This window comes from Corythoichthys intestinalis, chromosome 15, assembly GCF_030265065.1.
Source record: "Corythoichthys intestinalis isolate RoL2023-P3 chromosome 15, ASM3026506v1, whole genome shotgun sequence".
Classification (NCBI taxonomy): Eukaryota; Metazoa; Chordata; class Actinopteri; order Syngnathiformes; family Syngnathidae; genus Corythoichthys; species Corythoichthys intestinalis.
In genome coordinates this window covers 23,033,577-23,306,629 of record NC_080409.1, presented here as the reverse complement: position 1 = coordinate 23,306,629, position 273,053 = coordinate 23,033,577, and the positions used below count along the sequence as shown (strand labels likewise).

At 39.0% G+C, this 273,053-nt stretch overlaps 1 protein-coding gene across 2 annotated transcripts; it reads right to left on the bottom strand.

Moving 5' to 3' along the window:
• Positions 1-58,834: 58,834 nt before the first annotated feature.
• LOC130930733 (leucine-rich repeat and fibronectin type-III domain-containing protein 2) lies at positions 58,835-247,963 on the bottom strand. Of its 2 annotated transcripts, none has more exons than XM_057858798.1 (5): positions 247,378-247,963; positions 157,625-157,715; positions 111,203-111,319; positions 68,184-69,579; positions 58,835-61,785 (listed from the first exon to the last, which is right to left on the bottom strand). In XM_057858798.1, the coding sequence occupies exons 4-5, from the start codon at positions 69,557-69,559 to the stop codon at positions 60,801-60,803; spliced, it is 2,361 nt and encodes a 786-aa protein (XP_057714781.1). In that variant the 5' UTR covers positions 69,560-69,579; positions 111,203-111,319; positions 157,625-157,715; positions 247,378-247,963; the 3' UTR covers positions 58,835-60,800. The 2 variants fall into 2 exon arrangements, with proteins under 2 accessions (XP_057714781.1, XP_057714782.1); XM_057858799.1 differs by lacking the exon at positions 247,378-247,963 and adding an exon at positions 231,529-231,546.
• Positions 247,964-273,053: the final 25,090 nt, after the last annotated feature.

Sequence of the window (273,053 nt, the reverse complement as noted above, 5' to 3'; positions counted from 1 at the left end):
CAATCTTTTATATTTGCATCAAGTAATGGTAGCTGTCTTATTGGATGCACCCCACATTTTTGTGTTTGTTGTGACTAATATGTTAGTTTGGCATTTACTTTTCCTCACAGGGCTAGTAATACATTATACAGTTGTTGTGTGTTTGTTGAGCGTATGCGATCATTATCCGTATAGTCAACTAACTTTGAACCGGGATCCCATTTCATATACACCTTTGAAAGAAGAAAATCTATAATATACAATGCTCACGAATACCAAATGCATACCAGAGCAGATTTTGTTTCCCATTTGATTCCATTCAAGTCTTTTCAAAGCATGAAAATAGTTTAAAATTAAAGCAATTTCTCTGGCAATTAACCTTTTTCATTTTCATGAGACACTGGAGGATTAACTGAAATACAATAATCAGTAAATCAACATATTATATGTGATTTGGGTTTTTAATTCAATAGTTCTCTCTAGAATCATATTCTTCAGGACTTGATCCTCTGACTCACTTTGTATTCCGACTTGTTGCACGATAAATTCAACAAGTGTTGATTACTGTTTTCCATTGACTAATATGTCCCCTTCCACAGTCCTTTCCTTATTATACGCTATCGGTTTCAACTATGGAGAGGCAAAACATTTCAAATATTAGTTTTATTGCACAATTTCAATATTCATGGATCTGTGTGAGTCTTTATAAAAAATATGTTTGAATACCTTTTGATTCAATCATTTACAGTGGGGCAAATAAGTATTTAGTCAACCACCAATTGTGCAAGTTCTCCTACTTGAAAAGATTAGAGAGGCCTGTTTTGTCAACATGGGTAAACCTCAACAATGAGAGACAGAATGTGGAAAAAAACAGAAAATCACATTGTTTGATTTTTAAAGAATTTATTTCCAAATTAGAGTGGAAGATAAGTATTTGGTCACCTACAAACAAGCAAGATTTCTGGCTGTCAAAGAGGTCTAACTTCTTCTAACGAGGTCTAACGAGGCTCCAATCGTTACCTGTAGTAATGGCACCTGTTTTAACTCATTATCAGTATAAAAGACACCTGTCCACAATCTCGGTCAGTCACACTCCAAACTCCACTATGGCCAAGACCAAGGAGCTGTCGAAGGACACCAGAGACAAAATTGTAGACCTGCAGACTGAATCTGCAATAGGTAAAACGCTTGGTGTAAAGAAATCAACTGTGGGAGCAATTATGTATGTATGTCTTTAGAAAATAAAGACATACAAGACCACTGATAATCTCCCTCGATCTGGGACTCCATGCAAGATCTCACCCCGTGGCGTCAAAATGATAACAAGAACGGTGAGCAAAAATCCCAGAACCACACAGGGGGGACCTAGTGAATGACCTACAGAGAGCTGGGACCACAGTAACAAAGGCTACTATCAGTGACACAATGCGCCGCCAGGGACTCAAATCCTGCACTGCCAGACGTGTCCCCCTGCTGAAGAAAGTACACGTCCAGGCCCGTCTGCGGTTCGTTAGAGAGCATTTGGATGATCCAGAAGAGGACTGGGAGAATGTGTTATGGTCAGACGAAACCAAAATAAAACTTTTTGGTAGAAACACAGGTTCTCGTGTTTGGAGGAGAAAGAATACTGAATTGCAGTCGAAGAACACCATACCCACTGTGAAGCATGGAGGTGGAAACATCATGCTTTGGGGCTGTTTTTCTGCAAAGGGACCAGGACGACTGATTTGTGTAAAGGAAAGAATGAATGGGGCCATTTATCGAGAGATTTTGAGTGAAAATCTCCTTCCATCAGCAAGGGCATTGAAGATGAGACTTGGCTGGGTCTATCAGCATGACAATGATCCCAAACAAACAGCCAGGGCAACAAAGGAGTGGCTTCGTAAGGAGTATTTCAAGATCCTGGAGTGGCCTAGCCAATCTCCAGATCTCAACCACATAGAAAACCTGTGGAGGGAGTTGAAAGTCAGTGTTGCCCAACGACAGCCCCAAAACATCACTGCTCTAGAGGAGATCTGCATGGAGGAATGGGCCAACATACCAGCAACAGTGTGTGAAAAGCTTGTGAAGAATTACAGAAAACGTTTCGCCTCCGTTATTGCCAACAAAGGGTACATAACAAAGTATTGAGATGAACTTTTGGTATTGACCAAATACTTTTTTTCCACCACGATTTGCAAATAAATTCTTAAAAAATCAGACAATCTGATTTTCTGGGTTTTTTTTCCACATTCTGTCTCTCGTGGTTGAAGTTTACCCATGTTGACAATTACATGCCTCTCTATTCTTTTCAAGTAGGAGAACTTGCACAATTGGTGGTTGACTAAATACTTATTTGCCTCACTGTAATTAGTGTGGAAACAATTTTGACAGTGGAACTTTAAATGAGGAATAAATATACAATTTAAAAAGCAATCACTCGTCCTCTTTGTGGCAAAATATTGTGGCGATTGCAAAACAAGATATTATGTTAGAACATCTTCTCATGTGCATTTATTGTTTAGTTCTCTTTGTTCAGAGTAATTCATTATTTCCTGAAATATGATGTTGAATTGCTGGTCATGATAAAAGAACAGGATGATTACTCAGGCCCATAATTGCCAGCCTGTACAACTCTGTGTAAAAGATAGGCAACAGTTGAGCATTTCGAGCAACAGCTCTTTTGGAGGATGTTGTGACATTGAGAGAAGTGATGAAATCGCACTGTTTTTGGGAACGAGAGACTCTGTGAAATAAACTTCTACAGGAATAAGCTAAAGTGAGGAGAATGGAGTGATGGTTGAAAATAGATTTCTTCAAAGTAGTGTACGATTTGAGGAGGGATATATATTTTGCCCTTGGCTTTGAGAAAAAGCGTTTGGTAGCTGTCAGAAGGTTGAGCTTTGGTCTCAGGACAGGAATAAAGGATGTAAAAAGGAAAGTAACTAGGTCTGCAGGAAGTCCTTAGTAGAAATGCATGATCTTTTGATGTACTTGAGTAGTAATAAGTGTTTTGGCAATGTGCTAAAAGGTCTGTAAAATTATATTTGAAGATACTTAAATGTATTAAAAATGAGGTTGGTTAAGACTATTGATGTCCCATCATTTATTTAAAAGTGGAAGACTTAATAAATATCTGTGCAATGTTGTCCCACCGGTTCTGAAGATGGTTTTCCTTCTTAAACTAGAGAGAGAGAGCAAGAGAACAGGCTTCTGCCTAAGCATCCAAATTCAAAGCATCACTGTTCTTAGTAGAGTAGGCACTCCCCAGTCTGAAACAAGTTATTGCGAAGGATCTTTGACCTCATTACCACAAAGCCTCTTCTTTTTTATTACAAACAGAGCCTCCAAGTTTGACCATTTTATTCATTCTTGAGTTATCACAAAATTCATTTTATGACCTCTGTGACCTTAGACCTCATTACCCCAAAATTCGAACACCTATACTGTTTCATATTAAAACACATAACCTGCAAGTATGATAATAATCCTTTATTTGTTCATCGATTATCTTGAATACAAATATACTGACAAACAAACAGACAGGCATACAGAACCAAATACATTTAAGCTCCTTCAGTAGGCTTGACTTATGAATGGGTGTAACGAATATGAAATATAAATTATTTTTTTAGACTGAATTCCAAGATTCAAGTCTCTGCATTATGCCTAAGATCTTCCAACGATAATCAGATAACTCTTTAACTGGATAACATTAGTTTTCAACATACACTACTAATAATTTTAAAAAGGTTCAGAATAAATTGAGTTGAATTCACTCATGACAAGTTCAGCAATGCTCACAGTTAAACCACTGAATTATATCCATGCTCAGAATGGGGTCAGATATAGCTTATAGGGACTGTTGAGTCATGAGAGACAGCCAGCTGGGTGATGTATTATGTCGTCTACCAACTATTAACACACAGATAGATAGCTCTGTTGAGCTGCGGGTGTGTGGGCAATGTGAAATGATGTGTGAAGGGGTGACAAGGTGTTTAACCCTTTGCCTCAGTCTTTCCCAACCAAAATTTGTCAAGAAAGTGATGATGCTTCTGTTGGCCCAGAAGGTTACAGTATGTGTTAACAACCTTTTAGCATTAACTCACGCTTGTTTAGAGGCGTGGAGCTTATAAATTACAGAAACAACCAGAAGGAGATTACGGCCTCACTTCTCATATTCACTCTGCCCCCTAAACCAACAAATGCTACTTTCAGAATGCAGCTTGAAGTGACCTAAATCAGTGTTTTCAACCTTTTATGAGTCACGGCACGTTTTTAAATTTGGAAAAAAATCTGGCGACACACCACAAACCAAAAATGTTCCAAAATGACTTTCTGTAAAGTATTAATTATTAATATTTTCTCAGTATTTATACTTACTCAGTGTGAAACTTGAGCCTGTTTAGACGAACACAAAACCGATATCCTGGCAGGAATTTAAGATAGACACGCACGAAGCTCTTCTTCAACAGCTCTCAGTCTCACTTTGTTTTTATCTTTTAAAGCAGTTAGGCTTGAAAAGTTCAGAATCATCAGACACTAGGACTTTAGCAATGTCTTTAATCGCATCAGGGCTGAGCATCTCGCTGCCAATGGCTTTGCAGGCAGGTATTATTAATGTCTCTGCCACAGTGTGGGACATTTTGGATTTAGCAACAAGGTAACTGCTTTAGGGGCTTACTCATTTACTTTTTTAGTTTTTCTCAAAAAAGTTGCCTGTTTCTCTGTTTTCACTAAGGCGAATAAAATAGTCCATCAACTTGTTTTGAAGCGATGGATGTTTCGTTTGGAGATGCTGTTTAAGCTTGCTTGGCACCATGGCGCTGTTGGATAGCGTTCAAGAGCTGCTCTGATTTCTAGCCATCAGCCACCTTGCTGTCCTCGACAATTTGCTGGAATAAAACACGGGGAGGATTGACGGTCGTCACATATTGACAAAATGGACACTTTCGTGTATATCAACACTTGACGAGTCTAATCAAACGATGTACATTAGACTTGCTGAGATCCACATTGTCGTAGACAGCAAGATGGCTAGAAGTCCGAGCAGTTCTTGAACGTGACACTAGCAATACCTCACTCGTCTGCACACGACTGAGAACTTTTGACCTACTCCTTCCTTCCTACTGCAACTCCGCCCGACGACGTTTAACAAAAAAAAAAAAAAAAAAAAAGCGCCACTGGATAATTTCTCGTGGCACACCTGACGATCTCTCATGGCACACTAGTATGTGGCAGCACACCGGTTGAAAAACACTGACCGAAATCATCTCTTTTATTCCTTTGAGTGAATCGAGTCTTTTCAAGTCTGAAGGGGCAGTGTCACATGTCATCTGATATTTTGAAAATCTTGATCCTGGTCATTTTGGTATGTGGTTTTAAAAAATGATATAGGTTAGATTTCTCGGAATGGGAATGTATGATTTGTCCAATGAACTAAAAATCGAAATTCATGCAAGAATTATTTAATTATGTTTGTATTGCTCAGCAGTGTGAAATAGCATATCAACATATTGAAAAGGCTCAGGTTGGATTTGAAAAGCTTGAAACTGGACTGTTTATACTGCACGAAAATATGCTGTGGGTGTAACATATGAGCAAAGAAATCAAAATTTACCTGCGATGTGAACGCAGCTTTATTCACAAAAATTCCTGCTTTTTCAGAGCAATACATGAGACATTTTACATGTGTTACAAGTCTGGCCTCTTAGTTAGAGAGTGAGAGAATAGTACAGGATTGGCTTGCCAACAGTCCAGAATTTGCAAATAAATGGATTCTGTTTTCATGCACACAACGTGCCAACTTTTTTAGTGTAGTGGTTTGTATGAGTGTTTTGTGTGTTTTGTGTTTTGCAAGCAGAAAAAAACTCAAAACACAATCAATAATCCTTAGATTGTGCATCAAAGTGCTGCATGCAGAGTTGAAATAGGCTACAATTCTGATCTTTGATTTTATCCTTTATACATTCACTAGATATGAGCAAATAACCTGAAAGATTGCTTCAAATTACGGGTTGCAAAAGTACCCTCATGAATGTCCATAAAAATAAACTCTGACTGAATAAAGAAGCTCCACTGGGGGCCGCAGTAGTGCAGCTATTATGGCCGTATAGTCCCCTGTAGCACAGACCGGTTTTGTTGTGCATTCACTCTGCTAAGAATAAAACTCAGCAGTCCATATAGTAGAGGGCTATAACAATCCTGATCCAAATGAGTCCCCCCTGATCTTTAATGGAGGCCTGTGAAACCAGAGAATGAATCAGGAAACTAACATGCAAGTCATAGGGAAGGATTGCAAACAGGAATATCACATTGCCCAGACTCAGACTAAAGAATTAACACCCTCCAATAACCCTCAAAATCCCATAATCACCATAATGGAACAAATTGCATGGGAGGAAACGGGCACACAAGAGAAAGAAGATGAGCAGATGCACCTTTCTCCTCATCTCTTCTTTTGCCAGTCAAATCACATACACACACCTTTGTCGATCTGTTTGCCACAGCTACAATAACCTCAAGGGTGACACTGTATGTCAAATAACTGTCACTAGAGAGAAGTACATTCCGGAGAAAACAGGAGAATTACACAACTCTAACTCAAAACATCTTTCATTAGGTTTCACAGGTTGGCATAGTTACATCAGTAAACCGACAACAAAACAAGATGTAGGAAGTAAGTCAACCAGAGAGAATTGTGCTGAACTTATTGTTTATATTCTTTTCTCAATATGATGCTCAAGCATATACGAGGGTAAAGCAATATGTATCAGCACTTTTGTTCTAATTGCTTGTATATTGGCTGTATGGCTTTGCATGCTATGTCGGCTTCTCAATGACGCCAACCTCCTTGCCCGTGGTAAGTTTCTGCGTTATCACCTCAGTGCGCTTTGTGTTGTTGGGAAGTTGCACTAGACATCAGTGATCTTTTTTTCTGTGGTCAGAGCAAGGGCGTAGGTTTGCATAGGGACGCTAGGGACATAACACTACCAACTTTTTAGGATGATCGAATTGTACCCACCAATATATAAACAACCTTACTTGCATTATATGCAATGAATGACTTCAGTTATATAGGTCATTTAGCTTGTATTCCCATCTGCCGTAAGGGTAGGATTGACCCTACTATTATCAAGTGAATTATTTTCATTATGTTCAGACTTTCTTTTACCCCTTTTCACTTGCTGAATGTGCCAGTCCATTTTTTCCCCTTCAAACGCATGTTTGATTGGTTGATTGGTTGATAACTTAAACAATATGTTAACAACATGCTGCCTCCTCCACCCCCATCAAAGAGGAGGGATATTAGATTTTTTTTTTCAGCCAACAGCACCAGCAGCTACTGTACATAATGTAAAAAGACGTCAATGTTAAGGAGGTGGGGAACACACCACAAATTTTGCTACTGAAAATTCGACCTGAGTTAGCTTAACATTAAACTGTGAATTTGCTAACCTGCAAACTCGAGTAGGAAGCTGCTTAGAGAAGTGTCCTTCTGTAGGCCGATGTGTTTTCTCCTTAAACTGTTAGAAATGTAGCGAAGCGAGGTTTACTCTCTTCTCCCCAATTGTCATTTTTATTTTATTTATGTGGCCTTAAAGCAGCCCAAAGGAGCTTTCATTTTCTTTTGAGTTTGGCTGTGCTTGTGGACGAAAGCAGTAGTGTTTTATCTGACGGAAGGCTCCATTTTTATTTATTTTTGTTATTCCCTGACTAAGGAGTTTTTTCAGTTATATTGAATTAATTTATTTAGACAGACAATGTTGAGTGGTCTCGAGACAAATGTTTATTTTTTTTTTTTTGCATTCCTGGATAGGTAACAGATTATTAACAGGTTAGTATTTACTTTGTATGGTAATGTAATTTAAGTTCAAATATTGCAATTTAAATTTGCATTTATGTTTTGAAAATGTTTCTTTAGTAGTTTTTTGTAAACAAAGGTTTGAATCGAACGGTTTATCACGTGAACCAATACATATGAAAGTCAAAGACAAGTCAAAGTCAATACAGACTTGATCATTTAGCCTATCAATTAATGAGGTTGATATTCGTGAGAAATGTAGCCCTGACCCGCATTCACCCAATCGGTTTGGTCTTACTAATGTCCTGTCCTCAGCAAAAAGTGTACATGCAGATTATGCTGCTCTTTTGTCCCTACCAATGTTGAGACCAAACCTACGCCCTTGGGTCATAGGGTGTACCAGGAGCTGATACTACTTAGAAGACTTTCAGCACAATACGGGGGCAATGTTTTACCACGGCATAGTATTTACCAGTGGACCTAGCAGTTCAAAAGCACTCGGACAGGCGTGGAGAAACAAGATGAAGCTGGCAATTCGCAGCAAACACCAAGGTCTGTTGTCGGAAGGCGTTCTTGTGTTGCATGACAACGCGCGTCCACAAACCAGTGACCCACTTCGTTCAAACTCTTCAAAATCTTCATTTCATTGGTTTACCATCTTTTCAAAGGCCAAAAAAGGAGTGCCTTCATAACAAGTGTATGGTCATGGAATAGCGACGGATGGATAGACAGACACACTGTTTATTTAAATTTTTGTGTGTGTGTTGCTTTGTTTTTGCAACACAGCAAAACGAGTATTTTACATGCAGGTCTAATTGTTTAGGAGAAATATAAGGAGGGAAAATTGGGGAGGAAATGGTGGTGTTGGTTTGACAAAGTTATATCCTTTGTGAGTGTACAAATGAATCACTTATCTCGGACGAGGACTCACTCAGACATTTTATCATGTAGAACAAACTCAGATAAAAAGTTGAAAAAATAATGAATCAGTTCAAAAGTGCAACTCTTTAGCATTCAGAAACATTAAAAGAAATGAATAAAAAACGTTGTGATGGTCAGTAAATGTTAATTTTATAGAGCAAGTGCAGGGAAATATATATGAAATCACTCCATTCTGAGGAAAAAATATGGAAACATGAGAAACAAACAAAGAAAAACCAATCAAAACATATCTACAGTATTTTTAGTAGCATCACCTCTGGCTTTTATGACAGCTTGCAGTCTGAGGCATGGACTTGATGTGTATTCTTCATCAATTCGGTGCCAGCTCTCTTTGATTGCAGTTGCCAGATCATCCTTGCAGGTCGGAGCCTTGCTGTGGACAATTTTCTTTTCAATTTCCACCACAGGTTATCAATAGGGTTGAGATCTGGGCTATTTGCAGGCCTTGACATTGACTGGACGAGTCTTTCTCCATGGAATGCTTGAACAGATTTAGCTCTGTGACATGATGCATTGTCATCTTGGAAAATGACAAACATATTTTCAATTGAAGGGATAAGAAAGCTGTCTAAAATTTCAATGTAAACTTGTGCATCTATTGAAGATTTAATCACAGCCATCTCCCCAGTGCCTTTGTCTATCATGCAGCCCTATGTAATCAAGGACTGAGGGAATTTTGATGTCTTCTTCAGGCAGTCATCTTTGTAAATCTCACTGGAACAGCACCAAACAAAAGTTCCAGCATCATCACCTTGTCAAGAGTAAAGAATCTGCATTGGACAAGGTGAAGTTTGCTCTACATGATAAAATGTCTGAGTGAGTGCTCGTCCGAGACTGGTGATTCCATACTTTTTGCTAGGGGTTGTATGTACAGTGGGGCAAATAAGTATTTAGTCAACCACTAATTGTGCAAGTTCTCCCACTTGAAAATATTATAGAGGCCTGTAATTGTCAACATGGGTAAACCTCAACCATGAGAGACAGAATGTGGAAAAAACCCCAGAAAATCAGATTGTCTGATTTTTTAAGAATTTATTTGCAAATCGTGGTGGAAAATAAGTATTTGGTCAATACCAAAAGTTCATCTCAATACTTTGTTATGTACCCTTTGTTGGCAATAACGGAGGCCAAACATTTTCTGTAACTTTTCACAAGCTTTTCACACACTGTTGTTGGTATTTTGGCCCATTCCACCATGCAGATCTCCTATAGAGCAGTGATGTTTTGGGGCTGTCGTTGGGCAACACTGACTTTCATCTCCCTCCACAGATTTTCGATGGGGTTGAGATCTGGAGACTGGCTAGGCCACTCCAGGACCTTGAAATGCTTCTTACGAAGCCACTCCTTTGTTGCCCTGGCTGTGTGTTTGGGATCATTGTCATGTTGAAAGACCCAGCCACGTCTCATCTTCAATGCCCTTGCTGACGAAGGGGATTTTCACTCAAAATCTCTCGATGCATGGCCCCATTCATTCTTTCCTTTACACAGATCAGTCGTCCTGGTCCCTTTGCAGAAAAACAGCCCCAAAGCATGTTGTTTCCACCCCCATGCTTCACAGTGGGTACGGTGTTCTTCGAATGCAATTCAGTATTCTTTCTCCTCCAAACACGAGAACCTGTGTTTCTACCAAAAAGTTCTATTTTGGTTTCATCTGACCAAAACACATTCTCCCAGTCCTCTTCTGGATCATCCAAATGCTCTCTAGCGAACCGCAGACGGGCCTGGACGTGTACTTTCTTCAGCAGGGGGACACGTCTGGCAGTGAAGGATTTGAGTCCCTGGCGGCGCATTGTGTTACTGATGGTAGCCTTTGTTACTGTGGTCCCAGCTCTCTGTAGGTCATTCACTAGGTCCCCCCATGTGGTTAAGGGATTTTTGCTCACCGTTCTTGTTATCATTTTGACGCCACTGGGTGAGATCTTGCAAGGAGCCCAAGATCGAGGGAGATTATCAGTGGTCTTGTATGTCTTCCATTTTCTAATAATTGCTCCCACAGTTGATTTTTTTACACCAAGCGTTTTACCTATTGCAGATTCAGTCTTCCTAGCCTGGTGCAGGTCAACAATTTTGTCTCTGGTGTCCTTCGACAGCTCTTTGGTCTTGGCCATAGTGGAGTTTGGAGTGTGACTGACTGACTGACCGAGGTTGTGGACAGGTGTCTTTTATACCGATAATGAGTTAAAACAGGTGCCATTAATACAGGTAATGAGTGGAGCCTCGTTAGACCTCGATAGAAGAAGTTAGACCTCTTTGACAGCCAGAAATCTTGCTTGTTTGTAGGTGACCAAATACTTATTTTCTACTCTAATTTGGAAATAAATTATTTAAAAATCAAACAATGTGATTTTCTGATTTTTTTTCCACATTCTGTCTCTCATGGTTAAAGTTTACCCATGTTGACAATTACAAGCCTCTCTAACCTTTTAAGTAGGAGAACTTGCACAATTGGTGGTTGACTAAATACTTATTTGCCCCACTGTACATAATACTCAATAAAACGTAAGCTGTGACATTCAAGCAACCAAACACTGTACATTCGTTTGGAAAGGACCTAATAGATCATTGGAGATGTAGGAAATAAACCGAATTAGATTTCCCTACAGCTATACTCTTTGAAATTTGGACTGAACAGGGTCAACAGAGTAGGATAAATCCAAATTTGTATTATTTTCATAGCTGTTTATCTAAAATTGTCCTCAAATTGATAGTTTGTAATATTGTTTTAAAAGTATCTATGTGAGAGTGTTTCACTTCATGAAATTGAAGCATAACGGGGAATAATTCTCATGTGTTTGAAACTCAATATTTTTTGGTGACAAAAAAATTGTACTTCTGAAAAAACAACAACTGCTTAGAGGATATTTTTATTCAATATTAAGGTGTTATCTTTGTCGGATCTGGTCTGGCCTTCTGCTCCTTGTTGTCAGCCTATCAGCTCTCTGATCTCTCACGTCCTGTCCATGAATCTCTCATTGTCCTGTCCATTTGTTTGTAATTAGTTACCCACGTATTTCCATTCACTTACTGGTAATTTTTATCTAGTACAGTGTGTATTTTGTAGCAAATTATGGAAATGGTAATGGCCTCTTCTAACATACTGTTGTATAGCAAGGCAGCGTGAACGAAATCATTTGTTCTCATCCTTTTTTTTCTCATTTTTTCTTAAAATTCCATTCTTTTATGTGCCGCTACTGCACATGCACACTCTACTGTTGCATTAATGTCTTGGCACTGACACACTGGTCACGGAGATTGAAAATAGAGAGGACAATTTTAAAACACTCATAGGTGTTTATCCATTCCCTTGTTGATCTTGTGGTAACATTTTCTGAGTATTACTCTTGCGATGGAGTATGTGATTTTTACCATTTAACTGATTAGTTAAATGCTTTCAAATAATCAATCAGGCAGCAAATTAACATTTGATCATTCACTGCCAGAGGGCTCAGTTAAAATGGATTGGACATCTATTGGCATCAAAGGCAGCCAATGAGTGAACCAAATCTATACACATTACCACATCTATATTGTTATTGCAGTGCTTCTCAATTATTTTCTGTTACCCCCCAAGAAGACGTAAATATTTTGCGCCCCCTCCAACACTTTGCCACCACTGTAAATAGTATCATTTGTCCATCATTTTTCCAAACTTGTGTGTTGTTTTTAATATTAAAGAAAAAAAAGTAATATAAATCAACTTACAATAAAGTATACCTTTATTAACATTGCTCTTGTCATGCCTTGAGTTTAGTTTTGTTAAGATTTTGCCCTAGTGTGTCTGGTCATTTTGATTACCCATTGATTTCACCTGTTGTGGCCTGCTCCCTGTGTGTTGACCAATTCGCTGCCTCTTGTGTCATCCACCTGTGGCTCATTGTCTCGTTACCCCATGTCTGTATTTGAGTTCCCCATATGCTGTCTGTTCTTGTTGGGTCATTGTCTTTCCGAGTGTCTCGTCTATTCCTGCGTCAAGCCCTCATATTTTGATTCTTGCCCTTTAAGTTTTGATGCCTTTTGTTTGATTCCCTGGCCTTTTGTTTGTACTTTTTGTTTTTGTTAGTTATCATGAAAACATTTTTTGAGTTCATCGCCACCCTGCCTTGCCTCCTTGTTTTCCTGCGTTTGGGTCCACCTCATTCACGCATCCTAACAGTTTTGTTGGTAACAGAAAAGACTTAAAGCGCATCAATTTGTCTGAATTTTAAAAAAGTCACATCCAAACTGTAGAAATACACTCGAGGTACATTTTTTGGAGCATTTGATACTGAAAAATCCAGTTTCATTAAATAAAAAATTCAAATTGATTAGCAATATCAACTTAATGTAGGCCTACAAAATGCCAAACAATTTGACCGAACCCCCCGTACCCCCCCAAAAAAACGACAGTGTCATTGGACATGAACACAGTTTTTATGTTTGCTGCAGCCGTATCAGCTCCTTTGCTATGCTGTTGGGTTATTTTGTGCTAAGCTTTTTACTCTATATGATGCCCATATATGAATGTAACACTGACAATTGTTGGCAATATTAGGCACGTTTTCGCTGAAAAAAAAAAAAAAAATCAAGTGTGATGGGGTCTAATGTCTTTAATTGAAGTCTTAATTAATTTGACTTCCTGCTGTCCGCTGCAAACGTTTATAGACACAGTAAACAGACTGGTCTTTCCTCATTTCCAACTGTATTAAAAGTCTACATTCAAATGCTACATTCACTTCATCATATTTCCTCATCTTAGCTCTTTATATCTCCAGTGCGCTTTGCTGTGTGCTCTTGTTTGGTTAAAAAAAATACTGCGCCCACTCTGAAAATGAGAGCACCACTGCCACCTACTGAGTGGATGTGTAATTACACTTTATTTTATTCATTCATTCATTCATTTTCCATGCCGCTTATTCCTCACGAGGGTCGCGGAGGTGCTGGAGCCTATCCCAGCTAACAACGGGCAGTAGGCAGGGGACACCCTGAACTGGTTGCCAGCCAATCGCAGGGCACAAGGAGACACACAACCATTCACGCACACACTCATACCTACGGACAATTTAGAGAGTTCAATCAGCCTACCATGCATGTTTTTGGGATGTGGGAGGAAACCGGAGTTCCCGGAGGAAACCCACGCACGCACGGGGAGAACATGCAAACTCCACACAGGAAGGCCGAAGCCCGGGATTGAACCCTTGATCTCAGAACTGTGAGGCAGATGTGCTAACCACTCAGCCACCGTGCCGCCCACTTTATTTTAGTACGTCAAAAAAGTATGTTCCCCGAGGTCAAATGTGCCACCCAGTACTGTGTTCATTTATATAGTAATTGTACAGACAACCAAAAATTAAATTTGAATAAATGATGACCAAGACTAATCACAGTTCATTTATAGATTGTAGTTATCTTTTGTCACAGCCTTCGCACAGTGTTGAAAACAAAGGTCCGATCCTGACTTGCCTTCCTGTGTGGAGTTTGCTCTAGCCCTCGCACCCACAGGCCACAAACATGCATGTTAAGTTGATTGAACACTCTGAATTCTCCATAGGTGTGATTGTGTGTGTGAAAGGCTGTTTGTCTAAATGTGTCCTGCGATTGGCTGGCAACCTGTTCAGGGTCCAAACTGCCTTCTGCTCATAGTCAGTTGGGATAGGTTCCAGCACCTCTCTGGCCCTCTTGAGGATCGGCTGTACGAAAGATAAATGAAAAAACGTCTTTGTCACACTGACCAAGATCTGTGCCACGGCATCCCTCTCTTCTAGAGCATCGGTTTGGAAAGCCTCGTGGTCTTGTTCCCCTGAAGGCACAATTACAAAAGAAAAGTGGTTTGTCGGCAAAGGGACCTTGAGCTGCATAGTGCTCGAGCCATCTGTTTACTCTCCAGGAGCTTCTTCAGTCTTTATATCAGAGGGGGACAATAATACAGCCTTGGGAATAGTTGTTGGCACAATTGAAGGAGAGCGTTGAGGTGAGACGGAGAAGTTATCTTTATCTCCTTAATGATGCAAAATGCTTATAATAAAAATCAATGTTGTTTATTAAATGAGTTGTTTGTGTAGCTTTAGAAACAAATAAAATTAACAAGTGAATAAATTAAGTCGAGTAATTTAAGGTAGTGTTTGTTGCCAACTACACAAGAAATTCCACCTGACATGCCAGAAGTTTTTTTTCTCTTAATGCAAAAGGGAGCCAAATCATGCTATAAAAAGGAAGACATATTTGACGTAGGTTAAAGTTAGCATCTAATCAATTCCCAACCTTAATACTTTTCATTCAGGAGTGCTGCAAGGGATTTGATGCCACATGAAAATATATTATTGTTTGCCCCTAACGAAACTGGAATGATGTACTGCCTGTCACAGTACACTACAGAATATCATTTAGTCTGACCACATCAAGTCAGCATACTGTATACTGGGCCTAACCTTATTATCAGTGTCAGCAAACTTAATTTCAAAATTAGAAAATTTGTAATAAGTTAAGTGAACTTTGCTTGAACAGAAATTGACACGTTTATGTTTTTATTTTAAATTTATTGAAAGCGCTGTTTGCATCCATAACGAGATGGAATGTGGCCTCAATCATCTCAGAGCTCCTGAATGTTGTGCCCAACCATCTTTACTTTGACTTTATTAATTAAGAATTTCATTTGCTATAGCAACCATCACCGTAGCACACTCAGTATATACCATGTATTTTTCAGTGGCCGACGCTCTGTGTTTTTAATCTTACTTTAAAAAAGTAATTACAGTTACAAATTACTTCTCCCAAAAAGTATTGAGTTAGTAACTCCGTTACCTGAATGTAAGAGTAATTAGTTACTTGGCAAAGTAACTGCTTTTACTCTTCATGTTTTTTTTTTTCCATTAAAAAACAAAACAAAACACATAGGTCACACTATGTGAAGTTCAAAGGGTTTTTGGGACAGTCGCCCTATCCCAATTCTTTACCCTAAACTTACCTAGACACAGCGATATTGTGGATATTGTGATAACTAGATAGTAACCTTTGCTATGTTTGGAACTCAGTTAATGTTGTGAATCAACCGTTAAAGTTGTTAAAATTGCTCCCGTTATTGCATTAGTTCCCTTCTGTCTGCTTTCGAAATGTGAAAGTTTTTTAAAACTGTTTCATCTTTTAAAGATAGATTCAAGTCAAGATTTTGCCGATTTAGGAGTATTTTAGATTAAAAGTAACTTAGGTTCGTTAGGAAGGTTCTCTACAACAGAGCCTTTCTGAGAAGTCTACTGCTTTAAGATGGCGTCTGTTTACCAATGCTGGCAATCTGTCATTTCGCATCTAGTTGATATACATGTGATATCTAGCGTAGCATCATGTGGGTGTAGTTTGTAGGCTGTCGGCTACAGTCAGGCATTGTTGGAGCGACCTAGCCTAGCATTGCGTTTGCAACGGCATCACAAGTCCCACTCCCGCTCGTCTCTCTCCGTGTCTCGCAGACTTTCCTTGCATCATTCAACCAACGTAGTAATGCAAAGTAACGCACGCCTTTATATCCTCAGTAACGGTGACGGCGTTGCAAAGATGAGAAAAGTAATTAATTAGATCACTCACTACTGAAAAAAAATAACGCCATTAGTAACGCCGTTATACTCTAGCACCTTTATTAACAACACTGCTGACGCTGGTCTTTCAATGAGGGGAAGCTAAAAGTGTGTCTGCCTTTGAGTGCTTTGTGACATTGGAGAGCTCAGTGGCACCTACTGCTCAGTAGGGAAAGAGATTAGGGTGCCAGAAGTCGAGTCTCCAAACACAAACAGCTACAATAAAAAAACAACAACAACAACCAGAAATAGAGGCTCAATTTTTTTTCCAGTCGTTTATAACAAAGCAAGTGTCACTATAGGACGATTATGAAATCTCCGGTTCAACTCAGAACAATGGAGTGAAAATTGAAAAATGTCTCCCGTGGATGTTAATAGAACAAGATCACTGATTTGCTCATTTAGCTGTCAATAAAAAAAGGGATTCAGCCTCAGACAGATCAACCAATCATCATGCAAGAAACACAGCATCCGGGCCAGCCGAGCCCCACCCACTGCCTATAGACACCTAGAGATAAACCCAGCTTTTAGCTAGTGACTTGTCTCGTTATGCTCTCGTGAAACAATGCTTGCTCAACTCTGGAGACACACAGCCTCCACAGTGTTTAAAGAACTGTGAAGCTGCGCAAATGAAATATAAGTAGGCATGTTTTAGCGCATATTTAGTCAATGACATGTACACACATCCAACAACAGTGTACATTTGCTTATTTATTTTTTGACATTTTGGGGGAAGTTGAGCTCCCCTTGCGGTCTTAGAGCAATCACCATTGGCATTTTACAAGCCGAGAATTTTTTTGATTGGCAAATCTGTTAGGTTGGCAGAGTTACTGAGGTTGATTCCTCAGAGTCAAATTAAGAGATGGTGATACAGGAAAATGAGGTTTGATTGATGATGAATATAATACGTAGTCAAAAGTGATATCCTGAGGTGCACATCAGCATGAAGAGTTATACCAGCTGGTTGGCTGACAGCATGGGCCTTCATTACTGGAAGATAAAGACATTCAATCGCAGCCAAAAGTGTGCAGCACTCCTCTGAGCACACACCTACACATCGTACTGATGAATCATGCTCTGTGTTTTAGATGAGTAAAGGAATCCTTCAAAGGTTTCTATGTATCCACTGCATCATGTGCTAAAGCAAATTAGCATGATCCTCTCTTATCCACAAAGCTTTGTCACCTGGTCCATTCCCCCCATCTCATATCCCTCTAATAGGATTATCCTACATGTTCACTATAGGGGATGTGTAGGCTGTTGGGAATCATCTTGGCTGTTTACTCTGTGAGCAAATTTGCTGTTCCTAAATGTACTAAAGATATACTATATACCGTCTAGATATATTTTCAGGACATTCATTTATTGCCATCAAAACACTTTTCCCTGACTTCACAGCTTAACTTTGACTTTACTTTTTAGTCCAACATTTCATTCGCTCATGCTTTGTGTCAGGTTTTAGCAACCATTTTCTTCAGGCTTGTGTGATTTTGTTTTTTGTGGCACAGAGATATTTACATATAACTGATTTCTGTAAAAAGTATATGATTAAGAACATAACAGAAATGTTCTATACTTGTATATTTAGTTTTTTCTTTGCTCTTTTAGTAGTTCAAATCCGTGGATATTTTTGACGATGTTGATGTTTGACTGTGGGGCTATAACATTTTTTTAGACATTTGTTGTGATTAAGAGCTACAGTGGGGAGAACAAGTATTTGATACACTGTCAATGGGAAAACCCATTGGCAGTGTATCAAATACTTGTTCTCCCCATTGTATATTAAGAAATTTGTATTGACTTGTATATAAAATAAACAGACAGAAAAAAACAACAACTATAAAACATATTGCAGGATTTCTTTTATACTGTACTGTAAATGTTTTTACCCATTTTACTGGGATATTCTCAGGGGGGAAAGTGGCTAGAATCTCCTGCCGGAACTCGCTGACATAAAAGTCAGCCCGCACCCAGAATTTTTTTTTCTTTTTGATGAGGGGTATGGGTGGGGTCAAACTTCCTAAAACCACTGAAATGCAAAGAAAACTGCTTTTGGCACAGTTATACCTATAAAACAACAGGTCTTACATACGTGTAAGTCTACTGCAGGGATACCCAAGTCCAGTCCTCAAGAGCCCCTATCCAGCTATTTTTCATGTCTCCCTCCTCCAACACACCTGAATCAAATAATCAGGATCGTTATCAGGCTCCTGCAGAGCTTGGTGATAAGCTGAATATTTAATGCAGGTGTGTTAAAGGAGGGAGACATGGAAAACAAGCTGGATAAGGGCTCTCGAGGACCGGACTTCGGCACCCCCGGGCTACTGCATCACACTTTGTGACACAATTTTACCATAGCATACATGAGAAACTGATTTTCATTCAAAATTTTATTAGGGTATTTTATTTTTATTATTATTTTAAGATAACATAAACATGCGGTCCTTTATATCCTGGCAGTACCGTACTCTGAAATGCAGACTGCTGACCTCTGGCATTCAAATTGAGCAGTCTGTCATGATTTGCAGTCTCAATTATTTATTTATTTACTTATTTAGTTATTTTTTTGCTTTTTTATGTACTGTGGAGTCTCTGTGTTCCTTATTTTCTTTTTTTTATGAAGTGAATTAAGCTGAGCTTCCCTCGATATGTCATAGGGGCCTATTTTTGCCTAAACCCATTGTACAGCTATAGACCCTACCCACCGACGTCACAAAACCACGTGCTCGCTGTATGGTTCCGCCCACTTGTCCGTCATTTTGTCTCTGTATTAGCATTGGTTTCAATTGATCGAGGAATTTAAAATGCATTTCATGGAAGACCCGGTGCTTTCTGATGCCGTAAACTCACTGGATGTGTTGCATAAAAGGCGTTATGTGGAAAAGCTTCGTTCTATACAGTCGCCAGATCCATATTTGATGCCCAAATCGATGTTTTTCGACCCACTGTCTTCGCCCTGTCTGCCTGACATCTGCTACGCTGATATTTACCATTATCTTGTCCACACAAAATCAGCCTATTCTCACGAAAATTTGAAAAACTTCAAGAGCTTGGAGGCTTATAAATACTTCGTTGCTGGTTGGGTGAAACAGGTCCTCGTCCACGAAAATTCGGCAGGAATCTATCTTGTGCTTGGAAAGGTGAGTTACAAAATTTTCAATTCAAAATCTTTTGTTATTGCTAACATCCACTGTCAAGTCTAATGTATTTCATGTCGTTTGTCAATGGAGTTAAGGCTTTTAATGTTTATATGGTTTAGCGATAGCACTCTCACTACATACATACGTGTATGTTGTCGGCGATTAGCCTAGCAATGATCTTAATTGTGGTTATTTGTCAGCCCAAAACCCTCTAAGTATATCTTAAATGCATCTTACCGGATATAAAATGACTACTACATAGTCTGTGGTGATTTTTTGGTGCCCAGTTTTCACGTCGAATTGCAGCCGTCCATTTCGCTCTCCTCTTTGGATCCCTCGGAATACGGTAAAACTTCAAGTCTCTCCTTCCATCTTCTCTGTTAGTGCAACCAACAGCCACACACGCCTTCACCATTTTGATTATTACTGTTAAGGAGCAGAAAAACACGCCGTAAATAGGAGGAATGTACGTAGCCGTAACAGGTTAACACTATGTTTTGACGGACAATTGGGCGGTACCATTCAGGAGAGCGGAGTTGTGACGTCACGTGGGTAGGGTCTATACTGACCCCCTTGGATGCTTGGAGACAAAGTTGCATCACGTTATGACAGGAGGTGCAGCGTATATACCCATTTTGAGCATATGGCCATTCATTTTTTTTTTTTTGTCTGAACTGTTCATATTGTTTTTTCCACACAGATGAGTAGGCAGTATAATAGCGGCATTATCTGTACCTGCGTGTAGTTGGCAGCCGTTTCTTCTAGCAGGGTCTTTGGCTCCTCTTCCCCCTGCTGTGAGTCTGGGTTACCGTCATAATCCCTTGGTAATGTTTTACCAACTTCATTTTTGTCAGCCTTTTCATCCTCCTCCTTAACTTTCTCCTTTCTCTTAAATATCTGACAAATTTTCAGTTGCATGATCGTGTTTTTAATCGTATCAATTACAAATGATTCAGCAGGTTTAGTTGCCTCTCTCGTTTGCTGTTTTTTATTGTTTGTTTTGCACACATGTGCCATTGACTTCATAATATATTGACGGGCCGCGGAGCCGATTTAATAGGGGGGGCTATTTAAAATAAAATTCAAATATGTTCAAAACCAAAGCTTATACCGACCTAAAACCAAAACAGGCACCTACCGCAGGCATATATGAGTTTTTGTGAGCAGCAGCATAAAAAAATTCGAAGTCATTCCCTAGTAAAATCCCGATTAATTATTATTTTTTTATATAACAACTTAAAGTAGCTCTAAAATTCTCAGATTGTACACTAGATGCACAAAAATCCCCAAATGCAGATATAATTGCCTATATTCTCAGGATCAATAGCAATATTTAATATATCATATTAGCTTTTGCCCAAAATAGCAACTTACATTTTTTAAAATAAGTTTTCAACAGCTAATATATCACTCAATTTTCACATCAGAAACTTAATACTTGAGGAAAACAGGCAGAATCAATTATAAATGATATATAAATAGATTATTAATAAATTCTATATACAATCACAACTTATTATACAATGGAATAGCCCTTTATTGTCATTATACAGTTGTAGAATGAAATTGTGGAGCGTCTCCCTTTACAGTGCAGGATAAGTTAAAATCTCAAAAGTGACTTGCAAGTATAAAGTATAAAATCTAAACAAACAGAAATATAAAAGGCGTATGAGATAGTCCTATGTACAGGCAGTGCAAATAATTACAGCAAAGTAGCAGCAGTTTCACAGGGAAGGCATTGAACATTGCACGTGAGTAAATATTGCATATAGAATATTGCATGTAAATAAATATTGGACATTGGGTGATGCGGTGTTACCAGGATACACATAGCCTCTTTCTATGTCGTGTGTTTTCCGGTCAGCTTCCTCGACTTGTACAAGTCCCTGTTCCTCGCCATCTCCTTTCTGCCCTCCTCGACTCTGCTCCTATTCCTGCCGGTCGGCCACTCCAAGGCCTTGTTCTTCCTCGCTTTGGAAGTCATTTCCTTGGAGAAGTTCGCACCAAAACAGTTGAAGAGGGACCGCAAGGAACTCCAGCAAGTGCCTGAAGCCTAACCCTGCTCTCCTTCTTGTGCTTCTTGCACATCGGGGAGTCCCACAGCAACATTCCGAAGGATGCTATGTGGGTCATGGGGAGAGATGGCCGCTTGAGGACCACCCGGCCCATCTCCAGCTCCCCTTTGTCCTCTGGAACATCTCCAGGATGTCAGCCGTGTCCCTATGTTCCTCCTTGCCCGTGGTCATGGCGAGGAGCCTCAGCCCAGCGACCGTGTTGGGGTTGACGACCGCCATGATGAGCCTGATGCTCTGCTTCTTGATCGAAGAACGCGCCAGCACCTTCTGGGTCAACTTGTAGCCGGCCTTGACAGACTTGTAGTTCTCCCACCTAGCCAGCACCTTCAGGCTCTGGAATAGGGCCGTCCTCATCCTCTCAGGCTCCTAAAAAACATGTTTGTTTTTTAGAAAGATACTGTAGGTGTTTTGATTAATCTTTTATTATAAAGTGAATAATACTGGCCACTTACTAATGTGTTGCTAGTTAAGTCACTGTGATGGCCCCCTTAGTCCAACAAAGAACTTTTTCTGCTGAAAATTCTTTTGAATAAATGCTTAAATCCCTGAATTCGTTGTAGATATGGATGTAAAAGAGTCTCTATTCTTGGTTAAAAGCAAAAAAAAAACAGCATTTTGCATTTTCTTTATCTAACTATGTCGAAGAATGATGCTAGTCCGTAGCTGTATCTCCCATTAATTTTTTTCACAACGTTTCAAAATGCATGCATGGTACGAAAAATATAATAATTGTCTTAAATCCTAGAACACTCCTGAGACAATCCTTCCTGCTTGTATGCAGTACAGCTTTCGTACTTTTTCATTCCTAAATCAGTGTGTGTTGACTCTGCGACCGACTGGGGGTAACTGAAGTGGACTCTCCGGCGGCCCCTGACTTAAGGGCGTTGCGTGGTGATGGTGGAATCCACTTTCAGGCATATGCTGAACTTCAGTTAAATCCCTGGATTTAAATGGATAGCCCTTAAGTCTGAAAGCTATTTCCCGGATTGACTAACACAAAGATGACACGGACATTAAATGGGTCGTGTCTTCGTATAATGTCCGGGATTTCCCCGGGACGCGGCATGTGTGAAAGCAGCCGTTTAATTCCCGGATCACAGCGCGAAGGATGATGACATGAATATCATGGCAGGCTGATCGTCATTTCCATTTTCTTCTGAGTAAGACGAAAAGCGGTAACCAAACATCGTAATTATCAACATGGCAAACTGGAAAGATAGAAAAATTAAACTGGAAACATAACAAAATTAAATTGCTACTGAATCTTAGAGCCGAGGAAAAGACAGTCCATCGCCGTTCTTTGGAAATGTGTGGTTCAAAACCTGGCAGTTTTTTTTTTTTTTTTAAACATAGTGTTTGGACAGTTACTGTCATATTTTCGGGATCAGCAGCGTTCCGGCCCCGAATCTTTTTTCCAAAATGGCGTTCCGGACCATTCCGTCCCACTTTCACCCCTGGATATTCCACCAACAGCAAGAAGTGGCCAACAGAGGCACTGTTTAGTCAGTCAATCTAAAAACGATTAATAAAGATTTTGAGGGGTTTCCACTTTTGAATTTTCTTTATAGATGGGGGTGTCTGTTTGTCATGCTGGGGTGAATCAGATGCAGCTGATTGGTATTTTACATACATATACTGTACATATATATAATGGTTTTTAATTAACTTGGGTGACATCTAGACCCCTAAGGTCGTCTGGAACCGGTCTTCTGCATGTTCCAAGAACAAGAACCAAGCAGGGTGAGGCAGCATTTAGTTATTATGCTCCTCACCTCTGGAACAAGTTACCCGAACGTCTGAAGTATGCTCAAACTGTTAGCTCTTTTAAATCAGGGCTAAAAACGCTTTTGTTTAGCACTGCATATCTATAACTGTCTATATATTTCAATCTACCTGCTTTCCATTCCTCTTGTTTTCAATTATTATTATTAGTAGTAGTTTTTGTTTTATTTTTATTTTATTTATTTATTTTTATTCTGTGATTAAATGCGATCTTTTGTCTTCGTTTCTACGTTGTGTTGATTTAAATGTGATTTTTATGATCTTCATGTGATGTAAAGCACTTTGAATTGCCTTGTGTTGAATTGTGCTATATAAATAAATTTGCCTTGCCTTGCCCTAAATGAATAAACTAAATGAGCAACTCTCTTTGAAATATATTTTTATTACACTCCTTATGTATATCTAGTATTATCTTAGTTACTTTTCATAAGAATAGCAAATATTGTGACATGAGTATCATTATCTGGTTACTTCTATTTCATTTTGCTTGCAGCGGGACAAAAGCCTTATATTCAAGTGTGTCTTGGTTATGCAGTTCAATGGTCATCTTTACCTTCTTTTTAACATTTTTAAGCTGACTTAAGCTACTTTCACTCATGACCAAATACATGCATACAGTGTGTCATGGCACATTAAATCTGACCCTATTGGTGAGAGGGCATTTTTAATGTATGTTCGCTTCTGTTATTGTCTGTATGGCATTATATGGCCATACAAACCCAGAAAATGACAAGATATTAACTGTCAAATTATATATTTTTTCTTCCAGACATGTCTCTTCTTTTTCATAAAAAAAAAAAAAAAAAAAAAAAAAAAACGCCAATATCATCTTTATACAATACACTACAAGGACATAGATTGACCATTTTGCCTCATGCACAGTAAATTAGTATAGCAGTGGTCAGTTCTGCTACTTCATATATTGAGCGGCAACAAATAGAAGACAATGTCAGAGGACGATACAAGCAGTGACACATCCTCCCCGATGGCTTTTTATGGAGTCTTCAGTAAAACAACGTCAATATAACTTGGAGCACAAAGACATGTATATTGATTCACTGTCTCTTACTATGAGGATAGGTGTTGATGCACTGTGAAAGGCGGAGTGAGACATGATCATGGTTAAGCAGAGGGGGACCAACATCGCAAAAGTAGGGAGACAAGAAGGTTCTTTTTTTGAGTTCACAAACAACAAGTTGCAAGTGCTTAGAAGGAAACTGTTATATACCTGACAGAAAGCAGACGCAGGCAGAGCTGCAGTCTAAAATTAACACTGCAATATCTTGGTAAGATTCAGAGAGCTTGTATACTTGCTTTTCATGCTGATTGAAGATGTACCTGCAAGATTTTTTTGTTTGTCTCCTCATCAAGTGAAATATACATAAGTTGCTTATCAGGTTCTATTATATTTAACTTTAATTGTTTTCCCCTAAACCTTTCCAGTTCAACTGCTTAGACATGGAGAATGGTAAATCTGAGTGTCTTCAGCTCATTCACTACCAAAGAGGTATATGCCGTATTGCCCCGAATATAAGACGGCCCTGATTATAGGACGACCCCCTCTTTTTCAAGACTCAAGTTCTAAAGACTTTTGAACACCAAATTAATTTTTTATACAGAAAATAATTACAGTACAGCTGAAACAAATGATTATAACGATATATTTGAGAGAAAAAGCATGTTATTTTGCCTCATTCAAATTTTAATATCTGAACATTTAAATATGTAAACTAAAGTGCAATCACATTTGTAAATGAATGGCTTCTGGTTTTTGAAATGTAAAGAAACCAATCTATTGTGATAAAACAACAAAATTGCAATAACTTCATTAACCATCAAAGTGAAGTCTAATTGTAACTGTAGTCTTGAAACAAATCTGAATAAGGAAAAACATTGCAATAAAATAATGCAAACTGGTTAAACTTAAGAGTAGCTGAGATCTGTCATGACAGAACATCGCCTCAATGATATCTGGCGCCATCTAGCGTCGTGAATGGGTATGTCTAGACCGTGAATATAAGACGACTCCTTCTTTTTCAGTCTTATTTCAATGCAAAAAACTCAGTCTTATATTCGGGCCAATACGGTAATGTTGTTCATGATGTTCAACTACTCATACCTAAAGAATGAAGAGGAGTAAAAATAAACTTTATATGATCAAAGATGGGCTTAAATCGTGAGTGGACAAGCATTGATAATCTGCAGTGGGACGGGTTGTGCATGAACGCGTTCAATGAACATGAAAATGTTCATGAGCATGTTCATATTTTGGGCGAACGTGAACTGAACGCATCATATTTTTGTCTCATTAACGTTACTGTGAAGACACTCATTCTAGCGGTTGTGAGCAGCGCGCATAACCTCGGTCATTGTCAAGTACTGGTGTTTCGCAGCAAAGAACATATGCGACTACTGAGGTATATGCTGTATGATGTCAACTCTTTTTTTAATGCACCATAACTCCTGCGCACTTCCCATTAGATATCATATAATAAAACCATGATTGACCCCATTCCCCAAGTCTCATCCCATTGGCTGTGTGAAACCAGGGTGATCATGGGACATATAGTCCGTATACCATATTCATGAGTTAAGAATTAGAGCCTTTCTGACAAAAATAAATCAATAAATAAATAAACCTTAACAGCAGAGAACTTTCCAACCTGGCAAATCAAGCTGCCTGAGGCTGTCATGGCTGTGTTGTTTTGGCAAATATGGCAGCTTTTCCCCCAAAGCTTTTATGGCAGCGAATTACCATTTTTTTTTTTTTTTTTTACATCCAGTTGGACTTCAAATATTACCCAAAGATGCTAAATAAACAGGTTTTGGGGGTTTACTTTGGAATCGCTGCATTCGCGACCCTTTAAAATTAGTGTTGCACCGATACCATTTTTTGGGCCCGATACCGATACAGATACCTGGCTGTGCAGTATCGGCCGATACCGATACCATTCCGATACCACTCTGTTAGCAAAAAAAAACAAACAAAAAAAAAACATTATGTATGTATATATATATTAGAGGTGTGCATCGACACCGCCCTCACGATTCGATTCGATTACGATTCGGAAGGCCACGATTCGATTCGATTCGATTCGATTCGATTCGATTCAGAGGGTCACGATTCGATTCGGTTCGATTCGGCAATGCATTGCGATGCATTAAAGCCTGGGATGCATTAAAATTCTAAAGCAAAGCATATTTTTCGTGAATCATGAGCCAAAACAAGCGGACAGACATTAAACAACTTTTTATTGGCTCTTGTGTCACTCCTGGTCGAAGTCAAATGAAAATAGTATACTTTCATATATATCTTAAAAAAAAAAAAAAAATCAGATCACAGCATTTAATTAGTGCTTTGAATGAGACCAGGGCTTTCTCTTTTTTTTTTTTTTTTACACACAGTAGCAGCCTTTCACACAGTGCAACATCTGAACTCCTGTGCAAAATCAGTAATAACAGTCACTGTATTTTAGTCACAACGACCCATCCATAAAAATATTCAAGTAAATATTAAAGAAAACGACAAAGAAAATATTGTAGTGCAACAGCATCTTTATCGCAATATCAATCCAGGGATCAGTTCAGTTGCAAAAAAAACATCAACTAAATTGCAATGTAGAACAAAAGTAAAATGTAGGCCTAGCCTATCTTATATCTATAATATTTCTCGCTCCCTCTTTCTCCGTTTCAGCCATTGTTATGTTATGTCCTATCTCTCTGCTCTCTCGATTACAACTACTACTACTACTACTACTACTACTAATAATAATAATACATTTTATTTCTAGAGCGCTTTTCAGATACACAAAGACGCTTCACAAGAGGCATGGAATTACAGTACGATAAAAAGGTATTAAAAGGATTAAAAACTTAAAAGCACAATAAAAAGAGGTAAAAAAATATATGACAGCTAGGGGTTATGGTGGGTAAGATAGAGTGAACAAGTGTGTTTTCAGTCGAGATTTGAAAAGTGATAGAGTAGATATGTTGCGGAGATCAGGGGGTAGGGAGTTCCAGAGCTGGGGGGCGCAATGACTAAAAGCTCTGGAACCAAAGGTGGAGAGGCGGACACGGGGGACGGAGAGGGGGGGAAAAGTGGTAGGGCGAAGTGAACGGGTTGGATTGTTTGGATGGAGAAGATCGCAAAGGTAGGGAGGGGCCAAGGCATGGAGTATTTTGAAGGTGATGATGAGGATTTTGTAATTGATTCTTTGTTTGACGGGAAGCCAGTGAAGTTGACGGAGGATGGGTGTAATGTGGTGTGTTGCGGGGGTTCGTGTGATGAGGCGTGCTGCTGAGTTCTAGAGGAGCTGCAGTTTCTGGAGGGACTTATTAGGGAGACCGAAGAGCAGTGAGTTACAATAATCGAGCCGGGTGGTTATTAGATTACAGACCAGGGTGGAAGCGGTATGGTGGGTGAGAGAAGGGAGGAGGCGAGAAATGTTGCGAAAGTGGAGATAGGCTGACCCGGTGATGCTGTTGATATGTGACCGGAAGGAAAGTGTGCTGTCGAGGATGACACCCAGACTCTTAACCTGAGATGAAGGAGAGATCGGTAAATTGTTGATTGTAATAGAGAACTTATGGACATTAGAGAGTGTTGCGGTGGTACCAACCAAGAGGACTTCTGTTTTGGAGCTGTTAAGTAGGAGGAAGTTGGAGGAGAACCAGGAGTTAATGTCATCTAAGCAGAGGGTGAGGGAGGAAGGTGGGAGAGAGGCGGTTGGTTTTGAGGATATGTAGAGCTGGGTGTCATCCGCGTAACAGTGAAAGTGAATGTTGTGTTTGCGGAAAATGGAACCGAGGGGTAAAATGTAGATGATGAAGAGAAGCGGCCCCAGAACCGAGCCCTGGGGCACGCCAGAGGAGACAGGGAGGGAACTGGATTGATGGGGGCCAAGTTTGACGAATTGTGTGCGGTTGGACAGGTAGGAAGTGAACCAGGAAAGGGGTGTGTGGGTGATACCAATGGAGGAGAGTCGGTCGAGAAGGATTGTATGGGAAATTGTGTCGAAGGCGGCAGTGAGGTCGAGGAAGACGAGAATTGATAATAAACCGGAGTCGGATGCTGTGAGGAGGTCGTTTGTAATTCTAAGTAGGGCTGTTTCGGTGCTATGGAGGGGGCGGAAACCGGATTGAAAGTGCTCGTAAATGGCATTGGTAATTAGGTGGTTATGAAGTTGGGATGCAACAGTTTTTTCAAGAATTTTGGAAATGAAAGGTAGGTTGGAGATTGGGCGGAGGTTATTGAAATTGGTGGGATCCAGGTTAGGTTTCTTTAGAATGGGTGTGATGGAAGCAGTTTTGAGGGATGGAGGGACTACAGCGGATGTAAGTGAAGAGTGAATGATGGTGGTGATGAGGGGGGCTATTGAGGGAAGACAAGTTTTTATGAGGGCAGTGGGAAGAGGATCAAGGTGACAGGTAGTGGATTTGGATTTGGTGATGATGTCAGAGATAGCCGGGATTGAAGGAAGGATAAATGAAGAGAGGGTGCTAATGAGGGGAACATGAAAGGGAACAGGGTCAGTCCCAGAAACTGCAGCTCCGGAGTGGGTCAGGGATTGGTGAATGTCAGTGATTTTCGTGGAGAAGAATGTCAGGATGGCTTCACAAAAATTAGCAGAAAATATGTGACGAGGGAGTGGATCGGGAGGCTTAGTGAGTTTGGCTAGAAGTGAGTACAGGCCTTTAGAGTTGTGTTGATTAGCTAAGATGAGACTGGAATAGTAAGTTGATTTGGCTGCATTGATTTGGTCCTTGTATAAACTGAGTTGTGCACAGTACATTTCTTTGTGTATTGATAGTCCAGTTTTCTTGTACAGGCGTTCGAGCTGACGGTTTCGTGACTTAAACAGGCGGAGAGCAGGGGTGAACCAGGGCGCAGATTGGGTGAAAGAAACAGAACGGGGTTTTAGGGGGGCGTGGTAGTTCAGGAGTGAGTGGAGATGGGTATTGTAGTGGGACACTAAATCGGCAGGTGAAATGGTTGAGTTTGTGGGAGGGAGGTTGTCAATGTCACAAGAGAGTGCTTGGGTGTTAATGGTCTCGGTCTTGCGAAATGAAATTGATCTGGGGAGGATAATTTTTGAATAGGGGATCTTGAGACTGAAAGTAACTAGGGAGTGGTCAGAGTATAGTAATGGGTGGGGGGTGCAGTCAGAAGGGGTGGAGCCAGAGCAGCAAACCAAGTCCAAAATGTGTCCTTTGTTGTGAGTGGGAAAGTTGATGCATTGTGTTAAACCGAGGCTGTCAAGGCAAGAGATGAAATCTTTTGTGAAGGGATTATTTTGATTGTCAAGATGAATGTTGAAGTCGCCAAGGATGATAATAGTTTGACAGAGGGAAAAAAGATGGATGACCAGTTGTGAAAAATCAAGTAGAAAATCCTTGTTAGGTTTAGGCGGCCGGTATATAGTGGTAATTGTTGTGGGAGAACGACCAGGCAAGAGTGAGGCGGAGTATTCAAAAGATGTGAGAATGGGGCTATCAGGTACAGGTAGCAACCTCCAGTTATCACGGTAGATGGATGCAATACCGCCACCACGACCAAAGTTACGTGGTTGACACGTGTAGGTGAATCCAGGTGGAGTAGACTGATTCAGTGGGGTGAAATCCTTGGGCTGCTGCCATGTTTCGGTTAGACAGAGAATATCCAGTTTATGGTCACTTATGAGGTCATGAATAAGATGGTCTTTATTTGAGAGAGAGCGAATGTTGAGAAAGCCGAATTTAATACTGGTATCAGTGTGCTTATGAGGAAGGATCGGAGGCATTGATTTAATATGGGATAGGTTGTTGATGTTTGCTCTTTTGCGGGTAGGATGGGCACGCGTGGGTCTTACACTAATAATGGTTGGAATTGGAAAAACAATAGTGTGGGAGTGTAATGGCGAAAAGTTCCAGGTGGGGGAGCTAGGGCCAGTGGTATGCTGTGACGGTGCAGCGAAAGAGAGAGAGGGAGAATGCGAAGGCAATGGGGTCGGAAAGGGAGGGGCAGGGGCAGCAGCGCATTGAGAGGAGAGAGGAGGAGAGCGAGTGGGAGAAAAGCCGCAAAAATGGGTGGGGCAGTGGAGCGCACAGTTGGCCAATTGTCATGCATGGTCGGGATGGGATTTCTGATTAGCGGTCTGAACGAAGTAGTGAAAGTTAGCTGCGAGCACGCCGGTGCCCAGCGTACTCAAATGTAGGCCATCGGAAAGATAAAAAGAAGGGCGGTTTTGAAATGTATTAAAATTGTCAATAAAAAAAAAGTCATAAAAAGTGCAAGCGGCTAGCAGCCATGAGTGCAGCTGTAAAAGACTGTTAAAACGCTGCACGCCGAGTCCAAGAGTGGGGATAGGTCCGCTAATATAGATAGATTTACCGCAGTTTTTAAGGTTATTGAACAGCTCGATAAAGTCACGCCGGAGCGAATCGAACGCGCCCCGAGCTGTGTTGTTGCTTCCGACGTGTAGGATGAGGCGACTGATGGATTGAGGGAGACTACAAATTAAATTTGGTATGACGTCGTTGATTTTTGCGATCTTTGCGCCGGGGTAGCAGTAAGTCGTGGAGTTTAGAAAACGGGTATGTTTGATAAGAGAGTCTCCAATGATAGCAGTGGTTGGCGGAAAAAGTGTGCGGGGTCGAGAGGGAGTCAAGCGCTGTTTCTCTAGGTGGGGTAGCCGTCGTGGGGGCGAGGGGCGAGGAGATGTCGCGTCAGAGGAAGTTATCAACTGAGTGTTGTGAGGGTTGGGAGGTTGGTAAGTAATATTGGAAGTAGGAATTTCAGTGCGGCGTGGAGAACGGCAGATTGGAATAATGGAAAGCGGGGGGAAATCGACGGAGCTGAGGATGTCGAATCTATTTTTTAGTTCAATCGTGCGTGCAGGTCGGTTTGGTTGGACTGGGGACCGAGATTTTTGGGAAGGGGTAGAACTTTTTGTGGTTTTATGGTTTGGGTTGCGGATAAGTGTGGGCTTCTTGGTCGCTCGTTTTGGCCTGGCCCCACGCACTAGCCAAAAGTCGTCGTCTGGGGGGTAGAGCGGAGCCGGGTGAGGCAAAGGTAGCCGAGAAGCAGTTGAGACGGATGGAGCAGTCAGGGGTTTAGGAGAAATGCAGGGCTGCTGGATCGGAGCTGGGGGGGAGGTGGGATGGATGGCGGAGATCACCGGGCCGGAGACAACTGCGCTTGTCTGTGACGTTACTCCGGTAAGGAAGCGGATTTGGGCTCCTCGTCCCCCCTGCGTAGACGTTAGATCTTGTGCCCGAACCCGACCCGACCTGAAATGTTAAGCATTCACGTTTCGGTGGGTCGGGTCGGGCCGCCGCGCCGGACTAATAAATTATTAAAAAAGAAAAAAAAAAATGCGCAGAGGGCTGTGGCGCAGCCCTCTTTTTCTTCTTCTCCTCCCGTTATTTCGTTGTGTGAATGCTTTTATAATTCTCATAAAAATATGTAGACTATTTAAATATTGAGTAAACTTGCGTTTTTTTCCTGCCAACTGAGAATTCGTTACGAAAGACACTTTTATTTACGCACACAAAGGCAAATGTGATCCTTTCGCATCTTCTCCTCTGTGTGTCTGTAAAACCGTGTTTTTTTTTTAAATATTAAACTTTCCCAGCGTTATTTTGTTGAGTAAATGCTTTTATAAATCTCTTAGAAATATGTAGACGATTTAAATATTGAGTAAACTTGCGTTTTTTGTCTGCCAACTGAGAATTTGTTAGGAAAGACACTTTTATTTATGCACACAAAGGCAAATGTGATCCTTTCGAATCTTCTCCTCTGTGTGTCTGCAAAACCGTGTTTTTTTTATATTAAGCTTTCCCAGCATTATTTCATTGTGTAAAGGCTTTTATAACTCTTATAAAAATATGTAGACTATTTAAGCAGTAAGAAAACTTGAAGAAATGAAAATAAATTGCTGCTGCTGCTGCGTTTTTTTTTTCTTTTTTTCGCATCACTCGGCTCGGGCATGCAAATCTATAGTTAATTGATCTGGCCGGTTGGCTTCAACAATACAAATGGGGAAACCAAATCCATTGCATCACCGGAATTGCGCAGGGAAGATTTTTTAACGTACTTATATATTTTAAAATGCGCTGAATCGATTCAGCGTGTTGCCCGCATCGAATCTATATATATACATATATATATATATATATATATATATATATATATATATATATATATATATATATATATATATATATATACATACATACATACAGTATATGGATATATGTACGTATAAGGGATGCAACGATACAGTTAAGTCATGGTTTGGTAAGATTTTCGATACAATTCAATACATTTAATGCTCTGAAACAGAAAATACAACTATTATTATTGTTATTATTATTATTATTATTATTTTATTACTATTATTATTTTTTTTTTTTCACAAGCAAAAATAACATCATATAAACAAGCATTTTAGTGCACAATATTTATGTGCTTACTTCTTACTGACCTGAAGAAATTTTGTACATAAGTGCTGAGAACAATCTTTACTGTTTGTAAAGTGGGGCACACTGTTGATTGCTGCAGCTCTCTTAGCAGCTATATTTACCATATAAGCAAAATAATCCTATTTGTTGTCTGAGTCCATCTGTAACGTGTACTGAATTAACAGTATTTGCAGCATTATCTATAGTCACTGGTATGGATTGATTTGGCCTGCTTAACTTCCATTCAGTCATGGCGGTTTCTAATTCATCATTGTAGTATATGGACTACGCGTCGCTCTGGGCTCACGCCGCTAATAGCATGAGATCTAATGTAGTACATCTAGGTTGCTATTTGATGATATCTAGTGTGTGCACGCGAGAGTTAGCATGGGATCTAACATAAGACATCTAGGTTGCTATTTAGTGATATCTAGTGTGTGCGCTGCGGCTGCGCCGCTTGAGTGTTTTCTGGCCACAGAAGTCACTTCTGCTCATTACTGCACAACACATATGACAATTGACTTTCATAAACAGGACGAGTTTGAAGTACGGCGCTCTTAATTTGCCACTCATTGTTCATCATGAAACCATGAGTTTGCTTACTCTCCCACGGTTTTAAGCTTTCTGATCCCATCGGCACTACAATAGCAGGCGTTAGCTTACGCATGCTAATCGTTTGTGAATGCCATGTAAGATGAGCAGCGTAACATCGCGGATATGCGTTGTAGGTTACATCCTTAAAATTGAAGACGAAGGAGTTATTTTCGTATGGTAAATTCGAGACAAAGACATACAGATGTCATGCATCAGGATTTGGGAAGTTAGCTCACGTGGGGAGGACAGTACATTTGCGTTCAAGTGATGCCAGTAGTTGGTATCGGCGCCCAAAATGTTGGTACTCGTCGATACCGATACCACCAATTCGGGCCGGATCGGCGCCCCCTGCCGACACTGGTATCGGTATCGGTGCAACTTTATTTAAAATGTTACGCGCATGTGTAGAACCTCAAAATTGCAATTTCTGGTGGGGTACAAAATCTGACGGAACACTGGCCCAATACCATCATTTAAGTGAGTTTTATAAACAGGTCAGTATCAACGCGGATTTTAAATGGAATATGAAGATCAATCCGACAGAGTTTCAGTGTTTTAGCGGATAAAGCATTTTTTGGGAAGAAGAAAAAAATATATATATAAAAGTTCACTTTTTTAACCCATTAACTTCAGTTCAAGATTTTGAGTTATGAACTGAACAGTTCATTTTGAAAATGTGTGAACTGCATTTTGAAGTAGCTCATTTATAAAATGAACTTTCCCAACACTGGCAGTGTTCACCTCCGAGTAATGTAGGTACATATTAATGAGGTGACATCCTACTTTATGCAATGTGATCACTAGTCGATGATGAGATTCTTTTGAACAATCAATATTTTTGTCATGTTTATTAGGAAAAACACGTCAAGTGAAGATAAAACCATAAAACTGGGAATTATGTATGTTACGGTGCTGTCATCTAATCTTTGTTATACAGCACATCTTGATTCATCATCCACCATAGAATAATTTCTTTCATCCACCCAGAAAAACATTGGATATTTGGCATTCACAGAAACATTTTTCTCTTTTCTGTCCCTACATTTCTAGCCCTTTGAGAGTTGACCTTTCCATAACAAGTTAAGTAATACCCCTGGGAGTTTCAATATGGAAGATGCAATATTTGTGTTCCCGCAATTGCTATATTTAGGCTTGACTGAGAAAGGGCTTCAGCCTCCAGTTCAATTTATTCCTATTTCATAGATATCAGCGGTGGCATGGGGGAACCTTAGAGAGCAAGGAAGAAAAAAAAAAAAAAAAACACTAATTTTGCATTAAAGGGGATTCAACGCTGTAGGGGTTATGAACAGGACCCTGTGGGGATGGCTTCTTCCTACCTTTATTTGATATACTGTTTTCACTGAATCTCCTGGCCCTATGTAAACAGTGTACTTGGAATGCTGGGTGGGGGTGATTAATAATAAATTACTCGGACACGAGTGTAAAGCCGACGACTTGGAATGTTGTTGAACGGTGCTTATAGAGAGCTCAATATTTCACGTTAAATTATTCAACTGGAGTAATATTGTAGATGTCGTGGTCACCAAATTGTGTCACCGTTGAAACCGTATTCTGATGTTTGCTCTGGCACTTCTGAGTTTGCATGTTCTTCACGTTCTCGTAACACATTCGGGACACATTCTAATCTGTCCATGAGCTTTCTATTCAAGATGGCGCTGTGGACGTTCACTTCAGTATATCACACTCTTGCATGGGCGTCGCCAGACATAATTCACTGGGGAACGTGCCCCAGTATTGATCTGCAGTGCCCCAGTGTAAATGTCACCAGTAAAATAAATAAATAAAAATACTTAGGATTTTAAGTCTACGTAACATAATCCACAGGATACACGTATTTAATATTGTCATACTGTATTACTCTATTCACGCCATAAACACAATTTGCACATGGCTCCTAAATATTGTAATTTATGCACTAAACATTTGCCATGATAGTCAGATGAGTTGATACGGCCAGGAATCACTTTTCATGAGATATAATGGATTCATGTACTGTATGTCGGGAGATCTGACTTCCCAAGTTGGAAAATCGTTCTGATGTGTTGTAAAGTCGTAGTGGGGGATAAAAACATAGTTGTTACAGAGAAGATTAGCCTATTTTAATGCTCCAACGATACATCATAAATTGAGTGACCGTTTGCTACTTTTTATAGAATTTATTATTACATCTATGTATTAATTTTTTCCGATGACTCCAACAAGACATGAATGCATCATCAATACGCAATCTTCCCACCTGCTTTGCAGGTTAGTGCCAGATAAACTGCACGTCCTTGATGTTCGTTTTTACCTCTGTGTTGATGATTGTTTGGTTGCCTATTCCATTGAATTGGGAATTTAAATGGTTTAACTTTATTCTTTACGTATCAGGTAAACTACTCAGGTCACAAATTGAGGTAGCAGATTAGCTGCCGTCTGTTAGCTAACTGGCTATGAATACAATGCACAATTAAATGAGATTTGAGTGAGAGGCTCTCATTCAAGAGCTTTGTCTAATATTGTGTTAATATGATTTGTGGCATTTGAGCTGTATCAGTACTGATGATATGTATTGGTACTGTATCTGTTTATATGACCAAAATGATCTATCTTTGGGATATACCCTCTAACAATTTTATATGTGTGCTCATCAAAATTTCCAGCTGTTTTACAGGCATTTTATTTGTTACCGCAATCCCTGTAATCTGTAACAAGATGTATTTACAAATGGTTGTTAGAAAGTTATTTGGTCGCAGCAAGGGGTAAATCGGGAAGGAGGAATGAGAGAGGTAAGCTATGTAAACCACCTAGGAAACATGAACCACTTTTAGGTCACAACCTACCAGCTGAGAAACACAAATTACATAACAGTTACAGTGATATATCCACATTTTTGTCTAGAAAAATTAGAGCAGCAGAGTGTAGGAAGAGGTAAAGGAGAGATGGAAATTGATGTGCATGAGCAGTGGTGAATTGACTATTAACAAGGGATGGGCCAATTTTGATTTTGAATACTGATGGCTGAAAAACAAAAAAACGTCAGGTTTTTACAGACACTTGTATTTTTGTTTGATTATATATAGTTTAAAGTGCTATTCCTGACTTTTTTTTATCATAGATAAGTGATGAAACAAAAGCTTGCTCATTAGTGCCTCGCTGTGTCCCAGTATGGTACTAGGTCTAGTGACGCCCCTGCTCTCTTGTCCTTTTATTTATTTTTTTGTGTCATTTCCGATGAACTTTGGTGACCCCAAACCATTCATTTACTTGAAGAAAAACTTGTTCAACATCAGGGAGTTGACTTTGAACTTCTAATTGTCAGCGGCAGCCTTAAAGGGTATGTAGTGCCCTGGGAAAATTTTAATATTCCATCATTTATCCATAAACACATGCCTTTTGTATTCATATCATGCCACTTCGTGTAATTACACACAAGAAAATGAGAGAAATTTGGCTCGATTGTCAAACTAAAACGACCGGCGCCCGAGATCTGGCAGATTGTGTGTGTGACGTCACGACAAGTGAAGAGAGTGCCCCCACTGGGGGGCAGCGCCTGTCTGCATCAATATAATTCCTTCAAGTGAGGGGAGAATTAGGGTTGTTTTGAGCTGTTTATGCCGATGCATTGTGTTCGTCCTGCACATATTCCAGGTTCCCTCATGAAGAAACACCCCTCGTTGTCAATAAAAGAGAATTCAGAATTGACAGTGAGGGGTGTTTCTTCAACAAGAAAAAGGCTCAGTGCTTTAATACTGAATGGCAGCGATGATGGCAGACAATTTCGTTTCTAGTTTCAGCGACGAATCCGACGTAGAAGGACGTAACGAATGTTCATCTAATGGTGACGAGGAGAGTTACGAAGCTTTAATCGGTGTTTTAGGTTACCAGTTTGAGCCCAAACGAACGCCAATGCAGCGTAATGAAACAGTCATTGAGGGGAGCAATGACACTGATGAAACATCGGCAGCAGATCGTGTGGGAAACACCAATGATTTGTTTTGCATTTCTTTTTGTGAAGCTGATACACCGTGACTGCAAAATAAAGGAATGCATAGAATAATTATCATTTATTGCGCTATCATAGCTTTTCGCTCTGCCAACAGACACAAATATGAATGGGATCAGAGGATTTGTTCTATATATTTTACGAACGATAATTTATACATGTGTGCAGTCCTGTATCCAATGCGTGACATTTTTTTTATTATAAAAGAGTACTCACTCTGGCCATTTCGAGCTTGGCTGCTCCCCTCCTTTGCTTAGCCTTAGCCTCTTTAGCCAGTCATCGTCCTCTTTCTTGATATCTCGGGACATTTAGGTGGTTGCGTGTGTATGGTCGGCACCGCATCTCCTTTGAGCAGCAATCTTTTAGCAAAATCCGATTTCACTTGTCCATAGTTCGAGAAGCTTTCAGGTGGAAAATGCGCACCACAGAAAAGCGTGCCGGAGGCTGTGTCTAGAAAATTAGCCCTCTTTGCACGGACGAACTTTACCCATTGTCTGCATAGTCCAGCTTTTTTTTTCGCATTCGGGAACTCATGGATACTATATTCCGATAAATTACTATTTGTACACCACATAGCACAGCAGTTTTGAACCATTTTTGTGATGTTTTCGTCAAACAAACCCCAACGCTACTCTCTCGTCGTTAAAAAACAAGGGCACCTGGCTCCGCCTCGACTGTCAATCACTTGTCGTGACGTCCCCACCCCATTCGGCTGTTTCCGGAACACTTTCGGGAATGTTCGTCATTTTCGATCTATTTTCGATAACTGCTCATTAATGTGATTGATTTTTTTGTTAACTTTATCAATATTTGTTATCTTGGCACATAACGGTTCTATTGATGTCTCACACCCCCTTTGCCGCTACATACCCTTTAAATAGAGCAGTGTTTTACAAACTTTTTACATCCAAAGCACTTTTTTTCCATCAAAAAAATCCCAAGGCACAATACCAGCGAAAAATGTAAAAATGAATCTGTACCATATATTAAAAATATAAAGTAGTATATTGAATAGCAATCAAAAACATACATTGAAAAATTAATTATATGATCGTATTTTTTCTCACTCAGTGTTACACCGGGGCTTGTTTGTATGAATACAGATCTGATATCCCGGCAGGAATCGACAACAGACATACTATGTAAACAGCTCCTGGTCTCTGTTTTGACTCACATCAGGGACTTACCATCTTTTTTTCTAAAAAATATAAATCTTTTTTAAGGGATTGTGTCTTGAGTGAAATTAGATATTTTCATGAGAAATTAGGCATATTCTATTGTAAGGTTTTGGGTTTTTGCAGTGACACTGTAATCACAATATTCAAGAAAGTAAATGCACAGTGAAGAGGAAAAAGTCACTTTTCTGTTTTTACAAATTCTTTTATTCTCTTAATGAGCAGGGGATGACAACACATTATTCAGGAACAAAAAGAAAGCAATAATCACCTAAGATAGTCAGAGCTGGCCAGCCAGGACAAACGTCCCAGAGATCCCCACGCAGGTGCCCTCGAGAAGATGAGAAGATGAACCCTCCTAGCATACAGTTTATATTTGTCATTATACCAGGAAAACAGTGAAATGTAAAGTAAACAGAAACTTGCTGTCCATAACAATCAGTAACCTTGAACAAAGAAAGACCCCTTGTAAGCATAGGCGGAGTTTGACGTTTGTGTGTGTGTGTGTGTGTGTGTGTGTGGGGCAAAACATGTTGATGACCCTGAAACGAATTGTCAGCAATAAAATTATTTTACAAGATATATGTTCGGTTAGTATCTTAGCCCATGCTTGTAAATAGAGGCATCCCAGCTGTGTGTGTAAGGGGTTGGGTCTGTGTGTGTGTGTGTGTGTGTGTGTGTGTGTGTGTGTGTGTGTGTGTGTGTGTGTGTGTGTGTGTGTGTGTGTGTGTAAGCGCGCACGTTTTATGTCTTGCCTCGTGGAGAAGTACACGCCGACTTTTGTGTTCCGCATACATATCTAATTTACTGCCAAGCTTTTTTCAGTCACTCCTACCCAGGCAAAACGAATCCAAACCTTAGTCAGTTTGAAAATGGCGGCAAGCAAAACAGAAAACAGCATCGTTTTTGACTGAATAATCCAGGCAGGACTATTTTGAACAATTACGTTGAAAATTGAACGTTTTTTTGCTTCCCATCATTTTTTAGGGGAATTCAATCAATCAATTAACTTTACTTGTCTAGCACGTTTAAAAAATCTGCCAAGGAGTCCAAAGTGCTTTACATAACATAAAACAGCAAAATAAGTTAACTTTCAAAGATAAAACAAATACAAAAAAATAAAATAAATAAAAGACGAGGTCATAAACAGTCATTGCATTAAAAGCTGAAGAAAAATAAAATGTTTTAAGGCGTGATTTAAAATCCGTAAGTGAAGGTAAGTGAAGGGGCCTGTCTAATAGTAAATGGTAATTGGTTCCACAGCCTGGGCGCCATCACCGCAAATGCACGGTCACCCCAAAGCTTCAGCCTTGATCTTGGGACTTCTAGAAGCAGGTGGTCAGCTGATCTGAGGGTTCTGGTTGGACTGTAAGGCTGAAGCAGTTCTGACAGATATGGCACCGCAAGATTATTTAAACATTTAAAACAAATAATAGTTTCTTAAAATGTATTCAGTAATGTACTGCGAACCAGTGAAGACATGCTATGGGGTGATATGTTCGCGCCTGTGGGTTCTAGTTAGGATTCGAGTTTTGTGCAAGTTGTAGACGGCCAGTGTAGCCTGACCGATGCCTGCATACAGAGAATTATCATAATCCAGCCAAGTTATGGACAAAGCATGAATCAATTTCTCCAAATCAGAGCGTGAAACAATAGATTTCACCTTAGCAATCTGGAGAAGCTGATAAAAAACAGTCCCGTACAACCAAAGAAATCTTCTTCTCAAATTTAAAATCAGAATCAAATTGGAACCATTGATTTTGGACATAGTTCTGAAGAAACGGGGACAATGAACCGAGGTCAACATTCAGGGAGGCCTGGCTACTTGGTCTGAACACCATGACTTCAGTGTTGCTGTCATTCAAACTAAAAAAAAAATAAAGTGAAAGCCACGACTTTATAGAGCTAAGGCATTCAAGGAGTTGACAGAAAGTGCCATTTTGTGCCATTGGAAAATAGATCTGAAAGTCATCAGCATACAAATGAAATAAAACACCATTACTGCCGGCAATGCGGACCAAACTCTGACACCGGTCGTACAAGGACCGAACAGCCCGTACCAAGGGGCTCGGTACCCCGTACTCCTGGAGCACCCCCCACAGGACTCCCCGAGGCAAACGCCTTCTCCAGATCCACAAAACACATGTAGACTGGTTGGGGGAACTCCCATGCACCCTTGAGGACCCTGCAGAGGGTGTAGAGCTGGTCCACTGTTCTACAGCCGGGACGAAAACCACACTGCTCCTCCTGAATCCGAGATTCGACTTCCCGATGGACCCTCTTCTCCAGCACCCCTGAATAGACTTTACCGGGGAGGCTGAGGAGTGTGATATCTCTATAATTAGAACACACCCTCCGGTCCTCCTTCTTAAAAAGGGGAACCACCAATCCGGTCTGCCAATCCACAGACACTGTCCCAGATGTCCGCACGGTGTTGTAGAGGCATGTCAGCCACGACAGCCCCACAACATCCAGAGCCTTCAGGAACTCCGGGCGGATATCATCGACCCCTGGGGCCTTGCCACCAAGGAACTTTTATTACTAATCACAGGGATTATTTAATTAATATTGATTGATTCTGCCACCACCCCCACCATGTTATAATGCAATACTCACTGGACAAACTACTTCTCTTGCAGTGATGAAGCAGGTCCCTGTCACCCATTAGATTAATTGATACTTTGTGGCTGGGGGCTACTTTTGTGGCAAACAAGCACTCAAATATGTTCCCTCGAGCCTTGCCTTGTTTTGTTTTTGTTTTACGCCTTCAAGCCAGACATTATACTACATTGTACTACTCTCGGCGCTGTTTATTTAGAGATTGATTTGATAACCACGGAGACACTCAACGCCTGATTGCACACTGACTTCGAATTCATTGCTCATTAGAGTTTATTTTCCTTTGGAGCGCAATCCAACTGTCTGATTGAAGAATTGATTGTTTTCTTCAACAAATCTACTAGTAAATACATGGTAATTTGCCATGGATTTGCTCAAATTAATGATGCAAATGATCTTTCACTAAAATCAGAGTAAATAAAGCTACCAGTAAAGGCTGAATAACCTTTGATTTGTATCATTTTCGATGTGTTGTGACCCGGAAGTTGTTTACTTTGTTTTCACAGGAAGGTCAGTCAGTCTCTACCGGGTGATTCCATTGATGCGTGAATCGAGGAGCATGGAAGCTAACGTTTTACTGGTATTGCTTCGAACAACTGCTAAGAACATCGGTTTATTGTTCTAGTGCAGCCATTGTGGTCTATTTACATATCACTCACTGTATCTCACCTTCTCTACCTCTGTGAACAGGTTTCAAGATTCGCACAGTTGGAGACTAGCCTCACTGAAAGTCAACGACTTAAAGGTCACAGCACATCGAAAATGATACAAACAAAAAACAAATAGTACAAAAATACCATGATAATTCCATTGTTATTGTTATTTGTTATTATTTGTTTTTTTTTTTATTTGTTTTCTGATTTGGCAAAACTTTTCGTTTGTGGTGCTGTCGTTTTAGCTATTGAGATATTAATTTCGAGTAATGACGTCAATTGCAGCTTTTCCGTGTCCCACTCCAGTGGCTGATGAAGCGTACCAGCTCTCTCAATAATAGAGGGGTGTCCCAACAGCTAGCGCAAACATAGCACAAACAAATGGCCCCCCTTCGAGTCCATTTTGCAGTAAATGAGTGGCTTGAGATTTTAATTTTGAGTGATGATGTGACTCGCAGCACTCCAAATTAATATCTCAATATCTTAAAAACAATAGCTGCACAAATGAAAGTTTTTACAGCACAAATGCAGCACAAATTATTGACACCATTTTTTAAAAAAAATCCTAATTGCAATAAAAATGGTGGGCTGGTTCACCTCAGAATGACCAATAAAATAATTGTTAATATCTCAAAAATGATAGCACAAATGAAAAAATTTTCAGCACAAACGAATGACAAAATTTTTCTATAAAATTGCGTCTGATGGGGGGGCTAACTTTATGGAGGTCTCTATAACACATTAAAAGAATGTTTACACCCCTTGCCTGGTATCGTTTTTTTTGGTTCCCAGCAAAACTTGACCTACATGGAAAAAAAAAAACATTCTTTTCACTATAACCTACTTCATGACCATCTATACCCCAAAATACACAAAAATTAACCAATTCAAATTGATAAAATATGCTATTTATTTTAACAAAAAAATAAAAATGGTCAACCAGCGGTTTTTGAAAATAAAATATAAAAATATGGTGTGCAAAAGTTAAAATATAAATGTTGGATTGAAATAAACTGCAGTAAAAGTGATATTATGTACAAATATTTACAATAAAAACATGCATCATTTTCGGTGCTTTTGTTGGATGTTTAATTCATGTTCATAAGTGTAAAGTTGCCCAACTGTTGTTTCTATGAGGCCTAAATTTGAATTATGTAAGATAAGCACAGTGGTCTGATCCTGTGCTAATTGGTATATTTAGTACTTGATTGCAAAAATGATTATATATTTTTTTAAAATTAAAACAAAATGCGATTAATCGTGATTTAACTATGGACTGCATGCGATTTACCTTTTAATTGCTTGACAGCACTAGTATTAAAGTTTGGCAAAATAATGGGACAGAAAAAAGTGCGAGTTAACTATGAGTTAACTATTAAAAGATGCGATTGAGATATTAAATTTTAATATATATATATCGTTAGTAGATGCCACCATTTAAGGTGATTTCTTTCAGCAGTGGCAGCAGCACGAAAATCAGTCTGTTAACAGAGTCCAGTGCTGTTGCGTTCTCCAAAATCAGCTCAAATGGTCAACGAGGACCCGTTCTGGGATGCATTTAACTATGTGTCAAATGAAACCTTAAACTGTCAGTCATGGCAATGTCTAAGCACTACCGTTAGTACCGTTAGTTTGCCGATTGAAGTAAGTAAGTTTAAACTGGCTGGCAAAAAGTGCTACTAAACATTGCTGCCTTCAAGATTACAGTACAAGTTTAAAAGTCTATGTGGGACTTTCTAAAGCTACATATATGTATGATGGATAAAAGGCAGTCGTACTTTCAATCTAATGTTTACTACTGCTTACCACTCGGGGATGTTTGTCCTGGCTGACCACAGCGAGTTGCATTTTTCATCTGGAGCAGGGTTTTCTTCATGGCACAGTAGCCCGAAGTAAGTGCAAGTGCAGGACACATGAAAGGCTGCGTGGAGTCACCCTCCACCCCCCCAAAAAACAAACCTTGAGGCCTCCAAGATGGTGATTCTGAAGAGAACAAGATAGAGTGCTGCGGCATTAATTCTATGCGGTTTGTGTGGCGAAAACCAGACACTGCTCATCACCTATCCATTTCAGTTGCAACTGTGAAACAATGCCATAACAGTTCTTAAATGGCCCAGTCAGAGCCATGGCTTAAACCCAATTGAGCATCTCTGGAGAGATCTGAAAATGGCTGTCTACCTGCATCCACCATCGAACATGTAGAACAGGAAAGGATCTGCAAGGTGGAATGGCAGAGAATCCCCCAATCCAGGAGTGCTAAACTTCTTGCATCATTTCCAAAAAGACTAAAAGGATCTGATTACTTATGGCTGTAGGCAAACGTTTGCATAGGGACAGCAGGGACATAAAACTACTAACTTTTCAGGATGCTCAAACTGTCCCTACCAAATTTTGAGCAACCTTATTTGCATTATATAATGGGTTAAGTTCAAGGGCGTAGGTTTGGTTTCAGCATTGGTAGGGACGATATAACAGCATAACCTTCATGTACACTTTTTTGCTGGGGATGGGACATTAATAAGACCAATTAGACTATTGAATGGAGGTCAGGGCTACATTTCTCATGAATATGAACCTAATTAACCGATAGGCTAAATGATCAATACAAATAAATCTATTGATTTATACTAATTTTCATGTTCATTGATTCAGGTGGTACAACGCTCGATTAAAAGCTTTGTTTTCAAAACGTACTAAGGAAATATTTTGAAGTGCACGTACCTCTATTTAAAAAAAGGGTGGTGGTGGTACACTGGAGCACCCTTAGACTCAAACGAAATAATTTATACAAAAGTAATTTGGAGCAAAAAAATAATGAAAAAAAAAAAAAAATCACATATCCAAGGATCGATAAACATCTGAGGCATACTAGACTACCTCAAGACTCAGACAATGATGAGAGGCAAATAATGATCCAAATGAGGGATGGCTTGCTTGACTTTGTTGTTCCTTGTGGAGACTGGCCTGACCGCAGTAGTTTTGCTGGTTAGCAAGTTTAAACAGTATAATGTTACGTTAACCCCGATGCAATTTGGATTTTGGAGTAGCAAAGTTAGTGGTGTTTCCCCCACTTCCACAACATTGACGTCTTTTTACATTACTCAAAATGGCTGCTTCAGGCCAAAAAAAACCCTAATATCTCTCCTCTCTGAAGGAGGCAGAGGAGACGGCACATTGTCGACATTAATCTGTCGGGGCTGTGTGGGTGTCTGTGTGGTGGGAGGGGTGGGGTGAAGTCAACAGCCAATCAAATATGTGTTTGGGGGGGGGAAATGGACTGGCACATTCAGCAAGTGAAAAGGGATAAATGTAAGTCTGAACATAATGAAAATAATTCATTTAGTGATGGTAGGGTCTATTCTATCCTTACAACATATGAGAAGACAATCTAAATTACCTAAATAACTGAACTCATTGTATAATTCAAAAAAGGTTGCTTAAAAGTTGGTGGGGACAATTTGAGCATCCTGAAAAGTTGGTAGTGTTATGTCCTTACAGCCCCTATGCAAACCTACGCCCTTGGTTCAGTTATATAGGTAATTTTCACATATGTTGTAACGATAGAATTGACCCTGCCATCATTAGGTGAATTATTTTCATTAGGTTCAGACTTACCTTTACCCCTTTTCACTTGCTAAATGTTTGATTCGCTGATGATTTACTTGACCCCCCCACCCTCCCGCCACACACACACAGCCGCACACAGCCCCGACAGAAAAACATATCGACATAATGCCGCCCTCTCCACCCCTTCGAAGACGAGGGATATTAGAAGTATTTGTAAAAAGTAATGTAAAAAGACATCAATGTTGTGGAGGTGGGAAACGTACCACTAATTTTGCTCCTGAAAGTCCAACCTGCATTAGAGTTAGCATAACATTAAACTGTGTGAACTTGCTAACCTGCAAAACTCAAGTAGGAAGCTGTTTAGAGATAAGTATTTATGTGTTTTCTTCTTAAAGGTTAATTAAATTGTGAGATATGTAGTGAACTCTGCTGGAAACTATACATATAACCAGAAAAACGGGAGCAAGAAGCTGCTGAGAGAGGTCGCAGTCTGTGCTTCATAGGAAAGTGTTGACAGTTAAAAAAAAAAAAAAAAAAAAAAAGACATGCTGATACTTTTCTTCTTGTAAACAGCCTGGTTTAGAAGGAAAGAAGGCTAGAGCATGTTGTGACTTTACACTGCTGAAACCAAATACCTATTTTCTACATAAATATGAAATATTTCTATATTTTCTGATAATCATACATTAATCAGAATCGAGGTAAAAAGTTTAATTAATCCCGATTTAGATTTTTTCCATAACTGCTCACCCACTGATGGACAAAAGCAGTTGCAGTTTGTTATTCCCTGGCCAAGAAGTTTTTTCAGTCATATTTACTTATTTATTTAGATAGACAATGTTAAGTGGTCTTAAGAAAAATGTTTCTTTTTTGCATTCCTGGATAGTTGGGAGATTATTAACAAGTTTGTATTTATTGTGTGTGTTAATATAATTTATGTTCAAATATTGCAGTTATAATTTGCTAATAATATTCAGAAATTTACTCTTGAAGTTTTTGAAAAGTTTTTTTAGCAGTTTTTGAAAGCAAAGGAATGAACTGAACGGTGTATCGCCTGAACGAATACAAATACAAGTAAAAATCAATACAGATTTATTTTTGTATTAATCATTTAGCCTTTCCCATTAATTAGGTTCATATTTGTTAGAAATGTAGCCTTGACCCCCGTTCACCCAATATGTGTGGTCTTATTAATGTCTCGTCCCCCAGCAAAAAGTGTACATGCAGGTTAGCTGTATGATATTCAGTTTTTCTTTTTGAACAAATCTGCAACTGTGTCAAGAATTCTGTTTTTCTTTCAATGAGGTGTGCTGTGTCTACATTAATGAGGGGAAAAAACAAAGTTATAAAGTGAAACATTTAAGGGAGTCTGAATACTCCGTGCCCACTATTGACTAGTCAGGCCCACTTCAGATCAAACTGTTCTGAACAGGGCCTGCAAACCAAAAGAAGTTTGATATCTCTGATCTAAGTGTTTTTGGTTAAAGCGAACTTTTTCAAATGTTATTCACTGCTGGCAACACAAATAACGAGGTGGGTTGGAAAAAACAAGAGTACCATACAAAAAGCATGCACAAAGCAACAAGTCCCCGTTGTTTATTGTAGATCGACCTAAACACTGCTATTAACACCCCCCCCCCCCCCTTTATTATACTCAAGAAGTACAGATAATACATTTGGGAGATAGTCCGCATGACATTTGTGTTCCACAACTTGGGTGAAAATGGCTGTGTTAATAGACCCCAATCACCAACGTCACACAATCATGTGATCGCTGTATTGTGCCGCCATATTGTCCGTCATTGTGTGTCATATTGTCAATGATCGTAGTTTGTAAAGGTGGATTCACTTGCAAATTATGGAAGCCCCGGTGCTTTCAGACGCTGTAAGCTCATTGGATGAGTTGCATAAAAGCCGTTATTTGGAAAAGCTTCGGTCGATCCAGTCGCCAGATCCAAAGCGATGTTTCCTCCTGTCCGGTCCCGTCCCATGCGTCAGAGCTCGTCCTGAGACCACAACATTTTCAATCATACTCCGGTTTATGTCACGATGAGGAGTCGGGTACCCAAAATCGGCACCGACCCGAATATAAACCGACATTTGGTCTGCTGAGCGTCACCGTTGTCACGATTGTAAAAATTTTCATTGTAAAATTTTCGCCGCTGTCTAACGGCTGTCGACACAAACGCATCATGGATCGAGATAAACAAACCGTGTTGCTTTCGAGATTTGCCCTATTAACAATAGGCACACAGCAACTACTAAAATTACAGTTTATCTTCTCTGTTACTGCAACCAACCGCCACACATCCCTTCACCATTTTGATTAATCAATGTTAACTATTGTCAGGATGGTTTTTGGGTTCGTTTACTAGGCGGTGAGTCCTTAGACAAGCAGAAAAACACGCTTTAATAGGAGGAATGTACGTAGCGGTAATATGTAAACACGATGAGCTGACGGACAATATGGCGGCACCAGTAGAGGGGGCGGAGTTGTGACGTCACGTGATTGGGGTCTATAACCGTTTCTCTTAAATGCAAACTACAGTTGGCTGGTGACCAACTCATGATGTACTGTCACCCAATCTAAACAAAGATGGGCTCTTGTTTAGTGGCTCAAGTTGTAGGGAGAATTGATGGGTGATAAGATATTTTGGATACCTCAGATGGGTTTTATAATCATTTAAGAAATGCAGACACTCTGATTCTAAAATGTGTAATAAAACACAGGCACTGAGTAAGAAAATGTATTCATCATAAAACAGTGCATATAAATCATCTCCATTTAGACTAATTTGGTTCAAAATAATCTTAAGGACTTGTGCAAGTACACAAAAATTGGGAGTGTTACTATCCTGCTATTTCGATACTCATAAAAAAAGCAGGCCAAATAGATATGCGGTGATGAATGATGACAGGTCAGATATGATTGAGAAAACATGATTTACCTTTTATACACTGCGGTCATAATGTTTGAGACATGTTGTCCTCTGACTGAATGGTGAAGTGTCTCAAAACTTTTGACCAAGGGTATATTTTCTGGATCTTCTCCAACAAATCGTATGTGACTTGAAAGCTCGCCATAAATATTCATATTGTGTCTGTTTGCGCGTTTGCGTGTGTGTGCAGGGAGTCAATTTCTCAATTACACCTGCAATTTTAATGCATGAGCTTTGCGTATACAGTTAGAGGTGGGCACAATAATATCATCCCATTCATCATTCCTACCAGCTGGGTACCACTGAGGGAGACAGGTTGTGGAATAGCCTCCCCCCGACATCCGCACCATCACTAATCCAGGCCTTTTTAAACCGATGTTAAAGACCCACTTTTTTAGACTAGCTTTTTCTCCTGACAAGGGTAGCCTGGTTTTAGGTTTTGTTGTAAAGCACTTTGGGAACATGTCAGGTTTTGTAAAGTGCTTCTGTTTATAAATAAATTTGATTTTGATTTGACACAGTTAGAGGTGGACACAATGATATCATTCCATTCATCATCCCCACCAGCTGGGTGCCACAGAGGAAGACAATGACATAGGAGGTAAAAGCGATAACTGACTTCGTTCAACAGCACATCTCCACACCTACTCTGTTTCTTCTATTTCATGTAATTCATAGTGGAAGTATTGTAATGTCTTTTGCAGAGTCCAGCAGGAATCAGTACCTGGCTCTTTTTAAACTCGCAAATATAACATTAACATATACAGTATATATATAACATATATATTAGTGTTGCACCGATACAATTTTTTGGCCCCGATACGATACCTGGCTGTGCAGTATCGGCCGATACCGATACCATACCGATACCACCCCGATCATATATATATATATATATATATATATTTTTTTTTTTTCAAAAGAGCTACATAATTGGATGTGAAATCATTGCTATCAAGGCTTTGTCAGGCTGTTGCTTACCTTTGCAAAATAGGAAAAAGTACACTAAACCCTAGTAGACAATAGTTGAATAAACCTTCCGCTCTCAAAGGCCAAAATAGTGCTAAATTTGTGAAATTAATAAAACATGTATAATACTAGCCCAACAGTAAGAAAGTAAAAATAAATTCATAATAACAAACTCTGAATGAACTGAATAAACTTTTTTAAACCTCTCAAAGTCCAAACAGTGCAACTTTCATGAAATTATTGTCACATTCTGCTGCTGGTTAGATTGTGTTTTGTTGCTGGGTGTGGGGGCGTGGCACTTGAGTCCAATGCAGGCTCATCAACCCAGCATTTAAGCACGGGTGATCTCAGAGAAGGCTGCCGAGATATTTGCCTTGCTGATCGCTATTTGACATCTGGCACAATAATCTCGCTACATTTGCTTGTTATGCCCCTGCGTTGGGTTTTTCTGTTAGTGTGCTGCTCTCGTTTGTAACCGCTGCCTATCGTCTTAGTTTGTCTGTCGACCTGCTGTCACGGACTCTTTTTGTTATTTCTACTGTACTGTTATTTTTTGTTTGCAATCATTAAACCCTTTTATGTATCCCCCGCTTGTTGTCTGCTTCGAGGTTCAACCTTGTTTCCGCATTTGCGGACGCTAACAATTATAAGTAATAATAACTGACCACAGCATCCCGTCTCTCCTTTTTTTCGGGAGGTGGGAGTCCCTTATTTATATTTCTGAAAGGTGGCAACAATACTTTGGAAACACTTCCCAAATTACTGCGGCATTTCTTTCAGTAAAAGACACTAAAAGTAAAGTAGACGAAGTGAACTGACCAGAGATTGTTGCTCCGGTCCAGCGGCCTCCTTCCTCTGGATAGCAGTCCTGCTCTTGCAGGCTCAAACTCGTTGTGTTCGTTCACGTTTCGTCTTCAAATGTTTTATCAAGTTCGAGGTATTGAAACTGGCCGATTTAACTCCACATCTCCAAACTTTCAGGCCGCAAATCTTGCATGCAGCCATTGATTTTAATCGACGGGATTTCTATTTGGAAATATTTCCCGACCGCCGCGGCGCCGTCATATTTCCTGGTTTGTTTTTCGTCCATATGAAAAAGCCCCCTTTTGATTGGTCAGGAATGGCTATTGGCCCGCTCTCATTGGTCTGGAGCAGGCCAATAGCGATAGCTGCTTGGTGTTCACGTGTCATCACACAACACAGAGACAGAGTGTAGTGAGCGCCAGGAGGAGAAAAAGGCTGTGGTCAAATGTTATAATAATGGACCGGTAAATGGTATCAGCGCCGTCTTTGTTGGTACTCGCCGATACCGATACCACCATTTCGGGCCGGATCGGCGCCCCCTGCCGATACTAGTATCGGTATCGGTGCATCTTTAATATATATATACGTATATTTAATATACAGTACAGGGTGACCCAAAAAAAAGTTACACTCAGTTGACTGCTTGTTTAAAAGCCATTGAAACATATCTAAATAGGTTGTCATGCTTAAGTGATTCATTAAGGTCACTCAATGCAGCTGGTAATCTCTCATCTCTACAATTCCTGTGCTTCTGCTGAAAATGAAGAAAACTTTAGCTGTACCTGAATTGCTGCGTGCCGGTCTGACACCTACTGAGATTGCAGCAAATCTGAGAATATCCAGATGTGCAGTCTACAAAGTTAAAAAGAAGCTGAAAGATACTGGAACAGCCTCACGAAAACCTGGGTCTGGAAGTGCCGATCTGTGCGGAACAAAAAGTTGATTGACAAGGTGATATGTAGCCACCCCAGAGTCCAGATCTCAATCCCCTGGATTATAGCATATGGGCAACTGTGGAGGACAGTGCCCGTAAGAAGCCACAAACTTCTGTGGCAGCCTTGGAGAGGTCCATTGTTAGATCTTGGGAAAAGATGACAGCATCCTACATAAAGAAGACCTGTCAAGCGTTCCGCAGGCACCTGGAGGCTGTTGTGACACTTAAGGGAGGACACATTGAAAAATAGAGTGTACTGTACATGTTCTTTACAATAATGTATAATTTGTGATTAAATTCTAATTCTAAAATGAATAAACATGGCATTTAAGTTGTATTATGGCAGTGTAAACTTTTTTTGGGTCACCCTGTATATATAACAGTTAATTGTTATGCAAATGATACCAAACTATACATGCCCATAAAACTAACCAATCCGCACGATTTGACTAATAGGTCAAATGTGTGTTTTGTTTTAATGTCGAATGCAATAACTCCGCCTGGAAAATAAATCTACCCACGAGTATAAATTAAGTAACTTTGAACCTTGTATCTCGTAGAGCAGGGGGGTCCAAACCAGTCCTCAAGGGCCACTGTGGGTACTGATTTTTGTACCTACCAATTGAGCACAGACAGTTCATCCATTTAAGTTTCTGCGAAAACAAGCAGTACCTGACCGCAATCAACTGATTACACTTGTAGGACACCAGACTGGTGAAAAGGTGTCGTCTTGTTTTGTCAGAATTAAATCCAGCACCCACTGCAGTCCTATGTGGAATAGTTTGGACACCGCTGTCAGAGATGAAAAAAATATAGGTACTGTAACCTTTGTCCTCAAAATCATTAGAAGATGACATATTGGCCCGATTAGAAACAGGGACGTTTTTGGACACCACTCCAAATAATCAGATAATAAAAAGATTACTCAAAGCGACTCGGCTCAAAACCTTGCAGCTATTTTTGAACCAAACAATTTACAACTAAGATTACTAAAACTGCAGTCTTCCATCCCTGCAATACCACCAATACATAACCAATTATCAAATAGTAGGTTTAAAAAAAAAAAAAAAAAAAAAAAAGACTCATAATGGGTACGAACAGGCGAGGAAATGGGGCAATAGATAAGGGAATACCATGTTTTTTATTAATGACTAATAACTACATATTTGAAATTGTTATTCTTAATACTCATTTACTGTTATTTATTTATTTTGTTGTTATTATTTTGTCAACTGTATGTCTGTGCAGCCCTTTGGGACCTTTTTGCTGATTAATTATTATCTATATAAACTTAACCTCAGTAATATACGATTATTTACATAGCTCCAGAAAGGGGACACTCCCATTCTTCTTTGGCTCAACGGTCCTGCTGATCTTCATGTACATAGTGTAATACAGAATATTCAGTCAATGTTCATGTAGATGCTATATCTCATAAATTATCGCATCGACTGAACAGTTAGTCTTTCATTTAGATTCTGATAAATTATTTATTTTTAAGTTTTGAGTTAATATTTTATTTGTAACCATTTGTGCTTCTTTTCTGGGTTTTATAGATGCATCTTTCTCCAGTTAAATTATGACAGCATCTCCTGTCTGCTTTGGTGTTGTACTCAGCTGCGACAAATTCATACAATTAACAATATTTGTAAATTTTGTTGTTATGTTGTTGCTGACATTATATTGTTATTATACTGTACTTTTATTACTCTGTATTTTCCATTGCAGTTATCAGTTTGTTTAGCAATCGCTTAACAAATTTAATTCACTTACATTCATCTTCAATTGAAGTCTTTAGACACTTAAATTGAATCTAGTCCAACAGAGCTTTATGCAATATAATTGCATAAAACATCTCAGAACATTAGATGTTCTTTGCCAGAGTGCTTGCTTCACTTAACAAGTGAGAGGACAGGGATCAATGACCACTTCCATCATGTGCTCCTTCATTTGTAGACCTGTGGTAAAGGCTTGTGACCGATGATTGGATTTTGGCATTTAACATGAATAAAAGTCCTCAACAAACGCTGTTAAGCATTTATTTCTGTCAATTTAGTGATCAGGTCAGTATTTATGACTTAGCAGCCTATGCAATATGTTTAATGACTTGCCCTCAAATTTGGTTTTTAATATGTTAGTTGACATCAGTGTTGTCAAAGACTACCTAAGTAATTTAATTACTGGTTACGTCTAAAAAAAAAAAAATGAAATTGCTTTATTGATGACTTTATTATCAAAGTCACTAAGTTACTTTAAAAGTAAATTATCAGTTACTTTTTACCAACTTTTCTCCCTTTACTGCCTCAACATAAGAATGACAACAGAAAAATCTCATCGCATGTAACTGACTTTCCGATAATTGAATTTAAAGGGGAGCAGATTTTTTCTCATGAGGCTTAATCTTCAAGTTATCGGAGGTTTAATTAATCAATGGAGTTTTCAACAATTTCAACCACCTTTGTCTCGCGCTAGCTTAGCCACTCTGGAGCCCTGAAACTAACAAATGAATGACAAACTACATGGAATTTTTTTAGAACAACTCCACCAACTAATTAAACCCCTACTAACTTGAAGATTAAGCCTAATGTCAAAAATTCTGAATTCTGGGTTAGGGTTTAGGGATTAACAGCATATCAGTGCAAATGTAAAACAATGCAAGTTAACTGCACAATAATCAACAACACACAAATGAATTGCACTGTACAATAAACACAAAGGAGGGGGGTGAGCGCTGGTGCGCGCGCGCAATCCGGAAGTACGCCGTACAGACAAGCGGTCAATTTGGCCACAAAACGTGGCGGCAACTAAGCACTTTATACTCAATCCTAAACAATGCTTGCCAACTTGGAGCGATGACTACCCGACGTTGCAATGGCAAAGCTACGAAACGGCCGTTCGTGTAGGGCAGACATGTCCAAAGTCCGGCCCGGGGGCCAAATGCGGCCCTTGGTCAAATTTCATCCGGCCCCCAGCCTCTGTCATAAAATCAATAACGTCTGGCCCGCACACAGACTTAATAAATTGGTCAGCAGTACTGCTACCAGCATATGAAATAGCTTACACACTAAATGCTGCTCCTCATTTACCCACTAAAAGGCAGCAGCACTCTAAGCAACATTACCCCGTGTGACCCTTTATTCCCAATGTTCTAAAATGGCGACAATCAACACAAAAAAGAAAGTTGACTGCGATGGCCAGCGCGTCAACGATAGGTGGGAATTGGACTACTTCTTTACTAAAATACGCAACAACTGTGTCTGCCTCATTTGCAAAGGGACAGTCCCTGTTTTTAAAGAGTTCAATGTGAGGCGATATTACAAAACAAGACACGCTGACATTTACGACAAGATTACTGAGAAGATACGTAGCGAGAAATTCAAGCAACTTGAAGCTAGTTTAATTTTACAGCAGCAGTATTTCACAAGAGCCCGAGAGTTGAAAAAGAACGTTACAAAGGCTAGTTGCAAGATTGTGGAAATTATTAATAAAAAAAATAATAAAGCAAATGTGACACACGGAATTGCTTGCTAAAATTTGCTTAAATATATTGTTCTACGTAAAGGACGTCAGCCAAGGTCGGCCCCCCACATTTTTACCGTACCAAATCTGGCCCCCTTTGCAAAAAGTTTGGACACCCCTGGTGTAGGGGGACCAACCTATCGCTGGAACCCTCCAGAATGAAGGAAAAATACTCACTTTCATTCATGGACGTACACAGATCAACATGCCTTCGCACAACCTCAATAGGAGGCTCGGCTTGAATGTGCACGCGTGGTGGCACACACCTTTCTCAGTCCCAAAACACTTAGCATGTGTGACTCGAGACCAAAACAGGAAGTAACTGTGAGCGGTTACCATGGACCTTTCTAGTATTTTCTATTCAAAATGCTCTTTGTACATGACGACAATATTCTTCAATCTATATACATTAAGAGGCAATAAAAAAATAGTAACACACAGACACTAAGGAAACTAACTTAAATCAGATTACTAGTTTGGAAAAATGAACGCGGTAGATTGCTTGTTACTGAAGAAAGTAATCAGATTACAGTAATGAGTTACTTAGTAACGCGTTAGTGACAACACTGGTTGACATGTATTACCGTATTTTTTTGGACCATAAGTCGCAGATTTTTTAATAGTTTGGCTGGGGGTGCGACTTATACTCAGGAGCGACTTAAAATGAAATTAAAGTGAAATTCTTAACATATTATTATATCATTTCACATGTTATTTTGGTGTTTTGGAGTGACACTGATGGTTTGGTTAACTTGTTAGCATGTTCTTTATGCTATAGGTATCTAAATTACTCTAATAGCTGTGGCCATGTTCGCGTTCTACCTTTGGGAATGTGTGTTCAATTGTATTATTGACTTTCTTATATTGAAATGCATGCTTTTAGTTTGTGGCACTTTCACACCCAAGTGGGGGCGCACTTGCACTTGTTTACGCGAAGAAGAGCGCTCACACTCCAGAAGAAGGCTGACAGCTACGCAGCGTCTGGGCGAGTGGGCGTGAGACAGAGAGAGAGAGAAACGGCTGCGAACCTACGTTCATTGTTTATGCTTGTAAAACATCTCTACAGAGGCAGCGCCTGTGTGTATCATCTTTTCTGTTGTTGTTGTGTGTTTTCCACCCGCGATTGGACATTTAGAGCCAGTTGTGTGGTTGTTTGAACAATGTGCTAATGCTAGCGGACGCATGCTAAGTGTTTGTGTCATTGCTGTAATAGCAGCTAATTGTGATTTATTTACGTTGATGAGAACCTGTTGGGTATCGAGGACGAAATGGATTTTTATTATTTCTATTTTTAGTTCCAATAATTCTTCTAATGATGGTGTTATAACGACAGCCAAAAATAAAGTCAGCAAATTATACGGACGTCCAGCATCGTCATTTGAGAGTTTAGCTCGCTGTATAGCCAGGACTAAGCCGTAGCGTCCTGGTGAGGACAGTACATTCTCATTTCGTTGTTCATGCATCATGTAACATTATTATACTGTACGCTTATTCAGCATGTTGTTCTCTATTGTAGTTTTATTTTTAATTAGCTTCATGGTGATATATCTGTTGTATGTGTAGGATTTTATCAAGTAAATTTCCCCCAAAAATGCGACTTATACTCCGGTGTGACTTATGTATGTTTTTTTCCTCTTCGTTGGGCATTTTATGGCTGGTGCGACTTATACTCAGGTGCGACTTATAGTCCGAAAAAAAACGGTAAATGGAAATTAGACAATGTTGCAAAAGGCTCCATACCTTTCTGTGTGAATGTTTTTATTATTCAGGCTTTCTGTGATTGGTAAGCAGCATAGAAATTGGATAAAAACCTAATGAGTGTCTTTTTTTCATTTATTTATGCATCGATGACCTCTAACAATTTCTGTTGCTTTGCTAATACCCACCTGCTACTGCCTCACCTGTAATGCCATAAGTTGTCTTGAATATTTACTGTTTCAAGAAAGAGCTGTCAATGGTCAGCAGATGTGGTTCCAGCCCCAAATGTTTTAATATTAGCTGGGGTGAGAAGTAGGTCAAGCGAAAAATATAACGGAATTGCTTGAGCTCGGACATAGCATTAAGAAGAGATGAGAACTTTAAAGATGACTGAAGAGAGTTGGAGAGTTATTGATGCCACCTGTAGTACACTCATTGGAAAATGTTCCTCTCTCCCAGCAACACTGAAGCCCTATGACGGCCAAAAAGGCACTTCAATCAGTTAGTTGCTAGTTGGAAACACACCCTGATACTCAAAGGCCTTTATAGTTACAAGTTACTGTATTTTTTTTTAGACTAAACCGCTACTTTTTTCTATCTCCCTGAACGCTGTGGCATTAAGATTGAAGTGGCTCCGTTTTAGACTAATGTTGCTTACTTGCTGAAAGGCAAATGCAATTCACTCATTTTGCTTAGCAGTCAGTAGCTTCACGGTGACATTATTGCTTCAGGTGTTTTCTAACTATTAGCGCAGGTGTTCCATTATCCTACAACTCTGAATTTCTGAGTGCAGCAGCTCACACATTGTTGAAGGCACCTTTAGCTTTGTAGCAAGGATAGCATTTCCATGACTACATTTGTGAGAAGTGGATTTTTTACAGACGAGGTGTGGTTCCACTACAGAAGACTGATTTGAATCTAACCATTGGTTGTTGAAAATATATAAAAGAATGATTGAATGAATGATGAATCAATAATTTGCCACGACATGACTCTCGGTTGCACAGGCTGACAAAGCTAGCCTTCATCAAACCATGTAGCAATTTCTGTGAGTCCTGAGTTCAAGCACAATGACAATTTTTTTGGGTCATTTTATGCATTTGATTTTATATAAAAATAATATATATTGTAAACACTAACCCTTTGCTAGTCAACATATACACTGTGTGCACAATCATCAGCAGAGGTGGGTTGTAATGTGTTACATTTACTTCTTTACATTTACTTGAGTAACTTTTTGAGAAAAATGTACTTCTAACAGTAGTTTTACCGTGCCACACCTTTTGCTTTTACTAGGGTAGATTTGTGATTAAACGCTACTCCTACTCTGCTAATTTTGGCTACACTAGTTGCTCTGTTTTTCCTCTTTATTCTACAAAATCAATTTTACTTAATTTTTCCCAAAGATACCCACAGTAGATCTACTAGTTTCACTAATGAGACTTTGCAACAATAATCGTAAGACATCATAGCAATCAGATGTAGTGTTTCAATACAAATGTAAAAAATGACTACACACAAGCTTGCAGTCAGAATTCCTATTGTCATGCTAGCCTTTTCAATCACGTGCTGTGTTTAAAGCAATAAACTATTTTACATAGAGCTCTGCTGTCAACATTACTTGAAAGCGCGGATTTCATCCTTTCTCCCTCTTTTTATTTGGCACCTACAGACCAAGGAAAACCGGAGATATTAATTTCACGGTAGGACATGTTTTCACCACTAGAGGGCTCTTATGCTCTTTGGACAGGTGATGTTTTATTTATGTAGATTTTTAAAGTGGGAAATTTAATGATCTTTGTGTATTTTGGGCCGAGAAATGGGCATGTAATAGGTTATAGCACAGTATAATAATAACAGTTCATATAGACGATGATGTGCTGAGAAAAAAATACCATAAAAAAAAAAAAAATCACTCATTGTCAGCAGTTAATCATTACTTGAGTATTCTTTTCACTGAATACTGTACTGTACATGAGTAAATTTTTTGGACGACTGCTTTTAGTTTTACCTGAAAAATATTGTTTTGAAGTAATGTCACTCTCACTCGAGTAAAATTATTTGGTACTCTACCCCCCTAAGATTATTAGGGAAGTGGAAAAAATTGACCATTTTTAAAGTAAACTTTGGGTACTTCAACCGTTGAAAACCCATGCTGAATAACTACCAATTTAGAATTGAAGTTTTGTACATGTCTGGATGAAAGAAATAATAGAGTGAAATAATTAGGATTCCTTCACCTTATCAGTGGTCTGCATAGTACTCTTTAAACAGCCTTCATCTCCTCTCATACGTGGTATTATATATTTCATCGTGAGACCTGCCTGCATCATTAAACTGAAAGTAAAACTTGCAATGGGTATGTTTTTCTTGCCTTCATCATATACATCAGCCTTGACCAAAAGTTGCATGTTAAATATTACATTTACTACAGGTAAGAGATTACTTTTACTGGTGTAAGCAACTTTTGTGGCAGATTATGAATAACGGCTGTATAATGGGCCCTGGCAAGGGGTTGCGTGTACTAGTGATGTGTGATAAGGTGCCGAGGTGAGTCAGCAGCAACTGGCCTGATTATAGGACCTCGGCCTTAAAAAAATACCTTTGGTGAACCATAATAAACAGAGACAGGTATGACCATGCAGTAAAAACACAAAAGACATAAGAATTTATGAACATTTTATATTTTTTTCTTTTTAGCAAAATGTATTGACACATGTTTTTTTTCTGTTTTTAATCATCGAATCTTAGAGTCATGACTAAGCCAAGTCACGCACACAATTGTATTCTTAGCAGCGTGAAAAGGGACTTTACAAGAAAACACAAATAGAACTAGTAAGTTAAATTGTCCATTCACAAAATACAAATGTAACTTTTATCAACACTGGTATCATTTCTTGGGATATTGTAGCTGTATTTGTCTTTTTGTTAACCTAAATTTAATGGAGGCAAGAGATATCGTGATCCACAGTAACATAGAGCTTGATTTTAATTTCATAATCTAACTACTGGTACTAATTAAGGGAGGGATTTTTTTTTTAATTTAATCATTTATTTTCACAATGCACTGTAGATTTTTGTGAATTGTAAATAATAGTTAATTTCCCACTTTATTTTTTTGCAGTTGTGGAAAAATCCCATTTGACCGAGCTAGCGAGAAACAACCAAGTTAGTACACCACAGTAAAGCACCTTCACTGTTTGCTTGCAATGAAAGTAAAAACACCACCAAATGACTTCCCCACTTTTACATTCCACCCAGTTATTATTATTATTATTATTATTTTTTTTTTTTTTTACAAAATATGCCAATATACAGAATGCTACACCTAGGGATGAAAACAAAACAGAATCAGATGCAGCAAAACCCCACAAGAAATTCAGGAAGGCATCAAAAGAGTGAGTGGGTATATATCATTTAGGGTGCAATTCTGAAAAGCCAATAATCAAAGTACGTGTAATTTACAGCTCGTAATGAAAGAGAATTAATGATGAATAGGTCATTGGATGAATTAAATCAAACAATGTATAAAGCAACCACATTTCTTCGCCATTCTGTTTCATACAAGTTTTGACATAATTTTCCCTGTCAAATTTGCCATTTTTCTTTAGTTATTGTAATCCTCGTTTTAAACTTAGCCAGACTACAATATTCCCATCTCTGCATTGCCCCCCTAAAAATATGGAAAATCATGTTTCTTATATTCATCTGACCTTTGTACAAAAACAGTACAAACCAAATGAAAGTGAACAAGGATAGTTAAAAATTGATTTGACTTGTTTTGTGCTACATTCCATTCAATTGTGTGCAAACAAGTTAACATTTGTCCTTCTTGGACCCATGTCATTTAGAGTGCAGTTTGTTTATTTTTTTTTCAAAAATGACCCAAAAGTATTCATCAACCAATGTTGAAAACAAGTACAGTATAGTTTGATGTGTTACACATTTTGCATTTTTCTTGAAAATAGGGTCACATGGTAAGATTGTGCTTGGTCTATAATATGACTGATTTGCTCTGAATGAACATAACTATGATATGAAATGGCTCTATGAATGGTACCTTTTGTGATATTTGGATTCTGCCATGAAAACCGAGCTACACAACTGTCACTCGATACATCAATCAAATAATAAAATAAATAGTATAAATGATAGAAAACTTTTGATAAAAGTAACATTTAAATCATTTTTCTCTCCATTGTTATCTTGCGGTCCTTCGATGAACTGTGGCAGTAGTCTTATTTCACGCAGTGGGTCACACAAAAGTACATCCCGCTCACCATAGCTGCGGCAAATCCACTTGGCAGTCAATTCATTTGATAAAGACCCAGTAAATCCACTCAGAATTTCTCCTCTTTTCCCTCTTTGCTTGTCATACTGTTCTGTGCCAAGTTGAGGGAGAGTATTCCAGGCCATTTTGGTGCAATCCAAGACTCATGAAAGGTGGAGTATTTTCTATGTACAGTCAAAGACTGTCTGAGTTTATGTTTTTATGTAAAATGACATGGTTGAATTTGTAATACCCACACACTGGTTCCGTGTGAAACACTCATCCCCTTTCAGCTTGTATTTCTTTAGTTCATTATTTAGTTTAAGTACAGTTGTTTTGTTTTTCCCCAGTGCAATTCACACAATAATACTCAAACTGTGCTCTCCATTACCCACTCGGAGCTCTCAAAACTAGGCTTATCGTCCTCATTGTCATCATACTGTAGTAGCATGCCATTAACTGACAAACTGCGTTTAGTCCAAATATTACTGATCCTGCGGGGATAGCTGCCACGACACTGTGTTGCCCCGACATGGCCCATGTCAAACGAATGGCTCCTTTTGGGTTTCCCATCCTGGGGTAGCCCTAGGAGGCGGCCCAGCATGGTAGTGGACTCTGCTCTTCCTAGTAGAGGTTCTTTGTCGGATAAGGGCACCACAGCTCCTGAATTCATAGTATTGGATGCAGAGGAGGGGCCAGCTACCCCTTGACTGTCCCTTGCTAGACCTCGCAGCTCCATTGTGGTGAAAGCTCCTAAAAGGTGGTCCAGGTTTGGTTGCGGTTTGTGCCTGTGCCTCCTGAACTTGCTGCTGGGAAGGGTGCTGCACTCAGCTCCTTGCATGCTATAGCAGTCACCAACCCTTCTTCCTGGTTGACTATCCAGTGAGTTGGTGGAGGTTGAAGATGAGGAAATACTACTCTGAAGAGAACCACATTTAAATTCTACCATTTCCTCACGCATAACCACAACGGCTGATTTGACTTGCGGTGGGGCACCGTTGAACCTGTTCATACCCCCGTTGGTCTGTGAGTAAGTATTGCTTACAGTAGGTAACTTTATAGTCTGGATGCCACTGGTCACCTTATAGCGCACCATGAGGATAATGATAAACACCAGAAGCGTGGCAACAATAATACCACCTATGACCAAGATCATAGTGCCGCCCAAGAAACCACTGTGAAGAGACTGGCATTGGGGATAGTCGTCAGTGGTGATGAACTCCACACAACCAACTATGTTGGTGGCTGTGAGGGTGGTAGCACTGTCATCCCAGATGGCCAACACGCACAGATCGTACTGCATCCCTGGAACAAGATTGGTGACTACAAAGGCTCTGCTAGTCATGGGAATCATCCTATGAACAGACGGACAGAAAAAGAAAGACATTGTTAAACATTGCACAATGCAAATACTAACCAATGTCATAGCATAACTGTACAATGCCTAGTAATCAATGTCATAGCATAATTGTACAATGCCTGAAACAAGAATTATGGCTTAGATGCTTTGGAATTGTTTCAATACAACCAAAGAAACAGGCATCTTTGCCTCACTTACAGCGGTCTTATCACTTTTTAACAATGTACTGTAAAATTAAGCAATTTCACAATACAATGGTACCTCTACATACGAAGTTAATTTGTTCCAGGATCTTGTTTGTAAGTCGAAAAGGCCGTATGTCGAGCAGGATTTTCCCATAATACATTATAATTCCATTAATTCGTTCCACAGCGTTAAAACGTACACTAAATCCTTAATAAATACTGCTGGTACTATTAAAAATGGCAATTACACAAAGCTAAACAAATAAATAATTAATAAAAACCGGAAAAATAAAATATTAATAATAACAATTCCTGTAATAACGTAACGAATCGGGTTGTATTGTGGCGGACATGTTTTGTGTGCTGCACCTGAACGTACCGCGTTGCTGACGTCACAGAGAGAGGGAGTTGTGCGGTTGAGAGTTTCTTTCTCTTTTAATGTTTTGTTGAGAACACCGTCAACTGCGGTGGACAGTAGACGTGTTGTGTTGCACAAGTTCTGAAATAAATGATAAAAACCTGACGAAGCTGGCGATTTCTTTTGCGACGTTACCACAATAATAGTCGTCACGTTAACTTATAAAGACTGGCGAACGGAGGTCGGAGGAGGACCGTGGAAATCCTAAACATTCTACGGCCGTTTTGTTGAGCCAGTTCACGGATGCGCACCCCATGCTCATATTTTTCTATCATTTTCATCTTCATTTCAATGGAACTATTTCCTTGTTTCATCACCTGCACTAACCTTCTTGGAACCTGTGTTGATTTCTCTCGCAAGAAAATCTGCTGTGCGCCCATCTGCGGCGCTGTCATGTCGTCGTATTTCATGCATTTGATCGGATGAAGAAACAAATGGCGTATAAAATTTTACGTCGGATGTCGAAAACATCATGGGTCGAACAATCATATGTCGAGGTGCCACTGTATTATGTTTGACTGTTGCCATATGGTTTCAGATGTGATAAATAAAGATGTGTTAAATTAAAAAACAAAAAAATCACTCAGTTAACACTAGTCTGTCAGTAAAGGAGGCATATTGCAAGCTGTGTGCAATAGATCACATTAGAAATCATTTGACCTTATTTAAATTAAATTTCACAGCAAAGTGTTTAATGGTCAATGCCATTTTTGGTCTTGCAAAATTTTCTCTGCAACTTCCAAAAAGTCTAAAATTATGTTTTTGTTTTGCAGTTATGTAGTATCAAATGCAAAAATGATTTATAAATAGGCACTACTGTTGTTCTACTATCTCTATTTTTGGCTTTCATTCTTCTGAACTCACGCCACCATACACGTAACATTGCTGCTGCAGTTAATTATTCATCTTTAATTGGCCTTTTCCATAATGAGGAAGACACTACTTTCCCTCATCCATGAGGGAACTCATGAAATCTTTAATCAACAAGCCTATGATTGATTCAGTCTTGTTGTTGCAAGACTGTGGAAATTGCCGTGGCAGAATTCGTGGCCACCTACGGAAAACAATGTTGCATTGAAATACATTAGTAAACATTTCCAAGATGTTTTTTTTTTTAATTATAATATTATATATATATATCAATGCAAACATGGTCTGATGATTAGCTGGGATTTGTGAACTCAAACATAAGAGTATAAAATTATTTGTGGATACGTGTAAATTTTGTTGTTCAATTAGGGAATACAATTCTCATAACAGCTTAATTATGTCATTATTGAAACTATGCTCATCCATTTTCTATGCATATTGCCCTAATTAGGGTTGCAGGTGAGCTGGATCCTATCCCAGCTGGCTTTGGCAGAGAGTTTGTTCTGAACAGGTTGCCAGTCAATCACAGGGCCTATACACAACCAAATGCTACATACATACAGTTGTGGTCAAAAGTTTACATACACTTGTGAAGAACATAATGTCATGGCTCTCTTGAGTTTCCAGTTATTTCTACAACTCTGATTTTTCTCCGATAGAGTGATTGGAACAGATACTTCTTTGATACAAAAAACATTCATGAAGTTTGGTTCTTTTATGACTTTATTATGGGTTAACAGAAAAAGAGATCAAATCGGCTGGGTCAAAAATATACATACATGGATCTGAAAAAGCAAATCATTGACTTGAACAAGTCAGGAAAGCCACTTGGAACCATTTCAAAGCAGCTGCAGGTCCCAAGAGCAACAGTGCAAACAATTGTTTGTAAGTATAAAGTGCATGGCACTGTTTTGTCACTGCCACGATCAGGAAGAAAACGCAAGCTATCACCTGCTGCTGAGAGAAAATTGGTCAGGAGGGTGAAGATTCAACCGAGAATCACCAAAAAGCAGATCTGTCATGAATTAGAAGCTGCTGGAACACAGGTGTCAGTGTCCACAGTCAAGCGTGTTTTGCATCTCCATGGACTGAGAGGTTGCCGTGCAAGAAGGAAGCCCTTGCTCCAAAAGCGGCACCTTAAGGCTCGACTGAAGTTTGCTGCTGATCACATGGACAAAGATAAGACCTTCTGGAGGAAAGTTCTGTGGTCAGACGAAACAAAAATCGAGCTGTTTGGCCACAATGCCCAGCAATATGTTTGGAGGAGAAAAGGTGAGGCCTTTAACCCCAAGTACACCATGCCTACCGTCAAGCACGGTGGTGGTAGTATTATGCTGTGGGGCTGTTTTGCTACCAATGGAACTGGTGCTTTACAGAGAGTAAATGGGATAATGAAGAAGGAGGATTACCTTCAAATTCTTCAAAATAACCTAACGTCATCAGCCCGAAGATTGGGTTTTGGGCGCAGTTGGGTGTTCCAACAGGACAATGACCCCAAAAACACATCAAAAGTGGTAATGGAATGGCTAAATCAGGCTAGAATTAAGGTTTTCGAATGGCCTTCCCAAGGTTCTGACTTAAACCCCATTGAGAACTTGTGGACAATGCTAAAGAAACAAGTCCATGTCAGAAAGCCATCAAATTTAACTGAACTTCACCAATTCTGTCAAGAGGAGTGGTCAAAGATTCAACCAGAAGCTTGTGGATGGCTACCAAAAGCGCCTAATTGAAGTGAAAATGGCCAAGGGACATGTTACCAAATATTAACGCTGCTGTATCTATATTTTTGACCCAGAAGATTTGATCACTTTTTTCTGTTCACCCATAATAAAGTCATAAAAGAACCAAACTTCATGAATGTTTTTTGTGACAAAGAAGTATCTGTTCCAATCACTCTATCAGCGAAAAATCAGAGTTGTATAAATAACTGTAAACTCAAGAGAGCCATGACATTATGTTCTTCACAAGTGTATGTAAACGTTTGACCACAACTGTACATCCCAACCGAAAGTATGGACAAAATAGAGTCATTCATTAATATAAAATGAAGTGATTGTTGTTGTTGTTTTTTTAGATTTTAGATTTTAACCCTACAAAGAAACAGAACCGACATTTAAAAAGGTTTATTGTGCAAATCAGCAATTTCAGGAAGAATAGACAAAAAAAAAAAAATCCATCTGGCAGGATATGTCCTATTATTAATATGCCAGTAGACTCTAGCAGTGAATATTTTAAATTTGGCAAGTAAATATGACATAGAGCCTGGGAATTTTTATCAAAAAACTATGAATGCACTGAAACAGTTGGAACAAGCTGCAAGCAGGATTCATGTCGCATTCATGACATATCAAAAAGCAACAGATTGCACACTTTGAGTAGTTCTGGGGAGAGCTGCAGTTCTTGGATGCATAAATCATAAAACATTATCATTTGGTTTAATTATAGCTTTTTTGTGTGTGTTGAGCCGTTTTTCTTTATTTTTATTTTTTATTTTTTTTATCTCTGAGTTGTTATAAAAACAGAACATTTATGGGGTTCGGATTATGTCTATTTTAAAACAAAGAAAATTAGTTCTTAACACCTGCTAACATTTGTATTAAATTATTATGACAGAGATCCTGTTTTAGTCAATGATTGAAATTCATGAAAAGGGGATATTACATTTTAATTTTCTATTACATTTAATAATAGTCTCCTGTATGTTCCAAGAACAAGAACCAAGCAGGGTGAGGCAGCATTTAGTTATTATGCTCCCCACCTCTGGAACAAATTACCTGAAGGTCTAAAGTATGCTCAAACTGTTAGCTCCTTTAAATCAGGGCTATAAACCGCTTTTGTTTAGCACTGCATATGTATAACTGTCTATATATTTCAATCTACTTGATTTCTATTCCTCATGTGCTTTATCTCCATTGCTGATTTCAATTATTATTATTATTATTATTATTAGTAGTAGTAGTAGTAGTAGTAGTTTTTATTTTTTTATTTTTATAATGCTATTCGTGATTAAATGCGATTTTTATGTATAATTTTATTTCCTATTTCAATTGTCTTTGTTTTTACATTGTATTGATTTTATTGTGATTTTAATGATCTTCATGTGATGTAAAGCACTTTGAATTGCCTTGTGTTGAATTGTGCTATATAAATAAATTTGCCTTGCCTTGCCTTGCTCAATGGACAAAGAACTGTAGAGTGTCCGCACGTACTAGCATGTTTGCTTTCCAAAGCTAGGATAAGTAAGCCATCAAACCAATGGTGTACAAGTGACAAAGCGACTGCTGTTCAAAAAATTTGCATTGCTCTTTGCTACATGTTTGACGTTTAAAAAAGATTTGCTGTTCCACACCAATACAAGAAAAAATCTATTGTGTAGGTGAATAAACTCAGTGTAGTTGGTATTTTAGTTTAGAACAGGCCCGGATCTAGGTTGACCCACCAGAGTGGGCACTAAGAAAACTTGAGGGGGCACCCACAATGCAGGCTTTTTTTTTTTTTTAACCCTCTGCATTTCTCTGGGTTGGGACCGGCGCAAGTAGGACACTGGCTTGTGTCCCATTGAGGCTGCATTATTAATTTTTTTTTTTTCTTGATCTATCTACTTATTTTCGCAGTCGGCATGATGTTATGATGACGTCATCTCGCATGGCAACGTGACGCCATTTTGAGATGGGGGCACGCACAGGTAAACAGCTGTAGACAAACGCTATCTAAAATTCATAATTTTTAGCTGTGTTTTGCGTCTTTTTTCATAAAAACGTCTTAAACATGACTTATTATTACCACGAGTCACTGCCGACAGACGCGAGGAGGCAATACTACTTAAAATTAGCGTGTATTGGCCTGCAAATCTGCCCATACAAAGTCGCAGCTGATAGCTGGATAAACAATCCAAAGGAATTGTCTGCAGTGGAGTTCGGAAACATCTACAACTACCTCATAAAGAATTGTGGGATTGCCTGTGAAGACAGCTATGAGAGAGGATGTATCCGCATGTCAGTGGAAATTAAACACGCCAAGTTTTGGCTAAAAGACAACTTATTCTCCGTCAATTCTTCCTACGAATGCAACGTTGAGCTGCAACCACCTCAACACAAAATATGCACAGTATATGAAATCGCATATGTACTGCACTATCTATAGCAAATTTTGCCGACCCTCTAACTCGTGGGTAATTAGCATATCACAAGTTTCATGCTAAGTGAATCTGTCTCACTTTTTTTGCACTGAAGTACACACAGTTCACATAGCTACGTTTTTAAACACATTTAAACAATAAATACCGGCGATGTAACTTCAAATTCAAGGCAAAGTGGTCACAGAGACGGTGCGAACTGACTGCGGCCGTCGTCGTCTGATTCTCTAGTGAACAACGTCCCTTCCGTGTTGCAGTTTCATTCAAATAAAGTGCGCATGAGATGCAGTAAATTAAGGCATCCACTAGATGATGCTAATAAGATGTAAAAGAAACTCAGGTATTCCATCACAAAACCCATCAATCTTTTATGCATATCAGAACACCGTCATTTTGATTGGGTGGGCACGACTCACGTCTGGGTGGGCCGTGCCCACCCTGGCCCCCCCATACATCCGGCCCCGGTTTAGAAAGTAAAAAACTGTCATAAAAAGTGTTAATTTTCAACTGTTTCCGGCCAGTTATCCTTTAGACTTATACTACAGCAATTTCCTACTTAAACATATCGTATGAAATATATTTCTTGAACATCTATTTTGCTGCCACGCTCCCACTTCTAATGGGTTTGACCTCTACCAGATAAACTCATTTAAATTCACAGCAGAAGGATGAAAAGAGGCACATGATTGGAAGTCTATCATCATCAGAAGCAGTGAAAAAGGTCATTAGCGAATTCTCAATCAAAAGCTGTTTGGATATCATGTAATTGTTCTATAAATTCTTACCTGTAAATGAGAACTTCATCCTCAGAGCAGTTGTACTGAAGCTGATACATTTTGACCTTTGGAGTTGTTTTGCCCACTGTCCACTTAATCAAGGCAGAAGCTGCGGACACTTCTGAGACTGACACAGCTTTCTCTGGGAGAATTTTAGGCTCTCCTTTACTGATCTTGGTTGAGCTGGTTATGTCTGAAAGACCAGACTTTGACTGCGTGGTGCGGTTTGTACCATTCGTCAGGTGTGGAAGCTGAATGATTGACAGCTCGATGGAGGCAGTGGATTCTCCGGCAGCATTTGCAGCTATGCATGTAAAAGTTCCATAATCCTTGGATGTTGTGATTGTAATCTCAAGGGTGCCATTTTCATATAAAGTTGCTCTAGATGAATTGCTGATTAGGCGTTCATCAGGGGCAATCCAGTGCACCGTTGGCATTGGATCACCAACCGCCTTGCAACGCAGACTAGCAGTTTGGCCTTCGAGCACAAGCAATTTGTTTGTATGCTGTGTGATAAGAGGAGGCTCACAAACAAATTCTTCCTCGCGAACAGACCAAAAGTAACGTCCCTTCACACTGGTAGGAGAAGCACAAGTTTCCATATCATCCTCTCGTTCAAGCCTCCGAAGCCAAAGCACCTCACAGTTGCAATGCAATGGGTTTCCGCCAAAGCTTAGCGATAGGGGAGGTATGTATGGAGTACTCATGCCAATGCTGCTTTGGGAACGTGCAAATATTGGGTCCGGTGGGAGCTTTTGCAGACGGTTGGAAGTAAGGTCTAAACGAGCCAGCTTTTCCAGATCTGTAAAAGTCCCCTCTGCAATGAATGAAATAAGATTATGATCCAGACTCATTTGATGAAGGTTGACCATCTTGCGGATGGCTTCCCAAGACACACTGCGTAAGTTGTTATATGATAAATCCAGATCCTCCAGTGTCAACAACAGGTCATCAAAGGCAGTTTTGGAGATACGACTTAGCTGATTGTTGTTGAGGATCAGGTGCTGAAGATTAATCAAACCTCGTAGATCATCTGGCCCAATATCAGTCAATCTGTTGGTGTCAAGGTGGAGAGATCGCAGGGTCTCGAGGTCAATGAAAGAGAAAGGCTGGATTGTGCTGATGGTGTTACGGGACAAGGTGAGGTCTACCAGACCGGTCATGTTGGCAAAGTCTTGGGTGGTTATCTTCAGGATAAAATTACCACCCAGTCGTAGCTCGACTGTATGCCGATCAATGTCCGGAGGGACGAAGAGGAGCCCTTTTGATGGGCAAAGTGTCCCCAGCGATTCAGAGAGGTTCTGGCACACACAGTATTTAGGACATGCGTGGACCATTGTAAGTGTGATTCCCAGCAGTAGGACACTGACGACCACTTTGTCCATGTTAGTTCATAAAAGGGGACCTGCAGAAATGAAAATGAAAAAAATATATCAATTGATGTCCTTTATGATAGGAGACATACGTTATTGGATTATATTTGTGATTCAACTTAGTTAGTTTACTTATAACAACAACAATAACAATAACAACAACTATCCAATACTTTACATTAGCATATTGATGAACAGCTGCATGTGCGCTTGTATAGAAACACCAATTCACAAAATAACTAGCCAGGCCTATAGAGACAAACATAGCTGGTCTGATGAGCTAATCACATTATCATTTTTTTTTTCTAATTAGCAAGTTCGATTTAAAAATTTGCATAGACTAATTTGCAATACAGTGTGAAACTGAGGAATCCCATGACCATAGTGTGAATAAAGTTGAAGTGCAACAATGCATACGGTATACTTGGTACTTTTTTTCTAGGGCATATTTTAATTGCTATAATGATGTATGCCATTGAAATAAGTGTTGATTACGTCACATAAAAGCAATACAAAAGCTGAACTAACAATGTGTTTCCGATTATTACTGAAAAAGCTTTTAAAAAAGTCTCATCACCGATATAACCTTGTATAGGAAGCTATTGAATGGAGAGAGGAGAAACAATGAATTGACAAGAATGCTAACTAGGGTTGGGTAGGTATCACTTTGGCACCAGTTTATAGACCCAATAAAAACAAATATTCAGTGACAGTTTTGTCAGTCAGTGGCACTATTCATGAGCTACTGAGTAAGGCAGCATATGAAACAAACAAACAAACAAACAAACAAACAAACAAACAAACAAACAAACAACCAAGTTGTAACCGGTATCAGCTAAAACTCAAAAATCCAAACAATACCCTACCCTAATGCCAACAGTCAACCTTTTTCTAATTTAACATTTTTAATATTGATCTAATGCACTTGAAAGAGATTGCAACTAACCCCTCAAAATAACACTCTTCGCTAAGGCATATTTTCAAGCAACTGGATTTGTAATGACGCATAACATCAACACAGAAATTGCTAATTACATAGGCTACAGGGAGTGTGAGCATTTATAAAATGAGAGCAAATGTTATGTTCCTCAGTAGCACTGCAATGTAATATAGCCTTGTCATAATTTTAAAAGAAGAATCAGTTAATAACTCCTTGAAGGTGAAAAGAGTGTCAGATTGAGTGTCGACTCCAAGGGTCTTTAATGTAATTAGTGGTTATGCCTTGCAGGTAGGATATTCTGGATGGAGCTTGACAAAACTGTTTATAACATTGCTGGCAGAGAGAGACTTTGAATTTGTGTAGATTTTAATGCACATGTTGATGAAGAAGTAATGGGTATGTTTAGAAAAGAGGGGAAAATGGCTTTGGACTTAGCCAAAACTATTTCCATCCGTTTGGCAAACACTTTCTTCCAGAAAGGGGGGGGCATGGGACGACCTACAAGAGTGAAGGTGGAAGTACACAGATATATTACATTTTGTACATATGATGCAATCTGAATGGGATAAGTGACTGGATGGTAGTGGTAAAAAAAAGTGTAGGTAGACAGATTGGATTGGATTGTGTAAGAGGCAGACGAGAGAAAAACTGAATGCTCAATTTGTTTTGGAAACAATTGACTCTTGGTGGGCAGGTGAGTGTGACATCTAGGATAAAACTGAAACAGGTGAAAAACGAAAAACAAACAAACAAACAAAAAAATTAAAAGGACAGAACGAGGGGTTGGGGAACACTTGCCTCGCCCTCCTGAATGCAATGACAAAGCAACTTGATTTTTTTCAGTTCATTTGTAAGGATCTGATCTATGTAATATATGTATATAATACACTGTATAATACAGTAATATACTGTACATATAATACAGTAAACATAAATTGTTAATAAATGTTCATAAAACAAAATCACTGTGCTTTAGTGGATGCTCAGGAAGAAATAAACTGATTTGCTCTTTTCGCAGGTTCTTTAATCCTCTTAAATGAACAGGAGATGACGACACTTTACACCAATTCACTTGACACAATTCTGGAGCAAAAAAAAAAAAAAAAAGCACTATCACCTATTTATTCATGAATGAACAATTAAAAAGCAGGCCTGCCTGGACATCATTTCTCGAGTCCACCATTATGCCCTCGAGAAGTTTGAGTGCAGACCTTCTGAATCATACACTTTTCATTATTCCATAAGCGAATAGGATGGCTGATGCCAGCCCACAAATGAACCCTGTAAGGGCACCCGTGTGGCTCACACCAAAGAGGAGATTCCCCGCGCAGCTGCAACAAGACAATAACATTATCTGCTTACGATGGCCTTGCTACAGGAAAGAAGCTGAGAGGTCCCATTCATATCTTATACAGAGAGTCTTAGGTTACAGACACATAGTGAATAAGTAAAAAAAATATAGAAATGAACATAGGCTACCCAGGAAAATGAACAAATATGTGTGAATAAATATACTGTATCTATGATGCCAAGCCCATGACACACGACAACTTTTCTCTGAGCTACTTCAGTATAGCGCACGGATCGGGAACCTATGTCTCACGAGCCATATATGGCTCTTTTGATGAGCGCATATTGTTCCCTGCCAACCCGTCATCTTAAATGTGGAACCCGCCGGCTAGCTTGACATAAACCTGCTTTAATGAGATGATGGCGCCTTTGCACATTAATTTTGGACACTTCAAGTGTGCGTCGCAATAATATGCTTCAAATTGGGTCGTGCGGAGATGGGCGAGATCGCCTCATGCCTTGAGTCACCACTCGGCCAGCGGCGGGGTTGGCCCCTTCGACTTGATGCCGAGCGAACTGCAGTATATAAAAAATACATAGGGGAAAATTAAACACGAAAGCAAACCGCGTGGTGCCCCAAGTCACACAGGCGCGCTTTCGCTTTCATGTCTTTTTGGACTGTCAAATTAAGCGAGACTCATGAAACGACCACCCAGAAAGGCTACGACTGTCTCGGCCATTGTTACACACACGTCCACCTAATCCTCCCTGATTGTGGTTTCCGCTTCCAGGAAATATATGCGGCGCCACACCATGTTTCAATTTGTTATTTCCCTTGTAGCGAGTGCAAAACTGCGCAACGATTGTAACAATGCAAGTAAAGATGTTAGACTGTCGTTTTCTCAAGATTTATTTCAATTGCAACTCGGCGACTGCTCGTAAAAGCAGAGCGTGACCACCCTCTGCCTCCTGTGTAATGCATTCAAATGCGTTCACGAAAGGGACAGTGCTTACAAAACAGACTCGAACAAGCTGGCAAAAGAACAGAGAGTACAGGTCCTTCTAAAAAAAATTGCATATTGTGATAAAGTTCATTATTTTCTGTAATGTACGATAAACATTAGACTTTCATATATTTTAGATTCAATACACACAACTGAAGTAGTTCAAGCCTTTTATTGTTTTAATATAGATGATTTTGGCAAAAAAGTCAAGAAAAAAACAAAAATCCCTTTCTCTAAAAATTAGCATATCATGAAAATATACTCTAAAGAAGCTACTAACCTAATCATCTGAATCAACAAATTAACTAAAAAAAACACCTGCGAAAGATTCCTGAGGCTTTTAAAAACTCCCAGCCTGGTTCATTTCTCTAAACCGCAGTCATGGGCAAGACTGCCGACCTGACTAATGTGCAGAAGGCCATCATTGACACCCTCAAGCAAGAGGCTAGGACACAGAAAGAAATTTCTGAGCGAATAGGCTGTTCCCAGAGTGCTGTATCAAGGCACCTCAGTGGGAAGTCTGTGGGAAGGAAAAAGTGTGGCAGGAAATGCTGCACAACCAAAAGAGGTTGTGCCGCACCCTGAGAAACATTGTGGAGAAGTGCTGATTTCAGACCTTGGGGGACCTGCAGAAACAGTGTACTGAGTCTGGTGTAGAAAACATCCAGAGCCGCCGTGCACAGGCGTGTGCTGGAAATGGGCTACAGGTGCCGCATTCCCCAGGTCAAGCCACTTTTGAACCTGAAACAGCGGCAGAAGCGCCTGACCTGGGCTAAAGAGAAGCAGCACTGGGCTGTTGCTCAGTGGTCCCAAGTACTTTTTTCAGATGAAAGCAAATTTTTCATGTCATTCGGAAATCAAGGTGCCAGGGTTTGGAGGAAGACTGGGGAGAAGGAAATGCCAAAATGCCTGAAGTCCAATGTCAAGTACCCACAGTCAGTGATGGTCTGGGGTGCCATGTCAGCTGCTGGTGTTGGTCTCCTGTGTTTTATCAAGGGCAGGGTCAATGCAGCTTGCTATCAGGAGATTTTGGAGCACTTCATGCTTCCATCTGCTGAAAGGTTTTATGGAGATGAAGATTTCATTTTTCAGCACGATCTGGCACCTCCTCACAGTGCCAAAACCACTGGTAAATGGTTTACTGACCATGACATTACAGTGCTCAATTGGCCTGCCAACCCTCCTGACCTGAACCCCAAAGAGAATCTATGGGATATTGTGAAGAGGAAGTTGAGAGACACCAGACCCAACACTGTGGATGAGCTTAAGGCTGCTATCGAAGCATCCTGGGCCTCCATAACACCTCAGAAGTGACACAGGCTGATTGCCTCCATGACACGCCGCATTGAAGCAGTAATTTCTGCAAAAGGATTCCTGATCAAGTATTGAGTGCATAGCTGATATAATTAATTGAAGGTTGACTTTTTTTGTGATAAAATTTTTTTGAGATGTGGATTTTTGAATTTTCTTTTCCAAAATCATCAATATTGAGATAATAAGAGGCTTGAACTACTTCAGTTGTGTGTAATGAATCTAAAATATATGAAAGTGTAATGTTTATCAGTACAATACAGGAAATAATAAACTTGATCACAATATGCTAATTTTTTTAGAATGACCTGTATACAGTATGTGTTTTTATACATACATACACATAGACATACACTGTATGGCTCTTGTGGAATCACATTTAACAATTATTTTGGGTTTTGGCTCTCTCTGTCTAAAAGGGTCCCGACCCCTGGTATAGAGGAATAAGCGATGTAACATTTGGTCAATGTTTTTTAGGTACTAGGGTATGGCAAACAACCATCTGCAGTCAGTCTTTATGCAGCTCACGTCTGGGCTTTACAATATGCTTCATCAGTGCATGTTTCTTGTGCGGACGATAATGACTTTTAACAATAGACTGGGCATTCTAACACAAGTATACTGGTCACTAACACAAGTATACCGGTCACTCCTTGAGTCTGTTTACACAATCAGCATCTCCTGTTATACCTTTCTACAGTAAAATCCATGAACAAACTTGCATAGCTCAAACAAGCATTAGAATCACAGGCAATTGTAATACTTATCCTTCTAACCTGTACATAAGAACAATACAAAGGAAAGCTCCCAGCATTACTGAGAACCTGTCACAATTGCTTCATCACTTTTTGAGTCACATCCCTCAGGCATTTATTACTGTGCATCCCTGCCCAAAACTAATATGAACTCTTTTATTCCTAATGCAGTGCATCTTTTGAGTAATGATTATATGAATTAATCATAAATATGTTAACCTTTTCTAAAGTTATTATTTATGTGTTCCTATGAATTTGTATGAACATATTGTGTTCTTCTAGCCTAAGACCAGAGACAATTTTCTGGCGCTATGCGACAATTTTCTTTTAATTTGAGGAAAAGTATGAAAAAGCGAATATCAATAGTTTGGACACATCCAAGGGAAACATCATAAGTACCGTATTTTTCGGACTAAATAAGTCGCAGTTTTTTTCGTAGTTTGGCAGGGGGTGTGACTTGTACTCTGGAGCGATTTATGTGTGAAAATTATTAACATATTATTATATCATTTCAAGTTATTTTGGTGTTTTAGAGTGACTTCGGTGTACTCCGGTGTTTTCCCTCTACATTGTGCATTTTTGGGCTGGTGCGACTTATACTCAGGTGCGACTTATAGTCCGAAAAATACGGTACATTAGTAGGCTACAAGGATGATGATGATGGAACTTCCAGCTAGAATGGTTGAGGAAGCCTTAAGAGATTACTAAGTGTAGTGATGGAAGACATGAGGGCAGCTGGTGTTCAAGAAGCGGACACATAAGAGAGAAAATGACAACACACAGTAGTCAGCAATAACATGACAAGCCAAAAGGAAAAGCCGGAAAAGAACGGGTGTATAGTTAGATGGTAGAGTAAGACTATCTGAGAGGAAGAGATGACCTTTCCAGAAGAGGGGTTCTCCACATAAGGTAATAAGAACCATGCCTGGTGTTTAAGGTCTGCATCCATCTACTGGTGGCCTTTTCCGAGGCTTAAACACCATCTGCGATGGCCAAAGCAAAGGTCAAGCATTTTGCTGAAATACCACTAGGCACATCTAGCCTTACAGTACATTAGAGGAAACGGCATACTGTAAAACACCCTGTGACTGCTGCACTTGCTTTAATTTCAACCTTGCAAGGTTATAGGTTTTCTCACAGGAAGATACACAAGTTAAAGGGCATCAAATTGCTGCATAATATGCTTTGCTGTGAATAGAGACATTTAGAGTAACTTGTTAAAAAGCAACAATGCTAGTTTGAATACACATATATGATCATCAGAAGACATTTTGTATTACATCTTTAGATATGGCATGCCAAATATAATCAACATGATATAATTTATTGTCTTAAATACTCCAAATTCAGATTTAAAAATCTGAATGAGCATAAATACTACTGTATTTGCAAGTAAAAATTGTACAAACCCATAGTGACTGCACATTCGGGGCCTGACTTACCAAGATACCAAATATTGGCTGGGAAACAGAATGTTTACTCTAAAAGTGGTCCATGCTTGACGTGTGTATGTTATTTGCAGGAATAGACCGCCTCAACTTTTTCAACATTTTAATTTTTTATTTTAGCTTGCCCCTGCAGTTTCTCGGTACTCTCTCAGATTATAAAAGGGCAATGTAGAGCGTATGTACGAGCGTATATACAAACAACACTACTCTATAGAATAAGTAGAAAGGAGAACAAAAACATTTGGCTCCAGAGGGAGCTCCTTATCAGCTATATTTTTTTCTGTGCAGCACATCCACATGGTTATTTTTGTGGGCGCATGGTTTGGAAAATATGAGCCATGCGGACCTTTTAGATGCATCAACTACATTTTACAGGTTATCGGCCCTGTCAATTAGTATGTTGCATGTGCTTTACTTAAAGTGTGATCTAAAATGCCAAATAGCATGTGCTAATTTGCCTGTTAATTGCGAGCAGAATAGACTTGTCGCGGGAGAAGGTGAGACCTCCGGCAGCGATTTATAGATGCTTGACTATTTCCAGTTCGCTATATTGGCTTAGTTATACCATTCTACACGATTAAAAAATGAGTATATCAGTGAACAAGGAGCACTTATGGTCAGCATTGATAAGTGGTTCATGTTAAGCCCCTTTCACACACACCTGAACACCGTTTAAATCCTGGGATTCAAATGTGTAGCCCTTATCTGTAAAGTAATTTCCCGGGTCGACTGACACGGAGATGACGCAGACATTTACGAAGTCATGTCTTAGTATATTGTCCAGGACTTTCCCGGGGAATTGGTATGTGTGAAAGCAGGCGTTAAATTCCCGGTTCACAGCACGAAGGATGATGACGTAAATATCATAGTGATCCGATCGTCATTTTGTCTTTCTTCGCAGTAATACAAAAAGCGGTAAACAAACATGGCAATTATCAACATGGCAAGCTGGAAATATGAAAATTAAACGGAAAACATAACGAAATTAAATTGCCACTGGATCTTAAAGCCGAAGAAGAGAGTCCATCGTCCATCTTTGGAAATGTGTGGGTTATTTTGTTGCCAAAAATGATGTAATGCCCGGGTTAAAAAAATCGCGCCAGCCGCCCTCCCCGCACAGAGAACGCCAAGTCAGCAACATGGAGCAAGTCTGCGAAAGTGTCCAACCCTCGTCACTGCCGGGATATCTCTCCATGTGTGAAAGCATAGACCCGGGTAAATCCCGCATCACGTTACATGAGACAATATATACTGTATATACAGTAGATATTTAAATATCAGTCTGAAAGGGGCTTACGACTTCTTGCAGGTGGAGTGCAGCATTCATTAGGTAAAGGAGCAGAAGTTATTGGAATCAGATTCTGCTCAAGTTTTTGGCAATGCAGCCAAACATACAGTACATGATCACGTGTCTGATGAATGGATATGGATAAAGACAATGTCGTATCTTATCGTACCACTGCCCCCTCCTTCTGTTGTATTTCGTAATTATTTCTATTTATTGAAGTGCGTTTCCAGTGGAAATTTGGTTTTACCCTAAAGATTTGCTTTACATCTGAATAAAAACATATATCAAGGTAGATGCACTGGTTTCATTAGATTGCAGAAAAAGGCTAGTAAAGTATCAAGTGAAACGAATTCAGCATACTAGAAAAGTTGAGTTGAACGTGCGGCATGCACTCGATGGTGGATTCTAATGCGGCATATTTAAGGCAAGGCATGGCAAATCTATTTGTACAGCCACATTCTTTATTGTTGATCAAAGTGAAACGACAGTTAAAAACAAAAACGATTGAACCTGGAAGCAAAGACAAAAGCTAATGGATAAAAACACAAGTAATTTATTGCGTATATGAATGGTAAGGGAAGTTTGGAATACATTGAAGTAAAGAATAGGGTTTTTTAGTCCTAATTTAAACATTTGATGTTACGGATGGGGAGTAATTTTTCCTTTTGTTCAGGTATGTATGGTTTTCCTTTCACTTTATACTGGTTATGTTGGTTTTCACCTGTATTTTTCATTTGCAGTAGTTTCCACCTGTGTGGTCTCAGAAGGCCTCCACAGCTGGAACCACTTCCTCATTAGTCAATCATCCAATCATCTGTTCGTCCTGCCACTATATAAGTGGAATTGTTTGCTCTGTTCAGGAGAGGCGGTGGCAGCTCTCATTTTGGTTGTCTTGGTTTGTTGAAGCCTCTTATGTTTTGCCTTTGATTCTGTTTGTGAAGTTTACTTTCTGCTAGTGATGGGTCCGTGAGACCTCATGAAGCGTGTCGACACAGTGACACACTGTGTTGACACAGTGTGGATACTGTGTCATTGAATACTGACACCTGCTGGACATAAAAAATCCCTACAGGCAACCCACTTGACAGACTGACACTGAATTGATGACATAGCATGTAAAATCAAATAATTTAAGTCTTTGCATTCATATTGCATTATTCCATATCTTTAAATTATGTGAACATATATTTTTATGTGAAAATGTAAGTAATAATGAATGGGTGAATGAGGAATGCCTGTGGACTTTTTGTTCTGATAAAATTTTATTCAAAAACATAGTTTTTTTTTTTAATGTTTAAAATTTAGTTGGTTACCTTTTTAAAATCAAACAAGCCTGCTGTGGACAACACACCCGCATGGAACCAATGATGCCAGCATGCACAAGAATTTCCAGTTGAAAGAGGTTTGGATAAGATGTCCATTGGCTCAGTTGGGCTTCGGTTCATGTTCGGCTCAGCCATGCATCGTTGCACTTTTGCAATTTCATCTACAGTTGCATTGCCTTCTTGACTCCCCACTTCGTCATCTAAGTGCTACCATAACCCACCAGAAAGAAATTGAAGTGGACAAAAAATAAATTATAGCTTAATTACAGATTTCTAATAAATTACCAAAAAAGTGACTGTGGGAAAGTAAAGGAATGGCTCTATACCTGTGTTTATTTTGGGATTATCAGAAACTTCATTCTCATGCTTGGGCCAGTAATGCTTCAGCATTGAGGAGGTGGCAACTGTTTGTATATGGCAGGTTAGTCATATACAAAGTACAAATGCAACATTTCACCTGCAAAAAAAAAATAACTTTAATAGTAAAACCGAAAATTTTAGACTTGCGCCGCGATACGTTCTGAGCAGGACTCGCACTCGCGCGCACTACGCGTCGGGGACGAGTGGCGTTTGCTCTGACCACAAAGCTAGCAGGTCAAATGCAGGTAAGAGTGTAGGCAAGGCTCCACAAATGACGGACCCGCGTGTACCTGTCACACTAATAAACTTTACATTAAAATTAATTGTATTTTGAATGGAAGATGACAAGTGCATTTTCCCTGTCTTACGTCCATTTCCACAGCATGTAGACAACGAGGAAGTAACCGTGAGATGTGGATTGTTTCAGCAGCTCCATCACGTTGACGGACGCGCTTCCTTTTGAAGCAGTTTGCCGCGTCATGACTGTGTCGACACAGTTCAATGAGTTCATGCATCGGTCACGTGATTTTCTTGTAGCGATACGCGCACCGACGCAGGGGTTGCTCCATGAGCTCGGCGCGCGCGCCGGTGTTCTGTCAAAATTTGCTCCCTTATAAAATTTTGCTCCCAAAGCTTTTGTGGCGCTGAAAAAGCCCTCTTTTACATTCAATTGGACTGTCAATGTTATCCAAAGGTGCTAACTAAACTAGATACATCATAAACATACATGTGCAACACGAAAATGGCGTAAATTAATACTTAACGACACGGAGAAGTTGTTCACAGTGAGAGCACGGGGTGCAGTTGCTGTGTGCAGCTAACATGGTAGGATGTGTTTGAGAACTTTTGTACATGTCTTTACATGATCAAACTTAAGTAAATATTCCTTTCTTTAAAGAAAGTTTGCAGTGTTTACTTTGGAATAGCTGCATTCGCGGCCATTTTTAACGTTACGCGCATGCGCAAAACCGCAAGGTAGCAATTTTTGATGGGTTGCAAAATTTGTCAGAACACCGGCGCATTAGTATCACTGGACCCATCACTAGCAGGTATACACCATGTCTCCCACCTCACGTAGGTACCAACTCTCTGTATTAGTCATTAGATAGAGCGGCAACACCACCCATGTATTTTGGGGCACAATAGGTGCCTGTCACTGTAGTGTTTTAGTTTGGGGGTTGTTTTGGGTTCTAGTTTTATTTGGGGTTTTTGAAACTGTTTATTTGGTGTTTGCTGCATAGTGCAGGGGGTTGGGTAAATGTTTGTGTGCTCTGTGTCCATTGTTTCTTTTCTGTTAAATAAACTTTTTATTTGAAATTCTGATTTGTCACTGCCTCCTCCTTGCACACCTGCCGTCTTATGTTACGCTCGCAGCTCCTGACCACCAGGGGTACTCGTAACAATTGAAATGCATTTTTGCTGACCCATTTCTGCCTGTCAAAGTACGTGATGACGGTGCCAGGATTAGTGATCAGGTGGCATGGGATATCAAGATATCCACACTTAGATGTGATTTACATTTATACTGGGTTCCCCACCTCACATTACTGAATTGTGTAAGCTTCACCCTGGCTAATTGCATCTCCTTTTGACTCCCCTCCCTCTTTCTCCTCGGTTATCAGGCTAACAAAATTAGCTAACAATAACACCACTATGTTTTAAGGTAGCATTGCCGTGCAGGCCCGGATCTAGGTTGACCCACCAGAGTGGGCACTAAGAAAACTTGAGGGGGCACCCACAATGCAGGCTTTTTTTTTTTTTTTTTTTTTTAAACCCTCTGCATTTCTCTGGGTTGGGACCGGCGCAAGTAGGACACTGGCTTGTGTCCCATTGAGGCTGCATTATTATTATTTTTTTTTCTTCATCTATCTACTTATTTTCGCAGTCGGCATGATGTTATGATGACGTCATCTCGCATGGCAACGTGACGCCATTTTGAGATGGGGGCATGCACAGGTAAACAGCTGTAGACAAACGCTATCTAAAATTCATAATTTTCAGCTGTGTTTTGAGTCTTTTTCCATAAAAACGTCTTAAACATGACTTATTACCACGAGTCACTGCCGACAGACGCGAGGAGGCAATACTACTTAAAATTAGCGTGTATTGGCCTGCAAATCTGCCCATACAAAGTCGCAGCTGATAGCTGGATAAACAATCCAAAGGAATTGTCTGCAGTGGAGTTCGGAAACATCTACAACTACCTCATAAAGAATTGTGGGATTGCCTGTGAAGACAGCTATGAGAGAGGATGTATCCGCATGTCAGTGGAAATTAAACACGCCAAGTTTTGGCTAAAAGACAACTTATTCTCCGTCAATTCTTCCTACGAATGCAACGTTGAGCTGCAACCACCTCAACACAAAATATGCATTATATATGAAATCGCATATGTACTGCACTATCTGTAGCAAATTTTGCCGACCCTCTAACTCGTGGGTAATTAGCATATCACAAGTTTCATGCTAAGTGAATCTGTCTCACTTTTTTTGCACTGAAGTACACACAGTTCACATAGCTACGTTTTTAAACACATTTAAACAATAAATACCGGCGATGTAACTTCAAATTCAAGGCAAAGTGGTCACAGAGACGGTGCGAACTGACTGCGGCCGTCGTCGTCTGATTCTCTAGTGAACAACGTCCCTTCCGTGTTGCAGTTTCATTCAAATAAAGTGCGCATGAGATGCAGTAAATTAAGGCATCCACTAGATGATGCTAATAAGATGTAAAAGAAACTCAGGTATTCAATCACAAAACCCATCAATCTTTTATGCATATCAGAACACCGTCATTTTGATTGGGTGGGCACGACTCACGTCTGGGTGGGCCGTGCCCACCCTGGCCCTCCCATACATCCGGCCCCGTTGCCGTGTAACAGTGTTTTCTTTTGGTTGTTTCTTCTTCACCTCTTCTGTCTGCGTCCTTCCTTTCTGTCCCCCATAACCTCTTCCTCCTCGTTGCTTTCTCCTAATTAATAAAACATAATGAACAACTACAATGGGAGTATATCATGTGATACGTGAAAACTGGTCAGACCATAAGGACCATAAGGTCTGAGAAGATTCCTATTGTCCATGCCTAAGCAGTTGAACACGACAGGTTGAAAAAAAAGTGGTTCATAAACTTCTGTATATTGAACTAGTTCAGGTAAAGCACTGAATACACATATAGAGTGTGAAATCTCAAAATGAGAGAATGCTTTGACATTGTATAAGTTTTGTGTGGCAGTTTAATGTAAAGTGTAGGCTTCTGTGGTCATTTTGAAGCAACGTTAGTAGGTCAAAGAATCCATCGCAATAGAAATGATGCAGCCAGCCAGTCTGGCATTCCTCCTCTTCCATTATTAGCAAAGGCTCGATCAATGTGTGGTTCATGACGCCTCAACCTCCCACGGGGAGCCAAACAGAGAAATGATTACAGTCATCAGTGAATATGACCCTTTCTCCTTAGTCACATTTAGAATTAATTGCGGAGTGAAAAATATTTTTATTTCCTATACCCTAACTCACGACCCCAAGTTAAACATTAAATGAAGATAGTAAAAAGTGTAGCCTGGGAGAGTGTTTCATCAAGAACGGATATGCAATCTACAGTATTCTTTAAGAAGGCCCAGGAGTTAGATTAAGCACTCTGCATATTTGCACTGTTTGTCCACTGAGAAAAGCGGTTAATTCCAAAATTCCGAGAAAGAGTTCAGCTGTAGCAAGGCCTGTGGCTTAGATTTACTCAGGCTTTGTCAGGTTTTTCAATTTGAACTCGCTAAACTTAGAACTTCTGTATTAACATAGTCCATCTTGAAGACAAAAAAAAATATGAACATGTCAGTTCTAAAGTTGTACACATGTTCCTAAAGGGTGGCAAAGGGTTGCAAATTACAACATGTTATGCATGTTACAAATCTCTACTTTGAGCCGTATCTGTTACATTTCTGTATACAAAGGATAGCAACAATTAGTTCTGTCTCAACAGCTTTATATTTTAGGACTCGCTCCTCCACGGCAAATTCACCCACTCTTTGCCACTCCATCCATTATGGCCACGAATGCCCCCTCCTTCATACACAATTAATGGGTTTCTATGTGGCAAACTGCACGCTGCTACAGCTAGTGTGAAAAAGCCTAAACTTGTTTTCTTGAGGGCGGAGAAGTCTGAGCACTCAATAGTGGAGGTGCTGGCTTAGTGATATCTCGGAAGAATGCACACTAGTCATGGCAGAGGAAGTCTTGATAAATGTCCTTCCCCGAAGTTTCCCGAGTTTTGGGACACTCGAAAAGTGGCTCCCACATCTCTCCCTGCTAAGCTAAATGATATCTCAATGAGCTTTTGTGTGGAACTGTGGTTACCCTTTGATATTAAAAAGTTAGGTTTTCAAATATTATATAGTGGGGCAAATAAGTATTTAGTCAACCACTAATTGTGCAAGTTCTCCCACTTGAAAATATTAGAGAGGCCTGTAATTGTCAACATGGGTAAACCTCAACCATGAGAGACAGAATTTGGAAAAAAAAAAAATGAAAATCACAATGTTTGATTTTTAAAGAATTTATTTGCAAATCATGGTGGAAAATACTGTAAGTATTTGGTCAATACCAAAAGTTCCTCTCAATACTTTGTTATGTACCCTTTGTTGGCAATAACGGAGGCCAAACGTTTTCTGTAACTCTTCACAAGCTTGTCACACACTGTAGCTGGTATTTTGGCCCATTCCTCCATGCAGATCTCCTCTAGAGCAGTGATGTTTTGGGGCTGTCGTTGGGCAACACGGACTTTCAACTCCCTCCACATATTTTCTATGGGGTTGAGATCTGGAGAATGGCTTGGCCACTCCAGGACCTTGAAATGCTTCTTACTAAGCCACTCCTTTGTTGCCCTGGCTGTGTGTTTGGGATCATTGTCATGTTGAAAGACCCAGCCATGTCTCATCTTCAATGCCCTTGCTTATGGAGGAGATTTTCACTCAAAATCTCTCGACAGATGGCCCCATTCATTCTTTCCTTTACACAGATCAGTTGTCCTGGTCCCTTTGCAGAAAAATAGCCCCAAAGCATGATGTTTCCACACCATGCTTCACAGTGGGTATGGTGCAATTCAGTATTCTTTTTCCTCCGAACAAGAGAACCTGTGTTTCTACAAAAAAGTTATATTTTGGTTTCATCTGACCATAATACATTCTCCCAGTCCTCTTCTGGATCATCCAAATGCTCCCTAGCGAACCGCAGACGGGCCTGGACGTGTACCTTCTTCAGCAGGGGGACACGTCTGGCAGTGCAGGATTTGAGTCCCTGGCGGCGCATTGTGTTACTGATAGTAGCCTTTGTTACTGTGGTCCCAGCTCTCTGTAGGTCATTCACTAGGTCCCCCCGTGTGGTTCTGGGGATTTGGCTCACCGTTCTTGTTATCATTTTAACGCCACGGGGTGAGAAGAGAGTTGAAAGTCCGTGTTGCCCAATGACACCCCCAAAACATCACTGCTCAAGAGGAGATCTGCATGGAGGAATGGGCCAAAATACCAGCAACAGTGTGTGAAAAGCTTGTGAAGAGTTACAGAAAACGTTTGGCCTCCATTATTGCCAACAAAAGGTATATAACAAAGTATTGAGATGAACTATTGGTATTGACCAAATACTTATTTTTTACCATGATTTGCAAATAAATTCTTTAAAAATCAAACAATGTGATTTTCTGTTTTTTTTTTCCACATTCTGTCTCTCATAGTTGAGGTTTACATATGTTGACAATTGCAGGCTTCTCTAATATTTTCAAGTGGGAGAACTTGCACAATTAGTGGTTGACTAAATACTTATTTGCCCCGCTGTACATTATATAAGCAATATGTACTTGCTATATTGGTACATCAATCAGAAACCTTTTCTTTCAATACAAGAGAAAGTAGCGCAATAAAATTGTAATGTTGATGTAGACTTTTTATAGACTGTTTGTAGGCGCATTCGTGAACTGCTTGACAATACTACTCCGACCTCCGTTTGCCAGTCTTTATAAGTAAAGGTGACAACCATCGCCAAAGAGACCGCCAGCTTCGTCAGGTTTTTAATCATTTACAGTATTTCAGAATTTGTTCAAAAAACACGCCAACGGCCAGCAACAATAGGACGTTAGAAGTTAAAGGAAAACTCTCTCAACTGCACTCTGTCAATCTGCCGTGAGCCCACGGTGCATTCAGGTACACCACACAAAATACGACTGCCACATTAGAACCCGATTTGTTACATTATTACAGCTATTATTATTATTACTATTATTATATATTATTCCGATTTTTATTCATAATGTATTTTTTTTGCTAGTGAAAGCAGTATTTATTAAGGATTTAGTGTAGGTTTTCGGGCTGTGGAACGAATTATTGGAATTATTATGTATTCTTATGGGAAAATCGTGCTCAACATACGACCAATTCGACTTACAAACAACGTCCTTATACCAATAAACTTAGTACGTAGAGGTACGACTGTACCTCACCAGACACGGAATAAGTTAGTAGTTTATTAGTACCTACCGTTGACGGTAGATCCGTCCAATCAGTGATGAGTGTACTTTTTGACTGGTACCAACCTCTTCTGGTTCCTTAATGTAATTTCATTTTTGGATTTGCCGTTGTGTTTTTGATTTGCGTTGTGCTCTTCGATTTGCTGCTGTGATTTTTATTTGCCATTGTGCTTTTTGATTTGCCGTTGTGTTTTTGAATTTGCCGTTGTGTTTTATGTTTGCCGTTGTTTTTTAATTTGCCGTTGTTTTTTGATTTGCCTTTGTGATTTTTGGTTTGCCGTTGTGTTTTTTTATTTGCCGTTGTTTTGCACTTCAGGGCCACCATAGCTTACTGCCTGATCAACAGGCTTTCATTTTTGACTACTGCATTTTCAACACTTGTAGGAGTAACTTGAATATTCAGCCATTCATTTTCAACACCACTTATTCTGTTGAGGCGTGCGAGGTCCTTGAGACTATTCCTGCTGATACCCTACGAAAGGCAGACTACTACACTGGTCACCAGCCAGTCAAAGGTAGACATGAAGATACGATCAACGATTTGCACCAATATTCACAGTCACTTAGTGGAAACTGAACCTATGCTGCATTCAAAGTCAGGCGAATGTACCGCAGCACCATTAGAGACTCCTGCAATGAAGTCAGGGGAATGTACCCCTTTCTTTAATTTCTTCAACATACTTGCCTAATTATGGGTTAAGAATACTAGTCCATGTAAATCTGGTATAGCACCTTGAGTCTGCAAATGATCCAGGTGAAGTTTCTCCACCCTAGTGATTCACACTTCACAGACCCTTTATACTCTAACGACAATTAGGGGATTTCATAGTGTAAACTGCTAGCACGGTTCTTCCCAAAGTTCACAATGTATGGCACAAAACATCATGTGACATGTGATGATATTGACCAAATATTGCAACTACTGCTCAGGGTCCAGAAATCCTGAAATGACAAAGACAAATGAGTTGTTCTGGTTTTTGAATCATGGTGTCACAATTGATTTATTCATAGCTCAAAAAGAGTTTCCTCAGTGAACAGAAAAAGGTGTCACTTACTTGGCTCTAAGTGCACTGCATGCCATATAAATTAAATGTAGGTGACATTAACAGACATTGACAGTGTTGACACAAGGTGCTGTGTATTGTATTAAACAAAGGCATCCTCACTCCAAACTTTGTTTACACTATGGGGTTATTTATGGGTGGAATGGAGCTTATCCGAGCTGTTTTTGGGTAAGAGGTGCAGTACTGCTTGTCCTGGTTGTCAGACAATAGCTGTCACATTCATTTGGATGATATGGAATGCAGCAAGGTTGAATTTCTCAACAATGTTGGATAAAAATATCAGATTTACATGAGGAAATATTAGATTAGAGGGAAGTTATTGATGGAATTTGGCACATTATTAAGAATTATTGGACAATAGACCTACTGAAACTACATGGGCGTTAAATACATGGTACTCTGCCCTAATTGAACAGCTGGCAATTTAGTCCATATACGTACTGTATTTAAGACACTTAAGTTATGTGAGAGTTTTCTTTCAACATATTCAGTATACATGTTACATGTCCGCATTTGGTTTAATATAAAAAGTAAAAAAAAAAAAAAAAAAACCACTGTACTGTGAGTCTTTCTAGTTTTGAGGTTTTTTTTGTTTTTTGTTTTTTTTTCAAACATTGAGCAACATGAATCTGCATATAGTTTTGGAAATACCTCTGGCACTGTTTGGCGAGCCACTAGAGATTCTTATTTAAGCATAAGTTGCTTAGTTAAAATGTACACATTATACACATTTTTTAACTCAAAACCAAATACCAAACATGTCATACAAAATAACAAATACTGTAGCATCTGTGTAAAAGCATGTGCCTTTGAGATGAGGGCCCAAATAGGATGTCGTATGACAATAAAGGGCTAAAAAGTGCCTCAGCGAGCAATGGCTTTACTTCGATCACGTATAAAAATGTGTCCCTTGTTGACTCCCTAAAACTCAATGGTACAGTCCCATATAATAAACTTGCTGGTGTTTATTAGTGTATCTGTGGAGCGGGTACCCATGTAAATGTCAAAGCAAATAGTTGGCCAAAAGCATAGATTTTAGAGGGGTTTGAGATTGGGCTTTTTCTGCATCTCCACTTTAATAACCAGTCAAAATCAAAGAGGATTCGGCCTTCTACATATAAAATAATGAAAGCTTCCATGCACAGAGAAAGACCGCCTGTAGGCTTTCGCATACAATGTGTGCATGACTGGCTGTGCCGCTGGGCCTGCACAGTATGTTGGCAGTGCAACAAAGGTGATAGATGAAGCTTGTTACTCACAAGTGATTTGCATCATCCCAGCCGTTGCTACAAAGATGATGCGGGAAACCATCACAAACCCAAATTTTTTTTTTTTTTTTTTAAAGTATTTTTTTCACAGTAACAAATCACATTCTGTCAGAAGGTATCTGAAGTTGTTCGTCCTTTCATTCATTCTTAGCCTTGCAGGCGTAGTTGCAGAAAAAAAAAGAAAAGAAAGAAATTTGTCTTGATGCCACCGATCTACTTCCACTCGGCCTCCCTCTGCTCCAATCGACCTTCCTCTGCACTGTGATCCATTTTCCCTACTGGATGTTTCCCGGCTGTACTTCTCATTTCCCCCCATCTTTTCCCCCTTCCATTCTCTCTCCTAGCCTATATCACAGTCTCTGCCTCCTTTCTAATGCATGACTGTGTGTTGCATTGCCCCTTCAGGCTATGTGTGGGATGGTGTTGTAGGCTGGCAGTCTGTGATAAGAGGGTGAGTGAGCTGGTGCTATATTCCTTCTGAAAATGTTTTATTTAATTATTAGATTTTTTTTTTCCTGACATTTTTTTCTAATTTAGTCAAAAAATGATATGGAGATTAAAAAGTTAATGCAGTAGCTGCGTGCCTTCCAGTTGAAACACTTCTCATAACTACAGTATGAACCAGCTTGCATCATTGATTTCAAGATCTCACTGACTTTGTTCTTCCTTGGTGATGACACTAACTAAAATGGCTGCTCCGTTATCGTGGATGTACCAGAATCAGATTTGTTGGGTATATATTAGGTATGTAAACGCACTGATCCTCAGGGCCCAAATACACCAGATGCCGCGTCAGTGCTCCGGATTGACTGCGGACCATCTCCGGCGAGCCGCAGCCCGGTGGATGGTATAGGCTATTTTCTATTTTTGCCGGACACGCATCCGACAAAATGGGCGGAGCTGGGCCTGGACGTAACAGCCCAGTTGCTTATTCACGGTTTAAACACCAGCGAACATGGACGAAGAACGTTTCATCGTGGAGGTGGAAAGTCACAAAGTGATATACGATGCAGCAGATTGTTATTATAAGGACAGCATTAAAAGCGAAGCTGCAAGGTGTCCTATTATGTGTGTTTTTCTGGCAATGATATCAAACACACGACGTGCTGACAACTTTGAGCGAAAAAAACAAAACAAAAGCAGCGTATCTGGAATCCACTGCAGAAATTCTCGTGCCCGGCGCACACACAATGTTGGTTTGTATACAGAGTCGAGGGGGAAAAGTACGAAAGAGAATAAAGAGACACCCAGAGGTTTCGACCTGGTGGTCTATCCAAGACGTTTCTCTTTCTTTCCTACATTTTACTTGACTTTTCATGGAAAAACCAACAGTTTGCGCTGGGCACGGGAATCTGCAGTGTTGAGACACCAATTCCAAGTACGCTTTTTTTTAGTTCGTGTAGTATATAATTCGCTATCCATTTTATAAATATTACAGATTATTTAACAGTTGTTTATAACAGCTCTATGAGATGTTATGTGCCATAAATTTTAAATGTGCACAAAGATATAAACCCACCGACACAACCAAGGGTATAATAGGGCCCCGCCCTACCCCCCACACACGGAGCCCTTATCTGATGCAGTCAATCTGGAATTAAGAGACAGACATAACTAAAATATCAATATGCAAAGAAAAAATGTGCTCTCTCTCTGCTTCTTTGATGAGTATAGACTCAGTGTGTTTTTCGTTCTTTTAAATGGCACATTATAGCGCGTGATCACGCGAGCGCTCACGAGGGAACGGAGTTGGCGGACCACAGCCGTGCGCAGCTGGTATGATTTGCCTGTTTTTGACGTACTGCGTGACACGCAGTCAACACTGAGCCGGACCGGAACCAGAACGATCATGCATCTGGTGTATTTGGGCCCTCAGAGCCAGATTTTTTTCATGTTTTGTCTCATAGCTGATTACCCATTGCAGACTTATTATTGTTGTTCCGAGTTAGCCTATAGAGGGCATGCGACCTCTTCAGGTGTGCTTATTAGGGATGTCCCGATCCAATCACGTGATCGGAAATCGGGCTGAACGTCATTTTTCACAGGATTGGAATCGGGTGATAAGGATTTGGTTTATAATTTTTAAAAATATATTTTTCTGCTTCATACTCGTACAGTGCCACAGCCGCTCACCCTCCCTCCTGTTGAGCAGTGCGGCCAAACAGCCCAGTGCTGCTTGCGTGTCGTACTTAAAGTTAATGATGATTGACAGGGTAGTAGCTGTGATCTTGCCAGGGTAGCTTGGTATCGCTACAATCAAAGGCACAAATGTGTCAATCATCGTTTAACCTGCAGTGAGAAAAAAGGAAATAATGAAAAATGTCTGCAATCTGGATGGTCCTCCTTGGATCTCCGTTTGCCAGTCTTTATAAGTTAAGGTGACCATTGTTATTATTGTAACATCGGCAAGGAAATCACCACCTTCGTAAGGTTTTTAATCATTTATTTCAGAACTTGTGCAACACAACACGGTTACTGTCTGCCGTAGCCGGTGCCAACAACAACAGAACATGAAAAGTGAAACTAAAAACTGTTCCGCAACGCTCCCATTTTCTCATCAGTCATGGTGGGTTCAGGACAAGGATGCAAAACACAACCGCCACATTAGAACCCAATTTGTTAGATTATTATATTATTATTATTATTCCAATTTATATTTATTATGTATTTGTTTTGCTATTTGTAATTGTACCTGCAGTATTTATGAAGGATTTAGTGTAGGTTTTTGGGCTGTGAAACGAATTAATAGAATTATAATGTATTCTTATGGGAAAATTCCCCTACACATATAACCATTTCGGCTTACAACCAAGGTCCTGGAACGAATTAAATTAGTATGTAGAGGTACAACTGTATACATCAATGACGCAAGCGAGAGATAAAGAGCGAGCGAGACAGAGGTACTTCATTTTAGGTTGAGGGCTCATGAGGCACAAAAGTGTGGCGACGCCTATATTACAAAACTGTATTATCAATCATTTAATTAGGAAATATCAGTTTTAAAAATAATTCAACTCAGTAAAATATTGTTGCTTTCTATCTCAGAATCTCGCTTTTCAACGTCTGACACATTTTGCTTTGCCAGGTTTTTAATCTCATTGACATTACTGAATATTTTCAATGCAGCACAACCCTCTATTGGCCGTTTTAAACTAGTCATTAATTATTTAATACCGTATATATTTGTGAGACAATCGTTAGTTAACCAACAAACCTTTCACATAAAAAATTCATTATGTGCTTCACAGCTTGTGACAGTCTCTTAAAACAAGTCATGGGAGGTAGTGGAAGTTAGATTGTTCTTTGGAAAATTAAGATATCACAGAAAGATCTTGACTTCCAAGCATTGCAATCTTCAGAATGACTAATCACGCATTGTATGTCTATAATTGTATTGTTATTTATCATATGTGATTTAATTTTTCCAATGGACGGACAGCCATGCATGTTTGTTTGCCTCCCTAACCACATAATCCCTGAGAAACATTGTTTGCTTTGAAAAGAAGTATGCATGCATGCATGGAATTGATATATGAATAAACTTTCATCAAATGAGAAATATAAATAGTCAGATTCATGTATGGGCATCCAAAAAGGATGCCTAAAGGTTATACATGAATGTAAAATGTATTTTTCCCTGGAGTTGCTGTTCATTAGGGAATACTAGCTATTACTGTGGTACACAACAATGAAAATGTGACCTTGAAATGAAGGAATATGAATATGAATGAATATGACAAAACAGTTGATATCATTTAATGTTTTTTTTTTCCTTTCTTCCCATGGAATAACATTATATAGATTTATATTCCACTGCTGTCGACTCTCTTTTAAACACATTCTCACACTATCATACTTCACTCAGGGGGCTCATAACATACCTAATTCTCCGTTCAGACTTGCCGCAGTCTTGACACCCACCCGCCCTCCTTCATCCCCAGTGATCTTGCAGAGAATGTCAGTATGAAGAGCCAATGTGCAGTGCTTTGATTTGTGGGCCATATCTGGCTCATCTGGTGGTTTTCTGTCGACAGTAACGCCCTTCAAAAGAACAATCTAAGCCTCAATTTTAACGGGTCCCTGCCTGTTCTTTGGCTGTCAATCCTAACATTCCCAGGATGCACGGCACAATTACCTCAGAGACAATACCCTTACATAGACCAATATTATGGCAAGAATTGTGTAATGTTGTAATTTGATACCGATTACCTGATAAATGTCCATAGTTAGATCTCAAATACAATTTTCTACAGTCTGGGACTCCATACCAGTCACGAGCCACGGTGGGTCCTGGTTTTTGTTCCTACTGATCGAGCACAGACAGCTTAACCAATGAAGTTTCTGCTAAAACAAGCAGCACCTGACTGCAATCAACTGGTTACACTTGTAAGACACCAGATTTGTGCAAAGGTGTCATCTTGATTTGCTGGAGCAAAATCCTGCATCCACTTTGACCCTATGTGGAATACTTTGGAGACCACTGGTCTAAAACATCCACATTCTGATCATTGACTCACTCTCATTGGTTGGTCTTCATCTAGTTTCTTAGTTACTTCCACATGAAAATTTTCAGAGAAGCAGAGAATTGCTTAGCAAAATAATGGAGGTATTTTGGTTCTCAGTTACACCACAGTAAGCAATTTCTAACACACTGTCCTTCAAGCTCCAATGAAGACAACTCTGCAACCTCAGCAACATTACAGTTTCCTCGTGGAAAGGAGAGCTTTTAAAAAGCCTCTGTGGGAAACAGGGACCAATGAAACGTAGGATCCTTACAACTTTTTGACTTCATTGAACGGAATGTATTCTGAACTCCATTTAAGGCTCCATCCACCCGTAGCTGGGCTTAGGTAAAACCAGATATCTGTATATGATGCAGAGGAATCAAATGGAGTATTAACATGCAGTATCTTCACAGAGGTTGCACGTTTTTAAAACAATCGTTTTAAATGCCATAAATATTTGTTTGTGTGTGGATAAAAGGTCAAACTGTCGGAAAACCATACAGCATGCACACATCTACAAACCAATTACTATGGAGAGTAATTAAGTTGCAGGCACACTCAGTCGGTGGCTGATCGTCCTAGCACACAGCTTCATATCCTGAGACCTCCTTCATCTGGATATCCTGCTTGATGTTCTAGAGCAGTGGTTCTTAACTTTCCTCAAGGTACCAAACCCAATGAGGAAAAAATCTTTTTTTTTTTTTTCCAAATTCAAAATCGATATATTTAAGCTAGCAAGCTAAAACCTAAGTGAATTTCCATTCAAATTTCTTCTCATTAGACAGCATGTTTTCATCATGGTTAATACCTGCAGCATCATCAGACCATTAAACCAAGACTGGCGCAATGCGCATATCTTAGAATTTGTCATTCAAATTTGGAGGAACATATCTAATATTGTTCAACATTAAACCTGTTTGGTTGCATTAACCTTGTCTGTGCAGTTGCTGTCATGTTTACATCTCAAATGATATCAAATTTAATGAAAAACGCTGCACAAAATGATCTCTAAATCTGTACCCCGTCATTGTTAAAAATAAATAAATAAATAAAATAAATAAACATGAATCTTATAACAAATCCAACAAACAGTTTGAATTTATAGCAAACAATTTAGCCGTTTGATTTGCTTTTCACAAAGGAAAATGGAAATTTAACTCGATTCATTCCACAGTTTCTATTTTCTTTTTCATGTTGACATTGTTATCACATCTTTGCCTCACATACTATTTTAATGGCGTAAAATGTGACGCAAATGTTGTTTTTTTATGTAATCGTAATGCACGTTACCACTAGGTCTTTTGTATTTCCTCAGACTAGCATTTGAAAGAATTGGAATAAAGCCTGTAAATTGAGGACTAACCAGTCCAAAACCTGGTCTAAAACGCCACTTTGCTTAGATTTAGTCAGTGTTCAAAAATAGGGCCCTCCTTGTCTTAACCTTCACCAAACCCCTTAGACCAGGGGTCCCCAACCTTTTTTGCACCACGGACCGGTGTGATTTGGGTCTTTTTTTCACGGACCGGTGTCCTGTCAAATTTTGCACCCTTATAAAATTTTGCTCCCAAAGCTTTTGTGGCGGTGAAAAAAGCGTTCCTTTATATTCCGTTGGACTCTCAATGTTATCCAATGGTGCTAAAAAAGTATTTACATCATAAACATACATGTGCAACACGGAAATGGCGTAAATTAATGCTTAACGACACGGCGAAGTCGTTAAGTGAGAGGGCTACATGCAGTTGTTGTGTGCACCTAACATGGCAAACGTAATTTAATATTTCTTTCTTTAAAGAAAGTTTGTAGTGTGTAATTTGGAATCGCTGCATTTGCGGTCCTTTTTAACGTTACACGCATGCCAACTTTGTCAGAACACCGGCAATGTGCGGCAGAAAAATACAGCAAATATAAAGTAGCATTTGTTTTTAGCCTCGTCTTGTTAAGTGCAGGGAAAAAAATACAACTCACCCGCTGAATCAGTGGGAGGCCTGAGTTTGTTTCGTTGAGACGAGATGGTCCCGAGATGGGAGAGCGAGAGAAGCTAGCATCACAAATACACGATGTTGGAAATTGTAGCACAGTTTTCAGCGCGCTCCTAGCGATGTCTGGATATTCTGAAATGACTTTAATCCAGAACTTCGGTAGAGTTGTTGTCTCAAATCTACGTTTAAGGTCGCCGTGATTTGCAATCTTTACAAGCTGATATTCCTGTTGCACAGACATGCTCGAATCACTCGCTTTATTCACATACGGGTCACGAATTCACTCCTTCGCAGTTTGTGGGTCTTTAGAGATTGGGAAGTAGCATAAATGTTGTTTTCTTCGAGGTTGTAGGCACATCTTCTGGCTCGTCAGGTTCCCTTTTCCCCATAAAAAGTCTGTCCAAAGACGTCTGTAATTCAGTCATTCTAGTGTGGGGGCGAATTATTTCCGGGAAGAAATGTGATTGGCCGGCGACCTACGTCATACGGTATTATCGAGTCCAAGCGCGCATAGATATACAAAACGAGATTTAGTGCTAACAGCCCAGTCAAAGCATTTCTATCATGACGTCCTATCCTGTAGTTGTATATCTAGAGTAGACAGAGATATTGGTGTGTTAAGCGGCACATGCCAAAGTCAATTGGCCAGAATGCAGTCGTTAATAAATTATTTATTATTTCTGCGCGGCCCGGTACCAAATGCGCCACGGACCGGTATCGGTCCGCGGCCCGGTCGTTGGGGACCCCTGCCTTAGACTGACTCACTAAACCCCTGGGGTTCGATCGAACCCAGGTTAAGAATCACTGTTCTTCACAGACTTGCAACCACGTCTGTTTGCAGTAATATGGTCTGCCTCTATTTGTTGTTCTTGCATTTTGTTGCCTATTTCAAAAAACGACCTTCTTGCCAAACAGTCAAGTCTGTTGCCGAATCTCCATTCTGGGCCTAACTCCTGCCTGACTTAATATATGACATGTATTTGTGGTATTAATAATAATGATCTTTGTCTCTTTTAGGTCACTGATCATGTTAATCTCACACTATTATCAACAATCATTTAACAAGGGAGGAAATAGATAAATATCAGTTTGTCTATAAATACTGCACTTACACATTTTCAAATCTTCATTTTTTATTTGAAACAGCCATAGCAAATCACATTACTTAACTGCATCACTATAGACCCTACCCACGTGACGTCACAACTCCTTCCTCCTGACTGGTGCCGCCCAATTGTCCGTCAACACATCATGTTTCCCTGTTACGGCTACGTACATTCCTCCTATTTACGACGTGTTTTTCTGCTCGTTAACATTAATAATCAAAATGGTGAAGGCGTGTGTGGCGGTCGGTTGCAATAACAGAGAAGATAGACGGAGAAGACGGAGAGACTTGAAGTTCTACCGGATTCCGAGAGACCCGGAGAGAAGAGAGCGAGATGGGCTGCTGCAATTCGACGAGAAAACTGGGCTCCAAACGATTACCACAGATTATGTAGTAGTCATTTTATATCTGGTAAGATGCATTTAATATATATTTAGAGGGTTTTGGGCTGACAACCACAATTAAGATCATTGCTAGGCTAATCGCCGACAACATACACGTATGTATGTAGTGAGAGTGCTATCGCTAAACCATATAAACATTAAAAGCCCTAACTCCATTGACAAACGACATGAAATACATTAGACTTGACAGTGGATGTTAGCAATAACAAAAGATTTTGAATTGAAAATTTCGTAACTCACCTTTCCAAGCACAAGATAGATTCCTGCCGAATTTTCGTGGACGAGGACCTGTTTCACCCAACCAGCAACGAAGTATTTATAAGCCTCCAAGCTCTTAAAGTTTTTCAAACTTTCGTGAGAATAGGCTGATTTTGTGTGGACAAGATAGTTGTACAGTTCAGGGTAGCTAGCAGATGTCAGGCAAATACGGCGGAGACAGCGGGTCGAAAAACACCGATTTAGGCATCAAATATGGATCTGGCGAATGGATAAACTGAAGCTTTTCCACATAACGCCTTTTATGCAACGCATCAAGTGAGTTTACGGCATCCGAAAGCACCGGGTCTTCCATGAAATGCATTATAAATTGCTCGATCAATTGAGACCATTGATAATACAGACCCAAAATGACGAACAAGTGGGCGGAACCATACAGCGAGCACGTGATTTTGTGACGTCGGTGGGTAGGGTCTATAGATGCTGGTCACCTCAATTGAGAGAAATATTCAGGTATCAGTTTATAATATTGATGCAGCATATTTATAAACAGCTGAATAATACTCTCAGCAATGTACAGTGTTATGAAAAAGTATCCAAACCTTTTGGAATATCTCACATTTCTGCATAAAATCACCATCAAATGTGATCTGATCTTTGTCAAAATCACACAGTTGTAAAAACAGTGTCTAATTTAACTTGAGCAGCCCGAACATTTATAGGTTTTCATATTATAATGAAGATAGCATGCAAACAATTACAGAAGGGGAAAAATAAGTAAATGAACCCTCTGCCTAAGGAGACTTAAACAGCAATTGAAACCAATTTTTACCAAACAATTTAAGTCAGGTGTGTGCCCAATCATTGATGAGTAGTTTCAAGCTGCCAAGCCCACTATAAAACACACACCTGGTAAGAATTGTCTTGATGAGAAACATTGTCTGATATGCATCATGGCTCGGTCAAAAAAATAAATAAATAAATAAAATAAAATAAAATAAAATAAACTGTCTGAAGACCTGCAATCAAGGATTGTTGATTTGTATAAAGCTAGGAAAGGATACAAAACCATCTCTAAAAGTCTGGATGTTCATCAATAGACAGACAGAGAAGTTTCGTACAAATGAAGAGAGTTTGGCACTGTTGCTTCTCTCCCAAGGAGTGGCCGTCCACCAAAGATGATGCCAAGAGTTCAGTGCAGAATACTCAGAGAGGTAAAGAGAACCCTAGAGTGTCTGCTAAAGACTTAAAGAAATATCTGGTACAGTCCAATATCTCTGTTCACATATCAACTTTATGTAAAACTATGGCCAAGAATGGTGTTCATGGGATGACTCCACCGAGGAAGCCTCTGCTGTCTAAAAAAACAAAAACAAACATTGTTGCTCGTTTAATGTTCGCAAAAAGGCACTTGGACACTCCACAGAGGTTTTGGCAAAATGTTTTGTTGACTGATGAAACCAAAGAAGATTTGTTTGGGAGTAAAACACAATGTCATGTGTGGAGGAAAAATGGAACAGCTCACCAACATCAACACTTCATCCCCACCGTGAAGCATGGTGGAGGGAGCATCATGACTTGGGGCTGTTTTGCTAACACAGGGCCTGAACAAATGGCAATCCTTAATGGAAGAATGAATTCAAAAGTTTATCAGGATGTTTTGCAGGAAAACCTGAGGCTCTCTGTCAGACAGTTAAAGCTAAAAAGAGGATGGATGCTGCAACAAGACAATGATCCAAAAAACAGAGGTAAATCAACTTCAGAATGGTTTCAGAAGAAGAAAATACACGTTCTGGAGTGGCCAAGTCTAGACTTGAACCCCATTGAGACACTGTGGCATGACCTAAAGACAGCGGTTCATGCCAGACATCCCAGGAATCTGACTGAACTACAGCAGTTTTGTAGAGAGGAATGGGCCAAGATTAGTCCTGATCGATGTGCCAGACTGTTCTGCTGCTACAGGAAGTGTCTTGTTGCAGTTATTGCTGCCAAAGGGGGGCACAAAATATTAAATGTGATGGTTCACTTACATATTTTTCCCCTTTCTGTCATTGTTTGCATACTATCCTCATTAAAATATGAAAACCTATAAATGTTTGGGTGGTTTTAGTTAAAGCAGATACCGTTTTTTCTTCTCTGATTTTGACAAAGATCAGATCACATTTGAGGGTGACTTAATGCAGAAAAATGAGAAATTCCAAAAGGTTCAGATACTTTTTCATACTACTGTACATTGAAAAGAACACAAAAAACCTATCTGACCTTGCCAAGTCAAACTGAAAATAATCTTTGTGAAGCAGGAATATTTGATTCAGCTCGGGCATCATTCTTTTGTATGAATGATCATAAAGTTTTAACTGCTTATTGTATGTATATTCTTTTCGGTATCCCCACATACCTTAATTCCTTTACATGCCAATTTGTTTACAGAAGGATTGGATTGCTACACAAAGTGACACAAACTAGTGTAAGGATTGCCCTCACTTAAACCTTAAACCCATACAAATACTTCAATGCTTCTCCCACTCAGTAAAGAAATAATCTGGGTTTTTAGAAACAACCACCTTTCAGCAACCACGTCACACACTGTACCTCGTGTGCAGAGGCGTAATCTCATTTTCCACAAGGCTGTTGCTATTGCCCATGAGAAAAGTCTTTATCGAATTCACGCACAGTGATTATGCTGCACATGAGGTTTCACCACTGCATCTGTGGTCACTTGTGCAGCCAATAGTGACTCAGAGAGCATTAACAGACAGGGCAGAAATAGTTGTTGGCATGCAGAGAATAGCGCAGATAGCCATGCTCTCTAGGAACTTGGGGGATGACAAATTTCTGTTGCAGCTTCAGATAATAGCTATTGATTTCAAGCAATATTTACAACTCTATTTTGGGAGAGGGCAAGGGTCAACTTCAAAACATAAATGGATTTTAAATATTTATGTAAAGCTTGGTTCATGTTTTTTTTTTTTTTTAATTTGACGTCTCTGCACCAAGATAGGTGAACTGGTGTAGCGAAGCTGTCGTTAGCAAAACACCCTGTGCAGGTGCCAATTTGGTGGTTGAAAGTTGATGTTTTTTTTTTTTTTTTCATGCCACTAAAGAGGTGGTCGAAGTTCCAACGGAAGGTAGTCTGCCATGTGTCTGCAATTGAGGTTTAAATTAATTATTTTTTGGTGCATCTTACTGTAATTCGTTTTTTCGGTTAATACTATATGTTGCAATAGAGTGCACTACCATAAACATGGTGACTGTTGGTTATTTTTATAGCGGTGTGTTATTATATATTGGATTACAGCACTTGATAGAAGGATAACTGGGGGTCATGGTAGTTTTTACAGTCAATGCCCGTATGTAACTGCCTTCACAGAATAACAACTTCTTTTGCATCAAGAATAAGACTCTTCTTTCACGAATATATGCTACAAAATAACATTTGACCTCTGCATTTCACAGTTGTTAACAAATCTGACATAGACTGAATCGTGGGGAGCCTCCTTCAGCACCTGAGAAGGAACTCAAGGTACAGTATCAGTGTTTTGCTCAAGGACAGCTATAGGTTCAAAGATGCTGGGGGTGGATAGTCCATTGCTGCATCCTTTTAAGATGTCAACAATTGATGGAGCTGACGTTCTTGTTTTGCTGTTGTTGTTTTGTTTGTGTATGTTTTTCCCCTGAATGGCAAATCATATGTATAACAAGAGAAGGGCTGAAAATGAGTACAAGATGATATTCAATAAAAATGCCTTAAATTCAATTTGATGAAAGGCACCAGTGCATCATCACTGAAACTGAGCAATTGGTCTTTTTTTCCTAGACTGTTGCTGATAATGTGTGGGCCTTTCAGTAACCTTGAGAATCTGCCAAGAAGCAATAAAGCTGTTATAAAAAGTTTGTTTATTTGTCACCTATTTTATTACCCATGTAACTCACACTAAGGGAACAACAGCACAGTGTCAAGATTAAAAGTGGCCAGAGCTAAACTCTATAGTATCTTTGTCTCAGTAATCTCTTAGTTCCTTGGACCTTTCTTTGTGTTTACTATAAATTGTGTCATCTGTTACAGTTGTATTCCTTATCATAAAAATGTAATACATTTTTAACTGGAAATATTTTTTGATCGGCATGTTACTTGGTTAAAAAAGGAGTCAATGTCGACAAACTCCAGCTCATCACCAAAACCTGTGAATTGCGAGCTAATGTTACTTTGGCCCCGGAAAAAAAATTAAAGATGTTGCTTCGAATTGTAAACATCCCAGGAACCAACAGTGCTCAATATGGTCATTTTGTTCATCAAATTGCCAAGCTCATCACTATTTTACCTGCCATGTTCGATATGATTTTTATTCTCTGCTCAACCTCGAAGATTTTTCACAGATAAACATGTGTTTTAATTTTGTGGTCTGGGCTAGAGCACAACAATGACAGACAAAAAAATCACTTAGCATTTTCTGCTTTCAGGCATTAAATAATGACTTTATGTATTCAATTTAACTTTGAAAATTTATTCTGTAACAGTGTAACCGAAACTCTTCAACAACAAATGAGACTTGATTTAGTGATTGATTAATGTCCAAACCTGAATCTTAAAGGCCATTTACAAAGTTAGGCGCCAAAAATATGACACATTTCATGTTTGCATTTACATGGTTAGGTCTTGGTTCCATCTGCATTCGAACTATGTCGCAATAGCGTACTGCACGAATGCTAATTTTAGACCGTGACGTCGCCATCGCAATGTGGAAGTGGGACATTGTAAACACACCCTCGCATACAACTTATGTTATTCCTGCTTGTTCTCTCCGGTAATCTTTCATAAAAGAACATGCCGATCAAACACTGCTGCTTTGGAACTTGTAGAAACGACTCTAGACATTACGACATATGAAGGATGTTTTCTTTATACTACGTTTCCCGAAACCAAAGACTTGGAGGAAAAAATGTAAAGAATGGATGTGCGTGGATGTCCAAAAGACCAGTTTAACACCAGCAAGGTGAAGCCATTCACATTTCATATGCAGTAAACATTTTGTTGGGGGCCATGGTACTACACAGGTCGAAGAGGTAAGCCATTTTCATATTTGTACTTATTTTTTAGCATGGCGTTTGCCGTGCTGCCTCTGTCTGACAATGAATGATCTAGAAAAAAAAAAAATGGTATCTGGCTGCTACTTTTACCTTTTCTGTTGTAAAAACAACTTTAGTAAAGGAGAAGTGTAAATAAATTATGGAATTAAGATTTGTTATTAATGAAAAAATAAAAATTGTTCGTTGGCAGTTACTGAGTAGCATTTGCGATCACTACACAAAAATAGCAATGTAAATTGGCCCAAGAATGGTCAGAGACATAAGACAACCAGAGGATATAATATACTGTATAAGAAAGACAGGGCATATGGAGGTAAAGGGTAGATTGTTGAAACAGTAGAATGTCATTGTCAGTGGTGTAAGGCAATGCACATAAGAAAAAGGTGTCGATAAAAAAGCTAACTGTGGTCTTTTTCAGACGTCGACAATCAAGCAAACAACAGCAACAGCAACAAATGTTTAACCGAACATTTGTATGTTCTTCCATATCTTTACCAGTGAATTTGGCACCAGGGACATCATTTTAAGACAGAATTGGTAGGTTTAGCTCAGTAAACATTTTGTTCGTACACTATTTCCATTCATTTACTATTAGGGACAAACGGGAGGTTGACCTGCCTAGCAACAGTTGCTAACGTCATGAATATGAATGTGCAAAGTGACGTGTTGCTTGCGGTACGCCATTCCGCGTGAAAACGTGTGCAGTGCAGTTTTACAAGGCGACAGGCAACAATGCACTTCCTTGACAACAACCTCCTCAGCTAGGAAGACAACATACCCGCCCACTCGAAGCAATGGCGTCCACGCAGTTTTTTTCTTTTGATTCAAAGGGCACAAAAATAAATAAAATATATTTATATTGTAAATATTATGAAAACAGTTAATTAAAGCTGACATTCCACCATGTTTGCTGTTTTGAATGTTTACTAGCAGCGACGTGTGTTAGTGCTGACGTTGAATAGTTCCGCTTTGGAGGCCGGCATCAAAAGTTTGCGTCTTCGCCGTCACTGTGTAAAGGCGAAGTCGTTCTGCAAAACAGTAGTTGCGTCTAGGTGTCGCAGCGTCACCATGTAAACGGCCCCATAATTTCCATTTCGTTGCATCGAACCCCTTTGTGATTAACAGCATTGACTGCGCTATATTATATATATTTGACTGGGAGGGGGCAAATGAACACATTAATATTCTGTCCTTTCCAATCAAAATGGGATTGTTCATCTAGCACTTTCAATGGCAGGCAATGAGTTTAAACACTATATAAATAAATGTGAATTAACATGACGGAGGTTCACACAGAAAATAAACCAATAGTATAGAAGAAAATTTATCGTTTGTTGCTCCTATTGTCTGACTCTCTGTTAAGTGATCGAAGTCTGTATTAACCCGGCTGATCCTGACAATTTTGAATAAAATAAACTCCATTTCCCTGGTAGATTCCATCTGATTTTTTCACCAACGGTCCCTCTTTTTGTAAACCATTTCCCCCCTAAGGTATGGCACCTACTTGCCACTGCCTACTCAAACCCCTTATCTGTTTTTCTTCCTCCCAAAAGTAAATTTGAAACAAGAAAGGATCATTTCAATGTCACAGCAGCTTTGTCCCTGGGATAAAAGGAGACAATAAGCCCTGCAGTGACAGCAGTAAATGATGCCAATTTTTCTCGTAGAAAGGGGGATCAAGAGAATGAGAAGAGGAAGAGTCTGGGCAGATGGCTTAAGACCCTAATCCAACTTTGTACATCAGAATGTGTCAATTTTTGCCAAGTTTTTGACCCACTCTCGTAATTTATATAATTTAATCATTGCTAAGCCTGTCACGATATGCAATAATTCCATTTATTGCACGGTAAATGAAAATGAAGCCGGTAATTTTCCCGCTGTGGTTTATCGCCTCACGTGCGTGCGTGCATGCGGGCGCATGCGGCAGATGTGTGGCGGACGTGCTGTTAAGGAGAATTATAATACTAAGGGGCTGTGAGATATCAATAGAACCATTATGTGGCAAGATAACAAATATTAATAAAGTTAACAAAAAAATAAATCACATTCATGAGCAATTATCGAAAATAGATCGAAAATTACAAACATTTGCGAAAGCATTACGGAAACAGCTGAATGGGGCTTTGACATCACAGCCAGGAAACAAAAAGTCGAGGCAGGTGCCATTGTTGTTTATCGACAAGAGAGTTGCGTTCGTGTTTTATCAAGGAATTGCTAAAATGGTTCAAACCTGTCATGCTATGTGGGGTACAAATAGCATTTTGTCACAATGTAGTACCCATAAGTTCCCGAACGCGAGAAAAAGAGCTGGACAACGCAGGCAATGAGTGAAGTTTGTTCGTGCATAGAGGGCTAATTTTGCAGACACAGCCTCCGGCACGGTTTTGTGTGGTGCGCATTTTATACGAACTATGGACAAGTGAAATCAGGTTTTGCTAAGAAATTGCAGCTGAAAGCAGATGCGGTGTCCAACATACATATGCAGCCACCTAAATATCCCGAGATATCAAGAAAGAGGACGATGACTACGATTGATGAGACCACGCGACCTCCCCAGGCTAAGCAAAGGAGGGGAGCAGCCAAGCTTGAAATGGCCAGAGTGAGTACTCTTTTATAATAAAAAACATATCATGCATTGGATATAGGGCTGGACACATGTACAAATTATCGCTCGTAAAATATATACAACAAATCCTCTAATCCCATTCATATTTGTGTCTGTTGGCAGAGCGAAAACCTATGATAGCACAATAAATGATATTTATTCTATACATTACTTTATTTTGCGGTCACGGAGTATGAGCTTCACAAAAAGAAATGCAAAACAAACCATTCGGTGTTTCCCACACGATCTGTTGCCGGTGTCTCATCAGTGTGATTGCTCCCCTCAATGATCGTTTCATTAGGCTGCATTGGCTTTCGTTTGGGCTCAAATTGATAACCCAAAACACCAAAGAAAGGTTCATAACTCTCCTCGTCACCATTAGAAGAACGTTCGTTACGTTGGATTCGTCGCTGCAACTTGAAACAAAATTGTTCACCATCATCGCCGCCATTCAGTACTAAGCACTGAGCCGGGTGTTTCCTACTTGTGACGTCACGCACACAATATGCTAGATTTCCGGGATCTCGGGCACCGGTCGTTTTTAGCTTGACAATCGATCCAAGTTTCTATCATTTTCTTGGTGTTGCGATGTGTGTAATTACACTAAGTGGCATGATATGAATCAAAAAGGCATGCGTTAAAGGATAAATGATGGAATATTAGCATTTTCCCAGGTGTTGAAATACTCTTTAAAAGTTTGGCTTCCTTGTTACCAACAGCGCAATATGCTGTGACGAGGATTCATTCTGTTTTATTGACTTCTGGGTATGTTCGTTTTTATACATTTGAGTTTGCGTGACCATCATTCAATGGGGAGAGGCGGGGCCGAGTGCACTGTCGGCGTACAGCAATGAGCGAGCAGCAAAATGGACGGAAAATGCTGATTTCCAAGCCAAACACCACAGCCCCAGTATGGGAATGTTTTGATTTTAAACCAAATGAAAATGGAGAGGCAACCAAAAAGGATGAACCAGTCAGCAAAATGTGTTTGGAGGTTGTTTCAACAAAGAGGGCCAACACAACAAATGTACATGCTCATATGAAACACTATCACCCTCTTTAGTTTTCACTGATTGGTAAGAAAACTGCATCGTAACAAGAGGAGCCTTCCTTGTCACGACAATCGACAATTACAGAGGTAATTGCTTGATTTGAGAAATACAAACGAGATCGCGCAAAATTGCGTTCCCTCACGAAAAGTGTAGTCCGCTGAACATTGCTGAAGAAATGAGACCCTTTTACCTCTGTTTAATGTTGTTTGACACTTTCTAGGTTCATACCTCAGGTCTTAATGCATAAATCCGATTTTTCGTGTTTTTCCCGACTCAAGTGATACATTAACTTGACGGTCTGAACGTGGCAGGTCGCATAGAAGTGGACCATTTCAAATCATATCTGGGCCATATTTTTCCAGAATGTGGCTGGCAGTCTGAACTTTCAAGTCTCCTGAATCGGAATTCATCCAGCAATGCCGTTAGCAAAGCAAAAGCAGCAGGCAGGACGGAAGTGGTGTAGCTGTGCAGCTTCTAGCTTGAACTCTGCTTTTATGCAGAAGCGGGCTTGACCACAGTCACATAAAAAACAATAAATGAAAAAGATAAGCCTGACAATTTTCGATTTTCATTCTATGCGCCGAATGAGCAATATTTCAGTATTGCTTAAATGGCCGAGACGGGGCAAATTGACATACCCAAGTCACGTCACGCACACAAGTCAAGGCTTATGTGTGTGCGTGTATGCATTCTATCAGTCCATATAAACTTTGAATAAAAGATTAAACGGGGATTATTAATGTCTGTTATTTGTGTCATCTTTTTGGAAATCAAAATATGATCACCCTGGAATGACATACAGCTAGCATGTGTAATTTGTTTTGATGCTTCTGTGCATGCGGGTCACTTTGCTGAGCGCATCTCGTACTGCGAATTAATACGCATGCGTGATACTTGAATGGGCTCCATGGACAAAGGCAGTCTGAACAGGCACGCCAAAAAAACAGACATGACAAAAATCAGACTTGTGCATTACGAGCTGCAGTATGAACCTAGCCTTAGTGAAGCCAATTTTTTTGTTATTGCTACATAATTAATGTAGTTTTCGCTTGTTGTTGATGTGCAATTGTTTGTGTTACTACAACTTTATACCTGTGTGCCTAAATGCTTAAGTTATTGAAGTGCAATTTTATTTTGTCTTGAAAAAGACATTATATTTATTCTGTGTTTCAGTGCGATATTGATATTGAGTAAACGTTTATTGCGTTTAAATGGGTGTACTTAATAACACTTACTATTATTAATATATACTGTATTCTTACTGTATTATTGTAAATTGGTTTAAAAAAAATTGTGGGGGGTGGGGCGCAATAATATCGCATATCGCAATAATTTATGAGAGAATCGCCCACTAAAATTTGTTATCGCGACAAGCCTAATCATTGCACAAAAATGCAATGACAAGTAAATGGGTAAGATTAAGAACGTCAAATTTCAAGTAGAAGACTTTACACTAAAAATAATTATCCACACACATTTAGCTTGAATATACCATACAACAAATAATATTACCATGACAAAATGTGTCACTAACACTGTTATTAAATAAAAATAACAGTTTAAACAAAGATTCTGTATTTGAAAACTAACAACTGAAACACCAAGCCTTTCCTCCCATAGAAAAAAAGGACTAGGGATCTTTGTACAACATTGAGATCCAGTGGAATTATAGATAATGGAAGCTGCCATAGATTAGAACTAAATGTGTGGTGCCGCTGTTTCTAATTCATGCTGCAATTTGAAACCACAGCTAATTATGTCAAGAAGAGATGGAAGAAGCCATGTTTGACAAAAATGATTTACAATCAGACAAATGTGAACAGGATTTACAATATTAATAATATGTTATTAGATCATGCAGAGTCTAAAAACATCAAGTGGCCAGTCAACAATGAGACCATTTGTCAAAAAATGATAAGTACAAACCACTTGTCTTATATTATTCAATATACTTTGTTAAACTAGACTACACTGTAATAGGCACCAGATGCATTTTCAATTTATTTTCGATCTAATACAGGGTTCGGCAACCCAAAATGTTGAAAGAGCCATATTGGACCAAAAAAAAAATATATATATGTGTGAAGCCACAAAAAATTAAAAGCCTCATAATAGTCCCTTTCAGACTTATATCCTTGTAAATTCCCATGTAAGGTAACACGAGATTTACCCGTGTCATGTCTTTAAGACAAGGAGAGATGTCCCGGGAAATACCAAGGGTGGACACTTTCAGACTTGTCCGGTGTTGACAACTTGACGCTCTCTGTGCGGGGAGGGCGGCTGGCAGGATTTAAAAACCCTGACATTACTTAACTTTTGGTGGGCAACAAAATAAACCACACATTTCCAAAACGATGGACTGTCTCTTCCTCGTTTGTATGATTCAGTAGCGATCTAACTTCTTTATGTTTCTAGTTTAATTTTGCTATTTCCAGTTTGCCATGTTGATAATTGCGATTTTTGTTGACCGCTTCTCATCTTACTGTGAAGAAAGAGGAAATGACGATCCACCCGCCATGATATTTACATCATCAGTCTTCTTTCTGTGACCCGGGAGTTAAACGCCTGCTTTCACATATGCTGCGTCCCGGGTAAGTCCCGGACATTGCCGTAATTTCCCTAAAACAACGCGCACTTTTTTTCCCCCCAAAATCAACTTGTAAAATCATAGTGAGCATTATACACGGGTACAGGGATGTAGACAGAAATATATATATATATATATAATATATTAGGGCTGTCAAAATTATTGCGTTAACGGGCGGTAATAATTTTTTAAAATTAATCACATTAAAATATTTGACGCAATTAACGCACATGCCCCGCTCAAACAGATTAAAATGACAGCACAGTGTCATACCCACTTGTTATTTGTGATTTTTGTCTCCCTCTGCTGGCGCTTTGGTGCGACTGATTTTATGGGTTTAAGCACCGCGAGCATCGTGTGATTATTGACATCAACAATGGCGAGCTACTAGTTTATTTTTTGATTGAAAATTTTACAAATTTTATTAAAACGAAAACATTAAGAGGGGTTTTTATATAAAATTTATATAACTTGTACTAACATTTATCTTTTAAGAACTACAAGTCTTTCTATCCATGGATCGCTTTATCAGAATGTTAATGTTAATGCCATCTTGTTGATTTATTGTTATAATTAACAAATACAGTACATATGTACAGTATGTTGAATGTATATATCCGTCTTGTGTCTTATCTTTCCATTCCAACAATAATTTACAGAAAAATATGGCATATTTTAGAGATGGTTTGAATTTTGATTAATTACGATTAATTAATTTTTAAGCTGTGATTAACTCGATTAAAAATTTTAATCATTTGACAGCCCTATTATATATATATATATATATATATATATATATATATATATATATATATATATATATATATATATATATATATATATATATATATATATATATATATATATATATATATATATGTAACATAGTTAAAAAAAGAGTTTTATAAAATCCAGTTAAATTGAGAAATGCGTCATCTTGTGGTGCAACCGCGTAATTGCAGGTGCACTTGCTGCAAGTGGTTGTGGGAACGTATCCACTTCAGTCGTCGTGGATTAGTTCTCAAGGTAACATGAGCTGAAGTCTGTGGGCAAAGTTTTCATGATTTAATTGAGAAATAAGAAAATTCAAGTGGCTGGCTTCGTTTAGTTAGCGTATGTGAGTCTCTAGGTGGTATCAGGGTTCATTGTTTTCTGTGTATATTGCACCGTTTTATCCACTACATGAGCGAAGCCATTCACAAGTATTGAGTTGCTAAATGCTAACGCAATGCTATTTTTCTAGATGGTTCTGTTGCCCACGTGACGTTGCCTTTTTCTTTTTCCCCTTGCTGCAAATGCATAGGTAGGTTGCAGAAGTTTGTGAAAACATTATTTTCTATTCAATTTGCAATTGCTTAGTGTAATATGAAAAAAAAATAATGCTCTATTTGTTGGAAACTACAGTGTATTTTTGTTTATTATAAAAGAAATGTACCACTATACGATCACAGTATTGGAAGTGAGTCGTCGTGGATTAGTTCTCAAGATGGTTCTGTTGCCCACGTGACGTTGCCTTTTTCTTTTTCCCCTTGCTGCAAATGCATAGAAATTGTCAACAATAAAAAAGCTGTCAACACAAGCCACAAAGTCTCCTCGGTTCCTTCGTGAAGGCATCCCAGAAGACAGCGTTACATTGGTGCCGTGACCCGGATCGGCAGCGAAGGTTTCGGGGGGTGAATGTAACGGGTGCACGCAGGTCCATGTGGAGCGTGGAAACCTCCCTGCCGATTCCTTCATGTAAGATCGCTAGCGGCTGTGCCGTTGGCTCGAGCTTATTGGTGTAGTGGTTACCGATCTTGCCTGCCGAGTGGAAGCGTCGTTGGCGCGCGGGTTCGCGTCCCGGCCTAGTCAGAGGTGGGAGCGGAACGCGGGGCGGCGCTGACACAGGGGTTACAATGGTGCCGTGTACCCGGATCGGCAGCGAAGGTTTCGGGGGGTGAATGTAACGGGTGCACGCAGGTCCATGTGGAGCGTGGAAACCTCCCTGCCGATTCCTTCATGTAAGATCGCTAGCGGCTGTGCCGTTGGCTCGAGCTTATGGGTGTAGTGGTTACCGATCTTGCCTGCCGAGTGGAAGCGTCGTTGGCGCGCGGGTTCGCGTCCCGGCCTAGTCAGAGGTGGGAGCGGAACGCGGGGCGGCGCTGACACAGGGGTTACATATATATATATATATATATATATATATATATATATATGACCATTACGGTATGTGATGTCACCGTTTTGTTTCGGTAATACTTCACTCTGATTGGTCATATGATTTTGTCTGTATTAAATTCTGGTTTTTTTCACTCTTCATAAAGCTCAGAATTTAGTTTCTTGAACTCATTTAAGTCAACGTTTATTGCAGCTCCGCAACTCGGCCCATAACAAACGTAACACAACACAGACTTCCTGTGTCTGTCAACTATATCTGTCCCTCGGGAAACTCAAACCCAAATAACAATAGTTCATATTGTTACAGTCTAGTGTACAGCGATGCGCTTTCCAATTTCCGACGCAAATTCTCACTTTTATTTTACCGTATCAATCCATGGAAGAAACATTTATTCATCATGATGAAACGAGCAAGTTATACAGCAGCCTTTAAAAGAAGTCACATCTGTTTTGTTTTCTCCTGGATTCTGGTAAGTTGAAGAAATTGTCAGATCATATTATTACGTTACATATTGTCAGTTTACGAGAATGTTTTGAACTACCAATGTGCTATGCTGGTGCTGTGTTTCACCAGTCAGTAAAATGAAATTTCTGTTTCTGTACACGAGCTCTGTTTTCTTGTATTCTTCCATTTATTGGTGCTAAAATTAGGGTGCACGTTATACACGGGTACAATAATTTCCCTTAGATTTTACAAGTAAATTTAGGGTGCGCGTTATACACAGGTGCGCCTTATATTCGGGAAATTACTGTATACTAGAACCCGGTAAATGTCCGTGTCATCTCTATGTCAGTCGAACCGGGAAATTGCTTCCACACAAAGGGGCTAGCCGTTTAAACCCTGGGAATTAACGTGAGTTCAGGTACTGTATGTGTGAAAGGGGCTAATGAAGGCAACACATGCTGTATATATCTACATTAGCTATATTAGCCTACTATCAAAATGACTATAAATACATAATGAGCCTTCATGAGTAAATGTTTCTTTTCCCTGCAGTGCATCCTATAGAGAATGACCCGCCACATGACTACTCTGCTGTATGATGGCGCCTCAAGTTTAACTTCATTACAATATTAATGAATTAGAAGAATGTTTGTGTCATGTTTGTCCTCCTAACCATACCAAAACAAATTATTTATTTTCCTTCCTTATCTTTTTCAATTTTCAAACATTTTTGTAAAAGCACCAGGGAGCCACTAGGGCAGTGCTGAGCCACCGGTTGCTGACCCCTATTCTAATTTCTACTGGGTGGTGTAATTAAACATATTAATAGCACTTCTAAACAGGTTGCAGTACATTTTGACACAAATATACCGCAGTATAATAAAATAATAAGTATAAAACAATGAGATAATTTTGTAATAAAGCATGAAAAAAAAAACAGTATGGCACTCACAGTGATCGTAACTTGATTGGTCCACTCAAGTATCCAGACACATATTGGTCATGTCAAAGTATGAGGCAGATTGTGTTTCTTGTCTTTGTCAAGTCAAGCTTCTCTCTGCTGGGTCAGCTGAAAGATACAAAGTTCAGAAGTGAAAAATAAGAACTTCAATAAATTTTGTCGCAGTGTCTAAACAAGTAACGAAGCATTTCTGAGATCCCTAAGAATAGGGAAACAATCATTTGCATAAATATGATTTTTTTGTATGGGTTAGGAGTTGCATTACTGTTTTTCATGGTTGTACTTTGTTTCGAGCATTTTTGTGTGTGTGTGTGTGTGTGTGTGTGTGTGTGTGTGTGTGTGTGTGTGTGTGTGTCACATAACTAAAGGATAGGATGTGAGAATTCCACCCTGCCCTCCCCTGAAAGCTGATTTCTCATTAAAAATTGAGAACCTATGTCAGAACAAATGGTTTCACAGAACACAACATTTGTCTCTACTCTTAATAGGCAAAATTGTCACATTTTATTCCTGATTGCACGGGCGCAGTCAACAAAAATAGGACTCCTAGCTATGGTTGGACACACCTTTGAACACATCTTAAGATCACGAACAGTGTTCAGTTATTATTCACATTTGTGCTCCTGATGAGGGTGGGAACCTCTGGATACGTGCCGATATGGTGCGATATATGATACCATGCTCCCGATAATGATTATCTAACAATATGTCGAAACAACACTAATTGATTTGTGTTTCAGGAAATCATTCCATGATTTTCTATGATACAGCTTATAATTCGGAAAACAAACTATTTCTAAATGGAAAAACCTTACAGACTATCAATATTTCATTGTAACATTTCTGTTAATACAGCATTTCATATAATACAGCAACACTATATTATTGCAACATTCTTGTAAACAAATGAATGTTTTTCTTAACTCAATATACTGTGTTACAGAAAAAAAAATGTTTCTTGCTCGTAATCATTTTATTTGTGTTGCCTGGGTCCAAACTAAATGAAAAAGTGCCACTAAAAAGGGTAAAAGTTTTGGTTTGCTAAAATTAGAAAGTTTATTGAATTGGATTTAATTGACGAAACAAACTAGGAGATACCACTTGGAACAAAATACAGTGGTACCTCTACATATGAAGTTAATTCGTTCCAGGACCTTGTTTTACAAGTCGAAATGGTCGTATGTCGTGCAGGATTTTCCCATAGGAATACATTATAATTCCATGAATTCATTCCACATCCCAAAAACCTACACTAAATCCTTTATAAATACTGCTGGTTCTATTACGAATCGGGTTCTTAATCGGGTTTTTTGCTGTACCTGAACGCACCGCGTGGCTGGCGTGACTGAAAGAGGGAGCGGTGAGCTTGAGTTTACTTTCGTTTTCAATGTTTTCTTGAGAACACCGTCAACTGCGGTAGGCGTTTTGGGTTGGATAAGTTGTGAAATAAATTATAAAAACGTGACGAAGCTGGCGATTTCTTTGGCGATGTTACCACAATAATAATTGTCATCTTAACTTATAAAGACTGGCGAACGGTGGTCGGAGGAGGACCGTGGAGATCTATTGTTGAGCCAGTTCACGGATGCGCACCCCACGCTCATATTTCTATGATTTGCATCTTCATTTAGAAGGTAAGTGTCACATTTTTCCTTGTTTCACCACCTGTACCAACCTTTTGGAAACCTGTGTTGATTTCTCACACAAGAAAATCCACCGTGTGTTCGTCTGCGGTGCTGTCATGTCGTCATATTTCGAGCAGGTCGTCGTATGTAGAAACCCAAATGGTGAGTCAAATTTTCCGTCGGATCTCGAAAAGATCGTGTGTCGAAGCAATCGTATGTCGAGGTGCCACTGTATGCGTTACATGGTGTTATCAGCCATTGACAATGATAGACATCCACTTCATTGAAACTGGAATTAGGGGCTTTGAATGCTCATGTTTAATTTTTCACTAGGGGCAAATGAACATTCCCTCACCGACAAAATGAATAAGGCTGTCAGTGGCAGCCAATATGTTAACATTAGACACTAGTCTAGTGGAAAATTACCATGTACCATAAAATCGGTAGCAACTTGTTGGTACCTTTATTAAAGAGAGGCGTCTATATCAATTCTTGATGTGAGTATATCGATAACCTTTTGAAACAAAGTATGAAGAGATACAGTATCACCATATCATTACATAGCCACACCCCTGCTCATAATCATCATAGAATAGCCATCATGCACACCATATTAAAAAATGAGGGTTCCCATAAATGCACTTGGCACCGGAACATCCAAGGCAACAGGATGATGAAGGTGAAGAGAAGGGCGGACCAGTCAACTGATGACCAACAGGTTGAGTGTTGGTTTTGATGGTTTAGTTGTTGGCAAGGCAAGACAGCTTTATTTACTGTGTATAGTATATTTTCTACACAAAGCAACTTAATTACCTTCGAGCAGATAGAGTATATAAAAAATATGGTTGATGCATGTGCACCTGAGTCTGCAGTGTAGGGTGTTTTTCAAGATAGACTTTTCCTGTTTCCTTTAGCTGTCACACTTAGCCTTTGCCAAGTCCATATCTGTCTCTATCCTGGAAACACAGGATGTTAAATGGGATTCGAGAGGCTGCAAGCTTTAGATATTGTTTGAGGGCGAACAGGCATGAAGCTGTGAAAGTTGAGCCGCAATTCAGACAGTTACAATTTCACGCAGTGTAATTGAGACGTAGGTATCGGCGTACAAGCCACATATTGTAGGTCATCAATATCTGTCACTCTAGATTATGGGCAGTGTGATGGAGCGAAACATGACACATACTTGAAAATTATTCATTCCAACTGTGTCAGAATGCTCCCATATTTAATTTTTAGCACCTTAAATTGAAGATATTGCATAACAAAAATAAATAATTTAAACAATTTAAAACATGTTGTAAGTAATACAATCACAATCTAATGTGACATGTTTGCTCACCTTTTTAGTAGTAGTAGTAGTAGTAGTAGTAAAAAAAGGTGGTATTGCTTCAAATTGGGATCAATCATGCATGCTTAATTTTTCATCTGCTATGGGCAGGTATCCTAAAACCTTTGTCCATACCGTTTAGCAGTGGAGTGCCCCTCATTAGTCTGAGCTGCACTTTTGAAAGATAAGATTTAATATGCAGCAAGGGCTGACTTTGTCTTGCCTTTCACAAGTATCCGTGCTGGGTACAGAACATGCATATTGTAATGTTGTCATTATTATGCCTACTAGTGTAGCAACTTAAATCACTAGATCATCAAAGGGCTAGTGTGATGTTCCTCTCAATCAGATCCAATCTCTCTCTGCAAACAGACCCATCGTGATAACGTCACGGGCTGCTGTGTATACCTTGACACAGTCCATCAAAAGGGATTTGCACATGGCCCAGGCTGTAAATGAGGTGTCTTGAATTTTGGTGGTCTGATGACATGCTATTCATAACGTTCATGCATGCCGTTTGCTTTGTGGTTTGATCTGCAGTAAGTGCTCAGTATAGGTATATAGGTATAAGATAGATATGCACATCTGTTTTATTTATTTATTTGTGGGGGGGCATTTAAATGTTGGATTGTTCTGGGTAAAAAGTCCTATAATGACACGTAACATCAGCTCTCTTTGTCTCCCCCCCCCCCCCCCCCCCCCAGGTTATTGTTTTCTACTTTTTTGTATTGCTAATAAAAACTATTTTCCATTGAGTCATCCATCAACTACAACCTTTTAAGATAAAAAAAAAATCTAGCTTTTGGGGACTAACATGGCTATGTGATAAAAGTGTGATTCATCAAGATTAATTAATTGCACAGCTCTAATTAAATAGATTGCTGCTTCATTTTTTTTTTTTATATATATCAACTCCCAGCCGTACTATACAGTTTAACTGGTGCATTCACCGAACCCTTCGGAATTTCATAATAAAGCCATTTTTTAATGAATTCATAACAGAGCAAGCTAACATCTAAGTGAATTCCTGTTCAATTTTTTCCCCAGATTTCTAATTTACTACAAATCTTTATGCCTTTTGCTGTTGGTTTTCATGTTGGTAAATAAAATCAAACTCATTTCATTCCACACTGTTCCTTTTTTTTTTTTTTTTTTTTTTTCACATTCTCATTTTATTTTCACATCCTTGCATATTATTGCATACTGTTTTCATGGCGTAAAATGATGCTTTTTTTCTTTTCTTCTTTTTTTAAAATTATCATCGGTGTTCATGCTGTCTGTAGGTCTATTATACTTCCTAATACCAAGTGCCAGTCAACCTTCCACTGAGCAAACCGATTTCTCCTCCCATTAGATAGAGGGCTAGCATTTTAACGAAATTGAATAAAGCCTATAAATTGAAGGCACACCAGTCCAAAACCTGGTCTACAACACCGCTTTGCCTAGATTTATATATATATATATATATATATATATATATATATACAGTGCCTTGCAAAAGTATTCGGCCCCCTTGAACCTTGCAACCTTTCGCCACATTTCAGGCTTCAAACATAAAGATATAAAATTTTAATTTTTTGTCAAGAATCAACAACAAGTGGGACACAATCGTGAAGTGGAACAAAATTTATTGGATAATTTAAACTTTTTTAACAAATAAAAAAACTGAAAAGTGGGGCGTGCAATATTATTCGGCCCCCTTGCGTTAATACTTTGTAGCGCCACCTTTTGCTCCAATTACTGCTGCAAGTCGCTTGGGGTATGTTTCTATCAGTTTTGCACATCGAGAGACTGACATTCTTGCCCATTCTTCCTTGCAAAACAGCTCGAGCTCAGTGAGGTTGGATGGAGAGTGTTTGTGAATAGCAGTCTTCAGCTCTTTCCACAGATTCTCGATTGGATTCAGGTCTGGACTTTGACTTGGCCATTCTAACACCTGGATACGTTTATTTTTGAACCATTCCATTGTAGATTTGGCTTTATGTTTTGGATCATTGTCCTGTTGGAAGATAAATCTCCGTCCCAGTCCCAGGTCTTGTGCAGATACCAACAGGTTTTCTTCCAGAATGTTCCTTTATTTGGCTGCATCCATTTTCCCGTCAATTTTAACCATCTTCCCTGTCCCTGCTGAAGAAAAGCAGGCCCAAACCATGATGCTGCCACCACCATGTTTGACAGTTGGGATGGTGTGTTCAGGGTGATGAGCTGTGTTGCTTTTACGCCAAACATATCGTTTTGCATTGTGGCCAAAAAGTTCAATTTTGGTTTCATCTGACCAGAGCACCTTCTTCCACATGTTTGGTGTGTCTCCCAGGTGGCTTGTGGCAAACTTTAAACGAGACTTTTTATGGATATCTTTGAGAAATGGCTTTCTTCTTGCCACTCTTCCATAAAGGCCAGATTTGTGCAGTGTACGACTGATTGTTGTCCTATGGACAGACTCTCCCACCTCAGCTGTAGATCTCTGCAGTTCATCCAGAGTGATCATGGGCCGCTTGGCTGCATCTCTGATCAGTTTTCTCCTTGTTTGAGAAGAAAGTTTGGAAGGACGGCCGGGTCTTGGTAGATTTGCAGTGGTGTGATGCTCCTTCCATTTCAATATGATGGCTTGCACAGTGCTCCTTGAGATGTTTAAAGCTTGGGAAATCTTTTTGTATCCAAATCCGGCTTTAAACTTCTCCACAACAGTATCTCGGACTTGCCTGGTGTGTTCCTAGGTTTTCATAATGCTCTCTGCACTTTAAACAGAACCCTGAGACTATCACAGAGCAGGTGCATTTATACGGAGACTTGATTACACACAGGTGGATTGTATTTATCATCATCGGTCATTTAGGACAACATTGGACCATTCAGAGATCCTCACTCAACTTCTGGAGTGAGTTTGCTGCACTGAAAGTAAAGGGGCCGAATAATATTGCACGCCCCACTTTTCAGTTTTTTATTTGTTAAAAAAGTTTAAATTATCCAATAAATGTTGTTCCACTTCACGATTGTGTCCCACTTGTTGTTGATTCTTGACAAAAAAATTAAATTTCATATCTTTATGTTTGAAGCCTGAAATGTGGCGAAAGGTTGCAAGATTCAAGGGGGCCGAATACTTTTGCAAGGCACTGTATATGTGTATATATATATATGTATATATATATATATAAATATAAATATAAATATAGGTGGAGGCTGTGAAAAGAGGCCCCTGAAACAGTTCAGCACATATTGTTAGGGTGTAAGATACTGGCAAGTAAAGAATACATGGAACGCCATAACCAAGTAGCCGGTATAGTGTGCAGTAAAAATCTGTGCAGAGTATGGACTGGAGACCCCTATATTGCAATAGGAAACACCTCCCAAGGTAGTGGACAATGGGAGGGCTAAAATTCTGTGGGACTTGCAGATACAGCCTGATAAGATGGCCGTGGCCACCCAACCGGATATTGTGATCATGGATAAGCCGTTGTGATCGATGCAGCCATCCTCAACGATGGCAATATCATGAAAAAGGAACACGAGAAACTAGAGAAAAACCAAGGGCTCAAGAAAGAGCTGTAGAGAGCCGGGAAGGTGAAAGCAACAGTTGTGCCCGTGGTCATAGTAGCACCAGGGGCCGTGACCCCAACACTGGAGAAGTGGCTCCAGCAGACACCTGGACAAACATCAGACATCTCCGTCCAGAAGAGCGCCTGTGTCCACTCGCCTTTATAACAGATGTACTGTATCTCTGTGCATATCTTACCCAAAATACAACAAGAGACACATAATTGCCACTAAAAGAAAGCAAACTTACCGAAATATGTGTGGAGCACAAAGCAACAGCATAAACGTCTCACAACTACTAATTCTCCGACTATTAGAAGGAATAACATTAGTATGGAACGGCGCTGCGCTGCCCCCAAGCATGCGTTAATTGCGTCAAATATTTTAACGTGATTAATTTAAAAAATTAATTAACGCCCGTTAACGCGATAATTTTGACAGACCTAATATATATATATACTGTATGTATATATACATATATACATATATTTATATTTATATATACTGTATATATATATATATATATATATATACTGTATATATATATATATCGAAATACGAAGTTAGTTCGTTCCAGGACCTTGTTTGTAAGTCGAAATTGTCGTATGTCGAGCAGGATTTTCCCATAAGAATACATTATAATTATAGTTCCACAGCCTGATTAGCCTACAGTAAATCCTTAATGAATACTGCTGGTACTATTAAAAACGGCAATTACATATAGCAAAAAAAAAAATTAATTATAAATAAAAATCAGAATAATAATACAGTATAATAATAATAATAATAATTCCTGGAATAATGTAACGAATCTGGTTCTAATGTGGTGGACGTGTTTTGCGTGCTTTACCTGAACGCACTTGGTGGCTGAGATGACAGTGAGATAGAGGGTGCGGTAGAGATTTTACTTTCTCTTTTAGTGTTTTTTTTGTTGTTGCCGACTTGGAGTCAACTGCATCGGACAGTAGGCATCTTGTGTTGCACAGTTTGTGAAATAAATGATTAAGGGTTAAGGGTTTCTTTGGCGATGTTACCACAATAATATTTGGCACCTTAACTTATAAATACTGGCGAACGGTGGTCAAAGGAGGACCATCGAGATGATAGAGATTCTATGGCCGTATTGTCGAGCCAGTTCACGGATGCATACACCATGCTCATATTTTCCATCTTCATTTCAACGGTAAGTGTCACCTTTTTCCTTTTTCACCACCTGCACTAACCTTCTTGGAGCCCATGTTGATTTCTCTCACAAGAAAAAACGCTATTCGTCCGTATTGCGGGAAAACAAACTGCGCGCACTGTCATATATCGTTGTATTTCGAGCATGTCGTCGGACGTAGAAACAAATGGCGAGTCAAATTTTACTTTGGATGTCAAAAAGATCGTGTGTCGAAGCGATCGTATGTCGAGGTACAACGGGATCATATTGTTTGTATTCAGCATTTGTAGATTATTTTGAGTGTAATTTATTTGTATAGTTACTGTACATAGATAATCCTAATTTTACACTTTTTCAGTTTAATGACGGTTTAAAGTGGGCAATCGTCAGAGCGAAGACAGCATATCGGGTGTATAAGCCGCACCCATCTTATTGGGTGAAGATTTCGGTTAAAAAAAAAAAAGACCTACTGTATATGTGTGTATATACCTACTCACTCCACTAAAGCATAATGAATAAATAAGACTTAAAAAAAACATACATTATCGCCTCTGTATAAATTGAAATTTTAACAAGCCGCACGAAACTACACTTAAATTAAAAAAAAAAAAAAAAAATGCTTCTCTAAGTGATTACAAAATATTTACTACATCATCCAAATTGTGGCTGTGAAGAAGATTATATGCTAATACTATAAATGCCACGTTTGAAAAGTAACCATTCTCTCACCCACTGAATAGAGTGGTGAGAAGGTTGACATTGAAAAATCCCCAGTAGACTCGCTACTAGATAAACTTTTCAACAGAACACCAAAGCTGTCACATCATTTGACAGATCACACAACATGATATAATACAGGTTATTGTATCGCAGGCCTTATTATTTCATGCTTTCACTTTTTTTTTTTTATTATTGATTTACCCATTTTTGTAGTAGTTGTTTTTTGTGTGTTCGAATGTATAGTGTATGTATTTTTTTTAAATTCTATTTGATTTACTGATATGGAAATCATTTGTACATTCAGTTCCATAGTGTTTATTGTAACAGTTATTGCGTCAGAGTCGTTTCTGTATCATAAGTGAAAACATACTATTAAATAACATGAATGATAGCATTTCTATTTAGTTCAATGGGGAAATGCATCACTGTACAACAGTATACTATGAGTAGAGAATGGGGAAGGAGCCCTTCTGTGAAGACAAATTCTTGTAGTTACTTACACCCCTTTTAAGATCTATAATTCACATATAACATAAAACGGTGGCAAACATATCTTTTAGAAGGAGGAATGGTTTAAATGAATGATCTTCACCTCACTTTAAGTGAGTTCCGCAGCACCAACATGCCAACAGAACAGTGATTTTATAATGGAAAAGGCCTTAGCCTGAAAACAAAAACAATGAATGAAGCAGGTAAAAGAGCAAATAGGTGAATTCACAACTGGTAAATTTCACTTTTTAAAATCACACTTTCTTTTACACCTGTGCCAGTGGTCTAAAAGTGACATACATTTTTAAACATACATCACTTTTTTGGGATGAACATAGATGTTTTCAGGACAGCATTACAAAATGCATAATCTATGTTTTGCAAGTGGCTTTTTACCTTAAATTTAACCGCATTCCTGATATGGGATTCTTATTTTTAGGCCAGCATGTAAAACAACGTGAGAGGGGCTATCTGCCTGCACTGTTTTTGCTACTATCTTTAGCTCTATAGCAGCTAACATTGATTGGACATTCAGCATGTAATTTATCCCTGTCCTTGACGGAAATTAGCAATACCCTCATTGAAACAATCATGATAATTGTCTATTATAAAGCAACCTTGTCTCATTGAAAGGTCCACGTGGGAGAGTAATAGAGCAAATTATACAGCTTGCGAATTTTTTATCATATTTAATGACAATAGGTGTATAAAAATCTTGACTTGATTAGAATAGCGTTTCACCAGTACCTTGGTTCTTTTTATTTTACACTACTATTTTTAGTAGACCCTCTTCTCCACCCTCTTTAGTCCCGCCTTGCTCTATCTGTTTCAACTAATCAGCACTCAACCGGCCTTTGAGTTTCACCAGCATGTGTCTTATCTGGGTGATTAGCCTGAGAGGATTTGGTTCCCCGGTTTCAGTTCAGTCTTGTCAGATCCCTCATATTGTTTTGTCTTGCAGGATGTATTTTTGTTTTTTTCTGAACGGTATGTTAGATATCTCTAGTTACTATATATTCAATTTCGGTATTGTTGTATGTTAATTACTGTATTTAAAAAGGCTACTCTACATCAATGACTGTTAAACATTTTTCACTGCCATTTGTACTTGTTACAAAAGAAATTTCAGGATACAAAAGGCAAAAATACAGTATGGCTGGTGAAAGTACTAGTATTTATACCTGTATTTACTGTTTGAATGTTTGTATTACTCTAACACACCTAATATAAAATAAATAGCATTTCAATCGTAGTTTAAAGAAACAAGTAGAATATATTTGAAGTATAACTGGTTAGAGCTGGAGTGATTGGAATTTGCAGCGCCAAGGCAACATGCCGATAAGGGAGATAATTACAGGAGGATGCCTGCTGACTATGGAAGCCGACTGGAAGACCCAACGTGTGCGTCATACAGCTGACTGAGCGAGATTGAAGCTGACAGAGCGAGACAAGCTTGGGATAGCCAAGACATCCCACAAGTCCACGTCTGGACCACCAAATCCCATCATCAGCTCTCTGATAACCAACAATGGACAGTCCAGAACAATTAAAGGACATCCTTTCCTCCCACAAGGAACATCTGATAATGGAGGAACACGTTGGACACTCAGCACAGTGGCGCTGAGGCTGGAAAAATCCTCAACTCTCATTGCTCTGTCAACAGTAACTCAGTAACTCTCCTGCCCAATCCGCAACAACCAATTACCCAATTACCCTAAACAACGCCTAAACACACCCTTCTTCTTGCCCACAACCAGCCCAACAAAAACCCTTCAAAGGACTGAATTCTTCAGCTAGTGCTGTGTTTTCTCAGGAATATATTGTTTAACTGTTGATTGTTGACCCTGGCTCCAGCCTTCTTCTTCATCTGGGTCTGTTTGCTGTTTTTGCCTTGCTGTCTGATTGCTGTCAACTGGGAATTAATTGTTAACTCGTGTTTGAAAGCCTTTTTTCCAGCTTTTAAACTGGAGTCAGTACAAGCGGTTAAAACTACGGAGAACGCACGGCGTTTGGCCTTCTGGCTGGGTGGTTGGTATTGCTCCAGCCAGAGTCCTTGGAATTGCGCTAGCGTGGTTCGGCGGTTCGGCAGGCGTGAATCTGGCAATGTGGCTAAAAGTTCAAATTCCAACACTGATACTCACAGTTCCCAGAGTTTACTGAACGTAGCATAATTATAGCTCCCCTGCCGCTGGCATTCAATTGGTTAAGGGGGACCTCTACTATATGTGTATGTGTGTATCTCAGCGTCCTCTTCATTCGCCCCTCGTGTTCTGACAGCTTTACATGAGTCTATTAACTTTTATTCTTTATTCTTTGTTTTTTAAATTATGCACAATGCAGATTTTGTTTTTTGTGCAATAATCTAATTGTAACATGTATTTGTTACATGTTTTGATGGATTTTTATACATTAATAAAAATACATGTCTGAATTTTGGGGGGGCTTGAGAACAGATTAGGGCATTTACATTGAAAACGCCTCTCTACAGAATTTTCAAGTTCTGAACCTACTTCCAGAACCAATAAAATCCGGCACGGAAATTAAAGCTACACTTCCACATGCTACAAGAACACATAAAATGTGTGTTATAAATTGACATGCAACTTTAGGGAGGAATAGACAAATTATGGCTTGCAAAAAATATCAAAGTCCATGAAAATCTTCGATGGAAAGATCATCAACCAATCTGGCCACCATGTCCGTAAGCTGGGCTACTACAGCATGCTGCTGTAGCCTCTTCATACAGTATCTACTGTATGTTCACCTTATCTTTCTCGGGTGTCTGCATATTGTCTACAAATGGTTTAACAATCAGGCAGGGCAAGCGAAAGAATTGATTTCACAGTGTTTGCAATCTTGTTTTCTGACTTTTATATTATCTACAGTATACCATGATTCAATTACACTTGTAGTCAAAGGGAGCTGCTGCAGAGGGGTGAAGATGCCAAATGTGATAAGTGAGTTGTGGGTTCCCGTACCCTTCTCTTCACAGTAATTAAGCATACCGCTTCACCTCCTGCTAACAAGCAAATAAGTGTAAAGCTTACTGTATCATACACTACAAGGAATAACACAATAACAAAATACAATTTTAATGTATTATTTTGGTACAACATAAATGCAATAATTAGAAATGTTGAGGAACTTGAGCCAAATGATGACTTTTTTTTAAATAGCTCATTACCACAGTAGAAATCAGCATAAATTCACAGAAACATATAGGCTACTGTTCGTCAAGAACACCTTGTTAGACTTTGTTAAAATAATACTTAGATGAAATAGTCATGACTCTAGACAAGTTTCCGAAGTACTTCTGCTTTACTTTTGCATTTCTGCTCGCACCTTCCATTTTACATGTTCTCTAACCAAAACAACAATAGCGCTGGAGTGGCATTACTCATCAAAATTCTTTCAAAAGACAGTTTGGAAGTGCCGCATCCGTCTGCCAGCATCACGACATGCGAGGACAAAATGAAGAAATGGCTGAGTTGCCACAACCAAAACATTTTTGTATTTTATTGATTTAATGTCAGTGGCTGGAAAAGCAATCAGACCTGAAAAGCTCTGAGGTGCCTGCACATTAACAAAGTACAATGTGTCCCAATACATAAATACGAGAATTTTGTACGTGATGGCAGATGTGGAACTGAGACAGTGCCAGCACAAAGCAATAACAGGTACGAATTTGTTCAATTTGACTACAATTCTGTGTTGCATGACAGCTGAGACATCATTAGCTTTGCTAAACATAACTATACAATGATAAAGAAATGGAAAACAAACACTCATCTACTTCAAGTCATACACGGGCATTTTACCCTAAATGCATAAATGCAAGTGTTCCACGGTTTTTGTTCGTTTGTTTACTGGTGGAAAATGCCGTTAGGCATGGGAAGAGAACTTGATGTGCATCACAACAACACTTGTGTTGATAGACATATATGAAGACTACATGCATTCTACCTTGATTATGGAAAGCTCGATGTATGCTCCACCTTCGTTAATATTTTTCTAATAATTTTATAAATTATGATTTATTGACCTGTGTAGCACATGCACCAATTGTTATAAATGAAAAAGAAAAGGAATCATGTTGTCCAAAAGTGTTATCACAATCAATATCTGCAATAAAAAAAGAATGACATCCTATATGTGTTGTACATGTGTGATGAGCTCATAATACCATAACAATAATCTAACCAGGTGAAAAATGCCTTGTAGTATTTCCTTGTAACAACAAAATCTGTGTCACCACTTCTGTATTCGACAACTGTGATACTATTTGTATTTCGCCTCATTTTGGTCACTCAGGTAGCCGGTGTAGCAATCTATATCTCATGTTGACACAGGCTGCACGGATTGGTAGAATTTTTGTCCATGAACGATCAACGAAGTGATAAGAACAAACATACAATTTTTTACGTTTAAAGCAGCGAGCCACATCCTGTCGCTGATCAAAACATTCCATTTCCAACCATATATATAGGTGCTTCCAGGAGTTCCCACAAGATGTCCACAGAATATCCCGGAGCCTCATTTACGTTGTGCTGAATACTTTTTGGGAGATTCCGTGGGTTTCTCTGGTTTGATTTTGCAGTTTAACTACACCGTCCACATACCACTTACTTCAACCAGACTTCATGTTGTTCTGTCTAAATTGGAAGACCGTCACTCAGGAAACTTGTCTATACCTAATACTCCCTGTATAATGATTAATATGTGCATTAGTTCAGTCCATTAATAAGATTCCTTCGAACACATAAAAATCTTTTCTCACTTCTTATTACTTTTTGTTGAGCGATGTGTAGGTCTGTACATGTGGTGTCAAATTGGACACAAGTTTTGATGCCAGTGGCCCTATCTCAAATGTTAAGTTCTTCAGTGTGACAGGCAGCCACCCGATTGTGGCTCTTGTCAGGGTTAATCAGAATAGATGAGTGTAGTTGACACATGTGTATGCTTGACATCTCAAGAAATTATTGTAGAACTGCATGGGTCAAAATGATTTCCCTCTCCTTGAAAAGAATTTTAAAACTTTCTGTCCATCATAACACACATTTTCCTGATGTATTATGACATGTGCACACTAACAAGTACACGCATCCCCACACACAATTTACCAGTACTTCCTAATATACTTTATAAATGGCTAACTGTGAACTCCAGTAAGTGCCCAGCAAATGGCTAAAACATAAATTGAAAGATAGTGTGGAAAACCTTTGTGAAATTTCACTCTCACTGTGAAACCTAAAACGGCAGATAGTACCCAAGGGAAGTGTTTGAGGAGAAACACAGTACAAGTTTTCTGCCCGGCGGTCATAATGATTGTGCCTCTAATTATAGTTTGCTAATTATGCTGTCTCCGGATGTGACACGAGATTCGTGTTTTTCCATTTCGAAACAAACGCCTGTCTGCCTGCTTGGCTGCCTGGATGCCATCGTGCATTGCTGATGACATGCCGACCATTTAACAAAAAGAGCATTCCGGTTATAAAAATGAACAAAGGCTTATTGGAATGCTGTACAATAATATGGTAGACGATTACCACTTTCCCAGAGGCATTAATCCTCAAATACAGAAAATAATACAGTGTACTGACTTACTTCATTAGGTACATTCGTACAGTAAGATTGGATCCCATAATAAAAGATATGTTGAAAAACGATAAGTAGTATATAACTTTTATATTTATTATAGATGCCTGTAATATGTTTTTTTTAAAATACTATACTCAATCACTCTGCAAATCTTAACCATTATATTTAATCAAGTCAAAGTCAAGTAATATAATATTTGTATAAATATCTTAAACAACTGAGTTTATTTGCATTTTTTTCCAGAAGTATGAATGTATTTTCAAATTGAATGGACTCATATTACTTTTATTTAAGTGCCTGCTCGATATGATATATAACTCTATGATATATTTTTAAATAAACACAAAAATAAATATTAGAAGGACTCGCAAGTGCAGAGAGATTGGGTTACCTAGTGTGCTTAGGTGGTTGATGTAGTTCTATTTTTATGACTCAATCAGTGCAGATTAACCAGTGGTTCCTCTCTATCAACTTGAGGAGGAAGCCCAATAACTCCCTGGCCTACCAGAGCATACAGAAAAATCTTGTCATTTCTTCTCTAGTTATTCCTAAACGTTAGGCTAGGTTAACCTAAACATTACATTTACCTACAGCCTAATCGGTTTGAGGCTAAGAAGGTTCTTTAAAATATATATTTATGTTTTTAAAAATTTTAAAAATGCTGAATTTCACACAATTGGGCGGCCTTCTAAAAGAGAAGAGCCACACTCCATCCATCCATCCCTTCATCCATCCCTGCATCCATCCATCCATCCATCCATCCATCCATCCATCCATCCATCCATCCATCCATCCATCCATCCATCCATCCATCCATCCATCCATCCATCCATCCATCCATCCATCCATCCATCCATCCATCCATCCATCCATCCATCCATCCATCCATCCATCCGTACCGCTTATCCTCACTGGGGTTGTTAGTGTGTTGCAGCTAATCCTAGCTAATATTGGGTAACACATAGGGTGGATTCTCACTTGGTGGCCAGCCAAACAAAGGGCACATTGAAAAACAACAATTTCCACTCACAATTTTTAAATTATTCAATTATCATACTATACCTTTTTTATTTAAACACATTGGCTGCAATTGATGGCTATAAATGTCCAATCCATTCGAAGTGGGAGGGCTAAGAGTAAATCCACCTTCACCGTTTAAATAAACTGGATGTCTATTAATGACAGAGTCATCACAGTGAATGTTTCGGGGGTGAGAGTTTATTCATCCATTTGGACTATCGTCGTCAGATTCTACTGTTTTATCTTCTTTCACTACAATTGCTTTTGTATTTTTTGTTTAGTTTAAAAGCAAAACACTCATTAGAACCATCAGTTTATTCTAAATCTTTTAAATTAAAGACATTTCCATAATTTTGAAGCACAACTTCTGTGAATCCCTTTTCTCCTTATTTATAAAAAAAAAAGGGAAAAAAAGAAAAAGAAGGGCTAAATAGTGATAAACACTTGTGTGTTTCTTTTCCTATACACTTTGCATCCTTTCTGTCAAACCAGCTGTTATATACTTGAAACCTCCCAAAGGAGGAAGAAATGAGGAAACAGGGCCAACTATATTTTTAGCCTCAACTCACAGTGGGTTGTGTTGATGAGGCCATTGAAAAACAGTTCCACATTAGCATGAGCTGATGTTTGGTACTGTGACATGAAAGGTGTCATCAGTTAATTACGCAAAGGGGAGAAAAAAAACAACAACTCCATCTGCATATCAATTCTAGCTTTGATCAATAAAACATAAAGTGCTTTGTTTTTGCTACATTTAAACAAAAAGCCACAACAGTCTTTTTTTCAAGTTTGAATAGAAATGGACTACCCAGTTTCATTTTAAGTAATACTTTTTCTATAATTTGGAGCAATTGCCCTTCAGCCGTGTGTGCAATTTCAATAATGCCAGTAGAAGAACACAAAAATAATGATGTACACAACTGACAGAGATTCAGAATATTTTTAGTGATGAAAGAAAAACTGACGTTCAACATTGCTTGCAGTTATTGCATATGTTTTCTTAGCTCATTTTGTTAATCTATTTTGATAATCAAGTTAATTAAAAGCTGACCCCAGCAATTAATACCATGGTTTATACCGTTGTTTTTATACGGTTGTTTTTTAATTTAATTAATCACGATCTTAACAGTATTTTAATCCAGAGAGGAATATGGAAAATGACCTGGGGCATGAGAGAAAATAGTTGAGTATCACCAGTGTTAATCTTACTTTTGAAAAGTAATTAATTACGTTTAAAATTACCTCTCCCAAAAAGTAATTGAGTTAGTAACTTAGTTACCTCAATGTAAGAGTAATTAGTTACTTGTTAAAAATAACTGGCGCTACGTTTCATGTTTTACACATTATTACATGATCCATTCTATAACGTCTTTCACATCAAATATGTTTTTATTAACTGATTAAATTGAACTGTTTTGATTTTTTTTTTTCCCATTAAAAAAAAAAAAAAAACATAGGTCACACTATGGGAAATTCAAAGGGTTTTGGGAAAATAGGCCCTAGCCCAATTATTTACCCTAGATTGTAACCTTTGGTATGTTTGGAACAGAGGTTGCGCTAGACTTTTTCGTTGTCTGTCATTTTGACTGACAGTGTCATAAAAATCCGGTCATAATCTATTTTTACCAGTCACTTACATTTTTAAAATGATAATACTAACATATTCTATAGTATTTAGTTTTCATTCATTTTTTATTAATATTCTGTCCGAATAAGCTTAATGTAGTGGAGAAAACTGGATTCTCGCTGATTCAGGTTGATTTTAGCTGTGTTCACGTCAGTGTGTTGGCCAAACACCACTTAAGGCCCACTCAAAGTAGAGGCAATCACGGCACTTGGACAGGTGGCTGGATTTCTCCTTTTTCTTTAATGCAAATCCTCTTAAATCAACTTTATACAGTCCATTCATCCCAACTGTCCATGTAGATGTGGAAATGGTTATATTCTTGAGTAGGTGTTTGTGGGTATATATGTGTGTATCTGTGTGTGTGGTTTATCTGTACAAAAGACATGAAAAGAAACAATAAATAAATATACATTGCTTAAATTCAACTTAATTACATCTAAACATGTAGATGGAATATTCGAAGTTAAGCTTGAACTATTTTCTACGCTCCAGCTAAGCACTTCCGGTTTCGGGCACTTATTGTGAAGGCGGATTCACTCTACTTCCGGTGCGCTATGCCGCAACTTGTCGCTATTTTAGAATCGCAGCATAGCAACACGCTAACGGACTACCACGCAAAACAATCGGACGAACTATCATAACAACAGCAAAAGGTAATCATAACAAATTGTCTACGTAAATATGAATGCTGCTTGTGATACTCACTTTGCATTTACGCACAGCAATAAACAAACACACAATTAGACGCACGCTCATGTCGTGCATCCACCCGTGCCTTTCTTACTATTGACATCCGCATTCTGGTACGGTGCATGCGCAATCCAACTTTTCACCTATTTACGTCAGCCAAATGTGGGACTCAAATGATGCTGAAGGCATTGAACGAGCAACTGTGAACATCTTAAGTAAACAATCACATAACTTTGTAGCCTTTTCTACACTTAACAAGAGGCAAACAGACAGCGGAGTTCACCAATCAGCGACGGGCAGACGTGCAGCTAGCAAAGCGACAAGGGCAGGACGAGGGACTTGCGCGCGGAAGTAAACATACGAGGAGAACGGAGTTTATTCAACATGGCTCGCGAGAGACAGACTTGTCAATGACTCGTTGTGTTTTAGCTTATTTAAAACTGAATTTACCGCGGATTGGAACATATTGTCGGCCCTCCCGCTCGCCATCCGTGTTGTTCTAGAGACGACTTTCGGCGCGCAAGAGTGACGTTGCTCGTGAAGAACACGTCACGCAAATAAACAAATCTGATTTGTCGATTGATTTTGTACCTTCTCGAGAGGCTGTGTCCCAGACTTTTCGCTCAGTGTTTGAAAAATACAGGGAGAACAGTCTGGCCGTGCAAGGCAAACACTCAGTTGCCTTAACATTTTTCCGAGTAAGGCCAACGACGTCATGCATCAAGACAGACAATAGCTAATTAATATGCTCACTTGCCACCCTGTGGGTGTGAATTGCAACCTGTCAAAATGACGGATGGACTTCAGTTTTTTCCGTCACCGTTTTAAAAAAAACGGTCAACGACGGAAAATATTCGGTTAACGCGACTCCTGGTTTGGAAGTCATTTAATATTGTGAATCAACCAACACAGTTGTTAAAATTGCTCCCGTTATTGCAAGTTTTAAAATGGTTTCATCATTTAAAGATAGATTCAAGTCAGGATTTTGCCGATTTAGTATTTTAGATAAAAAGTTACTTAGGTTTGCAATAACAGAGTCTTCCTGAGAAGGGTACTGCTTTAAGATGGCGGCTGTTTACTAACACTGGCGAGTGTCATTTCGCATGTAGTTCTCTATACACGTGCTAACGCCGGCGAGTCTGTCATTTCGCATCTAGTTTTATATACATGTGATATCTACTGTGGCATCATGTGGGTAGGTTGTAGGTTGTCTGCTGCAGTCAAGTATTATTGGAGCCACTTTGTATCATGTTTGCAATATTCAACCAAATTGCAGTAACGCACTAACGCACCCCTCAGTAACAGTAATGGCGTTGCAAAGATGAGAAAAGTAATCAATTAGATTACTAACTACTAAAAAAAATAATAATAATGATGTTAGTAACGCCTTAATACTCTAACGCCGTTATTAACAACAGTGACTATCGCTTTATTAAAATAACCTTTTCCCACCAGGTATCCTGTTTCAATTGAGTTGTAAATAAATAGTCATTGATTATTATTATTTTTTTTTAGTTTGAACGTAAATTGCCAAAAAGTAATTAACAGCCACTTGACACAAGATACAATGGCCGGGTTTTCATGGAGCCAATTACTCCAATTACAATCGGAATATAACACCAAACCGAAAAAAAAATACTCCATTTATACACTTTAATTGCAATAAACAAGCCAAAATTACATGTTTTATTCCGATTCTCAGTGAAGGAGTATTACTTTTCCCAAACCAATTTTTTAAAAAGTTAAATCCTGTCATGTATACGTTGACAGGACAGTTGTCAGGCTGTGTCCTGTCTGCGCATGCCAAATCATGACGTAAAAGAGCAGCGACGTTTACACATTGAAAATATGGTGACCAAGCAGAGCGTTGGAGAGTTTGTTTTCAATACAAACTCAAAAGAGCTTAACATCATCGCATGCTTAGACAACAGAAGGGCATAGAAAAACATTTTTAAAACAGTGCAGTTAAAGTCGAACAAATGAGGAACCACTGCATGGACGTGTCTGCAAAACAAAGATTCCGATTAAACGTTGTTTAATGTTAACACCATGGGGGTAAATGTAGAAAAAAGACAAAGGATAAACACAAAGACACGTCTTTATAATATTCGCATACATACAATTGTGGACCATTTTAACGTGTAATATGCAGTAGACCAATGGTAAATGGTGTTATACTTATATAGCGCTTTTCCAATAAAATGTACTCCATAGGAACTGTCATTACAAGTTAAAGGCCCGACTCTCCTAGAACTAACAAATTAGTTCTTTCTCTCAAGCTAATGCTAAGCAACTCCTCTTCACAGTTTGACTTAAAAAGGATGTGTAGGCAAAGTGTACTGTACAGTCATCGCTAATGTAAGCACTCAACAATTGTACTGCACAGGGACTACTTGTGCTGTTATGTGTTCCCTTGTAACACAGTCGGGTAGACCAATGATTAATTGTTTGAATTGCATTCGGAGGACTCTATTTCGTGGATACCGCATATAGGAATGCTGGCATATCTTGTCATGCAGGCACAACACTGTTTGGTAATTTGGCATTCAATTCTAGGGTAGCGAGGGTGTAATTTTGAAGATATGCAAGGCAGAATGAGAATTTTCTGGCAGTAACAGTTTTACTCTAAAGGATATGTCTGCTGAAGTTTAACAGGGGCATACAAAGTCTAAAAGAATACAGATGAATTTGACTGGGACACAGGCAAACACACACAAGTTCCGCAGACATGCGACTGAACGTCAGACACAATTCATTCAAGATAACACGACAACTCAGTCAATCAGTATTGTGTGCTGATTTTGGCATGTTCTTTTTTTTAATCACCGTGTATATAGTAAATTCGGTTGAGTCCCAAAAACATTTGCATCATTGTAGACTTTGGTCAAACAAACCCCAACAATTAAACGGGATGAAAAAACACTAATACAGAACAAATTTCCCAAAAGGAACAAAGATTTGCACTGTGAATTGCTGAACACCACAGACCGAGTTCAAATAACCACGTTGCTCATTTCTAATGCATAGATTCCTCGACCATGAACTTCTTTTCTTCCTTGAGAACATTTTTGTCCCTTAATTTGCAATACTTGATTGGAGAGCCTACAATCAATGATTATAAGTAAGATCTGGCAAATCACTGTCTGCACTTGAACCCTGATATGCTCAGTACAGGCTTGGATGATCTTAGTGTTCTTATTCACTATAACGTTGTGTACAATATGTCTTTTTGTTTTGTTCCCATTATTATTATTATTATATATGATGATGATTATTAATTCATTATTAATAAGTGACGTTTAAAAAGCCTATGGCAGCAAAAAGCATGTTTATTTAATATTTCACGCAGTATTTTTTATGCTCCTGAAAGAAATGGACCGCTTGGATGTGTATGGAAGCAATTGATTTATATATTACATTTTTTTAATCCCGCGCCATGAGAATGAATAACTTCCTGTATTGAGGAGGAATGCGAATGTGACGTCATCCGGGTCAGCATCTCATGTAGATGGACTGCAGATTCAGCTGATTTTGCAGATTAATTCGTTTATTTTTCGCATCACGCCAGCCAACTGTGCTGCAGGGTTTTGTTGCTGCACCAGGGAGGAGCATGTGAGCCTTTCTGGGTTTTAAAAAGTTCCCGTTCACTGCGGATAATGGCCAAAACAAGTCCGACAACTGTGGGACCATTGGACAGATGAGGAAGTGAGTAAGCTTCGTGTTTTGTTTTATGTAAAATACTGAGATCATGGCACACGTGTTACTAAGATGGTGGCTTGCATTTTGTGGCTGACAATGCTCCTTGTCCACCGAGAAGGCTACTCGCACACCCCCGTTGGTCCTCTTCACGTGCCCGCCAGGAGAGCGCTATACTCAGCTTATGCTCGTGCGATTCTCCATATCGTCCAGACTTCCAGCCCCCTCTGCCTTCTTCGTGTGCCCAGCAATAGACTACAATCCTCGGGTTGGGCTTGGGCAGCTACGCGCTCCTCCGATGTCGGCCGGTTTGTCCAGCGGTCATTCTCCAGCTGCTTCCCCGGCAAACAAGCTCTCCTGCCCGCAGCAGGGGAACGACGAGCTGTAACTTGCTCGTCGACGAGAGGCGTTGCCGATCGGTGAAGACAATCGACAACCCCGCCGCCGTGTGATATGATCCGGGGTAGTTTTGTGTGATTTTTCGCTTTGAAAGGCGATGGTAAGACTTGGAAACGCCACTCAGCTAGCTGTCATGCCTCCTGATTTGTTTACGCTCTCCGAAGCCAGGGCAGGGAAATGACAAAAGCTGGACTAACTCCGGTGGCATAAAATATAGTTCGGGAGGCGCAAGAAGTCAACAGTTTTGACCATTCTGTAGTAATTTTGCGACGACGTACTGAATAAATGCATTTTTAATATTTCATTTTCCATTTAGCACAAGACTGTTATTTGTCATGACCATACCGTTTATTTAGCAATTGGGGAAAAATACTTAGATTAAAACAATATCCTGTAAAGATATTGGAGTAGAGAGATTGAAACAATGACATTTTGCTGCTCTCTTCATCGCATTTTCCTCGTTCTGAATTATAAATCAGATGAAATTGTGACCCTGCCTCCAGCTTGGGATGCTAGAGTGCTATAATGACAGGTGGTGCTAAACGGCAGATTAAAAAAACTAAATATCTCATCATCAGAGGCGTAGCAAAGGTCCCCGGGGGCCCCAGGCAACAAGCAACATGGGGCCCTTCGCGCGTGTGCAAGTGAGGGGGACAGTTGAACTTGGAGCAATAGCATATTTAATAAAAGTATAACGCCTTGGTCTCATAGAGCGCTTTTAGGACACTCAAAGTGCCCGGCTTCTACTACATTAGGACATAAAACTACAGTAACATAGTACACTCACCGCTGTCTTGCTTCCTTTTCTCCTCCTCTGCTTTTTTTTTTTTTTTTTCTTTCTTTTGTCGCTTCTAGAAGGATAACTTCTCTTCATTTTGGATATACGCGAATTAAAAAAAAAAAAGCCAAATCGCCGCTCACGCTCACTCTGAGTCACGTGAGCGAGTGAAGGGGCCCCTTCAGGGAACTCAGACACAAGGCTTTCATTGGCACTGTCGCACTTGTCGCTGCAACAGTGCTGTAAAGCTGCGTGTGCTAAATCTGTTGGCCCACTGGGGGCCCTAGGCAATTGCCTGGTTTGCCTAATGGGACGCGACGCCTCTGCTCGTCATCTGCACTTTGCCAAATTGTTGTATATAGTTGAATCGTCTCAAAATCTAATTGAAATTCACATAAGATTGCTATTTAAGATTTTTTAATGCAGTCACAGGCACTTTAATTTAAAATTGTACTCACTATGGAACAAAGAAATGTTGGAATTTATTTGCGCTTGCAATGTTCTATCATCTATTTATAGTTTATTTTTCTGCATACAAGTATGCCATCCCTATTTTGTACTGTCTTTTTGGAGCATAGCTACATATTCTGTACAAATAATCATTGACATTGATTGTTACTGACCGTAGGCTTAATAACCACTATGTTAAACGATGCTCCAACTACATGGTTTAACCACCCTACACACCTCAGAATGACGATGATTAATGATGATTTTGACAGTGTGCATGGGAAAGGCAATAGCTCAGTTGTCAGATTTTTTTTTTATTTTTTAATTATGATTACATTTTTCTGAGGTCTCTTCAAAATTGTTTCTTCTGCCAAGCTCTGTCATGCGAACTCTAAAATGTTTTGAGGGATGATGCATGCCCTCCCTCTCTGTTTTGACCTCCTGAAGCCATTTCCACACTGCTAAGTGGGCCGTCATCAAAGGATATTCAATTACTGACTCCTCTGAGCCAGCAGAGCAGTGTCAGTGAATGCTTTTGGCATTCTAAGTCAACTGGCAAGGAGAATTCTGCATCACAATAATCCTTTGCCCTGACAAGGTGATAAAGATAAAAACAAAAGTGGAAGTACTACTCTATCTGAAGGCTGAAAGGGTGGTAAATTAATAATGGACCACATGACCTTCTTTGTGTTATAGAGACGATAACTGAAGCATAATAAAGAGCAGGCTTCAAAAGACTAGCACCTTTTGTACTCTGATTTCAATTTCAGTACTTGTACTTGTGCTACAATCAATACATACTGTATTTATAATATATGAATTACATGCATACAGTTTACTTACTCATTCAATTATTTTAACATCCAAATCCTTGCCATAAGTTAGATGATGAGGGCCAGCATTTAATTTGAGGAAATATGTTTTATTCAACAAGGAAAACCTCTGGAGTCTCTAATAACCGGTTGTTCATCCAAGCACCCAATACTGTGGAGTTGTGTCCAATGTGTGGTCTTGTCCAAGATTCAAAATATGATGCCTGTCTTTTTGAACCAAGTATTAGCTTACTATAACGCATTGTATGGTGTCAGTCCTGAAAATGAAAACACACATTTTCACAATTTGCAACCTTTACAGGACAGCATCATATTTTTCAGACAGTAAGATGCTGCTCTTTTCTGTCACTTTGAATTCTATGGCAATAACAATAATGCAGTTTATATATGGATTTATTTTTTTCTCGGTCTAATGAGCATACTCCCTTGTTGCCAAGTGAACGTTTCATTCCATGTTGCTTTGCGGCTGGCAGCATTATGGTGATGTCACCAACGGGTGCAGACAGAATTTCTATTACTGAAAGCGTAGGTGATTACCCAACTAGAGATGTCCCGATCCGATATTTGGATTGGATCGGACGCCGATATGGGCAAAAAAATGCGCATTGGTATCGGATAGGCCGAAACGGAAAAATTCCGATCCAGACTTCCGATCCAGTTTTTTTTAAAGTCCAGTCCGGGTTTTATACCGATTTACATAATCCATTCCAGTTTTTGCTTCGGTTTCCCTAAAATCCGGTCCGTATTTTACGGCACACCTTCAACACACTACATTACCGTCTCCCAGTTTACCGAGAGACTTTATCGGTAAAAATGTCAGCTGTGTGGGATCATTTCACCTTAAAGGACGACAAAGACGAAGAGGCAGAGTGCAACATATGCCACAATAAAGTCAAGCATGTTGGTAAAGCTGTAAGAAGTTTTAATTCAACCAACCTAATCAAGCATTTAGCGAAATACCACCACAAACAATATAAGGAGTTTGTTAAGAAAACCGAAGACAAAAAGAAAGGTCCTACCCAACTAACACTGGCAGAAATTTTTGCTATGCGTGAAAAACTGGCACTCGACAGTCCCAAAGCCCAGGGAATAACAAGAGACGAAGACTTCATTCTGGATGATGAGCCATTATCTCTCGTGAGTAAAGACGCACCATCCAACACTTAGAACCACGGTACAACATGCCCAGCCGTCATTACATCCTTGAGCGATTCGGCCGTGGAAGATTCGAGAATGATTCAGAAACATCCAAATTCCGATTATTGAAATATGTCGAGTAAAGCGGAACTAATACACAGCGCGGTCTTCGGGACGCAATGAGAAACGGACCGCATTGCGTCCCGAGAGTAAACATCATGCTTGTCGTAGACCCGGGTAATGCCAATGCTCAACTCACGGCTTTAGCTCAACTCATGCCGCTGGATAAAAAACACAAGAATACCTGACTGCTGCTGACAGCTGCTACAAACTACGTCAACATCGTTTAACTGTAGATAATAGATATCATATGTATATAGAACTAGATGCAAAATGACAGACTCGACTGCGTTAGCAACATTGAAGTATGGAAAACTACATGCGTTAGTAAACGGCCGCCATCTTAAAGCAGAAGACTTCCCTAGTAGGCTGTTGTGAACCTTCCAAGCGAACCTAATTAACTTTTTATCTAAAATACTCCTATATCGGCAAAATCTTGACTTGAATCTATCTTCAAAACAGTTTTAAAACTTTCACATATCGAAAGTAGACAGAAGGGAAATTATGGAATAACGGTAGCAATTTTAACAACTTTAACGGTTGATTTGCAAAATTAAATGAATTGAATGTAGTTTAAAGCTGCTGATACAGAATGGGGACTTGAGTATTTTATTTACTGTTTTAAAATGTTAACTTGATACTGAAATAGTCGTTTGAACCTTAAACCTGAGAGGCTTTTTATACAATTATTGTAACTAATGCACGAAACATTAAAAGCATTTAATAGCTTGGGGGGTTTGTTGGATTTTCCATTGAGGTTGTTTGTGTGTTTTGCTTTTTTAAGACAGTTTACAATATTATTTGCACGTTTTACTGACTGACTATGCCATTTCTGTTTGTTATTTATAATGTTTTGTGTTTGTCACTGAATAAACAGGTCAGTTTCTTGTTACCAACCGTTGTGTGTTATTCAAACTCACCTAATTCAGCTGGCTAGTTGTTATCAAGATTACTAAAACTCTTTTCAACATGAGTCTGAAAACTAAGTAAGGAGGCTAAATAACTTTAAACTTTAACACATGCTCAGGTAGGCCGCTATCGGTATCGGCCAGTATCGGTATCGGATCGGAAATGCAAAGCAATATCGGTATCGGATCGGAAGTGCAAAAACCTGGATCGGGATATCCCTAAACCCAACACAGCTGTGTTACCGAGTGTAGCAGTGCGTGCTTCCATTGTACTGTTGAATGTAGCCTTATTGTAACTGCAATATAGTTTATAGCACTCCTGAGGCTACATCTGTGAGATGGCGAGTTATTTACAAGTACATTTACTTGTTGTCAAAAGACGCCCGGGGTGCCACTACAGAATAACGATTTAAGGCTAACCTAAACAAACAACCATTTTCATTCTTATTAGTATTGATTACCAATAAGAGATTTCTCTTTTAAAGTGTATTTTAATATCGCTGTGTCTTTAGGTAATTAGTTTCATTTGTTCTGTTCTCGTGAATCAATACATATACAAAAAAGTAATAGCACTCTATACCTTTTTACTTCATAAAAAAAATAAATTAATTAATTAAAAAAAAATCATGACATAATTGATAAACCTGCTAAAATGCTTCAATTCAATAGTCACTATGCTGAAAATTGTGCAGGAAAAATGCTTAGTCATCTAGTGACAGTAGATAGGTAAACCCAGACTCCATCCATACATCCATGCATTCATTTTTAACGCCACCTATCCTGTTCAGGGTTGTCAGGTGCTGGAGCCTACCCTAGCTGACATCAGGCATAAGGTAGACCACACCATGAACTGGTCGACAGTTGAAAAACGGAATAGTCCCCTATTCAGAAACAAAAGTACAGGACCCGTATTGAGACAACAGACAGGCTTTACCCTGTATTATCCTGAAACTTTTAAATAGTGTTTTATTTGTAGAACAAATACGGGGTGGCTATAGTGATTTACAAGAATATGCAAGGAAACGCATTCCCCTGCCTCTCCTGCTTTTTGACCAATGACTTGCTGGAACAGTGAAAATACGAACATTTTCCCGGAAGATAACAAGAGTGTGGGAGATAAGAGCTTTGAGTGAAGCTTGAGTATAAAGCATGTTCAAAATGATGATCATTTGTTTTCTTGTTCTTCTCTGTGTACTCTATTTTCACTAATTGTATTATATTTTTGTGTTCTGTAAATTTTATTTGTATTTCCACATTATTTTTGGAGTGATCAGTTGCGAAATGTTACTGCTGAGGGGACTTTGAATGTATCGAAGTTGTTTTAAAGGGATCCTCTATTTTTAAGACAAGTAATTCTTAAAAGATAAATGTTAGTATGAGTTATAATAATTTGATATTAAAACCTCTCTTAATGTTTTTGTTTTAATAAAGTTTGTAAAATTACTTTAAGTGATAGGTCGCCATTCTTGTTACGTCGCAGTGCGTGACGTCACTGGTCCCGTTGCCGAAATTCCAGCGTGTCCCTCGTTAGCTTTCCCAACATGTCGTCAGTTCTACCCTTCCTATTTGAACCAGATCTGAAAAGTGAAGAGCAGGACAGCACTGTCGGTCGTTCACAAGACGAGCTTCAGGGAAAAATGCGTTGCCAGTTGGGAGCGAGAGTGTTTGCTGTTTGGAACTCCGGTTTTATTAGCAGATATTCAAGGTAAGCATATTGCGTTTTCAAACTTATCCCTATATAATTATGTAGATTGTTAGCATCCAGAGCTGTCGTGTGCTTTACATACAGTACAGGCCAAAGAGCACACCTTGTGTAATCCATGTCTTGTACATTGTAACGCGTGGTAGCTAGGATACGTGTATAGAAGTACCAGAAAGGGGAGAAGCTTCCACTATGCACGTTTATTCACAAAAAATAATATTTCCACCTTGACCACTCCTCACTCGGGAGCTCAGCAGTAAGCAAACACGCGCTCCCTGACGAACTCCAACATTGTTGTGAGGTCCACGTCAGAGTCACTGTCGTCACTGTAGCGTGCCATAGTTCTTTAATTATTTAGTATGATTTAGGGAAAACTCCCACGAAGAATAAGCAACATAAAAGATAGCAATAGTAATCCAAATCCGCGTTTTTTACTCACTCGGAGATCCAGGAATTAGACCGATCCCATGGCAATGCCGCAGCCATCAATTCCACAAAATAGACTGATCCGACAAGCCGCTGTGGGACCGACGGATCAAAAAAATGGACAGATCCGAAACCAATATTGCATACGTGGTGGGACCGTCGGATCCAGAAAATAGACGGATCCCTTACTTGACTGAGGATCCAGGAAAAATGTTCGGGCGCCAGTTGTAACGCGTGGTGGGTAGGGTACGTGCATACAGGGACCAAAAAGGGGGAGAAGCTTCCACTTATGCACATTTATTCACTAAAAATAATAATTCCACCTTGACCACTCACTTTACTCCCCTTGTTTCCATTTGACTGGAAATTGCATCCAAAAGCAGCACATCGTGGCATTTAAGTTTAGGCAGCAATAAGCAATTGTTTAACACGCTACACATTTGGAAAGATACCAATTACGTCATCACTGCGAGCCCGCAAACCATGGCGCCAACAAACGGTCAAAATATGAACTAAATATTATAAAATATTGCCATTGATTTAACAGTTTATGTGTTTCTAACAACATATTTTAGTAAAAGAGAACATTCATTCATTCATTCATTTTCCATGCCGCTTATTCCTCACAAGGGTCGCGGACAATTGTGGTTTATTAGAGCCTACATGTATTTAAGTTAGAGGATCACTTTAAGAAAAAAAGTTTACCTTAGAGTTTGTTTGCACGTAAAAAAAACAAAAAAAAACAGCCAAACACACACATACACACGCACACACAAAAAAGGCTCAGGACCTTCATGATTAAAATTAAATTATTTCTACGTTTTTTTATTTTTATTTTTTTTTTTAATTTTAACTCAAGCAGATGTTAATTTCACTCTAGTATATTTTGTATGAAGAAGACATTGCTTATAATTATTGATTTTCCATGTGTTTATATGACGCAAATATGTACCTAATTAATTCAGGATTGAGTCAAATTAATAAAATTATCAAAAAAACAAAACAAAAAAACAATCAGGCTAATGGTTATCGGGCCGATCGGCTCGACCAATGGGGTCTAATCATGGTCATGGAGCATGTGCAGTCTCTTTATGATGTAGACCAATGCAAATAAAACACCAAATGATACAGACTACCATGTTATCTGGCAAGCTAACTGGTGGCTCACAAGAAAGCCCTTCATCACCTTGGTGGGATATATTCCAACATCCTGAACATGATATCAGAAGGATATTTGACATAGAGGTTTTTATGTGATTGACAGGTGACCACAAAACAGAATAGTTTTAGATGATTCTTCAAACATGCACATAGTATTTACAGCTGTGATGAAGACTTGATTTTTCGATGGTTTTTTCCTTTCTTCTATTTATATCGTTTTATTATTAGCAGATTTATTGTACATTTACAAATTGACAAGCCATGTTTATGTTAACTTGTACGTTATTATGTTTTTAAAATATGTTACTGTTAGCAAAACAGCAATTTCTTCTCTGAATTTAATTATGTTACACAGTAGGCAAGCTAGGAACCAAGGGCGTAGGTTTGGTCTCAACATTGGTAGGGACGATGCAAAATGCAATGCAAAATAAATCTGTATTGACTTATACCAACTTTCATGTGTATTGGGTCAGGTGATACACCGTTCGATTCAAACCTTTGTTTTCAAATATTACTAATGAAACATTTGAAAACTTCCACAATATACGTCTGGATTGTATTAGCAAATTTAAATGGCAATATTTTAACACAAATTATATTAACAGACACAAGAAATCCAAACTTGTTAATCATCAATTAACTATCTACAAGAGGGTAATCCTTAGTTCACTACATTTCTTACAGTTAAATTAACGTTAACAGTAGAAAACATGCAGGAGGATATTTCTCTCAACGTCAAGTCATCAGCCAATCAAACGTGCGTTTGAGGGAAAATAATGGACTGGCACATTCAGCGAGTGAAAAGGGGTCAATGTAAGTCTGAACATAATGAAAGTACAGAACTGTAATTCACTTTAAAATGGTCGGGTCAATTCTATCCTTACAACACATGGGAAGACAATATGAACGACATATATAACTAAAGACATTTTATAATTCAAATAAGGTTGCTGAAAAGTTGGTGGGGACAATTTGAGCATCCTGAAAACCTGACAGTGTTATGTCCCTACCTTTCATACCAGATATCCTAACTAGGGTTGCTAGCATCCTGTAGAAAACACTTATAGTCAAAATTACACACATGTTAAAATAGGTCTTCAGATAACATGCATGAGACTGAAATAGTTCAGAAGCCAGTTTTCTTCTCTTGCTTTTTAGATGACAGAAATGAACGTTTGGGTGTAATTGGTTCTCATATGTAATTAATTCTGTGTAATTCTTATGATTGCTCTGTCACTGTTAATGCTTTTATAATATTCATTACAGTTCATGTTCGTCAAGCAGGAAGAATTTCAATGTCACACTGAGTCATGTGATTGGCTGTACAAAAGTTACTGCAACTCTCAAGTTTGGGAAGATTTGGTAACTTTGTCAAGGGCACCTTGGCAGTCATTCGGATATTGGCAACCATCCATCTTTTCAGCAACTATTTGTTTGGAGCCCTTTCAGAACCCAAATTCACAAATTATTACATTGCATCCCTGCCTGTTAGTGTCCGTCTAGTGAGTGTTTACGCTTAGTCATAACCTTAATTTGCACAATATCCTTGTATGTACATACTTTATTATTGTAAACTAAAGTACTAACTCATCATAAAAAAATATGCAGTGCAATGTCCAAAGGTTTGCTTCTTAACTCAATATGTGAAGAGAGCTATGACTTTTCATTAAACATTTTGTGCATATTTTTTTTTCTGTTTTATTATTAACTAGCAGTTGTTGGGGCCAAGGTTTAGTGAGTCAACACATAAGAAACCTCAAAATGCGGGCTTCCCCTTTTTTTATGTATGCTGGATGGATTTATCAAGCAGTGTGGCCTGGCGTTTCTCGGGTAAAAAAAATCTATACACTTTCTATGCTAATATTTTAAGTTTTGAATTAATTTTCCACACTAAATGGAGGTCTACAGAGATTAAACCCATCCAAAAACACTCCCAGACACAAAGCACAACTGTAAAATTGTAAAATCCACCCAGCCGTTTCAGCGTCCTTAAAACATACACATAGCCACACAGACAAACTCGCCTTTATAGATGTGGCAACACAAAGGAGGGTTTGAAATTAATTTCGCACCCGTGGGAAAATGCCACCGTGGGTTTCCAACAGGTAAACAAACAAGGCACCTAGGTAAGTGTTACGAAGAGTAAGAGGCATGGTTCTAAAAAAATATATAAAAATTCATTTTTCCTAAGGTTACAACAAAAGTCTGTACAACAGGGGAGAATGGACCCACAGGACTGGGACCAGTGGTGTCCAAAAACCGGGGGTGGGGGGGCTGGGTTGGCGAACCTAAAAATCCAAGCGCAGTCATACCTAAAATCAAACTAGAATATTAAAACTTCACAGTACACGAGGGGTCGCCACCACCCAACACAAGGCCACCACTGGAGGTGTCAGTCCTTGAAGGATAAATGAATTTAGTAATTAATTATAATGAGTAAAAAAGGAAAAACAAAAGCCCAATTGCTACGACATAGAATACTCCAAATTAAAATTTAAAATAATAAAATAAATCAGTGGAAGGCTGCCACCAATGGCCAGAATTGAGGCAGCCGACTGAAACTAATTGCACAAAAATAAACGTCTCATGATTATAATAATTAAACAAATACAAAAACAAACAGCCGATGGACAAAATTACCCACACCAAGAGCATGCACGCCTGCTACTGGCTTATCACTGACGGCCGGACGATAGGAGGAAGCAGTCCCGTCCACCAAGGCATGGCTCCACCAAGCTAAAGCACCAAAGAGTAAATTAAGTCAACGAGAGCATAACAAAATGAAGCAAAGCCGCAGTGTTTCAGCAGCGGCCACGTCACATGGCTGGCCAGCAATCAGTCACAGCTAAAATAAAGCAAATTTCAAAACTTGATTCAAATCAACCAAATGGTCTAAAAGTCTCTAAATACAGCATACATAAGGATCATATAGATGATATAGAAATAGACATTTATATAGACATATACTGTATAGACATACACTGCTGGCCAAAAGTATTGCCACCCCTGCAATTCTGTCAGATAATGCTCAATTTCTCCCAGAAAATGATTGCAATTACAAATGCTTTGGTAGTAATATCTTCATTTATTTTACTTGCAATGAAAAATCACAAACGAGAATGGAAAAAAAAATATATTATAATTTCACTCAAAACTCTAAAAATGGACAGGACAAAAGTATTGGCACCCTAAGCCTAATACTTAGTAGCACAAACTTTAGACAAAATAACTTATACAACAGCTTCCAGTAACCATCAATGAGTTTCTGATAATGCTCTGCTGGAATTTTAGACCATACTTCTTGGGCTGACTGCTCCAGGTCTCTGAGATTTGAAGTATCTCCAAACTGCTATTTTCAGATCTCTCCACATGTGTTCTATGGGATTCAAGTCTGGACTCATTGCTGGCCTCTTTAGAAGTCTCCAGTGCTTTCTCTCAAACAATTTTCTAGTGATTTTTGAAGTGTGTTTTGGGGTCATTGTCCTCCTGGAAGACCCATGACCTCTGAGGGAGACCCAGCTTTCTCACCTGGGCCCTACATTATGCTGCAAAATTTGTTGGTAGTCTTCAGACTTGATAATGCTATGCACACAGTCAAGCAGTCCAGTGCCAGATATGCTGCAAAATTTGTTGGTAGTCTTCAGACTTAATAATGCCATGCACACAGTCAAGCAGTCCAGTGCCAGAGGTAGCATAGCAACCCCAGAACATCAGGGAACCTCTACCATGTTTGACTGTGGGGACCGTGTTCTTTTCTTTGAAGTCCTGTTTTTTTTTTTTCTGTAAACTTTATGTTGATGCCTTTTCCCAAAAAGCTCTACTTTTGTCTCATCTGACCAGAGAACATTCTTAAAAAATGTTTTGGGCTTTCTCAGGTAGGTTTTGGCAAACTCCAGCCTGGCGTTTTTATGTCTCTGGGTCAGAAGTGGGGTCTTCTGAGTATCCTACCATAGAGTCCCTTTTCATTCGGACGCCGACGGATAGTACAGGTTGACACTGTTGTACCCTCGGACTGCAGGACAGCTTAAACTTGTTTGGATGTCAGTCGAGGTTCTTTATCCACCATCCGCACAATCTTTCGCTGAAATCTCTCGTCAATTTTTCTTTTCCGTCCACATCTAGGGAGTTTAGCCACAGTGCCATGGGCTTTACACTTATTGATGACACTGTGCACGGTAGACACAGGAACATTCAGGTCTTTGGAGATGGACTTGTGGCCTTGAGATTGCCCATGCTTCCTCCAATATTGCTTCTCAAGTCCTCAGACAGTTCATTGGTCTTCTTTCTTTTCTCAATGCTCAGTGTGGTAAACACAATGACACAGGACAGAGGATTGAGTCAACTTTAATCCATTTTAACTGGCTGCAAGTGTGATTTAGTTGTTGCCACCACGTGTTTGTGCCACAGGTAAGTAGCAGGTGCTGTTAATTACACAAATTAGAGAAGCATCACATGATTTTTCAAAGGGTGCCAATACTTTTGTCCAGCCCATTTGTGGAGTTTTGTGTAAAATGATAATGATAGATTTTTTTTTTTTTTCATTCTCTTTTGTGTTTTTTTCATTGCAAGCAAAATCAATGAAGATATTACTACCAAAGCATTTGTATCAGCATCATTTTCTGGGAAAAATTGAGCATTATCTGACAGAATTGCAGGGGTGCCAATACTTTTGGCCAGTAGTGTATAGTTACACTCAAACGTTCGCAGCCACAAATGCTACTTTACCCAGGCTGAAAGCTGACAGGAGCGCAAGTGAGGAGATTGGACCCAGCAAACCTCGACATCAAAGAGTAATGGAGAAGTCAAGATCCAACCCTCCTTAAAAAGGACGGCTTTACCTGCTGATGGGCAAATTAGTGGCATAATGAAAGCAGGTGGTTGTTTACACCTTCCTGCTTCATAGAGAATAAGGGGCCGTTTACATGGTGACGCTCTGAGAAAAACAACAGAACACAACCCATTTCATGTTTGCATTTACATGGTTCCGTCTTGGTTCCATCTCCGTTCGAACGACGTCGCAATTCCACAATGTAGTATTCATGCCAGTCCCTAGGGAGCAGTGCAGTTTTACAAGGCGACAGCCAATGATGCACTTCCTTGACAACAAAATCCTCAAACCTCAGACAACATACCCACCCACTCGAAGCAATGGCGTCCACACGTTTTTTCTTTTGCTTCAGAAGGTGCAAAAACACAAACATAAAATATATTTAAATTAAAAATATTATAAAAACAGTATATTATAGCTGATGTTCTGCCATGCTTGCTGTTTTAGATGTTTAGCTCTAGTAGCAGCAACTGCGCACACCCAAAGTGATGAGTGCGAGTGCTCATGTCATCGGAGCAAGAGCATTACATTCATTGAGTTTCAGAGCAAGCCCCGCAATCGAATTTTTCCACTTTGGAAGCCAGAATCAAGAGTTTGCTCTTCACCTTCCGTTTTCACAGTTGCTGTGTAAAGACGTGGCCATCCCATAACAAAATCATCGCGTCTTGGTGTTGCAGGGTCACAATGCAAACGGCCCTTTAGATATCCAGCCAAAACGAATTTTTTATTCATATTTTATTCTTTTTAAATTTTTTTTATTTATTTATTTTTTAAATTTTAACAGCATCTTGTTGTGGCGTACTGAAATCCACAACGAATCATCACGGCACATTTAAATTTTTACATGAAAACAAAGTTTGAAAGCCAAAAGCTATCGCAAGTGATGCATCTTTTTCCCAAAAGATGACACTTTTGCCTCCAAAATCTGGTTTAATTATCTATGCTAATTTCTGGAGTTTCGAATTAATTTTTACACACTAAATGGAGGCCTACAAAGATCAAACCCATCTAAGAACACTCCCAGACACTTATAGTACAAATGTGTAAACTTTCAAGAAAATCGGTTGAGACGTTTCAGAGTCTTTAGGGAACTAACACACATACACAGAGACACACAGACAAAGTTACATTTTTTATTTATAAAATTAGATATTTAGCAGTCACCCGATATTATCGAGGAGCCATTAATATGGTCGGGTAGGCGATAATATCGTCTGATAAAAGCATTTGAAAATGATATCGGATAATATTGACATTGGTTTTTCATCATCTGTTTTGGATCAATATGCATATGGCACTGAGGTCATGTCCACTTATTGCTTGCCTGTTTTTCTGGTGTTTTGACGCCCCCTGCTAGCGCTGCGTGTAATTAGTTTTGAATCATTCCAGCCCATTCTGCTGACGTCATATGTGAGCTCATTGCAAATAGAGCTCAATGAATGAGCTAATGTCTGTAGCCAGTTCACCATATGGCAGTTCTTGCCTTGTTTGTGGCTTATAGAAGCATGGCTTGTAAGTTATATTCTTTCTTTGTTTTATATTCATGAGCGTCGTGTGGTATATTGGAGATGGGTATATTTAGTTTTGTTTGGATTTGTGGTAAAATGTGGTTACATTATTTCATCGCTTGCAAGCTGTACGACCAGTTGCTATTCAAATTGACACTTTACTTTGTTTGTGGCTTTATTTCATATAATATTGACACAGTGTTTTGTTGTTTTCAGTTTTACAAAAAAGTATCAGTGTTCTTTTCAAGATAAAGATGAACATAGTAAAGCCAATTCAACTTTACTCCAATGTATGACTTCTATTTAGAGCCTGATTTATTTGCTGTCTGTCCACTGGTTTACCCCACACGCATTGAGGACAGAATAAGTGCCTGATGTTTGCACTACTGTATTTTGATTTCAACTGCAACAATGTAGGCACCATTTCCATAACTTCATTTTAAGTTGTTTTCTTATTTTTCACAGAATGTTTATTTTATTTGAAAAACATTATTGTTACATTATTAAAGCATCCACTGGGGCATGACACAATACATTTAAGTTAAGTGTACAACCGAATATATCGGCATCGGTTTGATATCGGAATCGGATTTTTGGAGTTGGACAATATCGGGATATCAGCTCTAGATATTAATGTAGAGGAAATACGGCATAGTTCACCCTGTCATAGAGGATAATGCACAAAAACTTAATTTGGTGTTTGTTTGCCACCCATCTTATATCCAAAGGACTATACTCGAATTGGACCAAAATTACATAATCATTAACCTTCAAAGCACCAAGTGGGACAACACATTATGCCAGGTATATATATTTTTTTCTGCACATTTTAAAACCTTAATTGGAAAAAAAGTTTCCTACTCGGAATTTGCCATTCTATTTGTACATTTACTTTATTCTATGAACTTGGCAAGGATAAACTAATCTGTGTGGCAAGGCAAGGCATGGCAAGGCAAATTTATTTATATAGCACAATTTAACACAAGGCAATTCAACGTGCTTTATGTCACATGAAGATCATAAAAATCACATTAAAATCAATCAAACGTAAAAAAAAAAAAAAAAAAAAGGACAATCGAAATAGGAAATAAAATTATACAGTACATAAAAATTGCATTTCATCACGAATAGAATAAAAAAAATAAAAAATAAAACAAATACTACTACTACTGCTAATAATTGAAATCAGCAATGGAGATAAGAATAGAAAGCAAATACAATGAAATACAGTATGTAGACAGTTATGGATATGCAGTGCTAAACAAAAGCGTTTTTCGCCCTGATTTAAAGGCGCTAACAGTTTGAGCATACTTCAGACCTTCAGGTAACTTGTTCCAGAGGTGAGGAGCATAATAACTAAATGCTGCCTCACTCTGCTTGGTTCTTGTTCTTGGAACATACAAGAGACCGGTTCCAGACGACCTCAGGGGTCTAGATGTTCCATAGGAATCTAACAAATCAAGCATGTATTTTGGTCCAAGGCCATTAAGTAATTTGTAGATGAGCAGTAGTATTTTATACTCCATCCTTTGACTCACTGGAGGCCAGTGTAACGATTTAAAAACTGGTGTAATGTTGTCCAATATCCTTGTATTTGCGAGGACTCTGGCTGCAGCATTCAGTACTAGCTGCAGCTTCCTGACTGATTTTTGGCAAGTTTTTTAAAAACTTTTTTTATTCATCAAAACTTAATCTCGTTACCATTAAAAGAAATGATCAAATTCTTATTACTGACTGATAATAGATAAGTCTATCAGACACTGAAATAAATATGAAGATAGCTAAAACAATCATTTATAGATTCCAATATTAAGTCAATGAGGTCATAAATGACCCCACTTGATCATATTAGTGACTGAAATAGCTTCGTCCCTTAAGAATGAACCGTCAATTTAAACAGATTAGTTTTCTAAAATACTGGTGGTCAGCTAACAAACAAAATTCAATACATAGCATGTAGTAAAACTGCATCTTTGGTTGTTTATCTACCCCCCCCCCCCCCCCCACACACACACACACAAGAACAAAAAAACACATATGCCACTTCAATTGCAGCTTGGTATAAAAGTTATTCTGGCTTTCACATGAGAAGCACAGCAGGGCCAACTGTCTCCACAACTGAGCAAATATGAGAATAAATCCTCTTGCTTAAAGTGCTGACATTCAGTATCATGTGAGGCTGGATAAAATAATAATATTAAGTTAAAAAAAAAAAACAGCACAAATCGAAATAGCTCAATAGGGTTGAAGGCCACATGGACCAGCATAATAATCTTGATGACTCAGGGTCTAAAGTTTAACTGCACCTGATCTTTCATCCACAGTTCTTTGCTACTGTTCCATCTGCCATGGTGACAGTTCTGGGCCAAGTTCATAAATAGAGTCTGCGGTAGGCATTCATAGATTTTAGCATTCAGACATTTTCTGATCAAAGCTCAGTTAGAGGAGGCATAAAAATGTGGTAAACAAATTCTCAGACAGATTTCCATCAAGCACTTTTCACAAAATCCGCAAAACTGTGGTTTAACACTGGTTTAGTTTGACTGACAAATTGTGTATGATTCTGCTGACTGGATGCAACTGGGTAATTTGTAAAGCACATTTATACTATATTTTCAAAAGTTCTCTTCTTAGCCCACTTTCTTTGAAAAAATGCCTGCAAAAGAAAACCAAGCATCCCTGCATTGTTCGGACAAATGCTGACATACTGTATCTGTTTTCATAACAGTGAGTCTTATGCTTACTTTCTGTAGACTATTTGCCTGGTATACCAGACTCACCGCTGTTCCAGCGATTGAGTCTGGCGACTGTCCAGCGGATCAAATTCCCACAGCATAGCAAGCCACAACAAACAGACAGCAGATTGGACCAATCAGCGACAGGCAGACGTAACGTTGTTAAAGCGACAAGTAACTAGCGTGAGCGGAGAATGGAGAAGTTTATTCAAAATGGCTAGCGCGAGCCATGTTGACTGTTGTCAATGACTTGTGTCAATGTGTTTGTGGTAATTTAAAACTGATTTTAGCACGGATTGGAACATATTCTTGGCTCTCCCGTTCGCCATCTATGTTGTTGTAGAGACGACTTTCGGCGCGTAAGAGTGACATTACTCGTTAAGAACACGTCACACAAATAAACGAATCTGATTGGACGGTTGATTTTGTGCTTGCTCGAGAGGCCGTTAATGGGCTGGGTCCCAGACTATTCTCACAGTGTTTGAAAAATACAGGGAGAATTGTCTGGCGGTGCCAGGCAAGTAGAATATAGGACTTTTGTCATGTGGCATAGTTACATTTGGTACTCAACGATATAACCAGTTTATTGAAACATCATTTTTATGACACTCCAGCAGCAAGCTGATACATCTTACATCAAACTGCATCTGCAGAATTCTATTTAGTGTTGGAATTTCACTATTTTTTCAAGGCAAGACAAAAAAAAAAAATACAACAGTAAACCTTTTAATAGAATGTTTTCATTCATCATTAAGACTCGAACTTTCCACCCACTAAGAAAAAATATACATCCATATGTGAATGGCAGTGTGCAATGGTGCAAGATTTGAATCATCAAAACAAAACGACTATAGACAAGTTTCCGAGGAACTTCCGCTTTACTTCCGCATGTCTGCTCGCAACTTCCATTTTAAAATTTGTCCATCCAAAACAACAGTGGAGCTGGAGTAACATTACAAAAAGACAATTTGGGAAACACTGCATCCATCTGACATCATCCCGACAGGGGAGGACAACATGTTCGTGAAGATGTGGAACCAGCTCATGCCACAACAAAGACTGGGTGTTTTTGTAGCCATGTTGCTGCTGTGTTATGGAAGGTATGTTCTTCCTATCCATGCATTTTCATGTGTCTGGTGGTCAAAAAATACAAAAGCTAAAATCTTGCGCATGAAACGACTTGTTGCCTTTGACATTGTTATTACGATGATGATTGTAATTCTGATGATCTTTACTACTATTTACTACAACTACTGTATCTGCTGCTAGCCTGTTGCTAATCAGTACGTGAAGGATGGAACAAAAATGTCAATGCATGAATGCAAGTGTTACAAGTTTTTTGTTCGTTTGTTTACAGGTGGAAAACGCTGTTAGGCAAGGAAAGACAAGTTGATGTGCTTTACAACAACACTTACTGTACGTTGATGGACATATATCAAGATTCCGTGCGTTCAACTCGGGGCCGGCCAAGAGGCCGAGGCTGGGAGACGGTGGCTTGCCCCGCGGCGGACCGCCAGTTCGAGCCCAACATCAAACTACGAGCTTTTTAACTGTAGCAACTTTAAGATACGCTATTGGAGCTGGAATTACCGAGGACAGCGGGAGAAAGCCTGTCTGGAGGCTGCTGAGGGTCTCCGTGATGTCGGGTGAAAGTTTGGCGAGGCTCCGAGCTATGCTGTCTGATATAACATTCTCGTACGCTATTTTTCTAATAAATTTATGAATTGTGATTTATTGACCTATTTTGCACATGCACCAAACGTTTTAAAGAAAGCAAGAAATTGAATTATGTTTTCCAAATGTTTTATTACAATTGATATCTGTATTTAAAGGGCAACTGAAGACCTTTCCGGATTTTGGTGTAATTTTACGAATATAAACTTTGGACGAGTTCGTAAAAACAACCATGACATTATCAACATGTAATTGCAAGGATAATTTGCGTTTTTTTTTTTTAGTTTTTTTGCACTCCGTTAATGGTCCCTTCGCAAACCCGGAAGTGTGACGTAGGCAACAGAAGACTACCCACAGCTAGCATAGCAGCAACAACGATGTCAGTGATATTTCCACCAAAGGTAACCATTCAGGATTGCGCTTTCGTGACGCTACCGATGGCAAAGGCTCCCAGGAAAGATGAACTACAATTAATCCCTACATGTTTTAACCTGAGGCGTCAGATGACGGCGATTTACTTGACACAGCAGATGGCGTCATGACGCCAATTGACAGCTCGACACTTCACGAACGGGAGAGTGAGTGGTAAGCCTAAGTCCAGCATCGTGATTTTTTTATTAGAGAGAATGCGATTACATGGTTGTATATTTTTCCACGCTCCCCACATAGCTAAAACTGGATATTAGGTAATGGGACAGCTCTTACTGGTCTAAATATGGTAAAGCTAGCCCAAATGTGGCTAAATGAATGATATGTTATTGATTTTTCAAAATAAATGACAAAACGATTTTATTTTCCAGGTATTGCTGTAAACCGTCAATTACCCTTCCAAGAGTATGCCTGTGTTGTCAGGAGATCCCAGACGTGAGAGCCAAACTTGAGGAGGCTGAAGCACTGACAGGGGCATGAATTACGTTAAAAAAATAAAATCATAAATTGTAAACAACATTGACACATTTTGTTGACTGTTTAATATATTCTATTGGTATATAATATATTGTAATTATATTACATTCTGAAAAAAATTCAGTAGGCCACAATAATAAATGATACCAGATTGATGTTGAATCAGCATCAGCTTTCGCTGGCAGATTTTGACACAACATATAAGCTAAGTCATACCAAGCACACAATGGCACACATCAAAGAACATAAATTTAGTAAGCAACACAAAGTTAGGATAGCAACAGACTAGCGCAACATTGAAAAATGATAATGGCAGTGGAAAATATGTATGTGCTCTTTTCTATAGCATTAAGTGTTCTCTATACAAAGATAATGCATTATCATTCAAATGTGAAGGTAGATTTTTCTTTTAAAAAATGTGTACTGTATATATGACTAGTTTATGATTTCATGTCATCAAAATTTGCTACATTAATTTCTCCTAAGTCATCATCATCTGATGTCGCAGACGGAAGAAATTCAGCATCTGTCAGGCCTCATACGATCTTTTCAGTCGTCATCGCTGGACACCGCATCACTTGGGTCATCATATGACTCGACCCACTCCCTCTTGATTTTGGGAAACTGGGTGGCGACTGACTTGCAATGCTTTCTTCATCATGTTGAGGGTTTCCGCCGCTTAATTTTTTATGTTTGGCTTCCTGGAGAAAAAAAAAAAATCACAGCAGCATGAAAATATTGGATGAATCCTAATTTTAATTTAATAATTTCTTGGTGATCAAATAATAATGCCCCAGTCAAAGCAGCATCTATTTGATGCTATTGTTCCCTCTTCAAATAGGAAGACCTTGATGTTGAAGTATAATAGTTATTGTTTTATTGAGATGTATTTGATACATTAGGGCCTGGCAGAGGATTGTTTAATATATAGGCTTTATATTTACCCTGTGACAGGCCAAAAAACAACGAGCTAAGGACCTATTTGGTGCTGGGAACATTTGAATTTACATAATACCTATTGATATAGTCATAAAATCACATGAGTAGACCTGCCAGCAAACCTATCTACTTATGACAGGGCAACAGCAACAACAACAAAAAATGGCGCGCTTCAACAAACAGGCAGTAGGAGTCCCCCTCGTTTATCAACAGAAGTGCATCAAATTTTAGAATCAGAAAGGTAAGGGTCTACTTACGTATTTGTAAAACCAAGGTTGCATTGTTGTTGGTTTTCAAAGCTGTTGTGGCTGAAATGATGAAAACAATGAGCCGATTGGGGACCTGTATGCATGCTCACAAAAACGGTCCAAACCTTTGCAGGAGAAGTTTTTTTGGACCACTCCTAGAGTCTCGAGTCTTCCTGTGAGCAATTCATCGCTACACATCGAGATGGCATGACAAATCCCGCGAGTAAAACCCAGAAAATGTTTGCAATATACGGCGAGGATAGCGTGGTGCTATATTTCCATGTTCAGAGTGGTGGCGAGGCTTCCTGGAAGTTACGTCATGAGGTAGCGGTTGGCAGGACGGCGCGTCCCTCGTTGTTATGGTGTTGCTATGGCCATAACTCAAAAACTACACGGTCAATTATTATTATTATTATTATTTTTTAATGTGACTTTTTGAGACAGCGAATGATGCATTTAATACAATTCAACTGAGTAAAACACTCAAGAGCGAAATCCGAAAAGCTCTTCAGTTGCCCTTTAAAAAAGAATGACATACTATTTTTGTTTATATGTACATACCTTGGAGTATTTCCTTGTAACAACAAAATCCATGTCAGCCCTTCTGCATTCGGTAAATGTAATATCATTTGTAATTTTACCTCATTTTGGTCACTCAAGTGGCCAGCGTATCAATCTACACCTCACGTCAACACAGGCTGACAGGTTGTTAGAATTTTGTCTACGAATGACCAACGAAGTGATAAAAACAATCATACAATCTTTTAGGTAGATACTCAGGTTTAAATCACATCCTTAACTTCTTGTCTGCAGCTGGTTTTTATTTAAAGCGCATGGCGAGGTAGATCCACACTGACTCTTTGGAGCTGGAGGCTGTTCAAAGCATTCCACTTCAAACCGTATATATAGGGGCTTCCAGGAGTTGACGCACATCTACGTTGTGCTGAATCCATTTTTGGAGATTCCTTGGGTTCCTCTGGTTTGATTTTGCAGTTTTAACTTTGCCAAAACACTGCTTTCTTCAACCCCAATTCATGTTGTTCTTTCTAAACTGGAAAGCTCAGAGCAGACATTTTCCAAGATGGCGTCCCTCATATTTCGCTCAGGAAATCTGTCTATAGCAGTAACTAACAGAGGCTTTGCATTTATTTCTATGTTTATTTTACAAATTGACATTAAAAATGTGAACATTATGTAACAGTATAAATATTGGATGCTGTTGCATTTATAGTTTATGGTGACAGTAATGCATTTGAATAATAATAAAACCCAGATTAAGCGGCAGATAATTGATGGATGGATGGATGGATAGAATAATGATTATTATTATTATTATTATAACTATGAATAACAATAATAATGCAGTTTAAAAGATAGATGTATGGAGAGAACACCTTTCCACCTTATAAAATCGGTTATATACCAGCAGTTTCTATTTATTAACAAAAAAACAACCAAAGACTGTCATGCTTGGTGGAGATAATCAGACACTAGATCTGATATACCATCTAAAATAAAAGAAGAATCATTTGAAATTTAAAACAAATTATCAACCCAATTTTAAAATGTAAGACAATCATCCACTTTATTTTCCCAGTATTCTAGAATGTGACAAGTTAATATCTCTATTTTGCATTTCAAACAAAAGGTTTGGATTACAGAGACTTTTTGTTCGAGATGATCTTTTGTTTAAGCATATCAAATGTGTAAATTTGATAGTTCCTCCCTTCAGGCAAATCTGTTTCTTGCCAAACAAAAGGGGTAATAAAACGTCATCTACTAAACTCGCCACCCACACACAACTGAACTAAGCTGGTCCCCAAAGATGTATTTTTCCTTTTCTGATTGTGTAGACTATTGACATAACTTGTGTTTGTCTTTAGTGTATCCATGATACAGAAGGGCATGAGATGTTTCATCGTATGTTCATCAAAAAAGAAAAAAAAAAAAAAAAAATTAAGACATTATACAACACTAAACATGAAAAAACACTGACATATTTCTGCACATGAAGGCTATCAAACGAGGGAAAAGAATGAAATATTTGTTTTGACATTCCTAACAGATAGAATTGCACCCCTTCTAGCAAACGCACACATGCACACACACACCTTTGCAGTCTTTTGTGCTCAGATATATACAGTATAGGTCCTAAAATAGACTGCAAATGTATGACACAGCTCAAATGTCGACAATTCAGCACAAATATGGTTAACACTTCAACATTTGCTACAGCACAGACAACACTTGGCCAGTGTGATCGTACTTTCCCGTCAGCCCAATTAACAGCCTTATAACTTGCTATGTCATTTCAGCAAATTACTCTGTGGTTAACATAGTGCAAAAGTAAAGCCGTCAAAATCTGAACATGGTTTTATCAAGCACTTTCCCCTCTGCCTGGACATCTTATCAAATTTTGCCTGAACTATATAAATGTAGTAATAATAATTCTCATTTGATTGCTAGTGCCACTCACTAAAGAAATGATAACACACGTAACATTTATCCAGCTGATGCCCAACTGATATTTTAAAAAAGCAGTTTCCCTATAAATAGTCATATCTGGACACCGTTTTAATATTGTCCTTTTTTGCTATAAGCCTACCTTTTCTAAATTGCATTGCACATTTATGTAATTTGACAGTCAAGTTAACACAATTTCTTCTTTCTGAGGCTATGTGGTGCAGTAAGCATAATTGGCAGTATTCTGTGAAGGTCACAATCGGCTCTCACTTCTTTTGCAATTAACCCAGTTTCTTTGCTAGGCTGCAATCTGTGGGGAAGCAATTAAAATCTGTGCTCCTCCCACAGTTGAGAGTTCAGATGAGAAAAAAAAATAAAGGCATTTGTTGGATAAAGTTTCTGAAACCACCACTGGAAAAAAAAGTAGGCTACCAGGAAAATACATTTTATGGATTAACAGTAAAAAAAAAAAAAAAAATAGATAAAATAAACAGCCCAGTGGTCTATTTCTCCAGAAGTTTTGTAATTCATCATTATGTTCCCAAGTCACTTTATCCTCATGAGGTGGCAGGACTCTATCACGGCTGACTATGGACAGTAGGCGGTAGGGTTGCCACCTTTCAGAAATAAGAAATACGGGACGCCACCCTCGCGCCCAAAGTTGTACAAGCAGGACAAAAAAGGGACATCCCCAAAACTCCTAAAATGCATAGAAATCTATCTCTTCATACATCTTATGTATTAGTTCAATACGGAACGCAACATTTAATTCCCAAATACGGATTGTTCCTTATTTCAAGGGACGGGTGGCAACCCTAGTAGGCGGGGTACACACTGAATTGGTTGCCAGCCAATCGCAGAGCACAACAAGACAAACAACTACTCACGCTCACATTCATACTGAAGGACAGTTTGATGTGTTCAGCACCAAAGGTTTAAGCAACAAGGTTCGCCACGTGGTATGAGGCTGTCATTGCATTCGCTTTTTTAACCTCGTTTGCTAGCTTTTAGCCACATACTATGCAGGATGGACTTGGTTGTAGGTAATGGTGCGACGATTAATCGATTAACTCAAGTAAGTCGACTAGAAAAAAGATTCAAATAAAATGTTGCTCCTTCGTTCAATTAAGGTGGCGTTATAATGGTTTGTTTTGAAAGAGTTTGCATTTAATTTTTTGGATTTGGGTGGATACACTGCCCTTTAATGGCAACAGTGAATATGACATAACTCATTTCACATGGCTGAATCCAGCTGCTCCCTGTTAAGTTTCTGTTTAAGGTAATGTTTTTTTAATGCATTCATAATTTAGTTTATATAGTTTATTTAAGAATGGATTTACACTGAAAATGATACAACTAAAAAAAAATTAAAACAGCCAAGTGGTCTATTTATTCAGTGATTTTGTGATTCATCATTTTGTTCTCAAATCACTTTATCCTCGTGAGGAGGTAGCACTCTATCACAGCTGACAATGGACAGTAGGCGGGGTACACACTGAACTGGTTGCCAGACAATCGTAGAGCACAACAAGACAAACAACTACTCACGCTCACATTCATACTGAAGGACAGTTTGATGTGTGTATCAACCTCGCATACATGTTTTTGGGATGAGGTTGAAATGAATTAATGGTATTTCAATTCATTTAAATGGGAATATGTGATTTTAGATACAAAATAAAATCAGCCTGACTGTATGAGTACACTGACCTTGAATTCCTACCGAGAACAGAGAACAAGCTCTTCTCTTCTCTTCTTTCCGTGCTGAGAAGTCAACCACCTCATCAGTTCACACTCTAACCTGTAAGACCACATTGAGGAGAGCAGCAGAGAGTAAGAAATGGACAGGGTCACATTCAGTCCTAGGAGAGAATGCAGATTATGCACGCCTAACCCCTCGATGATGACTTGAGTTGGATCTATCACGGAGCATCATGTTAAAAGAGTCAGGCCTGTTTATCTGAATGTAGATCGGGGGGGGGGGGGGGGGGGGGGGGGGGGGGGGGGGGGGGGGGGGGGGGGGGGGGGGGTTGTGGGCATAGCCTCCCCTGGTGCCGAAAATGTCATTGCATGTAATTGACTTTCCAATATATTAATTTAAAATTAAGCCTTTGCAGGTAAAATGTTGTCATTAAAAATTGTAAGGCAATAAAACAAACAACAAAAATGAATGAATGACCCCCAAAAAATATTTTTATAATGGGTCAAAATCATTTTTCAATAGATCATGTGGCTAGCACCTTAGAGACGGTCATTTATTTTGCTTAGCTCAAAAAAGCGCTCACACACACACACACCCACACACACACACACACACGCACACACACCACACACACAGCTGCATTATCTGAACGTACGAGCATGGGCTAAGATACTATCCGAGCTTATATCTTGTAAGTTAATTTTATTTTTATTTTATTTATTATTTTATTCATCAACATTTTTGCCCCCCCACCCCGCAACAAACGTCAAACTCCGCCTATGATCAATATATATATATATAACATCTAGAAGAACATCAAAATCAAGGGTGGGTTTGTATTTGTCACTAGCTAGCAGGCTAACAAATGTCCTCATTCAGTGATCATTCCTGTCAAGTGTATTATTTATTGATTCAGCTTATCCCAGCTGAATATCGGCAGCAGGTGGGGTACACTCTGAATTGATTGCCAGCCAATTACACCAACCAATCTGTCACGCACACAATCACACCTACGGAGAATTTGAGTGTTCAATCAACTTAGCATGCATGTTATACAGATGTTGGAGAAACCAAAGTACACAGAGAAAATCCCGCAGGCACAGGGGACATGTCCATGAGGGCAATATTGAACACTTGCGCTTCTAACTTTCAGGCTTTGTTCTGCAGTGATCAACAGTGCCACAGTCAAAAAGTACTGCAGCAGTTACTATTAAAAACAAATGACTCACATGCACAACACTGTCAAAACAGTCCACACAAATGTCAATTGTTTACAAATACTAATACCGGGTATTCTGGTAATATGTGAGCTCTCTCAGGTTTATTTCTTTTTCCCCTAAATGGGTTTTCTCTTCTTTGTCCTTGTCTGAAGGGCTTGTTTAGACCAAGGGAGAGTGTTGATTGTGGTGACCAGTTGGCTTGTGAAACCCTTTGAGATTCTTTGGTGATTAAGGGCTACAGTATATACAAAGTAAATAAACTTGACTAGCAAAGAACCAACACTTTGTGTGGCTGGCTGTTAAGGAGTATCTCTATATAACATTTACTGTACCATATTTTCGGACTATAAGTCACAGTTTTTTTCATAGTTTGGCAGAGGGTGTGTCTTATACTCTGGAGCAACTTATGTGTGATTAATTACGGTCGGGTCGGGCCGACTTCTCTCTCGCTAACTTTTAAAAAAAAATAAATATATATTCATATATTTATACTAAAACGATGTATGGATGTTAAATAAAATAAATAATTTGGATAAAACAGAGAAGGCGCTGTGCATGCCTGCGAAAGTGAACGCAGTGGCTCTCTTTTCAATCTTTCCCTCCCGTGCCTTGAGGCCCTCCGCGAGTTGCCTGGTACACCAGACTCACCGTTGTTCCAGCTACTTACTGAGTCTGGCCACCATTCACGCGGATACAATTTCCAGGGCAGAGCAAGCCACAGCAAACAGACAGCGGAGTGGACCAATCAGCGACGGGCAGACGTGACGTTAGTAAAATGGTGAGGGCAGGACGAGGGACTTGCGCGCGGAAGTAAACATACGAAGAGAGCGGAGTTTATTCGACATGGCTAGCGCGAGACAGATTGTTGTCAATGACTCGTGTCGATGTGTTTTTCGTAATTTAAAACTGATTTTACCGTGGATTGGAACATATTCTCGGCTCTCCCGTTCACCATCTGTGTTGTTGAAGAGACGACTTTCGACGCGCAAGAGTGACGTTGCTCGTTAAGAACACGTCACGCAAATAAACGAATCTGATTTGAGATTGATTTTGTACCTGCTCGAAAGGCCGTTAATGGGATTGTTCCCAGACTATTTCTCTCAGTGTTTGAAAAATACAGGGAGAATAGAGTCGATGTTCAGCAGCTATAGGAGTGAAAAACAAACTAAAGACAACGGAATTGAAAAGCAAACAACTGCGGTAGGAGTGGGATATGGAAAGGATTCAAGTTGATTGTTGAGGATGCTATAGAAAACCTGTGTCGGCTTCGCTGAATGTAAACAAATGTGGTGATTTGGTCTAATACAAGAAATATATTTAATAAAATTTTACAGCATTATTTCGTTGTGTAAATGCATTTATAATGATCATAAAAATATGTAGACTATTTAAACATTGAGAAAACTTTTTTTTTCTTTCTGCCAACTCCAGGAGAATATAATAAATGTCAAATCCACGATCCGCCTCTTAGAACAGACACGCAAATATAATAGATATCAATGTTTATTGAATATCCATCTTACAGTTTTGTTTAACTGGGAGAATTCGTTACAAAACACAGGCTTTAATTTGTTATCATTATGCATACAGTATATGCACCGGCATCGTCACAAACGTGATCACACAGAACGAAACCACGCATTGCATCCCCGCATTTCCTCCTTCTCCTGAGTCCTCACAAATGAAACATAAAATTTCGGTTTTTTTAGGCTCGTGCCTACAAATAAAACATAAAATTTCGGGTTTTTCCAGGCTCGGGCAAGCAAATCAAGTTAATTGATCGGGCTCGGGCCGCATCGGGCTTTAATACCCGTGGGCCGGTCGGGCTGGATTTTTTAGGCCCGATCTAACTTCTAGCTGTTGTTCTCTATTGTGTTTTAAATTGCCTTTCAAGATGACATGTCTGTTCTTGGTGCTGGATTCTATCAAATAAATTTCCCCCACGGAAAATATACTCTATACTATACTCAGGTGCGACGTATAGTCCGAAAATACGGTAAATATTTTAATACTGGACAAAACAACATATGTATTAGAAAAACCTTTGTAAAACTCTAAAAAAAATTATAAAACTGCAACAAGAGGAAACGGTCAGGCAGTATCATCATCAATTAGTGGCCATTTTCATGGTGTTAGTGGCTATTGTTTTGACAGCATCAAACTGAAAGGCATAACTTTTTACAATAAATATTTATTCATCTTCTGAACAACTTGTCATCATGAGGGTCGCGGGGGTGCTGGAGCCCATCTCAGCTAACAACGGGCAGGAGGCTGGGTAGACTCTGAATTGGTTGTCGGCCAGTTGCAGGGCACAGAGAGACAAATAATCATTCATGCAAACATTCACACCTACAGACAATTCGGATTGCTCAATCAGTCTACCATGCATGTTTTTGGGATGTGGGAGAAAACTGGAGTACCCGGAGAAAACCCATGCAGGCAAAGGGAGAACATGCAAACGCCACACAAGCATGCCAGAGCCAGGATTGAACCAACCATCCCTAATACTGTGAGGCGGACGTGCTAACTCTGCCACCGTGCAGCCTGGTGTTGTATCGGTCGCGAACGATTCGTTCTTTTTGAACGAATTGTTTGGGTGACCGAGACCGAACTAATCACCATCTTCACTGATTCGTTCTATGAAGTTGGTGCTTGTTCACTGCGTGGGAGGGCGTTGAGCAAGCGGCAGTGTCTTCTGACATCGCACACGAACAATCAGACGCCAGCCTCATCGCGGGCAGGGGAGGGACCGGAAACAGAATCAGGGCGTATGTCACTCACTTCCACGTGTGGCCAATGAGCAGCCAGCGTGCAGGCAGGGGGGCAAGACTGAGTTTTGTCACTTCCCGTTCAGTGACTCGGTCCTCCGGTTCCTGACCTAGCTTGCTGCTAACTTGACTTTCCAGTAATGACTATGCGGTGAACGAATCAAAAAATGAAAGGAAAGGACTTTGTCACATATTTGTTAACGTGGAGCCTATCAAATGCAGCTCAAAATGACAAAAACACCACATAAATCTGGCGAGCATGGTTTAGTGTACTACTTTTCTCAACAGACTCGCGACTACCTATTACGACATACTATCAAATTTACAGTAATTTAAAACACGGGTAGCTACGAGGCAAGTAAAAGCTGAGCTGCGGTCGCGTGACGGCAATGAAGGGGCCAAAGAACTGTCACTATAAGGAGGCTTCGTGGCAGCGATATTTACCTCATATGTGCACAGAAAAAAAGAATATTTAGTATGATCACCATAATACTGATTTGCAATGAAACGGTATATACTTGCCCATTTTTTTCAAGTGTTTTATTTATTTTTTTTTTTCGTGTCAGGTGTTGGTTGGTTTGACAAATTATGTCAATCCGTCCATCATGTGCTACTCAAGCGCCCCAAAACAACGCACATGGACACGGGAGATGTCGCAATATGTCTACATTTTTCTTAACAGGCTAATGAGAGTAGAAAGGCGATATCGTAAAGAGCAAACAATTATTTCTCGTCAGCATTTGACGATCTGAGATGCGGGGACGACAGGGGAGCTGACCGAATTATTTTATTTATTAATACCAGTGCAAAAATTCAATACGATCACCATAATACTGATTTGCAATGAAACTGTATATACATGTCAATTTTTTCCGAGTGTTTTTTTTATTTTTTCGTGTCAGAGCGTGTCGGTTGGTTTGACAAATTATGTCAATCCGTCCATCATGCGCTACTCAAGTGCCCCAAAACAACGCACGCGGACACGGGAGATGTCGCAATATGTCTACATTTTTCTTAACAGACTAATGAGGGTAGAAAGGCGACATCGTAAAGAGCAAACAATCATTTCTTGTCAGCATTTGACGATCTGAGATGCGGGGACGACAGGGGAGCTGACCGGATTATTTTATTTATGAATACCAGTGCAAAAATTCAATACGATCATCTTAATATGGATTTGCAATTAAACTGTCAAATATCAAAATGCAGTATTGTCTTTATTTCAGAGCAGCACATTCGACAACTAGCTATTTACACTTATAGTTTTAACAGTAGTAACTAAAAATAATAGTGATGAGCATAAAAACATATACAAATACAACAGAGCGAGAGGTAAATATGATGTGTTGGTCGTTCCATATTTAGAAATTAAACTTTCGATTTATTTTTATTTTCGTGACAGCAAGCATGCTGCGTTGGCTGGTAGCAGGCTAGCAGCAGCATTGTATATGTGATCAAGAACATGCTAAAGAAAGTCCGTGCGCCCCCGACCCCAAACCCCCACTCCCCCCACAAAAGGAAAATGTTTAACCGTGTCCTAAATCGAAATGCAAGCACGAGCCATGACTTTGAGCCCATAGAACTAGGACAGACGACGCGGAATATCTCCCTCGCTTTTGCAGCAGCAGGAGGGAGACGAGGCTGTCTGTGAAAGCAGAATGATATTGCCTGTCACTCATTACTGAAACTACGACAAGCGGTCAATGAGGAGCCTGTGTGCAAGAGAGAGGGAGGGACCAAGAATGTCACTTCCCGTTCAGTTATACTGCGAAGCGGTCTTTGGTGATTCGTTCGGCAACGTCACTTCCCGTTCACTGACCGAACGATTCATTTGGGCGGGGAGGGAGATGAGGGGGGCGAACGATTCGTTGAACGATTCGTTTGAACGAATCTTTTTACTGAACGATCCGGAATGGATTTGTTTACTCAAGTGAACGACAGATCCCGTCACTAGTGCAGCCTTTACTAAACAGCAAAATCACGATTGTTAATTTTACTCAGAACGAGTTAAAATCAATACAACGATCTGAGTTTATATTCTGTGTTAAAGTTACACTTTGGAAAGTGTTAATATTTTAACTAATTAAAATCACGGTCCCACAAATCTTTTAGCCTGCTTTGTTACCTGATGCGTGCATTTAAACTGGGTGTGGCTGATTAACTCTGCTAGGACTCGGCCAGGGGTGTCAGTGTTCAACTCATTTAATTGACACCATGCTGAGAGCGATCTGAACTGCTAGTGTTAAAATAACACCCAAATCAACACCGATCAACTCAAAATAATTTACACCAAAAAAATCAACTCTACAGAGTTTTGCTGTGTATTAATATACAGTATTATTATTATTTAAAACCATAACAGTAGAGATTCCGCTGTTATGAATACTTAGCTCAAATTACTTTACTGGAGGTACTAGGGTTGTAAATTAGAAAACTGCTTGAAATAAAATATATAGAGATCTATACCCAACATTAAAAAAAAAGTGTGGTTCTGACGATGTACATATAAAAGTGCGTATGACACCAAAAAGCATGTTTATTTCATATTGTGTTTTATGCTCCTGAATGAAATGGACCACCTGGATGTGTGTGGAAGCGATTGTTTTATATATTCAATTTTTTAATCCCGCGCAATGAAAATGAGTTACTTCCGGCTCCAGTTTTGGGTTTAGGACGAATGCAAATATGACATCACCTGGGTCAGCATCTCAGAATACAGCATTGCATTATAGCATGCAGATGGACTGCGGATTCAGCTGATTTCACAGATTAATTCGTTTATTTTTTGCATCACGCCAGGCAAACGGCTGCAGGCTTTTGTAGCTGTACCCGGGAGAGGCGTGTGGGCCTTTTTGGGTTTCAGAAAGTTCCCGTTCGCCCCGAGATCGGCCAAAACAATGTCCGGCGGCTTGTTGCACCCCCTCACCGCCAGGAGAGCGCTATACTCGGCTTTTTGCCTCTTTGTGTGCTCGATGTTCTGTCAAATTTTCCACCCCATCAGAAATGGCAAATTTGTGTTAAAAATGGCCGCGAATACAGCGATTACAAAGTAAACACTACAAACTTTCTTTAAATACAGGAATATTTACTTATGTTTGATCATGGATGTTCATGTAGAAAAGCTCTCCTGCCATGTTAGCTGCACAACAACTGCACGCCGCTCTCACACTGTTTACGTCCTTCGCCGTGTAGCAAAGCATTATTTTACGCCAAATTCGTGTTGACATTGTGGCAGCTACGTGCTCCTTTGACATCGGCCGGTTTGTCCAGCGGTCATTCTGCAGCTACTTCCCCAGCAAACGAGCTGTTTTGCCTGCAGCAGGGGAAGGAGTCCGACGAGCTGTAACTTGCTCACTGACGGGCGGGTTGCCAATCGGCGAAGACAATCGACAACCCCGCCGCCGTGTGACATCATCCTGAGTGGTTTTGTGTGATTTTTGGCTTCGAAAACCGTGGATAAGACTGAAACAGCACTCAGTTCGGGTTAGGATGTTGGCCAACTGTCATGCATCGTAGTTTGTTTACACTCTCCAAGCCGGGGCAGGGAAATGACAAAAAACTCCGGTGGCATAAAATATAGTTTGGGAGGTGCAAGAAGTGGACAGTTTTGACCATTATAAAGTAATTTTGCCATGTCGTAGTGAATAAATGCATTTTTAATATTTCATATTCCATTTAGCACGGGACTGTTCTTTTTCATGACCATACCATTTAGCAATTGGGGACAAATACTTCCATAAAAAAATATCCTGTAAAAGTATTGGAGTAGAGAGACTGAAACAATGACATTTGCGGCTCTATTCTTCGCATTTTCCTCGTTCTGAATAATTTCCCTTCAATGGGCTGAATTGTAAATCAGATGGAGCCATGGCCATGCCGACATCATCCTCCTGTTGGGGACGCCAGAGCCCTGTAATGGTAGGCATGGCTAAATGGCAAATTAAAAGACTAATTTCTCATCATCTGCACTTTGCCAAATTGTTGTATATAGTCGAATCGTCTCAAAATATGATTCTAATTCACATAATAATGCTATTTAAGACTTTTTTGCATCCTGTCGTACGCACTTTAAGCAAGGAACACAACCACCAACTACTGTACATCTTTCCTGCTGTACTTTTAAAATACGGCTTCATATATAAATTGCACAATTGAATTAGCTAATTAAATTCTTCAGACAGAAATACTGTATCTTCATGGCACACCTTTTTATTCAGCTAATGCATTTTATCTCAATATTGTGTAGATGATCTGTTCATCTGATTTCTTTTTCTTCTTCTCATTTTAAGCTCAACACACACATACACACCCAAAGACACAAATGTATGCAAGTAGGACACCCAGGCCAATTTTTACAACTCAGCATGGTAGGAAAGGTCTATGTTCTGGGTCTACCACATCAGTGTTTGCATGAACAACATCTTCATAAACAGTACATTAATTCCAAACAGTTCCACACATCGCACAAGGGACATAAAATGCCAATATAGGGTGGCAGGTGGAGGGAGGGGTGGGGGGGTGGGCTGTCAAGAGGAAAAAACAGTGAATCTCTTGGAACAGTGTGCCTACTCAAAGTCATTTTAACCCCCCCCCCACACACACACACGTGTTCTAATTAATTTAACACAGCTGCACATTCAGAAACAGAAGTTCAGGTAAATTAGTAAATTAAGAGTACCCAGAGAAAACCCACGCAGGCACAGAAAGAACAAGCAAACTCCTGGAAGATCCTGGAATTGAAATACTTGGTCTCTCAAAGCTCTTTGTGGACATGTTTTTAAAGATGCTATATAAATGAAATTGTTTTAATTTGGGTTATCATTGCGTATAAAGGTAAAATTTTGGGTACAGATTTGGTGTGGCAGAGGCAAATACCATGACATATAGCAACAGTCTCCATGTTTCCATTTCTTTTATTCCCTAATGGCAAGGCTATTACTACTACCATCTCAATAATTAGGAAACGCACCAATGACAAAGTATGGATACCTATATAATATACACAGTAAATGTTATATTTTGAAACTCCGAAACTCACCCCCATCTATTTAATATATAGTTGAAGCCATCATAAAATGACCTTAATGGTTATTCAAAAAAAACAACAATATAAAATAAAAAAGAAGAAATAATGGAAGGTCACCTTAAACTACCACAAAACCCTCTCGATTTGATAGATGTGTCAGCAAATAAATCAGCACTGTATTACACAGTAGCTGCAGGTCCTGCAGGAGGCACAGTGTGTGGATGTTTACCATATCGTCACGTTTAAAATCACGACGGCTTAGCTGAGGTCATTTTTGGGGGACATGTATTGCATTTAAATCTTCCTTCCCATATAATGACACAAAAACACACCCTTTAATATACTCCACCCGGCATACCTAACACAACATGTACTTTGCTAACGATCTATGGCAAGTTAAATGTGATTCCCATGTTCCTCTTGCCAGACCTAGACCTATTTGGATCATGCATAGCACAGACCATGTTGGGAGCAAGTGTGCCGGAGGATCCAGTGGCTGCAAATGTGCTAATGGCTTAATGGATGTTTCTTCCATGAGCATGAGCGGAAAGATGTTGACAGGTCACGTCACTGGCGTAAAACACAGAGCCATCAATAATTTTATTCAATATGCTTTATTAATCTCTTTTATGAAACCTTTTTTTTACTTGACTGAAATTGAGAAGAGGATTATGAAGTATTAGGAAAAATACCGTACGTACGTGAGTAGGTAAGTAGAGGTATTGGACTGGTATTTAGTCCGAGGTTCTAACTAAATATTCAAGGTAGACTATGGTTCCGTTAAAGAACATTGTATCATATTCATGTCCTTCAAAACTGCCAGTGGTTCAGTTTTGTATACTGTAGGCTTAAATATTGTAGGTGTGACTTTTTAAATACCACTGCTGACTGAAATTGAGACTTGTTGAGCAGTGTTGTTAATCTTACTTTAAAAAAATAATTAATTACAGTTACAAATTTTTTCTCCCAAAAAGTAATTGAGTACTGTATTGGCCCGAATATAAGATGGCCCTGATTATAAGACGACCCCCTCTTTTTCAAGACTCAAGTTTGAAAAAACACTTTTTGAACACCAAATTAATTTTTATACAGAAAATAATTACAGTACATCCGAAACAGATTATTATAACAATATATTTGAGAGAAAAAGCATGTTATTTTGCCTAGTTCAAATCTTAATATCTGAACATTTAAATATGTAAACTAAAGTGCAATCACATTCGTAAATGATTGGCTTCTGTTTTTTGAAATGTAAATAAACCAATCTATTGTGATAAAACAACAAAATTGCAATAACTGCATTAACCATCAAAGTGAAGTCTAACTGTAACTGTAGTCTTGAAACAAATCTGAATAAGGAAAAACATTGCAATAGAATAATGCAAACTGGTTAAACTTGAGAGTAGCTGAGATCTGTCATTGCAGAACATCGCTTCAATGATATCTGGCGCTATCTAGCGTCGTTAATGGGTATAACGTCTAGACCGCGACTATAAGATGACCCCCTCTTTTTCAGTCTTATTTCAGTGCAAAAAAACACCGTCTTATATTCGGGCCAATATGGTAATTAGTTACTTGGCAAGGTAACTGGTGTTACTTTTAATGTTATTTTTTTTTGTTTTTGTTTTTCATTAAAAAAAAAATAATAATAATAACACAGGTCACACTATGTGAATTTCAAAGGGTTTTTGACACAATTGGCCCTAGCCCAAATCTTTGTGCCTGGTACACCAGACTCACCGCTGTTCCAGCTATTGAGTCTGGCCACCATTCACGCGGATACAATTTCCAGGGCGGAGCAAGCCACAGCAAACAGACAGCGGAGTGGACCAATCAGCGACGGGCAGACGTGACGTTAGTAAAATGGCGAGGGCAGGACGAGGGACTTGCGCGCGGAAGTAAACATACGAAGAGAGCGGAGTTTATTCGACATGGCTAGCGCGAGACAGACTGTTGTCAATGACTCGTGTCGATGTGTTTTTGGTAATTTAAAACTGATTTTACCGTGGATTGGAACATATTCTCGGCTCTCCCGTTCACCATCTGTGTGACGTTGCTCGTGAAGAACACGTCACGCAAATAAACAAATCTGATTTGTCGATTGATTTTGTACCTGCTCGAAAGGCCGTTAATGGGATGGTTCCCAGACTATTTCGCTCAGTGTTTGAAGAATACAGGGAAAATAGTCTGGCAGAGCCAGGCAACAAATCTTTACCCCAAACTTAACTAGACACAGGGGTATTGCGGATATTGCGATAACTACGTATATAGTAACCTTTGCTATGTTTGGAAGTCAATCATTGTTGTGAATCAACCGTTAAAGTTGTTAAAATTGCTGCCGTTATTGCATTAGTTCCCTTCTGTCTCCTTTCGACATGTGAAAGTTTTAAAACTGTTTCATCATTTAAAGATAGATGCAAGTCAAGATTTTGCCAATTTAGAAGTATTTTAGATAAAAAGTTACTTGGGTTCGCTAGGATGGTTCTCTACAACAGAGCCTTCCTGAAAGGTCTACTGCTTTAAGATGGCGGCTGTTTACAAACGCCGGTGAGTCTATCATTACCTTGGTCTTTCCAAGGGAAAGAACAAGGTATTGTTATTGTGCAACTTTATTATTACCTTGGTCTTTCCAAAGGAAAGAACAAGGTAATGATATTCTACAACTTTATTGTACTTATTACCTTGGTCTTTCTGAAAGAAAGAACAAGGTATTGTTATTGTGCAACTTTATTGTACTTATTATTTATTATTCATCTTATTCTCCGCGTTTTTTTGAGCCAACGCACAGCCCAAACCGTAGCACCGATCGGCACAGTTCAAGTATCGGCACGACCGGAATTTTCGCGTGACGATGGGAATTTTTCAAACCGCCACGAAAAATTTTCCGTTCGCCCGTAAACGGCAATTTTCCGAAAAATAAAAAAAGTTTCAAAATGTATCTAGTCCTACAATTTTTGACCAAATCACATAATTTGGGCATCAAAAATTCCGGGACGGTGAGGGGCATAAAAGTTGTATACAGAATTTGGCAAAAATTTACGGTTTCCCGGAAATTTGCCAAAAACTTTCCTATTCATTTTGAATGGAAAAAAAACGCGCGCTTCACAGCCCGAACCGTTAGACCGATCGGCACCGTTCAAGTATCGGCACGACCGGAATTTTCGCGTGACACAGGAAACTTTACAAATGGCCCCGAAAAATTTTCCGTTCGTCCGTAAACGGCAATTTTCCGTGAAAAAAAAAAAAGTTTCAAAATGTATCTAGTCCTACAATTTTTGACCAAATCACATAATTTGGGCATCAAAAATTCCGGGACGGTGAGGGGCATAAAAGTTGTATACAGAATTTGGAAAAAAATTACGCTTCCTCGGAAATTTGCCAAAAACTATCCCATTCATTTCGAATGGGAAAAGTTCCCATTCACTTCCAATGGGATTTCCAATGGAATTTACATTGCATTGATGCCATTGACGGCCATGCATGTCGAATCTACTGATGCCAATGTACTTGGATTCAATTGATTATATGGATGTCGATGCCATTGACTGCCATGGACGTCCAAAATTTTTCCCATTCATTTTCAATGGGGAAAAAACAAAATTACCCCAAATCAACAGAAAATGGCCAGATATCAATAGGACGTGTCCCCCAAACTTCCCCAATTCCATTGACGCTTATGAAGGGTGCCGCCATTGACTTACATGGACGTCCAAAATTTTTCCCATTCATTTTCAATGGGGAAAAAAATAAATTTCTCCAAATCAACAGAAAATGACCAGATATCAATAGGACGTATACCCCAAACGTCCCCAACTCCATTGACGCTTATGGGGGGTGCTGCCATTGACGTCCATGGACGTCCAAAATTTTACCCATTCATTTTCAATGGGAATTTTTTTTTTTTCCCCAAATCAACAGAAAATGACTAGATATCAATAGGACGTGTCCCCCAAATATCCCCGATTGCATTGCTGCTTATGGAGGGTGATGCCATTGACGTCCAGGGACGTCCAAACTTCCCATTTATTCCAATGGCATTTCTTCATGTTTGTTCATTCTATTGATGCCAATGTACTTGGATTCCATTGACGCTTATGTAAGTTGATACCATTGACGTCCATGGACGTCCAAAATTTTACCCATTCATTTTCAATGGGAATTTTTTTTTTTTTCCCAAAATCAACAGAAAATGACTAGATATCAATAGGACGTGTCCCACAAATATCCCCGATTGCATTGCTGCTTATGGAGGGTGATGCCATTGACGTCCAGGGACGTCCAAACTTCCCATTTATTCCAATGGCATTTCTTCATGTTTGTTCATTCTATTGATGCCAATGTACTTGCATTCCATTGACGCTTATGTAAGTTGATACCATTGACGTCCATGGACGTCCAAAATTTTTCCCATTCATTTTCAATGGGAATTTTTTTTTTTTCCCCAAATCAACAGAAAATGACTAGATATCAATAGGACGTTTCCCCCAAATGTGCCCGATTGCATTGCCGCTTATGGAGGGTGATGCCATTGACGTCCACGGACGTCCAAACTTCCCATTAATTTCCAATGGCATTTCTTCATGTTTGTTCATTTTATTGATGCCAATGTACTTGGATTCCATTGACGCTTATGTAAGTTGATACCATTGACGTCCATGGACGTCCAAAATTTTTCCCATTCATTTTCAATGGGAAATTTTTTTTTTTTCCCAAATCAACAGAAAATGACTAGATATCAATAGGACCTGTCCCCCAAATGTCCCCGATTGCATTGCTGCTTATGGAGGGTGATGCCATTGACGTCCAGGGACGTCCAAACTTCCCATTCATTTCCAATGGCATTTCTTCATGTTTGTTCATTCTTTTGATGCCAATGTACTTGGATTCCATTGACGGTTATGTAAGTTGATACCATTGACGTCCATGGACGTCCAAAATTTTTCCCATTCATTTTCAATGGGAAATTTTTTTTTTTCCCCAAATCAACAGAAAATGACTAGATATCATTAGGACGTGTCCCCCAAATGTCCCCGATTGCATTGCCGCTTATGGGGGGTGATGCCATTGACGTCCATGGACGTCCAAACTTCCCATTCATTTCCAAAGGCATTTCTTCATGTTTGTTCATTCTATTGATGCCAATGTACTTGGATTCCATTGACGCTTATGTAAGTTGATACCATTGACGTCCATGGACGTCCAAAATTTTTCCCATTCATTTTCAATGGTAATTTTTTTTTTTCCCCAAATCAACAGAAAATGACTAGATATCATTAGGACGTGTCCCCCAAACTTCCCCGATTCCATTAACAATTATGAAAGGTGCCGCCATTGACGTCCATGGACGTCCAATTCTCCCATTCATTTCTAATGGCTTTTACTTTGTTTTGTGCCAATGACTGGCATTATGATCCATTCTATTGATAGACCTGAGTGGGGCTAAGATCTGTATCACCACAGAGGAAAGACCAAGGTGTGTAATTTCTCCCGAAATTGCAGTTTCTAGTTATTATTATTATTATTACCTTGGTCTTTCCAAAGGAAAGAACAAGGTAATGATATTCTACAACTTTATTGTACTTATTATTATTACCTTGGTCTTTCTGAAAGAAAGAACAAGGTATTGTTATTGTGCAACTTTATTGTACTTATTATTTATTCATCTTATTCTCCGCGTTTTTTTGAGCCAACGCACAGCCCAAACCGTAGCACCGATCGGCACAGTTCAAGTATCGGCACGACCGGAATTTTCGCGTGACGATGGGAATTTTTCAAACCGCCACGAAAAATTTTCCGTTCGCCCGTAAACGGCAATTTTCCGAAAAATAAAAAAAGTTTCAAAATGTATCTAGTCCTACAATTTTTGACCAAATCACATAATTTGGGCATCAAAAATTCCGGGACGGTGAGGGGCATAAAAGTTGTATACAGAATTTGGCAAAAATTTACGGTTCCCCGGAAATTTGCCAAAAACTTTCCTATTCATTTTGAATGGAAAAAAAACGCGCGCTTCACAGCCCGAACCGTTAGACCGATCGGCACCGTTCAAGTATCGGCACGACCGGAATTTTCGCGTGACACAGGAAACTTTACAAATGGCCCCGAAAATTTTTCCATTCGTCCGTAAACGGCAATTTTCCGTGAAAAAAAAAAAAGTTTCAAAATGTATCTAGTCCTACAATTTTTGACCAAATCACATAATTTGGGCATCAAAAATTCCGGGACGGTGAGGGGCATAAAAGTTGTATACAGAATTTGGAAAAAAATTACGCTTCCTCGGAAATTTGCCAAAAACTATCCCATTCATTTCGAATGGGAAAAGTCCCATTCACTTCCAATGGGATTTCCAATGGAATTTACATTGCATTGATGCCATTGACGGCCATGCATGTCAAATCTACTGATGCCAATGTACTTGGATTCAATTGATTATATGGATGTCGATGCCATTGACTGCCATGGACGTCCAAAATTTTTCCCATTCATTTTCAATGGGGAAAAAACAAAATTACCCCAAATCAACAGAAAATGACTAGATATCAATAGGACGTGTCCCCCAAATGTCCCCAATTGCATTGCTGCTTATGGAGGGTGATGCCATTGACATCCAGGGACGTCCAAACTTCCCATTAAATCCCAATGGCATTTCTTCATGTTTGTTCATTCTATTGATGCCAATGTACTTGGATTCCATTGACGCTTATGTAAGTTGATACCATTGACGTCCATGGACGTCCAAAATTTTTCCCATTCATTTTCAATGGGAATTTTTTTTTTTTCCCCAAATCAACAGAAAATGACTAGATATCAATAGGACGTTTCCCCCAAATGTGCCCGATTGCATTGCTGCTTATGGAGGGTGATGCCATTGACGTCCAGGGACGTCCAAACTTCCCATTCATTTCCAATGGCATTTCTTCATGTTTGTTCATTCTATTGATGCCAATGTACTTGGATTCCATTGACGCTTATGTAAGTTGATACCATTGACGTCCATGGACGTCCAAAATTTTTCCCATTCATTTTCAATGGGAATTTTTTTTTTTTCCCCAAATCAACAGAAAATGACTAGATATCAATAGGACGTTTCCCCCAAATGTCCCCGATTGCATTGCCGCTTATGGAGGGTGATGCCATTGACGTCCATGGACGTCCAAACTTCCCATTAATTTCCAATGGCATTTCTTCATTGTTTGTTCATTCTATTGATGCCAATGTACTTGGATTCCATTGACGCTTATGTAAGTTGATACCATTGACGTCCATGGACGTCCAAAATTTTTCCCATTCATTTTCAATGGGAATTTTTTTATTTTCCACAAATCAACAGAAAATGACTAGATATCAATAGGACGTGTCCCCCAAATGTCTCCGATTGCATTAACAATTATGAAGGGTGCCGCCATTGACGTCCATGGACGTCCAATTCTCCAGTTCATTTCTAATGGCTTTTTGTTTTGTGCCAATGACTGGTATTATGATCCATTCTATTGATAGACCTGAGTGGGGCTAAGATCTGTATCTCCACAGAGGAAAGACCAAGGTGTGTAATTTCTCCCGAAATTGCAGTTTCTAGTTATTATTATTACCTTGGTCTTTCCAAAGGAAAGAACAAGGTAATGATATTCTACAACTTTATTGTACTTATTATTATTATTATTATTATTTATTCATCTTATTCTCCGCGTTTTTTTGAGCCAACGCACAGCCTAAACCGTAGCCCCGATCGGCACCGTTCAAGTATCGGCATGACCGGAATTTTCGCGTGACGATGGGAATTTTTCAAAACGCCACGAAAAATTTTCCGTTCGCCCGTAAACGGCAATTTTCCGAAAAAAAAAAAAAGTTTAAAAATGTATCTAGTCCTACAATTTTTGACCAAATCACATAATTTGGGTATCAAAAATTCCGGGACGGTGAGGGGCATAAAAGTTGTATACAGAATTTGGAAAAAACTTACGGTTCCCCAGAAATTTGCCAAAAACTCTCCCATTCATTTCTAATGGGAAAAGTTCCCATTCACTTTCAATGGAATTTACGTTGCATTGATGCCATTGACGGCCATGCATGTCGAATCTACTGATGCCAATGTACTTGGATCCTATTGACTATATGGATGTCGATGCCATTGACGGCCATGGACGTCCAAAAATTTTCCCATTCATTTTCAATGGGGAAAAAACAAAATTTCACCAAATCAACAGAAAATGACCAGATATCAATAGGACATGTCCCCCAAACTTCCCTGCTTCCATTGACGCTTATGGGGGGTGCTGCCATTGACGTCTATGGACGTCCAAATTTTTTCCCATTCATTTTCAATGGGATTTTTTTTTTTTTCCCAAAATCAAAAGAAAATGACTACATATCAATAGGACGTGTCCCCCAAACTTCCCCAATTACATTGACGCTTATGGAGGGTGCTGCCATTAACGGACATGGACGTCCAATTCTCCCAATCTTTTCTAATGGCTTTTACTTTGTTTAGTGCCATTGACTGGCATTATGGTCCATTCTATTGATAGACCTGAGTGGGGCTAAGATTTGTATCTCCACAGAGGAAAGACCAAGGTGTAATTTCTCCCGAAATTGCAGTTTCTAGTTATTTATTCATCTTATTCTCCGCGTTTTTTTGAGCCAACGCACAGCCTAAACCGTAGCCCCGATCGGCACCGTTCAAGTATCGGCATGACCGGAATTTTCGCGTGACGATGGGAATTTTTCAAAACGCCACGAAAAATTTTCCGTTCGCCCGTAAACGGCAATTTTCCGAAAAAAAAAAAAAGTTTAAAAATGTATCTAGTCCTACAATTTTTGACCAAATCACATAATTTGGGTATCAAAAATTCCGGGACGGTGAGGGGCATAAAAGTTGTATACAGAATTTGGAAAAAACTTACGGTTCCCCAGAAATTTGCCAAAAACTCTCCCATTCATTTCTAATGGGAAAAGTTCCCATTCACTTTCAATGGAATTTACATTGCATTGATGCCATTGACGGCCATGCATGTCGAATCTACTGATGCCAATGTACTTGGATCCTATTGACTATATGGATGTCGATGCCATTGACGGCCATGGACGTCCAAAAATTTTCCCATTCATTTTCAATGGGGAAAAAACAAAATTTCACCAAATCAACAGAAAATGACCAGATATCAATAGGACATGTCCCCCAAACTTCCCTGCTTCCATTGACGCTTATGGGGGGTGCTGCCATTGACGTCTATGGACGTCCAAATTTTTTCCCATTCATTTTCAATGGGATTTTTTTTTTTTTCCCAAAATCAAAAGAAAATGACTACATATCAATAGGACGTGTCCCCCAAACTTCCCCAATTACATTGACGCTTATGGAGGGTGCTGCCATTAACGGACATGGACGTCCAATTCTCCCAATCTTTTCTAATGGCTTTTACTTTGTTTAGTGCCATTGACTGGCATTATGGTCCATTCTATTGATAGACCTGAGTGGGGCTAAGATTTGTATCTCCACAGAGGAAAGACCAAGGTGTAATTTCTCCCGAAATTGCAGTTTCTAGTTACCTTGGTCTTTCTGAAAGAAAGAACAAGGTATTGTTATTGTGCAACTTTATTACCTTGGTCTTTCTGAAAGAAAGAACAAGGTATTGTTATTGTGCAACTTTATTATTATTATTATTATTATTCAATAATTCTCCGCGTTTTTTTGAGCCAACGCACAGCCCAAACCGTAGCACCGATCGGCACCGTTGAAGTATCAGCACGACCGGATTTTTCGCGTGACGATGGGAATTTTTCAAACCGCCACGAAAAATTTTCCGTTCGCCCGTAAACGGCAATTTTCCGAAAAATAAAAAAAGTTTCAAAATGTATCTAGTCCTACAATTTTTGACCAAATCACATAATTTGGGCATCAAAAATTCCGGGACGGTGAGGGGCATAAAAGTTGTATACAGAATTTGGCAAAAATTTACGGTTCCCCGGAAATTTGCCAAAAACTTTCCTATTCATTTTGAATGGAAAAAAAACGCGCGCTTCACAGCCCGAACCGTTAAACCGATCGGCACCGTTCAAGTATCGGCACGACCGGAATTTTCGCGTGACACAGGAAACTTTACAAATGGCCCCGAAAATTTTTCCGTTCGTCCGTAAACGGCAATTTTCCGTGAAAAAAAAAAAAGTTTCAAAATGTATCTAGTCCTACAATTTTTGATCAAATCAAATAATTTGGGCATCAAAAATTCCGGGACGGTGAGGGGCATAAAAGTTGTATACAGAATTTGGAAAAAAATTACGCTTCCTCGGAAATTTGCCAAAAACTATCCCATTCATTTCGAATGGGAAAAGTCCCATTCACTTCCAATGGGATTTCCAATGGAATTTACATTGCATTGATGCCATTGACGGCCATGCATGTCGAATCTACTGATGCCAATGTACTTGGATTCAACTGACTATATAGATGTCGATGCCATTGACTGCCATGGACGTCCAAAATTTTTCCCATTCATTTTCAATGGGGAAAAAACAAAATTACCCCAAATCAACAGAAAATGACCAGATATCAATAGGACGTGTCCCCCAAACTTCCCCAATTCCATTGACGCTTATGAAGGGTGCCGCCATTGACTTACATGGACGTCCAAAATTTTTCCCATTCATTTTCAATGGGGAAAAAACTAAATTTCTCCAAATCAACAGAAAATGACCAGATATCAATAGGACGTATATCCCAAACGTCCCCAATTCCATTGACGCTTATGGGGGGTGCTGCCATTGACGTCCATGGACGTCCAAAATTTTACCCATTCATTTTCAATGGGAAATTTTTTTTTTTCCCCAAATCAACAGAAAATGACTAGATATCAATAGGACCTGTCCCCCAAATGTCCCCGATTGCATTGCCGCTTATGGAGGGTGATGCCATTGACGTTCATGGACGTCTAAACTTCCCATTCATTTCCAATGGCATTTCTTCATGTTTGTTCATTTTATTGATGCCAATGTACTTGGATTCCATTGACGCTTATGTAAGTTGATACCATTGACGTCCATGGACGTCCAAAATTTTTCCCATTCATTTTCAATGGGAATTTTTTTTTTTTCCCCAAATCAACAGAAAATGACTAGATATCAATAGGACCTGTCCCCCAAATGTCCCCGATTGCATTGCTACTTATGGAGGGTGATGCCATTGACGTCCAGGGACGTCCAAACTTCCCATTCATTTCCAATGGCATTTCTTCATGTTTGTTCATTCTTTTGATGCCAATGTACTTGGATTCCATTGACGGTTATGTAAGTTGATACCATTGACGTCCATGGACGTCCAAAATTTTTCCCATTCATTTTCAATGGGAATTTTTTTTTTCTTCCCCAAATCAACAGAAAATGACTAGATATCATTAGGACGTGTCCCCCAAATGTCCCCGATTGCATTACCGCTTATGGGGGGTGATGCCATTGACGTCCATGGACGTCCAAACTTCCCAATCATTTCCAAAGCCATTTCTTCATGTTTGTTCATTTTATTGATGCCAATGTACTTGGATTCCATTGACGCTTATGTAAGTTGATACCATTGACGTCCATGGACGTCCAAAATTTTTCCCATTCATTTTCAATGGGATTTTTTTTTTTTTTTCCCAAATCAACAGAAAATGACTAGATATCATTAGGACGTGTCCCCCAAATGTCCCCGATTGCATTACCGCTTATGGGGGGTGATGCCATTGACGTCCATGGACGTCCAAACTTCCCAATCATTTCCAAAGCCATTTCTTCATGTTTGTTCATTTTATTGATGCCAATGTACTTGGATTCCATTGACGCTTATGTAAGTTGATACCATTGACGTCCATGGACGTCCAAAATTTTTCCCATTCATTTTCAATGGGATTTTTTTTTTTTTTTCCCAAATCAACAGAAAATGACTAGATATCATTAGGACGTTTCCCCCAAATGTCCCCGATTGCATTGCCGCTTATGGAGGGTGATGCCATTGACGTTCATGGACGTCTAAACTTCCCATTCATTTCCAATGGCATTTCTTCATGTTTGTTCATTTTATTGATGCCAATGTACTTGGATTCCATTGACGCTTATGTAAGTTGATACCATTGACTTCCATGGACGTCCAAAATTTTTCCCATTCATTTTCAATGGGAATTTTTTTTTTTTTCCCCAAATCAACAGAAAATGACTAGATATCAATAGGACGTTTCCCCCAAATGTGCCCGATTGCATTGCTGCTTATGGAGGGTGATGCCATTGACGTCCACGGACGTCCAAACTTCCCATTAATTTCCAATGGCATTTCTTCATGTTTGTTCATTCTATTGATGCCAATGTACTTGGATTCTATTGACGCTTATGTAAGTTGATACCATTGACGTCCATGGACGTCCAAAATTTTTCCCATTCATTTTCAATGGGAATTTTTTTTTTTTCCCCAAATCAACAGAAAATGACTACATATCAATAGGACCTGTCCCCCAAATGTCCCCGATTGCATTGCTGCTTTTGGAGGGTGATGCCATTGACGTCCAGGGACGTCCAAACTTCCCATTCATTTCCTATGGCATTTCTTCATGTTTGTTCATTCTTTTGATGCCAATGTACTTGGATTCCATTGACGCTTATGTAAGTTGATACCATTGACGTCCATGGACGTCCAAAATTTTTCCCATTCATTTTCAATGGGAAATTTTTTTTTTCCCCCAAATCAACAGAAAATGACTAGATATCATTAGGACGTGTCCCCCAAATGTCCCCAATTGCATTGCCGCTTATGGGGGGTGATGCCATTGACGTCCATGGACGTCCAAACTTCCCATTCATTTCCAATGGCATTTCTTCATGTTTGTTCATTCTATTGATGCCAATGTACTTGGATTCCATTGACGCTTATGTAAGTTGATACCATTGACGTCCATGGACGTCCAAAATTTTTCCCATTCATTTTCAATGGGATTTTTTTTTTTTTCCCAAATCAACAGAAAATGACTAGATATCATTAGGACGTGTCCCCCAAATGTCCCCGATTGCATTGCCGCTTATGGAGGGTGATGCCATTGACGTCCAGGGACGTCCAAACTTCCCATTCATTTCCAATGGCATTTCTTCATGTTTGTTCATTCTTTTGATGCCAATGTACTTGGATTCCATTGACGCTTATGTAAGTTGATACCATTGACGTCCATGGACGTCCAAAATTTTTCCCATTCATTTTCAATGGGAATTTTTTTTTTTTCCCCCCAAATCAACAGAAAATGACTAGATATCAATAGGACGTTTCCCCCAAATGTGCCCGATTGCATTGCTGCTTATGGAGGGTGATGCCATTGACGTCCACGGACGTCCAAACTTCCCATTCATTTCCAAAGGCATTTCTTCATGTTTGTTCATTCTATTGATGCCAATGTACTTGGATTCCATTGACGCTTATGTAAGTTGATACCATTGACGTCCATGGACGTCCAAAATTTTTCCCATTCATTTTCAATGGGATTTTTTTTTTTTTCCCCAAATCAACAGAAAATGACTAGATATCATTAGGACGTGTCCCCCAAATGTCCCCGATTGCATTGCCGCTTATGGAGGGTGATGCCATTGACGTTCATGGACGTCCAATTCTCCCAATCTTTTCTAATGACTTTAACTTTGTTTAGTGCCAATGACTGGCATTATGGTCCATTCTATTGATAGACCTGAGTGGGGCTAAGATTTGTATCTCCACAGAGGAAAGACCAAGGTGTGTAATTTCTCCCGAAATTGCAGTTTCTAGTTATTATTATTATTATTCAATAATTGTCGACGTTTTTTTCGGCGCGCCGCGCAGCCCGAACCGTACCTCCGATCGGTACCGTTCAAGTATCGGCACGTCCGGAATTTTCGCGCGACGATGGGAATTTTTCAAACGGCCACGAAAAATTTTCCGTTCGCCCGTAAACGGCAATTTTCCGGAAAAAAAAAAAAGTTTCAAAATGTATCTAGTCCTACAATTTTTGACCAAATCACATAATTTGGGCATCAAAAATTCCGGGACGGTGAGGGGCATAAAAGTTGTATACAGAATTTGGAAAAAAATTACGCTTCCTCGGAAATTTGCCAAAAACTATCCCATTCATTTCGAATGGGAAAAGTTCCCATTCACTTCCAATGGGATTTCCAATGGAATTTACATTGCATTGATGCCATTGACGGCCATGCATGTCGAATCTACTGATGCCAATGTACTTGGATTCAATTGACTATATGGATGTCGATGCCATTGACGGCCATGGACGTCCAAAATTTTTCCCATTCATTTTCAATGGGGAAAAAAAAAAATTTCCCCAAATCAACAGAAAATGACCAGATATCAATAGGACGTGTCCCCCAAACTTCCCCAATTCCATTGACGATTATGAAGGGCGCCGCCATTGACTTCCATGGACGTCAAAAATTTTTCCCATTCATTTTCAATGGGGAAAAAACTAAATTTCTCCAAATCAACAGAAAATGACCAGATATCAATAGGACGTATATCCCAAACGTCCCCAACTCCATTGACGCTTATGGGGGGTGCTGCCATTGACGTCCATGGACGTCCAAAATTTTTCCCATTCATTTTCAATGGGAATTTTTTTTTTTTCCCCCAAATCAACAGAAAATGACTAGATATCAATAGGACGTGTCCCGCAAATGTCCCCAATTGCATTGCTGCTTATGGAGGGTGATGCCATTGACATCCAGGGACGTCCAAACTTCCCATTCATTTCCAATGGCATTTCTTCATGTTTGTTCATTCTATTGATGCCAATGTACTTGGATTCCATTGACGCTTATGTAAGTTGATACCATTGACGTCCATGGACGTCCAAAATTTTTCCCATTCATTTTCAATGGGAATTTTTTTTTTTTCCCCAAATCAACAGAAAATGACTAGATATCAATAGGACGTTTCCCCCAAATGTGCCCGATTGCATTGCTGCTTATGGAGGGTGATGCCATTGACGTCCACGGACGTCCAAACTTCCCATTAATTTCCAATGGCATTTCTTTATGTTTGTTCATTCTATTGATGCCTATGTACTTGGATTCCATTGACGCTTATGTAAGTTGATACCATTGACGTCCATGGACGTCCAAAATTTTTCCCATTCATTTTCAATGGGAAATTTTTTTTTTTCCCCAAATCAACAGAAAATGACTAGATATCATTAGGACGTGTCCCCCAAATGTCCCCGATTGCATTGCCGCTTATGGGGGGTGATGCCATTGACGTCCATGGACGTCCAAACTTCCCATTCATTTCCAAAGGCATTTCTTCATGTTTGTTCATTCTATTGATGCCAATGTACTTGGATTCCATTGACGCTTATGTAAGTTGATACCATTGACGTCCATGGACGTCCAAAATTTTTCCCATTCATTTTCAATGGGATTTTTTTTTTTTTCCCAAATCAACAGAAAATGACTAGATATCATTAGGACGTGTCCCCCAAATGTCCCCGATTGCATTGCCGCTTATGGAGGGTGATGCCATTGACGTTCATGGACGTCCAAACTTCCCATTCATTTCCAATGGCATTTCTTCATGTTTGTTCATTTTATTGATGCCAATGTACTTGGATTCCATTGACGCTTATGTAAGTTGATACCATTGACGTCCATGGACGTCCAAAATTTTTCCCATTCATTTTCAATGGGAAATTTTTTTTTTTTCCCCAAATCAACAGAAAATGACTAGATATCAATAGGACGTGTCCCCCAAACTTCCCCGATTCCATTAACAATTATGGAGGGTGCTGCCATTGACGGACATGGACGTCCAATTCTCCCAATCTTTTCTAATGCCTTTAACTTTGTTTAGTGCCAATGACTGGCATTATGGTCCATTCTATTGATAGACCTGAGTGGGGCTAAGATTTGTATCTCCACAGAGGAAAGACCAAGGTGTGTAATTTCTCCCGAAATTGCAGTTTCTAGTTGTACTTATTATTTATTCATCTTATTCTCCGCGTTTTTTTGAGCCAACGCACAGCCCAAACCGTAGCACCGATCGGCACAGTTCAAGTATCGGCACGACCGGAATTTTCGCGTGACGATGGGAATTTTTCAAACCGCCACGAAAAATTTTCCGTTCGCCCGTAAACGGCAATTTTCCGAAAAACAAAAAAAGTTTCAAAATGTATCTAGTCCTACAATTTTTGACCAAATCACATAATTTGGGCATCAAAAATTCCGGGACGGTGAGGGGCATAAAAGTTGTATACAGAATTTGGCAAAAATTTACGGTTCCCCGGAAATTTGCCAAAAACTTTCCTATTCATTTTGAATGGAAAAAAAACGCGCGCTTCACAGCCCGAACCGTTAGACCGATCGGCACCGTTCAAGTATCGGCACGACCGGAATTTTCGCGTGACACAGGAAACTTTACAAATGGCCCCGAAAATTTTTCCGTTCGTCCGTAAACGGCAATTTTCCGTGAAAAAAAAAAAAGTTTCAAAATGTATCTAGTCCTACAATTTTTGACCAAATCACATAATTTGGGCATCAAAAATTCCGGGACGGTGAGGGGCATAAAAGTTGTATACAGAATTTGGAAAAAAATTACGCTTCCTCGGAAATTTGCCAAAAACTATCCCATTCATTTCGAATGGGAAAAGTCCCATTCACTTCCAATGGGATTTCCAATGGAATTTACATTGCATTGATGCCATTGACGGCCATGCATGTCGAATCTACTGATGCCAATGTACTTGGATTCAATTGACTATATGAATGTCGATGCCATTGACGGCCATGGACGTCCAAAATTTTTCCCATTCATTTTCAATGGGGAAAAAAAAAAATTTCCCCAAATCAACAGAAAATGACCAGATATCAATAGGACGTGTCCCCCAAACTTCCCCAATTCCATTGACGCTTATGAAGGGTGCCGCCATTGACTTCCATGGACGTCCAAAATTTTTCCCATTCATTTTCAATGGGGAAAAAACTACATTTCTCCAAATCAACAGAAAATGACCAGATATCAATAGGACGTATATCCCAAACGTCCCCAATTCCATTGACGCTTATGGGGGGTGCTGCCATTGACGTCCATGGACGTCCAAAATTTTACCCATTCATTTTCAATGGGAAATTTTTTTTTTTCCCCAAATCAACAGAAAATGACTAGATATCAATAGGACCTGTCCCCCAAATGTCCCCGATTGCATTGCTGCTTATGGAGGGTGATGCCATTGACGTCCAGGGACGTCCAAACTTCCCATTCATTTCCAATGGCATTTCTTCATGTTTGTTCATTCTATTGATGCCAATGTACTTGGATTCCATTGACGCTTATGTAAGTTGATACCATTGACGTCCATGGACGTCCAAAATTTTTCCCATTCATTTTCAATGGGAAATTTTTTTTTTTCCCCAAATCAACAGAAAATGACTAGATATCATTAGGACGTGTCCCCCAAATGTCCCCGATTGCATTGCCGCTTATGGGGGGTGATGCCATTGACGTCCATGGACGTCCAAACTTCCCATTCATTTCCAAAGGCATTTCTTCATGTTTGTTCATTCTATTGATGCCAATGTACTTGGATTCCATTGACGCTTATGTAAGTTGATACCATTGACGTCCATGGACGTCCAAAATTTTTCCCATTCATTTTCAATGGGAATTTTTTTTTTTTTTCCCAAATCAACAGAAAATGACTAGATATCATTAGGACGTGTCCCCCAAACTTCCCCGATTCCATTAACAATTATGAAAGGTGCCGCCATTGACGTCCATGGACGTCCAATTCTCCCATTCATTTCTAACGGCTTTTACTTTGTTTTTTGCCAATGACTGGCATTATGATCCATTCTATTGATAGACCTGAGTGGGGCTAAGATCTGTATCTCCACAGAGGAAAGACCAAGGTGTGTAATTTCTCCCGAAATTGCAGTTTCTAGTTATTTATTCATCTTATTCTCCGCGTTTTTTTGAGCCAACGCACAGCCTAAACCGTAGCCCCGATCGGCACCGTTCAAGTATCGGCATGACCGGAATTTTCGCGTGAGGATGGGAATTTTTCAAAACGCCACGAAAAATTTTCCGTTCGCCCGTAAACGGCAATTTTCCGAAAAAAAAAAAAAGTTTAAAAATGTATCTAGTCCTACAATTTTTGACCAAATCACATAATTTGGGTATCAAAAATTCCGGGACGGTGAGGGGCATAAAAGTTGTATACAGAATTTGGCAAAAATTTACGGTTCCCCGGAAATTTCCAAAAACTTTCCTATTCATTTTGAATGGAAAACAAAACGCGCGCTTCACAGCCCGAACCGTTAGACCGATCGGCACCGTTCAAGTATCGGCACGACCGGAATTTTTGCGTGACACAGGAAACTTTACAAATGGCCCCGAAAATTTTTCCGTTCGTCCGTAAACGGCAATTTTCCGTGAAAAAAAAAAAAGTTTCAAAATGTATCTAGTCCTACAATTTTTGACCAAATCAAATAATTTGGGCATCAAAAATTCCGGGACGGTGAGGGGCATTAAAGTTGTATACAGAATTTGGGAAAAAATTACGCTTCCTCGGAAATTTGCCAAAAACTATCCCATTCATTTCGAATGGGAAAAGTCCCATTCACTTCCAATGGGATTTCCAATGGAATTTACATTGCATTGATGCCATTGACGGCCATGCATGTCGAATCTACTGATGCCAATGTACTTGGATTCAACTGACTATATAGATGTCGATGCCATTGACTGCCATGGACGTCCAAAATTTTTCCCATTCATTTTCAATGGGGAAAAAACAAAATTACCCCAAATCAACAGAAAATGACCAGATATCAATAGGACGTGTCCCCCAAACTTCCCCAATTCCATTGACGCTTATGAAGGGTGCCGCCATTGACTTACATGGACGTCCAAAATTTTTCCCATTCATTTTCAATGGGGAAAAAACTACATTTCTCCAAATCAACAGAAAATGACCAGATATCAATAGGACGTATATCCCAAACGTCCCCAATTCCATTGACGCTTATGGGGGGTGCTGCCATTGACGTCCATGGACGTCCAAAATTTTACCCATTCATTTTCAATGGGAAATTTTTTTTTTTCCCCAAATCAACAGAAAATGACTAGATATCAATAGGACCTGTCCCCCAAATGTCCCCGATTGCATTGCTGCTTATGGAGGGTGATGCCATTGACGTCCAGGGACGTCCAAACTTCCCATTCATTTCCAATGGCATTTCTTCATGTTTGTTCATTCTTTTGATGCCAATGTACTTGGATTCCATTGACGGTTATGTAAGTTGATACCATTGACGTCCATGGACGTCCAAAATTTTTCCCATTCATTTTCAATGGGAATTTTTTTTTTTTTCCCAAATCAACAGAAAATGACTAGATATCATTAGGACGTGTCCCCCAAATGTCCCCGATTGCATTGCTGCTTATGGAGGGTGATGCCATTGACGTCCAGGGACGTCCAAACTTCCCATTAATTTCCAATGGCATTTCTTCATGTTTGTTCATTCTATTGATGCCAATGTACTTGGATTCCATTGACGCTTATGTAAGTTGATACCATTGACGTCCATGGACGTCCAAAAATTTTCCCATTCATTTTCAATGGGATTTTTTTTTTTTTCCCAAATCAACAGAAAATGACTAGATATCATTAGGACGTGTCCCCCAAATGTCCCCGATTGCATTGCCGCTTATGGAGGGTGATACCATTGACGTTCATGGACGTCCAAACTTCCCATTCATTTCCAATGGCATTTCTTCATGTTTGTTCATTTTATTGATGCCAATGTACTTGGATTCCATTGACGCTTATGTAAGTTGATACCATTGACGTCCATGGACGTCCAAAATTTTTCCCATTCATTTTCAATGAGATTTTTTTTTTTTTTCCCAAATCAACAGAAAATGACTAGATATCAATAGGACGTGTCCCCCAAACTTCCCCGATTCCATTAACAATTATGGAGGGTGCTGCCATTGACGGACATGGACGTCCAATTCTCCCAATCTTTTCTAATGGCTTTAACTTTGTTTAGTGCCAATGACTGGCATTATGGTCCATTCTATTGATAGACCTGAGTGGGGCTAAGATTTGTATCTCCACAGAGGAAAGACCAAGGTGTGTAATTTCTCCCGAAATTGCAGTTTCTAGTTATAATAATAATTATTACCTTGGTCTTTCCAAAGGAAAGAACAAGGTAATGATATTCTACAACTTTATTGTACTTATTATTATTATTATTATTATTTATTCATCTTATTCTCCGCGTTTTTTTGAGCCAACGCACAGCCTAAACCGTAGCCCCGATCGGCACCGTTCAAGTATCGGCATGACCGGAATTTTCGCGTGACGATGGGAATTTTTCAAAACGCCACGAAAAATTTTCCGTTCGCCCGTAAACGGCAATTTTCCGAAAAAAAAAAAAAGTTTAAAAATGTATCTAGTCCTACAATTTTTGACCAAATCACATAATTTGGGTATCAAAAATTCCGGGACGGTGAGGGGCATAAAAGTTGTATACAGAATTTGGAAAAAACTTACGGTTCCCCAGAAATTTGCCAAAAACTCTCCCATTCATTTCGAATGGGAAAAGTCCCATTCACTTCCAATGGGATTTCCAATGGAATTTACATTGCATTGATGCCATTGACGGCCATGCATGTCGAATCTACTGATGCCAATGTACTTGGATTCAACTGACTGTATGGATGTCGATGCCATTGACGGCCATGGACGTCCAAAATTTTTCCCATTCATTTTCAATGGGGAAAAAACTAAATTTCCCCAAATCAACAGAAAATGACCAGATATTAATAGGACGTATACCCCAAACGTCCCCAACTCCATTGACGCTTATGGGGGGTGCTGCCATTGACGTCCATGGACGTCCAAAATTTTTCCCATTCATTTTCAATGGGGAAAAAACTAAATTTCCCCAAATCATCAGAAAATGACCAGTTATCAATAGTACGTCTCCCCCAAACGTTCCGAACTCCATTGACGCTTATAGGGGGTGCTGCCATTGACGTCCATGGACGTCCAAAAATTTTCCCATTCATTTTCAATGGGGAAAAAACTAAATTTCCCCAAATCAACAGAAAATGACCAGATATTAATAGGACGTATACCCCAAACGTCCCCAATTCCATTTACGCTTATGGAGGGTGATGCCATTGACGTTCATGGACGTCCAAACTTCCCATTCATTTCCAATGGCATTTCTTCATGTTTGTTCATTCTATTGATGCCAATGTACTTGGATTCCATTGACGCCTATGTAAGTTGATACCATTGACGTCCATGGACGTCCAAAATTTTTCCCATTCATTTTCAATGGGAATTTTTTTTTTTTCCCCAAAATCAACAAAAAATGACTAGATATCATTAGGACGTGTCCCCCAAATGTCCCCGATTGCATTGCCGCTTATGGAGGGTGATGCCATTGACGTCCATGGACGTCCAAAATTTCCATTCATTTCCAATGGCATTTCTTCATGTTTGTTCATTCTATTGATGCCAATGTACTTGGATTCCATTGACGCTTATGTAAGTTGATACCATTGACGTCCATGGACGTCCAAAATTTTTCCCATTCATTTTCAATGGGAATTTTTTTTTTTTTCCCCAAATCAACAGAAAATGACTGGATATCATTAGGACGTGTCCCCCAAATGTCCCCGATTGCATTGCCGCTTACGGAGGGTGATGCCATTGACGTTCATGGACGTCCAAACTTCCCATTTATTTCCAATGGCATTTCTTCATGTTTGTTCATTCTATTGATGCCAATGTACTTGGATTCCATTGACGCTTATGTAAGTTGATACCATTGACGTCCATGGACGTCCAAAATTTTTCCCATTCATTTTCAATGGGAATTTTTTTTTTTTTCCCCAAATCAACAGAAAATGACTAGATATCAATAGGACGTTTCCCCCAAATGTGCCCGATTGCATTGCTGCTTATGGAGGGTGATGCCATTGACGTCCACGGACGTCCAAACTTCCCATTAATTTCCAATGGCATTTCTTCATGTTTGTTCATTCTATTGATGCCAATGTACTTGGATTCCATTGACGCTTATGTAAGTTGATACCATTGACGTCCATGGACGTCCAAAATTTTTCCCATTCATTTTCAATGGGAAATTTTTTTTTTTCCTCAAATCAACAGAAAATGACTAGATATCATTAGGACGTGTCCCCCAAATGTCCCCGATTGCATTGCCGCTTATGGGGGGTGATGCCATTGACGTCCATGGACGTCCAAACTTCCCATTCATTTCCAAAGGCATTTCTTCATGTTTGTTCATTCATTCTATTGATGCCAATGTACTTGGATTCCATTGACGCTTATGTAAGTTGATACCATTGACGTCCATGGACGTCCAAAATTTTTCCCATTCATTTTCAATGGGATTTTTTTTTTTTTCCCAAATCAACAGAAAATGACTAGATATCATTAGGACGTGTCCCCCAAATGTCCCCGATTGCATTGCCGCTTATGGAGGGTGATGCCATTGACGTTCATGGACGTCCAAACTTCCCATTCATTTCCAATGGCATTTCTTCATGTTTGTTCATTTTATTGATGCCAATGTACTTGGATTCCATTGACGCTTATGTAAGTTGATACCATTGACGTCCATGGACGTCCAAAATTTTTCCCATTCATTTTCAATGGGAATTTTTTTTTTTTTCCCAAATCAACAGAAAATGACTACATATCAATAGGACGTGTCCCCCAAACTTCCCCGATTCCATTAACAATTATGGAGGGTGCTGCCATTGACGGACATGGACGTCCAATTCTCCCAATCTTTTCTAATGGCTTTAACTTTGTTTAGTGCCAATGACTGGCATTATGGTCCATTCTATTGATAGACCTGAGTGGGGCTAAGATTTGTATCTCCACAGAGGAAAGACCAAGGTGTGTAATTTCTCCCGAAATTGCAGTTTCTAGTTATTATTATTATTATTATTCAATAATTCTCCGCGTTTTTTTGAGCCAACGCACAGCCCAAACCGTAGCACCGATCGGCACCGTTGAAGTATCGGCACGACCGGATTTTTCGCGTGACGATGGGAATTTTTCAAACCGCCACGAAAAATTTTCCGTTCGCCCGTAAACGGCAATTTTCCGAAAAATAAAAAAAGTTTCAAAATGTATCTAGTCCTACAATTTTTGACCAAATCACATAATTTGGGCATCAAAAATTCCGGGACGTTGAGGGGCATAAAAGTTGTATACAGAATTTGGCAAAAATTTACGGTTCCCCCGAAATTTGCCAAAAACTTTCCTATTCATTTTGAATGGAAAAAAAACGCGCGCTTCACAGCCCGAACCGTTAGACCGATCGGCACCGTTCAAGTATCGGCACGACCGGAATTTTCGCGTGACACAGGAAACTTTACAAATGGCCCCGAAAATTTTTCCGTTCGTCCGTAAACGGCAATTTTCCATGAAAAAAAAAAAAGTTTCAAAATGTATCTAGTCCTACAATTTTTGACCAAATCACATAATTTGGGCATCAAAAATTCCGGGACGGTGAGGGGCATAAAAGTTGTATACAGAATTTGGAAAAAAATTACGCTTCCTCGGAAATTTGCCAAAAACTATCCCATTCATTTCGAATGGGAAAAGTCCCATTCACTTCCAATGGGATTTCCATAGAATTTACATTGCATTGATGCCATTGACGGCCATGCATGTCGAATCTACTGATGCCAATGTACTTGGATTCAATTGACTATATGGATGTCGATGCCATTGACTGCCACGGACGTCCAAAATTTTTCCCATTCATTTTCAATGGGGAAAAAACAAAATTTCCCCAAATAAACAGAAAATGGCCAGATATCAATAGGACGTGTCCCCCAAACTTCCCCAATTCCATTGACGCTTATGGGGGGTGCTGCCATTGACTTCCATGGACGTCCAAAATTTTCCCCATTCATTTTCAATGGGGAAAAAACTAAATTTCTCCAAATCGACAGAAAATGACCAGATATCAATAGGACGTATACCCCAAACGTCCCCAACTCCATTGACGCTTATGGGGGGTGCTGCCATTGACATCCATGGACGTCCAAAATTTTTCCCATTCATTTTCAATGGGGAAAAAACTAAATTTCTCCAAATCGACAGAAAATGACCAGATATCAATAGGACGTATACCCCAAACGTCCCCAACTCCATTGACGCTTATGGGGGGTGCTGCCATTGACATCCATGGACGTCCAAAAATTTTCCCATTCATTTTCAATGGGAAATTTTTTTTTTTCCCCCAAATCAACAGAAAATGACTAGATATCAATAGGACGTGTCCCCCAAATGTCCCCGATTGCATTGCTGCTTATGGAGGGTGATGCCATTGACGTCCAGGGACGTCCAAACTTCCCATACATTTCCAATGGCATTTCTTCATGTTTGTTCATTCTATTGATGCCAATGTACTTGGATTCCATTGACGCTTATGTAAGTTGACACCATTGACGTCCATGGACGTCCAAAATTTTTCCCATTCATTTTCAATGGGAAATTTTTTTTCTTCTCCCAAATCAAAAGAAAATGACTAAATATCAATAGGACGTGTCCCCCAAATGTCCCCGATTGTATTGCTGCTTATGGAGGGTGATGCCATTGACGTCCATGGACGTCCAAACTTCCCATTAATTTCTAATGGCATTTCTTCATGTTTGTTCATTCTATTGATGCCAATGTACTTGGTATCCATTGACGCTTATGTAAGTTGATACCATTGACGTCCATGGACGTCCAAAATTTTTCCCATTCATTTTCAATGGGAATTTTTTTTTTTTCCCCAAATCAACAAAAAATGACCAGATATCAATAGGACGTGTACCCCAAATGTCCCCGATTGTATTGCTGCTTATGGAGGGTGATGCCATTGACGTCCATGGACGTCCAAACTTCCCATTAATTTCTAATGGCATTTCTTCATGTTTGTTCATTCTATTGATGCCAATGTACTTGGTATCCATTGACGCTTATGTAAGTTGATACCATTGACGTCCATGGACGTCCAAAATTTTTCCCATTCATTTTCAATGGGAATTTTTTTTTTTTGCCCAAATCAACAAAAAATGACCATATATCAATAGGACGTGTACCCCAAATGTCCCCGATTGTATTGCTGCTTATGGAGGGTGATGCCATTGAGGTCTATGGACGTCCAAACTTCCCATTAATTTCTAATGGCATTTCTTCATGTTTGTTCATTCTATTGATGCCAATGTACTTGGTATCCATTGACGCTTATGTAAGTTGATACAATTGACGTCCATGGACGTCCAAAATTTTTCCCATTCATTTTCAATGGGAATTTTTTTTTTTTCCCCAAATCAACAAAAAATGACCAGATATCAATAGGACGTGTCCCCCAAATGTCCCCGATTGTATTGCTGCTTATGGAGGGTGATGCCATTGACGTCCATGGACGTCCAAACTTCCCATTAATTTCTAATGGCATTTCTTCATGTTTGTTCATTCTATTGATGCCAATGTACTTGGTATCCATTGACGCTTATGTAAGTTGATACCATTGACGTCCATGGACGTCCAAAATTTTTCCCATTCATTTTCAATGGGAATTTTTTTTTTTTGCCCAAATCAACAAAAAATGACCAGATATCAATAGGACATGTACCCCAAATGTCCCCAATTACAATGATGCTTATGGAGGGTGCTGCCATTGACGGCCATGGACGTCCAACTCTCCCAATCTTTTCTAATGGCATTTCTTCATGTTTGTTCATTCTATTGATGCCAATGTACTTGGTATCCATTGACGCTTATGTAAGTTGATACCATTGACGTCCATGGACGTCCAAAATTTTTCCCATTCATTTTCAATGGGAATTTTTTTTTTTTGCCCAAATCAACAAAAAATGACCATATATCAATAGGACGTGTACCCCAAATGTCCCCGATTGTATTGCTGCTTATGGAGGGTGATGCCATTGACGTCTATGGACGTCCAAACTTCCCATTAATTTCTAATGGCATTTCTTCATGTTTGTTCATTCTATTGATGCCAATGTACTTGGTATCCATTGACGCTTATGTAAGTTGATACAATTGACGTCCATGGACGTCCAAAATTTTTCCCATTCATTTTCAATGGGAATTTTTTTTTTTTCCCCAAATCAACAAAAAATGACCAGATATCAATAGGACGTGTCCCCCAAATGTCCCCGATTGTATTGCTGCTTATGGAGGGTGATGCCATTGACGTCCATGGACGTCCAAACTTCCCATTAATTTCTAATGGCATTTCTTCATGTTTGTTCATTCTATTGATGCCAATGTACTTGGTATCCATTGACGCTTATGTAAGTTGATACCATTGACGTCCATGGACGTCCAAAATTTTTCCCATTCATTTTCAATGGGAATTTTTTTTTTTTGCCCAAATCAACAAAAAATGACCAGATATCAATAGGACGTGTACCCCAAATGTCCCCAATTACAATGATGCTTATGGAGGGTGCTGCCATTGACGGCCATGGACGTCCAACTCTCCCAATCTTTTCTAATAGCTTTTACTTTGTTTAGTGCCATTGACTGGCATTATGGTCCATTCTATTGATAGACCTGAGTGGGGCTAAGATTTGTATCTCCACAGAGGAAAGACCAAGGTGTAATTTCTCCCGAAATTGCAGTTTCTAGTTTTGCATCTAATTCTCTATACATGAGATATCTATCGCAGCATCACGTGGGCTAGTTTGTAGGTTATCGCTCTGTTATTATTGAGCCACCTAGCATCACATTTGCAACGACGTCACAACTCCCTTTTTTCCTCCCCACTCCCACTCTGCTTTCTCCGTGAGTCTGTGTCCCTCACTTTTCTCGCGTCATTCAAACAACGTAGTAACGCACGCCTTTACATCCTCAATAACGGTAATGAGTTTGCAAAGATGAGAAAGGTAATTAATTAGTGTTGTCAGTAACGCGTTACTAACGCATTACTATAATCTGATTACTTTCTTCAGTAACGAGTAATCTAACGCGTTCATTTTTCCAAGACAGTAATCCGATTAAGGTTAGTTTCCCTAGTGCCTGTGCGTCACTATTTTGTTTTTGCCTCATAATGTATGTAGAATGAAGAATACTGTAGTCATGTACGAAGAGCATTTCTCATCGGGGGGGGTTGCACGTGTTACGATACTGTTTGAGGCTGTCTGCCACAGCGGTCAACAACATAGCATTCTGACGAGGCAGCAAGGCTAACAGTTAAAGGCAGGTTATATGCCGCAAATGGATGCATTTGCCCACTGGAAATACAGCCATTACTTCACATTTCTGTCCAGTAAAGAGGACAAAAATATCTCCGTGCGTTGCAAACTTTACGCTGGCTGAAAAAGACTGTCGGCCGCTAAAAACTCTACATCCAATTCAACAAGGAAGCAATTGGAATTACAGGACAACGCGACAAAACCCGAAAAAGCCTAGAGGTAACAAGACAGCACGCACTTCTACAGTTTGTAACCAGCATTTATGCACATTTTATTGTCAGTGTTTGCAACCATAGGCGGAGTTTTACTTTTGTGGGGCTGGGGGAAAAGCATGTTGATGACTGAAACAAAAGTCAAAAGTTTGGACACACCTAAACATTTTTACGTTTTATATAATTTCCCTACTATTGTAAATCCTCTCTGAATACATCAAAATTATGAACGAACATGTTGAATGGCAAAAAAAGTGAAATAACTGAAAACAGGTTTTATATTCTACATTCTTCAAAGTGTCCACCTTTGAGGTGTCCCCAAACTTTTAGCCAATACTGTATATATACATATATATAAAACTGTTCAAGCTCAGTTCTTGTTGGTTGCGTTTGAAAGCTTAGGTTTACAGAAATTCTAAATACCCATCTTGCCTCCACAGGTGTAGTTTTGGCTTAACAAAACAAAAGCTAGTGTCTTAGGTGCTAGAAAAATCTGCTCGAAAAATGATTTTGACCCATTATGAAATACGTCGCAGGATTCTTGTTCATTTCAATAATTTTTGTTGTTTGTTTTATTGCTTTACAACTTTTATAGACAATATTTTAACAGGGGAACTTTTTTTTAAAGGGGAAGTTCAGAAGTTTTTACATTAGGCTTTATCTTGAGTTAGCGGGGGTTTATTTAGTTGTTGGAGTTGATTTGGACAAATTCTGTGCAGTTTGTCAGTTACTTGTTAGTTTTAGGGCTCCGGGGTGGCTAAGCTGGCGCGAGTCAATGGTGGTTGATATCTACTCCATCGACTAATTAAACCCCCACTAACTCAAAGATTAAGCCTTATGTGAAAAATTCAATTACATGTGATGACATTTCTTGTTGTCATTTTTATGTTGAGGCAGCAAAAGGAGAAAAATTGGTAAAAAGTAACTGATTAGTTACTTTTAAAGTAACTTAGTTACTTTGATGATAAAGTAATCAGTAAAGTAACTAGATTACTTTTTTAGATGTAATCAGTAATCAGTAATTAAATTACTTTTTTAAGTAATCTGTGACAACACTGTTAATTAGATTACGCACTACAGAAAAAAATAACGCCGTTAGTAACGCCATTATATTCTAACGCTGTTATTAACAACACTGGTGTTGAGCATGTGCCAATTTGCCTCTACAACGCCCCTCATAATTGTGAGCGACCGAACAGCGTGACCTCTGTACCTAGAAAGTAAGGTCAATGAATGTTTGATTGACTGAAAATCTATTTAGAGTGATTAAGACAACCAAAATGAAAATTAAAAAAATATATAGTCCTCAAAATAACAAAGGCTCATAATCATTCATTAGGGCTCAAGCACCGAGTGGTGCAAGAGCCCTATCGTAATGCAAATGTTTATTATTACTGTTTTTTGTTTTTTTTTGTTTTTGTTTTTTTCAGGGCAAAGGAAAATGGACAATTTGGAGGCCTTAACGTGCTCAAAAAGCCACCATAATTTGCACATACATGTGGCTTGGCGTAAATTTAGATCATTTTGTAACCCTGCAAAAAAAAAAAAAAAAAAAAAAAAAAAATGGCTCAACTTCGCGACTTTGAATTTTTCAAATGGCCTTTCCTATCCCTTTTTTTTCAACATAGAGCAATAAAATTGAGGAGTCAATACCTTGTGCAAAACTGCACCAAAAAGTCTCTGGTACCATATCCCGAACCCAAGAGGAAATCGGGTATTTTGGATTCAATACGAATTTTTTATCGATTTACAGGGTGCACATTTGAGACATTGGTGCCTAGGGAGTTAGTTTGATCCTCCTCAGAATTGGTGAGACTGTTCACGCAACATCTGGGATCTAAAGTTATCAAAATGGTGAGTTTTCATTCACGGACCTGACCTGGGCAAAGGGCCAAAGTTGGTCCTTTTTTGCAACAGACGAAATTCAGTAAATGACTAATAACTCCCAGATCCAGGCTTCATTCTTTCTCATACCTAGCATGTATGAGAGCCTGAACACGACTGCATTGAAATATTACCCACTAGGCCAGGCACATCCTGCTGGGAACAGGAAATGTCTTTTTTACTACAGAGACTCCTCCTCTAATAGAAAAAAAAAACCGATTGACCTCAACCTGCATTAGGAGGGCCTTAAGACATGTGCTCAGGTGTCTGATGAAAAATATCGTGGTTTCTTTGAAGCTGAGGAATCCAAACAGGAAAGTGATAATAACAGTCACAATTTTTGTCTCACCACAAATTTTGAGCAGTCATAACTTGGCAGATATACAACATATCTGCACGGAACTTCCCATGCTTGATGACAGTCATACCCAGAAAGGTTCTGAAGGGGTCCTTTGCATCAACTCTATAGCGCCAACTAGTGGCAACAGAAAGTAACTCATTTTACTTATACACATCCAGTTCCTTTCATTTTGGTCAGTGTAGTTACAAGACCTTTATAAATACTTCATTTTAAGTCCCATGTCCTCATGTCTGTTGCATTGATGACCCTCTGTTCGCCATTAAAATGAAGTAGATTTCTTGAGGAACTTAGGAAGCTTATAGAGACGTGAAATTTGGCATACTTGGTCAAATTGGCCCAATTAGAAGATTCATTTTGATTTTTAATAAGGGGGTGATTGCACAGCTCAGTAGCGCCTCGTTTTTTGTAAGACCCTCTTCTATAGGGTTTTTTTTCACCTACTGAAGGTGTGTGAATGTATTTTTCATCTCAGGATATACATAAACATCTCCGTCAACCATGCCCACAAGACAAAACATGTTCACCACAAAAAAAGAGGCGAGTTTCGAGCACCTGTTAGCAGTGTTGTGCATGAACGCGTTCAATGAACGATCGTTCATGAACACGTTTATATTTTGGGCGAACGTGAATTGAACGCATCATATTTCTGTCTCATGAACGTTACTGTGAACGCGCTCATTCTAGCAGTTGTGAGCGGTGCTCATAACTCAGTTCATGAGTTCATCACATTTAGAGCCTTACCGACAAAACTGCATATAAAGCCATAGGCTAAAAACACACAATAAAAAATTAACCTTAATAGCGGAAAATTATCCAACCTGGCAACCCAAGCTGCCTGTCACGGCCGTATTGTTTAAGCAAATACGTCATCACAACAACGGCAGCATGGACACAGAAGCTGGCAGCTCTCGAAACCCGGCCCGCTCAGAGCAACTTTCTACACAGTACCAGCATTTAAAAAGAGTTTTACGAAAAAGTCAGTACCGACCCGGATGGCAAAAATATAACGTTTACTTGTAAACTTTGTCCACCTGGATTAAAGAAGACCGTCCGTACGTTGGTAACGTCTTTAGCCAACCTTAAACGGAACATCGAAATAAAGCATGCGACAAGCCTTGCTAGGTATCTGCGACTGCGAGCATGTGCGATTAAGAAAGAGACGGCAACGGTTGGCCAGAGCAGTACCTCTGCCACCCAAATACCGCTAACAGCATACCAGAGTGGCCCCGTTTTCTGTCTCTCGCAAAGCATTATGGAAATCCCAGTAATCTGAGGGCTGCCCCCTCACTGCTAGTGTAAACCCTGGTTGGACAAGGATTTGAAATTGAACATGAAGATGAATCTGACACATAGTTTCAGTGTTAAAAAGGATACATGAATTGCTGTCTGGTTCTATACGGACACTGCCAATAATAGCTTGCAACAATTTTTGGCAAACAAAAACAACTGAACTACAAAAGTTCATTTTTTTGGAACCATGAACTTTAGTTCAAAATTTTGAATTATGAACTATGAACTGAACAGTTCATTTCAAAATTAGTGAACTGCAATTTGAACTAGTTCATGTAGAAAATGAACTTTCCCAACACTGCCTGTTAGTTTCTCATGAGATGACAAGAGGGGGTCGATCTGCCACCACCCTGAGCTGCGTGCCATTTGAGTTGCGCCAAACTCCGAAGGGTCATTCTGTCCTGCTTGCAGTTCAACTTATTATTCCTCCTATCGGACTACTTCCAGGGCAAGTCATGGGAGAGAAGCACCTCAGCTTATAATACCCGAACTTCCATCTCAACTGCCATGTTGTCCAGTGCTTTCAAGGCAATCCTGCCTGAGGCATTACCAGGCCAGCTGAGAGGTATACTGTTCTATTTTCATATGCTGCACAGGTGCGTTTGAAAAACCTGATGTAAGTGAATAGATGTTTGTGTCAGCGCAAAACATACATTCATTCATCTTCCATGCTTCTTATCCTGAATTGCAGGGCAACCATCCACACTCACTAACCTACTATGCAGGATTTGGGGCTCTGAAAGGAAACTGGCATACAATCCATGTGATTTGACTGCTACGTCCGTGCCTTTGGTATCCCAAAAGCTCACATTGTAACATTGGACTTCCCAATTAGAGATGAGCCAATAAGAATCTGTATCCACATTGCCTGATTGGCCAATGCCCACCCAAGTCTCACGACTGATTTTGCAGAAACCAGCATTTAACCCCACCCGATCTGGTTCTACAGTGGGTCTAATAGCACCTAGGAGAGGGAAAATGTAGTCCAATGCTCCTTCCCTGAGTGCCCTAACCAGAGGCATAAGGTCTGACAAAGGTTATGGAGAAATAAAACTCTGCCGCTATGGAGGTGGCCTGTTTAAGGAGGGAATGTTTATGATCAAAATTTGTTTAAATCATAACAGAACTTTATTGATTCAATTTTGATAAAACAACAAGATTTAAATTAATGACTTTTCTTTTTCCAACAGTTTCTACTGGATACTGGATTTAAGAACCATACCATCTGGTGTGGCAAGTTAACAGACCAGACCCCAATCACACTCAAACACAGCACAGTTTAGCATCACCATATTGGCTTGTTGTCACTCTCCACGTGAGGTTTAAGTCATGTGCCTCACTCTCCTTATTAAGCTAATTCAAGGCTTTACTGAGTGACAGGCTGTAAATCCAAAGCTTAGGAGCACTACGTGGTAGACAGGGGTAATGAGGTGATTCTTCTTTGGGATGCCCCAAAAAGGGTTCCCTCAGCACTTGATGAGGCCAGAATTCAAACACCTCACATTGCCAGTACACTGAACATTAGAGAGATGGATATACAGAAAATAAGCTTGAGAACGATAAACCAATACAACCGGATATCCGGTTTTACAGGTGAGAGATACAGATGTATCGATAGTAAAGTTACCATTCGACGGTAATTAGCCATTAAATATTCAATGAACCGATAGTAGAGATAGAATTCGGCTATCGCGAGCACAAGAATCGGCTTCTAATGCCTAGTTCAATGCATTGCTTAATATGATAATAATTTAGCTTTTACTTCACATGCTGCGCTTGTGTCATTCACCACACAGCGCACTTAGCTCGAGACCGCACTCATGATATAATATGGACAAGCACTACTCACAGTCGTGGTTGCCTCAACTTCCCATGCATTTCGGCAGAACCGCTACCGTCATTACTCGATCGTCACGGGCGTGACCATGTAAAACCATGTAACGCACGCTCCATAGCCTTTTCTTCACAGCCCAAAACGAAACTAGTAGTGGCAACGAAGCAACATGCTAAAACAATGGACAGTGTGATCACCGACGCCAGCGACGTGCAGCAATTGATTTTCAACGCACCCAGGAAAACAAAAGTCGGACTTTGAAGTGATGAAGGCAGCCAGATCTGTTCGCGTGGGACAGAGCTTGTGTGAAGTGTGGAGCGGTACAGAGATCGTGAGTTTTTAACCCTGAAAAATAACCCACTACAATGGTGGAAAGGGCGGCATATTGTTTCCACGAAACGCAGTCTACTTAAACATGAACATGTGGATTAGTTGATCTTCCTCAAGAAAAATCTGCCCTTCAATAAAGATATGAACAGTGATGAGGAATAAAAAATGAGGAAGCACAGGCATAAGTGAATGACTTTGCTGTGTAGTAGGTTAAAGTAATGATTATTGACCTATCTGTCTAAAATGCCATGTTTTTCCCCCCAATTATACCAGTCGTAAAGCATAATTTATTATTTATTTATGATAACACTAGCAGGTTTAATTCTTTTTTTTTCTACAGCTGCTGCATATAATTAATATTTTTTGTTTGTAAGATGTTTACGTTGAAAGTTTGCACTTAAATTACTTGCCTCTTGTGTTCAAAACAGGAAATACAGTAATTGAATTACTGCACTTTATTGTTGTCTGTCACTGGAGTTTTATTTTATTATCAGTCCCATCCAACAAAATGATGGTCATATAGTAAGCCGTTTTTTTTTTCATTAAAAAAAAAAAAAAAAAAAAAAAAAAAAAACGTAGGTATGAAATTTTGTTGTTTAATTTTGCTATATTAGAAATGTGGTCTTTTTATATGTTTAAAATACTGTACAAACACATACAACAAATATTTACTATCGTATCGTTTTCACTCTATCGAACCGTATCGTTCTTACACTGTATCGAATCGTATTGACCTTAAAAATGTATCGTTTTTTTAATCGAATCGTAACCTGTGTATCCAGATACATATTGAATTGGCTTCATGCCAGAGATTCCCAAACCTAACAGAAACATTATAACTACGGGCATTACAGAGTGACCGAGGGATTTCACATATGAACGCTACACTACAATGTTGTTCATAATGAGTATTTACTTCATACATAACATGACAAAATCGGGTTATCCATTGAAAGATTTGTACTTCATTCGTTTGGAGTTTGTGTGTTTAGTGTTGCGAAAACACCACAGAGCTTGCACTTGTACTGTGGTTTTATAATGCAAGACTTTCACGGATACGACAGTAATGTTCAAACAAAGAGAAACATATACAATATATTTTACATACCCTACAAAATTATCTTCATAAATGATATTAATGCATTCAAACATTTCTCCTGCAGCCACAAACTACAATTTCATGTAAGTTGTAAATATAAATCTTTACTGCATGCCACTGACAAATCAAGACCATCCATCTTATATGAAAAGACATGCATACACAACAACAACAACAACAACAAATATCACAACACTTACGAGTAGGGATGGGAATTGATACGATTTTTACGATTCCGATTCCATTATCGATTTTGCTTAACAATTCGATTCTTTATCGATTCTCTTATCGATTCTAATTTCGGGAAAAAGAAGAACAAACATTTTGATTGGCATCAAGTTTGTTTAATCAGAAGTCACAACCTTACAAACTCACAACGAGGTCAAAAGAGGCCCAAAGCCTCAATGTTAACTGTGGCAATAAGTGGCAAATGCACAAGAATGTGTAACATTTTACTGAAACATTTTTCTAATAGAAATAAAAAATATATGGTATATTTTGGCATATAGGTCGTTGTTCTGCCTTTGGCAATGTCCCCAAACTTTTTCCTGTGAGGGCCAAATAACTTTTCCCTTCTCTGATGAGAGGCCGGGGTCAGTTTGTAACAGAAAAAGTGTGACGATTGCAGGAGGGCGAAATGTAAAAAAAAATATTGTTTTTCACAAAGCCACAATCAAATAACCCTCTGTGGATTCTTCTCGGAACAAAACTAAATAAAATAAAAATAATAATATAATATAATAATAATAAATAATGATAGCACTATTAATTAAATAGATAATAACCAAATAACCCTCTCTGAGTTATTCACTGAAAAAGGCCAGGAAATAAATAACACTAATGAGGGAGAAAAAAACAAAAAAAATTCAAAATGCTCTCTGGAATTGTTCAGGGGGCCGGACCAAATATGGAGCCGCGGGCCGTAGTTTGGGGACCCCTGTTTTTATTTACCAGTATATTGAAATGCATGCCTTTTAGTTTTTATGGCGCTTTCACGCTCAAGTGGTGGCGCCCTTACGCTTCCTCACGCGAAGAAGAAGAAATGCCGCATCCAAGCCAGTGAGCGAGTTAGTGAGAAAGGGAAACACTGCCACGAGCCTACGTTCTTTGTTAATGTTTGTAAAATATCCACAGAGCCAACACCTGTATGTATCATCTTCTGTGTTGTTGTTGTGCGTTTCCACTCGCGATCGGACACTTAAATCCAGTTGTGTAGTGGTTTAAACGATGTGCTAATGCTAGCGAACGCATGCTAACTGTTTGTTATGACTGTGTTAGCAGCTAATCATCGCTGATTTACGTTGATGCGAACCTGTTTGTTATTGGGGACGAAATTGATTTGTTTCATTTCTATTTTTAGTTTCAAGTGATGGTTGAATAAAGTCAGCAAATTATACCAACGTCTTCTGCATCGTCATTTGGGAGTTTAGCTAGCTGTATAGCCAGGACTGAGCCTTAGGGTCCCGGTGAGGACAGTGCAGTCTATTCCCTCCCGATGCAGTTATTTCCATCTCGCAATGACTGCAAGTCGCTTTGTTGTAATTTTTCCTCGTGAAGTGAAGACACACTTTCGAGCGTTCAAACCTACGTCATTGTTATGTTTACGGCGGCAACGCTCGTGCTAAACTATCGTAACCTTTCATTTTCACCCTTTTTCCTGGTGAAGTGTAGCCAAACTTTGGAGCGAGTGGTTCTTGGCGCCATGCTAGTTTGATGCGTCTGGACAACAAGACACGTCATAACGCAATATGCGTCTTTAGGGATCGTTAAAGGGATCGTTAACGCTTTTTCATTGTGATGTCGAGGCCTCGAAACACTCGGAACCGGTTCTGAATTGGAATCGGATTTCGATTCCCATCCCTACTTACGAGGAAAAGGAAAGTTACTGGAAAACAGGATCAACTCCAGTAATTGCCTCCCGGTAGGTCCGCATGTTGAGAAGTGCAAAAAGGAATCTCAATTTTGTCTCAGGCATCAAATTTCTAATACATCATTGGTTCCTTATTATAAGCTTGTCCCAAGGCTTACACTCTCACCTCAGAATTATCAACTGCCACACAACGAGCATGTACAAGATGCATCCACAAAATGTTACTAAGTAAAAAATTGATCCATAAACATTGGACATCAAGTTACACAGCAAAGCAAAAAGGAAAAAGCCCACTGAGATTTCCAATCCAAGTAACAAACAAGTAAGTGAAGAAAAATGCAAGACCTAGGGGGAAAAAATACATTGACGCCTTTGCTTAAGATGTAGAGAAAACAGGTGAGGAAAAAAAAAACCTGAATGAACGATAGTATATCTCCAAGGAACTTACTAGAAACTTCAAACACACAAGTCTTAAACAGGGCCAACTGCTGACCACTAAGGATGGACAAAGAGCATTTTAAATTTGATCATCAGATACAGATTTCACCAGGCACACACATACTTGACAACTCTGTGCCACCAACAAGATATAAGAAGGCCATGTAATCTCTAGTGTGCAACAAGACAGCAGGGCCAAATGACATACAAGTGGAGGCTTACAAGCTGATGTTGAAACCTCCACCTCTGTTACACCAGCTGATCAAGAATCTATGCGAGGAAGAAGGAAATATGATATCTTACTAGAAGGATGTGCTCATTGTTACTGACCCACAAAAGAAGACATCGGAGAGTGCAACAACTACACAGGGCAAGTAGTGCTCAATCGCTTAATTATCAGACGATGTGAAAGGCGGTCACTGGAAAAAACCAAGCCAGTTGAAGGAAAGAAAGTTCATGCAATGACAAAATTGCTGACATCTAGTTAATTTTCTCATAATCCATATTAACAAACGTGTCTGTGTGAACTTCACTGACTCGAAAAGGTAATTGATAGTGTTGAAAGCAAGTTGCATTGTAAGTTAATAGCACGTTGTTAAGTGTCACCAAATACATTAACTTCATCCAAAGCTAATTTCACAGTATTGCATTGCCAGATACTCCCTGAGGGCTGTTTTAAAGGTGACATCATTGTGGTCACCGGATTAAAACAGAGCTGTACTCCTCCTTTTACTCCTGTGCAGTGAATCAACCATAAAATGAACAAACCCCTATACTAGTACAAACGATTACAGTGCACCACTCTCAACACGCACCCACTACCCCAGTTCAAATATGTTTCACTGTAAAAAAATTAAAATGTTTGACTCCAAGGTTTTGTATGGATCAGATGTGTATGGATCAGATGTCTAGAGGTCAACCAGTGGCATCATCAATGCAATCTAAAACTTTTTAACTTCTTAAAATGCATCCTTGGAGTATTCTGGTTCAACACAAATAACTTCAACATTGACAAAGACACCAAACAAGATGCAGTATATGTAGATCTACAAGTAGGATCTTGAAAGCTTTTTCTACCCACACTAAGCTGCTCAATGGCCTTTCACTGCCATCCTAACCTCTTTATATTAACAAGGTATCGAGTGGCGGCCTGTTTCTAAGAATAGCTGTCTCTTTTCGATGACCAACATCTACACAAATGAACAGTTAGTTTTTACTTGAGGCAATGTCATTTTTCCTAAAGGGACAAATCCACCAGTTCTTTCAAAGGGAGTAATATTTTCTCCTGTTCAAATATTTTCTTTTGTATAAAATACAAGTAGTCCCCAGGTTATGAATGAGTTCCATTCCCGCGCTGGCGACGTGACCCAAATTCCCTTGTAAGTTGGAATGAACCTTTAAAGTACCCCTAAATCTCAAAATAACTATCCAACAGCATGTTTTGTGCATCATTGTACTGTCCTCGGCAAAATGTTGGAGCTAAATGAGCTAAACTCCGAAATGACGATGTCAAACATCCTTGTGGTTTGCTGACTTTATTCAGCTGCTCATGACATCAACACTTGGAGAATGAAACTAAAATAAAAATGATATTAAATAATTTTCTTCTTCAAAATGCTGATACAGCCATAAGAATCCACACAAACGATTAGCATGTATCAGGAACCATCTGCACATCATCAATAACAATCACATTCACTCACCCAAAGTATTCGACCACAATTGAAAACGCACAATAAACAGCACAAAAGGTGTTAAATACTCGAGCAAATGAGCTCTTCCACGTGTGTTCGAGTGCGCTCTTCTTTGAATGAATGAATGAATGAATTTTATTGTCATTGTCATCATTATCAGTATCATTGACAGTTACAGAGTGTGGAATAGTTTGGCCAGAAAGGAGAAACATTGACACAGAATATGGAATAATTTGCCCGAAAAAAAAGACGATGACAGACAAAGGAAGATGGAAAAAAAGCAAATGCTTATCGATACCCGTCCCCCAACGGCCCGGGACACACAGTCTAGCATGTTTGTGTTGCACAGTCAAATTTTTTTACTCAAATATCTTTCAAAAAGTCATTGATTGCCATGGCATTTCGCAATATTGTCAATTTGAGTAGGTTCATTGGATAGGTTGATTTCCAAGTTGGTGTAGGGAGGGATGAGTGTCCAGTCAAGGAGCTCCATGTCACAGCAGGTTAAACACAGCGCTCACGTTGCAATGGCAGATCAGTAATCTAATTTTACTGGAGGGCATATCTTCAGAGTAAGCAATGTTATGTCTTAGTCTCGGTCCCTGACATTCAATCATCCTTTGTTTGCCTTTTTGTTGTGGGAACAACTAGTAGCGGATGTGTGTGTGCGGTGCAGCTATGACTCATTTTGGTCCATGTAGCGATTTAGTATAGTTTCTTTGTACATCTTTTTCAAATAACTCAATGATTTTATACTCATAAGCGCTTCATCACATGTATTCCATAGGCGAGCCCCAATGTTCGTAATCGAGAAAGATTTTAATGTTGTCCTAGTTGCCCGATAGGAAAACAATCTGATTCTTCTTAGGTCGTAGTTTGATTCCCTTAGTTGGAATAGAGCTTGTAGCTTAGGCGGGAGAGTGTTTGCGTGGGCCTTGTACATCATTTGAGCAGTTTTGAAGTTAACCAAGTCATATAATTTTAATAGCTTGGACTTGATGTAAAGTTGGTTTGTGTGCGCTCTGAACGGTGCTTTATGAATAATCCTAACTGCCTTTTTTTGAAGGATAAAAAGTGGACAAAGGTGTGTTGTGTACGTGTGCCCCCAGATTTCCAAGCAGTAGCTGAAGTGCGGCAAGACAAGTGCGCAGTAAAGGGTTTGGAAAGGCCTCTTATCTAGCATATTTTGTGCTCCAAAGAGAATGGAGATGCTCCTAGCAAGCTTGTTGCACAGCTGCACCACATAGGCCTTCCAAGTTAGACGGTGATCTAGGACAATACCTAAGACTTTGTGCAACTCTACTCTTTGTATCACAACATTGTTTATTTGTATGCTTAAATTCTCGTTAAGGCCTTTTCTGCCAAATAGCATGTATTTAGTTTTTTCGAGATTTAGGGATAATTGATTTGTGTCGAACCATTCTTGCAATTTTGCTAGTTCTGCGTTTATTTGCTTAGAGAGACTTTTCAGGTCCTTTCCTGAACAAAAGATGTTGGTGTCGTCTGCAAAAAGTACCATTTTTAGTAGTTCAGATGCTTTGTCTTCGCAAATATGTTCTTCACGTGTACATGCGGTCTTACTTGTGTGCCATTACTACTCCCTGCTCTACGCTTCCTCCACCAAGCTAAAACCATTCATCACAAAAACAAAAGTCATCATTATTACAAAAATTAAAATAAATAAATAAAAAGACTCCATCGTCGTAAAGTCGAAATCTTGTAAGTCGGGTACGTTGTAACCCGAGGACTACCTGTATAATATGTACATTAATAAACTTTCTCTTCAGTTGGATACATATTATCTTCACAATGTGCTTTTAATTAGTTATTTTCATTGGCTTTTCTGCCTGCCTTTGTCTGACTGTGATCATGCATTCTCACTATTCGTCGGCATCTCTATTTTTTTATAATGTTAAGCTTCATTTCCATTGTTGATAAAAAGTCAAAGATGTTTTTCTTGTTACTTTTAATGCACAGTATTTTCCGCACTATGAGGCACATCATGGTATGAGGCGCACCTTCAATGATTGCCCTATTTTAAAACTGTTTTCATATATAGGGCGCATCACATTCTACGGCGCAAGTAGTAGTAGTAGTAGTAGTAATAGTAATAGTAGTGGTTGGGGGTGCGTTATACATCCACTATATAACAGGGGTCGGGAATGTATGGCTCGCGAGCCGGATCTGGCTCTTTTGACGGTTGCATCTGGCTTGCAGACAAATCTTTAATTATTAAAAAAAAAAAAAGTTTCGTTGTACTCCTTTGTGCATAGCACGAAACCGTGATGGTCACTGGTCATATGCTGGTGTTGTGCAGTAATGAGCAGACGTGACTTTTGCAGCGTATGTCAACTTTTTAATGCTCCGACAATACTCGCACAATTCGCACTAGATATATCATCAAATAGCAACCTAAATGTGCTATGTTAGATCCCCCCAAGTCCCATGCCATTGGCTGCATGAGTCCAGGGTGATCATGGGACACGTAGTCCGTATACTACAGTCGGCGATTAGAAAGCCGGTTCGCTGTAATTTTAGTGGGAAAGTAGCAAACACACATGTCGTTGTGTCTATCTATATTTTGATTTATCTATCAATCGCATTGGCAACGCAGATGAGGGAGAGACACTGTTCAAGTAGGGTCGCCATATTTTGCTGTCGAAAATAGCGGCCGATGTGCGCAAGTGCGTGAAGTAAACTTCCTTTGTTTTTAGTTTCATTTTTTGCGTTTGTCAGGTAATTTTAGAAACCCTTTTGAGAAGATGGGGAAAAAGAAAAAAAGATGAGGAGTATCGTACTTTTCAGCAGGAACTGACAGAAGAATTTGCCTTTGTAGAGAGTTTTTGGCAACTTTTCGGATAAATACCAAAAATAAATAAAGACCATCTCATGATGTCAAATCAAATTGAGACAACGCAAGTGAAGGACATAAAAGTGGCACCGTTTTTTTCTCTTGCTTTGGATGAGTCAACGGACGTAAGCAATTTATCCCAATTTAGCGTAATTGCAAGGTTCTGACTATGAAAGACACAACAAGAGGGGAGGATTAATTCAAGTCCTTCACTGAGTTCGCTAAAGAAAAAAAATCTACCAAAAGGATAAACCTTTTTCAGTGTGTAGTGATTGTGCTCCGTGCGTGGTGGGGAAAAACAGGATTCGTGGCGCTTCCTGAACATGAAAAGAGACGCATCCTAAGTTTCTCAACGCCTGCATGAAGCAAAATCATCAGCAAAACTATACAGCACCAGAAGTCGAATTAATGGTAAGAAATACTCATCATTGAGCAACAACATAACAATGTTTTTTAAAAAGAATTCAAAGAATAACCCAAACCCTTGTACTTTAAAAGTGTTGAAATTACATAAAATGCACACATTACTTGTATTTTGAGTTTTAAACATATTGTATGGCTCTCACTGAATTACTTTTTTTTTTTTTTTTAAATGGTGTTCATGGCTCTCTCAGCCAAAAAGGTTCCCGACCCCTGCACTTGAAGGTGCTGCTCTAAAGGGAATATCCTGCCATGATTACCCAATATTGATCCATAATTCAGGCGCATCAGATTATAAGGTGCACTGTCTGCTTTTGAGAAAATTGAAGGCTTTTAGGTCCCCCCTGTAGTGCGGAAAATACAGTAGTTGAAAACTGACTAAGTGTTACTGATGAATTGGTTACTTGTAAATCAGTTGCAAACTAATTCACTGTATGTCAGTCTTAATGAATGCAACTGCCTGAAATGAATGAATGAATGAAACTACTCCCGGTGCAAAAACACAGACAAGCACTATGTACTAGCTAAGCATAAGAACTGGTACTGGGGACTAAATGGCAGACAAGGCATGGACATCATGAAGTCGAAACGTTGTAGGCTGACGACAGAGTAACCTGAGAACTCTCTGTAACCTATTAATTGAATAACCAATAATAGTTTGACAGCCTTATTCTTGTATGTACTAAAGATCAACTCTATTTCAGAACTAGAATGGGTTTGCACATAGTCAAACCCACGTTTTACCTGTTCAGTAATTCATTCCACAACTAAGAATGCAGACGCGCCTTCATGTTGTTCGTATTTTCCTTAATTTGAAATTGAATTATCCTCTTGAATTATGGAAAAGTAAACTTTTCATAACATCATCAGCAACATAGCTTCAATGTCATACTTGGTTTAATATGAGAAGATACAGACAGTTATACTATTGGGATTACCATATTACTGTTATTTTCTCAGGGAGACGTTTGTTAATGCAGTATTAATGAAGAAATGAAGGGCGAAGGAGTTCATAGCCTAGTACTTCAAAGGCAGCCCATAGAAAATGATGACTTTCCTTATTTTTTCTTTTTCTTTTTTTTTACTTCTCATGTTTCATCTTTTATAATACAGTAACTCCACAGCCAGAAGTAGTTTTTTTGAACATTCTGTTCAGGATGTATGAGCTTATGACAGCAACAAAAAAATAAAAAAATAAATAAAAAACAACAACATAAAAACACACCTTTGCAAATATATTTTGTGTTTCAACAAGCTTGACATGGTGTTCAAAGGAAGAGGGGGGAAATATTTTGTAAAGAAACAATGAGCAGCACACAAGGTACATTTAATTTGTTAGTGGGTCTGACTCACATATTACACAATGATCGAGTGACACTGTTAGCTTACAAGCTCATCCTATTATTGCACAAGCGAACATTTCTATAATCCTGTATCTCCTACTATGAGACTGGGAATCCTTGACGTGACCTCCAAACTGGAAAACTGAAGAAAGCAAAGTATTTTTCTCCACAGGCACATGAGATCAGTGCTGAATTAAACATACACCAGTAAGCTCTGGTAGAGACTATGCCAAGCAGCAAATCTCGGGCCAGCAATATGTATGCCTCAGGGCTCAGTTTTTTCAACCATAATTTCCCAAACTTTAATCTGACATCTGCTGATGATAAAGCAGCTCATAAATAACAGTAAACAAGGCAAAATATCTCAATTGCCCAAGTTAAGATCACACAGTGGATATTTTCCCTGCATTTTAGATTTTCTAATAAACAAACAGGAGTTTAACCCTCCAATTTGGCTGCATATTTTCTGCAAACCCTTTTTAGTTTCACTAAGCGTTAAGTTATTCATTCATCTTCCATACCACTTTTTCTCACAATGTTAGTAGGTTATTGTTTTATTATGTTTAGCTTTTTAAATTTGTAAAATAAGATGACTATTTAACCTGCAAAAGATTTTTATATCACATGTCGATTTAAAATGTAAAGTGAAACATGTGTTCGCAAACCAAGTCTACGTAAATTGACAAGTCTTTTATAAATTTAACACACTACAAAGACTGTTGTTAATTAGCGGGACAAATTAGAATGGGTAAAGAAGTGCTAAAGATATAGGCTTCAACAAAATGGTAAAAATGGCAAAATCGATGCATATTTTGTTGGCAGCATTGCATGCTAACTGCCTGCAATCTTTTATGCTTAAAATTTGGAGATATACTAGCTTTTTATTTTCATAACAATGTTTTGATGGGGCAATTTGAGGCACCTAATTCATTCAATATAACCACTCAGTTTCCAGTTCGTGAATGAATACAGGTAACACCCTGTGTTGCAAAGGGAACTTTTATCACTGAAATCAAGTTGCAGCCACAGAAGAGCTTCTTTTATGAGCTCATAATACTGAAACGTTCAGCTAAGGCAGCCAGCGATTTCTTGCGATCTTGTTAAACGTTAGCTGTCACCTAAATTATTTTGGAGTCTCGTATCAACTCTGTTTTATAACATTGCAGCAGGAAAATTAGGATTCAATTAAACCATCACGTCATCTTTTGATTGACGTAGACTGTAAACTGTATTTTTCAATAAGAACTGAGCTGGAGCCATATGGGTTATACACTCTGGCAACTAACCATTTTACTGTGCTTTCAATCACTTTATGATGAAAAGCTTCCAGTCAATACAAAACCTCAGGAAAATGTCACTAACACTCAGTGTCAAAATTCAAACCAGTGCTCATAAAAGAATAAAATAGCCCTCAAAGAATAAGAGCTGGTTATGAACAAATGCGTTCATTAATGAGTAATGATATCCTGTTAATTTGGCACAGTCAAATCAGTATGTCATCTCCAATGTTTTGGTTACATGTTTTCCCAATCCACAAAGCTTTAACTATTCATGAGGGCCTGCATGCAGGTTGCAACAACTGACTGTATATTTCAGTTCTGGGTATGCTGGGAAAGAGGACAGTTGACAGTTGTCAAGCAAGTGGTGGGCAATGCTGAGCAGAAGAGGGAGAATTGAATGTCATTTTTTTGTATTGCATGGGAAAAATACACTTATGCAACTTATTCATTCAGTTTCAACACCGCTTAACCTTTTCAGGTTCGCAAGATGCTAAAGCCTTTATCCCTTCTGACTGAAAGGCAGACTACACTTTGAACTGGTTGCCATTTATGTGGAAAAAGGATATGGAATCGACTTTTTTTTATACAGCACACTAGGACAACCTGCAGTTAAAACTGAGATTAACACACACACTTAATATCCATGTATTAAGGATCAAGGAGCTGTACATTATAATTATTATTATTGTTGTTGTTGTTTGACCGACCTCTATGACCGGGTGTATATGATTAGACACCCCAACCTCTTTTAGACTATTCTACTACTGTATTGGTGTTCATACACATAATACAGCACACTAGGACACCCTGCAGTTAAAATTGAGATTAACACACACACTTAATATCCATGTATTAAGGATCAAGGAGCTGTACATTATAATTATTATTATTGCTGTTGTTGTTTGACCGATGTCTATGACCGGGTGTATATGATTAGACACCCCAACCTCTTTTAGACTATTCTACTACTGTATTGGTGTTCACACACATAAAATGTTGTAAAAGCTTATTAAGAAAGTGTATGAGTAAATATGATTTCCTTCTTCCTAATTTTTGATGCGGTATTTTTTAATGTGTCTAAGCAATATTGCATTGATTTTTGTAGTTCTGCTAAATGTTTTCATATTTGTTGGATTGTTATTTTGTAGTCGTTATTGTTCCATTTCTTTTTTTCCCCAATATTTTGTAATAATAATAAAAAGAAAGATTTTCAGCAATCAGTCAATTTTATAAACTGACACAACCTTGAAGTAAGCAAAAAAATACGTCCTACAATTGCATAGAAAGGTTGCTGTGGGTAACGCTAAACATATGCTTGTGTATGTATCTGCAGGTTGAACTATAGAAAGACTCAGGATAAAATAATGTTTCTCTTACTCTGATAATTCAACTGAAAGAACCTAGCCACAGTTGCTCAGTGTGTGTGACTACACATAATGCCTTCGAAGGAGAGGTCACACAGCTCAACAAATAGCGGTGCATCTAAAATCAATAGAAACAAGACCACTCGGAGAAGGCAGACTTCTGCCAAGGCTGAGCTATTTGGCATCTGAGAAATCAATAAGTGAATCACTGAGATCTCGCCCCTAAATAAGCTAAAAAGGGCTGTACTTCATTCAAATCCTCTCCATACTGGCAGTTCAACAAAGCGTAACCTTAGATTTCGTATAAGCATGCAAATGTGTCATTCCACGTTAAAATCACATACTTTGTTTGGCGTGACCATGACAAAAGATTAACCTTTAAAATATGCTGTGACTAGTACTGTATCTGTTACTACAAAAAACACCCCTGCCATAATTAATGATGATAATATTTCTGTTTTATTGGGATTTAAGTTATTTTGTGGAATTGCAGCTCACTCTCTTCACACAGAAGAAAAGAGCAAAGCAATGTGTGAAAGTTCTCGCATTAGTCTATAACTCACTTGTGAAAGACTTTCTTCATTATTGTGACCTATCCTTTCTTATTCCCATGCTTTTGTCACATCATGGCTCATTCATCATCCATAAAAGTACAGTCGGGGACCAATTCAAAGACCACTTTCCATGCAGAAGTTTTTCAAAAAGTTGTCAGAATCGGATGATGAGCAGTTTGTGTGGCTGTCTGCTTTTGATTGCTGCATGACATAGGAGACCCACAAAAAAATCATTCACCACAAGAGGTGTGTGCCAATTGTCCCAGTATGCACACTCATTTAGCCCGCAGCAGGCTTGGTCTTTGACCCGGTAACTACAGTCTTATAATAGCACCTGACAAGTGCCCCTACTAACAAGAGCTTGGGATTGCGTGTTTTGCTAACCTCATTGCATTCAGCAGAAAATTAAAGGAGTCACAGCAACTTTTTGACAAGTACCCTTCCAGCATTTTTTCCACTTGGACACAAAGTTTTTGTTCAAGTTGTTTTAGGTCTCAACTGCAAAAGCACAGTTTATTTTGTTTCATGTGATTCAGACCACAAGGAATAAGCTTGTATGTTCTTATTGTTTTTGCCTGCAGTTAATTCTGTCAAGCATGATTCTCAAAATTTGGTACGCATGTCTCACTAGTATTATGCAGGCTACCGCTAGAAGAATTGCTGTGTTCTTTTCGGCAGGGGGAATTATAAATGTAAGATACCAAGAAAGCATTTCATGAAATTGTATGAATTAGACTTTAATATGAAAGAAAAATGTCTGGAAATAACAACGGGCAACTATTTTTGAAATTCTATTTTGAATCTAAAACTGATCAGTTTTTCTCTTTTAAATATTTTTGTCCATAGCTTAACTATTTACTAAGCTGTTACCACATGCACACAACTACCGTAAACAAATCATTTTTAAAAATATAGTGTTAAATGAACATGGCGGTTTCCTCCATATTTCATTGTATGTTAATTAGAGCGGGTCCGATCACGTCATTTTCAAAGTATCGGAATCGGCAAAAAAAAAAATCGGCCATGCCTTTTTTTAATATATACATATTTTAATTAAATCGTTTTCGAATGGTATTTAAAGTTACAGACATAATATGTTACACTCATAAAGAGTCTTTAATTTAGGCTTAAGGTAGGGTTATCAAAAATATCCCGATAACGGCAGCAATTATTTTATTAAAAAATGTGTCACGTTATAATATTTAACACTATTAATATATGCGCTGCACGATCCTCTCATTGATTATCACGCTCAATCTGTGATGACGCCGTTTTACCTATATAGAGAGAGAAAAAGCAGCGCCTAATGAGTAGAGTGAATTTTGTCAGCCTTTGGAGCCTTACTTCAATTGGCTAAAACCTTGCAATCCCTCTCCCTATGATGAGAAATATCATGGGAAGCAATGTGGGGAAGCAAGGTGGCAATTGATCTTTGTCTAAACACCTTAAGTTATTTCCCAAAGCAGAGAAGATATATCTATTGTTAGCACGGCGCACAGTCATGGTTTTACTTCCCATCATGGTTCCACTTCCCATCATGCATTTGGCATGGCTGCAGTATCATTTACTGAAAGCTCAACAAATACACTAGATGGCAATATTTAGTCACAATATACAGTCACAAGTCTTTCTATCCGTGGATCCCTCTCACAGAAAGAATGTTAATAATGTAAATGCCATCTTGAGAATTTATTGTCATAATAAACAAATTCAGTACTTATGTACTCTATGTTGAATGTATATATTCGTCCGAGTTTTATTCATTTTTTTCTTAATGCATTGCCAAAATGTATATGATCGGGAAAAATTATCGGGAATGATTGGAATTGAATCGGGAGCAAAAAAAAAAGCAATCGGATCGGGAAATATCGGGATCGGCAGATACTCAAACTAAAATGATCGGGATCGGATCGGGAGCAAAAAAACATGATCGGAACACCCCTAATGTTAATGTTTAAAATATATATGAAACAAATGTACAGTGTTTTTCACTTTTTAAAATAACTCTCACACCTAAAACGACGTATATTCATTTGCTGGTTTCAGAACCACTTATGGAGAGTATTGTTGTATGCAGCATCACAACACCTAACTAAAATACTAACTTTGTAACAGTGCAAATCCCCTTTTGCGTATGATGTTGATCCACAGAGGCTCTCCGTTCCAGGTGCCTCCGACATACTCACACGCTACTAAATGGGCCAACTACTGAGCCCTAGGCTCACAGCTGCAGGCTAAATGCTGTCAAACATGGCAACCTTGTGATGAAAATGAGGGACTCTTCTTGACCTGGAGGAATCGCACTGAGTAAGCTGTGACCTTGTAAATTTGCTACTTTATAAAGGACAAAAATTTAGTAGCAGCCACAGTGTTTGTCTGTGTATTTGAATTATGTAAATGTAGCATTTTTTAAATCAAAATAGGGTAAACACCCCTTTTGGGCCAAGTACTACTTGTATTTTTTTTTTCTTTTTGCTCAATGTCCTGAAATTTAGCTTCAATAAAAAAATACTAAACACACACACATCCACATACATTTATGATCCCTCATTTTTCACAGTTAATGCGGACCCGTACCCGCCGTGATAAGCGAAAAACCGCAAAGTCCTCAACTGTCTTCCACACAATTTGATGATTTAGAACGCTTACTGTAATGTGTTTTTTCTTTACAATGGGAGAAATTTCAATCTAATTGTGTTTGTAGAACATGCGATTTGTAAATGTCATTACCTGCTTTACGCATCAGTTTTACTCTTCATGACATATCATACTAGACCTGGATATGATTGATGGATATTTTCTTGCTCGACTGCAGTGTTTGAATGTTGGTATGCTGTACAGATACAAATTGCTGCAGAGACAATGCATAAACTCTCTAAATCTCAAGTTAGTATCAAATATGTGTCAGAAGGCACATTTTATCTGCCATTGTGTCGCACATGGCATAACAAATAGTAACAATGGACAGCCAGCTGATGAGTAATGTATTACCATCCTTCATCTATTCAACACAGTGGCTGACATGTTTCAAGATGAGCAGACAAAACAGGCCAATAGAAAAAGAAAGATTCAGAGTGATCCACCAAAGTCCTTGTTGGCACTGGCCAGTTACGGTTTTTCATGCTGTAAAAATGCTGCGCTGTGACTAAGAAATAAGGAGCACAATTCAAAGAGGGAATCACACGGATGATAGTTGTAATATATCCAGTGGGTCTCTGGAGGTGCTTTTGTACTGTCTGTGTAAATATGGCAAGTGATGTCTCTTTTCTTGAGGAAACAAACGTAAAGTCACCTTTGGAATGTTTACACCTAGAGCACACTGTGTGTATCGGTCTCAAATTTAAACTACTGGAATCCTGGCAGTTCCTGGGAGAACACTAAGTTTACAGGTCATTTTATGGGGACCTGAATGTGTCTTCTTGAAATGGTGCTGCAAAAAAATATTAACTAATTGAGGTCCAATCTATATTGACTGGGAGGAGGGCGACTGAACATTCGTTCAAAACCCCCCACACCCTGAGTCAAAATGAATAATACAGAAATATGATCATTCACAGCATCCCTGTCAAAATGTTAATAAAAATGGAATATTTTGAAAAGACTCAAGTTAAGGCTCCTTTCTTCAGGGAATCAGCTGCTTTTGTTTAGCTCAAGTGCCCTTAAAAACAAATGTATGGTGTATTAGTATGCTTTTAGTTGCAGAAAATTGCCCCACACCCACAATGGGCTTGTGTTTTTCGGTTATAAAGTTTATGAGTACTTCTCTTTAAAATATGTTGTAATAGCTCTTCAAGGAGTATGAGGCAGCGAATTGTATAACTGTAAAACAACACGAATAGCAGTGCTCGATATAAGATGCAGTTTATTGCTTAATAAAACAAATACGACAAGCAGCTATTGTGTATTTCATAAGGCTTTGTGTTATGGGTTATGTATATTGTCCCTTGTCTACCTGTGCTGACAAAAAAAAAATGCAAGGACAAAAGTGTAATACAGTACTTGGTTCAGCTCAGCCAGGGATAGGATTAGTTGTGATCCAAACAATGATACACTGATAAGAATGACTGCTTTATGTTTTCGATACAGTCACATTATATGTATATGGTATATGGTATATCGAACCAGTCACTGTGGTCAAGCTGGCTGCCTTTCCTTTTACCAAAGTTAAAAAGGAGCCCAACAGACCAAGATAGGCTGGTTTAGGTTTTACGGCACAGAGGCAAACTGTTTGCTAAAGCAAGTGAAACTGATGCACATGGGTAATCTGCATGTCACTTCCATTGCCTTTAAAGAAGGAAGCTGGGACTATGTTTTCATGCCAGACGTTTTAGCTCAGCAAGCAGCACCCTTGCTTCCCGTATTGACAGCGTAATAGATGTACTACCCAACTTTTCTCAAAGCATGACATTTGAATAATTAAGAATTTTTATTAAGAGTGGTTCATTTTTCATTTACAAACTCACCTTATATATTTTTTGCTCGGGTAAATTAAAACACAAAACAAAGTGCATTAATTTTCAATATCATGAATCCCTTTTGGAGAAATCTCTAATTAATCGCTCGATTGACTGGCAACCAGTTCAAGGAGAACCCCACCTCCTGTCCATAGTTTGCCAGGATAAGCTTCACCAGCCTTACAACCCTTGTGAGGACTGAAAAATGAATGAATGAATAAATGAATAATTCATTTCAATTGTTTTGTGATTGTTTTTCTCTGTATAGACCCTACTTACCAACGTCACAGAATGACATGTCGCCGTATCCGGCCGCCATATTGTCCGTCTCTGTTTAGCCCTATTCTCAATGGTTTCAATTAGTCGTTCAGTTTATAGAGCAATTCATGGAAGCCGCGGTGCTTTCAGACGCTGTAAACTCATTGGATGCGTTGCATAAAAGGCGTTATGTGGAAAAGCTTCAGTCTATCCATTCGCCAGATCCATATTTGATGCATAAATGGATATTTTTCGACCCGCTGTCTTCGCCCTCTCTGCCTGACATCTGCTACCCTGATATCTACAACTATCGTGTCCACACAAAATCAGCCTATTCTCACGAAAGTTTGAAAAACTTTCAGAGCAGCACTCTAAGCAACATTACCCTGTGTGATTTCTAAAATGGCGACAATCAAAAAAAAAAAAAAAAAAGTTGACTGCGATGGCCGACGCTTCAAGGATAGGTGGATATTGGACTATTTCTTCAATAAAACACGCAACAACTGTGTCTGCCTCATTTCCAAAGAGACAGTTGCTGTTTTCAAAGAGTTCGATGTGACGCAATATTACTAAACAAGACACGCTGACATGTACGACAACATTACAGGGAAGATACGCAGCTAGAAATTATAGCAACTTGAAGCTAGTTTATTTTTTCACAGCAGCAGTATTTCGCAAGAGTCCGAGTGTCGAAAGAGAAAGCCACAAAGACGAGACTGTTGAAATTATGAATTAAAAAAAATAATAAAGCAAATGTGACACACAGAAGGGCTTGCTAAAATTTGTTTAAATAGATTGTTCCATGTAAATCAGCCAAGTAGCCTCCCGCATTTTTACCACACCAAATCTGGCCCCCTTTGCAAAAGGTTTGGACACACCTGTTTAACTGATGATCCGTAGACGAGGCCAGCTTCTTTCACTTGGTACTAGTTAAATATTATTCAAAATGTAATGATGGTGGAAGAAATAAGCATCTTGAACTTGAAACTGTATGTTGTCGGCGATTAGCCTCACAATGAATTAATTGTGGTTGTCAGCCCAAAATCCTCTAAATATATATTAAATGCATCTTACCAGATATAAAATGACTACTACATAATCCGTGGTAATCGTTTGGAGCCCAGTTTTCTCGTCGAATTGCAGCAGTACATCTCACTCTCCTTTCCGGGTCTCTCGGAATACGGTAGAACTTCAAGTCTCTCCGTCTATCTTCTCTGTTATTGCAACCAACCGCCACACACGCCTTCACCATTTTGATTATTAATGTTAACGAGCAGAAAAACACGCCATAATAGGAGGAATTTACGTAGCGCTAATGCATCAACACGACGAGTAGACGGACAATATGGCGCGGAGGAGTGGTTGTGACGTCATGTGAGTAGGGTCTATAGAATGGAATTCCCAAAGCCAACTCAGGGCCAACATTTAATTGAAAAATAATATTAAAAGCATTTGCTATATCATTCATGTTATAGTCACCTTTTTCATCAGTGAAATAATTGTGTATGATGTGATCTAGCCAGAGATCCTTGTGTAATTAAATGATTTAACGTATCCCAAGTTGCTTTTATATTATTTTTATTTGCATGTACCAGTGTTTTTTTTTTCTTCTTATAGTGCAACTGTTTAATTGTTGTAAAATTTCCGTCAGCTTTTTTCTGTATGTTTAACCTATTTGTTCCACTTCTTTTGATTTTGCTTTGATGAACTGTTTATATGAATGATTTTTCTTTTTGCAAGCATTAATATTTTATTCTGTGAGCCAAGGACTTTCTGTCTTTTTTTCCCTTTATACTATGTTCTTTCACAGGACAGTGTTTATTATAGAGAGGGTGAATATATCTCAAATTATCATAGGCACAGTCCACATTTGATTCTTTATAAACTGGGATCAAATCCTGCTGTGTGAGACATTGATTAAACAAATTGATTATTTCTACAGTTAATGTTCACTTGGCTTTAGTAACAACAGCATGTTTTTGTTCTATAAATAACATTCGTACAAAGTAAAAACTGGTAAGTGGTCAGTTACGTCACATATAAACAGGCCACTGTTGACCTGATTATCCATAACGTTGGTATAACTTGAGTGTGAATGTCTACCCAATTATGCGTCCCTTTATTTTTGCAAAACATTCTTTGATTTGACATTTGAAAATTGTAGCTGAAGTGATACAACTTTGCAATGAGTGCTAGCAAAAAACCCATTTCAACAGACAAATGTGTATAAAACAATCAGTGCCCTGTCCTCCTAAAATAAATGAGCAGGAAAAGGCACCTCTGTTGTTCTTTTAAAAACAAATATTATTTGCCCTTAAAAATCCTTTAAACACCATTAGGACAAATTGAGTTGTCGACACAATGTTGTCATCCACATGTGGTTATTATTCCAGTTCTCATGACATTTCAGGACAACAGTTAAAATGTCACAAGTGCAGAATGGAAGTGGGTGATCATTTAAGCCAACCTAGTATTTGAGAGTGCAGTTTTTTAGATGTAATGCCTCGTGCCTGATAATAATAAAAACTCCAGACGCACCCTGGATTTTAATGAAGTCGTGTAATTTACGCCAACCCCAATGGGATTCCTCCAGTCTTAGCTTTAAAAAATATGTTCTATTGTCTTTTCATTCCCAGTCATTCACTCATTATAGAACAACTAATATTTGAAATAGATATAACAACTATGCATTTAAATGCAATTTAAACATCCAAGGAAGGGTGGTGAGGCAAAACCATTTCATTGCATTAGAATTGTCACCACTACATTTACAAATGCATATTATAGTGTAAAAGTGCATGTTTACAATGGTAATAATCTTTTAATATCATGATTATTATTATTCTTTCGACTCAAATCCCATTAACATTCTGATGATGTTGATTTTGCTGATGAAATGTGACCTCTTGGCGAAAGGTTTTGCAAACAAATTAGTCTCTGGAATACCTGCTCACAAATCACATGTATAATAATTATCACAATGCATAACTGTACTTATATTTATTATTTGAAATGTCTATCATGTTTAGCTTAGAATCTTTAATTGATGTCTAATATTTAGTTTTTAAAAAAATTATTCACTCGAATATTTTAAACTTTTAAACAAATTACGTCTCAATGAAAAAAATAGTGTCTGTAAATAGGTCACGGATATCTACCTCCTGGATATCTACCTCCCCTTGTTATAATACCGTGATTTACCAATAAAATCCCCAAAAGGTCCGGCAGTAGCCATTCACAGCCGTGTCTTGACACTGGGTGAGACATGCTACACAGAGTTTTGGGATTGAAACAGGGTAAATACGCGATAATATCTTGTTAAAATCATGGTGTCTTTAATTATGCCCTCTCATACTTTCACCTCGAGTTAGGGTTTAGGGGTTTTATTTTATTTTCTTTTTTTAAATGCCCTCCTTTTCAAAATTTTTCATCCCCCAGAAAATTTCGATTTTAAGCTTTCCAATGATGTATCACACATGCATGTAGGACAATTTTGAAAGTTGGCCAAATTGGGGGTCTCAGAGCGGGACATCAAGTCGCCTGAGTGTTTTCTGCAATGTATATATGTATGGATAAATTGCTAAGGCAAGGCAAGGCAAATTTATTTATATAGCACAATTCAACACAAGGCAATTCAAAGTGCTTTACATCACATGAAGATCATAAAAATCACATTTAAATCAACACAACGTAGAAACGAAGACAAAAGATCGCATTCAATCACAGAATAAAAATAAATAAATAAAATAAAAATAAAACAAAAACTACTACTACTAATAATAATTGAAATCAGCAATGGAGATAAAAACAAGAGGAATAGAAAGCAGGTAGATTGAAATATTTAGACAGTTATAGATATGCAGTGCTAAACAAAAGCGTTTTTAGCCCTGATTTAAAAGAGCTAACAGTTTGAGCATACTTCAGACGTTCGGGTAACTTGTTCCAGAGGTGAGGAGCATAATAACTAAATGCTGCCTCACCCTGCTTGGTTCTTGTTCTTGGAACATGCAGAAGACCGGTTCCAGACGACCTTAGGGGTCTAGATGTCTCATAGGACTCTAACAAGTCAAGCATGTATTTTGGTCCAAGGCCATTAAGTGTTTTGTAGACGAGCAGTAGTATTTTATAGTCTATCCTTTGACTCACTGGAAGCCAGTGTAGCGATTTCAAAACTGGTGTAATGTGGTCCAGCTTCCTTGTATTTGTGAGGACTCTGGCTGCAGCATTCTGTACCAGCTGCAACTTCCTGACTGATTTTTTATCAAGACCTGTAAATATACCGTTGCAATAGTCCAATCTGCTGAAAATGAATGCATGCATAAGTTTTTCCATGTCTTGTTGAGTCAGAAGCCCCTTAATTCTGGTTATATTTTTTAGGTGGTAATAAGCGGATTTAGTGACGGACTTTAAATGGCTATCAAATTTTAGGTCTGAGTCAATAATTACGCCAAGGTTTCTGACTTGATTTGTAGCTGTAAGTGACATTGTGCTAAGTTGGCTGCTTATCTTTGACCTTTCCTTTTTTGGCCCAAAAATGATCACCTCTGTCTTCTGCACATTTAACTGGAGAAAATTCTGGCACATCTATTTATTGATTTGATGAATGCATTTGCTCAGGGTGACTAAGGGACTATAATCATGTGGGGACACAGAAATGTACAGTTGTGTGTCATCTGCATAGGCGTGATAGGAGATGTCATACTGTTCCATTATCTGAGCTAACGGAAGCATATAGATGTTAAATAAGAGTGGTCCAAGAATTGACCCTTGAGGGACTCCACACGTGAATTTGGTTCGTTCTGACTGATGGTTTCCGATTGACACAAAGAAATCCCTATCATGTAAATAGGATGTGAACCACTGAAGAATAGTGTCAGTAAGCCCTACCCACTGTTCCAATCTGCTGAGTAGTATGTCGTGATCAACCGTGTCAAATGCGGCGCTGAGATCCAATAGTAGCAGAACAGATAATTTGCCTGCATCGGTATTCCGACGAATATCATTTAGGACTTTGATAAGCACAGTCTCGGTGCTGTGTTGTGGTCGAAATCCAGACTGAAATGAGTTAAAAAGATTGTTTTGCATCATATAATTCTGGATCTGTTCGAACACAACCCTTTCGATAATTTTCCCCAGGAATGTCAGATTTGATATTGGCCTGTAATTACTAATGGTTGAGGCATCCAGATTAGGTTTTTTTAGGAGAGGTTTTATTACTGCAGTTTTTAAAGTCTGAGGAAACTCTCCTGTTTGGAGAGAAGTATTTATAATCTGAAGTATGTCTGGGGCTATGCAATGAAAAACAGTTTTGAAAAAGTTTGAAGGAAGGATGTCAAGGCAGCATGTTGTGGGCTTTAATTTCGACACAATTTCTGTTAAAGTGGCATAGTCCAAGAGGCTAAACTGTCTAAGATTGACGTGGGGGACATTTTGGGAGGCATTTAGTGTAACATTTGTTAATCTGGAGTTGCACACAGTCTGTCTAATCTTTAGTACATTGTGTGTAAAGAATGCTGCGAAATTATTACAGGACACCTCAGATGCCAATTCCTGAGGTATTGATGCTTGTGGGTTTGTCAGTTTGTCAACAACAGAAAATAGTGTGCGGGTATTGTTAGTGTTTCTACTAATGATCTCTGAAAAATATGACTGTCTAGCATTTTTCAGTTCCTGGTTGTATTTGCGAAGACTGTCTTTGTAGATATCATAAAAAACTAGGAGTTTGTTTTTTCGCCATCTGCGTTCTGCTCGTCTACAAACTTGCTTTTGTTTTTGTGTAGGGGTTAATGGTGAGGCATAGGCCTGTGTGAATAACGCACAAGTGTTATCACTTATGTAACGCTTCCTAATCACCTCTGTTTCCCTTTTCAGAGGATGGACAGGGGTGGTCATTTTAAACATAATGCAGTAGTGATCAGACAGAGCAACATCATTCACTGTGACCTCAGAGATGTTAAGACCTTTGGATATTATTAAATCCAGTATGTGCCCTCTGTTATGTGTTGGAACTGTGACATGCTGAGATAAACCAAATGTATCCAAAATATTTAAAAGCTCTATAGCACATCCTTCTTCAGGATTATCAACATGAATGTTAAAGTCACCCACTAGAACAACACAATCAAAGTCCATGCAGACAGAAGACAGCATTTTGGTAAACTCATCAAAAAACATTGTGTTATACTTTGGTGGTCTGTAAAGTGTTACCAAGGCAGCTCTGCAAGGGCTTTTTAGCTGAATGACAATATATTCAAAGGAATCAAACTGACCACATGAAATATTTGTGCATTGAAAACTGTCCCTGATCAGACTGGCAACCCCACCTCCTTTCTTATGGGTTCTTGGCGCACTAAAGAAATTGAAGTTTGTGGGGGTTGCCTCAATCGGAACTGTCCAGCTCTTATCTTTATCTAACCAAGTTTCTGTTAGGAACACCATGTCAAGGTTATGTTTGCTGATAAAATCATTAATTAAGAAAGATTTGCCAGCTAAAGATCTTATATTTAGCAGAGCCAATTGGAGATGCCAGACTGGCTAAGCAGCACTACAGTATAACAAAGAAAACAACCAAATATTTTAAGCAATTTAATGAGAAATATTACATCTTTGTCTTCAAATGGAAAAAAGTGATAATATAATTGTAGGGTGCGAAAACTTTACATGTTTTCTAATGATGCAGGAATAAAGCCGCTGTACCAGAACCACATGTTGTAGTCTGAAATGTATCTGTAATTAAATCTGGATGTATTTGTCGCACCGTAGATAGATGAAACAAAATTGGTATGTTCCAGTGTATGATAATGCTGTTTGGTGATTAGATGAAAGCTATTATGGAGCAAAAGTGTATCTGTTTATTGTTGTGCTTTGTCTTTCTCTGTTTATTTTGCATATGCTTGTGATGCATTGATTTGTCTTCTTTGGTGTTAATAGGCTTGGCACGCAACTCGGCTATGGATATTAGATGCACGCAAAAGCATTTATTTCTCTCCATATATACTACAATGCAATATCAAGGTCACCTGTGTGATAGTGATAACCAATGAGCTGGGTGAATAACATTTTTTTTGTTTTAATCAATGGTCCATTTAAATGATGACAACAAAACTACTTGCCCACCTTTGCATGGACGCACATAAATATTCACAAACAACTCCAGCACACCACCCACACACACTCAGAAATACATACGCGCTCAAACAACAACAGCACCATATTTCGTGCACTTGAATTTGGGCTGAAAATACTGTTGCTATTGCAATGCTATTGCATTTATGTCAGAGTGGGGCCCCCTGTTTTAATATACTAGTATTTGCCTCAGCTGCTGTTTTTTTTTAAATTGTGCGGGTTTTCACCTGGTTTTATGTATATTAGGCATGATAATGTTTTTAAAAAGATATATTTTGCATGATTTTATGGTTTGATTTGTGTGTTTAAAGGGTATGTCATGCCCTGGGAAAATGTTAATATTCCATCATTTATCCATAAACGCATGCCTTTTGTATTCATATCATGCCACTTCGTGTAATTACACACAAGAAAATGAGAGAAATTTGCCCCGACTGTCAAGCTAAAACGACCGGCGCCCGAGATCTGGCAGATTGTGTGCGTGACGTCACGACAAGTGAAGAGAGTGCCACCGGCCACTTGGGGGGCAGCGCCTGTCTGCATCAATATAATTCCTTCTAGTGAGGGGAGAATTAGGGGTGTTTTGAGCTGTTTATGCCGATGCATTGTGTTCGTTCTGCACATATTCCAGGTTCCCTCACGAAGAAACACCCCTCGTTGTCAATAAAAGAGAATTCAGAATTGACAGTGAGGGGTGTTTCTTCAACAAGAAAAAGGCTCAGTGCTTCAATACTGAATGGCGGCGATGATGGCAGACAATTTCGTTTCTAGTTTCAGCGACGAATCCGACGTAGAAGGACGTAACGAATGTTCATCTAATGGTGACGAGGAGAGTTACGAAGCTTTAATCGGTGTTTTAGGTTACCAATTTGAGCCCAAACGAACGCCAGTGCAGCGTAATGAAACGGTCATTGAGGGGAGCAATGACACTGATGAAACATCGGCAGCAGATCGTGTGGGAAACACCAATGATTTGTTTTGCATTTCTTTTTGTGAAGCTGATACACCGTGACTGCAAAATAAAGGAATCCATAGAATAATTATTATTTATTGCACTATCATAGCTTTTCGCTCTGCCAACAGACAGAAATATGAATGGGATCAGAGGATTTGTTCTATATATTTTACGAACGATAATTTATACATGTGTCTAGTCCTGTATCCAATGCGTGACATTTTTTTATTATAAAAGAGTACTCACTCTGGCCATTTCGAGCTTGGCTGCTCCCTACTTTGCTTAGCCTCCTTTGCCACTCATCGTCCTCTTTCTTGATATCTCGGGACATTTAGGTAGCTGCGCGTGTATGGTCGGCACCGCATCTCCTTTGAGCAGCAATCTTTTAGCAAAATCCGATTTCACTTGTCCATAGTTCGAGAAGCTTTCAGGTGGAAAATGCGCACCACAGAAAAGCGTGCCGGAGGCTGTGTCTAGAAAATTAGCCCTCTTTGCACGGACGAACTTGTCTGCGTAGTCCAGCTTTTTTTTTCGCGTTCGGAAACTCATGGATACTATATTCCAATAAATAACTATTTGTACACCACATAGCACAGCAGTTTTGAACCATTTTTGTGATGTTTTCGTCAAACAAACCCCAACGCTACTCTCTCGTCGTTAAAAAACAATGGCACCTGGCTCCGCTTCGACTGTCAAACACTTGTCGTGACGTCCCCGCCCCATTCGGCTGTTTCCGGAACACTTTGGGAATGTTCGTCATTTTCGATCTATTTTCGATAATTGCTCATTAATGTGATTGATTTTTTTGTTAACTATATCAATATTTGTTATCTTGGCACATAACGGTTCTATTGATGTCTCACACCCCCTTTGCCGCTACATACCCTTTAAACATAATTGCCACCACTGTGCAAAGCAGGACTAATTGAGAGACCACAGCCCCCAGGAATGATGATTGGTATGGACCTTTAATTTAAAGTGCTGTTGAAGAGGCTTTTGGATTTCGGCTTAATTTTTTACAGTTTTAAACTTTAGACGAGTTACTCAAAATGACTATGTCATTTCAAATGTGTAACGTCAAGTATAATTTCCGTGGAGTGAGTTTTTTTATCGCTCTGTCAATCTTACTTCACAAACCTGGAAGGATGACGTCATTTACGGAACAATGACAGACTGCTTACACAGCGAGCATGGCAGTAGCAGCAGCAGGGATATCAGCGCTACAGTAATTACAGTGAAATTAGCCGTTCAGGACAGTGTCAACAATGATAGCGACGGCTACCAGGGAAAGATAATTACAATTAATCCATACATGTATGAGCCTGAGGTGTCAGATGACGATGATTTACTCGACACTGTAGACCAGGGGTGTCCAAACGGGTCCTCAAGGGCCGCTGTGGGTCATGGTTTTTATTCCTACCGATCGAGCACAGACTGTTTAACCAATGAGGTTTCTGCTAAAACAAGAAGCGCCTGACTACAATTAACTGATCACACTTGTACGACAGCAGATTGGTCCAAAGGTTTCATGCTGTTTTGTTCGTCTGCTGTAGACTGTGGTGATGACGCTGACTGGCGGCTCGATATGTCACGAAGGAAAGCGTGGTAGGCCTATTTCCCTCTGAATCTTCTTTCCCAGTCTGTGATAGTATTCATTATCAATGATCTATATCAATGAGTAGTTATGCCAACCTAAAGCCCATACAAACTTGCAGCCGCTGTGAAGTTCTTCCACTTGACTCACGAACGATGTCCAAATCCTTGTTAAATCCGTCCTATTTTTGGGGGGGGCCAAAGACAAAGTCTCGATCCTCAATCGGCATGGCATGTTGAATAGGGTTGGGCATCGTTTGAAATTAAACAATTCCGGTTCCAATTCTGGTTCCATGTTTCGATTCCGGTTCCGAACGATTCTCGATTCCGATTCTTTTAAGAGGCAGGGTCCAAAAAAAAAAAAAAAGGCAGAGTCAAAAAAAATCTATGGTTCAAAAATTTATATTAATGTCTTAACTTCTCCATTTTTTTAAAAAATGCATTATTATTATTATTTATATTAATTAAAATTATTATAATTATTAATACAATTAATATGAAAGTTATAAATCATATGAACTTCTCACAGAGTTATTTTTACCTGTATATCAATATCAGTCTTTGAACTCGAATCTGATGAAGTTTCTTTCCACAGGAGTGAACTTTCACAAAGATGTTTATTTTTCTAAAGCCCACGGAGAAAACATTTACTTATATTATTTTGCCATACATGTACCTGAGCTGGGAGCTACATTAGTGTAAATTCTTCTATTGATTATAATTTGATGTTGATGAGGCAAAATAATAAGGTTTCCTTATTTGTAAAACCGATTCTGTTGTGTTTACAGACACATGCAATGTTTGCTGTGAAATACCAGCTAGGCCAGTGAGTGGCGCTGTAGGAGTATACGTATAATGCGGAGGAGAAGAGATGAGAGCTTCTGGCTAGGATGCTTTGTGATGTGATGCTATGTTTTCACTGCTACGAGTTCATTAAAAAAGTTATCGAATGCTTCATGTAGCTGCCTTTTTCTAAATAAGCAACACGACAGATTCCAAAACAAAAATCCTTTTAATACTGTTGATTTTAACGGCGGTGTCTATTGCTTTAAGATGGCGGCTGTTTACTACCGCCAGTGAATCTGTCATTTTACATCTATTTCTCTTTATATGTTCTAACGCTGCCAAATCTGTCATTTTGCATCTGGTTCTATATACATCATATTGACTATAGCCAGACATAATAATACAACTTCTCGTAATATTTTCCATCAATCCATCATCTACTGCTTAATCCGGGGTCGGATCGCGGGAACAGCAGAAGACAGACGTAATGTATTGTTTTACTTACCTGGTTCTGACGGCACAGCGTGTGAACTATGTAGCACTTGGCTAGCTTTGCACTTGGCACTTAGGCTATATTCCATGAAGCCGGTTGTGCAAAATTGGTCGTGCAGCCACCTTTGCATGATATGGTTGTGTTACAAATGTTGTACTGAGCTGACTGGTCTTTTTTTTTTTTTTGTGCAAATTTAAGCCAAACTTTTGAGCGCCGCAGCACCGTGTCCATGGTTGTAATGAAATTGAAATACACTAACACGCGCTTCTTGTGGCTTCTTCGTGGTTTTCAGCAGCGTTTTTTTCCGCTCGGCGTTCAGGGCATTGAAACATGGAATCGAAATTTTAAAATTCGAACGGTTCCGGGAGAACCGGAGTGTTAGAACCGGGTCCCATCGATGCTCAATGCTCGATGCCCAACTAAATCGTTGAAAATTGTCGTGAAATAAAACATGGACAGCGTGATGCTATACTACTGTAAATGGAGTGCTGACGCAGCGTTCTGTAAATAACATCATCTGCCGGAGGCTGGCAGCGAGAAGCGTACCTGTTGCTGAGGTGTTGCTATAGCGGTAACTCAAAAACTACACGGTTAAATCCAGTGGTTTTTGTTATATGAGTTTTGAGACAGTGAATGATGCATTCATTGAAATTTCATTGAGTAATACGTTCTAGAGTTGAACTCTACATTAGCCCTTTAAAGAGAAGACAAACAGGCAATAGCCAAGGAGCACAGAGGCAAGCTGCGCACTTGTCCTCACGTGCAGTGGAATTATGTTGATATTAAAAGTACCTCCGCAACCGTAGGTGTGACATGAACATCAGATACTTTATTTCATCACCTACAGCTGTAACATGTAAAGGCTACGCAAAGTGAAAATTAGACTATCAACATTTGGAAAAAGATTACGGTAGTTGGTTCTCTAAATTATTGGGAATAACGCCCTGTGCAAAAGTTCACCTAAAATTTGGTTATTTCAACTTTATTGCAATACAGTATTCTCAAAGGACGGGATGATATCAACAAAATTGGTGACATCAATGAAGTGTGATACAGTGAAGTCAAGGCTTCCTTTCACTTATTTTGAACGAGACCTAGAGCAGAGATAGGCAAACTCTTCCACTAAGGGCCGCAGTGGGTGCGGGTTTTTGTTGCAACCCATCAAGAGGACATCTTTTTACCAATCTGGTGTCTTAGAAGTGCAATCATCTGATTGCCGTGAGGTGATTCTTCGCTCTCCATACCTCTCATTGGTTAAACTGCCTGTCCTAGATCAGTTGTTAAAAAAGGCCAGGACCCACTGCAGCCCTTGGGGACTGGTTTGCCCACCCCTGACCTAGAGACACTACAACCGTAAGGACAACTATAAGGTATTGAGGATCTAAGACTTCAAGTTGGTCGGCCGTGGCCACAACATCACAGGTATTATACAAATACTAAGTAGCTGTGTAATATGTTAAAAGATGGATGGCATATAATCTACTGATTGGTTTTACTGTGTAATATGTTGAGATCATTTTGGGGATATAGCACTTCATTCTTTTAAAGTAATTTCCTTAATTTTTTAGAAGATTGCCCGATACGCCAGGATGTATTGGAGGGCGTTTTATGATCACTAATTGCTTCAGAGCTACTCTCCTTAATTTATGCAAGTAGAACACATCAAGGTTCACTTAAGGAGCTAAATGAAATAACTTCTCTGGCAACAACTGAATGAACATATGATGTGATTTTTTTTTTCAATGAGATTAATCAAAGTAGGAATGTTTTTCTCCAGATGTCTCATGTGACACCACAACATGATTGTATATGCAGCGTAGTATGCAGATATTGACCAGAAATAAATAAGGAAATAAAATATCAGAGCAGTTTGTTATTTTGACAATTTATAACTGGATTGTAGCTTCAATAATGCACCCACACATCTCTTATATTAACACAGCCAATTACAGAAATAACATTAAATTCGCAATAATTCATATATTAACTATAACATATTTTAGGCCGTTTTCATACACTGTTTGAATATAAACCAGTGCCTGGCTACACCGTGTGATGGGGAATTTTACAACAGGATTATTATTATTATTTTTTTTTTTTATATATATATATAGGTGCAAGCCTGAATTTTGGAATTAAGGCCAGGATGTGCAGGCTGTAAAATAAAGACTGCTGACTCCTTAACAGTGTTGTTAATTTTACTTTAAAAAAGTAATTAATTACAGTTACAAATTACTTCTCCCAAAAAGTAATTGCGTTAGTAACTCAGTTTCCTGAATGTAAGAGTAATTAGTTACTTGGTAAAGTAACTAGTGATAATTTTTTTTTTTTTTTTTTTCTCAAAAAAAAAAAAAAAAAAAAAAAACAGGTCACGCAATGTGAAGTTTAAAGGGTTTGGGGGACAATTGGCCCTAGCCCAATTCTTTACCCTCCACTTAACTAGACACAAGGGTATTGCGATAACTAGATAGTAACCTTTGCTATGTGTGGAAGTCATTTAAAGTTGTGAATCAACCGTTAAAGTTGTTAAAATTGCTCCCGTTATTGCATTAGTTCCCTTCTGTCTACTTTAAACATGTGTAAGTTTTAAAACTGTTTCATCATTTAAAGATAGATTTAAGTTAAGATTTTGCTGATTTAGGAGCATTTTAGATTTAAAAAAAAAAAAAAAAAGTTACTTAGGTTCGCTAGGAAGGATCTCTACATCAGAGCCTTCCTGAGAGGACTACTGCTTTAAGATGGCGGCTGTTTACTAACGCATGTAGTCCTTAAAACATGTTGCCAATGCAGCTGTGTCTGTCTTTTGCATCTTGTTCTATAATATGATCTCTACCGTGTCATGTGGGCGTAGTTTGTCGGCTATGGCTACAGTCAGGTATTATTGGAGCCACCTAGCATTGCGGTTGCAACGGCGTCTTCCCCACTCCTGCTCTGCTCTCTCGTCTCCGTGAGTCCGTTTCTCTCAGACATTTTTTTTTCAACCAACTTAGTAACGTATAGTAACGCACGTCTTTCCCGCCTCAGTAACGGTAACGGCGTTGCCAAGATGAGAAAAGTAATTAATTAGATTACTCATGACTGAAAAAAATTTGCACAATGGAAGGTTAACTCGTTCTTGGAATATGGAAGCACGACCTATGAGCAGACTTACCAGGTAGATCACATGAATTTAGCCAATTTGAACAATGAAATGGAAACTTGGAGATCGCCTTTCTTCTTGATCACTCATGTCCTTTTGTGAACCAACTCACCACCCTAGGATGATTTAAAAAAAAAAAAAAAAAAAAAAAAAAACATAGTAAAGAGGATAATACAAATTACGGTTTAATTAATTTATTGCTACAATGACTCAGAGGGTTCGGTGCACGTTTAGCAAATGACTTGTGCATAACATAGACTCTCTCTTTAGTGCTGAAATCATCACTTGCACCAGCAACATCTAAACTTTGAATTAATATTCATGAACTGAATGAATCATAATGAATTACAACGGTAATTTAAAAGTTGACATTGGAAAGTGACATCACTGTGTGCATCGTACTTTCAGAGAGATAAACTGGTTTGTGCGAGACATGGATACAAGAGATATTCAGTGTGCAGTAATATTTAAAGTGCTGTCATAAAATTTATCAAAGACTATGCTGCTTAGAGGGTACTTTACTTAAAAGTTAAATTGGGACATTTTCTTTCTAACGACTGCAATTTAGTACAAAGCATTGGGAACTTTAAATCCAAAACTTCACATTCAAAGCTGAAGAAGTGCCATTTTTAATATTGCCCAAAGGCGCAAATGGAGATACTGCCAAAATCCAGAACATACAGTACAGTACATCTAACTGCATCAGCTGGCATGCATTCAAGGAAGATTAATAGATGTCATATGTGCATGGAAAATTATACAAACTGCTGGATCTCTATTTGTCTGCTAGCCCATCAGGTATGCAATTTAACAAGCAGGTAGTTTCAATCTTTTGGTAGCTGCCTGTTTCAGAAAATTATCTTTGAGCAATCTGTTCTGAATTTGGTAAAATGTGTCCTCGAAAACTTGCCATATCGAGTGTGTATCACTGTTTGGTTGTGCTGATGTGTGGCTGCATATGAATCATGAGGAAGTAGGATATAAATGAGAAGGATGCAACTGTAAAATGTGGTAATATAGAGATTTTAAGTCTTTGTGTGTGACCTCTTTCTAATTAAAATATCTCATACTAAAACATAGACACCTGCTGAGGCGCGCTCTATCGTACAGAATTTGCAGTACCTTGCCATTCTGATCAAATTTGAAATTTGCTATAGCCAGCCAGTGTTGTGCTACGCGAACAAAATCACTCACTGTCACAAACAAAATAATAAACAGCATTGTGTCATCAAAGATCCTTCATCCATACCATGTTTACACTACTCTACACCAAAGACAATGACACATTGCATTTGTCTGTTTTTGTCCAATATTTCTTCATTTTGCCCAGGGGTCTGCGACGATAAGCTTTTCAAATCCTCTTTAAATTACAGCTTCTTCACAACCGTGACATCCCCGGCAGAGCTTGAATCTTATCACTCCACAGTGGCATGACGAGCTCTTCATTTTATATCTCTGGAGCGAAAGCATTTTTGTTTCTAACCTTGGGGCCCCGCTGTTCACCAGGAAGAAAAGGAAGCCAGCCTTACTGAACTACTGCTACTGCTGCTGTGTGTGTTTGTGCTTACTGATGCAAGTGGGTTAAATGTGCAGTACTAATTTCCTCCTAATTAATCACTAATGGAAAAAGAGAAAATAGTAAAAGCAGGCCAAAATATGAATATACTGTACATTGACTCTGATGAGATTTTTTTTTACACTACATAGTTCCACGAACTGTAATAGCTTTGACTTTAGATTAATGGTTAATTCCACTTTGTGAATGTATTGTGAAAAATGAATAAAAGGAATCCATCTATCCATCCATCCTTCCACCCATCCATCCATCCATGCATCCATCCATCCATCCATCAATCCATCCATCCATTTTCAGCACTGGAACCAATCTCAGGTGACTTGAGTCTAAAGACAGACTGGACCGTAAACTGGTCCATCCATCATTCCATCCATTTTAGCACTGGAACCTATCTCAGGTGACTTGAGTCTAAAGGCAGACTGCACCCTAAACTGGTCACCAGGGCACATACGGAGACAAACAGCTATCCACGCTCACATTTGGACCATCACTGAGTAGGAACTGCTTCGTGCTGCCTACGCCCAAGTCAAATGACTGCACCACTTCACTATCAGTAACGCAAGAGAGAGAATCATTAGGATAAATCAACAGCTATTTTTCTTAATCAAGTGTGGGAAACGTTGGGCTGATAGCAGTCTTTATATGCCATCAGTGAGAGTTTTGCTCTTCTCAGTGGAAGAGCTCATTTGGCATGGATTCGTAATTAAAAGCAGAAACAAAGCATATTGATTAGGGTAGGTATTGTCTTGCTTTATTCATTTGGATACTTTGATTGTTGCAGAAAATTAGACCTTAAAATATATATACAGAGTTTTTTTTTTCTTTTTTGAGACATTTTGTTGGGATTATGGACAATTTAAATAAATATGACTTGACTTTCTTTGTCCTTTCTCCTCTGTAATATAATGAATGAACAGTGGATACATAGTATACATAATAATAAAAGTATTGATACCTTAATGAAATTTTTACGTACAAGTTCTGGTTTTGTAAAAAGGAAGATTTAAAATTAGCTCAGTTAAAATGTATTCAGAGTAAGGGTTGGTTACCTCTTTTGTGTATGTGTGTGGTGGAGAGAAGGCACAATGCACACACACAAAGCTCAAAATCACTCTTTTATTAAGAGATAAATGTGGGACATGACTGCTACCGCGAGCAGCAGTATCTGTAGCCACTCCTACCTGGGAGACCAAGCTCCTACCCAATGTTTGAAGTTGAGCCCAGCAGCTCGGTGGAGTGAACACTCATTTCTGTCACTTTCAGGAACTTGTGAAGGTGAGTATGTCCACTTACCATACAGTGAGTGTTAAACTGGGGGTTTTGTCTTTTGGTTTAGCCATACAATACGTCTGTAACCTTACAATTATGATGATTTAATAGTATTTTTTAACAACTTTTCTTAAGGCTCCATATAATTAAGCACTATCACTTGAGGGTGAAAAAGTCCAATTCTGGAGTGTTTAATTTAGGGCTCCAACTATCGATTATTTTAGTAATCAATTAATCTATCAATTAGTTAGTTTGGATAATCGAGTAATTGGAACATTTAATACCTTGCAACACCAATTTTAGGAGATGTAAAACAAAGGTTTGCTAAGATTGCACTTTTAAAAGAGCATTAAATGTGAATACAAAATAAAATTCTTGAGTGTGTTTTCAAACTATGCAGAATTGCACTTTAATTTTACAAGAACAATAAATGCATTTAAAAATATATTAAATATATTATTATACCTGATGAGCTTGAGCCTCAAACTGTGTTAAAAAAAAAAAAAAAGATAATAATAATAAATGACGATCGACGTAAAGCAAAGGAAGAATTGGCTAACTTGCATAGCAAAAATCCACTAGCTTAAATACTATAAAATGCTAAGGTTTTTTTTTTGTTTGTTTTTTGTTTTTTTTAGAATGCTCTTACCAAATCGTTCAAACACATATTTCCACAAAAAACACTGCTAAATATACCTCTAAACTAAATTAGAAATGTATAAAAAGAAAAAGAAAAAAAAAACATTAACTCTAAAACTTACATCCTTATGATGACCTTAGGGAGCAGCTGGATTCAGCCATGTGAGACAAGTTTTGTCATATTCACCGTTGCCACTAGAGGGCAGTGTATCCACCCAAATCAATTAAACTAAATGCAACACTTTCAAAACAAACCATTACAACGCCAGTCTAATGATCGAAGCTGCAAAATTCTAATCGAAGCTTTATTCTCATCAAATTACTCGATTTAATGGATAAATCGTTGCAGCATTAGTTCAATTCACGGATATAGATATAGTCACAGATATGCTTAAATCTCGTCCCAGTTACTATGTATACAATGTAGTATACATCTAGGATCAGAAAGATTTAAATAACTGCTAACAACCACTGGTATCAATCACCTTATACACATAGTTCAATCAACTGCATGCCCCTGAAAAAAAAGGTATATAAAAAAGCCTTTTCCCACTCATTTACCCACCATGCCCCCTGCACACATTCATGGAGTTGCAACAGAAACATTTCCGAGCCTTTGAGCTAATTATCTGATGACCAAAACAATCAGCCAAGTTTTCCCAATACATCTTCATGATACACATGTGGCTGCCAGTACACACCAAAGACCAGTTTGATTAAATTGCCTCCACTGTGAATTGAGCCAAAACCATCCATGTTTGTTTATTTTGTTTCTAGCTCACGCAGGAGCCCAGGCTCCTCCCTCATGAGTCCACAACAAAAGTACAGTGAGGTGCAGAAGTATTTGCACCCCTTGTGATTTTGCAAGTTCACCCACTTAGAAATCAGGTAGAGGTCTGAAATTTCAATCATAGATGCATTTCCACTTATAGAAACACAATCTTCAAAAAATCTGGAACTCACATTGTATGATTTTTTAAAATAATTTATTTGTAATTTACTGGGGTTCAAAATTATTTGTACCCCTAAGAAGCAGCAATAATTATGACACTCAAAGTGTTGACAGCTTAGTGAGAACAAATTAACAGCTGCAGCAATTGTTACAAAATGGAAAAGGCTAAACATGAGTGATAATCTACCTCGGACTGGGGCTCCATGTAAGATCTCACCTTGTGGGGTATCACTCATGATGAGAAAAATTAGGGTTCAGCGTAGAACTACACTGCAGGAGCTGGTCAATGACCTGAAGAGAGCTGGATGCACAGTTTCAAACGCGACTGTCAGTAGAACCCTACGGTGCAATCGTTTAAAATGCTTCATTGCTCAGAAGGTTCCCCTGTTGAAGCCGGTACATGAGAAGGCCTGTCTTAAGTTTGCAAGGGACCATATGAATGATGCAGAGGGGTCATGGAAGAAAGGCATGTGGTCAGATGAGACCAAAGTAGAACTTTTTGGTGCAAACTTTACTCGTCGTGTGTGGAGGAAAAAGAAGGATGAGTGCAATCCAAAGAACACTATCCTCACTGTGATGTATGGGGGTGGACACCTTATGCTTTGGGGCATCTTTTCGGCAAAGGGGAAAGGACGGCTGTCCTGTATAAATGAATGGAGGATGGATGGTGAAATGTATTGTCAGATTTTGAGCCATAACCTCCTTCCCTCAGTCAGAGACTTGAAGATGAGTCATGGCTGGATCTTCCACCATGACAATGATCCAAAGCACACAGCCAAGCTGACCAAGGCGTTGCTGTGTAAAAAGCATATCAAGGTTCTGGAGTGGCCTAGTATAGCTCCACATCTCAATCCAATAGAAAATCTTTAGATGGAGCTGAACTTCGTGTTTCTCAACGACAGCCCCGAAATCTGACTGATCTAGAGAAGATTTGTGTGGAGGAATGGGCCAAAATCCCTGTTTTTATATGTGAAAACCTGGTGAAGATATACTGAAAGCGTTTGACCTTTGTAATAGCAAACAAAGGCTTCTGCACGAAACATTAGCTATAGCTGATTTTCTCAGGGGTACATATATTTATGAACCCGAGTAAATTACAAATAAATTGTTGCAAAATCATAAAATGTGAGTTCCAGATTTTTTTTAGATTATATCTTCATAAGTGGAAATGCATCGATGGTTGAAATTTCAGACCTCTACCTATTTTCTAAGTGGGTGGACTTGGAATATCACAAGGGGTGTAAATACTTCTGCCCCTCATTGTATATTACCCATCACCAATGACCATGGTCCATGACCCATGAAAACAAAAAAAGAATTTATATTAGTTATTTGCAAGATTCAAAATATGCCAATTAATCCCCCACATCATTTTATTGTATTACCAAGGACTTTAGCGCATCTGTTGGTGCTGTATGCAAACAATGTGGTTGCTGGATGAGAGCACAATGCAGCAAATTGAAACTTAACAAAGTCACTAACAAGTTCACACTGAGTCTATGGTAGGAACACTGCTGAATTTGCTGGCTGTGATGAATGAGCCCCCAATTTTATCCGAGGGGGTCAATAGTAACAAGAACAACAGAATCCACATGGGAGAGCCAGGTAGGTCAAAGAAAAAGCTAAACAACAACTCTCACTTCACCAAAACATACTGAATCTAGAAAAGCAAAGAACAAGCTGATAAATGAATGAACACTAAATATAATGCAACTGAGTGTCTTTTGCTGTTCAATATTAAATGCATATTTATATCGACATATTCATATTGAGGATGAATATATTCCCAGCAGTCAGTGATGAGTGTTCTCAAATTCCACATCCTGACTGGAGCAGCATATCTGTTCCTTTGTGGACACACAAGTGGGGATATGAATGCAGTGACACATTAAGATCAATTTTAATAAATCTAAAACCTGATGTATTGTGAAAGTTTACATAAGACTACTACGGAGACAACTGGATCTGCAGTCACTAGTTAAAACTACAGTGCTGCAGATGTTAGTTATGTTCTTTTTACTATCCAAAAATTATTTTGTATGTTTCTTTTTAGTAAAGGAATTTAAAAAATAAATAAATAAATAAAAAAGGAAACAAATATGTAACAGCTCTCCAACCCTGACTATGTCTTAAAGGTCGAGATACACAAAAGTGAGGTTCAGCTAAATGTGGGGTCTGGTTGCCAACAAGAGAAATGCCTTTAAGTGGGCTTGTTCTGTGTATGTGCAGTGTGCACACTTGCAGGATTGAGAGAGAAACCTCGCCCCTCCCCGCGAAGAAGCCAGATGCGCATAGCGTATCAAGGCAATATTTTGCTTACATGGCCAACAGTCAGGGCAAGCCAGTCAACACACAAAAAAAAGCCTGTTTGCAAGACTTGTTATATGGTAACTGTGGCACGAGGCTGAAACACTTGAAGAAAGGCAAAACACAATCCTAACCAGCATCCAGATTTCATGTACCGTATTTTTCGGACTACAAGTCGCACCTGAGTATAAGTCGCACCAGCCATAAAATGCCCAACAAAGAGAAAAAGACCATATATAAGTCGCACGGAAGTATAAGTCGCATTTATACTTGATAAAATCCAACACATTGAACAGATATGTCATCTTGAAGGGCAATTTAATAAGGGCTGTCAAAATTATCGCGTTAACGGGTGGTAATTTTTTTTTTTAATCAATCATGTCAAAATATTTGACGCAATTAACGCACGTGCCCCGCTCAGATTAAAATGACAGCAGTGTAATGTCCGCTTGTTACTTGTTACTTGTTTTTTATTGTTTGACGCCCTCTGCTGGCACTTGGGTCCAAATGATTTTATGGGTTTGGGGAGTGAGCATGGTGTAATGACATCAACAATGGCGAGTTACTAGTTTCTTTTTTGATTTAAATTTTTACAAATTTTAATAAAACGAAAACATTAAGAGGGGTTTTAATATAAAATTTCTATAACTTGTACTAACATTTATCTTTTAAGAACTACAAGTTTTTCTATCTGTGGATCGCTTTAAGAGAATATTAATAATGTTAATGCCATCTTGTTGATTTATTGTTATAACAAACAAATACAGACCTTATATACCGTATGTTGAATGTATATATCCGTCTTGTGTCTTATCTTTTCATTCCAACAATAATTTACAGAAAAATATGGCATATTTTAGAGATGGTTTGAATTGAGATTAATTACAATTAATTAATTTTTAAGCTGTAATTAACTCGTTTAAAATTTGTAATCGTTTGACAGCCCTAAATTGAATATAAAAATACAATAGAGAACAACATGCTGAATAAGTGTACAGTGTACAGTGCATGAACAACGAAATGCGGATATACTGTCCTCACCAGGACGCTACGGCTCGGTCCTGGCTACATAGCGAGCTAAACTCCCAAATGACGATGGTATGTCCGTATAATTTGCTGAATCAATTTCGTCCTCGATACCAAACAGGTTCGCATCAACGTAAATAAATGATAAATAGGGGCCATTACAGCGATGACACAAATGGTTAGCATGTGTTCGCTAGCATTAGCACATCGTTCAAACAACCACACAACTGGCTCTAAGTGTCCGATCACGGGTGGAAAACACGCAACAACAACAGAAAAAATGATACACACAGGCGTTTCCTCTAAAGAGATATTTACAAGCATAAACAAAGAACGTAGGATCGCAGCCGTGTTTCTCTCTCGCTAACTCGCCCACTCACTCAGAGCTGCATAGCTGTCCGTCTTCTTCTGGCGTGTGAGCGCTCTTCTTCACGTAAACAAGTGTGAGTGCGCCCCCACGTGGGCGTGAAAGCAAGAAAGAAAGTAAATAATACAATTGAACACACATTGCCAAAGCCAGAACGCGAACATGGCCATAGCTGTTAAGAGTTATTCAGATAACTAAAGCACAAAGAACATGCTAACAAGTTTACCAAACCATCAGTGTCACTCCAAAACACCAAAATAACACGTGAAATGATATCATAATGTGTTAATAATTTCACGCATAAGTCACTTCTGAGTATAAGTCCCACCCCCAGCCAAACTATGAAAAAAAAACTGCGACTTACAGTCCGAAAAATACGGTACTTGTGACACATACACAACACTTCCATTAAAATTAGGGGTGTGCCAATTTATATATATGGTGATATATCGCGATACTTTGTATCCCAATATGTTATCGATATGCTCCCACCAAGACTTGATATATTGTTTTCAAATGATGTTACTGTTGTATGACTAACAGGTTAATACTGAAATTGTCTAGAATAATGTCTATGTTAACCATTGACTGTGCTAGATGACCAACCAACTTTGATTGGGAAAGGTGAATGAGCATTCGTTCATTCCCCCTTCCCAGGCAAAGGTAAATGGACGTCTAGCGCCGTTGATGGCACACAAACATGAACATTCTAAGCCAGTCCTCCCAGTTTAAATGAATTGGATGTCTATTGTTTTCAGTGGCAGGCAATGAGTTAAGAAAGACAACCATTTGTTGACAAGAATATTGCAATAATATAAGTGTTGCATCTATAGTGTTGTACAGTATATATTTACAGAAATGTTGCATTTTGATATGTTCTCGTGTTTGAGGAAAACAACAGTGCAAAAACTTTTTGAATGTATCAATAATTATTGCATCGCCATATCGTCAGATAATTGTCCTCATGAGCCTTGTTTTGAAAATCATATCATATCAGGAGGTACCCAGCGGTTCCCAACCACACTTCAAGTATAATTTTCATGTGAACTAGTTTGTGATAAGATATTTTGTACCTAACAGCTTGTATTTGATGATGTATTTGGCTATTTGTTAATGTATACATTAATTATTTTTTTTAAATAACCAAGAGATTAAAAGAAAAAAAAAATCCAGGCAATAGTTGGTGAAGTGAATTACTGGGGTGGGGTGCGGAATGTCTTTTAATATGAACCGTCAGTCCTAACATAATATCTATTTTGATAAATTGATGACAGGAGCCTCAACTGGTCTCTTTAAGGGGAATGTCTCCCTCTCATTTACAATAATCTGTGATGGAAAAAGAAATCACACAAAAATGTGCTGTAACAGAGCTCTGAAAAACAAACCTTGCAATAGATTCATTAGTAAATTAAATTATTCATTATTTTTCAACAGATCAAAGACACCTAATTGCCTTCACATGATTCCTATAATCAATCATTCCCTACTTTAGGTATATAAAACATATATATATATATATATATATATATATATATATATATATATATATATATATATATATATATATATATATATATATATATATATATATATATGATAAATAAACCTGTACGTTGCCACCCACAACCAAATTATCTTGCAAAAAATAAACCAAGTTCTCATTTTGATCACAAAAGTTCTTTAAAAGGGAGTATTGTACAGGCATACTGCAATTTTTAGAATTGTATAGTATTTACACACAATCATTTTCTATTCAGGTTTGTCGATATGGGAACGGATCAAAAATGGACTGCAAGAAGAATGTAAGTGTCCCCATTCGTCTGTGCTCTCACATAATTCACATGCGAAACAACAACATTGTAACATCATCCGAGAGCCTTCTTTGCATGTAGCGTTTCTCCCCAAGGTAAAATTGGCCTACTTCAGAGAGCATCCACTGCATCCATCTGTCGCACCCGTAAATTGCATTTGCCTATGATAGCAGGTTATCTCATCTGTCATAGCAGGCCTATCAATTTCACCGTGCGGCTTCAACAGAGGGCATTAACCCTGAAGCATCATTTTGGCATCAGACGTTGAAAGCCGTGATCTCAACATATCAGACAAACATTGGTGAGGATTTTGTTTTGACTGCTGGCAATGAGAAACAAAATGCCAATGAAAGCAATTGAACTCTCTGAAGCCATTTCCTGCTTTCACGTGACACAAGGGTATTGTAATGGAAGCTAGACCATCAAGAATTTGCCATTTGCAGTGCAAGACTAAACAAAAGCAAAAGGCTATAATGTGTTATGGCAGTGTTTTTCAACCTTTTCTGAGTCACAGCACATTTTTATTTTGGAAAGAAACTAAAAATGTTCCAAAATGTTTAAATGTTTTGTACAGTATATCTAATTATAGTATTATTTCTCAATATCTATCCTTACTCGTTGTGGTAATTGATGGAACATGAAACATAATGGAGTAAGTTTCGTCTCATCCACGTTTCAAGTAAATCCGAACAAAACATAGCTTTCACTGTATTGCATTGTCTTTGAGCTCTCCGTCTTCGCTTTTTTTTTTCCATGACTCATACTAGGGCCTTCATCTGAATAAGAATCTTGTCCAGGAGTCAGCTTGGATCTCAAAGTTGTCCTTTTTAAAAACTTATCCATGACTGAGAGTCCTTCAAAATGCCGCCAGGGCCCCACCCAATAATGCTATATATTTAAATGTGGCCAGGTAAATTGACAGATTGGGCCAACACAAAATCATTTTTCTTTTTACATAGGTTTTATTACCTACTGCACATGTAACATGTACGGCATTAAATGGGTTAACAGTGAGATTGACAAAAAATATTTTAAATTAACACACTGCCGTATGGTATAAATGGACAACAATTGTGGCTTACTGAATCAGGAAATAAAAAAATACTTTCTCAAGCCAATTAGCATCCATCCATCCATCCATCCATCCATCCATCCATCCATCCATCCATCCATCATCTACCGCTTAATCCAGAGTCAGGTCGCAGGGGCAGCCGCTTTAGCAGGGAAGCCGAGACTTCCCTCTCCCCAGCCACTTCAACCAGCTCCTCCGGCGGAATCCCAAGGCGTTCTCAGGCCAGCTGAGAGACATAGTCTCTCCAGCGTGTCATGGGTTGTCCCCGGGGCCTCCTGCCAGTGGGACATGCCCAGAACACCTCTCCAGGGAGGCGTCCAGGAGGCATCCGAACCAGATGCCCGAGGCATCTCAACTGGCTCCTCTCAACACGGAGGAGTAGCGGCTCGACATAGAGTCCCTCTCGGATGACGGAGCTTCTCACTCTATCTCTAAGGCACAGCCCGGACACTCAGCGGAGGAAACTCATTTCGGTCCTGCTTGTACAGGGTGACCCAAAAAAAAGTTTACACTCAGTTGACTGCTTGTTTAAAAGCCATTGAAACATATCTGAATAGGTTGTCATGCTTAAGTGATTCATTAAGGTCACTCAATGCAGCTGGTAATCTCTCGTCTCTACAATTCCTGTGCTTCTGCTGAAAATGAAGAAAACTTTAGCTGTACGTGAATTGCTGCGTGCCGGTCTGACACCTACTGCGATTGCAGCAAATCTGAGAATATCCAGATGTGCAGTCTACAAAGTTAAAAAGAAGCTGAAAGATACTGGAACAGCATCACGAAAACCTGGGTCTGGAAAACCCGATCTGTGCGGACCAAAAAGTTGATTGACAAGGTGATATGTGGCCACCTCAGAATCCAGATCTCAATCCCCTGGATTATAGCATATGGGCAACTGTGGAGGACAGTGCCTGTAAGAAGCCACAAACTTCTGTGGCAGCCTTGGAGAGGTCCATTGTTAGATCTTGGGAAAAGATGACAGCATCCTACATAAAGAAGACCTGTCAAGCGTTCCACAGGCGCCTGGAGGCTGTTGTGACACTTAAGGGAGGACACATTGAAAAATAGAGTGTACTGTACATGTTCTTTACAATAATGTATAATTTGTGATTAAATTCTAATTCTAAAATGAATAAACATGGCATTTAAGTTGTATTATGGCAGTGTATACTTTTTTTTGGGTCACCCTGTATCCGTGATCTTGTTCTTTCGGTCACGATCCACAGCTCGTGACCATAGGTGAGGGTAGGAACGTAGATGGATTGGTAAATGGAGAGCTTCGCCTTTTGGTTCAGCTCCTTCTTCACCACTACAGAGCGGTGCAGAGTCCGCATCACTGCAGGTATTGCACCAATCCGCCTGTCGATCTCCTGCTCCCTGCTACCCTCACTGGTGAACAAGACCCCAAGATAGTTGAATTCCTCCACTTGGGGCAGGATCTCAACTCTGACCCAGAGAGGGCACCCCATCCTTTTCTGACTGAGGCCCATGGTCTCCGATTTGGAGGTACTGATCTTCAACCCAACCGCTTCACATTCAGCTGTGAATCGCTCCACTGAGAGTTGGAGGTTATGGCTTGATGACGCCAACAGCACCACATCATCTGCAAAAAGCAGAGATGCAATGCTTAAGCCACCAAACCGGACACCCTCAACACCTCAGCTGCACCTAGAAATTCTGACCATAAAACTTGAAAAGAATCGGTGACCGAAGGAAACCTTGGCATAGTCCGACGCTCACTGGGAATGAATCCGACTTACTGCCGGCAATGCGGACCAGACTCTGACACCAGTCCGTACAGGGACCGAAAAGCCCTTACCAAGGGGCTTGGTACCCCGTACTCCCGAAGCACCCCGCGCAGGACCCCCCGAGGGACACTATCGAATGCCTTCTCAAAATCCACAAAACACATGTAGACCGGTTGGGTGAACTCCCATGCACCCTCGACGACCCTGCTGAGAGTGTAGAGCTGGTCCACTGTTCCACAGCTTAGGCGAAAACCACACTTCTCCTCCAGAATCCGAGATTCGACTTTCTAACAGACCCTCCTCTCCAGCACCCCTGAATAGACTTTACTAGGGAGGCTGAGGAGTGCTATCCCCCTATAATTGGAACACACCCTCCGATCCCCCTTCTTAAAAAGGGGAAACACCACCCCAGTCTGCCAATCCAGAGGCACTGTCCCCAATGTCCACGCGATGTGGTAGAGGCGTATCAGCCACGACAGCTCCACAACATCCAGAGCGTTTAGGAATGCCGGGCGGATGTCATCCACCCTAGGGCCTTGCCACCGGGGAGCTTTCCAACCACCTCAGTGACTTCGACCCCAGAGATAGGAGAGCCCACCTCGGAGTCCCCAGACTCTGTTTTCTCAATGCATTGCTTATCGGTGGAATTGAGGAGGGCTTCGAAGTATTTTCCCCACCAACTCAGGACATCCCGAGTCGAGGTCAGCAGTACCCCATCTCCGTTATATATAGTGTTACTTCCTCAAGGCACTTAGCACCCTATTATTTTGAGATCTTTAAAGCTAACAAATAAACAATTATAATGAACATCATTTGAACGATTCACTTACTGTATTTCCCATGTGCTGCACCCGCCAAGACACACGAGAAAAACAACACTTTATTCTCCGATGCTGCACCACTGTTTCAAATATCGCGCAGCGCAGCCATCTTTGAACACATGCCGGACTTTATCACTGCATTAAACTGTATTTCCGGTCACCATGAAGTTTCTCAGTGTATATATTGGTAAATGACTTCATGCACCGTTCCTTGCAACATCCTGTAGTCGTGGCCGCTCTCTCTCCACTTCCGTATTAACGTCCCACCTACACTGCCAGTTCTCATGGGACTAGCGCGATTCTTCACGTGACAGCGCTACATTTTGTGGGCAGGCAGCTCTTACTATTCATTATGATGCAGTTCACCCGGTTACATTAAAAAAAAAAAAAATTTAAAAAGCGATATTGGATAATTTCTCGCGGCACACCTGATGATCTTTCACAGCACACTAATGTGTCACGGCACACCAGTTCAAAAACACTGAAATAGACTATTATTCAAACTCACATTCATATCTATGAAAAATGTACTGTAGGAGTAGAGAGGAAAAATCCATGCACATCCAGGCAGAAGTTATGGAAGGTATGGACTCATGTGCAGGCTCATTAGCATATTTTGATGAATTATAACCTAACCATTCTGTAAACACAGATTGAATTGACCATTTAAACAACAAAGATCAACAAAAATCCATTTTTGCACAATCTGTTGGTTTTCCTCGTTAAATATCACAATAACTTTAGTGTATAATTATTGACTGTACACATCCCAACTATGTAGCACTTATTGAAAATGATAACAACATCTGTTATTGCGGTTACATTCTGTGCTGAAAATGTGATGTAGGCATCTTTGAAATCAAATCACAATGACTACAGACCACAAATTGAGCTGCATGCAGTGAGTCATTTTGCGCCACAGGCATTCTGATTTTATAAATTAGGGGGTCATGCTTTGACAAAAAGACAAAATCGAAAAGCACTATATGGAGGAAATGAATCTTCCACCCTAGGAGTGTCTAGGACACAGCCTGGGGCCAACTGCAGCCCGTCGCAAATTATGGAAACATCATTGAATCCAGAATCTTAGGTTACCTAAACAGTACCTCTTCATGAGCTCAGGAGTCATAACCTGACATAATGACAGGTATCGACATAATTTAGCATTTTGAATTGAAAGTCTATCGCTGTAAATGGTAACCAATAAGTAAATATGTTTAAAAAGATGACCAAAAAAAAAAAAAAAAAATCAATAACAAAAATAAATCAGATTCAGATCCTCCGTCTGGGATTTGAAATTGGCCCTTCCATTCTTTGATTTTTCTGAAAGCTTCCCCAAGAGAAAAAAAAAGTTTGGACAACCCTGTCCATCCAGAGATTTTTCAAGTGTGGGTGGGGGCGGGGGGCAACACATTGGAAAGAAGATGAATGCCCCATTGAGGGAGGCGGGTGCTGCCTCCCACTGCAGCCTACATTCTCTGTGCTGTGGCTGGTTTTGTGAAAGCCATCTCAGACCTCCGGGTTCGACCCCTCAAGGAACTGCTTCTAATCCACAAGGAGGTGATTACAACGGGAGCGTGTGTGTGCGAGTGTGTGTTGTAACACTGCTTCCCAGGGAGCTTCGGAGTGGCTATCGATCCCACTATCAGACGCTCACATCCAGGATTGGCGATTATCCTCGCGCACGGCCTGATATTCCGATGGGACGTTAAGTTTGTCAACATAATCAACCGTGAGCACATCGATAGCATACGCAGACTGTGCGGGGTGTACGAAATGAATAGACACAAAGCCACTCTAATCACACGGGGGTATTAAAAAGTGATTGCGCTACCCACTCCCACCCCCGTATCTATTCTTGTTCACGTGCACACGCACAATTTGCACACCTACAAAGCGCATCCAGTATTAGTATGCACAAGCACATCACATGCATCGAATCCCACGCAGCATCGCTTTCGCCGCATTTAGAACACAGCGAGGGGAAAACACCCGCTGAAACTCGAACAGTCTCAGCAGTCGGTGCCGGACTGATCCCATTGCAATCGGTTTACCTGTGATTATCTCGGAGCAAACGTGATCCACCTTCCAACACACCTCCGGCACTGGAAAATACGCGCAGTGATAGGAAAAAAAATGCCTTGGACTATTCATGATGAAGGCAAGGCTATGCGTTAAATCCAGTCCGATGCAGCATTATAAACAGATTGTTTCGGTTTTATCTTGCACATATCATGACAGCACCCGCGGACATGCATGAGCTTTGTCTTTCTTACCTTTGGAGCCGGATAACTATCCATTAAATGTCAGCGCAGGGTCTAAAGATGGGTATTCAATTGCCCTGGTTCTGGGCTCCAGCCGCTCCCTTCGTCCATCTACTCAATCCAAGATCCGAACTGCATAAGCACCAGCTGCCTGTCCAACAGCATATTCGCTTCCTCCCTTGAGCTTCTTCCTTGACGAGGAAAAAATGTCACTGGCAAGATGCTCTGAAAAGCTGCGATGAAGAACGTCGCATCGCATTTGAGGTGTTCCCTTGGAGTAAGAAAAAAAAAAAAAAAAAAAAACAGTCGTTGGCTGGTATGAGTCGGCTCTCCAACAGTATAATATTTCCAAGGGTGATTTCAGACTCTTGATGTATATTACTGCTGCATACTACACAATATGTCCTTGCTACCGTCTCCCCTTCTTTACTAAATGTCCAGTGGATCCTGAAAGTTGACCAAAATTAACATTTTAGAGTCATAAAATACAAATATGTTTTCTAATCCATGTAAACGGACTTCGATGGTATTGACGAATATATCTAGGTGGCACACTGGAACTCTAAGGAGCCGCTGGGATGATGAACACGCCGGCAGGTCATTTCGCAAAGGAGCGCATTTACGCAAACTTGGAGGGGGGAGAGTGCGCAATGGCTGTGCGTAAAAGACACAGTTGGGTTGCACGCTCCACAGCCTGCAGTGTCGTGCTGTGTGCAGGAGATTAAGGAGCAACTACGGATTAGTGTCTTCTTAGCGGTATTTAGCATTCACAGGAACAAAGTAGCCTATCTGTTGTACTAAGTGAACCAGTTCACCAAAACAATTTCATTTTTTCCACCAATTTGACCTTTATAAAAGGTTCCCCTCAAAGGGAGAGAAAAACAGTAGGCTACAACGAACTAGTATAGTTTTAACATTTTTACTAATTAATAATTGTGGTATTTAACATGTAAGAGAGTCAATTAAAACACTTATGAATGAGCATTGCGTAATATAAACGTAATGTGATTTAACTTTTAAATAGGTCTTTTTCATTGTATATGGCGGAAAAGACAAGACTGAAAAAGCAGTTTCTGCTCTTGCACTCCTCTTTAAAAGAAACTGCTGTATTCTAAGCCAAAACAACTGTTGTGTTTGACAGAACAATATGTCTATATGCTGCCATAGAAGATTCATGGCGCACTAACTAACTAACGAGCTATTTTTAATGTGTCCGTTTTACCCTGGAAACCCCCGTTTACAGACGTCGCGCAACCACTTTTGTTTCAAACCAGCCATAAAACGAAAGGAATTAATTATATTTATTATTCAAAATGTCTGTCAGTTTTAGCTTAGAATCATGAACTGATGTCTAATATTTAGTTTAAAAAAAGAAAACAACTTAAAAACTTATTCACTTGCATATTTTAAACCTTTAAACAAATTACGTCACAATGAAAAAAAGTCTCAGAACTCACAACTCTTCTCAAACCTCATAACTATCGCTTAATTGTATTTTTTTTTTGTTGCTGTCGCATTTTCTATATGTTAGATGATAAATAATCGATCCAAACAAAGAAAAATTGGGGGGGGGGGGAAACCATTTAAAAGGATAAATATATGAAAAAGAAAATTTCGAACACTCTTGGATGTCTGCGATTTCTGCATCGCAACCCTTGTTTTATTACTACGTTTCACCCATAAAATCCTCCCAAAAATATCCAGCTGTCGCCATTCACAGTTGTGTCTTGACACTCAGTGATACATGCTACATGGAGTCTTTTGGATCGAAACAAGATAAGTACGCGATAATATCTTGTTAAAGTCATGGCATCTGTAATTCTGCTCTCGCGTGCTCTCACCTCCAGATAGGGTTTCGCTGTTTTAAAAAAATGTTGTTTTTTAAAATGCCGTCCTGTTCAAAAATTTTCTTCCCCCAGAAAATTGAGATTTTAAGCTGTCCAATGATGTATCACTCATGCATACAGGACAATTTTGAAATTTGGCCAAATTAGGGGCCTCAGAGCGGAACTTCAAGTCACCTGAGTGTTTTCTGCCATATACATATTAGCTTTGTGCTTTTACAAATTACTGAACCCATCGCAGTATTTATCATGTAAGAGAGTCAAATAAACACTTATAAAAAAGCATTGCTTCATTAAACGTAACATGATTGCACAAATTGTATGACTTTTGTCCCCCTGAGGTTGCCGTACACAGCAAAATCTGTGGAGTTGATTTTTTGGTGTAATTTATTTTTGAGTTGATTCGTGTTGATTTGGGTGTTGTTTTGACACTAGCAGTGTTAAAGTGCCTATAACAGGATAAATAAAGTCTTAAATAGAATTATTATGTGAATTAGAATAATATTTTGAGACGGTTCGACCATATACAACAATTTGGCAAATTGCAGATGACAAGAAATTAGTCTTATAATCTGCTGTTTAGCCACACCTGCCATTATAGGGATCTAGCGTCCCCAATAGGATGATGACGTCGGCAGGGTCATTGTTTCATCTGATTTAGAATTAAGCCCATTGAGGGGGAATTATTCAGAACGAGGAAAATGCGACAAAGAGAGCCGCAAAATGTCATTGTTTCACTCTCTCTACTCCAATATTTTTACAGGATATTCTTTTAATAGAAATATTTTTTCCCAATTTCTAAATAAATGGTATGATCATGACAAATAACAGTCTTGTGCTAAATGAAATATGAAATATTAAAAATGCATTTATTCAGTACGACATGCCAAAATTACTCCATAGTGATCAAAACTGTCCACTTCTTGCACCTCCCAAACTATATTTTATGCCACCGGAGTTAGTCCGGCTTTTGTCATTTCCCTACCCCTGCTTCAGAGAGCGTTAAACAAACCAGGAGGCGTGACAGCTAGCCGACATGCTAACCCGAACCAAGTAATGTTTCAAAGTCTTATTCTTGGCTTTTGAAGCGAATAACCACACAAAACTACCCAGGATAATGTCACACGGTGGCAGGGTTGTCGATTGTCTTCGCTGATCAGCAACCTGCCTGGCGGCAAGCAAATTACAGCTCATCGGACTCGTTCCCCTGCTGTGGGGAGAAGAGCTCATTTGCCGGGGAAGCAGCTAGAGAGTACCACCGGACACACCGGCGCGCGTAGCTGCCACATGGTCAACACGAATATGGCGTAAAGTAATGCTATGCTTTACGACAGGGCGATGTGCCGTTGTTGTGCAGCTAACATGGCAGGATGTGTTTAAGCAGAACTTTTATACATGTCCTTCCATGATAAAACTTAAGTAAATAGTTCTTTATTTAAAGAAAGTTCGTAGTGTTTACTTTGTAATCGCTGTATTCGCGGCCATTTTTAACACAAAGTTGCAATTTCTGATGGGGTTGAAAATTTGACAGAACACCGGGCACACGAAAGGGGCAATAAGCCGAGTATAGAGGGGGGTGCGCGACAAGCCGCCGATCGCCGGCCGAGTGGCATTCTCGGTGGACAATCAGCCACAAAATGCAAGCCACTTCCGTATTAAAACGTGTGCCATGATCCCAGTATTTGACATAATACAAAATACGATATTTACTCACTTCCTGGTAAGTCCAATGGTCCCACAGTAGTAGGGCTTGTTTTGGCCAATATCCGCGGTGAATGGGAACCTTTTGAAACCCAAAAAGGCTCACACACCTCTCCCTGGTGCAGCAATAATTTTCTGCAACACATGGCGTGATGCGAAAAATATACAAATTAATACGCAAAATCAATTGAATCCGCAGTCCATCTGCATGCTGTAAAGCAATGCTGTATTGTGAGATGCTGACGCACATTCGCATTCCTCCTCAAAAAACGGAAGTTATTCATTTTCATGGCGCGGGACTAAAAAAATTGAAGAAATAAAACGATCGCTTCCACACACATCAAAGCGGTCCATTTCACTCAGGAGCATAAAATATGGTGAAATATGAAATAAACATGTGTTTGGTGTCATAGGTACTTTAAGGTCGCACTTGGTGCGGTGTCAATTAAGTGAGTTGAACACAGACACCGCTGGCAGAGTGAAATGTACTCACTGAGTTAATCAGCCACACCCAGTTTAAGTGCACGTGTCAGAAAAGAAAGCAGGTGCAAAGACTTGTGGTGAAGTGACACCATGACTGTCAGTAGTGTTGTCTGTAAATAGGTGGGGTGTGTTCGGCTGAAAATACATATAATAGTGTGCCTGACTTCTGTGCTTACTTAACGAAGGCAAATTACCTCTGTTACCTCTCACGAGTGTAACAGTAGGGTACAATTGGCAGTTGGGCCCATTTTCTGCACTAGGGTCCCCCACTCATCCAGATTATTAACAACATCGCAATGAATATTTAGAATTAACACTCCCTTTGTAAGAAAACAAAAGGTGGTTACACATTTTGCATGTAAAAGGTTTGAATAGGAATTGAACTTGTTTGAGTATTTTATTTAGTCTTCCTTAAATCATTTAGGCATTTTTCATTTAACTACATAACTTAATAGTTACTTAAAGCAGTTGTGTGAAACCACTTAATATAAGGTCCTTCCATAATTACAGTGTTTCATTTTTTTTAGTGTAGTAGTAGAGGGTATTCTCTCATTCTCTCTTTAAAGGCAGGAAGGGGCTCGTTCTCTGGTAACACTTTACAATAAGGGTCCCTTAATTAACATTAGTTAATGCATTTTTAGACTATAACTAATGTTTAAGTAACATTACAATAATTAATATAATTCCTTATCTAACATTTATTAATATATTAATTAATATGAGTTAATGCATTAGCTAATGCATTAGTTAATGCATAACCAGACAGTAACTAATGGTTTGGTAAAATTAAAAACATATATAGGCCTATATAGGCTTAGGGTTTTAGGGTTAGGGTTTGTTAACTTAAGCATTTATAATTTCTTAGTTAAGGGACACATGTTTATTAATATATTAATAAATGTTAGATAAGGGATTAAATGAATTACTGTCATCTTACTTAAACAAGATTTTATTGTCTAAAAATGCATTAACTAATGTTAATTAAGGAACTCTTATTGTAAAGTGTTACCCATTCTCATACTGTGGTAACTTGACTAAGGAGTTTAATTTACTCTATAGCAATGCTTGTAACTCAAATTATTTGTGTTTTGTATTCACCACTGAATGCATTGGAGATTTATTCACTCGGGTCCTTTTTTTATCCTTTTAATCCTTTTTTTTGTTTTTGTTTTAATTTTTTTTTTTTTTTTTTTAACATATTTTACAGTAAATAAAGAAACAATACCCATTTATAATGAGATGCGATTATAAGGTGTACCTTAGCCAAAAGTCACACAATGTACACACACACACATTTTTGTCTTAGAGGCTCCATTGTACAGCCAATTTGACTCTGAGGTTCCAGTCAACACCAGTTCAAGTGATATCACTTTGATAGAAAACAAAAAAATATATATATGGAGATTAAGTTAGATAAAAGTTTAGTTGTCCAAGCCTCAAGCTCACCTCTACTCGGGGCTATCTGCCTCAAGCTATATGTGGGAGACACGTACAATACTGGATAAGGAGAACCATTTCTGAAATGGCGAATAAATATATTTGCTAATCGAGTGTACCACCTGTGACAATGTTATACACCAACTTAATAGAAGAAAGGCATTGAAGAGGTGTTGCCATCGCTTGTGGTTGCTGCTTCATTTTTGTTGACTCCAAAGCATTTGTTTAAAGTATTTAAAAGACACCCCTCCCTCTCTCTCTCTGTCTCTCTCTCTCTCTCTCTCTCTCCCCCTCTCTCTCTCTCTCTCTCACACATACACCCTTTCACACGCTCTCTTTATCAACATGATGCGGAATATCATGCCTGGTGGTGCTTACCCACAGAGAGGGATCATAAGCATCTTTTTATTCTTGACGCTCCCTCCTTTTTTGAGTTCCCTTCTTATCGAGCCAGACAGTTGGAGATTTGAATGCTGTGCCTGTTTTGCCCACTATGCCATTTATCTGTGTTTAGATCCTCTTTACAAATACACTGCTAAAGCAACGTGAGTTAAAAGAGGACAACCCAACTAGAAAATAACTTTTTAAATTTCCTATTATGGCGAAAACATGCTTTGCTTTAACATTGTCATGAACAGCAAATAGTGCAGTTGCAAGTTTTTTTTTTTAATTGTCATTCTTTTTGGAAATAACATTTGGTTTCAGGAATGTTTTTTAACGTATTAACGTGAGTCCTTCACCACTCAATGAACATAACATTCAACACCACTGCTCTACTGTGCAATTTTGCTGACCACATAGACATCCCTTAATGACCTCAGAGACTTCATATTTTAGTGACTACTTGAAGGATAATAACAGAGCGCACTGGTCTCCTGATCATCACAATGAGTTCAATATATTTAAATAGCCTCCATTGCCACAATATTGCAATCCCAGTAGAAAACCTTTGGTATAATGTAGCAGGACCTTTGTTTATTGAATATGTAGCTGACATAGCAGGAACAACTGCTGTTCTCATAGCAGTTTATCCCAGCAACCCTGCTGAATGTTTTGACCATCATCAAAATTTTATATTTGGTGCCTAAAATAAAGTAAGTAAAGATATATGAAGCTTTAATTTTGTGATTTTTATGCAGTGCCCCATATTGTACACTCACATTACAAACTAATGAAGTGTTATGGTGAACCACCACTTCAGGAAATATGAAGACTATCCAAACACAATTTTTTAAAAAAATATGAGATAACACACACGTTAAGTGAACTAGACAGATGAATAAACAACAATGAAAATTAAATATGTGTGGTGCGTTAACAAAATAGAGGTAAGGTAGTGACAATGGTAGGAGTATAAAATGTATGCCGAACTACTAAGTCAAAAGATATGCGTGAAAAACGTCATGGTCAATGTCTTTGCAGCAAGTAATCTTTGTCGTGTAGAGGAGGAGAATGAAGGCTTTCATCTACACTTAAAGGACACTTCAGTATTCTTAAGTACTTACTTGAAGGTACTCTCTGGAACTGGTAAGTACTGCTGCTTTTAGTCAAATGACTGACAAAACTGCTGATATATAACTATAAAGTGCATTAAAGCATTAAAAAAAAAAAAAAAAAAACATTAATGTGATGTTGCGTGGGAGGACAAGTATTGTAGGTACTGCACAACACTTGACCTAATGCATGTACTTCACAACAGTAATGGGAATGCCAAAGAAAAAAGAAGAAATAAGATTATAAATTGACATGAAAAAAAAAAGAATGTCTCTTAAATTAGGTTAGGCGGGATTGGTTAGAAATGGGTATTGACTGGGTTGGTGACTATGTACTTTTTAATCAGTTCCAGTGCTTAAAACAGTTTATGAACATGTCCTTAAAAAAGGAAGAACAAAAGACAATACTTTTTCCAAAAAAAACAATAACCATACAGTCATGTGAAAAAATTAGGACACCCAATTAAATATTCAGTTCTTTTTCATGAAATGTTCACATATCAAAGTCTGATATTGTTTTTCTTTATCACTGGAAAATAAAGTGATTTAATTGGAGGTAAACAAAAAAACAACAACAACATTATTTTACTAATTAAACCAAATATACTGTATCAACAAAAATGCATATTCGAACTGATGAAAATTTTAGGACACCCTACCACATACAGTAATAGGTAGTGTTACGCCCTTTGGCTGAAATAACTTCAGTGAGACACTTTTTGTAGCCACCTACCAGTCTTTGACATTGGTCTGAAGAAAGTTTGCCTCAGTTTACGCAGATACTTTCAACAGTAAGATGTTTGAGGGGTTTCTTGCATGTACAGCAAGGGCATAGGTTTGGTCTCAACATTGGTAGGGACCATATAACAGCATAATCTGCATGTACACTTTTTGCTGGGGACGGGACATTTATAAGGCCAAAAAGACTGGGTGAACGGGGGTCAGGGCCACATTTCTCACCAATATGAACCTAATTAATTAATAGGCAAAATGAGCAATGCAAAATAAATTTGTATTGACTTATACTAAGTTTCATGTGTATTGGTTCATGTGATACACCGTTCGATTCAAACCTTTGTTTTCAAAAACTACGAAAGAAACATTTTGAAAACTATGAAAGAATCAATGTTTGGATTTTATTAGCAAATTTAAATTGCGATATTTGAACACAAATTATATGAACATACACAAGAAATACAAACTTGTTAATCATCAATTAACTATAAGGGGGTAGGCCTTAGTTCACTACATTTTTTACAGTTTAATTAACATTAACAATAGAAAACATACAGGAGAATATATCAAAGCAGCTTCCTCCTCAAGTTCGAGAAATTTACACGGATTAATGTTATGCTAACTTTGATGCAGATCGGACTGTCAGTAGATAAATTAGTGGTGTGTTCCCCGCCTCCGCAACATTGACGTCTTTTTACATTACATACAGTGGCTGCTGCTGGCGAAAAAAACAACAACTTCTAATATCTCTTGTCATGTTGTATTTCTGTCGGGCTGTGAATGTGTGTGTGTGTGTGTGTGGAGGGGGGTCAAGTCATCAGCCAATCAAACGTGTGTTTGAGGGGAAGGCAAGTGAAAAGGGGCCAACGTGAGTCCGAACCATAGACTTCATAACCATAGAACCATAGACTTCATAACCTAGAGTTATGAAGTCTATGTCTGAACATTATGAAAGTATTGTAATAATACACTTAATAATGGTCGGGTCAATTATATCCTTATAACATATGGGAAGACAATCTAAACGACCTATACCACTGAAGTCATTATATAATGCAAATAAGGTTGCTTAAAAGTTGGTGGGGACAATTTCAGCATCCTGAAAAGTTGGTAGTGTTATGTCCCTACCATCCCTATACAAACCTACGCCCTTGATGTACAGCCCATTTCAAGTCACCCTACAGCATCTCAATGGGATTAAGATTTGGGCTTTGACTCGACCATTCCAGGACTCTTCATTTCCTTTCAGCCAGTCTTTGGTGGATTTACTGCTATGTTTTGGGTCATTGTCATGTTGCAGGGCCCAGTTTCGCCACGGCTTTAAATTTTTCACAGATGATCGCACTTGTTCCTTAAGCACCCTCTGATACACGATAGAATTCATGGTGCATTCATTGATGGTGAGCTGGCCAGGTCCTGCTGCAGACAAGCATCGCCAAAGCATGACACTTCCACCTCTATGCGTCATAGTTTGTATGAGGTTCTTTTCTCCTGGAATGCTGTATTGGGTTTACCAAACATGTCCTCTGCTCTGGTGTCCAAATAATTCAATTTTAGATTCATCTGTCCAAAGTACATTATTCCAGAAATCCTGGTCTTTGTCTACATTCACTCTGGCAAACTTCAGTCTAGCCTTATGTTCTTCTTGGAGAGCAAAGGTTTCCTCCTTTCACACCTCCCATGAATGTTACATTTGTGTTGTCTCCTGACTGTAGAGGCATGCACTTTCACATAAACAGTAGCAAGAGCCTGCTGTAGGTCCCGTGAAGACAATTTAGGGTTTTTGGAAACTTCCTTTAGGATCTTGCGGCCTGCTCTCGGGGTTAACGTGCTTGGACGGCCATGGGCCTTTAGAGATCTTTTGAAACACCTTACCAGACTCATAAGCGTCTACAATCTTCTTTCTGAAGGCCTCAGACAGCTCCTTTGATCCCACCATGCTGTTTTCTCTCACTTTAACAGTCAGTCAATGTTAAAAGTATTCTGCGTTGAGGAGTGGGGCAGACTTTCTTCAGACCGATGTCAAAGACTGGTAGATGGCTGCAAAAAGCGTCTCATTGAAGTTATTAACACTAGCGATTAGATGGTAGGGTGTCCTAACTTTTTCCTCAGTTCATATATGCATTTTTGTTGATATATTTGGTTTAATGAATAAAACAATGTTAATTTTTGTTGTGTACCTGCAATTAAATCACTTTCTTTTCCAGAGATAAAGAAAAACAAGATCAGACATTGAAATGTTAACATTTCTTAATAAAGAAATTAATATTTAATGGGGTGTCGTAATTTTTTCACATGACTGTATTTACAGGGCAAAATTGAAAACCAATAACTAAACACCACTAGGTTCTGGTCGGGAAGACAGTTCTCCCCAACCGTGCAGGTTCTACTGTCATTATGCATTTGAGCATTGAAGTACCCTAGTAGACTGTGGTAGTCCTTAAAAGGGGACACTTTGAGTAGATTTAGGTCCAGTGACCTGCATCCTGGAAAGAGATACCCTTAGCCAATTTATTACTCTGACTTACTTTAGGGACACCGCCCTGGTGAGGTGTTCCAGACATTGGGAGGTGGTGTGGACGACCCAAGACAAGTGTACTAAAAAGCTGAGCACAAATGGCAGCTCCTATTATTTGTGCCTGGTCTGGACTTCAGAATTTAATGGATCGGTTATTATTGCCATAATGAGAACATTTCCACTTCCCGTGTGCTCGTCTCTTTCCCTTTTGGTCTGGGACCAACACATACCAAGGTTGACCATTGCTTGGCAACCTAACTATAACTATAGCTCAGGACTTTCAGATTTTCCCTTCGTCCTAATTTAGTCTTTCTGCTTGTTGTCATTTAAGTGAAAACTCTCTGCAAAAGGTTTACCTTTTACTTTTACTGTGCTTGATCATTCAACACATAGTGTATCTTTCTTATAAACGCTTGAGGAAATTAAAAGATATTGACCTTTTTAAATCCTTGAACTGATAAGATTTTGTACAAAATCAGGAATATGCAGTATGAATAAGATTTTTTTCCCCTAAAACATTCTTTCACTGTTGCCCTGAGCCTTTCGTGCACCTCCTTTGTTCAATTTTAGACTAACAGTTTTAAACTGTACCCACATGGTCTTTGTGTTTGATAAATAAATTAAAATTAAAGTAATTATATAATATATCTCATCAAATGGACTAAGCAGTGAAAGTCTTTTTCGACAACATTTTGAGGTCAAAATTACGTATTATCTGAGGGCACATGACTTCCATTCAGTAATTGGTTTTGTTGCTACAGATCTCTGTACTACTGCTTCTAGGAAGTTAGTTGTCAGAATGTGACTGTTTGCGACTGCTGATATGGGTACCAGAAATAAACCTTTTTACAACAGAGTGCTAAAATGTGATGTGCAACAAATCAGTAAATTAAAGGAGAAACTACTTGATATTACGGTTACCCCGGCTAATCATTTTACAATCAAAATCAATGAGGTGATGTTTAACGGGGAGTGTAAAATGATCTGGGAGTGATTGATGTCTTCATTTCAACCATTTCATGGTCAAAAGGCTGAAAAATTACTGACACTAATGTAATTGTTATCTGACTGTAGTGATGTAGGATCACTCTTGTCAAGAATTATAACCTCTAATTGATAGGTCTCCGAATGTCTCTTAATGTCAAGCACATACTTGAACCATGGTCGGCTACGTGGCTGATGGCAAGGCTTGAAATATTATTGTAGTGAAAATGACTATCATTCATTAAGAACGTCACCATACAGCAGAAATCTATAAATCAAGCGTGGCATTCACATTTTAAATTGTCTTTTTATATGGTTTGTTTCTTTCAGACTTGTCCAGTGTTGGTGACTCGGCACTCTCTGTGCATGGAAGGCGAGGGACAGGATTTTATAACCCGGACATTATGCCATTTTTGATCGGCTGTGGCAACAAAATAAGCCACACACCTACATAGATGGGAGATGGTCTCTTTTCTCTTCCTTGGTTTTGAGATTCAGTAGTAAATGAATTTTGTTATGTTTCCACTTTCATTTTACTGTTTTCAGTTTGCCATGTTGATGATAGGTATTTTATAGGGCTGTCAAACGATTAACATTTTTAATCGAGTTAATTACAGCTTCAAAATTAATTAATCGTAATTAACCACAATTTAAACCATCTTTAAGATATGCCATATTTTTTCTGAAAATTATTGTTGGAATGGAAAGATAAGACACAAGATGGATATATACATACAACATACGGTACATAAGTACTGTATTTGTTTATTATAACAATAAATCAACAAGATGACATTAACTTTATTAACATTCTGTTAAAGCGATCCATGGATAGAAAGATAAATGTTTGTACAAGTTATAGAAATTTTATATTAAAACCCCTCTTAATGTTTTCGTTTTAATAAAATTTGTAAAATTTTCAATCAAAAAATAAACTAGTAGCCCGCAATTGTTGATGTGAATAATTACACAATACTCGTGGGTGCTGAAGCCCATAAAATCAGTCGCACCCATGCGCCAGCATAGGGCGACAAAACTCCAAAAAAACACGAGTAACAAGTGGACATTGCACTGTGTTGTCATTTTAATCTGTTTGAGCGGGGCATGTACGTTAACTGTGTCGAATATTTTAACGTGATTAATTTGAAAAAAAATAATTACCGCCCGTTAACGCGATAATTTTGACAGCCCTAGTATTTTATATTGTATTTGAAAATACTGATTATTCAATGTATTTTTTTCCCATACCTGAAAACGATTCATTTTCACTGTTGTTAAACACTGCTGCAATGAAAAGATTGTTGATAATCAACCTCAGTGGTCAATCTTCATAATTATGACAATACCACCAAATACAAAATACATCTTCACTCAGCTGTTTGTTTTGTGTTATTGTGTTGGTGTGATTGCGAGCTGTTTGCTGTTGTGACGTAGCGTACAAGATACAAATCATCCAAGGTGAGCAGTGAGTTATAGTCAGCCAACGGCCTATTGAATTTCATTGGTTGTCACATGTATTAGAGGCTACCTGGGTGCCACACAAAGTGCCAATTAGCTTGTGAGCACAGACATGCACCTGATTGACAACTGTAAGACAGTTTTAACTGAAAAGGCCTCAGAGACCTGCAGATGGAAAACTGGCTATTTTTCATGATGATTGTAAAGCCTTTTTTATACTTGGCTTTTTTCCGCTCCAGATTTGGTAGACTTGTTAAGAATTCTCTTAACTTTGATTTTACTTATATATTTTTAGTACTTTCCAGGTATTCGTACAATGGTGCTTTACTCTCTGCTCATTGAGCATAATGCTCAACCAGATAAATGAACAGTATTAATATATACAGAAAGACTCCCACAAGTTATCATTATAGTAGAACTCATTAACATGACCACAAATCGAATTAAGAGTACAAGTGTGGTAGTGGGAGGAATGAAATGTTAATTTATATGCAAATCATAACCTTTCATATAAAACCATCAGGAGTAATGCCCCTTTCCCTCCTTTTGCAATTCTACATTGTTTGTTATGTCGTGCACAACATTACCTCTGAGTCACATACGCTGTATATAACAATGTGTATCAATATGCTGCATGGGTTAATTTCATTTACCGTAATTTTCACATCATATAGTTGGCCGATAATGACTTTAACTGATAACCGCTATCCCTATATTGATCAGCTCCAAAAATGTGATACCGACATCAAACCGATACCGATGTATGCGGTCCTGGACTTACCATATTATGGTTAATTGTATCTTGATGCCCCACTGGATGATTTACTAATGATAAATGTAACAACTTCAAGGTTTTCCAAATATACATTCTGTGAAAAATAAGAGCGCGACAGCGAACAAATAAGGCTATAAATAGAAATCAGACACTGGAGTAAAGTTGAATTGTGGATATCTTTCTCTTGACAACAGCACTGATACTTTTCTGTAAAACTGAAAACAACCAAACATTGTGTCAATAATATGAAATATAGTCAGAAGATAAAGCAACGTGTTCACCACGTGCCAATTTCAATAGCAACTGGTAGTACAGTTTGCAAACCATGAAATAATGCAACCGCATTTTACAACAAATGTAAACAAACCGAAATATACTGTATATCTCAAATATACTACACAATGCTCATGAATATAAAACAAAGGAACAATACAACTTACAAGTGATGCTCGTATAAGGTACAAATAACGTGGTGAGATGGCAAGAACTGTTATGGTACATTGGCTGCAGACGTTAGCTTGTCCATTTAGCTCTCACTAGTCACAATGAGCTCGCGTTGACATATGATTACGTCAGCAGAAAGTGCTGGAATTTATCAAAGGGGGCAACAAAACACCAGAAACACAGGCAGGTTATATATGGATGTGACATGACACTTTCATATGCAATTGGTCCAAAACCATCAATGAAAAACCGATGTCAATATTATCCAATATTAGGGTTGTTCGGATCATGTTTTTTTTGCTCCCGATCCGATCCCGATCATTTTAGTTTGAGTATCTGCCGATCCGATTGCTTTTTTTTGCTCCCGATTCAATTCCAATCATTCCCAATAATTTTTCCCGATCATATACATTTTGGCAATGCATTAAGAAAAAAATGAATAAAACTCGGACGAATATATACATTCAACATACAGTACATAAGTACTGTATTTGATAATTATGACAATAAATCCTCAAGATGGCATTTACATGATTAACATTCTTTCTGTGAGAGGGATCCACGAATAGAAAGACTTGTAATTCTTAAAGGATATATGTGACTTTGTATATTGTGACTAAATATTGCCATCTAGTGTATTTGTTGAGCTTTCAGTAAATGATACTGTAGCCATGCCCAAATGCATGATGGGAAGGGCAACCATGACTGTGCGTAGTGCTACCAATTGATATATCTTCTCTGCGTTGGGAAATAACGTAGGGTGTTAAGAAAAAGATCAATTACTACCTTGCTTCCCCACATTGCTTCCCACGATATTTTCTAATCGTTGAAAGAGGGATTGTAAGGCTTTAGCCAATTGAAAAAAACGCACCAACGGCTGCCAAAATTCAGTCTACTCATTTCACGCTGCCTTTTATCTCTGTATATAGGTAAAACGGCACCATTACAGATTGAGCGCGACAATGCGTGAGTGAGTCGTGCAGCGCATGCATTAATTGCATTAAATATTTTAACGTCATACATTTTTTAAAAAATTAATTGCCGCCGTTATCGGGATAAATTTGATAACCCTACCTTAAGCCTAAACTAAAGACTCTGGATGAGTGTAACATATTATGTCTGTAACGTTAAATACAATTAGAAAACGATTTAATTGAAAAATATATATACATATATATTTTAAAAAGGGCATGTTCGATATTTTTTTTGCCGATTCCGATACTTTGAAAATGACGTGATTGGACCCTATCGATCGGGATGCCGATCGATCGGGACATCTCTATCCAATATCAAAATGCTTTTACAACAACTCTATTATAAAGCGTACCTACTGACAGCCACACTGCCCAAATTTAACAAAACTTAAGAAAACATACATATACTAGCATCTCCAAAGGTTGAAAACACTCTGAAAAAAATAAATTTGACTTTGACTTGACTTGACACATGTAGGATAAACCTACAATCATATTGAAATGACCATGACTCCAGTTTTCAGACAGCAGGGGCTATGTGAAATACTTTATTTTTCACACCGCTTTAAGGATGCCATGTGATTGATTCTGTCGGCGTGATCATAGGACTCAGGGATAATATTCAAAGCAGAAAATTTTGTGTAGTAGAAAAGTGCAAATCTAAGCGCTGAGTAAAATTATAAACTAAAAAACAAAACAAACAAACAAACAAAAGCTTCCATGCTGCTTATATATATTTTTTGTCCTTCATGCTGCTATGTTGTCTTCTTTTATGTATGTTCATCATAAGCGACAGTACTTCAACCAATGAGATGAGCGGGATTTCATATTGTTATACTCGCGTGTGACTGTATCGTCACCTTATTGGTCACAAAGCAGGAGAGGTGAGGACTACCTTTCCCCTCACATTCTTAAAAAACACCCTACCGGTATTAGTTCATTCTACAAATCACACATTATTTTCGCATTACATGATAATACGGGACAAAACGCGTCCCTTGTAAGCTCAAAATGGGACACATGCTCTTGTTTCTGAATACGGGACAATTCCGTTTGTCAGGGACAGTTGGCAACCCTGGTGTCCAAATTTTAATATACAGTACGAGTAGTAAAATTTGATTAATTTAAATAAAAATCTGTTCACCAACTAAAAATTTCTAACTAAAGCGAATTCAGTGGTCATGTGATGTCTATTGTTTATATAAATCTCAACGGTGGTCTGTTTGAGAATTTTCTAAGGAGATGGAGGCTCAAGACAAATTAAAACGCTAGCTATATTCATGCATGTATAATCCTACTCAGGCCAATCGACTGTACTTGCAATAAAAGTTCTTGCTCCAAACTTTATTTCAACAGATGCTGGTGCTATGCACTAGTAGCCGTTGATAAGTGCTACACTATCAAACACGTCAGCACTGGGCAAAGCTCCAGCAGCCTCTGTGAGCTATGAAATATTAAATGACTCACGAACAGTTTTGTTGGCACATGGGGACAAGGTAAGAAACCAAAAAAAAAAAAAAAAACAGCTGGATCAGCTGCTGAATGTTTTTGCTGTACCTAACTCTACTCCATCGGTAAATAATTACAGCTATTTGTAAGCAATCTGACAAGTTTGACATTTCTCCAAATGACAATTCTGAACGCTTACAGTAGCCATCAAGGGTCATTACAACTTTAGCTTATTTTTTCATAACTACTGTGCTTTAGTATTTGGATGTTTTAAGGAACATGACTGACACTGGTAGAAAACCAACCTGGCACCCTTGAGAAAAGTAAATGCAAAATGTTTTTTTTTTTTTTTTTTACAAGATACAAGCAAGCCTGAAAATTCTATGAACTGCCCTAATACAGTACGTCGGAAAAAATAATTACGTCCACATCAGCACCTTTTGAACCTTCAGAAAAAAAAGCTTCCAGAGTGAACTGCATTCATTCATTTTTAAGTACATTCATTACAATGGGTGAAAAATATTTGACCATAATACCCCTGTCCTTCACATGTATTCTTCAATCTGTAGCACTGCAAGAGTTTGTAAATAAATGGAAGCAAAAAATCACCTTTCTAATTTGCTGCAAATGTAAACATTAGTCTCATGTCGGACATAGGCACAGAGTTTTCTCGCAATCTCTGATGTTTCCACAGATAAGTCTTAGGTTATCAGTGTCCACATGATGGCGCCACAAACGCAGAATTTGCATATCTTCACTTTGGACAGCGTTTTTAAGAACCCTAGTTTAAATGTACATGTGCGTGTAGATGATAGCCAAACCATAGAAAAAGTTTTTTTTTTTTTTTTTTTTTTTTTGCCAAATACCCTGCTACGTGTAGATATGGCCCAAAGCCGCATCTGGAATCTATTGGAGTGACTTGACCATTTTGCAGAACACCTTGCCTAAACTGCTTCATTTTCCACCACTAAAATTGCTTTAAAGCAAGAGCGTTGATTTGCATAGGGATGGTAGGGACATAACACTACCAACTTTTTAGGATACCAAAATTGTCCCTACCAACTTTTAAGCAACATTATTTGCATTATATAGTTAAGTTATATAGGTAATTTATATTATCTTCCCATAAGTTGTAAGGATAGAATTGACCCTACCATTATATTAAGTGAATTATTTTCATTATGTTCAGACTTACATTTACCCACTTTCACTTACTGTATGTGCCGTTCGATTTCCTCCCCCCTCAAACGCACGTTTGATTGGCTGATGATGACTAGACCCCCCTTCCCCCCTCCCACAAACACGCACACTCACAAAACCACCAGAAATGCTTGTCAACATGCCGCCTCCTCCGCCCGCTTTGAAGAGGAGGGATGTTAGAAGGTTTTTTTTTTTTTTTTTTTTTCGCCAGCAGCAGCCACTGTAAGTAAAAAGACATCAATGTTGTGGAGGTGCAGAACACGCCACTAATTTTGCTAGTCTGACCTGCACCCGAGTTAGAACGTTCATACAGTTTAATGTTATGCTAACCTGCAAAACTCGAAGAGGAAGCTGCTTAGAGAGAAGTGTCAGAAGTGTCAGCCTGTATGTTTCTACTGTTAACGTTAATTAAACTGTGAGAATGTTGTAAATTCTGCTAGAAACTATAGAACCAGCAAAACATGAGCACGAAGCTGCTTCGAGAGACCGGTCCCATTCTGTATTTCACAGGAAGGTGATGATAGTCAAAATGCTGTTGCGTTTCTTCTTGTAAACAACCTGGTTTAGAAGGAAAGAAGGGTAGAGCATTTTGTGACTACACTTTTGAAACCAAATACCTATTACTGCATTTATTCCATAATTATTAATGTATTGATTTATTTTGTACCTTATTTATTTAAAAAATATTTTTAAATGCAGCCTATGCAGACAGTTTTTCAGATAGTCATATATTAAATTTAATCGAGGTAAAAAGTATAATTAATCCTGATTTGGAATTTTTCCATAATTGCTCAACCCCCTGATACCTTTTAGAGATAAAAATAAGGGAGAAGAAGATGAACGAAACAACCAATTAAAACATTGTCTTACTGTTGTGGTGATGGACTGCGTACGTTAGCATGTGGTCCCATGTATAGGTTCAGTAATATCTGCACCAAAAAAAAAAAAAAAAAACCACACACACACACACAAAACAGCCACTGCAAATTTCCTTTATACAAAACAAAAGGGAAATTTCCCCATTTTGAAAAATGACTCTCTCCCATGAAAATAACACTTTTAACTTTTGTCATTTCTACGTAACAAACACATCAACATATCAGTGAGAAATGTAGCCCTGACCCCTGTTCACCCTATCTGTTTGGTCTTATTAATGTCCTGTCCACAGCAAAAAGTGTACATGCAGGTTATGCTGTTATAGAAGCCCTACCAATGTTGAGATCAAACTTATGCCCTAGCTTTAAAGTGCAGTAATAAATGTCAAAACTGTCAATGTGGACATTTAACATTGTCATTGGGCAGCGACAAGATGCTGTTCTCTTATACCACACATTTTAAATGTAACTCTTTTACTGGGGCATCATGTGACAAATGTAAACATTACTTTTGAAATGCTTGTGCATAAGTTTTTGTATTTATGGTTATTTGTCAATGTAGGGTGCAGGGTGACAATTAGGTGTCCTTATGAATGATGATGAACTCAAGAGAAAAGAAAACTAACTTTGTCAAGAAAGAAAGAAAGAAAATGAATAACATTTTTGGCAGGAATATACGGCAACAATGTTGGTGTTTGTTGTCTGGTCTTGCTAGTGAACGAATGTCTTACATACACCTTGCCTGGCACAGCCAGACTGTTCTCCCTGTATTTTTCAAACACTGTGAGAATAGTCTTGGACCCAGCTCCTTAACGGTCTCTCAAGCCGAACGAAATAATCCTTGCAATCAAATTCGATTTATTGCGTGACGTGTTCTTAACGAGCAACGTCACTCTTGAGCGTCGGAAGTCGTTTCCACAACAGTACAGGTGGCGAACAGGAGAGCCGAGCACATATTCCAATCCGTGGTAAAATCAGTTTTAAATTACCAAAAAGACCTCTACACTAGTCAATAACAGTCTCTCGCGCTAGCCATGTTGAATAAACATCTCCACTCGCGCTAGAGTTTCTTGTTGCTTTACCAACTTCACGTCTGCCCGTCCCTGGTTGGTCCACTCCGCTGTCTGTTTGCTCCGCCCTGGGAATATGATCCACGGGACGGTCAATCGCCGGAACAGCGGTGATCTGGAGTTCCAGGCTAAAATACACTGCTGGCCAAAGGTATTGGCACCCCTGCCCAGTGTGAGAAAGCTGAGGTCATTGGTCTTCCAGCAGGACAATAACCCAAAACACACTTCAAAAAGCACTAGAAAATGGTTTAAGAGAAAGGACTGGGGACTTCTAAAGTGGCCAGCAATGAGTCCAGACGTGAATCCCATAGAACAGGGGTCAGCCAACGACTGGGCCGCGCACCGGTACCGGTCCATGGCGCATTTGGTACCAGGCCGCGCAAAACTAATAAATAATTTATTAACGACTGGATTCTGGCCGATTGACTTTGGCCTGTGCTGCTTAACACACCAATATCCCTGTCTACTCTAGATATACAACTACAGGATAGGAGGTCGTCAAAGAAATGCATTGATTGGACTGTTAGCAGTACATCTTGTTTTGTATACCTATGTGCGCTTGGCCTCAATAATAACGTATGACGTAAGTTGTCGCCCATCACTTTTGTTGCCGGAAATAATTAGCCCCCACACTAGAATACCTGAAAAACAGACGTCTTTGGACAGATTTTTTACAGGGAAAAGGGAACTTGACGAGCAAGAAGATGAGCCTACAACCTTGAAGAAAACAAAGTCTATGCTACTTCCCAATCACTAAAGACACACGAACTGCGGAGGAGTGGATTCGTGACCCGTATGTGAATAAACCGAGTGATTCGAGCATGTCTGTGCGACAGGAATATCAGCTTGTAGAGATCGCAAACCACGGCGACATCAAACATACATTTGAGACAACAACTCTACCGAGGTTCTAGATTAAAGTCATTTCAGAATATCCTGACATCGCCAGGAGAGCGCTGAAAACTGTGCTACAATTTCCAACATCATATCTTTGTGAAGCGGGCTTCTCTCACTCTCCCATCTCGGACCATCTCATCTAAAACGAAACAAGCTCAGGCCTCCCACTGATTCCGCGGGTTAGTTGTATTTTCCCTGCACTTAACACGACGGGGCTAAAAACAAATGTTATCTTATATTTGCTGTATTTTTCTACCGCACATTGCCGGTGTTCTGACAAATTTGGCATGCGCGTAACGTTAAAAATGACCATGTTTGCCATGTTAGCTGCACACAACAACTGCACACAGCTCTCTCACTTAACGACTTCGCCGTGTCTTTAAGCATTCATTTATGCCATTTTCGTGTTGCACACGTATGTTTATGATGTAAATACCACCGTTGGATATCATTGAGAGTCCAACTGAATATAAAAGAGGGCTTTTTTCACTGCCACAAAAGCTTTGGGAGCAAAATTTCATAAGGGTGCAAAATTTGACAGAACACCGGTCCGTGAAAAAAAGACCCAAATCACACCGGTCCGTGGTGCAAAAAAGGTTGGGGACCCCGCCATACAACACCTGTGGAGAGATCTGAAAATGGCATTTTGGAGAAGGCACTCTTCAAATCTGAGAGACCTGGAGCAGTTGGCCAAAGAAGAATGATCTAAAATTCCAGCAAAGTATTGTAAGAAACTCAACGTTGGATACCGGAAGCGGTTGTTTGAGGTGAATTTGTCAATGTTGTGCCTACCAAGTATTAGGCTGAGGGTGCCAATTCTTTTGAGTTTTGTGTAAAATGATGATTTATTTTTTTTCCCCCTATTCTCTTTTGTGTATGTTCATTGCAACCACAATAAATAAAGATATCACCACCAAAGCATTTGTAATTGCAATCATTTTTTGGGAGAAATTGAGCATTATCTGACAGAATTGCAGGGGTGCCAATACTTTTGGCCAGTAGTGTACGTACCAATCAGTTGTTCACTCTTCCTCACCTTAAAAGTCAAAACTGAAGAAGGTTTTTTCAATTAAAGGTGAAAGAACTACTACAAACAAAAAATGTGCCTTGATTCAGTTTATGTGAACTCCCTTCCTGTTGTCAGCTATGAGAAAAACCTAATGTACCGTGGTGCCAATGTTGAAAAGTAAATGATCTTCAGTCAACATTGCTTGCATCGAAACAAATGCAAACAGAGATAACATTAAGATAAACAGTTATTTTTTCCCTATCCCGATAACACTTTAGCTTGTCCTCCTATGTCAAGGAAGTAACAACCAGGCATTTATTTAAACTTCAAAGACAGGACCCACATTGTTGTGGATGTCAAATGAGATGATCATCACCATGTTAATGTTTCCATCATAGATCTACCTATGAGTAAATGTCTACCATATAAACAAGAATAAACAACTTCCTTCACACCATACGTTAGTCATAAAATCCACCTACCACTAACCATAAAACACTATAATGAACACTTTACATCTTCTCTTGGTTCAGTGAGAGCAGCAACAACAAGACCTGTCAGAGTGCAATTAACTTCTGCCCACATAAGATGGTATAAAACAAAGCACCACTCGCCATCTACTATTTATAGCATGACGTTTCCTCTGAGTCCTTCCTGTCTGTGAGCAAAATAGATTATGAAACTATGTAATAACTGTTGTGCTGTGGGCTACATACTGCACTAGAAACACAGTAAAGGATTTGCTATGCCGTTAAACATAAAATAGATGGGGACATATAAGTGCAGTATCTATCAAGCTTTAAAGGAAACAAACTTATTTAATAACTTCAATTCTGATGTGTATTATTGGAGAAAAAACATCAGATAAAAGCCCCCCCAAACCCCCCCTACCCCCCAAAATGCTCACATACATAATGTGGGGCAAATAAGTATTTAGTCAACCACCAATTGTGCAAGTTCTCCCACTTGAAAAGATTAGAGAGGCCTGTAATTGTCAACATGGGTAAACCTCAACCATGAGAAACAGAATTTGGAAAAAAAAAACAGAAAATCACATTGTTTTTTTTAAAGAATTTATTTCCAAATTAGAGTGGAAAATGAGTATTTGGTCGCCTACAAAAAAGCAAGATTTCTGGCTGTCAAAGAGGTCTAACTTCTTCTAATAAGGTATAACGAGGCTCCACTCGTTATCTGTATTAATGGCACCTGTTTTAACTCATTATTGGTATAAAAGACACCTGTCCACAACCTCAGTTTGTCACACTCCAAACTCCACTATGGCCAAGACCAAAGAGCTGTCGAAGGACACCAGAGACAAAATTGTAGACCTGCACCAGGCTGGAAAGACTGGATCTGCAATAGGTAAAACACTTGGTGTAAAGAAATCAACTGTGGGAGCAATTATTAGAAAATGTAAGACATACATGACCACTGATTATCTCCCTCGATCTGGGGCTCCTTGCAAGATCTCACCCCGTGGCGTCAAAACGATAACAAGAACAGTGAGCAAAAATCCCAGAACCACACGGGGGGACCTAGTGAATGACCTACAGAGAGCATGAATCACAGTAACAAAGGCTACTATCAGTAACACAATGCGCCGCCAGGGACTCAAATCCTGCACTGCCAGACGTGTCCCCCTGCTGAAGCCAGTAGACATCCAGGCCCATCTGCGGTTTGCTAGAGAGCATTTGGTTGATCCAGAAGAGGACTGGGAGAATGTGTTATGGTCAGATGAAACCAAAATAGAACTTTTTGGTAGAAACACAGGTTCTCGTGTTTGGAGGAGAAAGAATACTGAATTGCATCCGAAGAACACCATACCCACTGTGACGCATGGGGGTGGAAACATCTTGCTTTGGGGCTTTTATTCTGCAAAGGGACCAGGACGACTGATCTGTGTAAAGGAAAGAATGAATGGGGCCATGTATCGAGAGATTTTGAGTGAAAATCTTCTTCCATCAGCAAGGGCATTGAAGATGAGACGTGGCTGGGTCTTTCAGCATGACAATGATCCCAAACACACAGCCAGAGCAACAAAGGAGTGGCTTCGTAAGAATCATTTCAAGGTCCTGGAGTGGCCTAGCAAGTCTCCAGATGTCAACCCCCATAGAGAAAATATGGAGTCCGTGTTGCCCAACGACAGCCCCAAAACATCACTGCTCTAGAGGAGATCTGCTTGGAGCAATGGGCCAAAATACCAGCAACAGTGTGTGAAAAGCTTGTGAAGAGTTACAGAAAACGTTTGGACTCCGTTATTGCCAACAAAAGATACATAACAAAGTATTGAGATGAACTTTTGGTATTGACCAAATACTTATTTTCCACCATGATTTGCAAATAATTTTTTTTTAAAATCAAGCAATGTGATTTTCTGTTTTTCTCCCCACATTCTGTCTCTTATGGTTGAGGTTTACCCATGTTGACAATTACAGGCCTCTCTAATATTTTCAAGTGGGAGAACTTGCACAATTAGTGGTTGACTAAATACTTATTTGCCCCACTGTATTTCAACAATATAAGTACTATTTTAGCCAATCAAATGTGAGTATCCCAGATTACTTTTGTTATGTCACCAATAACAACAATAATAACAATAATAATTATAATAGTAATAAAATTGGCAAGTTAGGGATAACATAATTATGTCTCTGAATAAAACTGTTTTGAACTGCAGCTTGAAAGTGTTAACAAAGACTTTAAAGTATGTGTTCTTGCAGGGTGTTCCAAAGCAAGGGAGCTGAGCAGCTGAAGGCTCTGAACCCCATGGTGGTCAAGCGGGCAGGTAGGATGGTGAATTGATTGGATGAAGAAGACCTGAGGGTGCGGATGGGAACGTGTAATGGAGGGGGTTAGTGAGATACTGAGGTGCCAAGTGGTTTAAGGGCCTTTAGGTTAAAATAAGGATTTTGTAGATAATGTGGAATTTAATGGGAAGCCAGTGGAGTTGTTGCAAAATGGGTTTAATATGACTCATGGAGGGAATTTTCATGATCAACAGAGTTCTGAACCAGTTGCATTTTATCAATAGGAGAATAGGAAAAGGAGAAAGAAGTGCAAGATTGAGCATGTGAAGTAAAAATAAATAGTTTGTGCCTATTTTATTATTTTCTCTATAATCATTTGCCCTGTGTTGAAGTCTATCAGTGTTCCATGTGCGTGGGTATAGCTGATGTCTGCCGTGTCGGTGTTGTTCTCTCCATTATCGAAGGTCGAAGAAAATCACTATTTGCATTATTAACTAATTTTTGAACCTGTCATTTACATGAAGGTCGTTAATACCAGGTGTCGTCATTAACTTTAGGGCAGTGACATTTCCAGACGCCACAGTCTTCATCTTTTGAATTTTTGATACAGAAATTCAGAACCTGAAAAGTCTCATTTGTTGGTGAAAAAGTCAATTTACAGGATTAGGTGTCGATTCCTTTGTACTGGCACATACTATACTTGAGAGTGTGTTGGCTGGTGCAATGATGGATGGATAAATTGCAAATTGGATGCATCATCAGTAGTGTGCTACCAAGTCACTAGGCGTTGCGGCCATAGAACTAGATGCACTGTCCAGGGGTGTCCAGCCACAGAGTGATCGGCCCCAGGATTGTGTCAATTGTCAATTAGTTATGAGAGTTGCTTGGTGTTTTTGCACCACACTTCTCATTGGATTATGCATTGCAGGGGCGTCCTTTTCCCAGTGTCAGGCCTAAGCTTGTATGCAGAATTTGGGAGTGTTCCGTTACTTACAGTTTTGACATTACACATGAAAATAGTGGTTTTGGTGTCCCACTCCATTGCATGTGTATGAACAATAGCAGTGCCATTTAAAATAATACTGTAATCTGTATTAAAAAAAATAATAATAATAAATAAATAAATAAATAAAAGAAACACTAATTATTATGTACTTTACTTTTGTAAAAATCCAAACTTAGCTTCCATTGACAATGCATGCATTTCACAGATAGCAAAATGCCATTCATGATTCATTATACAACTTCCCAACTGAAATAAAAAATTTAAATATTCAGGAGGTCGCCAGTGTAGGTCAAAGGATAGTCTGATTGTTTTTCCTTGTAATGTTGGATGTTTTCTTGGCTATGTATCGCTAGACTGAGCTAAAAGGCGTAAATCATACTAGCTCCATAACACTATTAAATAATGATGGTGCGTGGCCCCATCTACTCTCTTCCGCTTTTCCGAGGTGAGCCTATTTAACAGGGAAGATTAGACTTCCCTCTGCCCAGAAACTTCATCCAGGCTAGTCCCGGGGATTCACAGGCAGATAACCAGGAGACGAAGCTCCGCAGGGTTTCGTTGGTCGTCCACCCTAGGCCTCTTGCCAGTA

Bases quoted from the DNA above. Each gene is read 5' to 3' on its own strand.
- LOC130930733 (XM_057858798.1), bottom strand. From the start codon at position 69,559: ATGGACAAAGTGGTCGTCAGTGTCCTACTGCTGGGAATCACACTTACA. The intron at 61,786-68,183 runs GTAAGAATTTAT...GTCTGTTCATAG, and splicing joins GATGAAGTTCTCATTTACAG to GATGATTCCCATGACTAGCA.